The sequence below is a fragment of the Pongo pygmaeus genome, chromosome 5 (genome assembly GCF_028885625.2).
Source record: "Pongo pygmaeus isolate AG05252 chromosome 5, NHGRI_mPonPyg2-v2.0_pri, whole genome shotgun sequence".
NCBI classification, from domain to species: Eukaryota; Metazoa; Chordata; class Mammalia; order Primates; family Hominidae; genus Pongo; species Pongo pygmaeus.
The window spans coordinates 112,091,430-112,345,637 of record NC_072378.2 but is presented as its reverse complement, the minus strand read 5'-3'; the positions used below and the strand labels follow the sequence as shown (position 1 = coordinate 112,345,637).

General features: G+C 39.8%; 2 protein-coding genes, 2 long non-coding RNA genes, 1 other non-coding gene and 2 pseudogenes across 13 annotated transcripts; 4 read left to right on the top strand and 3 right to left on the bottom strand.

The window, feature by feature from the left end:
* Window positions 1–730: 730 nt before the first annotated feature.
* LOC129039101 (NADH-ubiquinone oxidoreductase chain 1-like) lies at window positions 731–1,725 on the bottom strand (annotated as a pseudogene).
* Window positions 1,726–6,003: 4,278 nt separating this feature from the next.
* Window positions 6,004–10,013, bottom strand: LOC129039579 (ret finger protein-like 4B). The gene is made up of 3 exons (XM_054493499.1): window positions 9,898–10,013; window positions 7,980–8,108; window positions 6,004–7,696 (listed from the first exon to the last, which is right to left on the bottom strand). Exon 3 carries the CDS (start codon window positions 7,593–7,595, stop codon window positions 6,804–6,806), a length of 792 nt encoding a protein of 263 aa, XP_054349474.1. The 5' UTR covers window positions 7,596–7,696; window positions 7,980–8,108; window positions 9,898–10,013; the 3' UTR covers window positions 6,004–6,803.
* A 16,179-nt stretch (window positions 10,014–26,192) lies between these two features.
* LOC129039578 (PIN2/TERF1-interacting telomerase inhibitor 1-like) lies at window positions 26,193–27,189 on the top strand (annotated as a pseudogene).
* A 21,031-nt stretch (window positions 27,190–48,220) lies between these two features.
* Window positions 48,221–116,467, bottom strand: LOC129039580 (uncharacterized). Its single transcript, XR_008503344.1, has 3 exons — window positions 116,425–116,467; window positions 116,147–116,284; window positions 48,221–48,575 (listed from the first exon to the last, which is right to left on the bottom strand). It is a non-coding gene; the product is annotated as an uncharacterized LOC129039580 (long non-coding RNA).
* On the top strand, window positions 55,748–77,529 carry LOC134739747 (uncharacterized). Its single transcript, XR_010126761.1, has 2 exons — window positions 55,748–55,988; window positions 77,309–77,529. It is a non-coding gene; the product is annotated as an uncharacterized LOC134739747 (long non-coding RNA).
* LAMA4 (laminin subunit alpha 4) lies at window positions 98,331–249,853 on the top strand. Of its 9 annotated transcripts, none has more exons than XM_054493497.2 (39): window positions 98,331–98,623; window positions 98,791–99,126; window positions 142,499–142,600; window positions 151,789–151,913; window positions 157,245–157,325; window positions 167,119–167,333; window positions 169,708–169,803; window positions 171,314–171,465; window positions 173,591–173,701; window positions 180,437–180,548; window positions 183,190–183,357; window positions 185,858–186,051; window positions 193,394–193,510; window positions 199,865–200,013; window positions 203,071–203,212; window positions 203,828–203,924; window positions 208,154–208,270; window positions 210,419–210,598; window positions 214,170–214,309; window positions 216,804–216,977; window positions 217,594–217,739; window positions 218,174–218,336; window positions 219,211–219,344; window positions 219,805–219,976; window positions 222,845–222,976; window positions 224,494–224,636; window positions 225,602–225,740; window positions 226,196–226,333; window positions 227,978–228,111; window positions 229,029–229,193; window positions 229,986–230,139; window positions 236,862–237,049; window positions 238,555–238,744; window positions 239,705–239,860; window positions 241,106–241,265; window positions 243,012–243,142; window positions 244,249–244,342; window positions 244,779–244,898; window positions 249,400–249,853. In XM_054493497.2, the coding sequence occupies exons 2-39, from the start codon at window positions 98,932–98,934 to the stop codon at window positions 249,543–249,545; spliced, it is 5,472 nt and encodes a 1,823-aa protein (XP_054349472.2). In that variant the 5' UTR covers window positions 98,331–98,623; window positions 98,791–98,931; the 3' UTR covers window positions 249,546–249,853. The 9 variants fall into 9 exon arrangements, with proteins under 9 accessions (XP_054349472.2, XP_063522574.1, XP_063522573.1 ...); XM_063666504.1 differs by having other exon boundaries at window positions 98,357–98,486; XM_063666503.1 differs by having other exon boundaries at window positions 98,446–98,486; window positions 169,708–169,815.
* LOC129039688 (U6 spliceosomal RNA) lies at window positions 162,396–162,502 on the top strand. Its single transcript, XR_008503407.1, has one exon. It is a non-coding gene; the product is annotated as a U6 spliceosomal RNA (small nuclear RNA).
* Window positions 249,854–254,208: the final 4,355 nt, after the last annotated feature.

Genomic DNA, 254,208 nt, shown 5'->3' with positions numbered 1-254,208 from the left:
CATAACACTAAGGGACGAACCTGGTCCCTTATACTAATTTCCCTGATTATTTTTATTGCCACAAGCAATCTACACGGACTCTTGTCCCACTCATTTACACCAACTACCCAATTATCTATAAACCTAGCCATGGCAATCCCCCTATGAGCAGGCACAGTGACCACAGGCTTCCGCTTTAAAACCAAAAATATTAGGGTGGTTCCTTGGGTGACCTCTGGGACTCAGAAATGGAAAGGGGCTATTCCTAGTTTTATTGCTAGGGCTGTTGTGATTATTAATGACGAGTATTGGTTGGTGGCGTTGGTTATGGTTCATTGTCCAGAGAGTATGTTGTTGGAGAGGACGGCTATTAGAAGGATTATGGATGCTGTTGCTTGTGTAAGAAAATATTTGATAACGGGTTCTGTAGAGCGGGGTTTCTTTTTTTAGTTAAGATTGGAATAAAGGCCAGTATGTTTATTTCTAAACCTACTCAGGTAAAAAATCAGTGTGAACTTAGTGTTGCAATGAATGTACCTGCGAAGACGGTGGATTAGATGATGGGTTGGGCTAGGGGATTAATTAGTACGGGAAGGAGATAACCAACATTTTCGGGGTATGGGCCCGATAGCTTATGTAGCTGACCTTACTTTAGGATAGGGTGTGACAGGTGGCACGGAGAATTTTGGATTCTCAGGGATGGGTTCAATTCCTATGGTCCTAGAAATGAGGGGATTTAAACCCCTATTATTTACTCTATCAAAGTAACTCTTTTGTCAGACATATTTCGTAAGTTTGGGGGGGAATGCTGGCGATTGTAGTAGGTATAGAGATGTGTCATATGAGTAGTGTCAGAGTAAGTGGTAGGAGGTTTTTTCATGGGAGGTGTATGAGTTGATCATAGCGGAATCGGGGATATGCTGTTCGAATTCATAAAAATAGGGATGTTAGGAGTAGGGTTTTAATGATGAAATATGTTGTGTAGAGTTCTGGGGAGTGAATGTTGTATACTGTTCCTAGGAAGATTGTAGCGGTGAGGGCATTTATTATAATAATGTTTATATATTCGGCTATGAAGAATAGGGCGAATGGGCCTGCAGCATATTCAATGTTAAAACCTGAGACTACTTCAGATTCTCCTTCAGTGAGGTCGAAGGGGATTCGATTGGTTTCCGCTAGTGTGGAGATAAATCATATTATAGCTAAGGGTGATGATGGCAGGAGTAATCAGAGATGTTCTTGTGTTGTGATGAGAGTACAGAGGTTAAATGAACCGCTTATTAGTAGTACTGATAATAGAATGATGGCTAGGGTGACTTCGTATGAGATTGTTTGGGTTACTGCTCGTAATGCACCGATTAAGGCGTAGTTTGAGTTTGATGCTCATCCTGATCAAAGGATGGAGTAGACGGCTAGGCTGGATGTGGCCAGGATAAATAGGAGGCCTAGGTTAAGGTTAACCAGGGGGTTAGGTATAGGGAGGGGGGCTCATAATAGGAGGGCGATGGTGAGGGCTAAGGTTGGGGCCGTGATGTAGAGGGTGATGGTAGATGTGGAGGGTTTTAGGGGTTCTTTGGCGAAGAGTTTTATAGCGTCAGCAAAAGGTTGTAGTAGTCCGTAGGGGCCTACAATGTTGGGTCCTTTGCGTAGTTGTATATAACCTAGGACTTTTCGTTCGGTTAGCATTAGGAATGCTATGGCAATTAGAATAGTTGCAATAAGAAGTAGGAGGTTGGCTATGGGCATGTTGTTAAGAAGAGGAATTGAACCTCTGATTATAAAGTTTTAAATTTTATGCAATTGCCGGGCTCTGCCATCTTAACAAACTCGGTTCTTGAGTAAGTGTAGGCACAGTATTAAATGGAGATAATATCATTTATGGCGGGGAGGCGCTTTGTGAAGTAGGCCTTATTTCTCTTGTCCTTTCGTACAGGGAGGAATGTAGAATAGATAGAAACCGACCTGGATTGCTCCGGTCTGAACTCAGATCACGTAGGACTTTAATCGTTGAACAAACGAATCTTTAATAGAGGCTGCACCATCGGGATGTTACCTGATCCAACATCGAGGTCGTAAACCCTATTGTTGATATGGACTCTAGAATAGGATTGCGCTGTTATCCCTAGGGTAACTTGTTCCGTTGGTCAAATTATTGGATCAATTGCACGCGGTAACTCGTTTTGACTGGTGAAGTCTCAGCATATGTTGCTCGGAGGTTGGGTTATGCTCCGAGGTCGCCCCAACCAAAATTTTTAATGCAGGTTTAGTGGTTTAGAGCCTGTGGGTTTATTGGGTGTTGTTTGCATTAGTAAATTGAAGCTCCATAGGGTCTTCTCGTCTTGTTTTATTATGCCCGCCTCTTCACGGGCAGGTCAATTTCACTGGTTGAAAGTAAGAGACAGCTGAACCCTCGTGAAGCCATTCGTACAAGTCCCTATTTAAGGAATGAGTGATTATGCTACCTTTGCACTGTTAGGGTACCACGACCGTCGAACATATGTCACTGGGCAGGCGGTGCCTCTAATGCTGGTAATGCTAGAGGTGATGTTTTTGGTAAACAGGTGGGGTAAGGTTTGCCAGGTTCCTTTTACTTTTTTTAACCTTTCCTTATGGGTATGCCTATGTTGGGTTAACAGTAGGGATAATAATGGTTTGTTGATTGGTTGTAGATATTGAGCTGTTAACTGTCAGTGTAATATTGTGGACTGACGTAGGCTTATGCAGAGGAGAATATTTTCATGTTACTTATACTAACATTATTTCTTCTATAGGATAGTAGATTGGTCCAATGGGGTGTAAGGAGTTCAGTTGTGTGTTTGGGATTTTTTGGGTGGTTGGGTGTTGAGCTTGAATGCTTTCTTAATTGATGGCTGCTTTTAGGCCTACTATGGGTGTTGTATTTTTTACTCTCTTTACAAGGTTTTTTCCTAGTGTCTAAAGAGCTGTTCCTCTTTAGACTAACAGTTAAATTTACAGGGAGATTGGGGGTTCTGCAGGTAAACTTAAAGTTGAACTAAGATTCTGTCTTGGACAACCAGCTATCACCAGGCTCGATAGGTTTGTCGCCTCTACCTGTGAATCTTCCCCCTATTTTGCTACATAGACGGGTGTGCTCTTTTAGCTGTTCTTCGTAGCTCGTCTGGTTTTGGGGGTCTTAGCTTTCGTTCTTCTTGCAAAGTTACTTCTAGTTAATTCATTATGCAGAAGGTACAGGGGTTAGTCCCTGCTATGTCATGCTTGGTTATATGTTTTCATCTTTCCCTTGCGGTACTACATCTATTGCGCCGAGTTATAATTTCTATCGCCTATACTTTATTTGAGTGAATGATTTGGTTAAAGTTGTTTGCTAGTAGGGTGGATTGGGTTTGGGGCTAGGGTTAGCTCAGAGTGGTCAAGTTGAGTTGAAATCTCCCAAGTGTAAGCCAGGTGCTTTATATTAAGCTACACTCTGGTTCGTCCAAGTGCACTTCCCAGTACACTTACCATGTTATGACTTATCTCCTCTATATAAATGCATAGGGGTTTTAGTTAGATAGTCCTTGAAATATAGTCGAGGAGGGTGACGGGCGGTGTGTACACGCTTCAGGGCCCTGTTCAACTAAACACTCTACTCTTAGTTTACTGCTAAATCCACCTTCGACCCTTAAGTTTCATAAGGGTTATCGTAGTTTTCTGAAGTAGAAAATGTAGCCCATTTCTTGTCATGGGCTACACCTTGACCTAACATCTTTACGTGGATACTTGCGCTTACTTTGCAGCCTTTGTCAGAGTTTGCTGAAGATGGCGGTATATAGGCTGAGCAAGAGATGGTGAGGTTGATCGGGGTTTATCGATTACAGAACAGGCTCCTCTGGAGGGATATGAAGCACCGCCAGGTCCTTTAAGTTTTAAGCTGTGGCTCTTAGTGTTCTGGCGAGCAGTTTTGTTGATTTAACTGATGAAGTTTAGGGCTAAGCATAGTGGGGTATCTAATCCCAGTTTGGGTCTTAGCTATTGTGTGTTCAGAAATACTAAAGCCACTTTCGTAGTTTATATCAACTGGAGTTTTCTACAACTCAGGTGAATTTTAGCTTTATTGGGGAGGGTGATCTAAAACACTCTTTATGCCGGTTTCTATTAGCTTGGGTTAATCGTGTGACCGCGGTGGCTGGCACGAAATTGACCAACCCTAAGGTTAGTATAGCTTAGTTGAACTTTCGTTTATTGCTAAAGGTTTATCACTGCTGTCTCCCGTGGGAGTGTGGCTAGGCTAAGCGTTTTGAGCTGCATTGTTGCGTGCTTGATACTTGCTCCTTTTGATCCTGGTGATCTAGAGGGCGACTTCACCGGGGCGGGGATGCTTGCATGTGTAATCTTACTAAGAACCAACAGAAAGGGTAGGACCAAACCTATTTGTTTATGGGGCAGTGTGGGCCCATCGAGACATTTTCAGTGTGTTGCTTTGGGTGAATAAGCTACATAAACTGTGTTGGAGTGTATCTTTGGGGTAGAGTTAATTTGGGGTGTGGGATTAGTAGCGGTATGTGTGCTGAATAAAGTAACTAGAAGAAGAAATTAAATTGATAGAGCTGGTGAAGTGAGGTTGAGGAAAAAAGTTGGGTTAGTTGAGGGGTGACTGTTAAAAATGCATACCGCCAAAAGAGAAAATTTGAATTCTGGTTCAATTAGATTAGAGCTCTCTGTTTTTGGGGTTTGGCAGAGATGTCTTTCTTAGGTGGTATAACCAGAGGTGGGGGAAGGCGGGTTTGTAGAATTTTATCGTAGAATTGGTGTGGAAAGTGGTTGTGGGTGTGCTCAATGGTTATTGTTATGTCCAACAAGCATGGATTAATTAACACCTTGTGGTGAGTATGGTCGTCCAGAATATCGAACGTCGGTGCAATTAATAACGGGATGGGGCAGGAATCAAAGACAGATACTGCGACATAGGGTGCTCCGGGGCCAGCGTTTCACAATGCTATCGCGTGAACACCCCCCACATAAAAATACCAGATGCATGGAGAGCTCCCGTGACTGGTTAATAGGGTGATAGACCCGTGATCCATCGTGATGTCTTATTTAAGGGGAACGTGTGGGCGATCTTGGGTGTTATGGTCGTGAGGTAAAAACCAGATGCCGGATACAGTTCACTGTAGCTACCCCCAACTGTTATGGGCCCGGAGAGAGGAGAGTAGCACTCTTGTGCGGGATATTGATTTCACGGAGGATGGTGAGGGAGAAACAACTATCTGAGGGGGATATTCGTGGTTCCACATGAATTTCAAAATAGTTTTATCTAGTTCTGTGAGGAGTCTCAATGGTAGTTTAATAGAAATAGCATTGAAACTATAAATTGCTTTGGACAGTATGGCCATTTTAACAATATCGATTCTTCCTTTTCATGAGCATGGGATGTTTTTCCATTTGTTTCTGTCATCTCTGATTTCTTTCAACAGTGGTTTATAGTTCTCGTAGAGATCTTTCACCTCCCTTAGTTAGCTATATTCGTAGGTATTTTATTTTTTTTGTGGCAATTCTGAATGGGAGTTCATTCCTGATTTGGCTGTCAGCTTGACTCTTCTTGGTATATAAGAATACTAGTGATTTTTGTACATTTATTTTGTATCCTGAAATTTTGCCCAGTGTTAGGGAAGGGCAATGAGTCCCCTGAAATAAAGTTGTAGACATCAAAAGAGAATAAGGAGCGGAAAACGGCTATCTCCCTACTCCCAGTGAAGTTGGAAAGAGAAGGGAAATGACAATTCTGGGTCTCTCTAGAAAGGAAGTCAAAGGCAGATTCCAGAACATGCTCAGACCCCAGCCCTTTTGGGGCAGTTGTAATCTCAGAAGTGGCTGACTCAGTAAATCAGAAAAAGTACAATCCTAAGAGACCTGAATAGTTCGAAAAGGAGCCATCATGAGAGTACAAGGATGACATATTGGAAATCACAGTCTGGGACCATGTAGATGTGGTGGAGGAAGAGGGGTACCAACTTCAGACTGTGTGTGAGAGACGGACCAAACAGCATAAACACGAACACATCCAATGCTTTATAAATTTATTTGCAAGAAAATATAAATTCTACAAATAAAAAATAAATCCAAAAGCAACCTTGAAAACAATTTTTGATGAATATGTGTTACTTAACATGGTTGATAAGAATTCTTATATATCACAATAGTCCAATTATTGAGATGGGCAAATGACACTTCCCATAAGAATATGAATCACCATTAACAATACATTTTGGTCAAAGTTCTTTGTCTTTCAAGAGACCTTATGTGGCTGTGTTTCAAAGAAAATAAAAATGAAAAACTTAGTTCTTTCCCAATACCAATTTGTCTCTCTGAAATTTCATGCCGTATCAACAAAACAACTCACACTGGCTGTTTAATTTTTCTTCCTCCTCAGATGTTATCAGGAATTAAACAAAACAGCCTGAAATAATGAAAAAGATATCGTCTATCCACAAAACCTAATATCTAGCTTACTTACAATCTAATATTGCTCTATTTGTTATTCACTATAAGACAAAGGCATAGTATTGTCTCTGATTACCACAGCTGTTTGACTGAGATACAATTATCTGCATCTACAGACTAGAAAACTGAGGCTTAGAATACTTAATGACATCCCTAAAGACCCCAGTGACCTAGCTACAAATTCTACAAAATTTACCCCAAAAATCCAAAAATTGTTTTGCTACAAAGTCTACAAAATCTACTTTAAAAATTTACCAACTCTTTGCACTATAGCACATTATCTCTTCCTCAATCATGCTGACCTTTCTCAGGCCAAAATTCTCTTTCACCTCTTAGAAAGCTTCTAGGAAGGGTTGATTTTCTCATGGGCAGATGGTCAGGACATTGCCACTCTCCCCTTCTCCCAAGAGCTCCAGACAGAAGAATGGACGCAAAGGCTCCAAAGAGGAGAAACCATCGTGTGTATAGATGAGGACATTATTGTCAACATCAAAAAACTGGATTTCTTCAAAGTCAACATCCAGGAAAATTCCCACACGGCGAAGGCCAGGGCTTGCAGGAATTCTCTCCAGATCGGTGTTAGCATGGATTGCTCCTGCCTTCATGCTAATGATCCAGAAGCCATGCTCAGGGGATAAATCACTGCTCTTTCTGTCAGCCGACTCCTTGCAGACGCCCAGGGACCATGACTTCACCTCTCCCACTTCAACCTCCCAGTAATGTTGGCCGGAGGAGAAGCGGGGAGTACCCAGGACACAGGTCAGCCTGGGATCTTTTGTCAGGTCGTGGTGGATCTTCCCACACTGAGCGCTTCTTAGATCACTGGAGAAGACAAGGACGGAGCTGGCAGTGGCTGCATCCAGGGTCACATCCTCCCGAAAATGCCGGAGCTCCTTCCTCACGTGCAGACGTTGCTCAAGTCGGTTATCCTGGTGCTTGGTGATAAGTACTATGGCTCTCACTTGCCATTCTTCCAAAGGAGGTGCCTTCACCACGTCTCGACACAAGGGGCACGTCGCTCTAAAATGGTTTTCCAGCATCCAATTCTGGATGCAATCAAAGCAGAAAACGTGTCCACATGAGAGAGAAACAGGACAGGAGAAAAAATTCAGGCAAACCGGACAGGACAACTCTGCTTGCAGGTAATGGGCCATGGCTCCTAAGGGTTACTCCTTAGCCGTGAAACTGAAATGATCCTTTATTGGCTTCTGGAAGCACTTGGGAGCCCTCAGTACACAATCCACTCTTCAATAGTCTAAATCCAAGATTAAATAATACAAATTAATATATGTTATTGGCATACATAAATGAATTATATTATTTAATAAATAATAATAAATTTATTAACTAAGAAATTAAGAATAACAAAAAATAAATAATATTTCTGTTGTTTGTGTATGAAAGTGACACTAAATTGCTAGAGAATCACAGTAATGTAGTCATGGTGATAAAAATGATTTCAAAACTCTTCAAACTCTAGATAATCACAAGAAAGAAATAGGACAGTGGAAACTTTCTTTTCAGACAGTGCAGCTTACCTAGTCTGAAGACTTCCAGGTGATGTGTTGGCTGCTCTGGCCAAAGTTTCTCCTAATGGGGGCTGAATTCAAGTGGGTCTTTAATAGAATCTCAGTATAGTCTCCACTCAGTATTTCTTTGTAGATCACCTGCAATGCAGGAAAAAGAATTCTCATGTCTAAATTCAATCATGAAAATAAAGCCAATTCTACATTAATCATCACAGAAAAGTGACTCTAAGGAATCCTCAGAATTTCCAGGAAAATTTCCACATGTGAGTAAAGCCAGCAAAATCCACTGCAAAATGAGATGCCCATAGAAGAATCAAGTTTAAAGAGAAAGTGTTATTAGATGAAATGCTTTAAAGCACTCTAAGAAAACTAATTAAGGCTTGAATTAATGTGAATAAAAATATCATAGTCATCAACTTCTCCAAAATAATCATGCCTGAATACAAAACAAAAAGATGTTCCAGACAAGGAAGATGCCCTCCAGTTACCCCAACTGCTCACAAAGCTTGAGAGCCTCTGGTGCTCCCAGAGGACTTCCCACCATGGCTGTCATTCTTTGAATGTGCTATCTCTGACATGCTGGGCACAGCATACTGGACCAGGCTAGACCCATGACCCAAAGACAGCCTCGCAAAGCTGGACAGCACCTTTGAGATGATGTGAACAGAGGACTGTTCTCCAATAAGAGCCTGCACTGAGCAGTAACTAGCAGAACTTCTTACCAAGAACCCACAAATCACACATTCAGTGGTGACAGTAGTAACAGAATGAGGGACAGAAAGAGGAGCAGCATCAACATTACCAGAGAGAGGAAGTGATGAACACCGCTGAGGCCAGCCTAAGACTGAGTTACTAGAACTGTCCTACATCCCAGAACACATTCTCTAATCTCTTTCCAACAAATACTTATTGAGCCCCTTCTGTGCTCTTGGCCTCAACTGGACTCTGGAAACACAAACGTGTGGAATAAACAGGGTATCTGCCCACATAAAACTTTGTCTTCCAAGTCCTGATCAGCATTCCAATCTCATGGTGTCTGGCTGGCGGACAACCAGAGATTACCTCTTTCTTAAATTGTTATCTCTTTCAATTTAATGGGAAATTTAACATGGTGCTGGAAATCTAATTGCCTAACCCACCTTGGAATGTATCTAAGAAAACAATTTTACAAAAGAAAAAAAAATGCTACACTTATTCACAAGTTATTCATTTCAGTGTTAACTACCATCCCAAATGATCAGGAACAATCGAATTATCTAACAATAATAAAATGATTCAGCTAATTATGACACAACTACTAAAAGTGGTCAAGTATATTTAAGTGAAAACCCGAAGCGAAGTCTTTTTTTTTTTTTTTTTTTGAGACGGAGTCTTGCTCTGTCTCCCAGGCTGAGGGTGCGGTGGCTCCATCTCGGCTCACTGCAACCTCTGCCTCCCGGGTTCAAGCAATTCTCCTGCCTCGGCCTCCTGAGTAGCTGGGATTACAAGCATGTGCCACCACGTCCGACTAAGTTTTGTATTTTTAGTAGAGACGGGGTTTCACCATGCTGGACAGGCTGGTCTCTTGACCTCGTGATCCACCCACCTCAGCCTCCCAAAGCGCAGGCGCGAACCATGGCGCCCGGCCGAAAACCCACAAATCTTTTAAGAAATGTTGGAAAATAAAAAGAAACCATTTTAAAACAGCAAATCCATTGTAGTTGAAAACACATACAAATACAAGTTCATGCAGAGAGTGACCTGAGGTTCATATGTAAAACTTTAAATGGCAAAGTTATAGTTAAAGGTGAAGAAAGCTCCCTGGCACGGGGAAAAAACTAGTTCTTTCTCCTCTAAAATAAATAGTTAAAGGCATTCGAAAACACCAGTTTGTAGCCAAACACAGAATAGGACATTGGAAATAGCTTAAACAGAAGGTATAACTTACCTTGACTTGGAGACTTCCAGCAGAATTCTGAAAGATCCGAAGCCTGCGTCTCTACCTCTACAGACCTCTGCTCCTCTCAGAGTTTCCGCACAGAGACACCGGCGTTTTCATACTGCCTGGAAAACATTGTCCAACCAATCAGAGTCGGAGGCTCCGCCCCAAGGGTTGTACCACCCTAATCTGAGTAAACTCATCAACCCACCCTTCCGTTTATGATGATGACATTAAAGCACGCTTCAAATTATATAGTAAAAAAAAATTCAAAATTTCTTAATAACTCCTTGAATTAGAGTGAATCTACTGCCATCTGCTCTTGTCTCTAAATTGAGAACTCAACTTTAAAAAGCAAAATGTGTTGGAGATCAAATACAGAAATGCACTGTTGAAACCTAATCACCTCACGGCTAATGTAATCATTGGTGTTGCCATTCCTGATAGAATCATCAGTGGACAGGATCTACAACAGTTTTCATGTCCTTCGACTCAACAATTCTACTCTTAGGGGTACTTACTGGACAGGATAAGAAAGATGGCAGCTAGGCAAGGCTATTGTCCTGTAATTATTAATAATTCCATTTTTTACTCTCAAAAGTGTTCTTGGATGAACGGTAAATTTTATGGTGTCTGTATACTGAGCAGAAGGAGCAGTAAAAGTCACAAGAGAGGAAAGCTAAGACAAAAACTTCCAAAAAGGGATTTGGAGAGTGAATGAAGTCCCATTGTAGAGAGGATCGCTGGAATATACGTTTTCCCCAAGAGAGACTGCATTCTAAATAACCTCTCCTTTCTCAGGCTTCCTGTTCTGCAAGGCCCAACACACAGCTTACACAGCTTTTACTTCATTTTTACCTGGTGCTATCTCCATTTCTGTGAGTTGAATACTTGCAGGAGCAGGTCTCAAGCGTTGTTGGGGTTTTTTTTGTTTTGTTTTTTTGACACAATCTCGCTCTGCCTCCCACGTCGGAGTGCAGTGGCTCAATCTCGGCTCATTGCAACCTCCACCTCCCAGGTTCAAGCGATTCTTGTGCCTCAGCCTCCCTGGTAGCTGGGATTACAGGAGGCCAAGGTGGGCAGATCACATAAGGTTAGGAGCTCAAACTTTTTAAATTGTAATCTCAAGACCCTTTAAACTTGAGATTTTCATCTCAAGAATCCTTACATTCTCTTTTTTAATTATTCAAAAATGTCATTTTATTTTTTCTTTCATTTTATTCTGAAAGAATTTTAGACACCGAAAATTTCTAGGAATAGGAAAAAGAGATATATTCTTTACCCAGATTTACCATTTGTTTTTTAATTGTCTGATGTGTGTATACACTGTGAAATGATTAAATCAAGCCAATTAACATACCTGTCACTTCACATACTTATCATTTTGTCCTGAACATATTCAAAACCTACTATCTGAGCAATTTTTAGGTGTGCTATACATTATCATTAGTTATATCCACCATGATGCACAATGGATCTCCAAAGTGTATTCCTTCTATCTACCTGAAAATTTTGTACCTTTTAACCAATATCTCCCCATTTCAGTCTTCTTTCTATCCCTGTGCCCGGTAGCCACCATTCTACTCCATCGTTCCATGAGTTCAATTTTTTTTATTTTTTTCCATTCCACATATAGATGAAATCATGCAGCATTTGCCTTTCGGTGCCAGCTTAATAACACTCAACATTATATCCTCCAGGTTCCATGTTGTTGAAAATGATAGAATTTCTTAAGACTCGATAGCATTCCATCGTGTACATGTACCATGTTTTCTTTATGTATTCATCTATTGAGGAATATCCTGATTCTTTATGCATTCATCAGTTGATGAATATAGGTTGATTCTATGTCTTGGCTACTGTGAATAATGCTGTTAGGAACATAGGAGAGCAGATATCTCTTCAATGTACTGATTTTCTTTTCTTTGGATATATATCCAGAAGTAGAATTGCTAGATCACATAGTAGCTCTATTTTTAGTTCTTTGAAGAACCCCCATACTAGTTTTCATAATAGCTGTGCTAATTTACATTCCCACCAATGGTGTACGAGGTTTCTCTCTTCTTCCTATCTTTGCCAGCATTTGTTATCTCTTCTCTTTTTTATTTATTTATTTTTTCTCATGCCTGTAATCCCAGCACTTTGGGAGGCCAAGGCGGGTGAATCACGAGGTTAGGAGTTCAAGACAAGCCTGGCCAAGATGCTAAAACCCCGTTTCTACCAAAAATTAAAAAATTAGCAAGGCGTGGTGGCAGCCACCTGTAATTCCAGCTACTCGTGAGGCTGAGGCAGAGAATTGCTTGAACCTAGGAGGCGGAGGTTGCACTGAGCCGAGGTCGCGCCACTGCCACTGCACTCCAGCCTGGGCGACAGAGGAAGCCTCCGTCTCAAAAAAAAAAAAAAAAAAAAAAATTCTTACAGGTGTAAGGTGATATCATTTGCACTCTTATACATAAATGAGAACTCCAAAAAGCTTTTTGTTCATATGAATTATATTTCTTCACATTTACAATATTAGAAATTCAAACTGAGAATTTTTTAAAGCTCTATTTAATTAATTAAAATAAAACAATTACATGTTAACATAAATAATATAGTTTTATTTAAACAAATAACTATTTTCTAAAACAAAAACAATGACTTAGAAGAGTTCCATTGTTTTCAATGTTTGCAAACCTCTGTAATTTTTGCTTAATAAAAGACATCTGGATTCTTACATCTACTTTTGCTGAACCTGTTGTGATATATAACAAAGGAGAATGTATTTTGACTTGTTTCAGACATTCTCTTTCCAGAACCTCCATACAAGTAATGTTTATTTCTTAAAATCATCAAACACCTTTCAAACCAGTGTTAATGAACCTATCCTACATGAATGGATTCAATATAATTGCTGTAGCTTTACTGTTCTAACCAAGCCTTCCTCCCATCCTAACACAATTCCAATTACCCATCACCATAACTGTCCTACAGGAAGTGTCCAACAAGTATTATGCATTGATAATTTGCAATGAGTTTATTTCTTCATGTATTCTTACCACAAATAATACACTACTATACCCCTGCATCCCATGTCCCTACAATATTTGGGGCAATTTCCTAAGTAATAGATATAAAATAGATGAGCAAGCTAAGTATAGTTCCTGAACTTGCAGACTAGTGAGTGTTAGAGAGAAGTAAACTAGCAAATGTAACATGTTCTGTAAATATTATGGTAGGGAAAGCGCATCGTGCTATAGAGCAGATGAAAGAGTGCTTCGCACAAGCTTGAAAGGGTCAGGATAGGTATTAAGAGAAAATGGAATCAGCCAGGTACGGTGGCTCACGCCTGTAATTCCAGCACTTTCGGAGGCCAAGGCGGGTGGATTGCCTGAGGTCAGGAGTTTGAGACCAGCCTGGCTAACATGGTGAAACCCCGTCTCTACTAAAAATACAAAAATTAACCAGGCATGGTGACGCACGCCTGTAGTCCCAGCTACTCAGGAGGCTGAGGCAGGAGAATCGCTTGAACCTAGGAGGCGGAGGTTGCAGTGAATCAAGATCAGGCCACTGCACTCAAGACAGAGCAAGACTCTGTCTCAAAAAAACAAAAAAGAGAGAGAGAGAAAATGGAATCTAGGTGGACTAGGTGGAGGCCTAATTGCTGAGAAGAAGGAGTCAGAGCAAGGGAAGTAAGCCATAGAAGAGTTTTTTGGGTTTTTTAAGCAAGAAAAACATGGTCAAATGAGTATTCAAGGGACATAATTCAGCGGCAGCATGGGAAATGAATTGCAAAGGAGCAAGGCTGAAGTCAAGGAGATCAGTCAGAAGGCTGTTGCAGAGATCCAAGTAAAAGATGATGGTGGCCTAATAGAAGGAAACAGCAGAAGAAACTGGTGAAAAAAAATTTCAATAGTTTCCCAATATATTTAGTAGCCAGAATCAATAGGACTTAGTCATTCTTTGGAGGAACAAAAAGAAATGAAGAATGAATATGAGATTTCTGGCCTACACACAGATATGGATGCTGACATCAGTGGGATAAGCAGGAAGAACAATACGTGGGATAAACAAAGCGTGAAATGTTGGTCTTACGGAAGTGCCAGCGAGACGTGTCGGTGTCTCTATAGATGTGAGGGCCTACAGTTCTGAAGGTCAGGCAAGGGATCTAGGCTACAGACAACGACTTGGAAGTGATCAGCACGGAAGTGGAATGGCAACTGGGTACCAGAAAAGTGGTTGAGACGGCCCAGGAAAACTGTGCAGAGTGAGAAAGGAGGGCCTAGAGTCAGAGCCCTGAGAAACAGCAGCATTTGACACAAGGGGAAAGGCAATCGCCAAAAGCCTGTGTCTCAGACACTGAGGAAGGAGAACCCTGCAGTCAACAACCCAAGTTTGGAATTCCAAGACCTGTAGTCAAATGGTGGCAACTCTGAAAATGCCCAGTAGTTCAGCCTAACTGGGCCAGCCTTGGGTGCCAGCAGAATGAGTCAGGCCAGGAAAAGCCAAAGCTGGGAATTCCAAGAGACCATGGAATTGGACAGAACTCTGAAATCTAAATGAACAAGAGGTCTGGAAAGATAAATACAATGGAGCACATTAGTCCAAGTAGGAAAGTCTACGCAGGCCAAACACTGTAAAACAGAGATCAGAGCAAAGCCCCTAATCCTAAGACAAACCCAGCCGGAAGGGAAGGCTTGAGAAAATGTGTGTGGGTGTGTGTCTATTGAAATGAGTAAATCTCAAGGTAATTAAGTGCTGTACATGATTTGTATACAACATATCTCCTTTCCTCTGAGACCTCTTCTTCTAGGGAAATTCTCTTTTTAAAAATATCTGTTACTGGTGCTGAGTAAGATCTCCTTTGCTAATGTTTAATAATAAGTGTCATACTAGAAATGATTTATTTGCTTATGATAAGAAAGTAATTATATTAAGAAAGTAATTTTAATATTCAGCAAAATGACCCCAGTCGCCTGTACCTTCTATAATAAAAAAAGAAGTTTAAATATATTTTAAGTCTATTGAGGAATTACTACTAAATTTTGGGGAACATATAATGCAGAAATATAAAAATGATTTAAAATGTCCAACACAGTGACCTAATTAAATGTGGTCTTTGAGAGTATATGGGAGTACTCATATTAGTCCACCTATGATGCTGAAAAGTCAAACCACCAAGTCCTGGTGTATCCAACATGTGCTTATGAAATGTCCAGAGTGCTTATCTGTAGGTTATCCAGAGTAATCTTGTTTTAATAAAATTAATAAAATATGAAGCACAAGGAGGTTCATATAAGTGAAAAGTGAAGCATATCATATAAGTGAAAGATTATTTTATGCATTTAAGTAGAGTTTTGAAGTACAGAAATTTTTCAGGCTTAAAGAAGCTTAACATTCTTTGGTGCCAAAGTAGCCCAAATAACTGCAGTTGACTCAATCAGCAAAACCAAGTTTATGCAGAAAAAGCATTTCCTAGGAGGACGACCTCTCCCTCTGACTAGGCTGGAAAAACAGCATCCGTGCCCAGAGATTCAACCTCCTCCCAGTCAGTTGCCCATCCAAGGCTGAGACGGTCGGGAATCTCATACTTCTGTGTTGCACACTGCCATCTACCGTGTCTCTGCAGCAAGTGGAGCCCCAGACTTTATTTATGATCCCAGACCTTGATGGTGGGCAGGAAACCAATCCATGAGCATCACTTTCCTTCCTTTCACTTGTGGGAGGTTTTATGAATATCAGGAAAAGATGCAAATGAGAGATGTGCACATATGCAGCTCAATTCATGGAGATCCATGGGATGATGGTTTTAGGAATGGTGGGGGAAGCTAAAATTAGACAAGAAATTTCCTCACTAAGGAAAACCAGTTTATAAAATTTGTAATCAATTTTTTGACATCAGGGAGAACAGACAAAAAGACATCCTGGTTTTTATAAAATCAAACCCCAAAGCATACAACTCTAATTAAGATGTCTAAATTATGTATATGTGGAAGAAAAGAAAGCATTCATGCAGATCTGTTTCACTTATAAAAGAAATACTTGTCTAACATTCTTCTAGTGTGACTAGACATCAGTTTTTTTAAAGGTCAACAGCCTACATTTGGTCTATATGCTCTTATTTTTAATCCTTATACCTAACTTCCTGCCATTTCTCTGCAACAGTAAGACCAAAGAAAGCAGATTGTGCATAACACTGAACTGTCACACACAGGCTTGTTAGCTGAGCTCTTTAGCAATTCTGATAGATCAGTGGGGAGGGAGATATTTTGATAGGATTTCATTATGGATTTAATTCACCAAATCACCCATACTACTAACTGAACACTGGGTGGGTTTCACTTTAATAGGTATTTATAAGCTGTGCCTAGTACATGGTTGGTACATAGTCCTAGTACCTAATTCTGGTGACCTCTTGTGAGGCCAAGTTTGCTAGGAGTTAGTCAGCTGCCGAAAAGCATTGTGCATTAACAGAGAGCTTAAAACACCCCAGTTCCAAACACATTTGTTCCTAATATGATAAACATGGTCTTGTACAAATTACTCTAAGGAGAATAACAAGTTGAGATGATCCCTTGAGCAGGGAAGTAAGAATTCAGTCCCTGGAAAACAAAAGCATCTAAAAAGATGTAGGAGTTCTGGCAGCATAGTGGGGAGAAAGCAAGGGCATTGAAAGAAAAGGAAGAAGGAACTCCTGCTATACTATTTGATTCTGGTTTGTTCTTACCCACTTGTTCCTCAATTTAAAAGCTAAGAAGGCTCCATTACAATTTTTTAAGTTGACTATGTCAAGGGAAGGGTAGTTTTGTTGTTGTTGTTTTTTAGCAGCCAGTTTTACTTAAAGACCTTTGCAAGACTAACTTGCTTTTCAGCCTTCACAGCTCTGCAGATCTTTCAGAGGCGGTCTGAATTCCTTTTCAAGGAAAGTTAATGGTTGCAAAGCCATGGCTGTCCCTTAGGTAAAGGAGAACACAGCAAAAATTCTGCGTTTCAGCTTTTCTACTGATTCATTTCCCCTCCAGACTGATCTGACATTTTAGTACAATCCACCTCCTGTAGAGTTAGAGGAGGCTTCAGACCTCTAACTGTGACCATCCACAGCTCTCATTACTCAAGGGACTAAACAAAATCACTGATTTTTCTCCTCTTCAAAGTGAGATGGGTTTGTAGAAGAGGAAAGTGTTTTGCTTTTTCTCATACTTCAAAATATTTATTTATCTCATTTTTCTAATTAGTTTCTAGGATGGGCAAAGCCAAGCAAAATGTGATTTGGGCCCTCATTTTAAACTTCCTCTGCTAGCGTCATGCTCATACAAGTTCATCCAGAAATTCTCCAAGCCTTCTGTTTTTCCTTCCCTTCTGTATGTGCCTGCCCAAAGAACTCCCCAAATCTCCCACCACCTTGGCCATTTTCCCAGCCTAAGCCAATATTATCTCTAGCCCAACTGCCACAGCAGCCTCCTAAATGGTGGCTCTGTATGCACTCTGTCCCGCTTTCAGCCTCAGACCCTTTACTCTCAGCCCCCTGGTTAAAACTCTTTAGCGGATCCCCATTGTCCCTGAGATAAAGACTGAAATCCTTACACAAGCCTACAAGGCCAGGTTTTGCTCAGTGTCTGGGTGTGTCTATCTCTTTGATCTGGGGTCCCACCGCACTCCCCCTTTATTCTCCATACACAATCCTTCCTTCAGTTCTATGACATGCTACATCCTGCCCCACAGTACCTGAGCGTGTTCTGATAAAATACTCTCTTGTCCTGGAGGGCACCTCTCTCCCCTCATCACCTAGTTTATTTCTCCCTATCCTTTAAACATTACTTCTCCTGAAAGCTTTCTCTGAGCATAAACCTAGATATCTTTCTTTGATCAACTATCTTCTGGAACTTCACTCTTTCCCTTTGGAGTAATTATTTTGGTATATAATTACTAGTGTGTTTTTACTTTTATCAAATAAACAAATTGTTTAATGTGATTATTGGTTTACAATCTGTCTCCCTTAATAGACTATGAATTACATGAGGGGATAAACAGTTTCTACTCACCATTATATCCTGAGCACCCAGCCAGGGTCAGCTTCATGGATGTGTGAACTACACAGTTACATAGAAGAGCTTAGAAGGGTTGTATGCCTTGTTTAATGCTCTGCTGTCGCCGTCTTAAAATTCTTAATTTTGGAACAAGGAACTCCATATTTTAATTTACAACTGGACCTGCAAATTATGTAGTCTATCTTGCAACCAGAATAGGGCTCAACATACTGAAGGTACTCAATAAATACATCTTCAATGAATGATTATCTACAGCATAATTAATACACAGATGACTATGCAGCCAATTTTGCACATGAAATTCACAAATTTGTATCTCTGTGAATTTCATGTGCAAAAGGAAGGTCCTTCAAAATATACCTGTCTCTTACTAACTTACACCTGAAATCCTCATAACACAGTTAAAACATTTTATTAACAATTAGAAGGAGGCTAAAACTTCTGATCTCCCTAAGAGAAATAACAAAACAAGTTCACTGAGGTATATAGCTCTGTTATTGTGATTTTCATTAAGACAAGACTTGCGGAAGAAAGAGGAAAAGTATGGTGGCTCAGTCCTGTACTGAACATTATCAAAAGGCTGAAAGTGCTGAAGTGAGACCTCAACTACTTTCTGGTTTTACATGGAACCTACTCTATCACTTGTCAAGAATGTACTACCACTAAATTGATTAGGTCAACGTCAGACATTAATTTTATTCACTCATATAGTGAAATTTGGTTTCCAGGAGGCTTTTCCTAGATGCGTGATCCAAGACAAGTTATTTAACCTCTGAAACTTAGTTTTCTCATCCGTGAATTAGGGAAAATAGAGCCTAATTTATAGTACTGTGAGGATTAGAGATAATATTTGTAAAGCACTTATCATTCTGGCATGTAGTCGCAACTCAAATTATCACAATGATAATACTAAAGAGAGGCAGAAGTCACCAGTGGGGTTTATACATACACCACCATTTGCTTAACATTTACTCAAGAAAAAGTATTTTTCCTTACTTCGTTTACCATTTACTAATTGTACTGAGTAACAAAATTTAGAAGTTATTTAATAGAATTAACCTCTTGATATTTATTTGAAGCTGGCTTTATATTATACAAATAATGTTACTATTAATCCAAGTGGTTTGAAAGTGAGTTAACCCTTTCCCATCCTGTGGAAGTAATTAGACGACTCAAAGATCTTTATATATAGGTGTGTATATATATAAAGATGTATGTATATATTTCCGTCTCAAAAAAACAAACAAACAAACAAAAAACCCCAAATATATATATATATATATTTATATATATATATATATTTATATATATATATATTTATATATATATATATTTATATATATATATATTTATATATATATATTTATATATATATATTTATATATATATTTATATATATATATATTTATATATATATATATATACACACATATATATATTTGGGGTTTTTTGTTTGTTTGTTTTTTTGAGACGAAAACTCACTCTGTCGCCCAGGCTGGAGTGCAGTGGCACAATCTCAGCTCACTGCAACCTCTGCCTCCTGGGTTCAAGTGATTATCCTGCCTCAGCCTCCTGAGTAACTGGGATTACAGGCATGCGCCACCACACCTGGCTAATTTTTGTATTTTTAGTAGAGACTGGGTTTCACCATGTTGGTCAGGCTGGTCTCGAACTCCTGACCTAGTGATCCACCCGCCTCAGCCTCCCAAACTGCTGGGATTACAGGCGTGAGCCACCATGCCCAGCCAAAGCTCTTTATATTTTAAAAATATTTCAAGGATTACTTTTTATCACTGGAAGTAGTTTGTCCACTAAACCTAGACTTTATTTCTACTTACTAATGAGTGACTGTGTTACAATCTTCTCATTAACCTGCAGAGATGAGCAAGGAGCTCTGTTCTCTCAGAACTGAATTATTGACCTAGGATACAGTTGGTCTCAGAGAGAATTGGTGATAAAATGATAAAACTGGGCCAGAGATTGAGCAAGTAGTGAGTGGAGGTACAGAAGCTAATTTCTAAGATCGTGGTAGTAGAGATGAAGATATGCTCTTGTATTTTTTCAGTTTGTTACAAAAGAAAAAATAGCAGATATATACATGAGAGAATCTAATTCCTTGTCATTTTTCTCACCATGGTGATTTCATCCCTGGGTTCATAAAGCAATATTGGTAAGAGATTGAAACCAAAGGTCTCCAAACCCTGAAGCTTGTATCAGTCTGATTATGGAAGTATTTAGAGACATCAGCTTTTGGGATAACCATTCATCATCCTGCCAGCCACCCACTCTGTGCTACAATAATTTTCAAGGCCTTCCTATATACCAAAAACGCTGATGGGTGCTAAAGGTATAAAATGAATGTCACTGACTTTGACTCAAGAAATTCACTCTAGACTGGTAAACCAACTAACCCTAATAGAGTAGGTAGTTGCCTGACTCTGGATGTTGGGAGATGAGGAAGATGGACACTTGAATCGTGAGGAAAGAGCTTCTAATTGTGCTGGAGCCATGGGTAAGGAATCCATTGTTTACAGCTCTCATGTGGAATATTCCATACATTACATAAGAGTAATTAGCACATGTGTCTTCTATTTCCTGCTGGGTCACATTCTCCTTCCAAACCAGGAGGCCACATTCTACTCCTCCATGTCTCCCCTGCATTGCCCCACACAATGCCCAGCATAGCATTACTAAAATTTCCATTGGAATGACTTGAATTACAGAATGCTTTTGAGAAAAAAAAAAATGAAACTTCAAGTACAAGTGGAACGAAAGAGTAAGTAATGGACAGAGAGGTTAGTCTTTCAAAGATATCAAAGAATTGGGGCCAAATTTTTAGGTTACTGATCTTGCCAAGGAACTGCTGAAAATGAGCTTTTTGCAACCATGTGCTGACTGCCAGATGTTCAAAAACAGTGACCCAACAAAAGAATAAAATAGTCAAATTTGCAATGAGGATTCTTTTTTTTAAAAAAAGTAAATTTCCTTCAAACTACTTTTGATATTGTTAAAAGAGGCCCCAAAGACTTACTTTAAAATCATGTTCAAAAACTCTCATATATGAGCAGGTCCAATACCCTGGGCTATCTGACCTATTAAAACACAAAGATTCTCCACTGGCTCATATAACCATGGAAGTTTTTTTTCAAATTTATGAATCAAGGCTTTAGTGTGAATAGATAGTGAGGGAATTTTTTCTGAATAGCATCCCTATAATCATGGTTCCTGACATTTTATAATGCAATTATTGTGGGACGTATCATAACATAATTGAGATTCTAGAAATGGGAATGGGAGGGAATAGAAGGGACACAGTTACTCAAGAAAATGCAAATGCCATTTTACTTGCAAATTAAATTTAAAATCTAATGAAGTGGGTGTAGAAATTGATTTAAAAATTAATTGAGAGAAACAAATTTGGAATATGTCTGTAAGGAACATCTGTAAGAAATTCTGCTCTGACACACCTCTTCAGAGAGTCAAGTGCTTCCTGTTAGCTGAAACTTGAATGCGGGCCAGGCTAATGATAGATCTTTAGAACATGTCAGAATAGTCCAATTTATACCCTGAAGCCAATTGGTGAACTCATAGACTTGCCTGGACTTCAACAAGCAACAGGGAATTTTTCCAGTGCGAGCTCCAAATCAATATTTAGCCCAGAATTTGTTTGTTTGTTTAATGTTTGCCTTCTTTTCTTTCTGTGTATCTCTGTCTCTCATTGATGATAACTTTTAAAAATAAGCTGGATATGTCAAGACATTTTGTCTTTAAATACTTCAGCACGTAGCACCTAAGAAAAAAGGCATTCTCCTTTATAATCACACTATCACAACTAAGAATTAAGCTCCAAGTTTCTACATTCTATTTGCTTGTCATGTCTCTTAAATCTCATTTACTTTAGAACAGCCACCACCACCACCACTTTTTTTTTTGAAATTTTCAGGGACACTGATATTGTGATGAGTCCATGTCACTTGACATGTAGAATCCCCCCCCACACCACCACCAATCTGTTTTTGTCTGACTGTGGGTCGGACTTTTGAGAAGTCGATCACACTAGTGTTTATTATTCATCTGTATCTTTGAATGAGAGATAATTGTTTCTAAAAAAAAAAATCTAATGAGTTGTCCTTGTTAGATATTAAAAGTGTCAAAGAGAGGAAGAGGTAAGGAACTGTTGATTTGTTTTAGTGCCAGATTCTTCAGATTAGATTCAGATGGTATATTCATGAGGTGTGTGTGAATCTTGAAACCTCTGAGCATGTTTTCCAATGATTCATCTAGCCTTTGGAGATTTACTCAAAAACTCCCTTTTCTTCCTCCACTGAGAGATTTTTGAACTTGAGAATTTAGAAAGTGATTGTTCATTATCAAAATCCTTTTAGGAGAAAAAAAAGAGTGGGTGGCACGCTAAAGGAAGAATTTTAGTTGCTGGGATAAGAGACAAAATTTATGACTTTCCCACTGATTCCTCAGCCAATATTGCCCCTCCCCAGTACCCACTTCTCCAGAGATTAAAACATGCTTGAATTGGAGTAGACATTTCCTTCCTTCTATTCAGTGCCAGTTCTCAGAGGAAAACATTCATTTTGCTCTTTGATTCCCGTAGCCCAGAGACAGCAATGAAAGGACCTGCTGCTTCCTGGAGTATAAGGATTTCATCTGGGGGGCTGCAGGGCAGGAAAGAGAGTTTAAAGGGTGTGTGCATCAGCGTGGGTGTGAATGACTTCCCCCAGGGCTGGTTAGCTGGCCTGGAGCCCAGAGTATGCCATTCATCCACCTTAAATTGCACCACACAGCAGAGATGGTTGAGGGAGAAGTCTCTCAATGGCAGTGCCACTTGCTGCCAGTTTTCATTGTGTCTCTTTGATATGGAATGTCCTAGAAACTGATGCAGTTTTCTACTTCTTCTCAGAGGTGGAGTAAAAGATGCATGCTGCAGTGGGTCAATAAACTGTAAATGAAATAAACCAAAATGAGAATAATGAAGCCGAGAGTTTAATCTCCTCTCATGGTACTGTGGTCCTACAAATGTAAAGATGCTTGAGTCTTTCGTCATAAGTCCTATTTCTAAGCAATGAGGAGATGGTAAAAATAAACAATCTCTTGATACAGATATGGAATCTATTCAGATATCTGATGTTCAAAATGTAGACCCAACTTGATCCATTTTGATCTGAGAATGTTTACTTCTACCATTCAGCCTCAGGTTACAAGAAAAATAAACATGAAGTATGTAAATAAATCTGGCTCTGCTCCTTGCAACTTGAAATCAGTGTCTTTGACTGTTTCTAATTAAGGAAATATGAGTTGAAAGCACTGGGGTTTTGTGGGGTTTTTGTTGTTGTTGTTATTATTTGACACAAAGAGAAAATTTTGATCAGACCACATGGTGGATTTGTATAAATGTTGCGGAAAGTCAGGGACCTCGAACAGAGGGACGGGCTGAAGCCATGGCAGAAGAACATAAGTTGTGAAGATTTCATGGACATTTATTAGTTCCCCAAATTAATACTTTTATAATTTCTTACGCCTGTCTTTACTGCAATCTCTGAACATAAATTGTGAAGATTTCATGGACATTTTTCACTTCCCCAATCAATACTCTTATAATTTCCTATGCCTGTCTTTACTTTAATATCTTAATCCCATCATCTTCATAAACTGAGGATGCATGTCACCTCAGGATCCTGTGATGATTGCATTATCTGCACAAATTGCTTGTACAGCATGTGTGTTTGAACAATATGAAATCTGGGCATCCAAAAGGAAGAGGATGGCTGCAATTTTCAGAGAACAAGGGAGGTAACCATTGGGCCTGACTGCCTGTGCGGCCGGACAGAACAGGGTCATATTTCTCTTCTTACAAAAGTGAATAGGAGAAATATTGCTGAATTCTTTTTCTCAGCAAGGAACAGTCCTGAGAAAGAGAATGCATTCCCAGGGGTAGGTCTCTAAAATGGCTGCTCTGGGAGTGTCTGCTTTATAGGGATGAAACATACCCTAGTCTCCTGCAGCGCCCCCAGGCTTGCTAGGATTAGGAAATTCCAGCCTGGCGAATTCTAGTCAGACCGGTTCTCTGCTCTTGAACCTTGTTTCCTGCTAAATGTTTATCAATGACAATGTGTGCCCAACAGGACATGGACCTTCATTAGCAATTCTAGTTTTGCCCTGACCTTGTGATCTCGCTCTGACCTTCTGCCTTGTGATCTTTTATTGGCCTATGAAGCATGTGATATCTGTGGCCCACACCCTATTCATACACTCCCTCCCCTTGGAAAATTTCTAATAAAAACTTGCTGTTTTTGCAGCTCAGGGAGCATCACAGAACCTGCCAACATGTGATGTTTTCCCCAGACACCCAGCTTTAAAATTTCTCTCTTTTGTACTCTTTCCCTTTATTTATCAGACCAGACGACACTTAGAGAAAATAGAAAAGAACCTATGTTGAAATATCGGGGGCTGGTTCCCCTGATATCCAAACCTACAGTGGCCAACTGTCCCAGTTCGCCTGGGACTAAGGAGTTTCCCAAGACAAGGGACTTTCAGTGCTGAAACCAGGGCAGACATGGAAAAACTACTGCAATTGGTCACCCTAGAAAGCCTAAAATGTGCCCTTTGCTTAAAACATGAATCCATTGCCTAGTTGTTATAATTGTAAACTTACCTCAGAATTAGTGAAATGGAAGAGATATATTATTTATTGGACTTATACTGCAGAAAGCTCTGTATAAATATGAATGTCCATGAATGCAGATGACAGGACTTAACATGATGTGCTCGTGGAAAAGACTAATGCCCATGTCCTTTCTAAGAGCTGTTTTGTGATGTTTCCTTCTAAGAAAAGTTAAAACAGATTTGTTTCTTCTTGACTTCTTCCTTTATGCTGAGAGCAATAACTGTCCCAAAGTCTGTAACCCCATTGGGTCAGGCTTTCTAATGAATAACCACAGAAAAACCAACAGACACAGAAAGGAAGTTTCCTCTAGTGAAATTTTCTGCCAGTAAAATATTGATCTCTTTTGTCCTTGGGTCCCACAGGGAATTTTTGATAGCTATTCTACAGTAAAGAACTTCCTGTTCACAAAACATATACTCCATTAACCTAATTAGAATAGGAATCTGCACTTCAGCCAGAGCTTAGTATCCATTGTGAGGCTGGGTCCCTGAGGAAAATGTTCAATAGGAATTGGAAATATTGACAGCTATTCAGTAATTTATATGAGAGCCAAACAAGTCATAGAGGAAAATATCAAAGCAAAACTACTTATAGCCTGTTAATAAGGATATACTGAGTCTTCTTCATTAAAAGTTTAAATAGGACTTCTGCTTCTTGCAGAAATTACTAAGGACCCCAATTAACCTTCATCTAGAGCTCACATAGTATATGATACTTTACTTGTAAGGAAAATTTATTAAACAATTTGAGAAGCAGAAGAGAACCAAAATTTATTAGCATGAGCCATTAAGGTCTAAGAGTCAATGGAAAAGGAAGTGACAATACAATTTGAAGCTAAACATGATTGGAAGTGGTAGTAGAACAACAGGTACTCATCCAAAAGGAGTTTGAACCTGGGGACTACAAAGACCCTGGTTGCCTAGTGGTTTGAGTGCAAGGAATGAGGACAAAGAGATTAGATCACAAGAGTAATGAGAAAACATACTACTGTGATATAGAGTAATGGCAAGGATGGGCTGTGAAATCCACCGGCCCTGGATTTGAATCCTGGCTCCATTCCACACAACTTGACCTTGGGTGAGTTACTTAACAATGTAAGCTACTGTTTCCACTTATTAAAATGGGGATAAGCTGGGCACCATGGCTTGAGCCTGTAATCCCTTTACTCAAGATGCTGAGACAGGAGCATTGCTTGAGCCCAGGCATTCCAGGCTGCAGTAAGCTATGATCACACCACTGCGCTCCAGCCTGGGAGACAGAGCGAGACCCTGTCTCAAATAAAATAAAATGAAATAAAATATAAAATAGGAATGCTATGTGGTTGTAGCAGATGAAAGTGCTGTTTGTGTATTAAGTTAAAATGGGTAAATATTAGCAATTTCATATGCTTCAACCTAAAGCACACCTACCCCTAAGGTTGTTACAAGGATTCAGTAAAATAAGGGAACCAGTTCACCTAGGAATTAAGAACATAGTCTCTGGGCTGCTGTCCACCTGGCAAGGGAGTCCCGTCTGTCCAGATTGTCCCAGATCTTGCTGCCTACCCAGTAGCCGAAGTCCTTCAGGTCTGGAGGTCGTGGTGTCACAGTCTCCACGACATGTTGATGCTGGCTGAGCAGCAGCAGAAGCAGAAGTGGGCTGTGAATACTCAAAACACTGCCTGGAGTAATGCTGATTCTAAATTTGGCCAGAGGATACTAGAGAAGATGGAATGGTCTAAAGGAAGGGGTTTAGGGGTTCAGGAGCAAGGAGGCCCAGATCATATTAAAGTTCAAGTTAAAAATAACGACCTGGGACTTCAAGCTACAATCAATAATGAAGCCAACTGGATTGCCCATCAACATGATTTTAACCGGCTTCTGGCAGAACTGAACACTTGTCAGAGGCAGGAAACAGCAGACTCCTTAGACAACAAGAAAAAGAAATATTTTAGTCTTGAAGAAATTCCAAAATCTTCAAAAACTGTGTTCATCATAGGAAATTTACAAAAGAAAAGGATCTATCATCTCAGAGCAAAACAGATCTTGACTGCATTTTTGGGAAAAAACAGAGTAAGAAGACTCCCAAGGGTAATTCCAGTCCCTCCACTCCGGACAGAACAAAACCACGATGACAACCCATGCCTTCACCATCCAGGAGCGTTTTGCCAAGCAAATGGCAGCACTGAAGAACAAGCCCCAGGTCGCAGCTCCAGGGCCTGACATTTCCAAGACCCAAGTGGAATGCAAAAGGGGAAAGAAAAGAAACAAAGAGGCAACAGGTAAAAACAGGGAGAGTTACCCCACAACACAGCCTAAGGCCAAGCGGCCTAAAGAGGGAAAGCCTAAGAGAGACAAGGTCCAGAAGCCGGCATCCAAGGAGAAAAGAGCACGAACAGAGGGACAGTGCAGAGGCCCCTGCTGGGAAGAGAGTTCTGAGGCCTCTGCTCAGAGTGCAGGGAATTGTGTGCAGCCACCTAATGGCCAGGATTTCACCCTGAAGCCCAAAAATACAAGAGGAAAAAAAAAAGCTGCAAAGCCGGTAGAGGTAGCAATGGATGCTACGCTGAAAGAAACACCAATGAAAAATAAGAAAAAGAAGAAAGGTTCCAAATGAATTCTCTCCAGCCAGGGCCTTCCGACCACTCAGCTGTCAGGGCGCTGCCGGGGCAGACACCTCTGGCCTGAAGTCAGAGCAGAGTTCACCCCAGAGAGCCGGGACACATCTTGTGACATGCCCATGGGTGGCCGAGTCTCGCCCTCTCACCACATTTCTCCCCAAGTTATGTTCCCAGGAGGGCTTTTTTTAAATGTTCTAAATCATGGCTTTCATAAACAAATACATTTTTGTAAACTCTGAAAAAAAAAAATAGTCTCTGGAGCCATGCAGGTTTCTTTTTAATGCTGACTCCACCAGCATCTAGTTATGTGATGCTGGGCAAATTACTTACTCTCCCTCTGCCTCCCTTTCCTCTTGCCTATAATAAGGTTATTAACAGCACCTGTTTTGTTGGCTTGTTATGTTGGGATCAGTGGTTTGCAGACAATAACCACACAATGAATGTTAACAATATTAAACATCTTTGAGTACGAAGGCAGTTGGTCTAAAGTGAGCCTGGAAATAATTGATGAGTAATACAGTGTTCTATTGGCTCTTGTATATAGTTTTGTCTTTATGTACATAGCTAATTATTAGGTTGGTTCAAAAGTAATTGCGGTTTTGCCATTAAGTGATGGCAAAAACTGTAATTACTTTTGCACCAAACTAATATCTACCTAATTATCTAAGTGATAATTTAATCATGACATTTGATTATATAGGTAAATAATATTGTGTGTATTTATATACATATACATATACACATATATGGTATATATATACAGATAAATTTACGTCTCCTTATTGGTGTTACATCAAAAGTTATGCCATCTAATAGTATAGTTGACTTATGAAGTTTAATCTTTCATTTCACACTGATACATAAAATTATAATTGATGTTCAGACCGAAAAAATTAGAAAGCCAAAATACTCATTATTTAGTGAGTAAAAAAAATTTACTAAGCAATAGCTTAACATTCTGCAAGATTAATGACCTTCAGAAGACTCTGTAAACTTCCAATCAAAATAGTTAAATAGAGATTTGGGGGGAAAAGTGCAACAGAAATCTGAAATATTGACATAGGCTTTTTATTTTTTAGGATAACCAAATAAGAAATAGCAAAAATATCAAGTCAAAATTGTAAGATTTTTAAAATTCATGTATCATAATTTTATGAGAATTTTAATGGTCATTTGCTCAAATTTATGATGGGCTCCACACATAAGTTTGAAATCAACCTTATTTGGTTCAGGTATATTTTATTATCATATCTATATTTAGAAGCCAGAAAATCCCTGGTAATTGTATTAATTTATCAGAAATAAAGGTTGAACTTACCTATTTTTTAATCTAATCATGACTTGCTTTAATTGCATAATCCAGGTATATATAATTATATACTATATAATATATTATATATTATAATATATTATATTATATATTATTATATATTACATATTATAATTGTATAATGCAGGTGCTTTTGAGATTCTCTGTGGTGTTGAATTTTCATTTTAGTTGTAATAACGTTATTAAAAAATCTCCAGTAGTCATCAAAACTGGATGTCCTGTTATTTTAAGTCTTAGATGCTCTAAAATCCCTCAAAATGTCCCTCAATAACTAAAAATTCTAATTGGCTCTTTCATGACAAATTCGGAAAAGCACCTTTCTTTTATTTTTCCAAGAGTTCCTATAATATTTACAGTTGGAAAAGCCTAAAGCATGATGGAATATCGGTGTGCTGTTATTGTAAAACTGCAAATTGGAAACCTGATATTTCATTTCTGATTGCTGCTTTATATAATTATCTCATAATGATTAAGTTTTCTTTCTGAAAAAAAAGAACACATTAAGTGTTTTTCCTGCATTATCTGATTTAATCATCCTCTTAACAATGTGAAATATTATGAAATCCATTTTAAAAGATGATGAAACTGGGGTGCACAGGAGTTTACTAAGAACCTATGGAAGCACAAATAGTAAGAGATGATCTGGGCCAGGTATGGTGGCTCGTACCTGTAATCCCAGCACTTTGGGAGGCCAAGGTGGGCTTATCACCTGAGGTCAGGAATTCGAGACCAGCCTGGCCAACATGGTGAAACCCCATCTCTACTAAAAATTTTAAAAAAAAGAAAAATAGCCAGGTGTGGTGGCACATGCCTGTAGTCCCAGCTACTTGGGAGGCTGAAGCAGGAAAATCTCTTGAACCCGGAGGTTGCAGTGAACCGAGATCACGCCACTACACCCCAGCCTGGGCGACAGTGAGGCTCCATTTCAAAAAAAAAAAAAAAATTATCCAGGAACGGTGGTGCATGCCTGTATCCACAGCTACTTAAGAGGCTGAGATGAAAGGATCACTTGAGCCCTGGAGGTCAAGGCTGCAATGAGCTGTGATCAGGCCACTGCTCTCCAGCCTGGGCAAAACAGAGCAAGATCTTGTCTCAAAAAAAGAAAGGAAAAAAAGGAGACATCTGACTCAAAAACCTTCACTCATAATGACCACCCAATCCAGCCTTTGGTGAACTTTTCCATAATGGCAGAGGAAGGGGGCCTGCATGCAAGAGAAGCACAACCAGGTTGGGATGGAGACTACCAAAAGAAGTACATAACATCAAGAAAAGGAAGGAACACCATGTTTTAAAGAAGAGGGATTGGTCACCTTAACCAAGTGCCACACACAGACCCATGAAGGCCTAGACCACAAAAGGCCAATCACATCTTGATGAAAGGGGAATTTTGGTGACCTTAGTGAAAGCAGTTAAGGAATGGTGGAGTCAAAAGCCAGACACCTGTATGAGGTAAGAAAGCAGAGTCAGGGGTACAGTCCACTCCTTTGGAAATTTTGAGTTCTCAAAAAGAGGAGAGAGACTTGATGGTGGCTAGAAGGACAAATAGCACCAAAGCCAGTTTCCCTTTTTAGGAACCTGTGGAGGAGAGGGTGGAGGCACACAAGACAGGGACAATGACTATAGGAATGAGATGTCAGAGTTCAGAGTGACCTGAGGATTCGTGATTTAGGTCAGTGGCCTAGAGGACTTAGACTTGAAAAAGGAGCAAGCCCTCCTCTGAGACAGGAAGACAGATCGTGGGAACCCACTTAAATGTGAAGGACGGCAGGTAGGTACCAGTTGGTGGCTGATAGAGGGCTTACCTGGGACCTAACTGTCCTCACTAAAGGAACAGCAAGATCATCTGCTAAGACTGAGAAAGAGGGCACTAAAAGGGGGCAGAAGCGTGGTGAGCATTGGAAATCTCTGAGGGAACTGGAGAGTTCAACAACTTACGAACAAGTGAAAGCATTGACAGGAACTGCTGAGGACTCTGCAAAGGCTCGAGGCTTGCGGTCAGTTGTTTAGCATTCCCTATTCTGTCAGGAGATGTGTCTTTTCACCCATAGTGATTACTCTCCTGAGCAGGAAAGCAGAGCAGGCAGATAGAGCCAGCCTTCAGTTTTGCTTGTGAAAGCAGTGAAACGATGTAGTAATCAAGATGCAAGGTGACTGGCAAGAATTATTGCAGGCCAGAAATAAACTGAGGCTCTTGCACCAGTGTTAGTGAGGTTCTTTCTCCCTGTTCCATATTTTCCAATGCCCCTATTCAAGACCAAGTGAGCCAGAAGTTAAATCATACGCCCAGGATATTTCCTAGAGAGTTCAAGTATTTCACAGTGTGGGAGCTTGACCTACAAACATTGCTCCTGGTGTGTAAGGAAATGAGCTTTTAAATCAGATCCTTACAGCAAAACATTAGAAACCAAGAAATATGTGTTAACCCCTACACATCCCATGGAGAAAATGGATGGGCATACTCTGAATTCAAAACAGTATTTGTGGTATGGCCCTGAGATGGAATTTTTCCCTGACTGTCACAAACAAGAATGTGGCCAGTTTTGACAATCTCTCTAAAGAAACTAAGTTCTTCCTTGGTTCGCAAATCATGACAGAAATGTCATAACTTCCTTATGACATCTACAATTCTAAAAAGAATTTTAGAGTTGGAAGAGAGAGCTAAGATCAGGTAGATCACATCTTTAATTTCTAGAGGAGGAAACTCTCTAGAAACTCCAGTCCAAGAGGGTAAAGAATTTGCAGCAACGTTCAGAACAAGAATCTAATTCTGCTCTTGTATCCTGCTGTCTCTCATATTAGAATGTAATCTTTTTGTTTCCTTTCTCTAAAATTGTTTATGTGAGCCTTATTCCTTAAACACTTAAAAATGTGCATTTTAAAGCATTTTAGAAGCTAGCCGGAGACATCGTTCAGGAAGTATTTTCTGGCAAGGATAAGTTGGGCTAAGTAAGAGATTGCAATTTTTGCAGATTTAATATAGCTAAAAACAGGGATTTGCAAAAAGGCAGTATATTATGGACTAAAACCCTTACTCTAAAACTTACTACCTGAGTGCCTAAATTATTAAGTTAACATCTCTATATGTCTATTTTCATTTTCATAAAATAGGTAGAGTAATACTATTTTAGTACTATTTTATACGGTTTTTACAAAAATTATAAGCAATGTCCTTAACAGAGACGGTGAAATGAAAGAATATTTTTAAAACAGCTATTGTTGTTGCTACTGTTGCCAAAAAATGTTTGCTTAAGTTTTCTGTGATAACAGAGTAATCAAATAGTAATGACTTCCCAGTTCAAAAGATTCCATGGGGCTGAGAGTCAGCTTCCTCTGAATCAGCGGGGAAAACTTCACCTCTGAGCACATATTCTTTATATTTAAGACTCAAGGACATCAAGTTCCTAACATCTCCGAACATCAAGGTTTAAACTTTAGCCATCAGATGGTGGTGAGGGCCCCCTAAATGTACCTGTCTCTCCTCCATCAGTCTCCCAATCTGGAGTGTGAGATGTCCCCATCCCGTGCCCCATGTCAGCGCACACAGCTTGCCTCTTTCACAGCACCCAGCACCGTTGATTCTTTTTTATTTTTATGGTACATGGTAGGTGCATATATGTATGGGGTACATGAGATATTTTGATACAGGCATATGATGCAATAATCACATCAGGGTAAATAGGGTATCCATCACCTCAAGGATTTATCATTTCTTTGTATTATAAACATTCAATTATACTCTTTCAGTTATTTTAAAGTGTATGATAAATTACATTCACTGTAGTCACCCTGTTTTGCTACCTAATACTAGATCTTATTCATTCTAACTATATTTTTCTACCCATTAACCATCCCCATTTTCCCCCACTCCCCACTACCCTTCCCAGCCTCTAGTAGCCATCATTCTACCATCTTCATGTATTCAATTGTTTTAATTTTTAACTTCCACAAATAAGTGAGAACATGCAAAGTTTGTCTTTCTGTGTCTGGCTTATTTTACTTAACATAAGGACCTCCAGTTCCGTCCATGTTGTTGCAAATGACAGGATCTCCTTCTCTTTTATGGCTGAATAGTACTCCATTGTGTATATGTACCACATGTTCTTATTCATTTGTCTGTTGATGGGCACTTAGATTAATTCCAAATCTTAGCTGTCGTGAATAGTGCTGCAACAAACATGGGAGTGCAGATAGCTCTTCGATTTACTGATTTCTTTTCTTTTGGGTGTACACCTAGCAGTGGGATTGCGGGTCACATGGTAGTTCTATTTTTAGTTTTTTAAGGAACCTCCATACTGTTCTCCATAGTGGCTGTACTAATTTGCATTCCCACCAGTAGTACATGAGGGGCACTGTTGATTCTTATCTATCTTCTTCAATGCATCATGAACACTTCAAGAGCAAAAAATTAATCTTACTCCTATTAATAATCCCAGTCACTAAACAGATATTAAATACTTGTTAAGCAGTGAGTAAATAAGACCAAGTTTCTGCTCTACCCTTGCAATGAACTTCAACCCAGCTTTAGTTTAGCTAAGGGGCACTTCAGCTGATTAAACCTGGTGTCTTCACTTAAACCACAGAGAATGAGGCTATTGTTCTCTCTGCTTCTTTTCCATCCAACAAGTCTTGGTTCCTAGCTAGTACTTTGAGTTTTCCTATCCAATGAGGAGAAGCTTTGACTACAAAGAAAATTATAGAAGAACTATGTTGCCTGGGTCATATCCCAGGAAAATGTAGTTGTTTATAATATGATAGAATAGTGTTGTAGAAACTCAAATTCCTCAATATGCCCAAAGTAAGTAAGTTACTGGGTCAGTGTGTAAAATCTGGTTCAGGATATATTAGCCAGAAAAAATGCAGTTTCAACTCAGAAATGAGTGCGTACGCTTAGGGAGGACTTCAAAGGTATCAGTATGTCGAGGTTATGCTCTGCAAATATAGAAAGATGACAGGACACTGGCCTCACTAGCAAACAGCTAGCCAGATAATAAAAGATGAAAAGTAAAGTGTTACTCTTTCGGGTGGCAGAAAACAAAAAGAAAGGCATCCTCTACCAGATAAATTGTCCTGTTGTAGAAGTATAAAAAAGAGGAGAGAGGCAGGAATCAGTGGACTGTGAACTGTGCCAGTTCAACCCACAAATTGCACCTTTGTCTGCCAGAAGTGTGTGCCTTTGCAATTTAGCCCTTTTCAGTTTTCCTATTTGGACCAAGTTTCACTCACACACTCTCAGCTAGTGGTGGACGAGTGGAGATGGCACAATGGATGACAGCCTCGGGCATGTGATACAGCTGGAAAAGTCCAAGCAAACTGATCCCTTTACTAAAGAAGACCTGGAGTGACAGTGGATTCCAATGAGACCCCTACACACACTACAGGCTGTAAGGTGGAGGGGCTTGCTCACTGTCTCATAGCAACTTGTCTAGGTCATTTTCTCCTAATCTACCTAATCTTGTCACAATCCCAATTTTATATTTACTTTGCATTAACCTTTTTCAAAAATCATTTTTGATAGTGTAGACCATCGCTACTTCTCAAAAGATGATTCTGGAGACCTTCTAGCATCTCCGAATTCTGGAAGGCAGTTACCACAAAAAATTATTTTCCCTCTCTTTCTTCAGTGAGAGGCTAACTGGATACTTGTACACCAGTTTTAAATGTAATTGATAGGTGGCCAATTATGTGCACTCATGTGAGAAGAAATTCTCCACAAATATGTTTTTGTCAAAGCCTGTGAAATTCAAATTGAGTACAAATTTATACTTGCCATGGGCCCTTGAAGATAACTTGTGAATACTGAAAACTTCCACATTCAGCCTACCCGGCTCTGAGTAATATTCACTCAAATCAGAGTGGCCATCTTTGTGGCCCAGTTTATCACGTAAATGTTCGTATTTCTGCTCACCTTGTGCTCTGAGTTCATTTACTTATTCATTATTCTATAAAACCCTTGCTGAGCCCTGACTGTGTCAAGCCCACGAGATTCAAACTTAAATAAAACACAACTCCTTATCCTTGAAGACTATGCAATGCACTGAGAGAAGATAAATAAAAATATATTACAGTCCAGTGAACAAATTGCTATGGACAGAATTGTTTTGCTTTGTTTTTTAAGAAGATAACCTTTTTTTAAGTTAGGAGCCTACAAACAACATAGATCCTAAGAGCAAAATTCTGGACATAGAGCAAATTTATTCCCTCAGAAACTATAGTAAATTATTTTAGAAAAATTGAGAATTAAAAATGATTTGCCAGGCTGGCTGCAGTGTCTCACGTCTGTAATCCCAGCACTTTGGGAGGCCGAGGTGGGCGGATCACGAGGTCAGGAGATCGAGACCATCCTGACTAACACAGTGAAACCCCAACTGTACTAAAAATACAAACAGTTAGCCAGGCGTGGTGGTGTGGTGGCGGGCGCCTGTAGTCCCAGCTACTCGGGAGGCTGAGGCAGGAGAATGGCGTGAACCCGGGAGGCAGAACTTGCAGTAAGCCGAGATGGTGCCACTGCCTCCAGCCTGGGCAACAGAGTGAGACCCTGTCTCAAAAAAAAAAAAAAGAAAGAAAGAAAAGATTTACCTTGATTAAATTTGCTACTGACTGAACAAATCTCATCAGATAACTAAGTGAACCAAGCATGCTCTCAAGTAGCAAAGCCAAAACTTGAACCTAGCAGAGGCATCTCCCCTGCCATAACCATGAGCTCTAGGAAAGGAAGAAAGACAATTTCCCTTGTATCCTATGTTAAAAGAAAAACTTTTGACAAATTAAATTTAACAGAGTTTATTTGAGGCAAGAACAATTCATGAATGGGACAGCACTGAGAACCAGAAGAGAGATTCAGAGAACTCTGCCCAGCAGAGTAAGCAGTAAGCTGTTTTGTGTTTGTTTTTTTTTTGTTTTGTTTTGTTTTTATGAAGTATTTATTGATGATTCTTGGGTGTTTCTCGGAGAGGGGGATATGGCAGGGTCATAGGATAATAGTGGAGAGAAGGTCAGGAGATAAACACGTGAACAAAGGTCTCTGGTTTTCCTAGGCAGAGGTCCCTGCAGCCTTCTGCAGTGTTTGTGCCCCTGGGTACTTGAGATTAGGGACTGGTGATGACTCTTAGAGAGCATGCTGCCTTCAAGCATCTGTTTAACAAAGCACATCTTGCACCGCCCTTAATCCATTTAATCCTGAGTTGACACAGCACATGTTTCAGAGAGCACAGGGCTGGGGGAAAGGCCATAGATCAACAGCATCCCAAGGCAGAAGAATTTCTCCTCCCAGACAGGGCGGCCTGGCAGAGGTGCTCCTCACATCCCAGATGATGGGTGGCCGGGTAGAGGCGCTCCTCACCTCCCAGACGGGGTGGCCGGGCAGAGGCCCTCCTCACTTCCTCCCAGACTGGGTGGCAGCCAGGCAGAGGTGCTCCTCACCTCCCAGACGAGGCGGCCAGACAGAGGCACTCCTCACTTCCCAGACGGGGCGGCCGGGCAGAGACGCTCCTCACCTCCCAGACGGCGTGGCCAGGCAGAGGCCCTCCTCACTTCCTCCCAGACGGGGTGGCAGCCAGGCAGAGGTGCTCCTCACCTCCCAGACAGGGCGGCCGGGCAGAGGCGCTCCTCACATCCCAGACGGGGTGGCCAGGCAGAGGCGCTCCTCACCTCCCAGACGGGGTGGCCAGGCAGAGGCGCTCCTCACCTCCCAGACGGGGTGGCCGGGCAGAGGTGCTTCTCTCCTCCCAGACGGGGCGGCCGGGCAGAGGCGCTCCTCACTTCCCAGACGGGGTGGCCAGGCAGAGGCGCTCCTCACTTCCTCCCAGACAGGGTGGAGGCCAGGCAGAGGTGCTCCTCACCTCCCACACGGGGCGGCCGGGCAGAGGCCCTCCTCATCTCCCAGACGGGGCGGCCGGGCAGAGGCGCTCCTCATCTCCCAGACGGGGCGGCCAGGCAGAGGTGCTCCTCACTTCCTCCCAGACTGGGTGGCGGTCGGGCAGAGGCACTCCTCACCTCCCAGACGTTGGGCGACCCGGCAGAGGCGCTCCTCATCTCCCAGACGTTGGGCGACCTGGCAGAGGAGCTCCTCATCTCCCAGACTGGGCGGCTGGGCAGAGGCGCTCCTCACTTCCCAGACCGGGCAGCGGTGCAGAGGAGCTCCTCACCTCCCAGACGGGGCGGCCAGGTAGAGGCGCTCCTCACTTCCCAGACGGGGCGACTGGGCAGAGGCGCTCCTCACTTTCCAGACAGGGCGGCCTGGTAGAGGCGGTCCTCACATCCCAGACGATGGGCGGCCGGGCAGAGACGCTCTTCACCTCCCAGACGGGGCGGCCGGGCAGAGGCGCTCCTCACATCCCAGACGATGGGCAGCCAGGCAGAGACGCTCCTCACTTCCTAGACGGGGTGGCGGCGGGGCAGAGGCTGTAATCTTAGCACTTTAGGAGGCCAAGGCAGGCGGCTGGGAGGTGGAGGTTGTAGCGAGCCCAGATCACACCACTGCACTCCAGCCTGAGCACCATTGAGCATTGAGTGAGCGAGACTCCGTCTGCAATCCCAGCACCTCGGGAGGCCGAGGCGGGCAGATCACTCGAGGCCAGGAGCTGGAGACCAGCGCGGTCAACACGGCGAAACCCCGTCTCCACCAAAAATACAAAAACCATTCAGGCGCCGCGGCGCGGGCCTGCAATCCCAGGCACTCGGCAGGCCGAGGCAGGAGAGTCACAGGAGCCCGAGGCAGGGAGGTTGCAGCGAGCGGAGATCACGGCACTACAGTCCAGCTTCGGCAACAGAGGGAGACCGAAAAAAGGAGAGGGAGACCGGAGAAAGGGAGAAAGGGAGAGGGAGAGAGGGAGAGAGGGAGAGGGAGAGGGAGAGTTTGTTTTTTTGACAGAGTCTTGCTCTGTTGCACAGTCTGGAGTGCAGTGGCATGATCCTAGCTTGCTGAAGTTTTGAATTCCTGGGCTCAAGCAATCCTTCCACCTCAACCTGCCTTATTTGGACATTGTGTGATGAGACATTTGGCTTATTTGGGCATGATGTGATGAGTTGGCTACTGTGATTGGCTAAAACCTGGGCTTCCTGGGATTGGCTAAAATTCCGTCATTTTTTTATACTCCTACGTTAGGTTTTAGCTTGTTTATTTATTCGGTCTATGGTTTGCTATGTAGGAACTCAAAGTATGGAGTCAGCCTCAGGCTAATGGCCTCCTGCTTACTTAACTTAATATCTCCCTTGTCCTCACTAGGCAACCCATGGGTTGGTGAAGACACTGATCTCTTAATCATAAATCGAAAGTGTCCAAATGACACTAGAATCTCTACACTAAAGACAGCTCCCCAGAAAAGAAGTCAAACGGCCGGGTCCGGTGGTTCACGCCTGTAATCCCAGCACTTTGGGAGGTAGAGGCGGGCGGATCACACGGTCAGAAGACTGAGACAATCCTGGCTAACACGGTGAAACCCCAACTCTACTAAAAATACAAACAATTAGCCAGGCATGGTGGTGGGCGCCTGCAGTCCCAGCTACTCGGGAGGCTGAGGCAGGAGAATGGTGTGAACCCGGAAGTTGGAGCTTGCAGTGAGCCGAGATCGCGCCACTGCTCTCCAGCCTGGGCGACAGAGTGAGACTCTGTCTCAAAAAAAATAAATAAAAGTCAAGCAAGAGCATTCAATATCAATTGTATGGACGGCCATTCACAAATATTCCAGAGCAAGAGTTGTTTACAGAACCTTGCCACAAAGCCTCCTGTGTGAACTCAGAACATAACATAAACTTCCCGTTTATCAGATCATCTAGCTGTGACCATTAATAATTCTAATATCACACTGCGTTTTGAGGTCTAACAGCCTCCCTGTTTTATTTTTCATTTTAGAATGGGAATTCTTCAACTTTCTCATGATCAGAACTTCCAGATGCTTCCAGATGCAGTAGGTAGATCATTTTATAGGGTAAGTGGAAACCATCAGGAATTGTGTCCATATACAGAGTTTCAAAGCATCTTACATGGGATACAAATCCATACCACTGAAGGAGCATGGTAAGCCTTGCATTAATTTTAAAATGAACATGGTATGAAAGTTACATTTTGAAAGAAACACACAGAATAAAATGAGGTGAGAATCAGGGTTTCTGGAGTCAGGTATAACCGAATTCAATTGAGAGTAGCCCTCTTAGTAGCATATAAACTTCAGTGAGTTATTTGTTTTATCTGAGGCACCAGTTTTTCTCTGCAAAATGTGAGAAAAAAAAAATACCTATCCTATCCTATCCTATCCTGAAGAGGCCTCACAAAGTTGAATGAATTGTGTATGTAACATCCACGGCATGTTACACTAAGTAACAGTGCCTTGGTTGCAAGGGCAGAAGAGATCATTTGTAGGATTTTTGCAATATTCGCTCCATTTGAAATGATTAGCTCTAAAAGAAGGGATATTTTTCTAGACTCGTGTCCCAAAGGGCATATTTTAATATTGGGTGTGGGATGAGGAGACAGGTTGAAGGCTGTAAAAAAACTCTTGGCAGCATGGCATATGACTTTATGTCTGGCAGCTGATGTATCCCAAGGAAGATTTGTAACCTTGAACCAAGGATAAAAACCTGCAATACTGACATAAGCAATGTTCAGATGGAAAATAATTGTTCCATTCTTTGCCTTTCTAAACAACCCATTACTCATTCTTTCAACAAGACCTAACATAATTTTGTCCGTCTCTCCTAGGTTCTATTCTTTGTTGGATGAGGGACAGCATATATACTTTATTCATAGCATAGCTTGATATAAACATGTCTTTGCAAGATAATGCTATCATCTGGATTGTTACTAGGATACACATATTCCATTACATTCTTGGAAAAAAAAAGAAAACTCGTACCCAGTGGAGATACTCTAGCAAACATAGTGAGGATGACCCACCATTTTGGGCTCAAGAAAAAGGACTCCATGCAGGTTAATCAGAACTTTTTATGAAAACTATTCAAAAGAAGTTTAATATACTTCTGAAACATTTACAAAAGAAAAAAGTGGGACCTAAAACTGGCCACATACTTTTTAATTATTAAAGTTGAACATTATATTGTATGTGCATTTATGTCTTTTCTGTGATTTGTATGTTCACGACATTTGCCGATTTTTCTATTACAGTGTTTATCCTTTTCTATATTATTCAGAGTTTTTAATGTTAGAAATAGTGATATGGCTGCCAAACACATAGTAAATATGTTCTAAGTTTGGGGAAATGCAATGTAATCAAATCTGTCTTTTCCTTTGTTATCCCTTTCATTGAAACATCTCTCTTTTCCTTAAAACCTTATATTACAACTCTTCTTAATGACATCTAATGCTGCAGAAAGGTCTAGGAAGAGGACCAAAAAGCAGCTACCCGATTAAACAATTAGAATGTCTTTGAGCACTTTTAGAAGAAATTTCTTGTACTTGTGAGCTTTGACCCCAGATTGCAAGAGTATAAGCAATAAGTGCAGACCAATAGTTCACAAGCTTTTGTGTGAAGGGAAATTGGCAGCATCATAGGCTACGGGTGGTAGTAAAAGCTAAGGTGAAGGTACTGACTTTGATCTTGAACTCTGGCAGATCAGATATGCCTTCAGAGAGATGATGTTTCTTCCTCATGGTGGTAGTGACCATCTTTGGTTACAACCTCTATCCTCAGAAAGGGACTCTATGACCCTTTTGGGCCTCAGAATGTGATACCCCAAAGACGTGCTTTGGCCTGCTGGGAGGCCTTAAAAGCTGCCTCAGAATCAAGGTGCATTCAACCTTGTCTTTTCCTCACCCTACAAGTCAATGAGGGACTCTTTCTGAAATTTTCTTGTCTGACCAAGAAAGCTTCTTTCCAAAAGAAATGCAATTGTCTCAAGACTCACCCCCTAGAGATCTCATCAAATAACCAGGAAAGATCAACTACTTGAGGAGAGAGAAGACTGGGAGTCATCACCATACCCAGACAGACTTCATCAATTCATCTGAGGGCAGCTTTAAGAGATTACCTAAGAGGCTGTTTCTGTGGTCCATTTTCTGAGCCCTGGGCCTTTTGTTTCCCCTGAAAATCATTTACTCCTATACCTCTTACTTCCCTCTCCCTTATGAAGAGGGCACTTAAGCCTAAACCATCTGGTCCCTCCCTGAGTTCATATTTTATATGACTCCCATACACATGTGTGCACATAATAGTACTATAGTAAACTTGTTATGCTTTTCTTTGATTAACCTGTTTTTTGTTGTTATGGGGTATCAGTCATGACCCTTTATGATAAGGAGGAAAGAGATCATCTCCTCTCCACCCCTACAACCCTATATTAGGTGGTATCTCAAGGGGGAAAATAAATTCTGCATCATCATCATCATCATCACCACCACCATGGTAACAAATTAGTTTGAAAACTTTAAAGCATTTCTTCATACTATTTTTAACCTCAAGTGTCAAAATGAGACAGGTAGAGGGGTATTATCTCCATCTTACAAAAGAAGAAAATTAATTTCAGAGAGCTTAATTGACTAAACCCAGTATGGTATCCCAGAGTGAAATGCTAGACTATATTCTTATCATCAGGAACATACAGTCAGGCTTTTGAGTGGTATGGGACACGCTGAAGGAACAATTAAGAGTACTCAAGAGAATATACACAAATTAAATACAAATAAGATTAATACATATATACAATAAAATACTACAATGCATCATACTAATAATAAATGCCAAACAGGTAACTGAGAAAGGATTATACCAATGTTGGCTGGATTATTAAAGAAGATTTGATGGAAATATTTGTATGTCAAATGGGAGTTGGATATTGGAAGGTAGAGAGAAAGAAAACATTTCAGACAGAAGAGGATGAGAAAGTACTGAGGTAGGAGTGCCAGCCTGGTGTGGGCAGGAAGGAGGCCGACCTGATTGGAATAAGCATTGTTAGGAGCAGGGTATTAGGCTAGATAGATCAAATCAGGATTTGAAGGGCCTAGAATATCAGGGTGAAATTTTTCAAACTGAACCTTTGAGCAATGGAAATGCATTGCAGGTATTTTACAAGGGAGAGGGAAATGATTAAAGAGTGTTCTTTAGAAAAAGTGGTATGATGAGTACATGCTGAACAGACAGAAGGAAAAGATGCCAGAAAAAAATAGTTAAAATGAGAAAACAGCCAACTAGATGTGAAGTGATGAGGCCTTTATGATGGTAGTGGGGATAAAAAAGAGAGACAATAAAAGGGGTAAATTCCAAATCAGGAATGCTGAAAATCTTGTTCCCAAGTGTTGAGCACCAGGAAGTAGAGATACTCTGATGCCAGGAAAAGAAGATGGGCAAAGAGAGAGTTTTGCTTAGGAAGGGAAATGACCAAGACAACCGTGGGGACATATAGTATTTGGAAAAAAATTTGGAGAAAAGGGCTAGATAAAATACATATATATATGCTTATATATTATATTTATGTATATATTTTCTATATATTACACACACATATGTATACTTGTATATATTTGTGTATATATGTATATATACACGTATATATGTATATATTTGTGTATATATGTATGTGTATGTATATATGTATATATATGTATGTGTATATATATGTGTATATATATGTTACCACTGTGCTCAAGTAGCAGGCACCCAATAAATGCTTGTTTCCTGCCTAGTCTCCAGGACGACACAACTTAAGAGGTTACTAATTTGGACATTATAACTAGGATTGTGACAATACATGAGTCCACAGATACAACAAATGTAAAAACAACCACAACGACAACAACAAAATTAGAGGTCCTAGAAGTAAGATTCAAGGAGCATTCACAGTTAGTGGATGAGAGAACTTAACAAAGGCGATTAAGGAGCAGGGGAGAGTCAGTTTCCTCTGACTCTCTGAAAACTGCACAGTTACCTTCTAAAGCATTAGGTTTAAACCTCCATATTCACTGTTAAGGGGGTGAACATAAAATTAATCGAGAAAGCCAAGTTATTCTGCCGAGGAGACCCATTTGAAAGTGAAATAGAGGTCAAAACCCTACTCTGACATGGAAATTGGAAACCGCCAGATGTTTCAATGCTACGGTATAGTTCAAAAAGGGCAGAATTGACGGATTATTAACTGTGCCAGTTGGCATCATGGAATTTATGTTTTTCTTTGTTATGTAAAATGTACAATCATAACAGAAACATTAAAAACCTGAGAAGGTTCAAGGAAGGGCATAAAACAAATGTAATTCAAATTTTACTGTAATAAATAAAACTAACAGCAGAGGGCTCCCCTCAATGCCTGGCGAATTCTCAAAGCAGAGAAACTACAAATGGGGCACGTTTCTGGTAACCTCTGGTTCCATTCGAAATTTTCTATACATAAGGGAAAAAAAACAACTATCCATTAGTAAATAAATTACAAATACAATATTTAGACCTGCAGGTGCTAAGATTCCTTTTTCTCTTTAATTTTGTTTTCCTCACTGTGCTTTTTGCTAATCAGAAACTATTGAAGTTATTAATGCAATAATTCAGAAGGTTCTGGATGTAAAATACCCAAAGACAGTAGAGGGATTTCTATAGCCTCTCTAAAGTATTTCAGATTATCCACCTGATTACATAAACAACATTTCCAGAAAACTGCCATTTTTTTGACCTATAATCCTGGTATCCAAATGTAGACATTACAAACGCAAGGGAGCTGTACTCAACAGCTAGGAATCTTTAACAATTTGAGGCCTTGAGGAGAACTGACATCTGGTGAAACATCAAAATGGTTTCAAAATAAATCAAAATACTATTTATACTTTTAAAAGATATTTTTAAAGTATTTTGAGTTATTTACAGAAAACAGTACTCTATGTAGTAGACTCTATGTAGGTCATCCATGTTTTCAACCAGCTATTTTTTTTTATTTATTACGGAAATATGAGTTAAAGTAGTCTTTGCCTCAAAATGTTGTCATTCAATTTGCACTTTGTCCATAGAAAATGCAATGATTTTTTTCAAAGGCCAGTTTTGTTGTAGGTCAATCAAGCACTCATTTGAATGCTGATTTATTTTTATGCAGATGCATATTTTTGATGGCTTCTTTGGATTCATCACAAGGTATATCACTAACTACACTAGGAGTCAGCAAATTACAACATAGGGGGGGCCAAACCCAGCCACTGCCTCTTTTTGTACGGCCTGAAAGCTGAGAATTATTTTTACATTTTTAAATGACTGCAAAAATCAAAAGATTCTAATATTTTATAACACATAAAATTATATAAAATTCCAAGTTCAGTATTCATAAAGTTTCAAATTTCATCAATAAAAATTTTGTGGAAATCTGTTTTCTTCTCCTGTTATGTAAGTACTTACATGATATTCTCAATTTTGCCTCTTGGCCCACAAAGCTTAATTTTTTTTTTTCATTTGACTTAATACAGAAAAAGTTTGCCAAACTCCGAACTATGCAAAATGCCAAAACCATTATTCAATGCTCCTTGGGTTATTTAAAATAATGCAAGATTTGCCCCTTTAGCACTATAACCTAATCATCTGCAGCACTGGTTCCCAAAATAATCTGTACTTTGGAATTATTGGGTAGCTTCAAAAATTATTGATGTTTGTGTCCTTGCCTGAGATTGTGACTTAATTGGCCTGGGGAATAACCTGAACTTTTAAAAGATCCCCAAGTGATTCTACTGTGAAGTTTGGAAACCACTGATTTAGTGCTTTGGCAAGTTCAATCCTCCCGGCTTCATCTGGGCGCTCCCTTCTACTGGCAGCCCTTTTTGCTCCTCCTCCAGCACATGGCCCTCTGCAGCTAGCCCCAATTCCCCCAGATAACTTAGGCTTTTCATTCCCACCACCAGAGCTAAGTGACCTTCTCACCAACTCCACTGAGAAGACCAAGGCCAACCCATCCCCAAGTTTTCTTGTTTTACTTCCTGAATGAAATTCTTTCCTCAAGTCCATTCTCTCCTCTCCAGTCCTTCTAGAGGGAATACACCATAGTGGCTAAAAAGGAGTCTTCAATCAGGCAGACATGAATTTAAATCCCTATTCCCGTAATCCCAGCACTTCGAGAGGTCAAGGCAGAAGAATTGCTTGAACCCAGGAGTTCAAGACCAGTCTGGGCAACACAGGGAGACCCCATCTCTACAAAAAATTAAAAACGAAAAAATTAGCCAGGCATGGTGGCATGGTGGTGCCCACTCGTAGTCCCAATTACTCAGGAGGGCAAATAGTTTGAGCCCAGGATCATACCACTGTATTGCAGCCTGGGTGAGAGAGCGAGAACTTGTCTCTAAAAAATTGCAATAATAATAATAATAATAATAATAACCCTATAGGGATCTTTGTGAAAATTAAATGCTACTCACAGTGTATTAAATTAAATGTTACTTACTGCTACTTACAGTGTTGTCCTTGGACTAACATCTTCAGCATCACCTGGGCACTTGCTAGAAATTCAGAATCTCAGGTCTCACTCAGACCTTCTGAATCAGAATCTTCATTTTAATGAGATCCAATAGTGATTTGTGTGCACGTGAAGGTTTGAGATTCGTGGTGCTAGGAAGCTTTTTATTTCTCTTCACACTCCACATCCAGGCTGTTTCATCTTAGCCCTTCGACAATACCCAATACACATGATAGTGATGATGCCCTAGAGCGTGGCTTTTATGTAGAAAAGGAGATTTGCTTGAGTTTTAAAAACAAATTAATGTCAGCTATGTATAGGACAACTTGAAATGAGAAGAGACTGGGGTGGGATCGAGGTGGTTAGGAAATACAGTGTCACCTTCGTGCAACTTAGGAAAAGACACTCCCTCTGGGCCTACAGGACCCCATGCACACCTGGTGAACTAAGAGAGCTCTTGGGCAATTGAGAAAATGGTGCCCCTCTGGGTTGACACCACCCTGTTTCAGAGCAGGTGGCTTGCCAAATGCAGCAGGGCCTCAGCCAGTTGTCCTCAGGCAGCGTGTGGCAACCATGCAGGGGGAGGTTTGGATGGGATCCTGAACTAGGGTGTGGAAGATTGGAATGAAAAGCAAGGATGGATTCTAGAAAATGCTGAAATGGTGGAGGGCAATGGGGGAAAGACAGGGAGGAATGTGGACCTGGGGTTATTAAGGAAGACTTCTGGGAAGAGGCAAGATTTGACACAAATTCCAAGAGTTTGTAAAATTGAGGTATGGGATTAAATATTTAAGATGCTATGAACAGGATGAGGTTATGTGAGTGAAGACATTTAGAGAATGTCAGCAGTAGCACCATATGGCAGAAAGAACAGCGGACTATAATCAGGGAGGTGGTATTAAAGAGTCTCAATTCATTCAGCTATAAATACAAATTTTATTTTCTTCCCATAACTGTCCCCAACAATCCCAGATCAAACCCTCCCTGACAACACCTGAGCTCTATTCCATGTTTTCTTAGTCTCTTTGCTTCATTTAGATTGCATGTTGTATCTCATTCAAAATTTCCTTTCCCTTCCCCTAGCCAGGGATGTAGTCTTTATCACATGCTTTCCCTTTCCTCCCTCTTTCCTGAGCTATTCCTTGAGTGTTGGGGCAGGACAGTGAGGTTGCAGACCTCTCCTGCACAGCCCCTTCTGCTTGTCTGCGGCTCCACCATGCTTCACCTTCTCCAACATGCTCCCTCCATGAAGCAGCTCTTGACACTGGAACCTCCTTGAGAAACTTGGCCACATCTCTGGCTGACCCCAGCTGTCATTATTGCATCACATTCCTTTGTCCCTCACTGGGGAATTGCTCTAGAGATAATTGCCCCTGTTACAAGAAAAACTCTGGCATGTTAAAATTTTAAAGAGTTTATTAGAGTACATGGCAATTCATCAATCAGGCAGCTCCAAACCAGAGGTAATTCAGAGCTTTGACAAACAGACATGAGGGGATGTTTTTATGAGGTGAATCAAAGGAATTGTTTGATTGGTTGAAGTTTGAGCAACTGCCTTATTTGAACTAGCCCAGTGGGAAGTTCAAGACAATACAGCTAATGCCCATTTGGCTGCCTGTGATTAACTGAACTTAAGTTTTATTTTCTTTTAAATTCTGAGTTAGATTTAGGTTTGCTTACATAGGAACCCAGGGCATTAGAGTCACTTCAGTCTAATGACCCCCATTTAATTATTTAACACCGCAACCTCATCTATACCCTGTGGCCAGTTCCTAAGTCTGCAAGGAAGAGCCACGTCAGTATCTCTTGAAAAGGGGCCTATGTTAATGGGGGCGGGGGGGCGGGCAGTGAGAAATCCTGGTGACCTCTCCACCTGATAGTCCTTTTCCCAACATGCAAGTTGGTGACCCTGTGTTTCCTTACCACCTCGATCCTACCCCAGTCTCTCCTGATTTCAAGTTATCCTATACGTAGCTGCCATTAATTTTTTTTAAACTCAAGGTCACACATACGTGCCCATGTGTGAACGCACACATACACACACACACCCCTAGCAGTTCAAAGGCAGGCCACTGGCTCTGCTAACTAAGCAGGCACTCAACCATGGAATGAAGTGTCTGCCTGCCCTTTTTGGCCATCCCCACATTTATAAATGATTCTCTTGGGCTTCCCCTTCTTGCCTCTAACAGAGGAGATGAAGAGGGGAAATGAACACTTTTCTTCCCCCAGATGACTCTCTTCTCAGTTTTCTAAGGTCAGCAGGGATCAAGCGACAGTGAAGCAGTGTGTTCAAGCCTGTTGGAATAACGCCTCTCAGAAAACCCTGCAAGGAGCTAGTGGGCCCCAGTAGCTGCAGTTATTGGGGCTTAGAATTTGGGGCATATTCTCTACTTTTAGCCTTACTGACAATCCGAGGACACCAGGGAAAACCCTTGTGTCACAGTTTTACAAGATTAAGAAATTAATTCTAAAGGAGGGGAAGATGTTTCCCTAAGTTTACATATTAAATAAGAGGTAGGATTTAAATACCAATATCATCCTCCTTTCACTGGTTCTTGATAAGTCAATTTACCTATACACAACCTGAAAGCTTTTGAACTAGATTACTCCAGGAGAATGAAAGGGAACAGCCACATTTTATAAGCACAGCCATCAGTCTATCCCAGTGAATACCCCTACATGCTTTTTACAAATTATTATCGTTAGCCATACTGAATGCTGAACCAAACTCACTCATCAGTTACAAGAATCTCAATGTGTTACATTAGTTTAAGAGAAAAATTAAAATCCAATCCCTATTATTCAATGTACCTATTACCCCACAGACTTTGACTTGCTGAACACTTGGGCAAATACTAAAAGGCATGAACACAATCAGTTGGTGAACAAGGAAGGACTTCCCTTTAGGAACACTGCTTCACCTACATCAAGATACTCCAACCTATATCCAGGGACAGCTACACCTGATCCATTTTCCTATGCCTTCAGAGAGGTTAAGCTGGAGATCATCTTAACTAAACATTTATTTTTAAGTTAGGTCAGGTCTATACAAGCAAAGGGAGACAGAATGTGCTACCATCCACTAAAGCATTTGGTTCCTCTCCAAGGAACAAACTAAGATCATTTGCAGATGTGAGTGAGAGGTAGGACACTGCACATTTACTTAAATTTTTAAGATACTGAATATTTATCGCCATCTTTTTGTTTTACTGGGGATTAAAAGGCTTGCCTGTGTGGAGACACTACTCTGAGAAAGCTGGTGCAGGGCTGTGCCTGGGAGGTCCATAAATACCGCTGGATCACTCAAAGTGCTTAAAGGCAATTCAAGTCAAACGTTACTCAGCAAACGCGTACACTATTTATTTACCAAGCGCCTGCTCTGTGCCCAGTACTGTGAGGGGTTGTACTTCATTTCTCAACATATTTTCTCTGTGAGCCAAAGAGATATTTTCTTTCCTTTTGTTCTAAAGGCACAATGGAAAGATGTGGTGATCTGACCAAATTCTTACTGTCTTTTCCATCCTTGTTGTTTACTGATCCTAGATTCAAGGCACATGCTGCCTAGGTTCAAGGTCTCCAGTTCTTTCCAGATGAAAAAGCTGCTTTTCCTTTCTTGATATAATTCATTTTGAGTTGGCATCACTTGGGAAATTCTTGCTTGCTTCACTTAACTGAGTTCTTAGTCCAGTCCTAAAACCAGATTTTTTAAAAAGAAAGGAAAGAAGGATGGATGGCAGAGAGGAAGGAAGAGAAAGAGGAAGAGGAGAAGAGATGGAGGGAGGGAGGAGGAAAAAAGGCTAAGGTTAATTCTAGTCCCTAGGTTTACTGTCTCAACCCATAGCTTTTTGAAGGAGAATTAACATGCCTGCCATTCCCTAGATGCTCAACATTGTAGGGGAAACAGCCCCAGAGAAATATTCAAGCACTACTCTTAAAAAGCTGTTAATAACTGTCTCGTTGTGGTTAAATGATGTATTTCCCTCATTTATATGTGTATTCTCTTCGTCTTGAGCAGATATGATCAGTAAATATTTAATGAATGAGTGAAAGAATAAATAAATGACCAAAGGTAACCTGATTGTTTAAGTGCCTGCCTGTGGGAACTAATGCTCTATAACACCTGGTGGAAGGAAACAAAGGCGCCAAGAAAAATCTCTGGGACAGGCCGGTTGCGGTGGCTCACACCTACAATCCCAGCATTGGGAGGCCGAAGCAGGCGGATCAAGAGCTCAGGAGATCGAAACCATCCTGGCCAACATGGTGAAACCCTGTCTCTACTAAAAATACAAAAAAATTAGCCGGGCATGGTGGCAGGCGCCTGTAGTCCCAGCTACTGGGGAGGCTAAAGCGGGAGAATCACTTGAACCCGGAAGGTGGAGGTTGCAGTGAGCTGAGATCACGCCACTGCGCTCCAGCCTGGGTGACAGAGTGAGACTCCGTCTCAAAAAAGAAAAGGCTGCAGAGGGGTGGTGCTAACCCAGATTCCATGTTATTGGCCAAGGGGTAACCTGTAGATGCAAAACATTTAAAACATGTAGCAGAAACAACAGAAGCTGCTATACTTGGAAGATCTTTCTTAGGGCATTGAATAATGGAAATTTAACCAGCTTTCTTTGTAAAAATAGCTCAATCTTGTTTTTACAAAGAACAAAGCTATCAATTATCTTATTAGAAGAAAAATTTTATAACAATGCAGGATATAGAAAAGAGAAGCAAGAAGTGGGAACAGAGAAAGGAAGAGAGATGAAGAGAAAGAGAGAGACTAGTTTCTTCCTTTAGTCAACCTGGGAGTACAGTAATGAAATAAAGAGTATGCCTCTGCTTAAGAGATGGCATTATGCTCCAACTAATGCCATGTATGAAACATCAATTTTCTGCTAATGCCACTGAGAAAAGATGAAGAACTTCCAATGGATCAAGGCACCTTAGTTAGTGATGATCGGGAGTGCACAGACTTCTTGCCAAGTTTATATTAGAAATGGAAAAGGAATGAAGTGCAACAACAAAATTTATATTCTCCCTTAGTCCATAGCTGAAACAAGCTCCAGTGTTGGAGATTAATGTAATATCATTCCCTCAAGTGTTTTGTTTTCTAATGTGCTTGCCTGCTCCAGGAGAACTGATGTTTAGTAGAAAATGCAGCTGTATATAATCCATCGAGTGGGTGTTGTTATGATGTCTGTGTTTTTCTTTAAAATACTTCAGCATACCAGAATATGTAAGAAACTCAAACAAACAAGCAAGAAACAAAAACAAACAACCATTAAAAAGTGGGCAAAGGACATGAACAGACATTTCTCAAAAGAAGACATACACACAGCCAACAAACATATGACAAAACCCTCAACATCTCTAATCATCAGAGAGATGAAAATCAAAATCACAACGAGATACCATCTCACAACAGTCAGAATGGCTATTATTAAAAAGTCAAAAATAACAGATTTTGGTGAGGTTGCAGAGAAAAAGGGAACACTTATACACTGTTGGTGGTAATGCAAATTAATTCAGCCCTTGAGGAAAGCAGTTTAGAGACTGTCAAACAACTAAAAACAGAACTACCATTTAACCCAGCAATACCATTTCTGGGTATATACTCAAAGGAAAATAAATCGGTCTACCAAAAGGACACCTGCACTAGTATGTTTATCAGAGCACTATTCACAACAGCTAAGACATGGAATTAGCTCAAGTGCCCATCAGTGGTGGGCTGGATAAAGAACGTGGTACACATACACCATGGAATACTGTACAGCCATAAAAAAAAGAATGAAATAATGTCTTTTGCAACAACATGGATGCAGCTGGAGGCTGTTATTCTAAGCGAATTAACACAAAAACAGGAAACCAAATATCGCATGTTCTCATAAGTGGGAGCTAAATCTTGGGTTCACATGGACATAACCATTGGCACAATGGACACTGGGGACTACTAGACTAGGGAGGGAAGAGGAGGGGCAAGGGCTGAAAAACTTCCTATTGGGTATTATATTCACCATCTGGGTGATGAGATCAACAGACACCCAACTCTCAGCCTCACACAATATACCCTTGTGACAAACCTGCACACGTACCCCCTGAATCTTAAATTTAAAAGGAAATTTTTAAAAATACAATAAAAACAACATCACAATGAGATATTACTTCACACCCACTAGGATGGCTATAATAAAAAACACAAATAATAATGTTAAAAGAAAACCTTCAGCCGAATTAAATTTAAAGGAGTTTAACTGAGCAATGAACAATTCGCGAATCGGGGAGCCCCCAGAATCACAGCAGATTCAAAGAGACTCCAGCACAGTGAAGTGGTGAAATAAGATTTATAGACAAACAAAAAGGAAACGAGGTACAGAAATTGGAAGTGAAGTACAGAACAGCTGGATTGGTTACAGGTTGGCATTTGCCTTATTTGAATACAGTTTGAACACTCAGCAGTGTATGAATGGTTGAAGTATGGCCGCTGGGATTGGCCAAGACCTAGCTATTATTACAGGCTCACATTCTTAAGTTAGGTTTTCAATCTTGTCTAACTATTAAGTTAGGTTGCTGTTCATCCACAAGGACTCAAATATGGAAGTACGGAGTCCTTCTTAGGCCATGTTTAGTTTGCTTTAACAATAACAAGGCTGGTGAAGATGTGTGGAAACTGGAACCTTCCTACATCGTTGATGGAATGTAAAAATGGTACAGTCACTTAGGAAAACAGGTTGGCAGTTTCTTAAAATGCTTAAACTTCACTTTAACATTAGGTCCAACTCCTAGCTATCTACCCTAAATGAATGAAAACATATGTTCACTCAAGGACCTATATATATATAGGACATATATATATGTTCATAGCAGCATTATTCATGATAGTCAAAAAGGGGAAACAACTATATATATATGTTCATTCACTATATATATATATGTTCACAGTGAATGAATAACAAAATTCAGTGTGTATATGCAATGAAATACTATTCAGCAACCAAAAAGGGTGAACTACCGATACATGTTACAATGTGGCTGAACCTCAAAAGATTATGCTAAATGAAATAAGCCAGATACAAAATCCACACATTATATAATTCAACTTACATGAAATATTCAGAAAATCCAAACCTATAGAAATAGATAATAGATTAGTGGTTGCCTGGAACTGGAGATGGAATTTGAAATTGGCTGCAAATGGGCAAGAGGAATCTTTCTGAGTAACGAAAATATTATAAAATTGGATTCCTGTGATGGGTGCACAACTCTATACATTTTCTAAAATTACTAAATTGTACACTTACAATAGATAAAGTTTATATTAAAGGAAAGTAAATTGCATCCCAACAAAACTGTCTTTTAAAACAAAAAAAACCTCAGCATAAACAGCATGTGTTGGTTTAAGTACAGCCTCAGGTATTATCTGTTGTCTGAAGCAGAAATTCCTGCCCTCGGGTTGGTTAGTTAGCTAGTCAGCAGTTAGTTGGGAAGTCTGCACTCCAGAGGCTAGCACAAGTCTTCTTGCATGGAGGCTTAGGAAATTATCATAAAGAATATCAGAAATAGGCTCTCAATGATGAATTAATGACATGCTAGATATACAGATGAGCCAAGGAAATGGTTTCAAGATACTCCTCACACTAGAATAAGAACCTGATAAGGCCTGTGGCCTGTGCCCTTGTGTCCTGAATCCTGTTGAAAGGTCATAAAACTTCTGTTTCTCTGATGTCAACTCTCAGGGTAAAACGATTCTGCTTTTGGGAAATCAGTGTATCTGCCTCAAGTAAATCAACCTTCCATGTAACAAGTGGGTGAATCACCTAAAGAAAAGACCTAGGAACTCCTGAGACTTACAGTAGGTGGCATGTAAGGTAGAAGATATGTACGATGGGCAAGTCTAGTGATTCCATGTACAATGTGAGGAATACAGTTAATAAAATTATATTAGGGAATTCTGTTTGGTAGATTTTTAGCTGCTTTTGTCACTGTTTTGATTTGCTTCACTACAGTAACCATTTTACTATCTATTTGTATCCCATAACATCATGTGATAAACCTCAAATATACACAATAAGATTTATTCAAAGAAAAAAACAATAGGTGGCATGAACCGGCCTGGCCTCACTTTGTAATCAATGGTAACAAATGTCTCCACTCAGAATTGTGACTCAGAATTGTGAGACTTTATTTAATCAGCACATGATGTTAATAAGGTGGTGAGAGAAGAACTAAACTTTACTCGCATCGAACTTCTTGGAATCTCCTATTTTCTGCCAAATACAACTGAAGAGTTGAGCATTTCTAAAATGGCATGGATCAATTTGCTATACATAATTAAGTTTAATAAGAAGAGCTGCTACTCTCTAATTTGCCTTTCAAGTGTTGAAAAGCGCAGCTCAAAAAAGACTCCCTTGAGTAGCAGCCTCTCATGCCTGGATATTGACTGGCAATTCTAGCTGCTGATGCCAGGGACTATCCTTGTTTGTGACTTTGGTCTAATCCTTGTAATCTCTGAAACAGGCTGCCCCATGCCACACTGGCCAATTGGTTCTCAGCTCTGAATGCTGGTTTCAACAGTTTGACATTTCCTTTGGTTTCCTGTTCCACATGGTCTATGTGCCCAGCATGTCTGTATATCAATATGTCTAAGACATTAATGTAGCTTGCTATGATGAAGAACATTGGTATACATTTTAGACAGAAGGTGTTTCAATAAAGTGAGCATTGACTTCCAAAAATGTCAAACATGCAATCAACAATTCACCATTAAGCTATAATAAATACAAGTCACAGTTGTAGCTGTGTTTAGTAAATACATTTTCAGCTGAGACTGAATGGTAACTTTGGCACAGAAATAACTTGGACAAAGACTATTTGATTCAATGTTTAGAAGACTTGGTGATAGCAAATTGGCTCATCACAACTGATATTTTAAAGCATATTTCCTTAGAGATTTCAAAATATTTTATCAAGAGTTTTCATCTCTTAATTTTTAAAGTATTACTGTGCTTATTTAGCAGATGAGTAAACTGAAGTATAAAAATTCTTATGTCTAGTCCTGCAGTAGGATATACAAGCACAAAGACTAGATGAAAATAGTGACTCTTTGAGCATATATTTTAAAAAATCCAAATAATACAGGAAGATATCTGAAAAAATTAAGTAATGCTAAAAGGAATATAAAGAAAAATAGCACTATATCTGCCCCACCCTTATCCTGCCCTGCTTTACAATGGCACCAGTTTTTATTCTTTTAACTATTTCTTCTAATACTCACCTTCACATTTTTAAACATTCTACACATTCTGCTATTCATTGTTTATAAAGTTTACACTGTACTCTATTGATTTCCTATATGGAAGTTGGAGATTCTACTGACTTTTGAGCCCATTACAAGATCAAATTTACACAAAGAACTCAGAATGTGAAGAGGAAAGAAAATTTCGGGAGCATTCTTTGGAGAAATTGGTGCTGTGACAACTAGCCCCCTTTTCACCTCAAGGACAGGAATGCTATGTCAGTTTCAACCTGCTTTGCCTCAAGTCTAAAGACAGTAGGCTCCAAAGTGACCATCAGAGGGATCCACAGGCCCCTGCAGCGGGAACGCAGTAGACACGTGCTGCACTTCTGGAAATCCAGAAGGAGAGAGAGAGGTCAGCAGGCTGCTTTCATGGCAGAACAGGCAGAAAGTTGAGGCTCTGTGGGAAGAAACTGGCTCCCCTCTGACAGATGATCACAGGTCTGTGAAATTGAAGGACCAGATGTAGTAGGTATGGTGGGCATACACAAAGATGACCTCCAACGAGTCATGATTCTTCTGTACAATCCCCTCCTGTTTAATGTAGGCAGAGCCTGTATCTTGCTTCTGGTCAATAGCATATGACAAAGGCAATTGGATGTCACTCCCTTGATTATGTTACATGGTGTGGAAAAGGAATGGGATGTCTCTACCTTGATTAGGCAAAAGTGATAGGATAGTCACTCCCATCATTACATTACATCCATATAGGTAAACTAGTTAGACTATCTTTCTGTCTTTGCAAGACATCTGATCAAAGGACCTAAGAGAGGAAGCTAAGAGAGCAAAGAACTGCAAGTGGCCTCCAGGAGCTGAGAGCAGGCCCCAGCTGACAACCAGCAAGAAAACAAGGACCTCAGTCCTACAACTGCCCAGAACTGAATTCCAACAAGAACCACAAGCACTTGGAAGAGGACCCCAAGCTCCAGAGAGGATGCAGCCCATCAGACATCTTGACTGCAGGATTGTGAGGACTTGAGCAGAGGAGCCTGCTTAAGCCAGGCCCAGTCTCTTAACCCACAGAAACTGAGATTAAAAAATATATATGTGTTGTTTTAATCCACTGAGATTGTAGTCACTTTTTATACAGCAATAGAAAACTAATATAAAAGGAATGTTGCTCTGGGATAGTATCAAAGTGAATCCTGCCCAGAGCCCAAAGGGGCCCCAACAGCAGGAAATGTGTGGGGCTGGTCATCTTCTACAAGCAGAAGCTGACTGAGAATTGGAAGCAGCCTGCCCAAGGACAACATGAACAGCCCATAGTATCCCAGGGGCTGCAGAGAGGTACCTGATGATGGTGGTCTCCAAAGAACTCACAGGTAGGGAAAGACTCAGGTGAACTGTCTGCCAAGACTATAGCACTTCAAAGCCACCTAAACCCAGGAAGAATTTCCTATTCCCTAAGCCAGTGATGTGTTAATAAAACAGCTCTCCAAGGGCAGGGAGGGGGAAGCCTTGATCTGAAATATTTGCCAGTCTCTGTGGTGTAGATACACCCACCATGACTAATCTCAAGCTACCAGCAGTTTAACAACCAGCTTATAACATTCCTGATATTTAAGTGGCTCTCAGGAGGCAATACTTTCACACATCACAACCACCTCCATTTCCTCATGCCTTCTCTTCCACCTTCTACCCTGAGGAATCAGCCAGCCTGAAGGAGTGGGGCAGAGAGCAGAAGCCTGCCCTTCCATAACAGATCTGCGGCTGGGAGGGAGAGGAGAAGGGACTTCTCCTAGAATGGAAATGGAGTGCTGGTTCATACCTTGGACTAGACATTTAGAAATTTGAGACTTCTTGTGACTTAAACTGCCTATTCTACCAGAGTAAGTAAAAGTTCATGGGATCTTCCCACATTTACACACACACACACACATACACAAACACAGAGAGAGAGAGAGAGAGAAATACAATGTGGTCACAAATTAATTTTCTCTGTAGGTTAACTATCCAAGACACAGATAAAAATTGCAGAGCTAATGTTTTCTTTTTTAAAACTGCTTTTAAATATTCGCCTCGTTTCTCAAGAAAGCCTTAATGTCTGAGGTGCCTTGTATATTCTTAAGTTCTAAATAGAAGAATGAACAGTTAAATGACTGAGTGAATTTGCTTTCCTAATGTGCTTCTCTGTTTGAAAGCTGCTGCTGATGCTCAGGAAGCCCAGGCGTTAATGCTGCTCGCCTATGAAGGCGAGCATGAAGGTGCAATACTGTGAGGAATCTCAGGAGAACGCCAGGGGAAAATCATGAAATTTTAAAAGCAGTGAGAACTGAGTGCCTTTGCATACCTAAGTGGAACTGACAGCTAAATGGGAAGAGACACAGGAGCTAAGCATGAATATTTGCTCCAGGAAACTCACAGGGTACAACAGAGGAAAGAAACTTAAGCCTTGGGTGGAGTTAGACCTCTGGGGTCAAGATGAATCTGTTTGCATTATTTCCACTGGATTTCCACCCAGAAGCTCTCTGGTGAGTCATCTGGGAGCAGTTTGTGCAGTTGCTAAGGGTTACCCTTCTTTCAGAATATTCTCCCAGGGATGGAGGCCCTGACATTTCGCTCCCTGTATGCTAAGTTCGGGAAGAGTAGCATTTAGTTATATATCAAACAGCTAGACAGGAGTACCACAGGGCAGATGTTCTTTGTATCACATTATTATGGTACTTCTTCTCCCTTCTGATATGGTTTGGCTCTGTGTCCCCACCAAATCTCGTCTGGAACTGTAATCCTCAGGTGTCCAGGGAGGGACCCATTGGAAGGTGATTGGATAATGGGGGCGGTTTTTCCCATGCTATTCTTGTGATGGTGAGTGATTTCTCACGAGATCTGATGGTTCATAAGTGGAAGTTTCCCTTGCACACTCTCTCTTTCCTGCCATCTTGTGAAGAAGGTGCTTGCTTCTCCTTCGCCTTCTGCCATTATTGTAAGTGTCCTGAGGCCTCCCTAGCCATGTGGAACTGTGAGTCAATTAAACCTCTTTTCTTTATAAATTACCCAGCCTCAGGTATTTCTTTATAGCTGTGTGAAATGGACTAATACACCTTCATTAATTCTACTCAAGTGACACTCTGGCAAATAAACAGTTTAATAGAAGGAGCACCACAGTAATAAGTTTCTGACATATTTATATCTTCGTAGAATTTTTGGACTACCCTTGCTTTTAGCTGCTCACCTTAATTCTCCCTTCATGGAGAAAATAGAAGCAGTTAGAGGAAAATATCCGCAGGCTTCTACCAAAGTATCTACCTACATTCTCCATGTTCCCATCTCTTCCATAGATGAAATTTCCGTTTTCCTGTGAGACCCACCCACCCTTTATGTAATAGATCCCATCCCTTTTGCCTAATGGAGAATATCAATCCACCAATTCTCCTTTCTATCTCCAACACCATTCATTTTACACTGTCTGTTGGGTCATTCTACCAGGACTCAAACATGCTATTTTTTGTCTTACCTAAATAGAAAAAAAAAAACTACACACACTCGTTTGGCCTCACCTTCCCACCAGCTCCTGCCCCATTCCTTTGCTCCCCTTAGCAGCAAATCACCTGGCTGTCTAGTTTCTTTCCTCAAATTCCGTCTTGAATCCACTCAATCAGGCTTTTGCCCTTACCATTCCACTGAACTGTTCTTGACAAAGTCATCAGTAATAGCCATATTACTGAATCCATTGGTCAGTGCTCATTGATTATCTTACTTGATCTGTCAGGTCAGTATGTGCCAAAGCCTGTCATTCACTCTTCCTTAATACAGTTACTCTGTGTGGTTTCCAGGACAACACATTCCTGGCTTTCCTTCTTCCTACCAGGCTGCTTCTTTTCAGTCTCCTTGATTAGTTCTTCTGCTTCTCCCTGATGACTTAGTGTTGGAAAGAGCCCCAAGACCCAGTCCTTGGCCTCTTCTCTTTGCCAGCTACCCTCCCTCCCTTGGTGATCTCTAGTCCTATGACCCTTATGCATCATTTACATGCTGATGGCTCCTAAATTTATATCTCCAAGGCAGATCTCTCTCCAAATTTCTAGGCCCATATAGCCAATTGTCTCCTCTGTATCTCCACTTGGAGCTTAACTTCTCAGACTTAACATTTGAAACTGAGCTCCTAATCTTCCTTCCAAAGCTGCTCCTGTCTGCAATCTTCTCCATCTCTGTGGGGTAATTCCATCTTCTAATTGCTCAGACCAAAGACCTTGGAGTTATCCTTGACTCTTCTTTTCCCCCCACATCCCCTCGCAACAAATCAGGAGATCATGCTGGCTTTACATACAGAATATATCAAGAGTGACTACTTTCCACCACCCCTGCTGCTCCCAGGACGGTCCCAGTTGCTGTTCTCTCTCATCTGGGTTACTGTAATAGCCTCCTAGTCTCCTGGCATCCACACTGTTGCCCCCTAGTGTCCTTTGCAACACAACAGCCAGTGATTCATTTGAAACAAGTTGTTATCCTCTGCTCTCATCATGCCACAGTACTCTAGCCTGGTGTGACAGAGCAAGACTCTCTCTTTTAAAACAACAACAGCAACAAAAACCTACAGTCCTACAAATTCCCTACCAAGACAATTCTTTCCTCAAGGGAGGCCAGTACAGGTTCTTCAAGCCAGGGGAGATGCTTCCTCTGTTAAAGAAGAAAATCTAGTTCTACTGGTAATGTAAGATGAATTCAAAAGTTCAATTTCTTCAGCTACATTAGAGTTGACTTGCATGTTCTCATCCCAGTTTTCAGGGTCACTGCTTCCCAAATAATGCTGAAATTTCAACGCAAGATATCCTGAGAGGTTTTGAGTTCAATTTACTACTTCTGGGCACCATATTAATTATATCATATGGGTTTCACTGTGCAATGTTTTTGTTTTTATTTTATTATTATTATTATTATTATTATTATTTGAGAGTTTTTTTTTTTACACCCAGACTGGAGTGTAATGGTGCTGTCTTAGCTCACTGCAACCTCTGCTTCCCAGGTTCAAGAGATTCCCCTGCCTAAGCCTCCCAAGTAGCGGGAATTACAGGCGCTCACCACCATGCTCAGCTAATTTTTGTACATTTAGTAGAGATGGGATTTCACCTTGTTAGCCAGGCTACTTTCAAACTCCAATGTTTTTTCTGTTGTTAATTTTTCCATAGTTTGTAATTTCGGGTTTGATATGCCTGTTAAACCAAGAGATATGTGAAAGAGTGCTTTTAAATCTTTAAATGTTTATATTTAAAAAAACTCAAATCTTGTTAACGTCTACTTTTGTTGCACTGTTGTAAGATAATATGTTGTGCATGGTCTCTTCTTGAACATGGTGAGATTTTATTCGAGGTCTAATACATGGACAATGTTTATTAACTGCCCCTGTGTGTTTGAAAGAAAATGCATTCTCAACCTTTTTTTTTTTTTTTTTTTAAGAGACGGGGTCTCACTTTGTAGCTCAGGCTGGAGTGCTAGTAGTACAATCATAGCTCACTGCAGCCTCAAACTCCTAGGCTCAAGTGATCTTCTTACCTCAGCCTCCCAAGAAGCTGGAACTAAGGCACATACCACCATGCCCAGCTATTTTTTCTTTTTTTTTTTCTTTTTTTTTTTTTTTTGTAGAGACAGGAGGTCTCACTATGTTGCATAGGCTGGTCTCAAACTCCTGGCCTGAAGTGATCTTTTCACCTTGGCCTCCCAGAGTTCTGGAATTATAGGCATGAGCCACCCAGCCACATTGTCTACTTTTAGAGCTGGTTGTTATGTTAATTTTATCAAATTCCCTCTGGATTTACATATTTTGTGTTGATTTGTCCACTTCTGACCAAAGTATATTAAAGTTTATACTTGTGGATCTATAAAACAAACAAAAAACATCTGTAGTGGTTCCCATCACATCCAGAGAGAAAGCCCAAGTCCTATAGTGGCTGCAAAGTCCTCACTGCCTCAGTTACTCCTCTGGCTTCTTTTCCTACTCTTCTCCTAGCTTACTGATCACTTCATTCCTCACAGTGAGGCCCCCTCACAGCTCCCCAAATGTCACCATTGCTCTTTCCCTCTACTTGGAATGTCCCACCACCCCACCCCATCCCCACTTCAGGATCCACTGAGCTAAATCCCTTACCTCCTTGGAATCAAATCTTACCTATTCAGAGGGGTCCACCCTTTCACCCTATTTAATATGCAACTTCTCCATACCCCCAAGTGGCTGGTCCAACCCATCTTACCCTGCTCTTTTTTTTTTCTTTTTTTCCATAGCATTTATATCACACTCTAACATACTGTGCAATTTACTTATTTTGTTTATTCTTTAAGGTCTATCTTCCCTAACTTAATGTAAAATTGATTAGAGATCAATATTTGTCTGTTTTGTTCACTAATGTGAACTAAAGCTCTAGAACTTCGCTCGGTACATAGTAAGGGCTTAATAAACACTTGACAAACTATTTTAATAACCTATTCTTATACCAAGGCTTCATTTTGGATCATTTCAGGAAATGTTGATTGCATTCTAAGACTTTTCTCAATCCTCTATTGGGAAAAGTAAATAAGCTCTACATTAGCAATAGGTCTTATTACAAGATCATATCACAATGCCTCTACCTTTTACTTATTTGATTTAAAACAATAATTGAGGCCACCTAAAATTATGCCATTGCTTCTCGAAAGATTCCCCATGGTCAGTGTTTCTAACTGCTTTTTGGCTAACTGTCCTTATTGAGAATCCTCAACAATATGTACATACATCTATTTTCCTTCAATTTCAGAGAGTCCAAGGAACTCCTGACATCTCTTCATAAATCTCATGGAGCCCAGTAAGAGGCTTCATGCACACATACACTCACAGAGACATACACATACACACATGGCCTATCTAATTTCAATCTTACTTTACTCGTATGTTTTTTAAAGATCTCTGTAACATTTTTCCAAGTTGGGTGTTTTGTTTTCTTTTTTTCCTGTTTATTGAAATAACCTTGCAGTGTTCCTGTTTCCCAAGAAGCTTGCAAGTATAGGTTGACCATATGAAAATCCTGCTGGAAATGTATCATGTGCAAATTTTCACTTCAAAGCAAATGGAAGGCAAAATGATGTGGAAATAATTCCCTCACTCATAAATATTTAATAAGCCTTTAGAGTCACTGAAATCAAGTGGCAAACTTACAATATACTATGTTTAAAAATAAAATACATGGGTTTCATGCAATTCTTTAAGTGAAAAACTATTCAATATATCAATTTTATTCCTTATACTCAGGATCACTTCAGTCTTATTAAGTAGTATATTCCTCTTTTTTTTTTTTTTTTTTTTTTTTTTTTTGAGATGGAGTCTTGCTCTGTTGCCCAGGCTGGAGTACAGTGACATTATCTCACTGCAACCTCTGCCTTCCAGGTTCAAGCCATTCTCCTGCCTCAGCCTCCCATGTAGCTGGGGTTACAGGCATGCATCACCATGTCCAGCTCATTTCTGTATTTTTAGTAGAGACAGGGTTTTAGCATGTTGGCCAGGCTGGTCTTGAAGTCCTGAATTCAAGTGATCCACCTGCCTCAGCCTCCCAAAGTGCTGGGATTTCAGGTGTGAGCCACCATGCCCAGCCAGTAGTATATTGTTTATTATAAAAGATAATTCCGGCTGTCTATGGTATCTGAGGAATGTTCTCTATAAAAAAAATTTAGAAGTCTATATCAAGGAAATGTCATAGGCAAGCTCTGTTTGTCCTGTAGACAAGTAATTTTGCAATACCTGGAGTATTTAAAAATATCCTGTGGCACCTGACAATTATGCAGCTTCCTTGGCTCCACCACAGTCCTGCTGAATCTGAATATCCCAGGTGGGGCCCAGCCACATATATTTTAAAAAAAAAAATCCAGATGAGTTTTTCAAGATAAGTTGAGAAACACCGCAAAAACAGTGGGAAGCCATGCTTTTTGTTTTGCTTTTTAGTTGTTATTTTAGAAAAATTGTTGATTTGTAGAAATGTAGCTAAGATAGCATAGAGTTTCCATATGCCTTTCACCCAGCTTTCCCTAATCTTAATATCTGCTAGACCCACAGAATATTTGTAAAAAACTGAAATTAACATTGGCACATTACCATTAACTAACTACAGATTTAGTTCACATTTCACCACTAATGTCCTTTACTTTCAAGGGGTCTAGTCCAGGGTATGACCTTGCATGTATTCATCGTGCCTCCTTAGTCATTCAATCTGTGAAAGTTCCTCAATCTTTCTTGTTTTTACTGGCCTTGACACTCTTTAGGAGTGTCAGATATTTTGTACAACATCCCTCAATTTCGGTGTGTCTGAAGTTAATTCTTAAGATTTGGGAAAAGAATCCCTGAAATGATTAAATATTAGAGTGAGGTAGAAGGAAGACTTGAAGGACTCTGATGTTTTAAGATGCAATAGACCTGTCAACAGTGAGAACATTTACCAATGTCCATGAAAAGCACAAATGAAAAGACAGGCTTTAGAAAGAAGATAACGGTTTTAGCTCTGGCTGTGCTGAGTTTGAGGTGCTTCAGGTCTTCCAGCTAAAGCAGTTCCATACTTATTTGGAAGTCTGTGTCTGGTGCCTAGATGAGAAGATCAAGCTGGAGGCAGGAATTGTAGAGAAAATGGTGGAGCTCAAGCCAAGAGATTGGGTGACATCACTCAGGGGGACTTGCAAAGCTGATGAAAGGAACAACAAATATGTTGGAAATTCAGATAACATTTAAGATTTGGGCAGGGAAAGAGGTACTAGCAAAGGAGACAGTGAGGAAAAAAAGTAGTTCAAGAGCTAAGAAGAGAACCAGATATGTGTAGTGTCTAGAAAGTAAACATAGCAGACAGTTCTGAGAATGGGGTGCTGCTGTCATAAAAAATAAGAAAATTTCCAAAGGACCAAAGGAGATGAGGACACTAAGGTAATAAATGTCACCCCTCCTTCTAAGAATGTGAAGGTGAAAAGAAACCAAAAACATGGTGTGGTATCTTGAGCAGAAGTTATGGTAGAAAAGAGGTATTATTTCCTTTCTTTCCTCATTAGGATCAGGGAGACTGAGAAGCCAAAGGGTTGGAGGTGAGAAGGCTCAGAAGGCTGACAGAAATCTGACCAGGACAGTTGTGTCTCTTGACTTTCAAGTTACCTTTATAGCCCAAAAGCTTAGGGAGGAATAATTGTGCAATGAGAAAAAAAAAAAAAAGGAAATTCTTACTGTGGGTTCGGCAAAAGCAGAGCTAACAGAAGATACTGTGAGCTTTCACAATTTACACGTAGGGAATAAAAGAGAAAATAATAAAGAATGTCATTTATTTAAAAGGTTTAGTGTTTGGGGAAGATTTTGTCATACAAAATTGAAGCTATCATTTTAAAATCTAGGATTACTTGAAAAAAAAAAAACATAAGAATACAACTTTATGCTTTTTACCCATGATACAGTTTTTGAAGTCAGTCAACCTATAATGTTCAAGTGGTTCAAGAATAATAATACAACGTGTTTCCTGAGGGTCTCAAATATGAAACGACCTTGACTATGGATGAAACTCCAGTTAGCCACTATAATTCTGTAAGCAACATCTAAATATCAAAAGAAAAATTGACATTTCATTCTTCATGTGGGAGTAAAGGTTTTAATCTTGTCTGAACTAACAACAACTGATTCATACACTTTATAGAAGAACATATTGAAAACATAAATAATACTGAACTGAAATATAGACTGTTTATTTATTAAATGGCTCTTTAAAAAACAATGATGTGAGTTACAGAAGTCTACTCTTCCCTTTTGTAGTGCAACTTGGAATTTCTTTTGATGTGAACAAATATACATTTATTTACAAGAAAAAAGAAATATTTAAATTACATTTACTTTTTAAAATTAAGGTACAAACACTGGTTTAAATCAAACCTCAACTGAACACAAATAGAAATTCTTCTCTACACGCCTCACTTACTCTACTATACGAGTCCATACTTTATTATGATGGAAGTATGTTCTGTACAAGAGCCTCCATGGTGAGTAGTGAGAGGTAGAGACTTGAGTCTAATTCTAGTTCCATTGCCAAGTGGCAAACCACTACCTTCTCTGGATTTCAGTTGAAATACATTTTGCAGATTTTTTTATTGCTGTCTCCTATATTAAACACTGTCTCCTGTATTATGTTAATCCATTCTCATTTCCAGGAAGCAGAGAGATAAAATTTTCTAATGCAGAGATTAAGGCAAAAAGAAGTTCATTGACTGACAGGAGTTTGAGACCAGCCTGGCCAACATGGTGAAACCCCATCTCTACCGAAAATACAAAAATTAGCCAGGCATGGTGGTGCATGCCTGTCATTCCAGCTATTCGAGAGGCTGAGGCACAAGAATCGCTTGAACCTGGGAGGTGGAGGTTGCAGTGAGCCGAGATCACGCCACTGCACTCCAGCCTCGGCGATGGAGTGAGACTCCATCTCAAAAAAAAAAAAAAAAAAATTAGAAGTTTATTGACTGAGTACAAAGAACAAAGACATCAAGAGAAATGGAGATGAAACACAAGCTGTCAGTCAACACCAGCATTGTACATTGTGGCTAACAGGATAGGCTCTGCACTGCCAGAGTTCAAATCCAGCCTTTGTCACTTACTGGCTAGAGCCCTAGTGTGAGTTATTTAACTTCGTATTCCCATCCCAAAAATGAGGTAATTATAGATTTTACTGCTTAGGGTTGTTGTGAGGATTCAAGGAGTTAATATGAAAAAATGCTTACAAGAAAATGATAAATATAAGAAAAATGATCGTACATGAAAAGACAAAAAACTAACTTTCCATATTATTTGCACTAGCTTTCTTATATTTAATCTTCAATGGCTTCAATGTCTTGCAATAGGAACATGTTAGTCAAACATGGCATAGATTGAACTACTGCTCAAAAAGACACTCAACCAGGGGCAGGTTAACGTTCGAAGTGGCTTAAAGATTATACAACTGGGGAGGCCATCTTTAAGAAACTGAAGACAGAATGATGAATTATGAATGCAACAGGGCCACTGCCTGCCAGAATCCAGGCACTTATGCAGCCCGAAGCCCAGGCATCATCAGCCCCCGGGTACAGCCACCTCTGCGCTCCTCCTTCACATTATACGCACAGCATGTTGCAGTGACTTGGAAGCTCTCTTGGTACCCTTGCTGTAAAACAGAACAAATGTAAGAATTCTGCTACACATTGGCTACGGCATAAGCCTGACTCCACTGAGAGGTTCTTGGACCCTGTAAGACTCAAGGCTGAGAGACTCCCAGAATGCTTGAAGTTGGAAGAGACCCACTAGATGCTTTTATTATTAAAGCATGCTCTACGTGCAGGCCCAGAGGCCGGCTTTGTAATTCCTGGGTCCTGAAATCCAGAAAAAGCAGGCGGGAGTTGTGAGGCTGCCAAAGAACAGGGCCCCCAAGCAGCTGCCTGTGGTGTGTGTGTGTGTTTAGAGCCAGCTTTCTCAGACAGTGCTTGGGGAGGGCTCAAGTTACTGAACTCCTGGGAGAAGTTAGCCTGTTATTTATTCCAAAAGAATATAGCTGAGGAGGGAAAAGATAGAGGATGGGGTAAGAGAGAGGGAAGCAAAATATATTTCCTGTCTGTCCTCTTGAAAGGCAATGAGACATTGTCCCTAATGGCTTCACTCTGAGAGAGACAACACTCCCTGAGGACTCCACTGTTAGGCAGTGAGCAAGAGCTGAGCCTTTGGAGAAGAGAAGCATATGAAGGCAAACAGCCAGTGAGATAATTTTATTTTAATTGTTCTTGCAAACTATCCAAAACTTCTGCAGTGTATTTGTCTACATTAATCAAATTTTATATACTAATAGAATTTCCTTTCCTTAGGGTGGAGGGGTGAGGGAATGGTGTTGTAGAAGAAGAAAAAGAATATTATAATTATCTTTATAATACATCTATAAAACTCCTTCTCTTTTGTGGCAGGCAACAAAGTTTAGTGATTAGCATGGGTTTTGGGTGCTGGGCCTGGCTCCATCACTTTTCAGCTGCATCCTGGACAAAGGGTAGCCTTTCTTTTTTCTTTTTCCACCCAGGCTGGAGTGCAGTGCTATAATCATAGTTCATTGCAGCCGGGAACTCCTGGGCTCAAGTGATCCTTGGGCCTCCCAAAGTGCTGGGATTACAGACAGGAGTCACACCATTTTTAATTTCAGTTTCCTTATAAGCGAAACAGAAAGAAACATGGTACCTACCTCACAACAGTGGCAGGAAGATCGAATAAGACAAACCAAGCTCCTGGCAAGACACCTAGTATCTACTAAGTGCTCTAAAAGTGTAGCTATTATTATTTCCATTATGCATGACTTGATCTTTTCTTAATCCAATCACTTAACCGATCAGAGGAAATGTGGCCTGAAATTTTCTGGATAGTAGCAGTTACTAAACCGTTTTTATTCTTCATTATTCATTTGTTTCTCAAATTGTAGACTTATTCTATTAATTTTTAAATATAAAAAGTCACCCACTAAAGGCCCCCAAGTTGAACAATTCTATAAGCTATGACTGAAATTACTTTAAGAAATGATACCCTGGAAAAGAACACAATGTTTGAAAATTTGTCATTAACATCTTATTAAAGCTGTTCTGTATGTTTGAGTTTCAGCCTTCCTAAAATCTGTCCTTGGAAGGACATCCGGACTTAGAGCAGAAACAGAAAGTGTGGTCCTTGGCCTCTGAGGAGCTTATAATTTAATAGAGCAACTGGCTCTCCACCGCATCACATAAATAAACATAACAGAAGCACATAAGCAAACATTTATACATAGCTGAGCACAGCTGCATAGGTTTACACAGGTGCTAAATAGCATATCAGGGAAAGAAAAATTAAGAAAGTGAAGATTATTACATGCTTGACAACTAGAATACAGATCAATGTAAGTTTTGAAAGGCTTCATTGGTGCTACATACAGTTAACCACTGAACAACATGGGTTTGAACTTTGAGAGTTCGCTTCTACTGGGATTTTTCTCAACCAAACACTAACAAAAGTACAGTATTAGCCAAGAAGAGGGATGGGGAATGTATCCTGGAACCAATCCCCCATGTATACAGAAGTGTGACTGTAGTATGTTGAGGCTAAGGCAGTTCAAAGTTTAGTGAAGCAAAAAGAAATTCCAGATTATGGAAAGAACAGTAATAATGGATTAAAAATAAGTGAGGTTGAACTATTGATGACAATTATTTATAACTAACATATTATAACTAACATTTGAGCCCTTCCGATACCAAGAATTCAGCTTTACATAAATTATCTCATTTAAGTCTCACAACAACCCAATAAGATTTTGTCATTGTTAAATTTTACAGATGAGGAAACGGAGGCTCAGGGAAATTAAATGGCTTGACCAAAATTCATGTGTAAGTGTCAGCAAGTGCCTATACTGGGATTTGAACCTAAGTCTGTCTGACTCCAAATCGGCACTCCTAAGCTATTACTCCACTTCCCTGCTTCATACACCAGAAAAGTAAGAGACACAAATGGGGCTATTTGAAAAACAAACAGCAGAATGAACAACTAGTTAATATGCCCCTTCAAGGCCCAAATGAAGAGCATGATTGGACCAGACTGTGTGGAATAGGACAAAGAGGTAGGAGTGAGAAAGAGGAGCCTCTGGATGAGCAGAAGCCAGTAAAGGGACACCAATGGCACATATCCATCTTCCAACTAAAGCATTACAGACTCTTTTTTTTCCATCACTGAGCAAGTTGCTTTGACCCACACACTCCCTAAAAACACTGCAGCATCATCACACCACACAGTGGAAGACATCTCATCCCAAATATGCACATAGATAACCAGAGAGACTACTGGTTATCCACTTGGTGACCTGGCCAACTGGCAACTGAACTGGAAAAACATCTGCTGACCTAAAAACTATTCTACCAGGCCTCTCAATGAGTTCCCTGTAAAACATTCTCTGTTAACCTACTCATTAGTATGAGTGAGTCTTTGGGAAAAGAGGTACCTGGACTCAAGTCCAGGCTCTAACACCTACTGGTTCTGTGACCTTGAACAAGATTCGTATGTGTGCTAGGCATCATTTGTAATGTATGCATAATAATTCTATCCTAGGGTTATGGGGAGGATTAACTGAGATGATACATGAGAAACAGTCCAGTGCTTGGGCTCTAATAAGTGCTCAAACAGATTGGCTGTTGTTACTTAAAAATTATGACAAGTAAAGCCCTTTATAAGCTCTTCAAAGCAGTCAAAGATATCCATTTTTACTTTACTACTGAAACCAGCAATGTGATTCTTATATTAGAGACATAAAAATCTGGCATTTAGGGCATTTGCATTAGACAAGTATATTTTTGCTTGGAATAGCACTATATATTCATGTGAGATAAAGAACTATCTAGATTGCCATACATTGGAACTCCAGTAACCAAATCCTATAGCTGCTGTGGTCTAGGGTGGCTGGCTACCCCTGCTAATTTAAACGTTTTCTCTCAGGCTATTGGTTTCCTTCTGGCTTCCTATGATGCTATCTCAGACACAATTGCAACCAGGTTTGCAGTGCGGTTTAATGACACATTTCGTGAGGTTTTGTTTTGTTTTGATGTTGCTCTGTCAAAATTATGTGGGGGATAAGGGAGTGCAATCTATTGCAGCTGTTTGTTATCACTCAGATAAGCCTGAGAAGCTTCCCAATTAACCTTAGTGTGTCATAAAGCCAATCAGTACATGAAAACAAGAATTTCTCATTTACTGAAATGATATTTGCCTTGTAATTGCTGTCTGGGAATGTTGAACCAAGTAGAAAACATTAAGGAAATTGCACTCCTCCCCACAAATTTAAGCTTGGTGATTGTTAAAAATAAAAATAAAAAAGACCAAGAATACTGTAGTCCCAGCTACTCAGGAGGCTGAGAGAGGAGAATTGTTTGAACCCGGGAGGCAGAGATTGCAGTGAGCCGAGATCATGCCACTGCACACCAGCCTGGGCGACAGAGTGAGACTCCATCTCAAAAAAAAAAAAAAAAAAAAAAAAGACCAAGAATATTATTTGGTAGTCTAAGCTGTTTTGTGTTGGTTTCAAGGCACCACATGTCTTTTGATGTAAAATGATATACAAAAACATGCTTACAGCTTAAAACCTGAAATAAATTTGTGGAGCATATTAATGTTTTCATCAATCCTGGTAATGAGGTATAACAAATTAATCTGGAAAATGTATTTTCCTTACATAAATTTTGGTAGGTATACAGCAATATCGCATTGTGGTTTTTAACTGCTTTTTGCCAATACACAATACTTAAAAGATATCAGAAGAGAGTTGATTGATTGCCAAATTGTATGGATGAATTTTCTCCTCTCGTCTGGTAGTTCTCAATCTTGGTGTTCTATTAGAATCACCTGAGAAGCTTTAACACCCAGAGCCCAGGCCACACCTCAGACCAATTAAATACAAACCTCTTGAGGTGGACCCAGGCATCATTACTTACTTGTTAAAGTTCCTCAGGTAATTCCAGCATGCAGCCAAGGTTGAAGATCAATGCTGAATCTAATTTCTACACAGATACCAGAAATGTGACCAACCTCGAAACCCTTTGCTGGCTCCCCATCATCTGTACTGCAGATCTAACCCAGGCTCATTGGCAGGCTCTTCCCCACTGTCTCACATATTATGTTCTGTAGTCATGAATTATTTGAGGCTTGCCACGTATACCCCTATATATCATGAAAAATCCTTGCAGTTAGAACCTGAGAATACACATTTTTATCAAAGTACCCCAAGTGATTGTGAAGCACAATAACATTTGAAAGCAACTCTACCTCCACTAATTGGAAAGTGATTTACCCATTTGTTCATTCCTCTATTCCTCCTTTCTTCATGTATCCATCCATCCAACAAATATCTGTTGTGTACTTAATGTGTGCCAAGTGGATAGCTATGGTGCAGTGGTGGAAGGTCCTGGTAGACAAGAAAAAATGTGACAAGGTGGGTGGGGGGTAAGGAAAGGGGTCCAGGGAGCTCACAGGAGCAACACACCACCCAGCTGGAAGCTCAAGACCTAAAAGATGAGTAGGAATTAGCCAGGCAAAAAGAAGCAGGGGAAAATATAGTTTTCCTAAAACAAAAAGCAGCATGTTTAAAGGTTAACAACAAAATGACATAGCTTATTCAGAAAATTTTAAGAACTTTGGTATGGCTAGAGCAGGAATGGAAAAGACTAAAGATAAACATCAAGTATTTTAATTATATTACTTTAATGTCTCTTAAAAAAGTAATATTCATAAATAAGAATCAATGGCTGTGAATGAGTGAAGTCATTTTTTTTTAAGTAAACAGTAAATGCTAATTGCAGTCTGAAGCACTTTTGAAGACTCAGTTGGAAATAGCCCTCACCCCATTAAACTCTAAAACAGCATTTTTTTAAACTTCTGACCCTACCCAGGAGTGGTTAGCCTCAACTTCAGGGTCAAGAGATTTGCTTCAGGCACTTTCAGAATCAACTTGTATGGGAATGAAGTACTCTCTGTTAATCCAAGTGTTCATCTCTGACAGAGGAAATTGCTCTGCTCCCTAAATGACTCCAACACTTCACTTTTCAAATACATGTCAGCTGTGCTGCTGAGCATCCACAGCAGATGTCGTTCTGCTGCTTGAGTCAGCGACTCAGAGAGCCGCATTCCCAGTGCGTGTGTGTATGGGGAGGAGAGGCCGGGGGTGGATTAAGGCATAAGATCCAAATTGAAACAAGTAAAGTTCTTAAATCATTGTAGTATTCCATTGGAATGAAGAAAAATTTAAAAAAAGATGATTCTTCCACTGAACTGCAGAAGAAGTTATCAAGAAAACTAAAGAGGAAAAGAAAATAAGGAAAATTTAATTCTCAATGATTAACTGAAAAAAAGAAAAGGCACATCTCATCTCACTGGGGAACTTTGTTGTTCCAGAATGATTTTAAGTTCGCTTAGGGATATATTTTAATTATATTTATGTTTTGGCAAAATTTATGAGCTAAAGATCATTTCCTGAAAATAAGACATTTGTATAATCCCTGCCAACACTGGAGTAAATTTTACTTTATCAAGAAAAACTGCTCAGGCTCACAATTTTTTACAAATAAAATTAACTCTGGTGCTTTTGTGGGACTTTTCTCCTTCCTCTGGATCACTGATAGCAACAAAACCGAAGTGTTCACTTGTAAGTTCAGCACTGCAACAGGAGACCCTAACCTGGGTGTCCCCACTAACCAGCTATGAATTAGGACATGCTGTTTAAGCTCTCTACACCACTACATCACTGCAAAGGTTTTTGGTTTGTTTGTTTTCTGAGATGGAGTTTCGCTCTTGTTGCCCAGGCTGGAGTACAGAGGTACGATCTTGGCTCACTGCAACCTCCGCCTCCTGGTTCAAGCAATTCTGTTTCCTCAACCTCCTGAGTAGCTGGGATTACAGGTGCACACCACCACACCCGGCTAATTTTTGTATTTTTAGTAGAGACAGGGTTTCACCATATTGGCCAGGCTGGTCTCGAATTCCTGACCTCGTGATCCGCCCACCTTGGCCTCCCAAAGTGCTGGGATTACAGGCGTGAGCCACCGCGCCTGGCCCACGGCAAAGCTTTAAGACCCTTTCTGAATATGAGACTATGTAAACAGAGTAGCTATGGAGGCAAAATCTTCACATCAATTTGAGGGCATTTCAAGGACCACAGAGCAGAACATGGGAACTCAGGGATATCTTAGAAAATCTAGGGCACACAGTCACTGCTCCTACTCCCAAATGACTTACAATCCAAACTGTGTCGACATGGATGAAAATGAGGCCAAAGGAACAATCTTCCTTGAACATATAATAAACAGGGTTAAGAATTTATAGTCTCAACTAACTTCTTTTTTTTCACTGTCAACAATTTTCAAGTCCTTCAAAGCCTCTAAACTCTTCAATAAAAGGGAATCTTCAAAAGGCTCCTCCACCGGCCAGCTTCTCAAGCTACTCAATTTTGCCATTGTATGTAACAAAACTGAAAATAATTTGGCATGAAGTATGGTATTTAGGGATAAAAAACAAAACTCTCTCTTAAACAGAATTAAAACTAAAGAGGGGTGTGTGTGCGTGCATGTGTGTGTGTATATATATGTGTGTGTACTAGGAGAGGTCAGACTTGGAATACAACGCTCAGATTCTACCACATCCTTATGAAATATCTTAAGCCAATAACTCATTCCATTCATGACTGCCCTATTTGAAAGGAAATTCTGGAGAGGCCAGCCCTTATAACATCAGTCACCGGGGCACCTCCTTGAAGGCTGCTTAGAAGTAGCAGAGTCCTTTTCTCTTGCTATCCGTCCAGACTCACCCAACTTTGGCCCTTGGATTTTGTTGTTAGAATAAATGCAAAATGCCCTACAAATCATTGCCAACATTGAGACAACTGGTCTTCCCCAAATCTCCTATGTTATGTGTCTCTTCCCCACTCATCTCAAAAATTAAATAGAATAGGCAAGAAAAGCAGCAAATTTCAAACTATCATTTTACTCCCTCCCACGACCCACTCAGTCCTTAAGTCTTTGTCCTCTGCCCAAAACATATTTTGTTTTCTCCATCTTGTCATCTGGCAGCCAAGATTATTGAATGTGGTTTAAAGAAATAACACTATATTATGAAAACATCATTTTATCAAGACAGCTGACAATACACGTGAATGCATATATTCATTCTCTAGGTTGCAATGCCATTTTTAGGGCAGAGAAGGGGCTTGGATACAGTCTTTATTTATGCTATTTTTCAAATTTCATATGCTGTAGATAAAAGGCAAAGTTTGCCATTTTCCATTCTTGCAAGTTTATGAGAATTAGGGAGTACTTTCTCCATCCTGTGCTTTAACATGACTGAAAATTGCTTAACTCCCAAAAAGATTTTGATATTGTCAAGCTCCAAAAATAAAACATAGCTAATTAACAAGAATTCTTTTCAGAGGATGGTGTGGTACATTTTCAGGGTCTCGCTTGGTGAAGATGGGAAAAGTGATCCCTCACAAACACGGCGGCTGCAGGCCTTAAGCACTATCGTCTTTCTGCAAGTGTGAGCTTTCTCCCTGGCTCCCATATTAAGCCCTGGCATGTTTATAAGCTGGCTGTTCCTTCCCTGTCCATCCCGCCCTGTCTCCCTTACAAATGTAACTCCTCTCTTCCATAAGAATTAAGCTACAGGATGGTAAAAGGAAATGATTTCATTTGGGTGGAGAAGGGAAAAGATACAGCTTTAGTACAAATACTGTAAGGCAAATATGCTGTATAAGAAACACAGCTGCCGAGCCACAGGCTGAGTCTTGCTAAGTGGCAGGGCCTTGCTTTAGCTGTTTCTCCAAGGAATAGAACAGCACAGGGTGGGAAGCAGGAGGAGATGGAGCCAAGGTTTGCATCTTGGTTGCATGTTCGTAATTATCTTTATCCTGTAGTCCATTCCCTTTTTATTTTAGCAGAAACATTGCTCTCTAGAGGACTAGAGTGCTGTTCTGGCTGCTATAATTTCTCTCTCACAAACTGTAGAGAGGCAAAATGATGACTAACCTCCACCTTGGATTGTGCAAAATGTCTATTTCTTAGATTCGTGCATAATGTGCTGATTCTAAAATCTAATCTAAAACTATATTAAGAAAGTAAGACCCTTTTAAAAACTTGGATTTAAGATTCTGTCCAAAACCAGAAAAGTATGGTTAGTCCTCAGAGTGGGGAAATATTGCAAGTCACGTGCTAATTAAACTTACTCTTGCTCGTTCATCATTCAGCATGCTTCAGAGGAGGACGTGCAAAATATATTGAAATGGGCTGGGTTCCAGGGTCACAATCGCACACAGCATGGATGCTGGTGAGCTTCTGATGTGCAATAGGGGAAATGGAGTTAGCCTCTGTGCTTAGCAAGGCAACCTATTGGGGAGCTAAGATTTGGGGATGGCTGTGAATTTACCACTTTATGATACCATGCCCTTTCCTTCCCACTTCACCAAGGCACCATTGCAAACCTCCCTCTCTGTCCTCCTTCAGTGGTGCAGAGGCGAGGTAATTTAAAGAACAGATCTCCCACAAATTGACTCTTGGAAACCTCAGCTGCTAATTTACCTAAGTTTCTTCCTGGACCTTCCATTGGCCTTCTGATACAAATAATTAGATTAATTATAATCCTGTTTGCTGACACACTCTCATCAGCGATACATGTATGTCCTGCTTTTATTTACCTAGTTATCTATTTAATTTAATATTTTAAATAATTTAATAAGTGCCTATGAGACTATCGCTACCCTCTAAAAGTCTAGAGCTTTGGAAATAACCTACCTATATCCATATGGCTCCCCCTCATCTCAACCCCCACTCCCCATGAAATAACCTCATCCTGAATACAGGGTTGATCATTCCCTTGCTTTCCTTTTTTAAATTGTCTTATTACATCTATACACATTCCAAAATTCATATTTTTATTTCACTTGTTCTTAACTTTAAAAAAGAATAACATACCATAGGTATTCTTTGGGGACTTAATGTTTTTAACTTAATATTATATGGCTAAAATTAATCATTCATTTAGACGGTCATCTTCCTGTGTCTAAGCATTATCAGTTTCTTCACCCAGTATCCCATTGGCAGGGCATTTGGACTGTTTTGTGTTTTTGTTTTGCTATGAGCAGTATAATATTCTTATGCACATGTCCTATGAGGCATGTGACAGAGTTTCCATTGGGGATATACTTAGGAGTAGAACAGCTGGGCCACAGGGTGTGAGGATGTTCAGCCTCACAACATAATGTCAAACATTCTCAGGCAAGTGTGCTCCTTAGTTTACATTCAAAAAGGGACCCCATCCTAAAGAAGATGTGTCAGTGGCCAGTGCAGACTCTAAACAGTGGCCATCCAAGCATGGTGATGGGCCCCAGGTCACAGATAGCAGAGGGCTTTGCTAATTCTGGTGTGGAGGGGCTCAAAGTTAACATTGGAAGCACGTTGGTGAAGAGCTGTGTTTTGTGGTGTCTTTTATGATTAAGTTAGCTATTTCGTAAACTGAGGAAAGTTATTTCCATAGTGTGCAGGCTCAATCATTCTCAATAAATTCTTTTCTTGCTTTATGAACCTCCAAATTAAAACACTTTTCTAAGTATTGCTATGGTTAATCCTTGAACTGGGGGAGAGATGTGAGGGACACTAACATATGTAACAAAATTCTGGTATCTGAAGCCAGCGATTAGATAAATTATACTGTCTATAGATACTACCTTATAGACTTATGTGTGTATGTTACATGAACCACAATTATAATGATGCCCCTCCATTCCAGTTAAATAGAGGGAGCTATTTTCATTTTCAAGAAAGGCTCCAAATGGTGTATTTTTTAATCCTTGAATTTTATTTTTAAAAGTTTTCTCTCTTCTCCCTCCTGTCAAATTATCAAATATCACTTCACATTCTCTTATAATTATGTCTATTTTTCCCCCTTTGAAGTACTCTTCTAATACACTGTGGACTTAGAAACCACTAGCCAGGGCTGGGCATGGTGGCTCACCCAGCATTTTGGGAGGCTGAGGCGGGCAGATTGCCTGAGGTCAGGAGTTCAAGACCAGCCTGGCCAACATGGTGAAACCCCGTTCCTACTAAAAATACGAAAAAAAAAAAAAAAAATTCGCCTGGCGTGATGGTGTGCACCAGCTACTCAGGAGGCTGAGGGAGGAGAATAGCTTGAACCCGGGAAGCAGAGGCTGCAATGAGCCGAGACTGTGCTACTGCACTCCAGCCTCAGTGACAGAGCAAGACTCCATCTCAAAAAGAAAGAAAGAAAGGAAGCCACTGTTATAGTTGTGTGTAGCATAAGAGTAAACAGACTCTGATCAACAGTCTGAAGAGGATTTCTTCCAAGTAAAGTGAATTTCATGGACTTTATGACATACTTTTTAGGGTTAAAGGCTCCTTTTGCTCATGCTTTTGTTCCTAGTTGTGTTTTGGGTGAGAGAGTTTATTAAACAGCCAAATTCCAACTATTTAAGATAGTTGGGCAGAAGATTTAGACCACAGTTCAGGTTCTGTTTCAATTCTGACGTTTGATGGCTATGACTAAGCAACTACGTCATCCTTTATACCTCTCAGTTCATGCATCTATGAAATTAAACAGCCACCTCTCTTTAGGTATAGAAAGCCTTGATCCAGTAATGTATATAAATCATTCTGTTATGAAGACACATGCACGCATATGCTCATTGCAGCACTATTCACAATAGCAAAGATGTGAACTCAACCTAAATGCACATCAATAATAGACTGGATCAAGAAAATGTGGTACATATATACCATGTACACCATGGAATACTATGCAGCCATAAAAAAAATGAGATCATGTCTTTTGAAGGGTAACGGAGCTGGAGGCCATTACCCTTAGCTAACAAGAACAGAAAACCAAATACCACATGTTCTCACTTATAAGTGGGAGCTAAATAATGAGAAGACATGGACACATACAGGGGAGCAACATACACTGGGGCCTATTGGAGGGTGGTGGGTGGGAGGAGGGAGAGGATCAGAAAAATAACTAATGGGTACTAGACTTAATACCTAGGTGATGAAATAATCTGTACAACAAACTCTCATGACACAAGTTTACCTACATAACAAACCTGAACTTGTATCCCCTGAACTTGAAATAAAAGTTTTTTTTTTAAAGCCTTGATCATCATCGTGTACCTAAATCTTCCACTGCAAGGCCTTTCCCACCACAAAGCATTATCCCAAAGAATTAAGAATATCTTGGGGCATGTTGGCCTCTGCTTAGAAATCTCTAGAAAAAAAGTCTCAAGTTTCTAAGCCTTTCATTAGGCAAGGGGCCAAGAAGCTGGGCTTTCCTAACAAATATTCCACCTGGTACAATAACATCATGACAGGTCCTAAGGCAGATATATGGTTGAAGAGAAAAAAATCCAAAATATTGGATATCTAGATATCTTCCAAGTTTTGCTTAAACTATTATATAAAGTATTATTGTGTTTAAGTGGGTAAAATGAAGGAAAAGGACAAAGAGAGCAGCATATATTTTTAATGATCTTTGACTAAATTTTGCCATACCAGATGATGGCAAACTCAATATGGTATATTGCAAATATGCCCAGAGACTTATCCACTTCCTTGCCCTTGCTCGCACATTGAAACTTGCCCTCTTATTTCTGTTACCTGCCTCAACCATGTGAAGAGGTCCATGTTAGCCTTCTGGAGAATGAGAGAACTTCTGAAGGAGAACCAACTACCCCAGCTGACAGCCAGCCTACCCACAAAAGCAGAGCCACTAGTGAACCCGCAGCTGACTTCAGTCATACGTGAAAGACCATACAAATTCAAAGAACCATCCAGATGAGCCCAGCCTAAATTGCTGACCCCAGAAAAAATGAACTAAATAAATGGTAGTTATTTTAAGCACTATGTTTTGGGTGGTTTATTACTCATACATTCAACATCCATTCTCCCTCCTTTCTTGCTAGCAGAGTGCAAATTAATTCAAGTAATTCAAAGGATAGTGACCTAATTCCCTTCTCTAAGACTAGGTCTTGATTGATCTAAGCCATCGATCTATTGTCTTGTTTGTGGCACATTGCCTAAGCCATTGATAGCTACAGGCTGTAACTGATCTATTATCATTGCTTAGTGAGTAATGAGTAGTGACCCCTTTTGGCCAATGAAATCTGAGGGTTGGTCTGCTGGAGGAATGGATACTTCTCTGCTTCTAGATAATGTCAAGTCTGGCTGTGAGACCTGGAACTGCTGTAGCCATTTTGTTCCCAGCCTAAGAATAAAACCAACATATAGAGGAAAGAACCCAAAGATTCTCAGAAGAGCAGAGCTGGAGCTCTAACATCCTGTGCTTATGCCACTTCCAAGCCTCTTGTTACAGAGAACCTGAATTTCCCTGTCGTCCATGCCAGTGTGAGTAGGAGTGTTCAGTTTCTTGCATTCTAACCGATACTTTGCCTTCCCTGGGCACTCACTTCCTGTACAGCAGAACATGCCACCTGGCAGCTAGAAATGTGTCACTTGCATTAAACATTTTACAGCTGTTGCATAAAATTCATATCATTTGTTAAGAGAAATAGATACAAATGAGATAGCTATTTTTCTTCTTTTCATACATTTTTATCTTATTACATTTTGTGAATATTATCTGATGTGAAAAGAAACATAAAATAATGCCATAGTATCAATGAATATCATTTCTAGGCTATAATTTAGAGCTACATATCGGCTAATGTAGATATAACCAAAGTCAGTTCTAGGACCTAAAAGAAAGTATAAGATATTGTTTATCTATGTCAGCTTGTACTTAACTTTTTATAGAATCCAAATGTATCAGTGTGTTTGAATAATTTTGGAGCACAGTGTTTTTTTACTTGATGATACATGGAAATAGTGACTCTTAAAGGAAATTAATATATACCACTTAAAAGACACCTATTTTTAAAACCCAAGCAGGACCACATTATAGACAGAGTGAGATGTATGATGAACACTTAAAAGAATTTTGAGCCAGAGTGATACTGAGTAAGCACAAAATTGTTTTAACCCATTTCTAAATGCCTGTGCATCTGTAATTACTTTTACACCAATTATGAAACTCACTTGCAATGAACTGCATGGATGTTTACTGTCTGGAATCAGCAACAATGTCAGGAAGAAGCCCACCACCCATTCTGCATGGCTTTCACCAGATCTTGCCCTTTCATATAGCTTCTTTCTGAATAAATTCAGTGAAATGATACATCAAAATGCGGTTTTAGAGAACGACATTTTTTCTATGCATGCATTTACCAAGATATATTCCTTAACTTCCTGAGAAACTTCAATAGATTTCTCTTGAAAATAAAAATGTATTTGCTCTATAAGGGGAGAAATGAATAGGAACTATCCTTTTTAGGGATTCATGATGCGAAGGTATAAGAGGTATTGCAGTTTAATGTTTTTTAACTTTGTTTAACCCATTATTCTGTAAGATGCTGGTGTGTGAAATGCAGCCTTAGTAGAATCTATTGACTTGGCAATGGATGGGAAATGAAAGTCAAGAACAAGATAGTAGTAAAAATATGCTGGCATTTTGAGCCTAGATGACTGGAAGAATAGTGATTCTGTTAAAAAGAAGGCAAGAAAGAAAAAGAAAGAAAGAGAAAGAAAGAAAGAAAGGAAGGAAGGAAGGAAGGGGAAAGAAAGAAAGAGAAAGAAAGAAAGAGAGAGAGAAAGAGAGAAAGAGAGAAAGAAAGAAAAAGAAAGAAAGAAAGAAGGAAGGAAAGGGAAAGAAAGAAAGAGAAAGAAAGGAAAGAAAAGAAGGGAAGAAGGGAAGGAAGGAAGGAAAGAAGGAAGGAAGGAAGGAAGGCAGGCAGGCAGGCAGGCAGGCAGGCCAGCCAGCCGGACACGGTGGCTCATGCCTGTAATCCTTGCATTCTGGGAGGCCCAGGTGGGCGGATTGCCTGCTCAGGAGTTCGAGACCAGCCTGGGCAACATGGTGAAATCCCATCTCTACTAAAATACACACACACACACACACACACACACACACAAATTAGCCAGTCGTGGTGGCACACCCCTGAGTCCCGGCTACTCAGGAGGCTGAGGCAGGAGAATTGCTTGAACCCAGGAGGCAGAGGCTGCAGTGAGCTGAGATTGTGCCACTGCACTCCAGCCTGGCGACAGAGCCGGACTCTGTCACACACACACACACACACACACACACACACACACACACACACACAAAAAGCATAAGGAAGGTTTCAGGTGGAGAAGATGAATTCCATTCTGAGCATACTGAGATTGGTGTAAGGGTGTCTTTTGGGTATAACATTTCTGCAGTTGGAAATTCAGGTCTAGAGCTTATTAGAAAGGCCTTGACCAGAGATGAAGAGTTCAGTCACATACAGAAGCAATAAGGAAAGCCAGGGCAGTAGATTAGATCAGGAGGAAATGATAAAGGGAGAAGAAAGAATGCCAAAGGCCAAATGTCTCCCTATATTAAGGGGGCCACATCAGAAAGCTAAGAAGAGAAAAACAGAAGAATGTTTCTGTAAAAGAGAAGGTCTTGAGAAGGAAGAAACGTTCCATGGGGGTTAAAAAGACTAAGCCCTCGTTGGACGTAGTGATTTGAGGTGACTGGGGATCTCCTTGAGAGCACTGTGGCATTATGATGAGGACCTAAACCTTATGGAAAGGATTATGAATTGAGGGAAGTAATGGCCAAGAGGAAATGAGAAAGATAGGTAACTTAAGAAATCGCAGGCCGGGTGTGATAGCCCATGCCTGTAATCCCAGCACTTTGGGAGGCCGAGGCGAGCGGATCACAAGGTCAGGAGTTTGAGACTAGCCTGGCCAACATAGTGAAACCCCGTCTCTACTAAAAATACAAAAAAAAAAAAAAAAAAATTAGCCGGGTGTGATGGCATGCACCTGTAGTCCCAGCTACTTGGGAGGCTGAGGCAGGAGAATTGCTTGAACCCAGGAAGCAGAAGTTGCAATGAGCCAAGACCACACCATTGCACTCCAGCCTGGGTGACAGAGTGAGGTTTCATCTCAAAAAAAAAAAGAAAAGAAAAGAAAAGAAAAGGGGCAGGGGGGCAGGATTGCCTAAGCTTTTTTATAGGTTAATGGAGTGATTGTGGATGCAAGTAAAGGGAGAATAGTTGATAAGTCAAATTTCAAAGATGATGGGGGGACTGGGGTCACAAGTCTGGCTGCTAACGAGGGAAGATACATTGCTACTGCCTTTTTATAAAGTAATGTGAAAATATTGAAATTTTAAATATGTATATTCTTAAATATGCATAAAATTTTAAATTGCCTTCTACCTGGGCAATTTCACTAATATGATTCTGTCCCACAGAAAAACTCATGCAAATGTCCAAGGATATTCATTATAATATTAGTTGCAATAGAAAAAAATGGAGAACCCAAGTGTCCTTCAATAGACAAATGTTTAAGTAAATTATGGTAAACCTCTTCTACAGAACACTGTGCAATTATTAGAAACAATGAGCAAAATGTGTATGTACTAAAATGGAATGAAGCTCAAAATATCCCTCCACTGCATTGTGAGTTCCACTGTGGCAGGGACCATATCTGCTTTCTCATCCTTGTATTTCTCATCCTTGTATATCCATGCCCTGGCATAGAGCTTGACCCACAGTTAGTAAGTGTTCAATAAATACTTATTGGATGAAACAGAATGTTGAGTTTTTAAAATATGTTGCAGTATAGCATGTATAACATGATTCACATTTGTTTTATAGACACATATTTAAAACATTTATATATATAAAACATTATATAATATATACTATATATACTGGATAAACGTGACACATATATGTAAACATTCTGGAAGAATACCCAGCAAATTAAAATGATTATCTTTATAAAGTAGGATTGGATGGGAGGTCATTCTTTTCATTAATTATGTATTATTAAATGTTTACAAATATGAATTTCATTCATAATTTCAATCTATCAATAAAATATATAAAATCACTGAAGAAAAGGGAAAAAGAGTGCAGCAGGATAAGTTAGCCTTTGCAAGAGTCATGTGCCCTCTTCCTGAAAGAGAGGAGTGAATGACAGAGAAGATATAGAAAGAAGTCAAAACTAGGGAACCAAAGCATGTGCCTCAGTAAAGCAGAAGCCAGGGTCGTCCGTGAGAATAAGGGTAGTGGTGAAGGACTGACATCTGAGGAAGACTGAGAAGGTTCAGAACATGACCTCTGTTTTACATCCAGGGAGACTTTGAAGACCTTTCAGTCCAACCACCCACTTTACAGAAGAGGATGTTAAAGGACTTGTCAAACAACACAATTTGTGAGTGACAGTGCCAGTCCAGTACAACAGCTTCTAAAAATATGCAAAAATAAAATTCAAAACAGATGAATAGATGGATTGTCAGGCATTTGTGAGGACCCTGATAAGATTAAAACCAAGGAACAGTGGCATCAAGTCCATATTATTCCATGGCATTCTGTGGCAATGCCAGGCAGCTTATGAATGAGAGCAGAAGCAGGAAAAGGGAGTGGGGAGTAGACAAGATGGTGAGACGGCCTGGTGGTGAGTCCTGGGAGGTGAAAAGTGTTTCATAATAATAAATGACAGAATGAGAAGCTGAAACTTGTCAGCTAATGAGAAAAATTCCGAGCTTAGGAAAATGGCAGCAAACTGAGAGGCTGGTTGTTACACTGATGACCAACAGAGTGGCTGTCGAAGTGACTGACTGACTCAAACGATAGGCCACTGGCTTGCCCCACTTTCATCCAAAGCATCATAGCTTTGCTAATGTTACGATTAGGTAAGCGGATGGAAGTGTTGCCTCAATTGTAAAAGCAGTACCCATTGGCTTATTTAAACACAAAATCAAAATGTCTGCTAATTCCCAGGATCCTGGGGGTGGACTTTGACCTACCATTTTGAGTAGGTTTTATTAGCAGCTCAGCCCTTCATTAAGGCAGTGGCTGATAAAGGCTAAAACATCCTGCTAGTTGTTTATGGAATAGAGGTTCAGTCATTCACCAGCCTTATTCCAGCTGCCCATCAGACACACTGTTGATATTGGGCCTTCTGCCTAAAACCAGCTGGCTATTCCCAGACTGTTTCAGATGTCCAGCCATGATGCAGTAATGGAATTGCCAGGATGGAGGGTGGATCTCAGCTTTTGGTATTGTACACCATCCAAGGAAGGATCAGAGGCAACTGTTTAAGTTATTAAAAGGGCTGGGAGTGGGGAGACGGAAGGCACAGACAATGTTCCTCTGATCTCCGTGTGATTGCTTTGTGTTTTAACGCTCCTGGCTTGTGGTTTTTTGTTTATTTTTAAATTTCTTTTCTTGTTGTGGGTTTATCCTCATGACTGTGTCACACGTAGACCAGAAGGGCTGGGTTTGCCTGTGTCCTACTTGGGACATAGATGCTACTCAAAACTGCTTAATGATCTGGGTTTCATAGCTATTTCACAGGGATAAATAAGAACATTTCCCAGGAAAGATTGGGTTCTACTTAGTCTATGTCATAGATTACATAAAATCAACGAATAAGCAAGGAATCTACAGCTAAAATTACATACATACTCATCTTTCATGTTCCTCAGCATCCTGCAACAAGCAGGTGCTTCCTATCCTACACAGTTCAGCCAGGCTTGTGTCTACACTTGGCCTCAGATTTGTGGAGTTCACGTACATTTTGTCATAGTTCTCCCTTTTGCTTTTTACCATTTGTAATTATGTTAGGTTGGTGCAAACGTAACTGCAGCTTTTGCCATTACTTTCAATGGCAAAAACAGCAATTACGTTTGCACCAACTTAATACATTTATGGTCTTTGCAAATAGCAAGAATAACATTATTCACAGCTAAGAATAATAGAGGTTAAATAGAGAGAATAAAATTCAACTTCATTGAAACACTTGTTACTCAATAAATATTTTTTTTAATGACCCTGCAGGTGAACTGATGGCTGAGAGAAACTACCCTGTTCTGCTGGTAGAGTCACAAGTTCCTGTTTCAGTGTCCTGTGTAGTTTGTCTGGTCTTTTTCCATCTGTGCCACTACATGATTTGATGGTCCACTGTCCTAGGAAGCACACACCACAATGCCAGTGGAGGGCTATATCATAGAGGAGTGAATCAGGGACAGGAGACGTATTTCCTAATTCTTTTCCTTTTGTGGTCTCAAGCAGCATTATCTCTTTTCTGGCCTACAGTTCTGAATCTGGCAGAGTTTAAAGTAATAACTCATATTTCTCTTCCTTTTGTTGCATTTAATTTGTTACATGAACTGTCCACAGGCTTTTTTTTGGCACCTAAAATATAGCTTTGGGCACAAATTACCAGACCCTGGGTTTAATGATTTCAGCAGGTAATGCCATGGAATAGTCCTCTATGTGTTGCTTTCTAAACCATCCATCTGCTCTTGGCCATGGCCAGAACAGTCAGTGTCTGGGGATAGGTGCTTTCCTAGAACACCAGGGCTTTCAAGCTGAATGGGACCCCAGGCTCATCTTGTCTCACTTTTCATTTTCATACAGTAGGGAAAGTGAAAGCCAAGGAGCTTAAGAAACTAGCTCAAGACTGTGGCTCACAAGAGGCAGCCCTGGGATGAGAATACCAGGCTTCCAGGCCCCAGTCCAGAACCTTTTCTCCTCCGTGTGCTCTGTCCCATGCCCTCGATGGAACTGTTCTTCATCACTCATCTTAACACCAGATTAAAAATTGCACCAGCCCTTTCCCAAAGGCTATCCAGCTGAATTAAGCACAGAAATGCCACGGGCCCATTTTTAGTAGCTGGCTGGAGGAAATGCTCATTTCAAGGGCTTTGATACATAAGCATATTCACCGGGAAGGTCTCTTCCCTACAAGCCTGAGCCATGGCAAGCCCAATTTTTAAATTCTCTGTGCTCCAACATCTTAGTTAATAAAGACAGAGAAAACAAGCCTTCACTTTTCTTCAGTTATTTAAAGGTGAAATGTGCCTCCTTCCAATCATATGATCCCTCTCTCCCTCTAGCCCACAATCAACTTCTTGTCATTGGTGTTCTTGTTTTCTAATAATTATTAATTTAAGAATGACAATACATGAATTCTTCCTCAAAATCTGAGGGACAGAAATTTTGAACGCTGCTGTCTTTGTGTTTTTGCTGCTCAGCTGTTACTTAAGTTGGGTTGTAAAGTTTAAAATGTCAAAGGTTGATAACTCCAGGAGCCAGGAGGAATGGGAAGAAATCGCATCAGCCTGGGAGCCTGAAGATCAGTCACTGGGTCATTTTCCACTGCTCACCCATGACTCTGTTTCTCAGCTTCAAGTTGGATAATTATGCTCACCTCACAGAGGTGTCGGGAGAATTATTTGAGACAATGTCGTGATAGTAGTCTGCATACTCAAAATGATGAAAAATTAAAACCAATGTAAAATGCCGTAATTCGAAAAACCTTTAGTAATTATAGAATCTGAATTTGAGTGCCTGACAATGCCAGAGAGAAAACTGTCCTCCAAATTACGGTCCAGTCTCCTAGAAAAGCCTATTCATTTTTAGGCACTTATTCCTAGGGAGTTTTACTACGTCTGAGCCTACAAATGAAATTCAAATACAGAACTGAGTCCATTAAGGACAGAGAACTCATACTAAAATCACTATGGACTGAAAGAGCCAAGCAATTAAGGACAGAGTAGCTGAAGCTGTGAATTATCTGGATGGTGCTAAGAATTGAGATAGGACCTGTAGCCAAGGGCTAGATGTTGTTTTCGGCCCCTAATGAGACTGTCATCCTGTGGCAGCCTGGTTAGCAGCCTCTGAGTAACCTTAACAAATATTACACACCACGTTGATAATAATGCGTCTATAATTGTTGTTATACCTTCTGAATATTAAAACAACTGAAAGAAAACAAGAATACTTATGCATTATGCTACAGGTAACAGAAAATTCTATTAATTTGATAGTTATCAACCTACCTCTCTGTCCTCTAGTTTTCTCCAGAACAAATTAGACATCTAACTAAGTGTTAATATTAGTAGTAGTAACAACAATAATAGCAGCTAAAGTTTACTAAGCATTCTCTATGTGCCAGGCATTATTCTGGGCAATCTTCATACATGACCTTATTTTACACTCACAAAAACTCTAGGAGATAGATACAGTTCCCTTTTTACAGATGCGGCAGCTGAGGTTTTGAGAATGAAATAATTTCTCAAGTTCACAGAGCTGATAAGTTGGAGAATTGAAGGCTATAAAAACAAACTACAATACACAGGTTCACGGTCTGAATCCATAGGCTGAGTTTTTAACATCTAACTTATCTTTTAATAAATGTCTACAGATTGATGAATTGTGGAAAATCAAGATAATCTCTATATTAGTTTTGCTTTCCTGAGGACTTCCTCTAAAAGACATTTCTGTTCAACAAGCCACCTCCTATTTCTCCCTGATTCACTCATCACAATCTCTTCCAAAATCATATGTTTCTCAAATCCCTACTGTTCTTGTATCAGTTAGAAACCTTTTTGTTCTAACAGAAAATCTAACTCAACTTGGCAATAAAGGGTATGTTTGGGCTTGTGAAATTGGCAAGTTCAGATTCCACAGCTAAATATCATCTTCTGGGACCCATTTTCTCTTCTCCTTCCACTCTGCCTTCTATGGAGTCAGTTTCTGCTAAACCTGGCTTCCCCTGGGACTGTCAACAACTCTAAGGGCAACAAAGTCTGTCTTCCACATAAAAGGGAAAAAAAAGCTGTCCACCTTTGGAAGCTCTCTCCAAAGAATGAGAACTTCTCTTTCCAGAAGACCCCTGCACTCATAAGGGCTTCCGCTGTGTTGCCCCCTCCTACTTCCTGCCCCCTCAAAAAAAAAAAAAAAAAAGAGGAAGAAGCTATCTCATAGGAATTGCTGTCAGGCAATACCTTCCTTTGGCAGAGGAGCCAGCCTGTGGCTTGGCAGATGCCACACAGTGTGTGTCGGTTGGGAAACACCCATATCAAGCATTGCCTTCTTTCCTGGCCTATCCTTCCATTGGCTGATTCCATTCAAGCTAAAATTCTTGTCGGTTTCAAGGAAATAGTAGTTTTACAAAATTAGATGTCTGCATTACACCTGGATTAACTCAGGGATGGGACGTTGTGTTCGTGGACAGTGACAGTTCATAAATGTTATTCTTTGTCCCCGCTTGAGGCCTACATTATTACTGCAGCAATCCCCCAGCTGGACCAGCCTCCCGTCTCTCTCCACTACAGTGTAACCTCCACATGGTTATCCGATGAACCCTTCTTAACTCTCTGGTGATCTTCTCTCTTTCTTCTAGCAGCAAACTATAAAATAATCAGGCCATACCTACCTATTCTATATTACCTCCCATTATTCACCCAAACCAGCTTTGTGCAGCGCTCAGCCATCTATCAACTTGCCTTTGCCTGAACATGAATGTGTTTTTCCATTCCTACACCTGAGCCTATGCTGTTCCATTTGCCAGAAATTCCTTTCCTCATGCACCTTCCCCACCCATCTTCCCACATCTAATTCCTATACATAGAGATCCTGCTCAATTTTTTTTTTTTTTTAACAGGGTCTCCTCTGTCTCCCAGGCTGGAGTACGGCTTACTGTAGTCTTGACCTCCTGGGCTCAAGCAATCCTCCCACCTCAGCCTCTTGAGTAGCTGGGACCACAGGCTAATTAAAAATTGCCACCACATCCAGCTAACTTTTGTGTTTTTTATAGAGACAGAGTTTCACTATGTTGCCCAGGCTAGTCTTCAACTCCTGACCTCAAGCAATCTGCCTGCCTCGGCCTCCCAAAGTGTTGGGATTACAGACATGAGCCACTCACTGCACCTGGCCCCAGTTCAAATCTTTAATCCCTTCTCTTCTCATGGAGTTCAAAGGGATCCCTTCCTGCTATCTCTCCCAAAGGCAATGGACTTTTGCCCATCTTGAGCACTAGGTGATTTGAATTGTAGGTAATGGAGTTCATGCTACAAATCTTTCTTACTAGACTACAAGGATGTCCTATAGTTTTATCTACAGTTCCTTGCACGTAATAGATCCCAGAAAAAAAAGTATGCCTTACATATTATGGATATATAATGTTTAAAATAAGTATGGATATATAATGTTTAAAAGTAAGTATCTTTAAGTAAGGAATACAATAAGGAATTCTTAGTAAGAATATGATCTGAGTTGGATTTCAAAAAGAAGCCTTTTTTTTTTTTTTTGAGATGGAGTCTCACTCTGTCACTCAGGCTGGAGTGCAATGGCACAGTCTCAGCTCACTGCAGCCTCTGCCTCCTGGGTTCAAGTGATTCTCTTGCCTCAGCCTCCCCAGTAGCTGGGACTACAGGCACATACCACCATACCCGGCTAATTTTTTTGTATTTTTAGTAGAGATGGGGTTTCGCTATGTTGGCCAGGCTAGTCTCGAAGTCCTGACCTCATGATCCCCCCACCTTGGCCTCCCAAAGTGCTGGGATTACAGGAGTGAGCCACCGCACACGGCCTCAAAAAAGTCTTGTTCAAAACTAAATTTTTCATGTTTCCATTACCCTGACCTGCTCTTCCCATAGACCTTCACATTCTCTTAATGGCAAATTCGTCATTCCAGCCTGCTCAGGACAAAACATGTACATCAGCCTGGATTTCTTTCTTACTCTCATTCCCCATATCCAGCAAATCCCATTGATTTCACATTCACAATATCAAGAATTTAACTACTTTTCATACATAATGCCAGCATCCTAACCCAAGTCATCATCATGGCTCAACTGTATTATTGCAATAGCTTTTAAATAGCCTCCCTGCCTCTTTCCTTACCTCTTTCCCTACAATCTACTCCCCACATCACAGACAGAATAAGTCAGATCATGTCACTTCTCTGCACAAGACCCTCCAAATTCTTCCCCACTCACTCAGGGAAGAAGCCAAAATCTTTGTGCATAATGATCCCAAAGGTCCTACATAATCATCCTCCCCACAGCCCCTACATTTCTGACTTTATCTCCAGCTACGTTTTACTTCCATCACTTCATTCCAGTCTCTTCCTCAATGAGAGAAACACCTTCTTCCTTTCTATTACTCAGTTCCTGTTTCTTCTCTCTGCCCTGCTCCTCTACATTAATAGCTGCCTAGATTGCCCCCTCATATCCCAGATTCTGCTCAAATATTGTCTTGTCAGTGAGGCCTCCGTGATGACCCAATTTTTTTTAATTTTTTTTTTTAGACCTGGTCTTGCTCTGTCACCCAGGCTGTAGTTCAGTGGTGCCATCTCAGCTTACTGCAACCTCCATCTCCCAGGTTCAAGAGATTCTTGTGTCTCAGCCTCCTGAGTAGCTGGGATTATAGGTGTGTGCCACCATGCCTGGCTAATTTTTGTATTTTTAGTAGAGACCAGGTTTTGCCATGTTGGCCAAGCTGGTCTCGAACTCCTGACCTCAAGTGATCCACCCACCTCGGCCTCCCAAAGTGCTGGGAACACAGGTGTGAGCCGCTGCACCTGGCCCTGATGACCCAGTTTAAAATACTTTCATCCCACTTTTCTCAGCTTACATGCTCTACCACCCCCACCCCCGCTCTGCTCTATTTTTCTCCAAAGTATTTACCATGTGACCTACTATACATTTCTCTTGTCTGATTGTTTATTCTTTAGCTGTCTTCTACCTTTCTTCAGTTAGATGTAAACTCCATGAAGGCAGGAATTTTTGTCTGATTTCTTCTTTGCTATGGAGCCTAGAAAAATGCAGCTTGCAAAGTAGACATTTGAAAAATATTTGTTGAATGAATGGATGGTGAATGGATGTTGAATGGATGGTGAATGGATGTTGAATGAATAGATGGTGACTTTAACATCTTATTTCGATTATTAAATACTCAAGGAATAAGGGATGTGGTGGACTGTGATATAGGAATCTTTCTCCTAAAAGTCTGAGTCTACGCTTGGCATTTAAAGCCAGATCAGTCTCACTTGTAGAAGGAGAAAGAACTATATATCAATTTCAAATCATAAGGCACTGTGAAAATTTGAAGCACTACTATGGTTGTGCCCTCCCTACTTCCAAAGTTTCTTCCGAAGTCAGTTGATATCCTAAAGTGAGCATGTCCAGCATGCATTTTCCATTATAGAGCTTTTGAGTTAAAATCTCACAGACTAGTTTCTGAAGCTGCTCACACAGAGCAGGTTAGAACAGATTTTAACACTTCATTCTGTGTATCTTCCCACCATGCTGACAGCAATCCTGATCTTAATGGACAGTTCCTTTGTGGTACTGGGAGTGGGGGTGGATGTATGGACACAAAAGTCAGTTTCTTAGGCCTCCTTTTTTAAAAGTTGTTTCCTTCTTCTTCTTCATTATATCATTTCATTAACAGGTCCCAGGAGCTCCTATGTTATATTGATCTCATCAACTCAGCTAATTGATGTTGACACCTGCTGTTCTCTATTGAATACATTACCGGGAGCATCTATCACTTTCCTTTAGCGCTGATGAAGTAATTATCCTATCAGACCTAAAGGAATGGCCACAGCAGAGGCTGGTCAATAATCCTTGTTAGGACCATGCTCTCATCTGTTTGTTTCACTCTCCATCAGGCCAATCCACTCATTGCTACTATCATCCCCAAATGCTTCCTGAGTCCCCAGTTCATGAGTATAGGCCCTGCCCTTGGGGTTAACAGAGCTTGCATGAGAAGTAAGGGCTTTCCCAGCCTCCTAACTGGTCTCTTAGCACTGTCCTCAATTCCAGGCCCCATCCACACCAGGAGGTCTTCCCAAAATTCAAATCTGAACACTGCAAGCTATTCATGGAACATACTGGAGTTACATTGACATGGAGAAAAAGTTGAAATACATTATGTATGGTTGGATTCATTTTTGCAAAAAAAAAAATAGATGGAATAGACAAAATGAATACGTACAAAACATATATATAATATAAATAAAATATATAAAATGTAAAAATAGATGGGATACATTAATATAGATGTCACAGAAGTCTGAAGGTATTTACACCAAAGCATTTTCAGTGTTGTAAGTTATTGCCCCAGAATAGTATGATTTCTGGTAACTATTATTTCCACCTTTTGTGATACATGTAATTTCTTTTCCTTTATTTCTTTCTTTTTTTTTTTTTTTTTTTTTTTTTTGAGACGGAGTCTCGCTCTGTCGCTCAGGCTGGAGTGCAGTGGCGTGATCTTGGCTCCCTGCAGCCTCCACATCCCAGGTTCAAGCGATTCTCCTGCCTCAGCCTCGCTGAGTAGCTGGGACTATAGGTGCATGCCACCACGCCCAGCTAATTTTTGTATAAAATTTTAAATGTGCCAGATAAAGTAATTATAGTAAACTTAAAAATTACATATATTAGAAAATTAGCTGGGCATGGTGGTGTGTGCCTGTAATCCCAGATACTTGTGAGGCTGAGGCAGGAGAATCACTAGAACCTAGGAGGCAGAGGCTACAGTGAGCTGAGATTGCGCCAGGCAACAGAGCAAGACTCTGTCTCAAAATAAAAAAAAAAAAGTTAATGCAAATATGATCATGTCATTCCTACGCTTAAATTTATTCACCTAAAAAACAGTGAAGACAATTTTATGGTAAGATCAGTCAGAGATGCAAGCACCAGCTCTCCCCTACCCTGTACCCTAACTGGTACCCAGTGGTGGGAATGAAACGTTTAAGAGGGACAGTGTCTCTTTTTCTGCTGATTCTCCTCTCAGATGGAGATTCTCTTTTATGAATGACTTTGGTGGAAGTTCAGGCTGTTTGAGTTGCAACAGCACAGCAAGGGTGCTAGGAGAGGGATGGAGGCCTTTTAAAAGTTGTTCTTTCTCCTATCAGTTTTATTGGGTTCTTGTTCAGGGTGTAAATACGAGGACTAACAGCTCCCAGTGTTCAGATTTGCAATGGGGAAGTATCGTTTGTTACTTACTGGGCCTGGATTGGTGGGCAATGCTGAGAGAGCAGTAGGAGGCTGGGGAAGTTCTTTCTTTTCCTGCAGGCTCTGTGGGCCTGACAGCAGGGACGGTACCCTGTGAACGGTGGGGGCGCTCAGAGAGCATCTAGAAATCATATGGCTTTCCCACCCTCCCATGGCATCATGTTCCCTGATGTGTCTGTTTCTCTGGTTTATTTTATTTTAGTTTTTTAAGATAAGGTCTCACTCTGTCACCCAGGCTGTAGTACAGTGGTGCGATCTCACAGCGGCCTTGACTTCCCAGGTTCAGGCGATCCTCCCACCTCAGTCTCTCGTGTAGCTGGGACTACAGACACATAGCACCATGCCTGGCCAATATTTGGGAGTTTTGTTTTTTGTTTTTTTGGTTTTTGTTTTTGTAGATATGGGGTTTCACCATGTTGCCCAAGCTGGTCTCAAACTTCTGGGCTCAGGTGATCCGCCCACCTAAGCCTCCCAAAATACTAGAATTACAGGCATGAGCCACCGCGCCCAGACTTGTCTGTCCTTCTGCATCTGCACTTCACTCCTGGAGCACCATCCTTCCCCTTCTCCCATCAGTTCAGACTCAGCCCGGTTGCCCTCTTCTTCTCAAGCCTCCCTGACTTCCCCTGGGTAAAAGACTTGTTTGATATATTTTATCAGAAGCCTTTCTGCACTTCCTCTTTGAAGTGCATCTGGGTAAAAGGCTTGTTCGATATATTTTATCAGAAGCATTTCTGCACTTTCTCTTTGAACTCCTGTTAATCATTGCATTCCTTACAGAGTCCCACCAGACTCTTAAAAAACTCCTTGACAGTCAGCTGGGCATGGTGGCTCACGCCTATAATCCCAGCACTTTGGGAGGCAGAGGCAAGAGGATCACCTGAGGTTAGGAGTTCGAGCCTAGCCTCTGGACAACATGGTGAAACCCTGTTTCTAATAAAAAACGCAAAATTTAGCCGGGTGTGGTGGCATGCGCCTGTAATCCCAGCTACTCGGGAAACTGAGGCAGGAGAATCTCTTGAGCCTGGGAGGTGGAGGTTGCAGTGAGCCTAGATTGTGCCACTGCACTCCAGCCTGGGCAAGAGTGAGACTCTGTCTCAAAACAAATAAATAAATAAATAAATAAATATTTTTTTAAAACCCTTGACAGAATAATGTTTTTAGCATTTTATCCTCAGCATCTAAACCTGGTGTACTGAGCTATTTAATAAATGATGATTAAATAAATAATATATGAATAGATGGATGGATGAAAGAATGAATGATGAAGAATGCTGATAGCATATACTAAAAGCCAAATGAGTCTATGACTGCAGAGGAAGCATAGATAGCATATACTATTCATGTCCTGGGCAAAAGCCTGAGAAAACTAATAGAAGAAACAACAAGTTTTTGTTTTTTGTTTTGAAATGGAGTCTCACTCTTGTTGCCCAGGCTGGAGCACAATGGCTGGATCTCAGCTCACCGCAACCTCCACCTCTTGGGTTCCAGCAATTCTCCTGCCTCAGCCTCCCAAGTAGCTGGGATTACAGGCATGCACCACCTCACCTGGCTAATTTCGTATTTTTAGTAGAGATGGGATTTCTCCATGTTTGTCAGGCTGGTCTCGAACTCCCGACCTCAGGTGATCCGCCTGCCTAGGTCTCCCAGAGTGCTGAGATTACAGGCATGAGCCACCATGCCCAGCCAGGAAGAACAACTTTTAAACCCTATTCACCTCCTAGCACTCTTGCTGCTGCTGCTCCTCACAGAGCCTGAACGTCCACCAGAGTCGTTCATAGAAGGGAATCTTGGTCTGAGAGGACAGCAGGATCAGCAGAAAAAAAGAGACGCCATCTTACACTTTCTGGTCCTGCTACTTGAGTGCCAGTTAGAGACCTCATGGTGGGGGATAGCTCAGTTCATACTTGCTTCTCTGACTCATCTCATCACAAAATTATTGTCACTAGTACACAGTCCCCACAACAATCCTCTGTCTAGTTATGTCAAGATTAGCACCTACAAGTTCAAAATAGCATCTGACGTGACTTTCTATTTACAGAAGGGCACATGGGATGTGTTAATAACACCCTCCTTAGGGCTTTGGATGCTGAGGACAGGTCTTACAGCCAAGCACCGAAGGGGTAGGCAGCCCTGATATTTATCTGCTGATTACCGCACTAGGGCCCTCAAAAGGGAATTCCAGAAGCTTCTTTTGATAAAACCTCAAAACCATCAGATCTGCTGCTGCCAGAACCAAAAATAGCTCGGCCTAGTTGGGAAAGTGTTGGTCTGGGAGTTGGATGGTGTGGGGGCCCTCGTTTTGTACTAACTGGCTTAGTGTCCTTGTAGGCACTGTGAGCGTCTCTGAATGTCCGTGCTGTCTTCTATGCATTGTGGATGATGGAGCAGCACCCCTTTCATCACAGGGTACACAGGTGTCCCAAAAACAATGACAGCCATGAAAGGACTGGGTGAACACCAAGCCCCAATCCCAGGAGGGAGAGAAAGGGAGAGCCAAGAAAGCAGCCGCACTGGAAATGCTTCCCAGTTGTCCTTGTGGCAGGAATAAAATCCTCCTACACTCAGGCGTTTGGTGGTCGGGGAGTGGCCCTTTGGTGAGGAGGTAACTCACCAAAGTTTTCTGCTGCCTTCTAACTTGCTGTAAATTAGTCAGCCGTGCTCTCTCCTCGTCTGCTTGACCTATGACTCTGTGGCCCGTGACTGCCTCATTCATGGTTAATGCAAGGAAGGGCCCAGTAGCAGCCAGAAATGTGAATGGCTATTCTCAAACATGGGAGGTTACCTACACCAGGATAAATAAAATGGTTGCCTTTCCTCTTTTAGAATAGTCATTTTGTTCTTCTTTAAGATTTGAAAATATAGTAAGGCAGGTCCCAGAATAACATTGTTTCTTTCAATGTTGCTTTGTCATAATATTGGTGAGAAAAAGAAAAAAAAAATCAATTCCTGGCTGGAGCCACTGTCTGTCTGGAATTTGCAAGTTCTCCCACGTGGGTTTTCTTCAGGTACTCCAGTTTCCTCCCACATCTCAAAGATGTACTCGTTCCTTGGTACGTCTGCATGGTTCCAGTCTTAGTGAGTGTGGCTGTGTGTGTGTGAGCATGTCCGGCAATGGAATGGCCTTCTGTCCAAGGTCCCCAGCTTGAACTCTGAGCTGCCAGTATGGGCTCCAGCCACCCAACACTCTGAGTTGGAAAAAGCAGGTTGGAAAATGATTGAATAATGAACAAAAATTATTATCAAATAAAAATTCATGAAGTCTACAATAATCATACAGGCATAAGACAATAAACGATGCTGCATGGAAGCGTCCGGCAAGCCCATCATATTTGTTGTTGGGTTTTTTTGAGTCGCATGGTGGTAGGAGGTGCTTCTTACAATTTTTGCTTTAAAACATTTATTCCTTGCTTTAACCCACCACCACTATGACTGCTGTCACTCACTGATTCACCAAACATTGGGTAAATAATTCTCTCACTTGTTTTTATTAACCTTCCTGAAATGTATGTACAGCTCACATTTATTTTCATATTTACCATTAGAAGCATTTTGGTCTTTCTTTAGAAGTTTGGTGATGTTTTTGTGACCAGAACTATGTCACAGGAATTTAAATACATCTTATTTATGTCAATTAGCCTAAGGTAAAATTGGCTTCATTATATATTGTTTGGCTTAAAGTCGCAGTTTCCAAGAACATATAGATAATGTTAAATGAGGGCTTATTGTATAATTAAATAGTATTTATTGAGCTCTGACTACGTGCTAGTCTGTGTTAATGTTTATTTATATTCTTTCATTTACTACCCATAATAATTCAGTGAAAATGTTACCAGAAAGGGGTTTCAATCCAGACCCCAAGAGAAGGTTCTTGGATCTCACGCAACAAAAAATTCCAGGCGAGTCCATAGAGTTAAGTAAAGCCAAGTCTATTAAGAAGGTAAAGGAATAAAAGAATGGCTACTCCACAGGCAGAGCAGCCTTAAGGGTTGCTGATTGCCTATCTGTATGGTTATTTCTTGATTATATGCTAAACAGGGTGTGGATTATTCATGAGTTTCCCGGGAAAGGAGTCGGCAATTTCTGGGAACCTAAGGGTTCCTCCCTTTTTTAGATGATATAGGGTAACTCCCTGATGTTGCCATGGCATTTATAAGCTGTCATGGTGCTGGTGGGAGTGTATTTTAGCATGCTAGTGCAATATAATTCACGTATAATGAGCAGTGAGTCCGACCAAGGTCACCACCTTGGTTTTGGTGGGATTTGACTGCCTTCTTTACCGCATGCTGTTTTATCAGCAAGGTCTTTGTGACCTGTATCTTATGCTGATCTCCTGTCTCATCCAGTGAGTTAGAATGCCTAACCTCCTCCAAACGCAGCCCAGTAGGTCTCAGTCTTATTTTACCGAGCCCCTATTCAAGATGGAATTGCTCTAGTTGAAATGCCTATGACAAAAAGGCATCATTATGCCCATTTTACAGGGAAGGAAACTTTCAGAGGGACTAAGTTACATGCCAAGCTCCCAAAACTACTACATGCAGACCCAGGATTTGAACCCTGTTTTATTTTATACAAATCCCATCCCCCTGCATATTATGCCATTTTGTCTCAAAAATAATAATAGTACCCGCAGAAAGAAGATGAAGAGGAAGAGCTGGGAGCACATATTTAACCAAAAATAAGAAGTCCATAGGTCTTGGACGAATACACTCCTACCAGCACTGGGCGGGCAGACAGAAGAGGGCCCAGATTCAATTAAAAGTGTGTGATTAATTGGCAGCTAGTAAAGAACAAGATGAAATCCTTCAGAAAACAAATATATGAGTTTTGGTGTGCTGAAGAGATCTGTATCTGAAGTCAGAATATTTAATATACATCATATATAATTAATATTATTATTATTTAATGTTCTTTTAAAGGGAGAGTGGGTCAGTATAATTGAGCATAATCTGTTTTGTCTCAGAGTCTGGCTATCTTTTTTCCCAAGATCAGTCTCTCAACTAAACCAAACATGTTTTTAACTTCTCCCACTTAATTTAGTAGGTTAACAAGTCTATGTAAAAGAAGAGTATCATAATTTAGCTTAATAGTTCCTTGCAATAGTATTTTAATATTTTCAAATCAAAATATCACTTTGAAACCTATAAGAATTATTTTTGCTTCCTTTGGCTTTGGTTCTTTTGTATCATACAATTTTATCATTTAAAATCAAAGATCTTACCATCAGATTTACCTGGGCTATAGTAGTAATTTTACCACTTACCCATGGCCAAATGTGTATGACAATCCCTACTTCATGAGATTATCATAAAGATGAAATTAAATGAGACAATTTTTTTTTTTTTTTTTTTTTGAGCTGGAGTCTTGCTCTGTCGCCCAGGCTGGAGTCGGTGGTAAAATCTCGGCTCACTGCAACCTCTACCTCCCAGGTTCAAGCAATTCTCCTGCCTCAGCCTCTCGAGTAGCTGGGACTACAGGCACCTCCCACCATGCCTGGCTAAATTTTGTATTTTTAGTAGAGACGGGGTTTCACCATATTGGCCAGGCTGGTATCGAACTCCTGACCTCATGATCCACCCACCTTGGCCTCCCAAAGTGCTGAGATTACAGGCATGAGCCACCACGCCCAGCCCTAAATGAGACAATTTATATGATTTTTTTTGCACATGGGAGGCGCTCAAAAAATAGAAGTGACCATTTCTTTCACCTCTGAATTCATACTCTTTATTTTGAAGTTGCAGTGTCATGTATACAGATGTAAAAGAGAGCTTTGGAATCAGTGAGGCCCGAATCCAAACCCCATCTCTGCTTTCCACCAGCTGTGCGACCTTGGGCAAATGTCCTAGTCTGTCTGAACCTCACTTTCTTCTTCTATAAAAGGAAAATAATGGTACTACTTTGCAGGAATGCTGTGAGGTTTACAAATAGCACATGCCAAGTATCTGGCACATGTTAGGTGCAAAATAAATGGTTTTGCTTACACTTAGATAAAATGACTTTTGTTCTATGAAATGGAGCTAATGATTAGGTTTTATGGAAAGGCTTTATTTATTTATTTTATGATTAGGTTATATTAAAATGCTTTATTTCACCTGGAAGCTTACCTGGGTGTCATTTTATGGTTGTCTCATCTGACCATTTTTAAACCGTGGTTGGATCTGGTGGAAATGTTTAGAGCTCCTTATGAAGCCAATGTAAACAAAGGTACCTATCAGCTGTTGCAGACACTATCCCATCCACAGGGGCACCCCTGACATAGCTGTAGCCCAACTTCACCCTGAAGTCTTGGAAAGGTTACATGATTCAGACAGATGTAGTAGGCATGAGATTACAGGCCAAGAGGAAGAGGCCGGGGCTGTGGGCAGTATACTTGACAGGCTCATACACTGCAAGCCTTGTTCCGGGCCCCTTACAAAGCACCTCTTTAGGATGAAAACAAGATGGCCTTTGTAAATAAAAGTTCATGCATTTGGGTAATGAAGTCATTTTCCAGCGCTGCAGTGAAAGATATTCTTCTCCCAAGCCCTCTGGGTGAGGACTGGAAGGAGGAAGAGGGGTGGCCAGTGAATCTGAAGAGAAGATATTAGCACAAAGGGTGCAACAGTCTATCCCCCAGGAAAAACCCGAGAAACCTTGCTCAAGAAAGTGGGCACCCTGACCCTCTGCCTTCAGAGATCATCTACCTCTGGTTCCTGCCCCTGGAATCCCTTTTCCACCCACTTTCCTGCAGACTAGCGGGGGCCACATAAAATATCGATGTAAATATAGATAAGACATCCGGTACCTTGACTACATAAATAAGAGTGGTGAGGAAGCGGTCACAAAAGCTGAATATTCTTCTGGAGCCCTTGGAGGGGCTCCAAACTGAGAGGGGAGGGAAGGCCGCAGGGAAAGGCGGACCTCAGTGTCTGAAAAGCCAGCTTAGAGTGGGAGGGCCTGGGAGTGGAAGGTAAAAAGGGAGTGGTGAGAATGAATGTGAGAAGGAAGCCAGGACAGCGCAGTCCCCAGTCCCGAACGGCCAGGGAGAGGAGGTGGCCTGGCGCTGGCGGGGCTCACCCCAATCCGTCTGCCTTTTGATGCCGGACTGTAAGCTCCGTCCATCTGTAGGTTCTTGAGCCAGAACCTCTGGGGGAAGGAGAAAAAGTCAAAGAGGGAGAGGGAGAGGGAGAGAGAGGGAGAGAAGGGGAGAGAGAGAGAGGGAGAGAGAGTCGGGGACTCTCCCTTACTCTCGCACTTTCCCTTTTTTGCCTAAGCTGCTGGTTGCGCTGCCACCTCCGGATACTGCACACGGAGAGGAGGGAAAATAAGCGAGGCACCGCCGCACCACGCGGGAGACCTACGGAGACCCGCGGCGCCCGAGCCCTGGAAGAGCCCTGCTGGATGTCAGCGGAGAGATGGCTTTGAGCTCAGCCTGGCGTTCGGTCCTGCCTCTGTGGCTCCTCTGGAGCGCTGCCTGCTCCCGCGCCGCGTCCGGGGACGACAACGCTTTTCCTTTTGACATTGAAGGGAGCTCAGCGGTTGGCAGGCAAGACCCGCCTGAGACGAGCGAGCCCCGCGTGGCTCTGGGACGCCTGCCGCCTGCGGCCGAGGTACAGTGTCCCTGACATTGCCACCCTGCTGGGGCACCTGCGCCCCCGCGGGCTGTGCCACACTCGTCCTTCTCTCTCTCTCCGCCTCTTTCCTCTCCCCATTGCCTTGAGAGTTTCACCTGGGCTAGGTCGGTTCGGAAACTTGAAATAAAGAGTTTTCCTTTGTAAGTTACATTTGGATGTTGAGAGTTGAAAGCTGAGGCTTCGGAATGTGTCTGCTCAAAGGGGTGAGAGTGCGTGTGTTGGTGCTCTGAGTTCATCTGCTAGACTCTCACTGGGGACTGCAGCAGCACATCGGAGACTTCTGCCACTTGCGTGTCCCAGTAGTCATTTTGTCAAGCCACGACACTTAACGTGTGTGCCCTGTCACTGGCTTCCTGCTCCTCTGTGCTGTTAGGACAGTGGGAACACTACTGCAGGACCTTTTTGTCTCATGTTAGACAAGAAGTCTTCTGCAGCAGGGAAGGTGAGGGGGTGAGTGAGAGTGGCTGGTCATGAAAGGAGCTGTTAGGCAACTGCTGAGAGGGTATCTTAAATAGAAACGAGCCATTCTATTCCAGAAACAAGATGTTTCCATTAAAATCAAGCCTCAGGATATGCTATTGATAATATGTTTATTCAAAGAGCTGCTGTTTGAATACCTTACAATAGCTTTTAAGTTGGAAACAAAACCAGAATGTAGAGATCTGGTAAAGGAGAATGAATCCAGAACAAGTGATTTAAGAGCCCCTGAATTGAAACAGACAACAGCATGTCCATTGCATGAGAGATGCTAAGAGGGAGGAAAATGAAGTCACCTAAGTTCATGGGAAAGGAAGGAGCAATTGACCTAGCAAAACAAACACCACACTCTATAGCTATGGTTACAGCAACTGTACAACTAAAACAGTTATGTGGATTGACACCATTTCTAACATCACTGATGCATGGATTATTGCTATGAATTCTGTTGTTAGTACAATTATAGTTATTAATTATTGATGATTAAAAATAAGGTGCATGAACATGGTCCTTCTTCAGAGTAAGCCCTACCCACATTGCCCCAAAAAAGACAGAGAGTGGACAGGGTCAGAATATGCCGACCTCTCACTGTGGTATAAAATGTAGCCTCCATGAAAAAGAGGGAGCATGGCTTCTGGTCAACTTCATACCCAGAAACTTGGGGAGAAGCCAGACCAGGAGGGACTTCATGCAATGGGAAGGCTTTGCTTCTCTACAGGCTTGGAATTAACCCCAGGGAAGCATTATCTCCACCTGTTGCTTTGAGCACGGAAAGTCCCTGAATGAAATGCTTAATATTACTTAAGAGTAAAATTGGCAGATAAATTGCAGGACACTCAAATGTGAATTTCAGGTAAATAATGAATGAATTTTTATCACATCCCAAATACTGCAGAGGACATATTTATACTAAAATTTGTTTTCATTGTTCATCTGAAATTCAAATTTATCTGGGCATCCTGTATTTGTATTTGTTAGGTCTAAAGAGACAAGCCATATACAACTGTTTTTTGTAACTCTCATCCCACAAAAAAAATTAGGAAAGTGATTTTTTGAGTTTTAGAGAACCTTAAAATTAATGTTGAGACCCTAGGAAATTTCTTATGTGCTCGTATGTTTGGTGAAATAATAGGAAGGCAGCACAGCAAAGTGTTTCAGATTGCAGGTTTTCAGTCTGATGGTCCCAAGTTGAAATTTCAAGCTCTTTGACCTTGGGCAAGTTACAGATCCCCAGACTGCAGATAAACTGATACTGACAGAATTTATTGATGCCTACTTCATACCTCATACTGTTATTGTAATGAAATTAGATAAAATAGGTGCTTAGCATAGTGCTTGACATAGTATAAATGCTTTATATATGCCAAGAGTTGTTATAATTGTTACTATAAAAAATGCGGATGATCAGATTAAAAGAAACCCTTATTTGAGAATATTCCTTAGAACCTTATGTTTATGGTTTTCTTTTACTTAATGTTATTATATCTGTTTATCTGTATTCTTCCAACCGGAAAAAAAAGTCACGTAGTGAATTAAATTTCTAATAATGTCAGAGTCTAATAGGTTCAGAATGCCAGTGGAGGCCTTCAGTTTTGAAAAACAGAAAGAAGATATTAGTCATTCCAGGAAGGTCAAAGTATATGGTGTAGAAAGGGTGAGATTGAGGTAATTATGTTCCCACTGCATAGTTTCACATAATGCCTCCAGTTAGCCTGCGGTCCCATGGCGATCCCAACGCCCCACCATTAGGTTTCCCATGCTCTTTATAGCAGTAAGCAGACCTTAAACCAAATACATTCCGGAGACTTAATAACATGGTACAAACACTTTACTGGGTTGGCTCAGGAGATTGTATTTGTGTATATATGGAGAGAGAAAGAGAACACGGACACATTATTCGTGGGAGAGGTTCAATGTGTGGATGGGAAGATATTCTAAAAATACATTCTCTTTACTTGGATTTATATGAATGGTTATTCTGCAATTCTCCTTCAGAGAGAAGGAAGAAAAATATTAAGGCAAGCATGGAGCAGTGGGAGGTGCTTGGCTGAAGGCCTTCCTGAGGTTCTCCTAAGCTCCTCAATAGCCCAGCTTGTGGACTCTCCATCCCTGAGTACTTGGCCCAAGACGCAAACTCTGGCATGCTGTATTGCTCCATGTGAGCTGGGGAACAAATACATGAAATATGCACAGAATAAAAAGATAGAGATTGTTGGCTGACCAAAAAGGAAGTCTCCTCTTTTCCTTGTAAAACAAGCCAAAGCTTCCCCCCAGATGCAAAGTATTTGAAAAGAAGAGCACCTGTGGGTAACTCCTTACTGGTTGTGGGGAGGATTTTCCCACCTTTGCTTCTTGACACTTAATCTACTGAGTCCATTATTGCTGAGTTTATGGTGAGAACCATGATTCTCAACAGGTGATTCTCAAAAGGGAAGACTGGGCAGTTTCAATAACGATAATCAGTATTCTAATATTTCACATTAAGGAAAAGAAAGTCTATTCATTCCACCATACACACTATAGCAAGAAAAACTAGGCCAAAGTCTTCTTCACCAATATAGATATGGTAGATATGGAAAAGAACTGGTGTAGGGGCAGGAATGAAGATGGGAACACCCCCACAAGAAGCCAGTAACAGAATATCCTTGGGAAGAGTGAGATTCTTGTCCATCAAAAAGAAGTAGGAACTAAACAAGGTCAAGAACATGAGGTTGGAGGTTACACTGTGTGGCTGGAGAGAAGGCACACAGAGACTGAGAAATTGAGAAGGCAAGGACACTGCTGACAGGGCAAGGTGGAAGGTGGTGGAGTGGGTGACGGTGCTATTTCTGGCTTTCACAGATAAATGAGAGAATAAGGGATACAACTGACAACACTGAGTTGTCACTGAGTTGCCCCTCAGAGGGGAAAAGAGGAATTTCTCTCCTAGAAACCTCAGTTTTGCTATTGTTGTCATTATTGTTGTGTTAACTTCACTCCAAGAAGATCAGCGCCCATGAACATACCCTACACTGGAAAAACTGACTTGCTAAAAAAGAAACTCTATAAAGCAGACTAACTCTGAGGGACTTTTCCTCTTGACTCTTTTCCTTGTTGATACGTGACCCCGTGTCCCAACACATTGTTAGGTCCTGCCATTAAAAGATTGCAGAATGTGTTTAATAAAAACATTTTAGATCTCTTTAACCATCTGCTTTCTTTTTTCTTATCTTGGTCACTTGCTTTGAAAAAGGTCCCATGAGATCACACTAAGACCTCCAGTTGCTAGCCTGGGTTATCACTCTGCATTGCTGTTCCAACAATTCAATTAGGTAATCTGAACCCCTTACATGCAGTCATTATTTCATTCATTTATTCACCCAACAAGCTGGTTTGGAGCCTTACCTGGAAAGAGCAATAAAATAGGCACAAGGAGGAATAGAAAGAAGGTATAGTCTCATCTTTGCCCTCAGGGGTGAGCAATTGAAGAGAGAAAAAAAATAAGTGGCCATTATATACAGAACAATGTACTAACATTCTATAAGAGTGGCTACAAGGTAAGTGCCATGGAGATAATGTGAAAAAAGTATTATTCCTGTGCTAGACCAGTAGGACACAAAACTTACTTTCCAAACACCAAAATAGGCTTCAAAAACCTTATTTTAGAGGAACTGGAATATAGCAGTGGTGGTAATAGCAATAACAGTATGGCTCGTAGCTGACACTCTTTGAGTACTTACCACATGCCGATACTGACGTAAACACTTCCCATGAGTAATTTCCAGTAACTTTCATGACAAATCAATGTGATTGGTATCGTTATTATCTCATTTGATACACATAGAAACTGAGGCACAGAGCATTTGCCCACGCCCCTACTTGTAAGTGGCACAGCTAGGAAGGAGTTTATAAAAGCAGTTCAACTGTGCAAAAGTAGCTAGGAAGAGGTGATTAGATAAATATAAATATATATAGGAATACTTCTAGTCAAAGTTTTGGGAATTCCTTTTTTTTTTTTTGAAACGGAGTCTTGCTCTACTGCCTGGCTGGAGTGCAGTGGCTTGATCTCAGTTCACTGCAACCCCTAACTCCTGGGTTCAAGCGATTCCCCTGCCTCAGCCTCCCAAGTAGCTAGGATTACAGGCACATGCCACCACGCCCAACTAATTTTTCATATTTTAGTAGAGACAGGGTTTCACCATGTTGGCCAAGATAGTCTCTATCACCTGACCTTGTGATCCACCCGCCTCGGCCTCCCAAAGTGCTGGGATTACAGGCGTGAGCCACCGCACCCTGCCGGGAATTTCTTAAAATGAAGAAATATAAAATGCAATTTAAAGACCATTTTTGCAGTGCTTGTTAGATGAGTAGCATAAGTTACAAAAAGTTGAGATAACTTCCCTTCCCCATCTAGTCTAATAACTACTTTTTAAAACTACTCACGTAAGAAAGAAAAAAACTAATACTTGTTGACTTCTACTATGTCCCATCAACCTCCATGAATTATCTGAATACTAAATAGTGAAAATTACACCCATTTTACAGATGAGTTCATTGACATTTAAAAGTGGTAAGTACCTTAACCAAATTTTCATATTCCTTTGTCTGCTTTCTGTACACCAGGGAGTCTCCCTGATAGAGCACTTTTTTTTTCAACTATAGAGTCTTCTTATCCTATTTTCTCTTTATAATGATATTCTAGGGTGTGTCCTCCATGTGATGCTACAGTCTATCTTAAAAGCTATTGATTTAGATTAATAAGTAGGAAATTCATAACAGTATTACCTATGGAATACCTGGTCTATGTTATGGAATTTATTATAACATTGCTAAAAAATAAAGAATTCCATTCCCTAGTGTTCCAGAGTTCTCTGATTTAACCAGAGGAAATCTTTTCTTTTAACATGATAAAATAAAAATAACAGAAACTTTGCCATTTGAACTTTTTTTTTTTTTGAGACAGAGTCTCCCTCTGTCACCCAGGCTGGAGTACAGTGGTTCTATCTTGGCTCGTTGCAACCTCTGCCTCCCGGATTCAAGCAATTCTCCTGCCTCAGCCTCCCAAGTAGCTGGGACTACAGGCATGAGCCACTGCACCTGGCCATTTGAACTATTTTTAAGGGCACAGTTCAGTGGCATTGACTATATTCATGTTGTTATAAAACCATCACCATCAATCTCCAGAACTTTTTCATTTTCCCAAACTGAAACCCATTAAACAATAACTTCCAATTAACTCCTTCCTCCAGCCCCTGGCAACCACAATTCTACTTTGTCTCTATGAATTTAACTACTCTAAATACCCCATATACATAATCATGCAGTACTTATCCTTTTGTGCCTGGCTTATTTCATTTAGCATAATGTCTTTGAGGCTCACCCATGTTGTAGCATGTGTCAGAATTGCATTCCTTTTTAAAACTGAATAATACTCTGTTTATATGTACACTATGTTTTGTCCATTCATTTTGTTGATGGACATTTGGGTTGTTTCTACCTTTTGGCTACTGTGAGTAATGCTGCTATGAATATTGCTGTACAAGCCTCTGTTTGAGTTCTTGCTTTCAGTTTTTTGGGGGTGTATACCTAGAAGTGGAATTGCTGGATCATATGGTACAGAGAAAGTTTTAAGACTTGGAATCTTATAGGGGCCAGGTAAAAAGAACTGAATGAATCTAGCTCAGTAAAGAAACGCATCCTGTGAGTGGTGGGCCTCAATAACAGGAAATGGAAGAATCCCTCTTCCAGAGTGGCAGCCACCTCTCAGCATTGCCAGGTCTTCTGGTTTTGTTTTGTTTTTGTGTCTTTTTCAAAAGAAGACAGAATTTGGATTCATAAGTGAAATTGCTGACTCAAATTTTTTTAATGCCCTGTAGGCTGAGTACATCTGAGGGCCAGATTCAGCCCAAAGATCATTTATTTGCAGCCTCTGCTTTACAGTATTTTGAAGTTCACCTTTCGTTACAGGCAGAATATGGGCTTACAACCAGACAGATGCACTGTGAATCCAGCTCCACAACTTTCTGGCTGTTTGACTTTGGGCAAATTGGACCATCTTTTAGATACTCAGTTCCTTTGATTGTAAAATAAATAGAAATACACCTGCCTTGCAAAATTCTTGTTAAATTTAAATGAAATAATATATGTAAGCTGCCCAACACAAAGTTAGCCCTCATTTCTCTCAGTCTGTCCCTCCTTCCTTTCCCTCATTTTTCCACTCTCTGCCTCTATCTTCAGGTAAAGCTTTATACTATCTTGTTAAAAGTATTTTGTTATCAAACTCTTTACTTATTCCATAAATTCGAGTACTTTTAACTTTTGCTTAAAATTTGCTGATTATCCAACATTGGAGAAGAAGGCTGTCATTTAGTTTTTATAATCATTGTGTCTTTTATGGTTCTTTAAACAGCCTTTCCCCAGCAATAGGAGGATCTGAGCAGTTAAGAGAAATGAATGCTAAATTCCTAGAAAAGCTAAAGAAAAAAGCCAACAGCATCTGGGCACGGTGGCTCATGCCTGTAATCCCAACACTTTGGGAGGCCAAGACGGGTGGATCACAAAGTCAGGAGTTCAAGACCAGCCTGGCCAAGATGGTGAAACCCTGCCTCTACTAAAAATACAAAAAAATTAGCTGGACATGGTGGCAGGTGCCTGTAATCCCAGCTACTTGGGAGGCTGAAGCAGACAATTCCTTGAACTTGGGAGGCGGAGGTTGCAGTGAGCGGAGATCATGCCACTGCACTCCAGCCTGGGCAACAGAGCGAGACTCTATCTCAAAAAAAAAAAAAACAGCTTTGATACGACAAGGACGATACCTTTTTTCCTCTCATAATTAAATTTTTAAATCTGACTTGTCACAGTTTCTTGAATTAAAATGCCAAAAACCCTCCCCTACTTTAGAGTTTTTTCTGGCTTATCGTAACCACATAAATATAATGATGGCCAGACATAATTTTAAGAACTTTGATTGGTTAAAAACCATTAAAACCAGATTGCTAGTATATGCTTTGAGTCCAAACCTTAGCATTTCCAAACAATCATTTTTTTTCTAAAATAAGTAAACCTAGTCTATTGATGTATAGTGACCATATAGAAGAATATTTAAATACCTACTCATATTTGCAAAAGAGCAGCATTCTTTTTCAACTGTTTTTCTTTTTTGCTCTTGGTGTGGTAAAGTTAAATTCTGGGAAATGGTTTACTAAAGGGAAGTTTAACCACAGATGTTTGTAATTCCAGCTTAAGTTTCCCATCAAAGTCTTAATGAAATTCAGCTGCCAGCAGTTCGGCTCTGAATCTGAGTCTTTTTATCATGAGAAACTTCGGGGAAACAACATTCTGAAGCTGAATAGTAATGGGAAAATTTCCATATTCAGCCCAAATCTTCTCCATAAAGAAAAAAATACATAAACAAATTCTGTTAAAAGCGGGAGGAGACATGGGCGAATATAATTTGAGTAATATGCAAAATGACCTTCTTTTCACTCCCAGGACTTTCTTAGTTTTTATGTTGTGTTTCGGGGGAGGCTAGAGATCCGTGTTTACCTAAATGGAGTGAAGTATACACATTTTTTACTTCATGAGAACTGATGAGTTAGAGAAATCCCGTAACATTAAGAGCTGCATTAGCACAAGTCTTTTGCAGAGTAGACCAGTAATCCAGGCTGTATTCTACAGCTAAAAGGGCCCCTGAGCATGATGAAGACTTTGCACATTAATATTTATTTTGAAATTATGCTATTTTGGTGTGGCATGATTGCTTCAAAGGAAATCAAGGACTCTAGCAATCAAAAGTACCTTCACTAAAACTTCCCTCACACACACAACTATTACATGGAACACTGTTGTCTATGTACAAAGTGAAATGCAACATGGCATGCTGAACTAAGCAGCTCTAGAAAGCCAAATGTCAGTCCAAAGAAACACATAACATAGACACCAGCCAAAGGGAAGAGAAATGTCTAGTAAGCCTCAGGCCCTGGGATGCTAGGACTATAGAACCCTCTAGAATCACAGCACAGAGCCACAGCACAAATTCGGCGTCTGAAAACCCTGTCAAGCCTCTTCTTCCACAGCAGAGGTAGTCCAGGATGCCTTTCAAGCTTCATGGCTACATGTGTGTGTTTCCCTTTGATGAACAGTGATACAATTTGACAAGCTGAAGGTGTTACCTAAGTCTCACCTCTTTTCCTGCTATCCATCCTGAGTCCTAGGTGGTTCTGTCAACCCCCAGGTCACAGATGAGGTGCTAAATGCCTGCTATTTGGAGATTAAACAGTCTGAATATCTAGAGATGGGCTGCGGTTTAATTGAAGTACATGAATAATTGCCTCATTTTATATTGTTCCTTTGAAATTGTTGTCTGCCACCGTTAATGCCAATAGACACCCTGAAATTCCATTCATAAGAGACCTGAAGCTTCTCCTGCAGCACACAATTCAGCATAAAGGAGACTTGTTTGAATGCGGAGTCGGTGGGTGGTTATTATTGGCTACATAAATCTATCATACCTTGCAGCATGAGCCGTGAAATCAAAGGAATCATAGACTGTCAGATTTAGAGAGGAAGTATCGAGATTCAACTCTCTCATTTGGTAGGTGAGAAACCTAAGCTGAGAAGAGAGGGGAGGTGTGGGTGCTTGACCCCGGGACACGATGCCCATTAACAGTAGTACACGTGTCACAGGGTAAACCCCCAAATTGGAGTTCAGCCTGGGAGGCCACGTGGGTTCTTGGCTTCACACAGGGAGGAATTTAAGAGCCAGCCGACAGAGTAAAATGAAAGCAAGTTTATTCAGAAAGTAAAGGAATAAAAGGGTGTGTACTCTATAGACAAGCAGTCCTGAGGGCTGCTGGTTGTCTGTGTTTATGGTTATTTCTTGATCATATGCTAGACAAGGGATGGATTATTTATGAGTTTTCCAGGAAAGGGATGGGGAAGTCTCAGAACCATGAGTTTCTCCCCCTTTCAGGCCTCATAGGGTAACTTCCAGACATTTCATGGCATTTGTAAACTGTCATGGCGCTGGTGGGAGTTTCTTTTGGTAGGCTAATGTATTATAATTAGCATGTAATGAGCAGTGAGGGAGACCAGAGGTGGCTTTTATTACCATCTTGGTTTTGGCATGGTTTGCCCAGCTTCTTTACTGCATCCTGTTTTATCAGCGGGGTCTTTGTGACCTGTTACCTTGTGAAACCAGTCCTGCTGGTTCTCACTTTTTGCCTCATGTTCTTTTCAATTGTCTTAATGGACTGAATCATCCTAGCTTTGTTTTGTTTATTTATGTGTTTTTGAGACAGAGCTCTGTTGCCCAGGCTGGGGTGCAGTGGCACAATCTCTGCTCACTGCCACATCCGCCTCCCAGGTTCAAGCGATTCTCCTGCCTCAGCCTCCTGAATAGCAGGGATTACAGGCACCTGCCACCATGCCCAGCTAATTTTTGTACTTTTAGTAGAGACAGGATTTCACCATTTTGGCCAGGCTGGTCTTGAACTCCTGACCTCAGGCAATCCACCTGCCTGGGCCTCCCAAAGTCCTGGGATTACAGGCATGAGCCACCGTGCCCAGCCTCATCCTAGCTTTAGAACTAGTGATTATTACCTGAGCATATCTAGATATCTTGTAAAAGATATCTATTTCTAATATATTATTACTCTTTTACTCTTTATTGTTTCTGTTTATCCTTAAGTTGAGTCGTCAGTAGGAGATTCTCATGGAGCTGAGTAGAGCTAGACTATGAGTCTGTAACTATTCTGATTCTTGGCTCCATCACTAACAACCAGATCACCCTTGCCAGGTAAAGAAACCTGGTCAATTCCTCTACCTGCTGGGTCCTCAGTCTCTATACTAAAAAAAATTAAAAATGATTACTTCTAGCAACAAAATTCTACAATTATTTAATAAATAGGTTAAAATTTATGCCAGTTAAAGGGAACCTGGCTTAAGATACTGAATCACGTAGTCATAGCTGTTGCCCTAGTTAGAACCCAAGACTTTAAGAGTCCAGAGCCTGAAGGAAACACAGGGTCCTGGCCTGTGGAACGGGGGGTGGGGAGGGGTGGTTCCTAACAACTCCAGATGTGGGGCTGGGGCTGATCTGCAGCACAGGTTACCAGCCCAGCCACAGACATGAGCCTCTCCAAGATGACACAACAACGAGGCTTCCCAGACAGCCTAAGTACGTCTCCATGTGGTCAATGAATGTTCATGGGTCTCCCATGCCAGGGTCCAAGGGTGCTGCCCCCTACTCTATCTGGACCCTCCAGAATGACCCTAAACCTATCCCCACTGCAGACAGACAGCAAAGTAGACAATGGAAGAGATCAGGGACTGGAGACCTACTGAGCAGAGACTCATGTCAACACATAACAGTTCAGTGCCAAATGGCAGAGGGTCCAGAGAGGAGAAGGTATTTTTACTCAATGAGAAAGGAAGGGAAAGCCAGTGACAGATTATTAATCATTATAAACATCAACATGAAATACTCACGTTATATTATACAGAGTAGAGCTGTCCACTAAATCTTAATGACAATGTAAAGAAGAATCTTGCAGAACACAACATGTGGAAGCAAATATTCAAGGAACTGTCTCGAAGTCAGAATTGTTGATGTGAGGGGATGTGCACTAGTGTCTAAATGCCCTGATTGTTGCCGGCTATGGGGAAAAGGGGTCTAAAACGTTGCTACTGAAAGTGTGGTCCAAAGATGGCAGCATCAGCATCACCTGGGAATGTGTTAGAGATGCAGAATCTCAGGTTCCACCCAGATTTTCACCATATTCCCAGGCTGTTTATCTGTACATTAAAATATGAGAAATGCTAGGCTCTCAAATACGGGTGGGCTTGAATTTTGAATGGACTTAGGGGAAATTGCAAATGCAGAAAATGTCAAAAATGTTTGATATAATTATGGAGGAAGACCCAAAAAACATAAATTATGGCTAAGTCTAGTAAGGGGGTTCACAAGCTGACCCGTGCTACCTGAAAATGTGTACTTCAGAATAAAACACAAGCCTCAAAGCAAACTGCTGTTTTGAGGCATCTAAAGGAAGCTGATAAGGTAAAGTCACTTCCTGAAACCATGGCACACACACACTGGGTGCTCAGAATGTATTTTTTGAGAAAAGACATGAAATGACATGGCAGGTTTTTTTACTCCCACCTAACTCTTCTCAGCACCCATAGCCCAGATACCAAAACACTGAAGACTCTCTGTCCTTGAAGGAAGTAAAGCAGAGGCAGGGGAAGAATTTACTTGGGGAATCTGCTCAAAAATAGGATGTTGCTCACACTTTTCAGGGAATAGTGGAATTGTGATGTTTTTCTTGGTAACAAGGGAGTCATTCTGATTCAGGATGTCTCTTCAGGGAGTGAGGAGTGTAGTCTGTGTCCTAGACTAGAAAGATAATGTTAGGAGACAGGGAAGACCCAGTTCCCCAAAATGAAAATTGCCAATTGCTCTTCCTCCAGCTGGTCCTTTTCTAGAGGGATTGAAATCCGCAGGAAAGTGCTTTTGAGTCAGGTCTGTGTCTCCTTCTCTATCAGAGCCAACGTCCCCATTCTCCCAGCAGACTCCAGCTATCCTTGATGCAGCATTTTAGCTATAATTACTAAGAACTTGATTAGCACTTGCTGTGTTGCAAGTACTGTTCTAAGCACTTATGTGTATTATAAATTCACTTATTCCTCATAACAACCCCATGAGGAAGGCATTAATATTAACCCCATTTTACTGATGACGAAAATGAGCCAGATAGCAGTTAAGTAACTTACGGTCATAGCTAGGAAATCTGACCTTAAGCTCGTAACCTTCACATTATAATGACCCTCTGACATCTGTTTCTAAGTCTCAGAGTGCCTTAGCAATATCCCAGCTAATAAAGGTTTCCCATACTACCGCAGCAGTCTTAGCAGTTGACAAGTCTGTAAAGAACATTTAAATTGGTGGTATGTTTAGTCTTTGGCCTTGTTTTTAAGTTATAGAGTAAACCAAGTATCATCTCAGTAACAATGGGGAGTCCTTCCCTTAAATATAGGAGGAGTAACAGTTGATTAAATTTCTGAATGTATATATATATATATATATAAAATATATATATATTATATATTCATGTGACTCCAGCTATGCTGAGCATTGGTTTATCAATAAAGTCCTGAGTCTACTTTGTGGACCTACAACTTAAAAGATCTTGAAAAGGATATGGAAAGAGCTGACATGGTAGTAAAATCATGACCTCAGTTCCTAAAAAAAATAAATAAATAAAAATTGAGCTACAATATGATCCAGCAATTCCACTGCTGGGTATATAACCTGAAAAAAAGAAAATCAGTATATAGAAGAGATATCTGCACTCCTATATTTGTCGCAGCACTGTTTACAATAGCAAAGATTTGGAGGCAACCTAAGTGTCCATCAGCAGATGAATGGATAAAGAAAATGTGGTACATATACACAATAGAGTACTATTCAACCATAAAAAGAATGAGATCCAGCCATCTGCAAAAACATGGATGAAATTTTATGTTAAGTTAAATAAGCCAGGCATTGAAAGACGAATGTCACATGTTCTCACTTATTTGTGGGATCTAAAAATCAAGTCAATTGAACTCATGGACATGGACAATAGAAAGATGGCTACCAGAAGCTGGGAAGGGTAGTAGAAGGTTGGCAGAGAGGTGGGAATTGTTAATGGGTACACAAAAAATAGAAAGAATGAGTAAGACCTACTATTTGATAGTACATGGGATGACTATAGTCAATAATAACTTCATTGTACATTTTAAAATAACTTGATGTAATTGGATTGTTTGTGACTCAAAGGATAAATGTTTGAGGGGATAGATACCCCATTCTCTCTGGTGTGCTTATTTCCCATTGCATACCTGTATCAAAACATCTCACATACCCCATAAATATATACACCTACTATTTACCCACAACAATTTTAAAAAAAATACAAAGTTTAAAAATAAAACAATTAAACAAAAAAATGACCTCAGGGGAAATGATTAGACAGAGTATGTCAGTCAGGAAAACTAATGAAGGTTTAGAAACAGTTTACCTTTTAAAATGCTTCTTTACAAATGACAATAGAAAAAGAAAGGAAATTTAACAATGAAGAAGATTCAAAAGTCAGACTTTTTGTTTGTTTGTTTGTTTTGAGATGGAGTCTCACTCTGTCGCCCAGGCTGGGGTGCAGTGGCGCAATCTAGGCTCACTGCAAGCTCCGCCTCCCAGGTTCACGCCATTCTCCTGCCTCAGCCTCCTGGGACTACAGGTGCCCACCACCATGCCCGCCTAATTATTTTATGTTTTTAGTAGAGACGGGGTTTCACTGTGTTAGTTAGCCAGGGTGGTCTCGATCTCCTGACCTCATGATTCGCCTGCCTTGGCCTCCCAAAGTGCTGGGATTACAGGCGTGAGCCACCGCGCCCAGCCTCAAAAGTCAGACTTACAAGAAACATAGGCTGCTAACTCCTGTAAGCACTATATAAAACAATTTGTCTGAAATAAGTGAGTTATCCATTCGGCACCCCAAGGAATAAAAGCATAGTGCTGAAAGGTACCATTCAAGGTAGCAGTGACTTGATCTGGAACAGACCCAGGTAGTCTTCCGCCCTTCTGAACTAAGAGAAGGACTGTAGCGGCAGTCACTTGTGAAATGCATTGTAACCTGAATGGCGGGATGTGTGAGAAAAATGTTACCCCAACTTTTCATGTGCAGGCATCTCTTTACTATTTCTCCTCCTCCTCTAGCCTCATGTTTTAAAATGTTTTTCCTTCTGTATTAGCCTGCTGGGGCTGCCATAAAAAATACTCCAGACTGAGTGGCTTAAACAATAGAAATTTATTTTCTTACAGTTTTGGAGGCTAAAAGTCCAAGATCAAGGTGCTGTCAAGGTTGGTTTCAGTTGAGGGCTCTCTTCATGACTTGCAGATGACCACATTCTCACCATGTCCTCACATGGCCTTTCTTTTGTGTATATGCGGAGGGAGAGAGGTCTCTGGTATCTCTTCCTCATCTTGTAAGGATAAAAGTTCTGTAAAATTAAGGTGTTCCCCCTACAATGTCATTTAATCTTTTTTTCTTTTCTTATAGGTTTTTTTTTTTTTTTTTTTTTTTTTTTTTGAGATGGAGTCTCACTCTGTCGCCTGACTGGAGTGCAGTGGCACACGATCTCTGCTTGCTGCAACCTCCACCTCCTGGGTTCAAGCGATTCTCGTGCCTCAGCCTCCCAAGTAGCTGGGACTACAGGTGCCTGCCACCACACCCAGCTAATTTTTGTATTTTTCATAGAAACGGGGTTTCACCATGTTGGCCAGGCTGGTCTTGTACTCCTGACCTCAAGTGATCCACCCACCTGGATCGCCCAAAGTGCTGGGATTACAGGTGTGAGCCACTGCACCCAGCCCATTTAATCTTTATTATCTGTATTTATTACCTCTTTATAGGCGCTATCTCCAAATACAGTCACATTAGGGGTTAGGTTTCAACATGAAGTTTGAGGGGACACAATTCAGTTCATCACACCTACCAAGTGAAATGTATTAAGTAGTAACTCATTTCTTAATAAGGCAAAGTAATTTATAACCACAAAAGAAAGCTTCTGAGAAAATAAGATAGTGCGTGTAATTGCCCTGTTTTAACTTTAAGCAAAAGCCAAATTTAGCATTTCATTTTAATTATACATTTTTAATAAATATGTCACTGTTACTTTTATTTATTTATTTATTTATTTATTTATTTTTAGACAGAGTCTTGCTCTGCTGCCCAGGCTGGAGTGCAGTGGTGTGATCTCGGCTCACTGCAATCTCTCCCTCCTGGGTTCAAGCGATTCTCCTGCCTCAGCCTCCGGAGTATCTGGGACTACAGGTGCCCGCCACGCCTGACTAATTTTTGTATTTTTAGTAGAGACAGGGTTTCACCATGTCGGCCAGGCTGGTCTCGAACTCCTGACCTCAAGTGATCCAACCGTCTCGGCCTCCCAAAGTGCTGGAATTACAGGTGTGAGCCACCATGCCCGGCCAACTTTTAATTCAATATTTTGAAATATGGAAAATAGTATGTCAGGCTCTGTACTGCCACATTGTATTTCTTAGGTATCCAGGGACACTCGATTGATCAGTATCAATATCTTTACTCTCTTTTTTTAGCAAAAAGGTACCCACTACCTCAGCAAGTGCCATGTATCCTACAAAGATGAGTAAAACACAGAGATGAAACAAGTACACTAATAATGCAATACAACTAATTTCTTATGTTACAAAAACTCTTCGAGGATTTAAAAGGAACATTCACTCCTGGTGGAACATTCCCAGGTGACTTCATGGGCAAGGTGGCATTTGAGTTGAATCTTTAAGATTGAGGAAAAGAATACAAGCTGAGGGGACAGGATGAGTAAATAAAAAGACACAGGGTTTCTTCTGGAAAGGGAAGTAGTCTCAGTTGGTTGGGCTGAACCACAGGGAGCCATCAAAGACTTCATAGCAGCAGAAAGAGAAACACAGTGAGAATCATGATTTGTCAACATTAATCGGGAAACAGTCTCCTGGCTAGATTGGGCAATAGGCAGCAGAGAGCCTGGAATCAGGATAACCCATGTCGTGCATTGGTAACCGTCCAGGAGAGCCTAAGGAGGCCTGGATTTGGATGCTGGCTGTGGTCTGGAAAGGAGAGAACAGATGCTGGGATCATCGCCAAGGTTCTATCAAGATGGTTTGTCATATGTTTGAAGAGTAAGGATGAAAGAGAAGTCAAAGGTGCTGCTGATGTTTGTAGAAATGTATTAAATCATGGCAGAGAAGTCTCTGCAGGGACCTTTTAACATAAAACCTACTAAATCAGTGGCTTTCAGACTGAGGCTCCACGGAAATGCCTGAGGGTTCAAGTCCTCCAGAGCAGCAGGAGGCTGCTCCCTACCTCCTTCAATCACAGCAGCCTCTTTTTTTAATCTGTTTTATAGATGGATTTCACATGAAATTTTGCTGGTTTTTAAAAAAGGGATTCTCTGCTCTAAAATATTTGAGAACCACTATGCTGGGGCCTTCCAAGCTGACATTCTAAATCAAGACTAGTCTCCAAAATGTTACTCAAAATCTTATTCAAATCAGTGCCTCCTAGGCAGTTTCCCAGCAGTACACACGCCTGCCTTGGGCCAGTACGTGTCACTGGTTGCATTGAGCAGCTGATGCTCAGAGCACTCCTGTAATAGCGCCAAACATGAGCTAGAAATCTTTAAACAATTGGTGCTCTCCTGAGAGATATTTTTATGCTTCCTGTTCCCTGTCTGATGGTATTTTTGGCCCTTTTCAAGGACATTAGGAAATTCCACTTTTGTCTCGGTCATTACCTGGGAGTACTGAGGACAACAACAAAGGAGCTTGGGAGAGAGGATAGGATGGTAGTGGGTAGACCAGATAACCACTATCTTTTGATCTTCATAGGAAGGACCAGATGTTCATTCAGTTTTTATTCTTCTAAACCAATTATTCCATCGCAATGAATATCATCTTATTCTGAAACAAACCACAGTTTCTTACCTGCACCCTGAGCTAACAAGATAGCTCTCAAGTCTTACTCTCTCCTTTCTCGATACAGTAGTTCACCCCATTTGTGGTCCAGAAGCTGTTTCCAGTGATCTCCAAAGGGGAAAAGTACTTCCATGATGAACATTATGTCTATAAAAATCAAGAAAATAAGCATCAAAAACTTCAGTTTTCCATGCGAATTAAAAAAGCGGCAACCTAAGCATTTCATAGTGTCATGAAGGCAAACTGCAGCTTGTTTTAATTTGCCTTATAACATATCTGCAGTATACCTGGGGAGAACTGATGTTCTAATGAATTAGGAAATCTTCTTTTATCTCCTTCTACCTGTAGCTTGAAGACCTCAGCTTTTAAAAAGCTGTTGATATTGAACAACTGTCAAATTTGGCAGTTATTCACAACTGCCAAATATTGGAATTTCCAATGACTACTGACTCAGGTAAAAAATAGTGTTGATACTTATTAAGCTTTCATGATTTACAAAGTGTTTTCCTATATGTTTCCACCTTTAATCTTCACAACCATCTTACAAACCAGGCAGGCCGGAGGTTATTCATCTAATTTATGAAAGCATGGAAATGTTAAATGATAAGCCCAAAGTCTCCTAGCATGGAACCTTGTTGAGACAGCAGGAAGTTTCACAGAGTTCTAGATTGTTAGAATGTGAAGAGCCTGGAAATCATCATGCTGCTAATATCATTGAAGAGGAAGAAACCAGAGCCAGAAGTTGAGTCACTTCCCCAAGTTCCCACACAGGGTTTCTAGAACTGGAACCACAACCACGTTTCCTGGCTCTGGGGTCAGTTGTCTTTCTCTACTGCATCACAGAGCAGGGACGCCATCACAGGGTGTTGAGACATTAAGTGAGCTGGATCAGACGAGAATATATCCATGTTTACCTTCGCCTTATAACTTATGTAGCCATCTGTGTTGTAGAACTAAGTAATTTAATTGCTAAAACATTGAAAGTTCTCTTCGCCTTTGGTCATTATATTTATGTCAACTTTGAATTTAATTTATAACCAAATCATGCATCCCATTTCTTTCATTTCAAGCATTTTTTGCCTTGGCCCCATATGCTATCAACCCCTTAAACCATGCTCTCAGCACCTATATTTAGAAAGTAAGCATTCGAGTGCATTAAGATTTCAGAATTTCCGGCTAGAGTTTTCTGGTGGTCACATAAAAATAAACAAAACATCCTTGATCTTAAAAGGAAGAAAGAAAGATCTATTTCAAAAATGAACAATAACATTTTTGTTTTAAAAGTTGAAGAATTAATTTTTAAAATTCCTAGACCATATCATGTCTGGTATTCCTCCCGTACACAGTGATCGGTCAGGTTTCCACATGACCTTATGAAACTTTCCTATCATGTACCAAAACAATTGAAATGTGAGAAATTAATGAAGAAAATGAAATGTTGATAGCACCAAAGTTGTCCACTCTGGCACTTGTACCCCTCCATGACCTTCTCAACCTGCTTTATAACAATTCTGAGTTTCAGCAGCTCCATTTTTATATGTAAAATTTTTCTACTGTTAATGTCACAGGCAAATCACCCTAGTCTTCTAACAGCAAAAAATATATATATATAATACCTGTTTCTCGAGAAAATCTGCCAATTCCCAACAGAACTATAGAACTTTATGATATAATCCAGGGACTTTGCTATGAACAGCATCTGCTGAGATGTGCCCTGAACCTAACAGAGGACAAGGAAAAAGGGGTATTTCAGGGGTTTGGGGCAGCCCCACGTGGTCTGCAAAATAGGAATGTTTCTGGGAGGCAGGACAGTTCTAACCCTGCCCATTCCATGGTCCATTTTTAAAATGGCAGGCACTTTCATGCCTCATTCTCACCCTAGTCTTTGATGTCAGGAGGATCCTCAGTATGGTGAGAATAATACTGTATTTCAGATGAAGCTGATGTCTGTGTAAGGTCAGAGTAATCATCTTTATGAGTATTATCTGAAGATATTTGGATATCCAAAGATCTTTGTAAGGTTCTCAAAACCTCTAGGTTTTTATTAAAGGGTTGGGCTCTTCCTGGTCTCAAACAGTATTTGTGGTTACTTTGGCAGATGAAGCACATTTTTCCCGTGCCCTATGTTTTTGGACATGCAGTATATCAAAGTGTTCAGTGGAAATAAGCATTCTGTCATTTTTTTCTTAGCACATTTTTTGTCTTCTCTTCCATTCAGTTATGTTGAAAGCTACATGTTGGATCTGTTTTTTAGTTATGACATTAGATCTTCATCTGAGATTATCTAAACTAGTTTGGTTTTCTTTTGATTATAATCTCCTTTTTTTTAATCTGCTAACACAAGCTCATGTTTATCTAGAAAATGCGCTTTCTCCTCAAAGTCATGAATCGCATGAATTTCCTTTGAGTTAGTTCAAATCATCTAGAAATTAACAAATTTCAAAAAAGAAAAAATATACTAAAATGTAGTCAAAGCTTTATGAGAATACTTTATTTGCTGTATCTCAGCTAGTCACTGAGTAGCTGTCATAAACCTATGACATAAACCTATGACATAAACCTACTGTCATATACCGATGACAGTACAGTATTGAAAAACCAGGTGCACCAGGTTCTTGTTTTCATTCTTGATAGGTTCTAAGTTCATTAAACCAGTCTTGCAGTTACTCAGAGATCCACAAAACCAAGTGTTCCTCTTGTTATCTTGCTTAGCTCATTTTGGGTAAAATGCATCAAATGGCAGAATGAAAAATTTAAAATAAATTTGTTTTTATAGTTGAATGACATTCTCCCTATGTATAAGTTATAACTTGAAAATTATTACTGCTTCCAAGATTCCTAACTTTCAGGCCACATGAGAGTGACTCATGGGATCCTGGTGGCCACAAAGGATTAACAAGGCTTCCAGATGTGCCTTACACTGATTTCAGGAACTAGGGCAAGTCTCCAATATTATCTACAATGTGTGGAGAGAGGGTGGTTTGTCCATGTGAGTATACTACTGTCAGCCGGAAGTTTGCTGAAGATGTCACAAAATTTAATTGCTGATATTAAACTAATCCTTCCAAAGAAATTCCCAGCAAGTAGAAAAAAGTAAGTTCATTGGTGTTTTTATTGAGAGAGATTACCAGGAGTGAAAGATGCCTGTTTGAAGCAAAGAAACAACAGACAGACTATAAGTTTAGCCTGTCTACCTTATGAGGAGTAAACTAAAAACTGCCCTATGATTTCTTTCAGCCTCAGCTTTCCTTCTTTCAGGAAATCCTTCACAAACCCCACATCTACCAAAGAACCATTTTTGATTCCCGCTCTTCCCTATGTTAAAAGTAATTTCTTGCTCCTCTTAGCTCACTCAGCATTTCTTTGTACCTCTCATGATATTATAATTCTTAGCACTTTCTTCCAAATATACTAGTAAGTTACAGATACAACTTAAATTTCCCCCATTGAACCCCTGAAGGCCAGAAAGGTCTATGATTCATCTTCTGATTCCCCAAATTGCCTGTGCAAGTTCCTTTTAAAATTGGTGCTCAAAAAAAATTGTTTATGCTTTCCACAATTATTTGTTGAAAACCCATTTTGTGCCAGCCCCTGGGCTGGGCCCTGGATAGCCAGTGGTACATGAAGCAGAGACAAAATGAATAAATGACCATACCAAATACTGAAAGCCAAAACAGTGCCTACTTTTCTGCTTGTGGTATGTGTATGCTCTGATACAATTCTGTTGTGTAATTCTGAAGAACAAGTCAAGATAGCATTCGGCGTGACATCAATAGTCAACCACAGTGTCCCTGGCTGCTCATTCCAGGAGCTCCGTGCTGCGAGTGAGACTGCCTTTTAAGCTAAAAGCTTTGTCTTTCCCACTGTATATGGAAAAATTGACTATGCACTTTCATGGAGAAGGTCTAGCTAAGAAATGTTTATATTGGAACAAGCCCCATCTCTAAATCTGGGCTTGTTGCTGAATGGTATTTTGTTTCCTTGGATCAGGGAAGGGGTCTGGAAACATCTGTAATGAAAGTGTTGTTTTAAAATCAGCACAATTTTTTTCCTCAAATGACAGATAACAGAGTTGCTTTAAATCAAACACTCTCAGCCTTCCCCATTCATTTCCTTTCATAAATGTGTATTATTTTGTTGTCATTAAAATGGCAGTGTGAAGACTAGATTTGTTGCACCCCAGACATTGCCATTCCCTTTGCAGTCATTTTCTTTTCACTTTAGTTTGTGTTCTTTACGTTCACTTTTAGAAATGTGCTGTAACAGAATAGCTATCTCGATCACAACAGTTATCTGGGGGCAAAATTTCAAAGCTACAAAATGATGGTGTATTGTAAAGCAATTCTGAAACTATCCTCCAAAATTTTTACTCAAAAGAAATGTACACATTATGCCATTTATAAAATGAAAAGTTAAAGAAAATACATGTTTACATTAAATAGTATTTCACAAAAATCTAAAAATGAAATCTTAGGGAAGGGAAATTAGGGGAAGAAATAATACAAAATACTCTTAAATAACATGAAAAGGGTGGAAATTCTGTAGCAATTTTGAATACCATTCATGCTTTAAAAAGAATAGAAGTAGCTTATGAATGGTTCATGATACTGTAGTTAAAATTATATTCCTGTATATTTACCACTTGTTGCAAAATCTGTTTTTTAAATAAGCTCCCCAAATTAAGGAGCTGAGTGTTCAGGATGGTAATCCATCTGCCTTGCTTTCTGTAAGCAGTTGGTGCTTGGTGTATTTGTTTATTAATGAATTATTTGAAAATGGCCTTGTTACCAGTGTCCCTGAGCTGACTGCCACTCTGAAATACTGGGATTTTAGCCTAAAGATCCATTCTTCTGAGGCTTTTTAGGTGTTTGACACATAGTAGAGATGTAAAATATCTGCTAAATGGGTTCTACTGCTCACATTTTACAAATAAGAGCACTTGGAGTAGAATTTCATTATCATTTGTCTCATAAAACTTAACTCATAAAACACATGACAGAGTGGGAGTTCAACACACAATCCTTAGTTTGGAACCAGTTACAAACCCTCTGTGGTGTATAGCCTTCCTTAGTGTTGAAGGATAAAGGTGTTGGTTTCATGGCTCAGTCAGAATTGCAGTGATGGTATTTTATTAGTACAATTTATGGGCCACAGTTTTCCTGTCAGGTGGGGCCAGACATATGTCAAGCTGCCACATATTCTGCCTGAGCAGACATCTGCCTCTGATTCATGAGGGAAACACCTGCACACATGCTGGTGTATATTACACGGAGACGCATCCTTTTCCAGGGCCATTGTCAGATCCCTCAAATGGAACAAAGGAGGTGTCAGGGATACAGCTGGATGTCATATGACGGGCTTCTATCGAGGTTGACTTTGCTAATGAGGGATCTACATTATTTGCTTCATGGTCTATTTCTATCTACACTATATAAAAACTGTTAAAACTAAAACATCAGTTATAAATTATTGTATTTAAATTAAGAATAATTGCCATATGTCAAACCAAGTAATAAGAGAGGGCTGATGGGCAGTCTCTGAGGACTATCTGATAGTCTGGAGTGTCCATCTGGACTCAGCCACACACACTCATGGAGCAAACCTGAGTTTGCTTAAGAGAGGTCACTCCACCTTACCCCATCCATCACCTGCATTCTCCCCTCCAAGATGACTGGGGAGTGGTATTGAGACCTTCTGATGACAATGGCACTTTCCTGAGAAAAAAGGGGATATCTTCTACGAGACTCTTGATAAATCTGATAAACTTGAACAGAGTTGACTTTTATCCCGGATATCCCAGGGAAAGGCAGAGATGGACAGTATAAGTTTGTTTGCAGCCCCAGAAGAGGTGTGAGCTTCAGCAATAACACCACAGTTTTCCAGCATCATTTTCTTCTTCATCATCATCCTCATCAGGAAGCGTGGTTGAGCGAGTAGAGCACTAATGGTGCATCACCTTGCTCTATGTAAACAGCTTTCAATAAGTTCCTTCTTCGCTAGGCCTCAGTTTTCCCAAATTTAAAATTAAGAATTAGATACAGTCCTTCCCAGCTCTGGCATTCTGTGTTTCTGTAATGCCAGGATGCATCCAATACATATTGATTAAGCATCTGCTCTATGAAGGCACTGCGGATTCAGCAACAAATCAGGCAAATCCAGTTTCTGTGCTCAGGGAGTTAAGTCTTCCAAGGAAGAAAGACAAGGAACCACTAACTTAAACATTGCTAAGCTGTGTGCCCTAAAGAAAAAAATAATTGCAGCTCACTCAGGAGAACCAGTTAAAACAAATAACCCTGGTACAGACAAGTCCAAAAAGAAGAGAAGAAACTAATAGTTACTGAACAATTTCTATGCCTTTATATTGGACATTAAATGCATTAAATATTAGTTGATCCTCACAACCATTCTAGAAGGTAATAAGGTGAGCAGCCCCATTTTTTCAGAAAGGGAAACCGAAGCCTAGAGTTAAATAATCTGGGCAAGGTCACCCAGGTAGAGCTGGAACTGAAATACTGATGATCTCAGGCTTTCTGCTGCCTCAGGCTTCTCCAAAGGACTTAACTATAGGAAATTACATCCACTGCAAGGAATAGATTGCAGTGTGTCATGTCATGCCCATGGCAGATCAATCAGTTATGTCTAGAGGCTGTGCTATCTTAAATGTAAGCATATTTGGAGGAGAAATTCATTCATTCACTCAACAAGCATTTACTGCACAGCTGCCAGGTGCATGGTGAACAAATGGGGACTGAACACAGATATACATGGACATTTCTTAAAATGGCAAAAAGTAGATTTATCATATCCTAGCCATTTTGTATGTAAATGCTAAAGAAGTAACACCTAAATGTGCATGTTCCTGGGGAAATAGAAGTGGTTACAGAGCTATTAGAAGCATAAGAAAAAAAAAGGACAAAGAATTTTAAAGGAATTTGTTCCCCACATATGAAATGTTCTTGATTCTTTCATTTAACATTTAATTCACTACAATTGTATTGAGAAACCTATCAAAATTGACTAGTTGACATGGATCCCACCTTTGAATACAAACCATCATCTATTTTGATTTTCTGAAAATGTGCTCCATCAATTGAACAGGGGAAAATGTCATTTTGCTCAAGTTGTTATAAATTATGATAGAGGAATTATGATACTGGAGTGAAATCCATCTTTCTTTAGATAGTGCAATCCATCTTTCTTTAGATAGTGCAACTTCAATCCCCAGATGGATAGAATTCCATTTGTTAGTTCTTTTCAGTCTTCTACTAGCTATTCCAGAAATATGCCTTGTAAGAAGCACTTATGTCCATGCCGTTTCCTACCTATGGCCCCCAGTGAGACCATGAGAAATTTTGTTGTCACCACTAAATGAAGGCTTAGAATAGTTACAGCTAAAAAGATCTTCCCATTTCAACAAAGAACAATTATCTTGCAAGAGATGACTTCAAAGAGTTGAACTCAACTTTTTGAAATGGAAAGTTGAGTTCAGGATGTTGGAGGAGATAATGGGTGTTGGTATGGTTTTGGCTGTTTTCAGAGACTTGTGCCTGAAGAAGGCTGAGGAGGATTAAGGTTATTTAAAGAGGAGGAGGGGAAAGCAAGGGAGATGGGCTGCTCTCCACCAACAAAGAAAGTGAGAAATGGGGCCATGAGGAAGACATGATTGAAAGAAGCTGAATATAAGTAATCCTAAACTTTTGGTCTATTTCTAGCTCAGTCTATGAGCCACAGGGATTTCTGGTGTCGTATTTAATAATTTTCTAACAAAAGCTGACTGTGCTTTTGTTTTAGGGTTTAAAACCATCCTAATTGGTAAATTAACATTTTTCTTTTTTTTTTTCTTTTATTATTATTATTATTATTATTATTATTATTATACTTTAGGTTTTATGGTACATGTGTGCAATGTGCAGGTAAGTTACATATGTATACATGTGCCATGCTGGTGCGCTGCACCCACCAACTCGTCATCTAGCATTAGGTATATCTCCCAATGCTATCCCTCCCCCCTCCCCCCAACCCACAACAGTCCCCAGAGTGTGATGTTCCCCTTCCTGTGTCCATGTGTTCTCATTGTTCAATTCCCACCTATGAGTGAGAATATGCGGTGTTTGGTTTTTTGTTCTTGCGATAGTTTACTGAGAATGATGATTTCCAATTTCATCCATGTCCCTACAAAGGACGTGAACTCATCATTTTTTATGGCTGCATAGTATTCCATGGTGTATATGTGCCACATTTTCTTAATCCAATCTATCATTGTTGGACATTTGGGTTGGTTCCAAGTCTTTGCTATTGTGAATAAGGCCGCAATAAACATACGTGTGCATGTGTCTTTATAGCAGCATGATTTATAGTCCTTTGGGTATATACCCAGTAATGGGATGGCTGGGTCGAATGGAATTTCTAGTTCTAGATCCCTGAGGAATCGCCACACTGACTTCCACAAGGGTTGAACTAGTTTACAGTCCCACCAACAGTGTAAAAGTGTTCCTATTTCTCCACATCCTCTCCAGCACCTGTTGTTTCCTGACTTTTTAATGATTGCCATTCTAACTGGTGTGAGATGGTATCTCATTGTGGTTTTGATTTGCATTTCTCTGATGGCCAGTGATGATGAGCATTTTTTCATGTGTTTTTTGGCTGCATAAATGTCTTCTTTTGAGAAGTGTCTGTTCATGTCCTTCGCCCACTTTTTGATGGGGTTGTTTGTTTTTTTCTTGTAAATTTGTTGGAGTTCATTGTAGATTCTGGATATTAGCCCTTTGTCAGATGAGTAGGTTGTGAAAATTTTCTCCCATTTTGTAGGTTGCCTGTTCACTCTGATGGTAGTTTCTTTTGCTGTGCAGAAGCTCTTGAGTTTAATTAGATCCCATTTGTCAATTTTGGCTTTTGTTGCCATTGCTTTTGGTGTTTTAGACATGAAGTCCTTGCCCATGCCTATGTCCTGAATGGTAATGCCTAGGTTTTCTTCTAGGGTTTTTATGGTTTTAGGTCTAACATTTAAGTCTTTAATCCATCTTGAATTGATTTTTGTATAAGGTGTAAGGAAGGGATCCAGTTTCAGCTTTCTACCTATGGCTAGCCAGTTTTCCCAGCACCATTTATTAAATAGGGAATCCTTTCCCCATTTCTTGTTTTTGTCAGGTTTGTCAAAGATCAGATACTTGTAGATATGTGGTATTATTTCTGACGGCTCTGTTCTGTTCCATTGATCTATATCTCTGTTTTGGTACCAGTACCATGCTGTTTTGGTTACTGTAGCCTTGTAGTATAGTTTGAAGTCAGGTAGTGTGATGCCTCCAGCTTTGTTCTTTTGGCTTAGGATTGACTTGGCGATGCGGGCTCTTTTTTGGTTCCATATGAACTTTAAAGTAGTTTTTTCCAATTCTGTGAAGAAAGTCATTGGTAGCTTGATGGGGATGGCATTGAATCTGTAAATTACCTTGGGAAGGATGGCCATTTTCATGATATTGATTCTTCCTACCCATGAGCATGGAATGTTCTTCCATTTGTTTGTATCCTCTTTTATTTCCTTGAGCAGTGGTTTGTAGTTCTCCTTGAAGAGGTCTTTCACATCCCTTGTAAGTTGGATTCCTAGGTATTTTATTCTCTTTGAAGCAATTGTGAATGGGAGTTCACTCATGATTTGGCTCTCTGTTTGTCTGTTATTGATGTATAAGAATGCTTGTGATTTTTGTACATTGATTTTGTATCCTGAGACTTTGCTGAAGTTGCTTATCAGCTTAAGGAGATTTTGGGCTGAGACAATGGGGTTTTCTAGATATACTATCATGTCATCTGCAAACAGGGACAATTTGACTTCCTCTTTTCCTAATTGAATACCCTTGATTTCCTTCTCCTGCCTGATTGCCCTGGCCAGAACTTCCAACACTATGTTGAATAGAAGTGGTGAGAGAGGGCATCCCTGTGTTGTGCCAGTTTTCAAAGGGAATGCTTCCAGTTTTTGCCCATTCAGTATGATATTGGCTGTGGGTTTGTCATAAATAGCTCTTATTATTTTGAGATACGTCCCATCAATTCCTAATTTATTGAGAGTTTTTAGCATGAAGGGTTGTTGAATTTTGTCAAAGGCCTTTTCTGCATCTATTGAGATAATCATGTGGTTTTTGTCTTTCGTTCTGTTTATATGCTGGATTACATTTATTGATTTGCGTATATTGAACCAGCCTTGCATCCCAGGGATGAAGCCCACTTGATCATGGTGGATAAGCTTTTTGATGTGCTGCTGGATTCTGTTTGCCAGTATTTTATTGAGGATTTTTGCATCAATGTTCATCAAGGATATTGGTCTAAAATTCTCTTTTTTTGTTGTGTCTCTGCCAGGCTTTGGTATCAGGATGATTCTAGCCTCATAAAATGAGTTAAGGAGGATTCCCTCTTTTTCTATTGATTGGAATAGTTTCAGAAGGAATGGTACCAGTTCCTCCTTGTACCTCTGGTAGAATTCGGCTGTGAATCCATCTGGACCTGGACTTTTTTTGGTTGGTAAGCTATTGATTATTGCCACAATTTCAGCTCCTGTTATTGGTCTATTCAGAGATTCAACTTCTTCCTGGTTTAGTCTTGGGAGGGTGTATGTGTTGAGGAATTTATCCATTTCTTCTAGATTTTCTACTTTATTTGCATAGAGTTGTTTGTAATATTCTCTGATGGTAGTTTGTATTTCTGTGGGATCGGTGGTGATATCCCCTTTATCATTTTTTATTGCATCTATTTGATTCTTCTCTCTTTTTTTCTTTATTAATCTTGCTAGCGGTCTATCAATTTTGTTGATCCTTTCAAAAAACCAGCTCCTGGATTCATTAATTTTTTGAAGGGTTTTTTGTGTCTCTATTTCCTTCAGTTCTGCTCTGATTTTAGTTATTTCTTGCCTTCTGCTAGCTTTTGAATGTGTTTGCTCTTGCTTTTCTAGTTCTTTTAATTGTGATGTTAGGGTGTCAATTTTGGATCTTTCCTGCTTTCTCTTGTGGGCATTTAGTGCTATAAATTTCCCTCTACACACTGCTTTGAATGCATCCCAGAGATTCTGGTATGTTGTGTCTTGGTTCTCGTTGGTTTCAAAGAACATCTTTATTTCTGCCTTCATTTCGTTATGTACCCAGTAGTCATTCAGGAGCAGGTTGTTCAGTTTCCACGTAGTTGAGTGGTTTTGAGTGAGATTCTTAATCCTGAGTTCTAGCTTGATTGCACTGTGATCTGAGAGACAGTTTGTTACAATTTCTGTTCTTTTACATTTATTGAGGAGAGCTTTACTTCCAAGTATATGGTCAATTTTGGAATAAGTGTGGTGTGGTGCTGAAAAAAATGTATATTCTGTTGATTTGGGGTGGAGAGTTCTGTAGATGTCTATTAGGTCCGCTTGGTGCAGAGCTGAGTTCAATTCCTGGGTATCCTTGTTGACTTTCTGTCTCGTTGATCTGTCTAATGTTGATAGTGGGGTGTTAAAGTCTCCCATTATTAATGTGTGGGAGTCTAAGTCTCTTTGTAGGTCACTCAGGACTTGCTTTATGAATCTGGGTGCTCCTGTATTGGGTGCATATATATTTAGGATAGTTAGCTCTTCTTGTTGAATTAATCCCTTTACCATTATGTAATGGCCTTCTTTGTCTCTTTTGATCTTTGTTGGTTTAAAGTCTGTTTTATCAGAGACTAGGATTGCAACCCCTGCCTTTTTTTGTTTTCCATTTGCTTGGTAGATCTTCCTCCATCCTTTTATTTTGAGCCTATGTGTGTCTCTGCACGTGAGATGGGTTTCCTGAATACAGCACACTGATGAGTCTTGAGTCTTTATCCAGTTTGCCAGTCTGTGTCTTTTAATTGGAGCATTTAGTCCATTTACATTTAAAGTTAATATTGTTATATGTGAATTTGATCCTGTCATTATGATGTTAGCTGGATATTTTGCTCGTTAGTTGATGCAGTCTCTTCCTAGTCTCGATGTTCTTTACATTTCGGTATGATTTTGCAGTGGCTGGTACCGGTTGTGCCTTTCCATATTTAGTGCTTCCTTCAGGAGCTCTTTTAGGGCAGGCCTGGTGGTGACAAAATCTCTCAGCATTTGCTTGTCTGTAAAGTATTTTATTTCTCCTTCACTTATGAAGCTTAGTTTGGCAGGATATGAAATTCTGGGTTGAAAATTCTTTTCTTTAAGAATGTTGAATATTGGCCCCCACTCTCTTCTGGCTTGTAGGGTTTCTGCCGAGAGATCCGTTGTTAGTCTGATGGGCTTCCCTTTGATGGTAACCCGACCTTTCTCTCTGGCTGCCCTTAACATTTTTTCCTTCATTTCAACTTTGGTGAATCTGACAATTATGTGTCTTGGAGTTGCTCTTCTCGAGGAGTATCTTTGTGGCGTTCTCTGTATTTCCTGAATCTGAATGTTGGCCTGCCTTGCTAGATTGGGGAAGTTCTCCTGGATAATATCCTGCAGAGTGTTTTCCAACTTGTTTCCATTCTCCCTGTCACTTTCAGGTACACCAATCAGACGTAGATTTGGTCTTTTCACATAGTCCCACATTTCTTGGAGGCTTTGCTCGTTTCTTTTTATTCTTTTTTCTCTAAACTTCCCTTCTCGCTTCATTTCATTCATTTCATCTTCCAGGGCTGATACCCTTTCTTCCATTTGATCGCATCGGCTCCTGAGGCTTCTGCATTCTTCACGTAGTTCTCGAGCCTTGGTTTTCAGCTCCATCAGCTCCTTTAAGCACTTCTCTGTATTGGTTATTCTAGTTATACATTCTTCTAAATTTTTTTCAAAGTTTTCAACTTCTTTGCCTTTGGTTTGAATATCCTCCCGTAGCTCAGAGTAATTTGATCGTCTGAAGCCTTCTTCTCTCAGCTCGTCAAAGTCATTCTCCGTCCAGCTTTGTTCCGTTGCTGGTGAGGAACTGCGTTCCTTTGGAGGAGGAGAGGTACTCTGGTTTTTAGAGTTTCCAGTTTTTCTGCTCTGTTTTTTCCCCATCTTTGTGGTTTTATCTACTTTTGGTCTTTGATGATGGTGATGTACAGATGGGTTTTTGGTGTGGATGTCCTTTCTGTTAGTTTTCCTTCTAACAGACAGAACCCTTAGCTGCAGGTCTGTTGGAGTACCTGGCCGGCCGTGTGAGGTGTCAGTCTGCCCCTGCTGGGGAGTGCCTCCCAGTTAGGCTGCTGGGGGGTCAGGGGTCAGGGACCCACTTGAGGAGGCAGTCAGCCCGTTCTCAGATCTCCAGCTGCGTGCTGGGAGAACCACTGCTCTCCTCACAGCTGTCAGACAGGGACATTTAAGTCTGCAGAGGTTACTGCTGTCTTTTTGTTTGTCTATGTCCTGCCCCCAGAGGTGGAGCCTACAGAGGCAGGCAGGCCTCCTTGAACTGCGGTGGGCTCCACCCAGTTCAAGCTTCCAGGCTGCTTTGTTTACCTAAGCAAGCCTGGGCAATGGCGGGCGCCCCTCCCCCAGCCTCGCTGCCGACTTGCTGTTTGATCTCAGACTGCTGTGCTAGCAATCAGCGAGACTCCGTGGGCGTAGGACCCTCTGAGCCAGGTGCGGGCTATACTCTCCTGGGGCACCGTTTCCTAAGCCCGTCAGAAAAGCACAGTATTCGGGTGGGAGTGGCCCGATTTTCCAGGTGCCGTCTGTCACCCCTGGAAGGGGAACTCCCTGACCCCTTGCGCTTCCCGAGTGAGGCAATGCCTCGCCCCTGCTTCGGCTGGCGCACGGTGCGCTCACCCACTGACCTGCGCCCACTGTCTGGCACTCCCTAGTGAGATGAACACGGTACCTCAGATGGAAATGCAGAAATCACCCGTCTTCTGCGTCGCTCGCGCTGGGAGCTGTAGACCGGAGCTGTTCCTATTCGGCCATCTTGGCTCCTCCCCCCCGGTAAATTAACATTTTTCAATGAGCCTTTGAAATTTGGTAAAGGCAACTTGATTATTTGAAAGAGTCCTTGACCTTGGACTGTCTGAGAAAGAAAGTGAATCAGATATCACTTCGCACATCTGCTGGACCACTGAATATTCCCCAGATCAAGAGCCAGCTGGTCTTTCCTACCACTGCTTGAGCACCCTGAGAACGAGGATGTGCTGGTGACTCTGCACCTGTCCCCCCAGATCCAGGATCTGCCCCTGCCTCAAGAGACTGATGCCCAAAGGCTACAGCATGCAAGCTCCCTTGCATTTCAGGGAAAGTAATAGGAGAAGGGAAAGTTGGGGCCATTCTGCTCCACTTCCTCTCTGCCTCAGCACTGCTGTTCAGGCAGAAGCCATGACCCCCAAGATGGCAGCTCCAGCCGGCAAGTTCCGCTCCTCCACAATTCCAGCTTTCCAGCTTTCCGTGGCTTTGTGTAACAGGCTTTCTTTATCCCCTTGGGCCCTAGAGGGAGCAGATCTTTGCAAATTTTACTGTTTCTAGCTTTTATGGCCTCTCCATTCCTTGCTTCCTTAACCTGCCCACAATTCAGTAAACTCTAATTCTCTTCTTTCTCTTCATTTAAACTCTCTTAGGTGAATTTTGATTATTCCTGCTGGGCCTGACTACCTCAGCGACAAGCCCCCTCCTGCAATTCTTGGCTTTTTCCATTTCCTTTTGTCTAGAGGAAACCTTCCCAAAAGCATCTACTACCATCTGCTTTGATTGACAAATTATTTTACCTTCACATAAAGGAAGAGATTATATAAAAAAATTTTAGCGAACTATAAGAACATAATCTAAATTCCGTAGTTCAGCTTCATTTGAATTATTGCACAATCTTCTCCTGGTTCCCCCATTTCAACTCCAGGCCAGCTGGACAGGGCAACCTTTGACCTCAGCTTGTGGGTTACTCTTGTCATGTTCTGCCAATCTAAGGCCACAGATGGTTAGGGCTCCCATTATTAGTTCTCTTGATCCCTAAGGAAGCAAGACTGTCTGAGTTTGGGTCATAGATCCTTCCTTAGGACAGAAAACTGGCCTGTAAACCCTCTTACTTAAATTTTAATATTGTAATTTCTCAGTCAACTGGAAAATGGGAGTATTGTGCACTATTTTGAGGATCTTTTACCTCTGCCTTAAATAGTAAGGCCCAACTAGGATAAATAAGCACCCTAAAAGTCCTTTGAGTTGCACAGGTAGCCTGGGACATGTAGCTTTACTGCTAGAATAAAATAATTAGTGGAAATCAGATTTAGTAGCCCCTCAAATATTATAGAAGAACATAAAGGCTGATGTATGCTCTAACTAAGACGGATATGTGTGAAATGTGCCACATGGGATGACGCAGCTGTTAGCCGTAAGGAGAAAAACAAAGGAAGGACAAATTAAGTAAGGAATGTTATTTTGCTTATTTTTTAACTGTGTTAATAATAATGATACATAAAGTGAATAACCAGGAAGTTGGGGAAATTATACACAAGCATCTCAATCTATTGTCAAGATCACATTAGTCACTTCCTAGAGACGATGTTTTAGAGATCTCACCGGGTATAGACATGGAAATCCTATATCCAGACAACCTAAGTAGGATCTTTTGTTTTCCTTTCTTTTCTTTTTCTTTCCTCATTTGCTCCTTTTCCTCTTTCTTTCATTCTTTCATGAGAACGTGTATGTCCTCCATGTATTTTAAGAAATAATATAGTCAGGTGGGGCACGGTGGCTCACCCCTGTAATCCCAGCACTTTGGGAGGCTGAGGCGGGTGGATCACGAGGTCAGGAGTTCAAGACCAGCCTGGCCAAGATGGTGAAACTCTATCTCTACTAAAAATACAAAAATTAACCTGGGATGGTGGCAGGTGTCTGTAATCCCAGCTGCTCAGGAGGCTGAGACAGACAATTGCTTGAATCTGGAAGGCAGAGGTTGCAGTGAGCGGAGATCATGCCACTGCACTCCAGCCTGGGCAACAGAGCGAGACTCCGTCTCAATATAAATAAATAAATAAGTAAATAAATAAATAAAATAGTCGAAGCCCTGAGACTCTTTCTCAGTCTCATCCCCACTCCTTTACCCTTAACTGGCCTGATTTCTCAGATTCCTATTTCTTTCTTCATACTTTTCTTTATATATGTGTATCCCTACACAATATATTACATCGTATTATTTTGCATGTTTTAAAATACAGTATAAACATCATACTGTTTCTCCTTTGCAACTGACTTTTCCCTCAATATTGTATTTAAAAGATTCATTCGTAGTTAGAGATATCTTCACTTGTGAAATTTGCCAAGTTGCTCTCCAAAGTGTTGGTACGATTTGCCCTCACTTGCCTCATTCTTTACCAATTCAAACCCATTTTTCTGCTACTGTATTTTCAGCATTGACTTGCTATTTGCGAATGACTACGATAGGTGATGAGGACACAAAAATGAGTAAGACACTATCCCTGTTCTGAAGGAGCTCACAGTGATTTCAGGGAGGCAAGAGTATAAATTAAAATTTATAATGTCATGTTCCGTGTGCTCTGATGAAGTCTGTGCAAGGTGCCGTGTGAGTGACTGAGTCTGAAAGTCTAGGGAAGTAGTTCCCAGGTGAGATGAAGTAGGGAAAGACATCCCAGGCCTCTGTAGCATATGTAATAGTATATGCAAAGGCAAGGCGGGCCAGAGCATGATATTTATGAGGGTGGTGGGGTATGTGATTTCATTAGAGCAGAGGGAGCCAAGGTTGATCCTAAAGAAATAGTTTAAGGTTGGATCCTTATATGTCATGCTAAGGAATTTTACGTATTCATGTAGGTAATGAATGAAGAGCCACTGAGAGGTTCAATGTAGAACAGTAGTATGATAAGGGTTTTTAATTAATTCTGGTAATGAAGAATGAACTGGAAGGAAGAACTTCTGGTGATGGAGAGAGTAGAGTGGAGGGAATTATAATCATCTGAGAGAGAAACACCAAGATCCTGAACTAAATAGTGGTATTGGGAACAAGCAGGAAGAATCTCCCTGGTAGTATTTCAGAGGCAGAGCATAAACTCTACAAGGCAGCAGCCTACAAAGGGAGGCAGGAGTTAGGAACAGCCTAACCCAGGAGGACGCAAGGGTGTGCATTATGTGTAGAGAATTTAAAAACAACAATAAAACTTACTAAAACTCAGTCTGCTTTTTATTATCACCATGTGCCAGCAATTCTAAACAATGTCAATGACAAAATTATCCTCCCTGAGAACTCTTTTGTTGTTTAAGGTCTAAGCAGTTGCTGTGGTTACTGTTGAGTTTTGATAATATAACAAATATGTAAACTTCAAATTAGCACATTCCAATTTCTTAACCTTTAGTAAACATTGTTTACTAAATTTGGAGAACTCCTAGTCCTGCAGCCCACCCCAGCACAGGTAGGGGTATCAGTTTAGAGAGTAAGTTTATAACAGTTCAGAACTGTGTAAGGTCAATCTCACTTGAGACTCTAATCTCTGTGGTACTTCATATATCTGCATTTAAACCTCAGATTTGAAATAAACAGTAATAGCACAGTGACTCTAAAAGGTAAGACAACTTGAGTGCTTACATTGTGTCATTCTATGTGCAAACCATCCTCTGATCCTTGAGGAATTCCCTCTTCTGGAAGTATTTCCAAAAATTACTTTAATGCAAAATACATTAATGTAATTTAAAAGTGTTAACCCATTACCTTTTCTTTTTGTGTTATATAGTCTTTATCTTTAACTGAGACATAATATAAACATAATATAAGGAGAAAAAAAGATTTGGGAGAGGCTATGATAAAGTCAGTGTGGGACACACTCAACTTCAGGTGCCTATAAAACTGGAGATGGACTTGTCTAACAAGCACTTAGAAACAAGGGGGTGGCATAAAAAAGTAAGATCAGGGATATGTAGAGAGACTTAGGAATTACCAAAATACAGCTGGAGGATAAAATTGGGGGAGGGATTAACATCATCCACAAATTTCATCCATACATAAAAGTGTATAGATAGAAAAGAGGGCTAAGGAGGTTACCCTGGAGAACACCAGCAATGTAGAAGCAGCAGAAGATGAACCACTTGCCTCCACCCCTTCCCCTGTCCCCTGCCAAAAAAAAAATTAAATTAAAAAAAAAACAACTGAGAAAGAAAGGTAGGCAGGGGAAAAGCCAGAAGAAAGAGTTGTCCTGGAAATCAGGAGAAGAGATAACTTCAAGGAGGGAAGAAATTTCAACAATGTTTGCTTTTTTTTTTTTTTTTTGAGACAGTCTTGCTCTGTCGCCCAGGCTGGAGTGCAATGGCGCAATCTCGGCTCACTGCAACCTCCGCCTCCTGGGTTCAAGTGATTCCCCTGCCTCAGCCTCCCAAGTAGCTGGGATTACAGGTGCACGCTACCACAACTGGCTACTTTTTATATTTTTGATAGAGTTGGGGTTTCACCATGTTGGCCAGGCTGGTCTCAAACTCCTGACCTCAAGTGATCTGCATGCCTCAGCCTCCCAAAGTGCTGGGATTACAGGCGTGAGCCACCGCACCCAGCCATCAACAATGTTAAGTACTTGAACTCCATCTTTGTGAGGGCAATTTCAGTGTGCAGTGGAAGCAGAGCCAGATGATGGATGGAGGCATGGATCAGCATAGCATGAAGGAAGCAGAGCCAGTGCGATTAAGTTCTCACTCAAGATCTGCCGGACAAGAAGGAGGAAATAAAGGGGAGGCAGAGTTGAGGGAGGATATTCTTGGATCTGGGCCCAGGTAAATATGTCAAGGCTCATCCAACACAGGATGCAGCACCTAAGTGTTCTTTTTGCCTCCCCTCATCCTTGTGGATGTGAAAGTGCATGGTATGTGAGAGGAAGGCCAGATGATGGGGCTGGGTGTGATGGCCAGAGATGTGTGGATCCCAGAGCACAGATACAGGGCTTCTCTTTCCTACAGTGAAAAGAGTACTGCTTCTGAGATGGGCAGAAGACACAAGGATTAGTCAAGACAAAGGGGAATTTAGAAAAAAAAAAGACAGTATGAGATTTCCCATCCAATAGCCTCTGTGTTTTCATTGAAAGAAGCAGGATTAGCTGCTGAGAGTAAGAGGGTACAACAGAAGTTTGGGATACATTTATTTTTTCCTATTAATTCACAGTAGCATTTCTTCAGTGATGCAAAAACCTGTGAGGAAGAGCAAAAGGAAGGAAAGACATGTCCTGCCAGTCACTTTCACTTTGTGCCTTGCATCTTGAGAAATCTAGGGTGAGAATAGCACTGAAATACCCACAGGACCTCAAGACAGAAGCAGGTTCATCTACCAGCAATGGACACTGATGAAACACCCCAACTGCCTTCCCTGAGTACACTGAAGAGAAGCTGTTGTCATTTATAGACAGTTCATCCTCCAAACTTCTTATAAAAAGAAAAGTAATTTAGGCAGACTTTTGCAAGACTATAGGCCATTAAATGGTAATGATCAAACTGGATCATCCATAAAAAGCACTTAGCTCAGTGCTTGGTGTCTGTCAGTAAATTATTAGCTGTGATTTATAAAAACCAGATGAAGATGACAGAGATGTCTTTCACCTCACAACACTGATTCCTTCTAAGTAGCTAAGGAGTCAAATCAAAATCCCCTAAATGCCTATAATTCTGAAGACATTTCTGTCTACTCATTCTTATTGCTAACCGTTGTGTGCCGCATCTCTTCCTTTCTTGGAAATGTGTCCAAGGCATTTGCCCCAGTAAATTAAATAAAACTGAGTCAGTTTTCAGATGTAAAAAAAAAAAAATCTGGCAGCCTCAGAGGCTATGTTGTGTAACCATAGCTTGGAAGGCGAGGAGTGAAAAGAACAAGCCAGTTACAGGAGGCGATGTGAGATGAACCCAGAGCAGAAAGCCAGATGTTAGCAGGAGATTTATTTCTAGAAAAACCAAAGGAAAAAAGGCACCACTGAAGCCTCGTTATGTTATATAAGCAACAATCTCTACTATAAACAAGTGACTTGACAATTACTTTAAATAATTTTCAAGAAGCAAATTAAAGAAATGTTCATTAGTATTAATAAACAGAATCATCCTCAAACCCAACATTTCTAAAAGAAAACCTGTATGGCTGTAGCGGCTGTGGATTTTCTTAGTTGATTGTTTTAATTAGACAAATAAAGAGGGCTATTTATTAGCAAGCGTAGCAAGTACTTCAACACACGCCAAGGCTGTTGGTATCTACAGTCCAAATAGTTGATGAACAGGATTCAGGGACAGTTATTTGAGAGCTGTGAGTGGATCACTGGTTTCCACCCATGAAGCCCATGAAGAGTGCTGAGGAGTAGCCACAGAAATGTGATGTAAACATGTGATAACCCTGTCTCCACTCTTTAAAAAATTAAAGGACTTGGCTTAAGAGTGGTTAGGATGGCTCTATGCTCCTTGGAATTCCTCAGGTTCTAAGTCACAGTCTCTATTTTATTGATGGTTAAATTGAGAGCTGGAGTGTTTTGTAAGCTGAGCAAGGTATGGCGGATACAGGGCCTGAGCAGTAAGCACAAAGGTAACTCTCTAGGCCAAGTAGGGGAAACCAGCACCATAGTCTGTGTTTGGTTTTTGGCCTAGCTTTATTATGCCATCCTAAGAAAAAATGCCTTTGAATTGCATAAATCTCTGAAGAATGTTGAAACGACTTTCCTAATTGAGTTATGGTGAAATCGCTGTCAAAATCTAAAAATTAACTTTGCCTATTAAAATGTGGGGAATTTCAATTATGCAAACAAGAGCTTAGAGATACCCAAGGGAGGATGCGTGAGTAATTGTCTTCAGATTCAAGTAAAATCAATCAAGAAGCCAACTTCTTGGTAACTGCAACACATAATCCATTTAACTCATTTTGGCACTTTATAGGTTTGTACACCAAAAATCAGGACATGTTAAGCCCTATCTGAAAAACATATGGAGCCAAAAGTTAGCAAAAGCTTAAATTCAGAACTGCTTGCCATTTCAGATATTTCATATTTTATTTTCACTGACACAGAAAAAAATGGCTTGCGAAATACCTACTCATTTAATATATTCATATGTTCTCAGAAGTCATTCCTCCTTAGAAAAGGGTGGAATATTTTGGAAATTTTTGAATAGATTAAATCATGTTTTTCCCCACTAGAAAATCCTTGAATACTATCTGATTCTTACGTCTGCCCAAGTTTTAGGCAGATGGAAGTCAGCACTGTGCAGAAACCACAGACTCTTAAGTAACGGCACACAGCTTTAGTTCCTGACTGAGCATAACAGTCTATCTTAAGCTGACTTTTATTATTTGCTAAAACAAAACATGGAACTCACTATAACTAAACTAGAACTAAAAATCATTGTTGTCTGGAAACAAGAGAAAAGTGGATTCATTAAATACATACAAAAACCTAAGCAGAAAGATAATGTAATGTGGGCCGTTAAATTTGAAGAAGACTAATTTGGATGGTAGCAATGATTCTGGACACCAGTGAATGAATTTAGAGGGATTTTGGGTTTGTTTTTGTTTTTATGCTTTCTATTTGGAGCCTCAATAAACTGAAGCAAAAGTTGTTGAATCAAATTCTAAGTCTAATTCAGAAAGGAAGGCGAGTTGACTCAATATATGTCATATGTTCATAGATCTTTGGTTGGAAACACAATGCAAATAACTATTCCAATCAGCTCCTATGAGAATAGACACTAGGGCTGTAGAGTGTGTTCTTTCTGATGGAATTTAGTTATAATTAATTCTTCATCATTTGCTGGAGCTAGAGACTTGGGTCTGATCCTCTTTGGGACTCAGAAACCTCAGAATTTATCTCATACTCTCAGATGACAACTTCTAGCTCTTCCTAAATCCCATCAATTTTTGCCATTGTTGGTTTGTTTAAATGGGTAATTAGAGACCTTAGATCCCTAGAAGATCTATTCGAGTATGTAAGTGATTTAGTAAATCAGGCTTCTCAACAGAAATTCTGAAGTTCTCAGAGATTCTGTATCTGTGCAAAAGTAGTGACTTGTGGGCAATTAATTAGCTCCTCTGTGATAGTGTTTGGGAAACAGTGAGATTTTTGTGAAAATTTTTTAACTAAAATTTTATTACTTAGATTGGTACCCACTTTATTTAATAGCTGCAAATGACTTAAAAGTTTGCCATAGCCAAAGTATGCATACTGGACTATCCTCCAAAAGAAAGTGATTTAAATATTTCTAGAAAATTTTAAAAATGTTATATCCAATGACAGTATTGTTGGTATGACTCTAGTGCTCTCAAGGGGCTCTTCAAATGAAGACAAAAATAATCAGACACGTTTAAAGGTCATTCACTTGGTCCACTTTGTTAAACAATCTTAATTCACTATAACTATATCTTATGAAATAAATAATATTATGATCATATGATAAACCTCTGGAAATAATTCCTTCTGCAGTGATAACAACATGTCCTGTCATCCCAGTTCCTTTAAATGTAATTGGCACATGTAGATACACCATACTCATTTCCTCATAAAGTTACATCTAGTTCTCATTTCCATAAATGTAACATTAGGCAAGTACACATACAATGATTTTACTCCAAGCCACACCTCATACTAAATATGACAAAGTAAGCAAATGGGAATTTTCACTCTTATTTTTCAAAGGCAGAAGTAAACGGTATTGATTAATTCAGTCTTAATGGTAGAACAGGAGGCAAGCTGTGATAATAAGAGTCTCTTAATAATAAAGAGCTGTAAAAGATCTACAAGTGACTTAGTGGAAGGTAATTGGTCAAAGAGAAAATTTGGCTAAAACAAATATTGTTAAAAGTGAATATCCCATTCAATTGTTTTCATATATTAATAACTGTATTTTTAAGTATTGTATCTATTAGCAAAGATTTTTTTCTGGGATTTAAAGGAGGCATTTTACATTTTTTATCCATTTCAGCCTGCTTTGAAATGTTAATAGCAGCAAAAATTTGGAAATAACCTAAATGTCCAACAAGAAAGGTTTGGTTCAATATATTAATGGCACACAAGATGGTTAAGAGCTAAAACTTGAGGGAAAAATGAAGGATCTAAATCCTGGGTCCACCATTTCTTATCTGTATTAGCCGGCTTCAGTAATACATCCCTGTAAGTCACAAAGTCCTCACCAGTAAAACAAAGACAAGGGAACCTACCTCATAGGGCTACTGTGGTGTCAAGTGAGAGAATTGTGCAACATAATTGACACAGTGACTTAAACAGGTAGATATTCATGTTCAATTAAATAAACCTTATGTATGTGTTTATTTATGAGGGGCAGCAAGTTATAGCAAAGAAAGAACAAGATTTGGATCAGTCTGAACTCTTGGAGTTGTATGACATTGATGGCCACTATATTATAATTATCACCATCATTATCCTTGTTATTACTATCAATTTTTAAAAAGGCCATGGCACCCCAGAAGGTACAGATCCTCTGAATGCTAAGATTGTGTTTTTACAGTTGTCTAGTACAGGACGGGCTTCTCATGTGGAAAACAGGATTCAGTGTGGTATCAAAAAATTGATTGGAAGGCTTCATCTCTTACTCTCTCAGACACACACAAACACCATCTTTGTTTAGTAAACTGTGGAGACTCTTCCAAAAGAAAATAGACACTAATTTGTGGAGAACCCATTCAGCTCTCACAGGCCTCTAAATAGCAGAGGTATTAGAATTACTAAGGATAACGATTACATTAACCAGGAGGAAAACTAAAAATATATCGTTCTACTTTCATACTTGGAAATATCTGCCTTTTGATATTACAAAAAGGCCAATTTTGCCAGGTCCTTCGAAATTTCAAAGAAAGATTCAGTAAAAATAATTAAATAACAGGACTCACTGGAGCCATGATGAAATATTTCCACCTAAAGGAAACAATCTTAAACAGCTCATCCTTCAGTACACTCAAACTTCTCTTGAACCACTTAACAACTCCATTCCAGGGAGTCCTCCAAAGTTCCACAACACCAGACCCAAGCTACCCAGGACATGTGCTCTAGCAGGGCGTGCCCAGGGCCCCCAGATAGATGATTGAAAAATATAATTCTTTCAGGTGGACAAGGCCCAGCAGGAACATAGTGTGCCAGGTTTCCCTGCCAGCCCGCCTCGCCCTCTCAGTGGGGGGCCAAATGACTCAACACAGCCCTGTTCCTACCTCCCTTTTCTTCCCATCTCCCACATTATAAGAGATCAGAGCCAAGTTATCCTTCACCCAAGGTCATAATCTCAGATTGGGGAGTGGTAAGTGGATAATGACAGGCTCTCACAGTGAACTCTCCTCCTAAACTTGGCACATCACAAAGATTTCATCTTGCATGCCGTCCAATCTAGGCACTGGCTGCTGGACTGTTGACAAAAAGTTGAGATGAAATCTAGCCTTAGCCGAGAGCAGTGGATGGATTATCAGTATATTCTGTGGGCTCCCAATAGTATATATGTCTCCAGTTTGCTGTCCTTGTCCAAACCACCCAAATCACCAAGTGTTCATTGAGCAATTAATATATACAAGGCATTGTGAGAGATGCTTCCAAACCTGGTCAAATATCAGAGTCTTTGGGGAGCTTTTTAAAAATGCAGATCCTTCACAATTTTTCTGTAAATCTAAAGTTATTCTACAACACAAAAGTTATTTTTTAAAATGCAGATCCTTTGGTTTCACTGAATCAGAAGCTCCCCAGAAGACTGTAATATGGTCATTTAGAGAGCTCAGAAACCACCATTTAAGAGGCTACTAAGATAACTAATATTAAGACCCTCACTACTCTTATCCACTACTCTTATAAAGAAAACCCTGCAGTAATGCAAAACTGCAACACATTCATGGGTCATCACATCAATTTTATAGGTCATGACCAGGATGTACTTTTAAATACAATAGAGAAGTTTTAGGTACATTATTACTTTGTGAATCTTTTCTCTGAGACACATATATATGGATATCTATATCTATCTCCATATCTATACCAATATAGATATAGATACCAATCTGTGTACTGCATCACAATGAAAACATGTATGTTTTACTTTGCGGCAAAGACTAAAAATGTGAAATTAAATGGTCTAAATTAAATGCTTCCTACTGCAATCTTAGTGCCTTTCCCTGTCTTGTTTTCTAGTGGAAACTAAGAAGCTTACCATCAACCACAACTCTCCATTAAGAAATTATAGATTGATCTTCTCTTAGCCTTATTTCTCTAACTTGGAAATGTGGAATTTCCTTGCCTTTTTTTCATAGACAAATGTTGTTACTCTTTATTAAACTTCCTCCAAATGGGGTTTATTAAATTTTAGTTTTAAAGTGTGAACTGATGTGTGTTTTTTTTTAATACTATGAATGGTGTTTAGTGACTCTTTACAGAGTAAAAAGCAAGAGGAAATAGGTTTGCATAGCAATCAGAGGGACTTCAGCCAGATATAATGAAAATTTCCTGGTCGCCAGGGAAGTGCAAACTACAATGGGTCAATGGGGGTGTATGATGTGAAATCTTGGACTCTGTAAGTCTGTGAAAACAAAGCAGATTCTTATCTGTCTGGAATTCTTTAGACATAAACTTGTCTGATGGGCGGGGAGTGGATTTCCAGGCCCATAATGCCATTTCTGCCCTTCATCACTGAGACATTCCAAAGAAATATCAAATGCATATCCACAGCCTAATCGCATAAACCAGGAACAATCTCATAATGTGTCTCAAATGGCACACAAATGACATCTGGGGAGGGCAGCTGATGATTGTGCAGGTCAATTGGTGCATGACAGGATAGTTTAACATCCCCAAAAGCCACTTAGCACCTCTCAATCTCATGAGCTCATCACTAGGACAAGGGAAAGTCATGTGTTCCTCGCAGCATTATGAAGACAAATGAAATACATATATGAACAGCACCCACACAGGACTTGACAAGTGTAAGAACTCATTAACCGCCTTATCCCTCCTTTTAACATGTTAGCATCTGAAGAAACAGATGCTTTTAAGAGCTGAAGTTCATGAAAAGTCAGTTGCTATCCTGTAGCTAAGTTGCTATCCTATAGCTAATGATTTCTGAAACAAGAAGTCTTTATTTACAGGGAGCATGACCTTACCCTGACTAATACTTAATTGTTGTCTTGTTTTGTTTTGCTTATACTGGAAGAAAACATTAGCATTTTCTTCTCCCTTACTGTTACATAATACCTTCTTATTCTTCCTTGCAATGATAAGACAGTGTTAAAGGCATTTCTGTTCTCCTGAAAAGTGAAAGACGAGGGAAAAAGTTATGTAACAAAGATTATACATACATCATCTATCACTGAACGGTAGTATAAATAGTTTATTTTAGTATGTTTTGTATATATCATTTAGTATATTCATTTTAGAAATGTTTAGATTGTTTAATAATCACCTTCTCTGATTTCTTCTTAGAAAATATTGACCAAAATCAATCTTTTCAATAATCAAAATGGTTTGGTGTGTCTGTTGCAGAAATGCAATGCTGGATTCTTTCGCACCCTGTCGGGAGAATGTGTGCCCTGCGACTGTAATGGCAATTCCAACGAGTGTTTGGACGGCTCAGGATTCTGTGTGGTAAGTTGGGGCACCTATAACACTTCACATACTTCACTGGGCATTTGCATCTTGGGTGAAGATAAAATATACTTCGGATGTTTGAGCTACATAGGAGCAGACTGCTAATCAAGTGCTTATGTTCACCCTTCAAGTTTTCCTGTGAAACACCTCATATAAACTACTTCTGATTTTAAGGGTCCACCAAGGCATATGCATGAGTGTGCACATGCGCCCGGAGGCTCCTGCCCCACCACCCTCAGCAGCTGGTTGCCTGCTGTAGACCAATGGTGGTGGGATTGAAAATAATACACAGAGGAGGAACCCAAACATCCAAATTCCTCTGTAATCGTATAATTTGCCATATGTTTGGCTTCATTCCACGTAAACCAGGAGAATGAAACAGTTGTTGCCTAGCCTATTTTAGAACCTAAAATAACCAGGTCTATAGATCAAAATTAGTTTTTAAAAAAGAAATTTAAGTTTGAACCCAATAGCTGATGAAAATGAAAGCTTTGCCCTTGTGGTCTTTGCAAGTCTGTGTTTAAGCCCCCAGGAGACTATTTTTTTCCTGAACTGAAATAAATTCTCCAACAGAGTGTTCTTCATTGAAGCATGATAGAGCCTTGTGCGGAAGATTGAGAAGTCTTCCAGCAGAAAAGTACTTGCTACATATTTCCCATTTTTAATGAATGGACTGACAACTTAAGTGAAAATGGGTTTTGAAATATTTACCAGAAGTGGCTTCAGTGGAAGTCATAGAGGGCATTTATAAGAACTTATGCTCAAATAGCATGTTTTCCTTCGTGAGCTGTATGATACAGCAGAAAAATTCTTCAAGTTCCTATCTGACAAAAAAGAGGTTTTCCAAAACTACAAGAGTATTTTTGCATAAACTATAAGAATACTTATTTAAATGCACTCAACTTTTGCATAATTGTCCCTATTAGATAATTTTTATTTTAAATGGCCTCTAAGGTGTGTACATGAAAGTGATATTTTATTCACATATTAAGATGCAAATGCGAATGTTTTTATTAATCTTTAACCCTAGAAGTGCCATTTTTCTAGGGACAGAGAATTAAGTGACAAAATACTAATGTTGCTATCTCTTTGTAGTGTTTATTTAGTCCTGATATTTGTTTTCCCTTCCCCCATCTTCTTAAATAAGCATTACAACCAGGATGTCCTCTGTCTCAGTGTAGGCATCTGCAGCTGCCAAAGTCTACCCCTTTCTAATGCTTCCATCTCCGGTTTCCTGTTATTTTAATCCCAGTGACATTTGCGGGGGGGGGGAAATCCCATGGATACACTTGAACTAATAACGTACATCTCTGATAATTTGACCAATTAAAGGTTGTTTGTTATCTGATTTATTAAAACATAAAGCAGTGGAGACTGTCAAGCACATCAGCTGCTGTTAGGCAGTCAATATTATGAAAGACTGAGATAAAGAGGGGAGAAGTTCCTCCTGCTAGTGTCTATTGAAAGAAATGACTAAGCCACTCTTTTTACAATGACAATGTCAGAATGGGAGCAATCATGGCTTTATCTCTGACCTAGTGGTGAGAGGAACAAACATCATGTGATTGCCTCCAAGGTCTTGTGACATAACAGGTTCTAATAAATGTTTAGGGATGGACTACCATATACACATTTACATGTGCACTCAGCGAAGCTGCCAACATTCCTGCAATTACTTTGTTCCAATGCAGAAAATGAATACAAAAAGAAATAGCCATTTTATTCATCTTAATGATGGTTTCTCCACCTCATCCTGTCCAGAGAAAAATATCTTTTTTCCCTCATTAATGTAATATATGTTCAGTGTAAGAAAACAGACAAAAAATATAGATACATTAGTATAATTGCCCTGTTAAACAGATTATTTTAATTATAAATGGCTTGAAGTACAAAGTAAAAATCACCCACATTCCTATCCCCCAGAGCTACACATATAGATATATTCTTATAAATTTAATTTAGAAAGAAAAAAGATATAGTGGCTAGGCATGGTGGCTCACACCTGTAATCCCAGCACTTTGGGAGGCCAAGGCAGGAGGATCACTTGAGTTTAGGAGTTCAAGACCAGCCTGGGCAACTAATGAGATCCCATCTGTACAATAAACAAACAAAAGAAAAAAAGAAAAAAGGTATATTTATATTTAATTAAATGTAAGTGAAGGAGCAGAAAATGCTTGCATATGAATATCAAAAGAATTTTTTATTTCACTTAGTTGCAAATATGTTAAGTCTGTGGTGTCACACTGGAATCAAACTCATTTTTTTCTGTTTCCTTTGGTGCCGCTATCCCAGACTACTGACGGAGAAGACCCAGGTTTTTCAGCTTCTGCCCTATTGTTCATTCTCAGCTCTCAGGGAGCCAGAGAAGCCAGGGCTCCAACATGAACACTTCTTGTAGCTCACTGTCATCACCAGTGTTTCAGTCAGTTCTTGCAGGTTGCCTGACTTACCTCATTTCTCTCATTTCCTGTAAGCAACCAAAAATAAAAGGCCTTCTTTTATTTCATTTTGTCTTATTTTGCTTTTATCTTGAAGGTATGTAAGACCTCTGTATCTGCTTGTTCACCTTCAACTGCTTCTAATTCTTCCTCAATTCCAATGTCCAATGTCAATTTGAACTTAAAACTTACAGACTGATTTTAACTGAGCTGTTGGTAAAGCTGACCTAAGCCATTCAGCCACAAGATACAGAGTATACAAAATTATGCTACCATTTTACACATATCAAGCCAGCAAAGAGATTTTTTTTTACTAGTGGAACATTAATCTTTCAAATATAGAATAGTGGCTAAATGAAAATAAAACAGCTTAGAAATCTGCTATGTTTTGAGTGTCTTTCCAATGGGCCACTTTGCATCTTATGAGAGCTAGAACACATTGGACAGGATTCTCAGCTGAGTCAGCTCGGTGGGGACCCAAAGGCAGGCAACTCTGGTGGATATGGCTGGCTCTCTACGAAGGTTCTAGAAGGAGGCACAAGATAAGAATTGAGGGGAAAAAACAAGTGGAAGCAGATAGGTGGCTGGTGGCAGAAATGCCTGGTCACAGATAATCCGTATTTTATCCCAGCTCTAGAGGCTTAAGTACATAGAACCCAGAAGGAGCTCTAACTAAGGTTAGTTACCATCTAAAGAATGAGTGCTTTGTCATTAGGAGAAAGCCAGGAGCCCAATGACCAGAACTAGAATGGGACAAACCTGACCTGAAGTTCACCACAGGCACAGGGCTCCTCATTTTCCTTTTGATTAAGAATTAATTTGTCCATTAAATTAATTCACCCAAATGAACTTCCAGCCTACCCTAGGCACAAAGAGAAGGGAAGCAATCCAATATATTGAAGGCTAATTGGTTTCTTATTAGTCTCAGAGCTTAATTAAAACCCTATTCAGGAAAACAAAGATATTACATCTCAGTTTATGCAGACACTAGCATTTTCATGATTTTTGAACTCTATTTTATTACCGTGTAAAGCAGAAACCAACCATATAAGTCCCTGTAAGACTAAGGATATGTGATCAATAAACCAGCATATTCATTAGGTGTTGAAGAACAGGAAGAAACTGATTATAGAGACTTCTTGTTCCTGTTTTTCTTGCTATTGTAAATTGGTATCTAGATCAAGTGCATAATCCTTTCATGAAAACTTTGACAAGTTTTCCATCTGTTGCAAACCTGGAAAAACTTGAAATTTTGGAAAGCATCATCAGTTTGGTTCCATGATAACTGAAGTTCTGAAACGAAGTCAGAAAGTTTCGTGTCCAAAGAATTCTAAGGTTGGACAGCTCAATGGAGTCCCCTGTTGCTGTGCGCCCATCAATATAAGAATATGACAGAAACTGGCCGGGCACGGTGGCTCAAGCCAATAATCCCAGCACTTTGGGAGGCCAAGGTGGGAGGATCACCTGAGGTCAGGTGTTCGAGACCATCCTGGCCAACAGGGCGAAACCCCATCTCTACTAAAAATACAAAAATTAACCAGGTATTGTGGCGGGCGCCTGTAATCCCAGCTACTTGGGAAGCTGAGGCACGAGAATCACTTGAACCCAGGAAGTGGAGGTTGCAGTAAGCCCAGATCGCACCACCGCATTCTAGCCTGGGCAACAGAGCAAGACTCTGTTTAAAAAAAAAAAAATGAGAGAAACTGAATGCAAGTAATGAGTTATCTACACATTGTTCATCCTTTCTCTCCCAACCTGAACTTGGTCCTCCCCATATACTCCCCACCTGAGTTGGTGACAGCATTACTCTGCTGGTCCCCCATGCTCCATTGACCTCCTTTTTTACCTCCCCAAACATCAGTTTCACATCATATCCTACCAATTCAAACTAGGAGAGAGCTCTCATCTATCCCTTCCCACTGCCTTAATTCACAGCCACAACCTCCCTGACCACTGACACAGCTTCCCAACAACTCATCATCCATCCCCTGGCTCCAGACTCTCCTTCCTCTACTCTGTCTCCCACACAGCAATGGAGACGTCTTTCAAAAACACAACCCAATCAAGGCATCCCTCTTTCCAAAATCCTCCAGGAGTTTCTCCTCCAGCCACACTGAGCACACTGCCACCTAAACATACTTTGTTCTTTCACTCTCTTGTGCCTGAACTTGTTTCCCTGTTTTCTACCTGCGATTTCTTGAAGGACAACTTCAAGGCTTAGTTCAAATGTCACCACCTCCATTAAGCCTTCTCCAACTTTCTCAGGAAGAGCTAAAAGCTGCCTTTCCCTCATCTTTGTCCCATAGCAGGTATGTACTTTCTGCATACCTCAGACATAGCCTTCACACACTGTATTATTCTTTGTTGACCTGTCTGTTTTCTTCTCAAGTCTGTGAGTTACTCAAAGGCAGGAACCAGGTCTTCTTCATTTTAATAACAGATATGGCTCATTGTCTATTATACCTGCTTAATTCAGGTTTGTTAAGTGAATGAATGGTTACTAAAATAACAAGCTACCCTAAATGCAAAAATCTTTAATTTTGTAATTTATGAGATACTTGGGTCACTTCTTTATGGCAGTAAGATGTACTGTCTTATGCTAGAAACTCAGGCTCAGGCCCAACCCCGTATGTAACTAGCAAACAGTGCTGCCAATATTAGGTATTTTTATTTAGACCTTTGCTTGTCAGAGTGTAATCCAGACTAGCTGCATGGATGATATTTGGGAGCTTGTTAGAAATCCAGACCCTCAGGATGCAGACATCCTGACTCATAATCTGCATTTTCACCAGATCTCCAGGGGATTCACGTGCACATTGAAGTTGGATAAGTATTGATCTACACAGAGAGCAGTTTGCAAACCTTATGATCTCATAAACCTTTACACTGTTAAGGATTATTAAAGATACCAGAGAGCTTTTTTTTATGTGGACTATATATACCAATATTTACTGCATTTGAAGTTTAAACTGAAAAATTTTCTAATCCTTATAAATTCATTTGAAAATAGCAATAATATAGCAATTGCATGTTAAGACAATATGTTTTTATCAAACAAACATATTTTACAAGTTGAAAATATGTTTAATGTCTGGCTTAATAGAAGAAGATGGATTCTGCCATCTGCTTCTGCATCAATCTGTGTGATATCTTGTGTTGTGTAGCCTCTACACAATTTCACCTTACACATATGAGAAAATGAGAATGCAAAATATAAGAAATATCTTGTATTATTTAGAAACAGTTTTGACCTCCCTGGGCATACTTTGAGATCCATGGATCTAGTCTTGCATAAAGCACGCTGACAAACACAGGAAGGCTAAACAGATTCTTTTGAGCCTTCTTTCTACATTATTCTGGTCCTGTGATCAAGCACATGAGAGACATCATTTCTCATGTTGGGGAGACACAGTTGGTGTCCAAATGGCATTCCCAACACTTATCTGCAATCGATTATCTAGATATAGCTTTCTTAACCACTGGCTAAAAGTTCAGAATGCTAATTTCATTTTTAAGTGGAGTCAGTTTTATTAAAAAATGAACTTTTCCTCCTGTATTAATCCATTCTCACACTGCTATAAAGTCATACCTAACTGCTGTGTCTATGGAGTGGCCATTCTTTATTCCTATACTTTGCCAATAAACTTGCTTTCACTTTACTCTTTGGATTAAAAAAAAAAAAAGACGTACCTGAGACTGGGTAATTTATAAAGAAAAGAGGCATAATTGGCTCACTCTTCTGTGGGCTGTACAGGCTTCTGCTTCTGAGGAGGCCTCAGGAAACTTACAATCATGATGGAAGACAAAGGGGAAGCAGGCACATCTTCACATGGCCTGTGGTGGGAGGTGAGGGAGAGAGAGAGAGAGAGAGAGCACAAAGAGGGAGGTGCTACACACTTTCAAACAACCAGATCTCAGAACTCTATTACAAGACAGCACTAGGGTGATCGCGCTAAGCCATTAGAAACCACCCTCATGATCCAATCACCTCCCACCAGGCCCCACCTCCAACACTGGGGATTATAATTCAACATGAGATTTGGGTGGGGACCCAGAGCCAAACCATCCACCTCACAACAACATACTTTTTTTATTGTTGTCATATTTGTTTTCTGTTTTTTAAATGCCAGAGCACTGAAGGTAAAACAGAAGACATTTTGCAATCTCAAAGTAAAAAATTATCAGAGCTAGAAGAAACCCGAAAGGCCATCTAGTCTAAATCGTCACTTTGCAGATAAGGGAATAGAAAACCAGGAAGGTCAAGAGACTTGTTCAAAGTTGACCAGCTAGAAAGTGGAGGAGCTAGGGACCTTTTCTCCCTGCCTCCAGCACTGTGTCTGCCAATCTCCCAGAATGTGCATTAAAGCCTTTTAGGGAATTTCATAATAAACCTTTTGAAAGAAGGCAGATGAGGAAAGTTCATACTTGCATTCTGAGCATTTAGAGGGCAAAAGAAATTTGGTGGCTTTGCTTTTGAGGGTCACTGCTTCCCATGGCTGCCATGGCAGAATTAATTTAGATTCCCTGACAAGGAATCTAAAGCATCTATCAAGCCATAAGGGGACAGAATTGGGAATTAGCTCATTTTTGCAGCACAGTAGTCACTTTGGGCACAAAGAATGGCCTAACATCTTACAATGGGCCTGTTTTCTTCTGCAGAGAGGGGCTTCATCCATCCAACAAGAACTCAGACAAATTTAACCCCAGCCTACAAGCAGCCCTGCCAGATTGTTTATGGCTTAGTTTCATGGTAGTTGGGTAAGGCTCATTGGTTTTTCCTGGGATGAGAGATTGCCACAACTTTGTATTAGCTTTGGGTTCATGTTAATTTCCTTTATTTGCTCCAGACACAAATTCATTAATTCACGCTTTTCCCTTTTCCTTCATTTTTCCCCAATAAATATTTCCGAAGACTGACTTAGCACAAGACACAGTATTAAGAACTGTAAGGGAATATGTTAACATCCTGTTGTCTGCATATCATACTTTATTTTTCAGAGTTTCTCATTGATCTGTCAGGCAATCTGAACTAGCCCCTAAATTCTATTCTGCAGACATAATTTTAATCAGGGACTAAAGATTGCTCATACCTAATGGCTGATCAAATGCCTGAAGAACATTCAACCTGGATAGCTAGTTGCCCTTATTAAGATTCTTCCCCTTTGACTAATGAATTAATATTATATTTCAATTGAAGCTCAAAGTGTAACACTGATGCCTTCTAACGCATTCATTTTACTACTGTTTGTTAAGCCTTTTCTTCAACAATACTGGAGAAGCAGTATAATATGGAAACTAACAAGTTCACTTCTGGAGCCAGATTTCCTGAATTTGAATCTCACTTTTGACACCTACTATCCGTGTGACCTTGGGCAATTTACTTAATCTCTCTGCACCTCCGTCTCTTCAGATGTAAAATGGCAGGGGTTGGGGTGGCAGGAGAAATAGGAACCTACTTCAGGATTGTTGTGAGAATTAAGTCAGTTAATCCATACAAAATGTTTAGAGCAGGACCTTGCTATTCTTTTATTCTGAACCTCAAATAAAGCATAAAGGCCAAAATAAGGACCTCAGAGTTCAGTCTACTGCTACTCCATCTTGCTTTCCCAAGGCTCCTCCACTGTTTTAAAAAAGTAGTCCTGTTGAAGCTCTTATGCATCGGTGTGACTAAGGCAATTGCTCAAGTAGGAGGGTGCTTCTTCAATGGCATTCTAATTCTAACAGTATAATTTTTCACTGCAACCCCAATTCAACCTTTATACACTCTCATGAATGTAAAGATGAAAAAATAGAGCTAATGGCTTTGCCTTGTACCACTAGTATAATCCCATAGAAGAAAGCTGTTTGTGTGTTAGCTCACTGCCCCTTATAGAAATTAATCCATCAGTTTGACAGTTACTGAGTGCCTACTCCATTCGAGTTAATGGCAATACAGTGCTGAAAGACACAGAGTTGGGGAGGGGTGATGAAGCTGAGAATAGATAATAGCACTATAGTATGGGTAGTGGAAAAGAAGGAAGGATCCTGAAAGGGAGCATTAGGATGTACTTTCAAGAGATTTTGCAGCCTAGTGTGATCTTGAATGATGAATGGCATTCCAGACAGAAGGGTCAGCCTGCTTTGTGCTTTTACTCTTATAATCTTTACTACAAGTGGAAAAATCGTACCAAAAAAAAAACCTCCTTACTGTTTCTTCTATGTCACTATCCAAGATACCAACCCATGAGCAGAATGTTCTTTATCTACCTTCTACTCCATTTATACTATAGTCTGACACATTTTATCCTTCCAAGACCATAAATCCTTATTGTTCCCGTTACCATGGATAAGTATCAGGGGGATGTTTGTTTGTTTGTTTGGTTGGTTGGTTGGTTTCTCATTTCATATTCATTCGAAGTCAATAAGCCAATATTTCTGGAACATCCAGGGTTTGATCATTCTGATTATCACTCTGAATCCAAAAGAGTAACGGACGAATAATCTCCTCTGCACACAAACTCTAGAGTCCCCAGGCTGCTAGCACACACACACAAAAGCCCAGGAAAAATTCATTCACCACTTACCCACACTTTCTGGCATTGACTGGGGCCAGTGTGACTCCTCATGCTAATCCGTACTGCCGCACACAGTCTGTGCTGTCTGACCTGACATCCCTTTTGCTTGAAAAGGTATTGCATGATGCTTAGATGTGCTGTCTCTAAAATTTCTTTTGCATCCTTGTCAATCTTCTTGTCCTTTGTCTCATAGCACTGCCAGCGGAACACAACAGGAGAGCACTGTGAAAAGTGTCTGGATGGTTATATCGGAGATTCCATCAGGGGAGCACCCCGATTCTGCCAGCCGTGCCCCTGTCCCCTGCCCCACTTGGCCAAGTAAGTCCTGAAGGAGGATGGTCTCTTCTAATGATCAGTCTATGTATTGTTTTGTTTTGTTTTGTTTTGCCTTATCCCAGAGTTCTGAGGTTTCTCCACAAGCAAAACCTCATATTGAGATGAGACTGGAAAAGATATAGAAAAGGTTTCTAGTCTAAATACACCACCTGGAATGCTTAAGCGCTTACAATACAGATGATGACTCTGTTCCCAAAATATTGGGGTGCATCGTGAGGTCAATAAAGTCTCCTATGTTTTATAAGCAAGGATAGTCTCATCTTTTCTTGACTTTCTCTTGACCTAGAGTGATCACAACTGGTAATGCAAACAGACTCATTATAATATCATATTTTCAGTAGTATTGCCTCTTCTGACTTTCACAAAGGAAACATTTCCCTACATACGGCTTTTCAGTCAGAATTAGAACACAGATCAACAGAATGCATGCTTTAGGCCAATCAGCTCACAGAAGATTTACAGGAACACTTTCTGGCTACGTTTTGACCTGAGTGAGAAGTTAAAGGAAAGAGACATACATTTTAATGGAAATAATGGAATATGTATAAATCCAGTAATTAAGTCATCACTGGCCATTTTATTCTCTTTAAAATGACAGAATATGGAATTTAGCAGGTATAGTGATACATGGTTTTCCAAATAACCAATTCTCTGACACCAACTGGGTGTCCTACAATCAATTCGGTTCTGACACTAAGTTTCCACAGTCAGCGCAGATCCCACAGATTAAGAGATCAGTTCCACAAGACTGCCCCCACTACAAATGCCAGCCAAAAATGGGGTCCCCAGGCTAGTCACACTTCTTCCCAGAAGACTGTAAATTTGAGAAGGATCCCTCAACCTCTCCTCAGGTTTGACAATTCATTAAGATGACTCACAGAGTTTAGAAAAGTGCTATGCTTATGACTGTCAGTTTGTTATAAAGGTTACAACTCCAAAAGAGCTACATGGCAGTGATGCATAGAGCAGGATATGGAGAGGTGGGAGTGAAGGAGTGCGTGCAGAGACTCCAGGCTCTCTGCTGGAGCACCACGCTCTCAGCACATCCACGTGTCACCAACCAGAAGCCCCCCAAGCCTTGTTGCTCAGGAGTTTTTATCAAAGTTTCATGTCGTAGGTATGATTGGTCAAATCATTGGCCACTGGTAACTGAACTCGATCTCCAGCCTCTCCTCCCTGGAGGTTCGGGGTGGGGAGGATTGAAATTCCCAACGTCCAATTACATGTTTGGTTCCTCGGTGGTGCCTCTGGTCATAGGCTTCCACTCTGAAGGTATCTAGGGGTCCACTGTGAGTCACTTCATTAGCATAAACTCAGATATGGTTGAAAGGTGCCTGTTATGAATAACAAAAGACAGTCTTTTCCCTCAGGAAATTCCAAGAATTACAGGAGTTCTGTGCCAGGAACCAAAGGGTAAATATTGTTTTTTTTTATTATGCCACAAGTGGAAAGAGTAGCCAATCTAGGTTCATATTCATATTTTGACACATAATACCCGTGTGATCTCAGACAAGTTACTTTCTCCCTAGATCTCACTTTCCAAGGGATTTGGTTAAGAAGCCTGGGTTCAGATCTTGGCTCTACTCCTTGATTCATTTAGCAGCCCGGTATTTCAGATTTTCTCTTAGTACAGTAAATCAAACTAGGAAGTAAGGATCTGCATCATAGAGTTGTGAGGACTGGACTAGGATAACATGTGTGGAGGATTTGGGTTGGTACCCTAAACATGGAAAGGTATAAGGTAGAAGTTGCCTTTACTGAACACATACTGCTGTATTTTTTCTAATACTTAGATTTTTCTTACTCTATGCCTGGCACTGTTCTAAGTGTTTTGATGTCATATTTATGTAATTGACAGCTGTTTTAAAGATTAAATGATACGCATAAAATGACTTTTAAAAATCTGAATGCTTACTACACACACACACACTCACTCATACTCACACACTTACTGATAAACAGAAAAGAAAAAGAGAGATGGCAATCAGATTCCCCCAATGTTTTTTCCTTAATCGAACACCAATATCAACTAACATTTCACCTAATAGCTGGGGATGTATTCAAATACTACGACAAGTCTAAGAGTCAGAGTAGTCAGACGTTTTTCAGCCCCGTCCTTCTTTAGAAACTGTTAAACTGCCTCAGACCTTGCTCTGTAATTTTTCATGTCTGATAGTATTAATAACGTGTGCAAAATCGATGGTACTCACAGTGAGGGTAGAAAACACAAACATTAACTGTTCTGTCATTTTCACTCAAGTATGTCCTGATTTATGGGCTCCCTTCGCTCCGTCTTGGTATACTTTTTCATTGTTCATTAATATTCTGCTCTCAAGCATTAGTTTTAATCACATCTGGTGAGATATTTAGCACAGTTCTTTTGCCATGGTATATATTGTTAAATATATTACCTCCAACTTCCTCGTAGCTGGTTTCACTCACTCTCTCATAAAGATGTTGTGTAGCCTCATCTGCTCAGAAAAGGTTTGTAAGCATCGAGCTGCAGTTTTTTTTTGTTTTGTTTTGTTTTTTTGGCAGTAGCAGATGAATTAGGCAGGCAATCTCAGATGGTTCTTTCTAATTATGCTGTTCCACTTTTGCACTTTTCACCCTATTTGCATGACAAGACTTTCTTATCTAAATTACCTGGTCTTGGGATATGAGACCTTTAGAACATCATTCCCTATGGACTGAGAAGCCTTGTCTACATGCAATCAGATATTTATTGAGCACTTATTATACACTGGTATAAAAACTGGTAGTCAGTACTTACTATATGCCAGTCATGCACTAGTCACTGGTGACACAGCAGTGAATAAAACAGTCAAAAATCTCACCTTTATTAAGATAGGTCAAAATACAGCAGTGTTTTGAAACTCCTAGAGCAAATGACCCTTTACCTTTTGAATCACATTATCCGGTATGTTAGATGAGCAAGAAGCATTTCTGAATGCTGCTAACTCTTTAAGAAATGAAGTCAAAAGTTGCCAACTGTGGAATGAGTCTCCTTTCCTGAAAGAGGAAACAGTTTCCAAAGGCATCAAGGCACCATGTCTGCCCATGTTTTTTCTCTGTGTAAGTGGATCCAGGGTTCAAAGGAGCACTGAAGGGACTTAGAGAATGTGCTCTAAATTTAGGTACCTATTCACAGATATGAAAACTCAAGTCTCTAATAGTACAGATTCGAGGTTGAAAAACCTACTGAAAATGAAAATGAAATAAAAAGTGTGTCACCTATAAGTAAATATCATGTAGGAGTAGGGAGGAATTGGTAAGGGTGTGAGAGACCAAGGGATTTTACAGATTTTTCTCTGTAGTGACAACAGCTCTACTTGAATCCCTTGCTCGGGAAACTGGCTGCAAAAAAGGAGAGGAGAGGTTCGTCTGTGGCCATGGAACAGAACAAATTTTCTTGGGTCCTAAAAAGTTCTAACCTTTGATCTGGACTTATTATTAACTTAGCTAATCTCAAATACTAATCAAATATCTTATCAAAAATCAAATGCCCATTGCCTCTTTCAGCTTTTTAAGAAATTCATATTGCTACTTTCTATAAAAATGAAAGTTCCAGGACTTTTCAGAAAGGCGTCTAGTTTAGACTCTGAATTACATTTTGAAACATTGATGAAGCTGAGCCCACAGACGCAGGATTTGGATTTCCAGTTACAAGAAAGCAAGGAAACAATGCTTGAGGGGGTTAAGCAAACAAAGGGCCGAGTCTATTTTTCTCCAAGTTCCTAAGGATTTTTTAAGAGCAAAAGGCACCCTTCCACTTGAAATGGGCACCACAGTGGTTACAGTGGGCTGAGAGAGAAGCAGTGTTTTCACTTCCCTAGCCAAAACCAGACAAAACATAAACAGTTAATGCTGATGAGAAACAAAAATGAACCCTTGAGGGCTGGCCCTGCCGCTGAGTCTGCCTTGGCCACAGAGACCAGTGGTCATGCAGTTGTTCCCAGGGACCATTTGCATAATGTTCATGTATTTATTTGGGGGTTGGCCAGACGTCCTCCATCTCTACCAGTAGCTATGGAAATCGCTCCAATTAAGGCAAATGTCATCTGTTTGAAACAGCAGGACACCAGCTACAGGCGGATGACTCCAGATGCCCCTAGCAGATGTTGCATCCTTCAAGCGTGGGCGGGCTGCTGGGTGGAACACCTTCAAAGCAAGATGGAAGCGGGGGTTCCTGTTCTGGACTCTTAATTGACAGTGGTTCTTTAAGTAGGCTAAGAAATCAGAACAAGCAAAATAAAGGGTAAAAGGCCAAAGAAATGTAATTTTGTTGGAATGTTTTTATCCAACTGTTAGAGAAAATAAATTGTGGGTGTTGCCTTTCACTGAGAAGCACATATTGTTTTCTGACTGATTTTTTAAGTGTCTTCAAACAAATAAACACATCTATTTGCTTTCCTCCAAACACCATTAGGGTAAGAAATGCTGATACATAAAGGAACAAGAGAGCAGCGGGTCACACTTTATTGGTTGTACAGTACCAAAGCCAAAGCTAATTTAAAAGTCCTTAAAATTTTACATACACACACACACACACCCCCTTATGCCCCACACAATTCATGTGTCTATGAAGAATTATCCAAACTCGTGGAGACCATAACCCCATTTCCCTTGCCTTAATAGTGAGGAGACTTATTTATTCCACTAAACCAATATTTTTATTACTTTTTTGTCCTGTGTCCTAATTTTTATTATCTTTAAAAAAAAGGAAGAAGAAGAAAGAGAGAGGGTTCCATGGGATAAAATCCTTTTATGGTGGGTCCTGTGTTTTGCTGCAGTACTTGACTGGGACTTTCATCAACTCAGCCAGTCTCAGCAACCTTATTTCCAATATTTAAAGTACACATGAAAGAAACTAAAATTCTGTGGAGATTATGTAGTTTAGAACTGGTTCCTTCCCTTTAAAACTGGACAAGTTCTAGTGCAGAAAAAAAGGGGAAACTTTTAAATGACTGCATAGACAGTGATGGAAATAAAAGGGGATTCTCCTATAAATCCAAAATTGCAGCTAGAATTTGATTATTTTATTTCCGGCTTTGGGATTCATGTTTTGGACTAGTACTTGAAATATATATATATAGGACCTGGGAAATGGTCCCACCAACAAGTGGCATTTTCTTTTGGGGCCTGCTGGCCTAACCTTTCCTGCAAGGTAAATGTGTACAGGCTTAAATAAAGAAAATGAGTGCACCCATTAGAACTTTAATGGGACCAACATAGAGGTAATCTGATAAAAAGTTAAGACAGTCTCTTCGGTGATGTATGGAATTGACTTCTAATATTTGCTTCCAATTTTAGTTTTGCAGAATCCTGCTATAGGAAAAATGGAGCTGTTCGGTGCATTTGTAATGAAAATTATGCTGGACCTAACTGTGAAAGGTAAGCCAATAAAATTCTCTATTTTCTGTGTAGGTCAAAGGAAGCTTTCTGTTTCTCACACTCAACAGCTCTGCCATACTCCCGTTCAGTGAGTCCTGAAGGAGATGCTTACGAGTGGTTGAGGGACTGCATTTCAAAACCCCTTAGGGAAGCTTTTCCCAAATCCCATCCCCCAGATACAGCAAATAACAATATGCTTCCTAGGGCTTCAGGCCAGGGCCACCTCTCAGGATAAGCACACAGGGAAAAAGGAAATTGAGGATGTGTATTTTGAAAAGATTCTCTAGATGGTTTTGGTAGTACTCTTTTCTCTCTCCATCATTGAGAAATAGTACTAAAATTAGTGTTCCCCAAAAAAAGAGTGAGATTTCCTCAGTAAATAAAATGTGAGTCACCTTTTGTCAATAGAGCAATAAATTAGAAAAAACAACCCACAAAACTATTATTTCGCCCATTCTTTGTACCAGCTTTATACCATACTAAAAAGTAAACAAATTCCACAGGAGTTTGGGTTTTCTGAATCTCTGGCTGGTATTTACATATGACACTCTTTTCTTTTTTTCCTTTTTTCTTTCAATTATATTTTAAATCCTGGGATACATGTGCAGAACATGCAGGGTTGTTACATAGGTATACATGTGCCATGGCAGCTTGCTGTACCCATCAACCCGTCATCCACATTAGGTATTTGTCCTAATGCTCTCCCTCCCCTTGCCCCCCACCCCCTGACAGGCCCTGGTGTATGATGTTCCCCTCCCTGTGCCCATGTGTTCTCATTGTTCAACTCCCACTTATGAGTGAGAACATGTGGTGTTTGGTTTTCTGTTCCTGTGTTAGTTTGTTAAGAATGATGGTTTCCAGCTTCATCCATGTCCCTGCGAAGGACATAAACTCATCCTTTTTTATGACTGCATAGTATTCCATGGTGTATATATGCCACATTTTCTTTATCCAGTCTATCGTTGATGGGTATTTGGGTTGGTTCCAAGTCTTTGCTATTGTGAATAGTGCTGCAATAAACATACGTGTGCATGTGTCTTTATAATAGAATGATTTATAATCTTTTGGGTATATACCCAGTAATGGGATTGCTGGGTCAAATGGTAATTCTGGTTCTAGATCCTTGAGGAATCGCCACAGTGTCTTCCACAATGGTTGAATTAATTTACACTCCCACCAACAGTGTAAAAGCATTCCTATTTCTCCACATCCTCTCCAGCATCTGTTGTTACCTGACTTTTTAATGATTGCCATTCTAACTGGTGTGAGATGGTATCTCATTGTGGTTTTGATTTGCATTTCTCTAATGACCAGTGATGATGAGCTTTTTTTCATATGTTTGTTGGCCACATAAATGTCTTCTTTTGAAAAGCACATGACACTCTTTTCTCTCTTTTTCTAAACTGCTCTGGGCTTTGCTCATGTAAGAAAGGCCTTCTCCACAGAGCACGAGAGGCTTTCCACTGAATGACTCCTGGTAAGATATTTCCCATTCCCTCCACCTGCCAGCTGCTCGCAGTGTTGTAAGATAAAATGGCTTTTGCTAAAACAGTCTCTCAGACAGGTTTTCTTGTTTTTAACAGAAATGCCATTAGCATTGGCCTCACCATTGTGTTTAGGCAGCTAAATGATATTTAGTGCCCTAGAGACAGGGAAGGAAGAGCCAAGCGGAACTAGTCAAGCACCCAGTCACTCACCTGCAGGCCCTCAACAGCACAGACAGGCTCACAAAGTCAACCTGGGGCTTAAAATGTAAACTTTAAATTATAAGCAATCTCACTTCCAAAGAAAACACCCTCTATCTCTCAAAAAGTGGGTCTGAAACTCAAAAAAAAAAAAAAAAAGCCACAGTATCTGTGATACAGAGAAAAATCTTTGCACTTGGAAGGTATTGTTAATATGATTATTAAATATGCAAAATGTGGATAATTATTTCACTAAAGGGTTGTGGATTTTTAAAATTTATTTATTTATTGCCATAAGAGGGAAAGTGAGCTTAGGGTCCACATGAATTTCATCTATTAGGAGGGACTGACAGAGATGATCGATTACATTGGGTTGATTAAAATTTGTGACACACTTACCCTGTATTTCCTTACTTGGAGACACAGGAATAGGAGGCACCTGATTTACTCATTTTCTGGCTCACTGGAGGTCTGCGGCGGTTGTTAATCAGCCAGGATGGAGTTTTTTTCTCCTCAGTGTCTGAGGTTAAATTCAATTTAGTTTGATAATGACTAAGCAGTATTGCTAATGGGTGTTTGATGGCCCCCACGGGGAGAGTTAATGGCCTTAGATAGAACCCTGCTGACCAAATGCAAAGCTCCCAGAAGTGAAATCACCTGGACCCTAAGGGCACAGTCCTGTAAAATCACACAGGGTTGCAGAGAAGGGTTCTGTCATCCCAAACCCTCAGCAGGACAGCACGCCCACCTCTGACAAGGAATTACAGATGATAAATGCCTCAGCCCACATAGGATGCTCATGAGCTCTGCCATTACCCAGTAAGGCTGGGTCAGATCTGCTGCTGGAGTGGAAGGCTCCAGACAAGAGCACTAGTTTGGGAAGTGAAAGTAGAGTGTTGAAAAGAAGAGATTTGAGCGTCAGCCTGGCTGAGTGTGAATCTCAGCTCCACCACTTTGTGACCCACCCGGGCAAGTTCTTTGACCTCTCCAAGTGCCAATTTCCACTTGTACAGAATGGAGAAAATAAAGTTACCCATCTCATAAAACTGTTATCAGATAATACTGCAAAGTTTTTAGTGTGGGACCTGGCACTGACTAAATGCTCAATAAGAATTAACAGGTGACAGTATGAGTCATGGTGGTCATTGTCCAACTTCTGCCACTGCCGAATGTGTTCCTGGGACACGTTGGCTCATTTCCCTGAGTCTCAGTTTCCTTAGCTAGAAATTATGGCTCTGAGCTAAATAGTGCCACTGATTAGTGATCACTTACGTCCTTGTTGCTTTACATTCTTCATCTGTCATCTTCACAGCCACCTTAGAGAAGGTTGTATTTTGTCATCTTGCAGATGAGGAAACTGAGCCAGAAGAGCTATGTCTTCCAAATTGTGGTGGTCTTTGCTGCTTTTGATTTGTTTGACCCTGGGAATAAGAGGAGGGTTTCTGCTAGAACAGCCAAGCTCTTAAGTTGCCTGAGTTAACCTTAGCCTAATCTGTGTTTTCAATGTATTTGTGAACTTGAACCTCTCCAAAAGAGCTTTTCTAAATATGCAGCTGATTTGTGTGGATATCTGTTTTAAACAAAGGTAATAATTAGTCCAAACCAAGAACATGCTAGGTCTTTTTGCACTTTAGAGATCATTGAGTCAAGTGGTGGTTTTAAAATCTGTGTCCAACTGTCTCCAGGAACACTTTGGATTCCTGAGCCCTCCCCAACTCCCCTTCACCACCCACTGAAAAAGAATATCCAGGGCTGAGGCCCAGGACCTGTATTTTGACTTCCCGTTGGATTCTCATGCACCAGGACTCTCACTGCTTTGTGAACTACCGCTCTACCTTGACCTTCAATACCACACTCTCATACTAGAGAAGTATTTCTCAAACCATGACCTAAGGACCTTGGTTGTCCTCAGAAATGAAGGTTCGGGAGTTCTCAGTGAATATTTTCCTGATTTTATGTTTAATTTTAATAATAACTTTAAGGAAAACATTCATTGAAACATGTTCTGGACTTTCTGCTGTGTCACGTTATAATAAGAGAAGATCTCCCTCAGTGCTGGGAGAAAATAACAGAGGTGACAGTCTGTCAATGACACATTACAAACAATTGGAGGTCAAGTGGCATGACATCAAGGCAAACTGTAAAACTAAAGATTCCAAAATGAAAATTGGTGAGAGACATGAGTCATCACGTGGCACATGGCTGGATTTGTATGCTGAACGCACGCAGTCTCTACCACATCATTTTGCAAGTGGGCATTTGGTTATAAGACAACATCAGTTATTGAATTAATGTGAATCTGAAATTGATTAGTTTCGTAGTTTTATTTATGTTGTATTTGAAAATTTATTTTGGTTTTCAAGACATGTAAAAACCATAGACATAAGGAGTTTCTACCTAGCTTCATGTTTGAAATATTTAAAGATAATTTAAGCTAACACTGGAAGGGGTATTATATGAAAATGCTTTTCCTTTTAAAAGGATCCATGTTATGTGCAAATTCATGAAACATTGGTCTAAAACATAAAACATCTTTTACTTACTCTACCTCTTACACTACTGTAAAAAAACAGCTCAAACACGCCCACCTGCCTTGTCTTAACAATTAGGTCCATGAATATTGGCCTGCTCTGGGCCCTACCCATCTTTCCTCCCTAAAGACCTTCTCCCACCTCACACTTTAAGCTCCCCATGTTGGACATGCTACTCCCCAAATCCACCAGATCAGCTGGCAAGCTTTCCACATTGTATTGTATTTAGACCATGATCATGATGATAAAAATAATAACATTTATTAAGTACTTACTGGGTGGTATGTCAGGCACTGTTGTAAAAACTTTACAGACAATGATTTAAGCCTCAGAAGAGCCCCAAAAATCCTATGGGATACCACTTTCATCCTTATTTACAGGGGAAGAAATGCGACATAATTTAAGTCACCTGCTCAAAATCACACAATGGCTTCTTTATCTGTCTGTGAAACTATGAGCTGCTTGACAGACACAGCATCGTATCCCTTATCCCTCCTCTGTCTATTCTTCCCCCAGCACAGTATCTGGCATGTTGAAGGCCTCAGTTGTTTTTATTTAAGTAAAAATATTTTTTCTCAATAAGAAATAGCAACAGCACTTTTCATGTTCCTTTAAAAAAGGTACTATGTAGTGACAGGTGTCAGTCATTCCTTGCCCTGTTTTACCCCCAACCTCCCACCCTATTCCAGGAAAATGGAAAGGGTGACCCAGAGTTGACTGAGTCTGGCTGAATAGAGATTGCAAATGGAAGTTGTCTTCTGATGCAAACAATTGTAAAATGCACAAGCCTTGTAGAGTTTTGCAATTCTCATTCTCATTTCAGTAGGAACAACTAAGAACATTTTGAAGATGAGGTGCTCCCTTGGGCAGCATATATACTAAAATTGGAACAACCCAGAGAAGATTAGCATGGCCTCTGTGCAATGATGACTTGCAGAATCCTGAAGCAGCCTACATTTTTTATCCCGCATGTTCTCCCACATATGAGGGAGCTAAAAAAAATTGAGCTCATAGAAGTAGAGAGAATAATTCTGATTATTAGAGGCTGGGAAAGGCGGCAGGCGGTAAGTGATGGGGGGAAGGATGGGGAAATGCTGGTTAACGGACACAAACTTACAGCTAGATGGGAGAAATAATTTGTAGCTTTCTACAGCATTCTAGGGTGAATATAGTTAAAAATTTAGTTTCTGTTTTCAAAAAGCTAGAAAAGAGGATTCTGAATGTTCACAATACACAGAAATGATAAATGTTCTAGGTGATGAGATATTAATTACCTTGATTTGGTCATTATACATGGTATACATGTATGGGAATATCACTCTGTATCCCATAAATATGTATCATTACCTGTCAAGTAAAAAATAAAAGGGAAAAAAATCCTTGCTCAGGACCCACCAGCTTCACCTGCCCCCAAATATATAATATATAGCAGTGTGTGTAGTGTGTGTGTGTGTGTGTGTGTGTACTTAGTTCATTTAAAAAGTAAGATGAGGAACCTGAGACTCTGAGCCATGAAGTGACTTAATCTAACATCACACATTTGGGTTAGCAATAAATCCAAAACTAAAACCCAGGACCCTCAACGTTCAATACCATTTTCAGTCATATGATCTCAATGCCTCACTATTCCACACTGCCTCCCATAGCAGCTTTAAGAGTATACTTTCATGCATTAAATTTGGTGGTGGAGTGAGAAACATGCTAAGACTACATGAGAAACATGCTAAGACTACATATGAATCTTGTTGCTTAAGGATCAGAAGAAAAGAATGGGGCAAATTAAAGCAAACCCAAAGTGACTTAAACCGCTAACAGAAAAGGCAGAACACAGTATCATCAGAGATGAAGATGGTAATCATAATGATTTCAATGATGGCCTTGATAATGGAAAAGAAAAATAAGGAAGAAGAACAAGAGAAAGCTAACATTTATTGAAGATCACTGTGATGCAGGGGTTTAGTCTAATTCTCTCTGAAGACATCAAGTTTTTCACATGTAGACCCTGTTATTTGCATAGAGTTCTTATGATTCCATACTCTCTAGCTTGCCCAACTCCTGAATTCTTGCCCTGTGACCCTGGATAGGTTACATACGTTTTCCTAGCCTTATTTCTCAGTCTTTCATAAAGAAGTGGAGAGCATTTACATGACACCTACTTTGCAACAAGTTCTTTTTTTTAGGCCATTTTATTTAATCCCAAGGACAGCTACAGAGTGACATCCCTCCCAGAAAGGTTTCTGAGCCACCTAGCCCAGGAGTTTGGGCACTCTTGATAAAGACTTTCAGTGCCAGCTGTATAGCCCCGGTAGGAGAAGCAGAAGAGAAAGAGAAAGGGCGGGCAGAGCAGGGGGAGCTTCAAGCATTCCTGAAACAGTTTTTGGTCAAAATAATCTTTTTTTCTAAACATCATATCTTTTGTTTTTCCATTTTGCCCAAATAATATAATCACCAACCAAAATGACAAAGTTCATGTGCCACAATCTTTCATTTGAGCCATAAACTTAACAGTTCTATTTTCCTTGGATGGATCAAGTCATTAATAGACTAGAAATGAGATTATGGAAGAAAAAATAGGACCAGGCTACTGGGCACCAGCGCTCTAATGCTGACTCTAAACTCAAATACTGGTGCTTTTGTGTCTTTGTTGTTAGTTCTTTGAGGGCAGGCTTGGGCACTTTTATAATCATTAATTTATTAATTAGTTCATTCTTTAATGCTAGACTGCTGGAGTGGAAAGAACATTAAGCCTGGAGTCCCACAGAGGTTTGAGCTATGCAGCAATGAACAAGTCATTTAGCTTCTCTGCCTTCTAGCTTTCTTATCTATAAAAGTAGGGGTTTGACAGGGACTATCATAAGTAAACTTTTGTATGCTCATTTTGTTAAATCCATAGGGTCCAGAGTTTTGACTATAACTTCAGAGTTTCCTCTAAACCTACCACCAGAAGATGTTCTTGAGACTCAGAGTAACTCAAAGTAGGTTTCCACTGTGATTGAGATTCCAACTTACAGAATAGAAAATTTGAGTTTTCTCTTGTAAAAGACCAGGGGACCTCCTATGGAGAGCAAATGCAGTGGAATTAAATGAAAAGAAAGTTACCGGCATCTGACCTCTATGAGCTTGGGCAAGCCCCTTCACTCCCAGACCTTAAGATTCCCAGCCACACATTGAGCTGGTAGATCTGAGTCTCATTTCAGTCGGCCCAAGAGCCTAATATTCTCTGTTTGGTGAACTGCAGCAAAGGCCAGAAATTCAATCCAGCCACACGTTCCATAGAGGAATAATTTATGCTGGCTTAGGGACCTGCAGGCCTATAAATCTGAGGTGCAAAGACATGAGAAAGTGTGAATAACAACACTCATTGAATATTTCCTCTTGGGGTGTCTCTTTGTGGGTTGTGTAGAATTTACATTCATCCCCATCTTTTTCATAGACCAGATTTCTAGAGTTCATATTCTGTGTCATTATGTTTAATTTATTTCCTGTTCTTTCAGAGCGTGGGCTGTGTGTTTTTCTTCATCCTGTCTCCTTCTATGTCTTACATAAAATGGACATGAATTGTCCTTGTGTTGGATGAATCCACTCATTCATTTACAGCAGCAGCAGTGTGGTCCAGGGTGAAGCAAAAGAAAGAACTCCAGGGTCAGAACATTTGGACCTTGCACTGTGACTTTCCAGCTATGTGACCCTGGAAAACTGAAGTAGCCTCCCAGAATGCCAGGCCTGTGTGGCCTCCCTCCCAGGGTGTCTGTGGTAACTAAATAAACTCACATAGATGAAGCTATGAGGTTCGATGCAGGTAAAGAGTTTAAAGACTGACCATATACTATCACTACAACTACATCAAGAAACTGAGACGTGGGAACAGAGGCTGAAGGAACATACACAAAATGTTGACAGCGACTTTTTTTACTTTTTTAGGGTCCTGGGATTACAGATGTGATTTTTGTTAATTTATCTGTTTTTCAAATGTTCTGAATCATGATTCCCTTACTTTAAAGGGAATCCTTTAAAAAAAAATGTAGTGTTTTATTATTACTGGCCAGGGCTTGTTGATTTCCTTGGAAAGCTCTCCCTGCCTTTCCACTCCCAAGGCCAACACCCCAGCCCAGGCCCTCTACACCCCACCCCATCCCTCTGCTCCAGCCTGAAGTCCATCTTGCATGCTGAAGCCAGCACCAGCTTCCTTCACTACCACTTCCATCACGCGCAAAACCCTTTACTGGCTCTCTTTCTTTTTCCCTCTCAGGCATCAGAACTAACTTCTCTACCCTACCTTCAATCCCATTATGGTGTGACCACATGTTCTTTCCAGCTACTCTCAAAGTGTATGCAGCTCCAGTTGGCCCATCTTCCACACTAGTTTAGAGTCCACAGCAAAAGAGAGTGCACAATCAGCCAACAAGCATGTAGTTTGACCTGTACAGTACTCTTACAAGGTTTGAATCAACTTTTAAAAGTTGCAATTTCACATAAACATGCAAATTTCCACTTTTTTCTCCAAAAATAAAATATGGCAATATAAGTTCTTCATCCTCTCAAGGCTCTAGGCTGGCAACAATCAACTTGAGCCTAGTAACAGCTGTTCCCTTAGATGGGGCCTACAGGCCCACCATTCACAGCAGGGCCTCCTGCTGCCCTGCAGGGCACCTTTGGGAAAAGTAGGGAAAGGCATTTCTTCCTCTGGGCAGAGACAGCCTCACCTAGAGTGCACAGCTTGGCAAGGCAAGCAAAGGCTGGATGGATTTCAGTCTCCATTCTCCAACTCAGCTGGGCTATCTCATCAAAGGCCCAGCCAGCCTGACCATAGGCACTGGCTCTGCCCACACAATAAATGCAGGTAGGCACCTGGCCTCTGTAGGTGCACATATCTAAAACATCCAGAAGAATGGCAGTCTGGGCTCCAACTCCATTGATTCGTGGTACTCTCAGCTCTGCCATCTGCTTTGACTCCAGGCTGGCTTTGCTCAGTTACAAGTTGCTGCCAGGAGCTAAGCATACTACCTGCTGCCTCTTCCTTCACCTGAAGATGGAGAGAATGCCACCCCATGACCCTCAAACAAGAGCCCAAGCTACCCTCCTGAGTCAATCCCTTTCGGCCAGGAGAATACCAGGCACTGACTGGCTCAAGCTTAGTTACTTAAACAATTCATTGTAACTAGACCAATCAATGTTTCTCAATAGAGGTTCTGTTAACGTTGTGGCTAGGACATTTCCCAGCTGTACGCTACAGATACATCTCATTGGAGTACCTTTGGCATATCTGGTCCCACCCATCATATATCATTTGTGTACACCAGTTCCCTGGCTGGATATACCAGTTCAATCCTATAGCTGGAAGCCTGGCTGAACTGAATGGCCTACAGATGAAGTGAACCAAATGATCTATAACGTAATGGGGAGGGGTGGTTCCTTAAAAACGAATTCTGGTCCTATGAAGAAGATGAGAGAGTGCAAATGAATTCTGGGAGGGCAATCAACAAATATCCACTACATCTTTCTTCTTTGTAGGAAAGAAGATTAAAAGGAAGAAGAACTATGATGCTAAATATTTAAATGTGTGATATTCCTCTTCAGATGTGCTCCCGGTTACTATGGAAACCCCTTACTCATTGGAAGCACCTGTAAGAAATGTGACTGCAGTGGAAATTCAGATCCCAACCTGATCTTTGAAGATTGTGATGAAGTCACCGGCCAGTGTAGGAATTGCTTACGCAACACCACCGGATTCAAGTGTGAACGTTGCGCTCCTGGGTACTATGGGGACGCCAGGATAGCCAAGAACTGTGCAGGTGCAGTATCATAAATACTAAGCCAGCTGCCTGGCCAGCATGACCTTCTGCCAATACTGAATTTAGATGAAGAATTTCTTTTGGGGAAGTATTGTGAGTGCCCCCTTGTCACTTTTCCAGGGCAATGTACATTCTCAGGAATATGCATCCCAAACCCACCAGGGATAGAAATTTTTATCAAGGCTACTAATATAATTTTGCTCATGGGTAGAATAAACTAGGAGACACTAACACAAATGAACTTTTGTCTTAGCATCTTATATCCTTCCAGTTTTAATCAAAGTAATAAATCAGACTTCTATGGATTACCTGCCATTAACCAGGAGACTGAATGAAATCTTGCATGGTTCAGGCCAGGCATGGTGACTCACTCCTGTAATCTTTACCAGCAATTTGGGAGGCTGAGGCAGGTGGATGGCTTAAGGCCAGGAGTTTGAGACCAGCCTGGCCAACATGGCAAAACCTTGTCTCTACTAAAACTACAAAAATTAGCTGGGCATGGTGGTAGGTGGCTATAGTCCCACCTAGCATCCCTTGAACCCAGGAGGTGGAGGCAGAGGTTGCCGTGAGCCAAGATTGTGCCACTGCACTCCAGCCTGTGTGACAGAGGGATTGTTCCCTGAAAGAGAGAAAGAAAGAAAGAAAGAAAGAAAGAAAGAAAGAAAGAAAGAAAGAAAGAAAGAAAGAAAGAAAGAAAAAAGAAAGAAAGAAAGAAAGGAATCTTGCATGGTTCAAATCAGTTTTCTTATTCAGAGGGCTATATCTCTCAGTTATGTTTGGTAAAATCAAGATTTTCATGAAATAGATTAGCAAGTCAAGGGTACCATTTAATCACCACCACCCTCCAATTTCCTCAAATTATAAGAGCAAATATTTCAAAGATAGCATGGAAAACTTTCTGGTTAGGCTTCAGTTAGACTGAAATGCACAAATCTTATTCATCCATTTGCCACATAGAGGGAAGCTCTTCAAAAGTGAAGTGAGATTGCTTTCCTCTAAGAGTACAGGAAGGCTGAGATTGAGTATGTCTTACTCTTATGTGACTTTGAGGCAAAGGAGGGAGAGCAGGAGATATTGTACTCCTGTGGCATGCCTCTATAAGAAATCCTCTCACTGAAACAGATTTCCACTTGAAAAGATTCAAGGAGTAAGGAGTTTTAAATCAAAAAATGCAACATACATGTTCTGCAGAAGTCACAGTAAAAGTAAACATGTCTACAAAAAAGCAATGTGCACAGAGGCATAACACTGAGAATGACAGCAGAAAGGAAGGAGCGCTGTGTCTAGTCAGGCTAAAGAGAGAGAAGGCGGACATCAGAAATAATGTTGGCAAAATCAAAGCCTAAAAGGTTGACATCCTGATTCTCAAAACATTTACTAAATTTGTGTTTAAACTACAAAGATGCAGGTCACTCTTGGAAGAGAAACTAATTTTAGAAGCAATAAAGCATGATCTTGCTGAAAGGTTTAATAAATCTGCATTTTGTGGAACATTAAACAGATGAAATGTAATAAATAGATCTCCCCATGAGCCTGGTTTTTATGATTATTCTGTAAAGACAGTTAAGAAGTGGGGGGAAATGCACAATTCTATTCCAGTTAATTGCTAGCATAGATGGTAAGAGAATTCCTCTTTAAATATTACAAATTAGTTCCCACACAGAAACTCGTGGAAATTGAACAGTCTGATGAGATTGAGTTTTTGTTTTTGCTTTTTCCAAAAGGCATTACAGAAAATCATCAGTAGATGAATAATGGGCTCCCAGGTCTTCTAAATTCATGTTAAAATGTTCCTGATTCCTTGCAGCACATTATTCTTATTGCACTCATAGCTGTCATTTGGAGGTTTGGAGTCTGTCTTGCCAAGGGTCAAGCACAGTGGGAGCCAAGAATTGCTCCTGGGCCTCCTCACTCACTCCTTGCTGAACTGCTCCTCCCTCACACCTGGCAATGATCAACCCCCGAGTTAAATTAAACTGGAGTATCAGTCTGCAAGGAAGGGATGGCTTTCAATTTCCAGTTGAATGATGAGCTTGTGGTCATTTAGTATCTTGTGAAACTTACCAGGACATTTTTGGACTAAAGCAATTGCACTGTTATGTCAGAATCCCAAAGAGTTGGGAGAGAAATCCTAGAAAACTTAGATTCAATTTTGCCCAGGGTCACCTTTGAAAATCTCATTGGGCTGGAGCTTAATCGGATAAAGGGCATAATCTCTGTATCGTAGATTCTACACAGTCTTAAGGAAGAATGTAATTAATCCCTATTGACGAATTATACACTGATAGCTAGTGTTTCTAGAAACCAGGAAAATATTGCCATATTTTAAGCATTAAGAAGTGCATTTCTCGTCTCTTGTTTTTGTTTCCCACAGTGTGCAACTGCAGGGGAGGCCCATGTGACAGTGTAACCGGAGAATGTTTGGAAGAAGGTTTTGAACCCCCTACAGGCATGGACTGCCCAACCATAAGTAAAAATAACAGTACATGATTGACTAACCCCACTTTCTCTAATGTGCTGCAGGTGTGGGATTAAGAAAAGCTACGCAATATCACTCTCTAGAAACTGCTGAGTCCCACCCCTGGACTTAACCCTTTCTGCACCTCAGAAAATGGAGCCTGCACCAAGTACTTGGTGGTCCACTTGATTCCCTAGGGCAAATGGGTGATTTACATTTGCATAGCTCTATTTTATCCAGTCTTTACATGCAGAATCTTGCCTAATGGCTAAAGGCAAAGTCAGAAACACAACTCCCAATGACAGAGCTCTTTTCAGCTCCTTTTTCTATATCGTCTCTTCAGGTCCCTGAAAATACGATGTACAAACAATTTACAACACCTGGGGAAACTGAGCTACCAAAAGATTTAAGTGGCTTCTCCCAAGTTACCTCAAATCTGAAGTGGGAGCAGAAGTAAATATTCAGGCTTTACAAAATGGAGCTGCCTTTTATCTTTCCTGGTTTTCTCTGGCTCTCATGTTAATTAAATCATGAGGTGTTACACTAGGAACAAAACTTTTGGTTTAAAAACTATTTTAATAGTAGGCATCCCCTCCCCCAAACAGAAGTATCTTGGTCTCTCAGTCCCTCGGAGCAGAAGAGATTAACCTTACCACTGGATTACATCTTAGAAGATGGCATAGGATGTGAGGCACAAGTAATGCCAAGTTTACACCCTGATTGAACAGGTGGCCCCCTAGACAAGGCCAATTTAAGATCAAGATGCCTGCCTGGTCCTAAGCATCTCCCCCACCAAGCCTGAAGTACTGGCTGGGACTCATTCCCTTGAGAGAGCTTATAAGTAAAACCATGTTAAACTTCAAATAACAAATTAACATATTAACAACCATTAACACGCCAGTCTCCCTTTATCACATCTCTAGAAGAGAGCACCAACTGAGGGAAAGAGATCGGGAACAGGCACGTTGCAAAAGGTGATCAAGGCAGTTCTGAAACACAGTGTACCATCCTTGTGAGTGTGTCACAGGAGGGCCCTGGGTTCTGGAGGTGATGACAGTAGTCAGAGGAACTCAAATGTGAAAAGTGAGAAGTGATGAGGAACTGGGACCTGCCTCCCCATGTGCCCACGTTCAGCCTGAACTTTGGTACCCTCATCAGATGTCAGGAAGCAACTCTCGCAGCGATAACCTCAGACCTCCCGGTTCTGAAGTGTTCATCCTGCCAGGAAGTGGGGCTGTGAGGAGGAGTTGTGCCCTCCCTGGGGTGGGGAGAAGGCTGGTGCTAGCCCCTGAATACTGACTGAGAAAAGCTAATAGGAGAGGAGGAGCATCTAGCCAATAGCCATCTTCACTAGCTAACGCCAAGCAAGATACTAAAGCCTGACAAGAATAGAATTACAGCCCTTCATGAGACAAAAATAAAAATGGTATTAACCAAGGAAATAGAGATTTATGTTCTGCTAAAACGGCCTGCCTTTAGCACGCTTTTGACTTGTGATTCTGAAGAAATGTTTCACCTCCAGGCTGTGATAAGTGCGTCTGGGACCTGACTGATGACCTGCGGTTAGCAGCGCTCTCCATTGAGGAAGGCAAATCCGGGGTGCTGAGCGTATCCTCTGGGGCAGCCGCTCATAGGCACGTGAATGAAATCAACGCCACCATCTACCTCCTCAAAGTACGCAGGAGTGTTCTACTTTCCACTCTGTTTTCATCCTGGCTTCGCAGGCCCGCAGCTAGCAATTCCTTCTACCCCTTTTTGTATCTGAGTCTCATACCTATATTACAGGTTGTTAGACCTGTAGGTCTAACATACAAAACATAAGTAATTTCATAGGAAATTATGAAAAGTTGATTGTAACTATGAGCTTGGGCCAAAACAAGAACTGCTGTCTACAAAAGAGGTTACATGGGAAATGAAATGACTAAAAGACTAGTATCTATGCACAAAACTACTGAGGAAAGAGAAACACTTATTTCCTTGGCGCAGCCATACATTACTTGTTTAAGTTATTACCACAAAAGGTACCTCAAGGCTACCATTTCCTTAGCCTTAATTTGCAAGGTTTTGAGTTTGTGTAGAAGCATCCTTCTTTTTCTCTGTCTCTCCTCACCCCACCACCCACCCACCTTTCCTTCTTATTTACACACATTCTTTCTCATTTTCTCTTACTCACACAGTCAAACGCAGACATTCACACACACCTTGTTTCTCCTCATAGATCTACTGGTTAATACCTAGTAAACAAGTTAAAAGCAGCCAACAGATTAAAAACAAAAAACAAAAACAGTAATACAGTTGGCCCTCCATATCCACAGGTTCCACATCCTCAGATTCAACCAATCACAGATAGAAAATATTTTTTAAAAAACAATAAAAAATAATGCAACAATAAAAAAAGAAAAATACAGTGTAACAACTATTTACATAGCACTGACATTGTGTTAGCATTATAAGTAGTATTATAAGTAATCTAGAGATGATTTAAAGTATTCTGGAGGATGTGCATACATTATCTGCAAATACTAGGCCATTTTGTATCAGGAACTGGAGCAACCCCACGGGGTCCTGGGACCAATCTCCCACAACTACCAAGGGATGACTATATAAAGGTCCTTATATAGCTAAGATTTACAAGTTTTCTTTCCCACTAAATCATGGGCTTCTATCACAACCAAAGGATATTTTTAAAACAATAATCATTAGCTGAGGGAAAATGGAATTAATACAAGCACATTGTTTTGCTTTGTTAGTCAATTTAGGAAAATGATTAAGAGCATGGACTTTGAAACGAGGTTGCTTGTGTTCAAATCCCAGCTCTGACACCCACTAGCTCTGTGACCGTAAGTAAGTTATTTAACCTCTATAATTCCTCAGTTTCCTCATATAGAATTGAGAATAATTATTGCATCTATCTCATGGGCTGTTGAGAGAAATCAGTGAATTGATATATGTACAGAAGTTAGAACAGTACCTGGCATACTAAGTACTCATTGCTTTTTGGAGGTGCAAATGATATCCATAGCAGTTGGCCAAATATGTAAAGTGTAAACAAAAACAAAAATTGTACTGTAGCCTGGATAGAATCTTGGTGTGAATTTTATTCTAAACTTTGAAATTGTTCTTGTCCAAAATTACCTATTGGAACACATGAAGACACTACCCCCCAGGGGAGTCACCCAGATCCAGGCCTCCTGAAACCACTCAGATTCTCTTTCCTCAAAGGCACAACTTCAAGACAGGAATCATTACGGCAGACAGGAAGTCAGTGTCAAGATTGAAGGGCTCACTCCCAAGTAATCTCAGTAAAGCCACATTTAGACTCAACTCCTCGAAAATGAAAAAGGAGAAAGCAAGGGGTCTGAAATAAAGAGACTTGCATTAAAATGAAGAAAGTTAATTCCTCTACTCCATTTACATCAATCCTGTTGGGTTGGTCAGTTCTTCCAGACCTAACAAAATTAAAATTCTAAAGCTCAGACACCCAGGGCCACCACCAGCCTATATTGTACCTTTGTACAAATTAGAAAAAGGAGCCCTTTCCCCACGGTCAACCCAGCCCCTGACCAGCATCCCTGGTCTAGTGAGTGGAGCTTGCAGAATTTTAGCCCCTAAGGGCCTCAGTCCCCTCTGCAGACCCCACCCTTCACACCAGGCTGCAGCAGCCTGTGGACCCCACTATTTTGAGAAAAGAACCTCACGCTCTACTCTGAGTCCTCTTACACTGAAAGAGTTTTACGTACATTTTTTAAAAGCTGGTGTGCACATTGACTAATTATTTTCAAAACACATTTTTCTGCAGACAAAATTGTCAGAAAGAGAAAACCAATACGCCCTAAGAAAGATACAAATCAACAATGCTGAGAACACGATGAAAAGCCTTCTGTCTGACGTAGAGGAATTAGTTGAAAAGGTATGTATGTGTGTATTCAGTTTCTGGGACAGCCTTCAAAGAAAGGATTTAGCTGATGTGAGGCAAGCTGGTCACAACAACTGAGGCTTAACACAGTCCAGAAAAAATGCAGTGACCCACGTGCTTTAAAATAAATCAAGACCAGACCTGTGGAGAAAGTTAACATACTCAGTCTCTACCGTCTTTTCCCGTTTTGATTGGTTTTCTTGAAAAGCTATGTTTGTGGAGAATTTTCTATGTATTTGCGGCGGGTTGATACGGTTGATTTGTTTAATTAGGATGGTCATTCAGGTGTTTGCCAAGGCAAACACCTTGGCATCTTATGACTAAGAGCTACAGAGCATCCAGAATTAAAATTTATTAAAAATATTGAGAAAAATATAACTTGTAAAAGCTGTCAGGAATTAACAGGAAAAACATTAAAACATGAGCAGAGTCAGTGTAAAAGGCTATTCAATGCACTCCACAACAGCCTAATGGAAAAACATCCATCCATGTGCGATACTAATTTTACAAACTAAGTCACAAGGCACCATATTTAGCATATTAGAATGTTTAACACAGTTTTGTTTTGTTTTTTTTCTAACGATATTCCACCAGTACTGGCCAGAGGACTTCAGAATTGCTGCTTTCAGAAACTGGTACTTGACATTATAAACAATTCTCATGTTCAACCAAAATTTAAAAAAAAATAAAATAACAATAGTATTCTCTTTTGGCCTTGTACCCCAAACCCTTTAAGAGACTATGCTTTTAAAAATGTAAATTACTCTAATTGTACCCTTGGAAGATTCATCTACTTTGAAATGCACATGAAAATTGTGTCCCTAGTTCCCCGGCAATGGCACATATTAATCTAACCACTAGTCCTTGAAGAGCAGTGAAATCTCTTAAATAGTAAAGGAAATACCAAGAAATAAATCTTTGTGGAAACTCATTGTTACTTCATGTTGGTATAAGATATGGTTGAAACTTGCTAAAAGTATCTTAATTCTTTTTTCTTTTTTTTTTTTTGAGATGGAGTCTCGCTTTGTTGCCCAGGCTGGAGTGCTGTGGTGGGATCTTGGCTCACTGCAGCCTCTGCCTCCTGGGTTCCAGTGATTCTCCTGCCTCAGCCTCCTGGGTAGCTGGGATTACAGGCACACACCACCAAGCCTGGCTAATTTTTGTATTTTTAGTAAAGACAGGATTTCACCATGTTAGCCAGGCTGGTCTCAAACTCTTGACCTCAGGTGATCAGCTCACCTCAGCCTCCCAAAGTGCTAGGATTACAGGCATGAACCACCACGCCCTGCCTTAATTCTTTCTTGAGGAAAGAATTTTCAAGAAAACATCTGAGGAAATGTTTTCACCAAGATGAGCTCCTCCCACAGCCCAGGCAGAGTTCCTGATCCTTTTGTTGTACAATTTCCCCACTTCTAATGTAAGCTAAATGCAGGCTTTCGTGGAGAGGAAATAATGTACGCTTGGAAGTTAACATCACAGTAGAAAAGGCTCCCGGACAAGAAGGGCAGACCACCAACACAGGAGGTTGATGATAAAGCTACTAGGAACTTTCACCCGGCTGTTTCCATCTATTTTTATTGAATATAATGTTCTGACCACAGTCCTGATGGTGCAAAAACCTGCTGAAACATTTCAAAACAAATGCCCAGGCCTGGTCTTAATGACTTTTTAAGCATTCTTCAAGCCCTTGTTCTAGAAAAGTCCATGATTGATTCTTAGATTTAAGAAAAGCTGTGTCTTAGAAAGGCTTCTATCAAGAAAGTAACTAATATTTGGCTTTAAATTGAGTAAAGGATTTCATTGTGTATACCCAGAGTGATAAAAATCAGTAATATTGCCCCTTGAACTTGATAAGTAATACCACTTTTTGCAAATTACCTGCCACATGGATTTCATGTGACCCAAATCTAACAAGTTACATCCACCTAGCTACGGGTTTTGTCTGAACTTCCCTTTCTAAATTCTCCAGCCTTTTACTGGGAAGCCCTACAGCCCTTTCCCACCACTTATGTCTGGGATTCCCCTAAAGGATGCCCATCTATCTGTGTTCATAAATACCCAGTGCTCAAAAGATGCTCACCTTTGCTGCTGCTGATCTTGTCTGCAATGAAAATTCCAAAGATCATGCCAAGATTCTACTTTTCCATGTTCCCAGAGCCACTGTGCTCAAGGTCAGAGTGTCACTGGGCTACAAGCAGAGGTGAGATGTGGCCCTCTCCCAATCTCATTGCTGCCCCTCACCATCTGGATCTTGAAGGTCCACTGCAGAGCCCAGAGTTACAAAGCACAGTCTCCAAGGGCGGCTCAGGAGGTACTGCGCCATCTCCTCCACTTCTACTCCTTGAACCACAGCAGAAGTTACCTGAATGACAACTCATGCAGAGAGACCCATAGGACTAAAAGGAAAATAGGCTATCTCCAAGCATCAAAAGCATCTGAACCTCATCTCTGGTCCTGCCAAAAAGGCAGGAGAAAATTAAGTACAGTTGGCCCTCTGTATTCATAGATTCAATCATGGCTTTAAAATATTTGGAAAAATTCCACAAAGTTCCAAAACACAAAATTCAAATTTACCATATGCTGAGTATTACTTTGAATCCATATGAATGAAGTGATGTATAGGCATTGCATTAGATATTAGAGGTAATTTAGATATAACATATATGGGGGGATGTGCATAGGTTATGGTATTGCAAATACTACACCGTTCTATGTAAGAAACTTGAACAACCATGAATTTTAATATCTGTGGGGTCCTGGAACCAATCTCCCACAGATGCTGAGGGACAACTGTTTACATTTCTATTCCGGAAGCATTATTGAACATCTGTATATAATAGTTATTTATTTATTTATTTATTTATTTTCAGACGGAGTCTCGCTCTGTCATCTAGGCTGGAGTGCAGTGGCGCAATCTCGGCTCACTGCAACCTCTGCCTCCTGAGTTCAAGCAATTTTCCTGCCTCAGCCTCCTGAGTAGCTGGGATTACAGGCATGTGCCACCACGTCCGGCTACTTTTTGTATTTTTAGTAGAGATGGGGTTTCACCATGTTGGTCAGGTTGGTCTCAAATTCCTGACCTCGTGATCCGCCCACCTCGGCCTCCCAAAGTGCTGGAATTACAGGCGTGAGCCACCGCGCCCGGCCTGTATATAACAGTTATTGTGCTAGGTGCTAGGTATCCTGAAATATAATAAGGCCCTGCTTTCAAGATGCTTCAGTCTATCAGGGAAACAGATATGTAAAAACATAATTATGATACAGCATTTAATAAGAGAAACATGGTACAGGCTAAAGGGTAACTCTAAGGAAGAAATAGTGAACTATTTTGGCAGGGATACACTAGGAAAGGCCCCTCAGAGAAGGTGAGCATTGGCCTGTGTATTGAGAATGAGTAGGAGTTTATCAAATACTCCCAAGCAAGGGATAAGTACTATGAGAACAGATAGATGTGAAGCAACGTGCTATGTTCTTGGGACTGGAACTGTGGCCTTGTGGAAGATTCATTGTAAGGCAGAGAGAGCAGGAGATAATGCTGAAGAAGCTGTCAGAGGCCCAATTGTGAAGAACCTTCCCAAACACGCTCATGAACATGGGGACTTCAGCCTGTGGACTCTGGAAGTCATTCAGGTATTTACCCAGAACGATGAGCTGATCAGATTTGCACTTTAGAAATGTCCCTCTGCAGTGTGGATGACAGACTAGCCAGTGAAGACTGACAACAGGGGCACTGCTTAGGAGACCACCACAGTGGTCTAGACAAGAGAGCAGTGGGTTGCTGTCTTGCCTTCATTTGAAAAGAATTTGCAGAGAACAAGGATGAACTGAGACTGTGGTCATGGAAAAGAGGAAGAGAGGCCAGAGTGGCAGGTGGAATGAAACAGACTTGGTGATCAGTTGGAGGTGAGAAATAGCAAAGAGACAAGCTCCATCCTGAGACATGGATGACTAAGACTACGAACACGAATGGATTACTGTGGACATTTTAAAAGTGAAATACCTGTGAAGGCACAGAGGGCAGATAGAGATGTGAATCTGCAACTCAGAGGGTAATCAGGGCCGGAAAGGAATTTAGAGGTCATTAATGTTTAGGAGGTAGGCAGAAGTAGATATTACTGTACAAATTCCGAAGTAGCACACCAATATTCCTACTATTGGTTTGTCCAGGACTGTTGCTGTTTATGCTTGTGTCCCAGAGTAATTACTAAAAGTTCTCCCTTTCATGTGCAAAAATGCCCCAGGTTGAACCATAAAATACATGATCACCCTAGATATTGGTTATCATCCTCACGTAATCTACCTTTTATGTACTATATTACCAAGACATCCTTGCCACTTTTATGTCAAATATGTACAAGGAGAATTTTCTGTTGAGATGAGCAAATGACTATTACATTTGTAATGTAAACCACCAACTAGTTTACAGTTGCAAGGTAATTTTTGAATTTCAGCTTTTCTTAAACCGAGGCACACCTGTTTTCCCATGCGCCTATATCATTATTTTCCTTCCACAGGCAAAGTTACAGAAAAAAATAAACATTCAAATAAGCCATCACTATAGGTTCGATTCAGTAATCTTAAAATGTAAAGGAATAGATGTTCCTCTTTGCCACTGATCCAGTCATATATACAGTACATCAATAGCTATATATCTCTATCTACCTGTATCTTAGCGCCCTCTGGCGTTTATCAAAAAGAAGAGGTTTTCTTATAGGCATGACATTTTTCAGCTGTGTCTCATCACTTCAATTGAAGTTTCCATATCAAAAAATAATAAGTTTAATGACACAGGAATAACAATAGAGTTTTACTCTGAAGTATCAAGCCAAAGTAAAAACTAGGGGTGTTATGCTTTGCAAATATAACACACTGGATCAAAGATCAACTCGTTAAAAATTCTAAAATTTTAAATGTTTGTGTCCATATTTTTAAAAGCAGGGAGGAGTAATATTAAGATTTATTATAGTTTCTGCATATTTAATTTTAAAATTACCACAAATACTCTTTTTCTGGAAAGCACTGGAACAAGCCAAGAAGAAGACTGGAATTGCAGGAAGGAATATAATGACTTAGAAGACAGTGTCCATTCAGAGAGCCCATAGTTTATGAAGGGACTGATGACCACATTGCTGCTGCACAGTGGGCTCCGTGACTACGGGAGCCTTGCTCTGTAGGGAGGGGATTACCCATCTCCAATAAAAAGCCTCTGGGCATGTGTTATAATACCATTTCTGCATTCTCTTCCTTGACCATCTGAGAGGGCCACTTGCTTGGGTTATTCCTGGAGAGAGTAAAAACGTTCCTGGTAAAATCATGGCATAATCCTCTGGGTAGAATACTGGATGAAAGGAGAGAAGTTTAAAACAACCACTTCCCTATCCTCAGGAAACTCTGTATAATGGGTCTACCAGCGCTCTGTGTGGCAGATCACCCCACAGCTCCCTCAGGTATTGTAGCAGTTTTTAAACAGCTGAGCCAAAAAAGCACCAGACAAGGCTAGTGGGCATTTGACCAAATGCCAGACTAAAGAACTCTTCTTCCTCTTAAATATAAGCCATAGATCAGTCTTTCAAATCCCAAAAGTAAGTACGTGTCGCCCATGCTGTGCATACAGGGTGGTGTTCTGGCCTTGAATCATTTCTGTGCTCTTAGATCACATTCTGTCCTTAACCACGCACACAAAAACACACACATACACACAGACGCCCACACAAACCGTTTCTTCAGAGGCCACATTTGAGTTGGGCATTATTTTTGACAAATACTGTGTGACATCTCTGAAACAGAATCTCCCAAGTTGAGAGAATGGAATTAGATTTTCGGAGAAGAGCTCCATTCACGCTGAGCCAAATCTGCTTGAGCAGTTATTTGTACACAAGTGCCATCAATGTTGATGGGAATTTGGAATGAAGCACTGAAAACAGCATTTTAGCCCAGTGAGAATAATCCTTGAAATCTCTGTGGTAATTCAATTTCAGCAGTGGTTGGACCACCCAGGAGCCACTGGAAGCGTGGTGCATTTCAAGGTCTGCTTATTTTTTCAACAATTTTCTCTTTGAAACTTTAAGCTCTTCAGTCAGCACAATGTCAAAATGATCAGCAGACATGGGCAATTTTCTAGTCCAGCAACTTGAGATACAGTAAAAATTCGAAGAATAAATTACATATGAAAGGCAGTTGGTTGGGACTGAACTGTGACTGATGATATAGGAATAACACCAGATTTTATAGCATTCTGTCATTCTAAAACTGGCCATCAAGTGAAGTAACTTAGGAATGGAAAACCAAACATTGTATGTCCTAACTGATATGTGGGAGCTGAGCTATGAGGACGCAGAGGCATAAGAATGATACAATGGACTTTGGGGACTTGCGGGGAAGAGTGGAGTGGGGAGGGATACAAAACTACAAATATGGTGCAGTGTATACTGCTCGGGTGATGGGTGCACCAAAGTCTCACACATCACCACTAAAGAACTTACTCATGTAACCAAATACCACGTATACCCCAATAACTTATGGAAAAATTTAAAAAAATTTAAAAATAAAACTGGCCGTCACATTAGCTTTCATGCATTATTTTTGGGATGATTTTATATGTTATAGAACTTTCACATGCCAGGAAGATTTATGTTTAGGAAATACATTATGCCCACCCACCCCTATCTGTGCTTATACAACATTCTTTTCTCATACATTTAATCTAGCCTTTATATGGATTATTTGTAGGAAAATCAAGCCTCCAGAAAAGGGCAACTTGTTCAGAAGGAAAGCATGGACACCATTAACCACGCAAGTCAGCTGGTAGAGCAAGCCCATGATATGAGGGATAAAATCCAAGGTAAATATATTCTCTCCTGGTTCAGTTTAATATCAAGGAAACACTTATGTTATTAACATCAGTAGGCATAATGGCTACTGTTAAGTGTTTGCTGTGTGCCAGGAACTTGTTGGCACAGTATTATAGGTTTAAACTTGTATAAGGTCTTCATTTCAAGTTTGTTTATCTGGAATTTCTGAGCACTAATCCCTACTTACTATCTGTTGATGTTGAAGAATCAATGTATAAAATCATTCCCCTTTTAGGTATTTCACAGAATACCCTTCTGACAGAGGAGATTGCACGCTATGGTGTCTCTAAAATGCAAGAGTTGAGTAGGAGTCACAGATTTTTCTCAGTTATTTGCAGAGAAAACATTGCCTTTAGAATGCCAGTAAACTGTCAGTTGACCCAAGTCATCACAAGCTGTTTCTATGATGGGCTTTCCCAAAGGCCAGTCGGGCAACATGCTTGGGCCCCAACCCAGAAGAAAAGGAAGGAGCGGGGCTGTGGGAGATTTCTTTGTCCTAAAGCATTGTGAATGATTGTATCTTCCCTCTTGGAGGTTTGCTTAATTTGTGCTCTCACTTCCAATAAATGCAGGATAATCTTGAAGACTATTTTAATAGTGCGCTAATAGTTGGCCTTCAATTTACCAGCAGAAAACAGCAGATTTCATTTGTTATAGGATAAAGAAGATTTCCTTGGGTGAGAGTTTGCTAAGATCCAGTATCTGCATTTCCATAGTTTTTATTGTACTATATATTAAGGGCTGGATGGCAACACCAAGTGCATCCCAGGGCACAGTGGCAATAAAGGGACCCACAGTGGAAGATTCATGTCTTTATACTGGGGCATATTGCATGCAAAGGGATATATAAAAGCAAGATTAATCATTTGTCATGTTTCCTTTGATGCCTATAATAAACAATAAAAGCAAATGACATGCAGTCCACACACTCCTCACTCCCATCCTCTCTCACGGCTCATATTTTTGCATTTCCTGACAAAATATTCTTTCCCTACAGCATTTTAGAATTACTATTGATTTGTTCAAAAAGTAACATTGAATCTAGACGATAACATGACCTTATCCAACTAAGAAACAAATGCCTCTTTAGGCAGCAAATGCCAGGACCCTAGTAAGCCATTCTGAGAAAATAATTCACCTTTGCTATTGTAACGCATGTTTTGATTCAAAAGTCTTTCATTTGCAAAGGATCTGAACCCTCTTATTTGATCCTTTAAGCATGGGAAAAGATGAAAGAATGTAAAGGAAATGTAAATGGGAAACAATAACTTCTAACAGTTTTTAAATTTTTAAAATAATGTGTGAATAGTCTCCAAAACCCAAAGGCAAAAATACTATTGTCTGTAGTTCCCTTTTCTAATCTATACTACAAGTAGCTAAACTAAAACAGGCCAAAATTATAAATATAAGACTTGCACCAAAATGCAAAGAATTCAGCATCACAAGTGCTAGAGCTGAGGAAAAAAATATTCACATTTAGTTTATTTCACAGGTTAATATTTTAGACTTTACTTGAGGAGGGGACGTTTAATCCCTTTATATAATTCTGGAATGCTATACGACACCAATTATATGTCATTCCTTATTCCCAACCATCTCTAAAATAACCGCTGGTGACCTTCAAGCTATTATCCACATAAAATACAACCCCTTATCCTGGTATGATTTATGTGACACCAATGTTTGTTTACCCATCTTGTCTGGTCAACCATATACATCATAGTAAACCACAGACATGCAATTTCATTTATGCCAGCAAGATAAAATGCTTCCTCTTGAAGCTGCGGTAGAACAAGGTGACAATTACATACCTTCCTTCTCATCATATGTAGTAGGAATGAGGGATTCAAAGAAGTATTTCAGTCTGCTAATATTTAGACAGGTCACCTAATCCCTTTGAGCCTCAGTGGTCCCTCCAGTTCTAAAATTCTCCACCTGACTTATGAAAGTGGGGTGAAAATGACCTAGAGTAGTCACACTCTAGAAGGCAAACAGCAACTGCCAAAAAATAACTATTAATGAGCAAAAGCTCACATCATATTATAACAAACCCCCATTTCATATTTAGCCTGTGAAATAATTTGAAAGATGCATTTGGACAGCTATCAATATGTTCTCATTTTGGCTTAAAGCTTTGATCAAATCTTTGTCTAAAATACAATTAATAACTCCTACACATTAATAATCTCACCCGTGACAGGAGTGATCTCTGAGCATTTTCTCCAAGTTAAGTATGTTATATAAAAGGCTGATCAAAGACAGTAGATTTGGATGCCTTGAATATCAAGTTACAATATTTAATGCTAAATATTAGCATTCTCGAGTCACTGTGGAAACCAGATGAGGATGAGAGCAGAGCAGGCTTTGTATTAGCCAGTTCCCATTCTGAAGACCCCGCATGGGAAGCAGAGAAGAGTGGTTTCCTCCTGTCTTTCTCCTTCATGGAATAGGTGGTGAGCTTCCATGCTCGCTGGGATTCACAGCATGAACACTAGCACGCTGCCTTTGAATGAGTCTCTCTTTCCATTTCAGGATCAGCCCTACCCTTTGCCCACAGTGCTCGCTCCCTTGCATTTCTAGTGCCCAGTCATCTCTCCCTGCTGCCTTGTTTCATCATGTTCTTCCTTTCAGAGATCAACAACAAGATGCTCTATTATGGGGAAGAGCATGAACTTAGCCCCAAGGAAATCTCTGAGAAGCTGGTGTTGGCCCAGAAGATGCTTGAGGAGATTAGACGCCGTCAACCATTTTTCACCCAACGGGAGCTCGTGGATGAGGAGGCAGATGAGGCTCACGAATGTAGGTGTATTCCTCTCATAGCTGACCCAGCACATGTTTGCCCTCTTTGTGGGTCCAAGAGCAGACATTAAACCTAGGGCAACATATAGTCAAAGCAATCAATTTCCAGTGTTCAGAACTATTTAGAATCTACATGTGGCCACAGGGAATCATTCAGGACAACTTGACTTTATAACCAAGATTTTTAGATTCAGGCCCAACTTTGAGCCCCTGAGAAACAGCTGAGATGCCACAAGGAATCTATAGCAGTTGGTGAAAAACGTATAAAACAGTAGAAGGAAGGCTAAAGGAAACCAATTCCCAGAACTACATTAAAAGAAATTTTATTGAGAAGGCAGGAATGCTACAAGCCCAGAAACATTCATGTTGTGAAGACCATGAATGACTTTAATATCTTCTAGCCTCCAGTGGAAATTTAACATTTCCTTCAGCAATGAGTGTAGGCACCAAACCACAGCAGTATTATTGAATCTATCACTTGATCACTGTATCAGTGATCAATTACTATTATAACAAGGTCCAGGCCGGGCGCGGTGGCTCATGCCTGTAATCCCAGCACTTTGGGAGGCCAAGGTGGGCGGATCACAAGGTCAGGAGTTCAAGACCAGCCTGGCCAGTGTGGTGAAACCCCATCTCTACTAAAAATACAAAAAAATAGCTGGGCGTGGTGGCATGTGCCTGTAGTCCCAGCTACTTCGGAGGCTGAGGCAGGAGAATCGCTTGAACCCGGGAGGCAGAGGTTGCAGTGAGCCGAGATTTCGCCACTGTGCTCCAGCCTGGTGACAGAGTGAGACTCCGTCCCAAAACAAAACAAAACAAAAACCACCCCAAATGTATTCATTTAAAACAATAACCATTTATTGCTCATGCTTTCATGGGTTGGCAATTCAGGTTGGACTCAACCTGGACAGCTCATCTCTGCTCCATGTGACATGTATTGGCTGAGCTCACTCAGATGTCTGGGGCTGGCTGGGAAGGCTGGGCCTCTCCCTCCATGTGGGGTCTTAACTCTACAAGGCTAGTCCAGGTTGTTCACGTAACAGCAGCTTTAAGAGGGCAAGAATGAAAAGCACACGGTCTCTTAAGCCTAGGCTTGGAGCTCAGCAATGTCACATCCATTTTACTGATCAAGACCAGCCCAGACTCAAGGAGTAGAGAGACAGACTCCACTCTTGATTGGAAGAGCCACAAACAAATGGTTTAATCTACACAATCAACGGAAGAAATCACAAATTTGCATATTATATTTTAGCTGCTGCTGATATCTCATAACACTGTTTAAATTCACCAATAACTCAAAATTATGGTAACTATTAGATCCACCTTTAGATCTTGTTAGTTAAGGGATTAGTAAAGAAGCATATACATTATTATATTATGTTTAGTTTTTAAATATATTAATCTCCTTTTAAGTTCTATATATTTTATTTTATGCATTTTAGAACACACTGTAAGAAGCGGTCTGAAGGCTTCATTCAATTACAAAGGGACTAATGACACAAAAAGGGTTAAAGGGCAGTAGGTCCTTTTCCTACAACTGTCACTATCAATTCTGCTAACAATTATTGTGGATACTGTAGAAACACATTATTGACATACAGGTTTATTATGGTGGCAAATATGTAAAGTCTTAGAAACAGTAAGAACCAAAGAAGAATCTCAGGCCCCAGTTCTGAGTCAGACTCAGAAAGGCTGGAGCTCAGATGTCAGTCAATGCCAGATGTTTCCAAACTTGTTCCCTCCTGTGGAATTTAACAAGGCTTCCCTGGAGAAGTGGGACCAATCACGTCTCCCACTCGGCCTCCTTCCACCTAGAATGCATTTTCCAACACTTTCTATACTCAGCCAGGAACTTTTGTGTTCTGCTTACAGTGATGGAAGAAAATCTCAACAAGACAAACTAATATTCCCTGAAGAAAACAGAAATTAACATATTCAACATATGTGCCTTTGAGCAGAGAATAAAAGACACATGCAAAGTTTAAGAATATCCTGTCATTGCCATTTAATCTTTTTTCCACCAAAATCATGGTTTGGATTTGACCCAGTAGGGCTAACTAAAAACGGTTGCCTAGAGAAACTACAGAAAATGAGTGGTTATGAACATCATTTTGCCTTATTACTGACAAGATAAGTTCGGTTATTTTTAATAGTAAAAACCATACTATACCCAAGTCCCCTTTACACAGTAAAATTATTAATAATCTGGATAATAATAAGCATAGTATAATGACATGGTTTTCACAAAAAGCACAACCTCTGTAGGAAAACTAATCAAACCCTTCTTTCAACTGACAGTTATCCAGGGACTCCCAAACCCTAAAAACTAGCATTTTTTGCTTCAAATCCAAAAGGTGGAGCTATTTTTGTGAACAATAACTGCAATCTCCATTGCTAAAGAAAGCATGGCCTGAGAATTTTGCAACTTTGCAAAATGCTGGGAGGAATGGGAGCAAACAGGAGAAAGCCACACTGAGCCTTTATCTCCATTTCTTCCCAGTATTGAGCCAGGCTGAGAGCTGGCAGCGGCTGCACAATGAGACCCGCACTCTGTTTCCTGTCGTCCTGGAGCAGCTGGATGACTACAATGCTAAGTTGTCAGATCTCCAGGAAGCACTTGACCAGGCCCTTAACCATGTCAGGGATGCCGAAGACATGAACAGGGCCACAGCAGCCAGGCAGCGGGACCACGAGGTACAGTGGACACTCACCATCAATGCATTTCAGCATCAGCAGTGTGGTGGTACACCAAGAAGGGGCAGTTGATACAAATTTTTAAAAAATATTAGTATATTTAAATAGTTATATTTTAAAATATTGGTGTATTTTTTGCTGCTATAAATTACTAACGTGTGTGTTCCTAAAATCAAGTTGAAACTAGGATAATTGTCTAGTTCTTGCTTTGATAAGAATGCAGTAGTTCTGGTGCTTGTGTCCATTGTGTATGATCTGCTGTTCTTGCAAGTGGGTAAGCAATGCATAGATTTTTTTACACTGAAAGCACTAGAAGGCCAAAGCATCTCAAAACCACGTGTTCTGGGTATGTGTAATTTTTGGAAAGGCACAATAAGCAGATCTCACAGTCTAGCTGGTCAGCAGCTGCAGGGATAAGGAGACTAATTGCCAAGGCCATGCAAATGCAAAGAGGAAGGTGAGGAGGATTCCCAGACATGATCATAGCTTGCAAAGATGGTCATCTCATGGGGCCAGAATTTGTGCATGCCCACACCTACAGAGCTGAGAACTGGTAGTGGTCATGTGTCCACTTCAAGCAATGCATGTATTCGCAGCCACCAGCATCAAGAGGGGCCATCTTTTGATAGGATGACACATGCATGTTCAAACATATTTTAAAAGATTAGGGAGAAAAGAATACTGTGAACAAATAGAAACCAATTATGAGCAAATTCACGAATTCAGTTATGTACTATTGTGACAAAAGCCACTTAAACTAGGCTCTCTAGCCTGATTTTCAGCCATCATTACCCCTCACTAAGAATCCTTGTAAAATTTCTTCCATAAAAGTTAATTACACTCATCACCACTATTTTCTAATGGGAGCAAACCCCTAGCCAATATTTTTTAGAATAATACAGTTGGGATAACATTTTTTTTTGTTAAATGAATGCATGATTATCTTATACAATAAAAGTATAACACAAAATACTGTTTTAAGATAGTCGCTGGGACTCGCCTTACCCTTGAAGTGTCCCCCTTTCCCTCCTCCACATCCAGTCCACCACAGGTTCCTCCCAGGTTTACTATCTGTCATGTTTTAGCTCTCTTCTTTCTTTTCCATTCCTCTACAACTTCTCTAGTTCTGGCTTTCACTGTTTCTCAACCAAAACAGTCTCCCCTTCTCTCTCCTCCATTCTTGCGTCCTTCCAAGCCATCCTCTCCACCCTGCCAGAGCAGCTCACCTTAGTCACAGTCTGACCGCAACTGCATGTGCTCATCAATCCTTTCATTTCTCCTCATCACCTGTAACAGTGCTTTTGACGCTGCAACTTGTGAGCCATTTCGCGGGTTAGAAAATAAGCTTCATGGGTTGTAACCAGTAGTTTTTAAAAAAAAAAAAAAAAAAAAGAGAGACAGATAAAAGGAAATGAAATCAAGGGAATAGAAAATATCGAAGTACACATATATAGTAAGGTGTGGTTTCATCACAGTTCTGCCTTATGTATGTGTACCAGGTTGCAACGTATAATTCACTATTAACCTCTGAAAGACACTATCCTGTGGACAGCCTATGCTCTTTCATGTGTCATTCAGGACTCCTTCTGATCTGACCCTACCAGCCTCCTCAGCCTCACCTCTTACTGTTCTCTTCCTCACACATTAGATTCAGGCAATATCACACTACCAGTAATCCCACCTGCCTGGCATGGAGACCGCTTTTTCTTTTCTACTCATCTGGCTAACCTCACTCATCTTTTAAGTCTTACCTTGGGCATTACTTCCTCCAGGAGACCTACCCTATACTCCAATCCCATAACATGTCTTGCACAGCTCTGTTTCTGAATTGTGATCATCTGCTAATGAATCTGTCTTCCTTACTGAACTCAGGACTCCAAAAAGTAAGGGAATCTGTCTTCTTTGTCTTTGAATCATGGAGCATTTAGCACAATGCCTGACACAAAGTAACAACTCAGTAAAAAATGTGTTGATGTAATGAAAACCTTAAGGACTTTCCATTTTGGGGATCCTGTAGTTTTGTCAGATTGTGCCCGTTTATTGAAGATGCGTTTTCAGTGCTAAGTAATAAGTGATTCTTCTCATCCTGAAAGATTTAAGCCCATACCCCTAGTCTGCAGGATAACACCATTCTAGTCCCAAAGAAGATTAAGAGCATTTAAGTAAGACAGAAACAACACTGCAACCTCATGCAACAATTCCCAGGGTTCACCAACGAAGACCCAGAACTGTGTTCAGTACTGCAAGCCCTGAAATGACAAGTGGACCTGCCAACCCAGACCGGTCCTGGTAGGACAAAGGCAAGCAATGGCCTGCAGGAGACCCCAGCCAGACCACAGCTGTGCCCTTAGCCACAGGGAGTAATGTTTATTGCTGAGAAAAAAGCAAGACCTATTATTAATACTACCGATAGTGATAAACTGTATTTGGTTCTCATTTTAGATTGTGAGTTCTCGATCTCAGCCAAGTGCTTTGTCTTCTACATAGCCTTGTGCTAGAGAACACATATGTTGTGTGTTAACGTGTTCAATTCTCTTCTGATTTATTTTTAGGAATAGATCTTACCTCCAAAAGTCCTTTGTAAATTTTATAATCAGGAAGGGGAGCACACAGTCAATGAACTGAGAACCAAAGTATCTGCATAGGCACAAACCAGCCGATTTGCTGGCGGTTGGTAAATGTCAGAGTGTGTGCAGAACACAGTGGACTTTGTAAATGTAGCAAGCAAGAGGACAGTGTTGCCTATATGAAGAGACTTCAGTTCTAAAAGTGAATGATTGCCAGAATAGCTTTTAAATAAACTTATACAGTTTTTTTTAAACTTCATGCATATGGCTACCAAAAATTTGGCATTTTTGATTGAGACAGATGGTGGTGCTCATTTTAACTTTACCAAACAGACCCTTCTACTGCGTACAAATGAACAGCATGAGCAAGATTTCAGGAAGGGAACAGCATAGCTGTTGAGGAATTTGAAAGTCCTGCTCCACCTCGGTTCTCCTTCCTCTTCCTGACCTTTGGATCTGGCATTAGCCACAGTTGCACCCCTTTTGCCCCATCTCCTCCCTCAGCGGCTTCACCCAATCTCACTGCTTCAGTCCTTAAAAGGGGTTTATCTGTGGGTCTGCATCCTTATTCAAAACTGAGCCCCACAGCACAACTTTCATATTTGTGTCTGTCTGCAGGAATAGCCACGTGGATTAGCCTTGCTATTACCTGCTGAAAATCAACACTTTTTCTCCTCCAATTTGCTTTCCTATTTTCTCATTCTTTCTCATTCTTGTCCAGGGTTCTCCTCTCCCTTCCAAGTCCCCAGGGTCTAAGTCAGCCCCTCCTGCTCTGGGTTCTCCAGTGATTTCTCCATTCCTTTGTGTCTCACTTGTGGATATTTTGGTCTGCCCCCTGCCTAGGCTCCCGGCTTCTCTCCCCTTGAGATTACTGCCAGATTCGATTTCAAGTTATCTCTAAATGTAAAGAAACTATGTAATCAACCTTCATCAAATGCCTTCAATGGCTTCCTACTTAAGAAAGGTAACTTCCTCAGCCACCCATGATCTGAGTCCATCTACTGTTCCAGTGGCATTTCTTGACTTTCCTACAAACTCTGCCTCTTAGCCGCTGGAGACCATGCACATTTTCTTCTTATTGCATTTGCTCATGGTGTCACCTTTGCTCATCTCTCTCATCCATGAGTACTTCTGTCTAGCCTTTAAGCCAGGTTAAGTGTCTCCCTCCGTAGAGTGCCTCGCCTACTCATTCGAGTCCAGTGGTTCCTGCAGTCTTATATCCTTTTGAGAATTCAGTGAAAACTATGAAATATGCAGGCACACAGACACACACAAAGACACACACGCACACACACACACATACATATCCCTGCCATGAGAAAAATGTGCAATTGTTCGCACGTATAAGATTGACAGGCAAGTTCAGGTAGTCCGCCTTAACCCTGGGTTAAGAACGCTGGCTCGGTGGCTCACACCTGTAATCACTGCACTTTGGGAGGCCAAGGCAGGTGGATCACCTGAGTTCAGGAGTTCAAGATCAGCCCAGTCAACATGGTGAAACCCTGTCTCTACTAAAAATACAAAAATTAGCCGGGCATGGTGGCGGGCACCTGTCATACCAGCTACTTGGGAGGCTGAGACAGGAGAATTGCTTGAATCCGGGAGGCAGCGGTTGCAGTGAGCTGAGATTGTGCCATTGCACTCTAGCCTGAGTGACAAGAGTGAAACTCCACCTCAAAAAAAAAAAAAAAAGAATACTAGCTGCCAGAAGGAGTCCTTCCTTCCTCTCCACTGGTGCAGCCATTGGTTGTATCACTGGAATGATCACCAGGCTTCATCACACTAAGCATATATTCTTCTATGTTCCTGTCTAGGAGTCACTCTTTTTTTTTTTTTTTTTGAGATGGAGTCTCGCTCTGTTGCCCAGGCTGGAGTGCAGTGGCACGATCTCAGCTCACTGCAAGCTCTGCCTCCTGGGTTCACGCCATTCTCCTGTCTCAGCCTCCCGAGTAGCTGGGACTACAGGCACCCGCCACCACGCCCAGCTAATTTTTTGTATTTTTAGTAGAGATGGGGTTTCACCGTGTTAGCCAGGATGGTCTCCATCTCCTGACCTTGTGGTCTGCCCACCTCGGCCTCCCAAAGTGGTGGGATTACAGGCGTGAGCCACCACGCCCGGTGGAGTCACTCTTGATTGCTGAATGCATAACTGTGTGTGTGTGTGTGTGTGTGTGTGTGTGTGTGTGTGTGTGTGTGTGTGATGGTATGCATCTAGTCTAACACCACTAGACCGCGAGCATCCAAGGGCGGCACTCCGGCCTTGCGCAAATTATATCTTCCTAGCACCAAACATGATAACTTGCATTTGTTACATCTGTTGATGAAGAGATGGATGGACAAATGCTTGGAGCACTCTCAAGTAATACAGATTTGATTTATGTACACTGGTTCTTCATGATTACAAATACTCATTTATTTCATATTAACTTGGACTTCTAAATTACTAAACACTACTTTCACCATTCTTTTGCATACTTTTGCAAAATATCATGAAATTTTAATTCCTTCCAACAAAATTTAAAATCCAATGTTTTATTTATAGTCTTTCCTACGACAAATAGATTTGAATGGATCTGACCTTACTGGAATTTGACTCTGTGTTTTAGAAAACAAACTTAAGTGGGTTTGTTGTTGTTGTTGTTTTGAGACACAGTCTTACTCTGTCACCCAGGCTGGAGTACAGTGGCACAATCTTAGCTCACCACAACCTCCACCTCCTGGGTTCAAGCAATTCTGTTGCCTCAGCCTCCCGAGTAGTTGGGATTACAGGCATGCGCCACCACACCTGGCCCAAATTTAATTGTTTTAATTTTACATTTCACTATTATACCTACAGCATGGGCTAGAAAAGAATAATCCCCAAATTTCAGTTATCATACAAAACCAAAAAAGTACCCACAGAGCTTAATCATTTTGACATGTGCCAACAGTAGCCATACAACTAGCAATTACATTATTTTGTCATCTTTCCTCTAACCCCAAAGGGTAACAGAATGATTAAAACCTTATCAGATGAACATGAGATTGTATAGTTTAAAAGTAAGTAAAATACTCCTTCAAAAGCACTGTTTAGGGATTATTATATACCCAAGCTTTACCTTCCCAGGACTGTTTTTTGTTGTTTTTGTTGTTGTTGTTGTTGCTGTCGTTGTTTTTGACCATGGAACTTTTTCTATTTTTTTGCATATGTAATATGCACAATGAAGCATGCTGAATAGTGACAATTATGTCATTTTCATAATTATCAGTTTTCAACATTTTACTTTGTTCAAGTTGACCACTTTTCTGTGGAAATATATTTGTTTCAAAGCTAATTTTTTCATTTCTGTCTAATGCTATATATGGTAAGTGGGAGAAACTCATTAACTTGAAGCATATTGTTTTTCATCTACTGCAAATAAGCTTATATACAGTGCTATTAGCACACAGCTTTGAAGTTTGTCTCTGACTTCAGGGTGTTAGCAGTGTTCTCCCGCAGTCACCCAGAGAGAACTTACAGAAGGGGTAAAGAACACTGTAAAAGGAAAACAGTTCTGTGAGAGGTAAATAATAACCAACCTTTTTTCAACTCCCTTCTTTTACATACTTTAATACACATATTTTACAGTATTGCTTTTGTCCACAGCTATATAACTCCCAGTCTTTGTAAAGATAAGGATAATTGATCTGAGATAGTCACACTGTATTAGGCTTGATGGATATTCAGGGGAAATTGATTCTTTAAAAATGTTCTTGCATTAAGAGGATGTTCAAATGTGATTCTTTTCTGTCTCTAGACCTACATCTACCCCATAGCAACATATTTGGAGAAGATGGATTCCATTCTTCCTTTTCACTAAGTCAGGAAAGACTGCAGAGAGTAAAAAAGGACACTAAGATGAACTTAAAAAGTTTTAAAGTATTTCCTTCTCTATCTAGGCTTCTATAATTATTTCTATGATATCCTAGATTACACTATAATGTATATTTCAAATGTAACTTAAGTTACTGTTTCTAAGGTAACTTCAACTCACTTTTCACTCAAATTGTAAAATGAGTCTTTTACTTTTCCCTCCTAAAGTTTCTTTCTATGTTTCTTTCAAACTCTAAACTCATTGGAAGCCCCATAATATTTCTTCAGAATCACAATGTCCCTGCCTCTAGAACCTAAAAGTGAAGGTAGAAATTAAAGTACTCATCAAAACATGTATTAGTATTTACTTTCCCTTCTCAAAACATCTGAGCATTTACAATGAAGAGCTCTGAGTGGTATGAAGCAAGATTAAAAGTTGATGCTTTAATAGTAGGGCCATTTTTAATTTTTAAAGGGACATTAATTAAGATTATTTTTGTATATTCTCTGTTCCTGTCAAATGGGCTGTTTGTGTCAGGCCCAAGGCTGGCACATGGTAAATACTTTTTGAATTAATTCATATTCCAATCACTGCAAACAGAGAGCCTGTGTTCAATCCTTTCTCCATAGTCCTCCTTTATATTCTGGGAAAAAGAGACAAATGCCCTCTCTAAGGCGCTAGCTCTCTTTGCAATGATGGTGTTATAATGATCCTCCCTGCGTCTAATCTCCCAAGATTCTTACTGTTGTTATCTCCGTATTATAAATGAGAAAGCAGCATCAAACAGGTAGCATTCCCCGAAGGCACACAGCAAAGATGGAGCTGGGATATGAACCGAGATTTGTCTGAGTCCAAAGAGAGCAAGTTGACATTTACTGCTCTCCCCAACGCTTTCCCTAAAGACATATTCACTTCACTCTCCCTTACTCTTCCTTCCTGCAGAAACAACAGGAAAGAGTGAGGGAACAATTGGAAGTGGTGAACGTGTCTCTGAGCACATCTGCGGACTCTCTGACAACACCTCGGCTAACTCTTTCAGAACTTGATGATATAATAAAGGTAAGGACGCACATGACTTGTTCAGGTTTGTATTTCTGGCAGGTTACAACAGCAGCTCAGTGTCACAGAATAATAATGAATTCAAATCTATCCAGTGAGCAGGCATTATAAAGATCAGATGACTGAATGTTTTAGTTTCTTGCACCGTACGACGGCCACTAGCCACATATGACTACTTAAATTTAAATTACTTAAAATTAAATAAAATTAAAATTTTAATTCTTCAGTCACATTAGCCACATTTCAAGTCCTCAGCAGCCACATAGCTAGCAGCTACTATATTCAGTGGCACAAGCATTGTGCAGAAACAGGCATTGTGCCACTGAATATAGTGGAACTTCTTGCAGAGAGTTCTATTGAAAGTGCTGCTCTCGATCCATCCTACTCACTCTTCACTCATAAAGTTGTGTTTGATAAATCTGGCATTCAAAATCAATAAAAGTCACATTTTGTAAAAGTAGAAAATTTCCAATAAAATGCAGTGAACCGAATTGTCATGAAATTACTCTCAGCTCATTTTTATTACCTTTCTAAAGATATCACTTTAAGGTCATTTGATTGTCATCTCATCCTTTGACTATTTCAGCACCTAACTGTCTTTCTCTCCAGGCTGACTCCCATCACTATCCTTGGTGACAGCAAAATCCATATGGATGAAGTCACCGACTCTCTGACCTCCAGCTCCTTGAACTTGCCCTTTCCAGCAAGCTTATCCTCCAGTCCACCTCTGTTATCCCACCTATGGCCATACCCAGATCTTGCCCTCAGTAACAGTACCTCCTCCCAAACCCTAGTTTCAAGCACCTCCCTCCCGGAGCACCATCTCCTATCTCACTCACTCTAGAATGCCCACTCCAGTAATTCTCTGGCCACATGGAGACCTCCCTGCCTTTTTTACCCTACCCCTCTCATGTGCTTTCTTCCCTCCTTAAGCAGCTCAAATTATCAACATAATCATTCTTTCAAAATACCCTTAACTACCATATCTGCCTGTTCCTCTGTTGCACCTACCTGAGATTTCTGACTCATCCCCAGCACCATGGCCATACCAGAGCAGCTGCATGCGACTGGTGGGAACCCACTTCCCATGCTATCAGCTCTGCCTGGTGACTTGGCTTCCTGCTTTCTGAAAAATTAGAAACAAACAGAAGAGAACTCCCTTCATCCTTCTTCCCCAAATCCGCCGGCCAGCCTGCATCTGCACCCACAACCTCTGCCTCCCCTCCGTTATAAGCATTCCTTCTCCTGCCCGGCCCCTTCCTGTGCTCCGAACCCCATCCTTCCTCACCTTGAAAACAGGTTGCAGGGTTTCACTCCTCAACTTATGCCCTCTTTCTTCTGAATCATCCAGTTCTTATTCTTTACTTAATCATTACCATCAGCATACAAACGTGCTGTACTATCTCCTATCTTTTAAATATCAAAAGAAAAAAGCCCTGTAAAAAAAATCTTTTACAAAGCTTGCATCCCCTCTAACTTCTGCCCTACCATTCTGCTCAGCTTCACAGCAAAATGTCTCAAGAGTGACTTATCATTGCTGTTCCTACCTCCTAGACTCCCACTGTCCCCTATAGTCGGCCGTTTCTGAAGGGGGTTCCATCCCCTTCACTGAGACTGTTCCTGTCCAGGTCACCAGCGACCCGCCTGTAGCGAAAACTGGGGTCGCCTGTCTCTCCCGGGCTTTCTCAGCCCTCCCTCCTCTAAACACCAGGTGGCGCCCTTGTCCCGGCTGCTCTGGTACGGCTCACGGCTTCTCCCCTGGCTGGCGGTTTCTTCCCAGCCCCCTTTGCTAGCCTCGCCTCTGCACACCCTCTAAGTGGTCAATATTTTAGGCTCTGCAGGCCACGTACAACCACTGTCTCTTATTTTTTTCTGGTTTTTGTTTGTTTTAAATTTTTTTTACAACCGCTTAAATATGTAAGATGTATTCTCAGCTCCGGGCTATATAAAAACAGGCTTTGGTTGGGTGCAGTGGCTCATGCCTCTAATCCCAGCACTCTGGGAGGCCAGGGTTGGGGGAGAGTGCTTGAACCCAGGAGTTCAAGACCAGCCTGGGCAACATAGTGAGACCCCCATCTCTACAAAAAAAGAAAATTTTTTTTTAATTAGCTAGGCATGGTGGTGCATGCCTACAGTCCCGGCTGCTCAGGAGGCTGAGATGGGAGGATCACCTGAGCCCGGGAAGTGGAGGCTGCAGTGAGCCGTGATGGTGCCTCTGCACTCCAGCCTGGGTGACAAGGTGAGACGCTGTCTCAAAGAAAAAAAAAGATTTGAGCTGCACTTGACACTGGGCCATGTTGATCTCTGCTCTGGATAATGAATGGCTCTATGCTTGGTCCTAGGCCTTCTTTTCTACCTATACTCTCTCCCTAGCTGATCTCATTGACTCCCTTGGCTTTAAAGAACAATTATACACTGATGATTACACAATTATACCTCCAGCTATGACACCTCCACGAAGTTCCAATCTCCTATATCCTAGCGCTTACTTGACATTTTCAAGTCAGAACTCAGTACAATTGTAATAAAGTCACAATCTCATCTACCATGTATTAGTAATAGACATACCAAACTTGACATGTCTTAAATAAAACCCACTCCTTCCCCAGTCTTCCCCATCTCAATAAATGGCACAACCCAATTGCTCAAATCAAAACTCCAGAGTCGAGTCACTACTGCTTTCTCCTTTCTCCTTATCTCTAAAATGAATCTTGATTTCTTTCTTTTTTATTTTCTTTCTTTTTTTTTTTTTTTTTTTTTTTTTTTTGAGACGTGGCTTCATCCTTGTTGCCCAGGCTGGAGTGCAATGGTGTGATCTCGGCTCACTGCAACCTCTGCCTCCTGGGTTCAAGCAATTCTCTTGCCTCAGCTTCCCGAGTAGCTGGGATTACAGGCGTCCACCACCATGCCCAGCTAATTTTTTGTATTTTTAGTAGAGATGGATTTTCACCATGTTGGCCAGGCTGGTCTCGAACTCCTGACCTCAGATGATCTACCTGCCTTGGCCTCCCAGAGTGCTGGGATTACAGGCGTGAGCCACCACACCGGGCCTTGAATCTTGATTTCTGAACACTTTCCTTGTCTCTACTGCTGCTCTTTGGTCCAAGTCACCTCATCTACAGTTTAAATTGCCACCAGAGCCTTCTAGCTGATCCAACTGTCTCCACTCTTGTCCTTCAAGACATACTCTCTATGCAGCAGAACAATCCTTTAAAAACATAACCAACATTATTTCTACTATAGACACTCCCCAGTGGCACTTAAAGTAAGAAACAAGCTCATTTTGTCATGGCCCGTGAGACCCTACATGACCCAGCTCAGACCAGCTTCTCTGACCACATACCCAACTCTCTTCTCACTCACTGCACTCCAGCCCAACAAACTCCTCTCTATTTTTCAAACATACCATACTTATTTCCTGCCTCGGGATCTCTGCACCTGCTGCCCTCAGATCTTCAAATGGCTGGTGTCCTTATGACCCTTACATCCAAATGAACCCCTTACCCCACTCACTCCTCATCCCACCCCACCTGTCATATGTTATTCAAAATGTCTTTTACTCCCTGAAATTAGCTTGTTTGCTTGTTTGATCACTTGTTTATTATCTGTATCTCTCCCACTAAACTGTAAATTCCTTGAAAGTGGAGACTGTGTTCAAAGGTATTCTACCTCCTAAAAGAGTGCCTGGTCCGTAATGGGCACACAGGGAATATTTGTTGATTGAATGAATGAGTAAAAGTGGTAAGTCCATGGTCTATTTTCCACTTATACAATTAAAAACATTTTTTTCAAAGTATTGTTCCCCAGATGACCAACCAAAATGGCTAGAGGTTTAATACCGCCTCCATAAAAGTAAACCCTTTGTACTACAAACCCTTTGTGCTACATTCTGGGATTACAAAAATAAGTTAAACTCAGTTCCTGCCTCCTAGGATTGTATGATATGATGAGTTAAATAATCACTTAAAATTATTACAATCATTTGACACATGAATGAGTAATAAAAACACATGGCAACACTTAACTCATCCTGAGGAGGTTAGGGATGGCCTCAAAAAGGAAGTGATATTTGAGCTGAATTTGAAAGGAGGAGTAGAGCTTTCCAGGTAGATTAGACAGAAAATAAAAGAAAATTATTCCAGAAAGGGAAAATATATGCAAAGGTAAGAGACCAGAAAAAATTGTGGGGCATTAAAACAACAACCAGTTGGTCAAGGTTAGACCATGGGATATAGCAGGTTGGGTGTCATGAGAATTGATGAAATTGGTGAGAGAAGAGTGGTCAGCTGATGATGTCATGCTTAGAAATTGGACTCATTCCTGCAAAGCAACTGGCTGATTCTGAGAAGGGAAATAACATGGTCAGATTTTCTTAATAGGAAGATTACCTTTCCTGCAAGCTAGTAAAGAATGGATTAGAATACTCAAAGACTTCGCTCAGAGAAGGAAGTGAGATCACTCAGGGGAGAGGAAAGTGCTGGGAATCAAACGCCAACTTTCACGGTCTCTTTCCTGGTCAGGGAAAGAGGAGACCCAGGAGATAGCATAGTCACAGAAGCTAGGAAAAGAAAAGAGTTTTAAGCAAAGACAGTGACCAACACTGTAGCAAACCACAGATGGATCCAGTAAATAAGGATGGGAAAATGTCAAGTGGATCTGGCGATTTGGGGCCAGGTGTTGGTGATCTTGGCAAGAAACATTTCTGTAAAGTGCACTGTGTCAAAGCAAGAGAAAAAGCTAGAAGGGAGCCTAAAGTGAAAGAATAAGGTTTTTTGTTTGTTTGTTTGTTTTGTTTTTTGATGGGAGATACTTGAGCATGTTTATATCTGAGAAGAGTCAGTAGCTAGGAAGCAAGAATGAATAACGGGGTTACCAAGACAATGGGGCAGCATGCTTTATACAGAAAATGAACACTTTTCCTCTTAAAATTGGAGCAAAATTTATGTGTAGGTGTAGCCATAAATACATCTATAGAGTTTGCGGGGAAGGGCTGGGGGCTGGTTGCAAAAAGCTGGGGAAATACCTGTTCATTGGTTTTGGAGTCTCTGAGGGAGTTAACCAATAAATAGTGCCCCTTTCCAGAATCCAAGTTCTAAACAGCTGGAAACATAAATAAAATAGTAAATACAGAGACCAAGGAGGTTGCCTTATTTCTGAAGCAGCTAAGCAGCAGGCATGGTTTAGGTCTCTTAGCCAAGTGGGGTAGCTGACGTTCAGTCCCAGTATTAGGCAGCTGTGCCCACCCAGACAGGCAACACCGTAAGGCTTAGATGGGGGTTCTGCCCAGAATAGTTTTAACATGGAGGAACACAGGAAAACTCAGGCTTTCTGCTGGCAGCTTGCTCCCAGGACGAAGAAGGGTGGAGTTGAGCAGAGCCTATAGAGTTATTCTTCCCAAATTTACCCATCAAATCAACCACTCCCCTCTTACAGGAGTAGAGGGAGGAAAGGGGTAGAGAGGTCTGGAGTTTCACTCACTGGGCTCCCTGCATATAGAGGAGACATCAGAAGTGTGGAAGAAGTGTCCCCCACTAACAGTTATGACCTCCAAATAAAAAAGAAAATAAGGTGATCTGTTTAGAATCAGATGGGGGTGGGTGAAGGAAGTGTTGGCTTAGGAATCATGACAATGTTTAGATTCACTATTTGGGTGACTAGGAGAACAAATCTCTTTGCAGCATTGAGGGGCCAGCCAAGGCTGAAACTCACGGGTTTGCAGGAACATCCGCCTACACAGTTGCACGATCTTTAAGCAAAATCGTAGGTCTGTGGTTGGATTAAAAACCAAGAGAGCCTGTGTTACAAGGTGATTTTCAGGAAGTAGTCAGTCACCTGAAAGGTAGCTGAAAGGTCAGATGAAAACTGAATGATGTCCATTAGATTTAGTAACTTAGATGTAATTAAGTTAACTTCTCTTTTGGTAGAGTAATGGAGTAGAAATCAGACAGGACTAGGTCAAAATAGGGAATATAAAGTGAGAGAAAATAGAGACAACATATATAAACAACTACCATTTTTTGAAATATGTTGCTATGAAGAGAGCAGAAAAGTATTGTAGTAACATTAGGGACATGTGTGGATAACTGAAAGTTTTAGTTTAGTTTAGTTTTTAGGTCTGAAATGGTAGAGCATTTCTGGGTTGTGAATGCTAGGGAAGCAATCAGTACAGAAGAAAGAGCTGGCAATGAGGGATAAATAGACATCTACTTATAGCATTTTAGACTTATGTGGTCCTGCACTGAAATTTACTGACCTTCATAATAAGAAAGAATAGAGATTATCCTTTGGTGCTTAGGAAAAACGTTTTAAGTTCTTCTAAATTCAATTTATTTATTAAAATTTTTTTTTCTTTAGAATGCGTCAGGGATTTATGCAGAAATAGATGGAGCCAAAAATGAACTACAAGTAAAACTATCTAACCTAAGTAACCTCAGCCATGATTTAGTCCAAGAAGCTATTGACCATGCACAGGAACTTCAACAAGAAGCTAATGAATTGAGCAGGTAATATCCTGGTTTTAGAAATGCAAATATCTACATGGGGTGAATAAAATATTACTATTCAATTCCATATGTTAGAGCTACTGGGATACAATTTTACCACGTTGATTAAGGTTGGGTATGCTTATGTGTTGGTATGTTGGTTGGTTGGTTTGTTGGTTGGTTGGTTGGTTGGTTGGTTGGTTGGTTGGTTGGTTGGTCCATCTGAGAGTCCATCATTGTTCATTGCAATTGTTTGGGGGAGCTGGTCTTTTTTATTTTAAAAAAATCTGTCATATTAAAGGCCTGGGTTCTGGAAAGAAGGGGGTGTCTGTTCCACAATTATTAGTAGGATGACCAAAGACGTTTTGGTTAGGGGCATAAATATTGTATAAAACATTATCAAATAAATCAGATCCCTTTAGAAGGTCTAATTCTAACATTACCTATTTATTTCATAGACAGCATTATCTTTCCACACCCAAGTGTCTTAAGTAAAGCTGGTCGGGAATTGGCAATATAACTGACTTCTGATAAATACTTCACAGTGCCCAGCAGGAACTATTTGATTTCAACATCTGTTAAGAGAAAATCAATTGGCAATTTTCCTCCCAGCACCTAGAATAGAGTCACACACCTCTTGGACACTCAATTAATGTTAACTGAAAAGTACTGAAAGATCAGAATGGAATTCATGATCCTGAAATAATAGGCAAATAATGAGATAATTACAGAGAAAGACTAGGAAAAAAGGACCAGTAAAGGTCATGAATAAAATAAGAACCAATATTAACTTCTGTTCAAAATACAAATCACCTTCTTATTCTTGATTGCCAAAATTTTCAAACACTCTTCCAAATCTCCTATGAAGAGAGAAAAAAAGAAAGAGAGAGGTCATGTAAAATCTTGATGTGTCAGTGGGTGAGACAGTGCCATATCCCGCTTGGTATCATGGCCCTAGAAAAATGAGCTTTTGATGAAGGCAATAAAATGGAGCTTAGAAAAAACACTATTTTGATAATATACTATATTAGCAGAATGTTGTTTTTGAGATCCATCTTATGGCTCTCTTCATTATTCTTTTGTCATTTTGTAACTACATCCCATTCATTGGGATTCCAAAATATAACTTCTGTGTATAATGCCACTCTGCAGCAAACAGTGTTCCAGCATGATTCTAAGACAGTTACTACATGCTTTACATGAAACATGATCCAAAATATCAATCACCCTCAAGTCTTTTTGTATTTAGAATATTTCTGACTATATATTCATGAAAGCATTTCAACTTAGAGACATCTTCATTCAAATTGTGAATATCCTTCCACATCTGTCTGGTGTACACAATGATTTACGTGCTATGCTGGAACAAAGATAAACAAAATTCATTAAGAAGCTTCCATTTCAATAGCACATGTTTAATTTGAATACTGAGGTAGTACTTGTTCTGTGCCTAGTAATTAAAAGCAAAGTAATAAAGGCTTTGTTTCATGCTCTTTGGTACATCTTACCACTCTCACCAGCAAAATTTTAAAATATTAATAAATATTTGTAACATTTTGTTTCTTTTGTCCCTTTTTTTAAAAATGTTTTCTTGTTTGCCTTCCCCAGCTTTTGCTATCTGAGGCCATTTTCTCAGAAGGGGTTGTGGGGAGGAACAGGTAGTGAGTATTTAGATTAGACTCCCCTCTGTAGAGCAGAGCCCCATGACTTCTACAGGCCCTAGGCACTTTTGCCTTGGTGGGTTCCTTTCTCCATAGAAAAATTAAAACCTTTATTTCATGTCTGCATTGGTATAAAGATTAATACCATTATTATTGTTATCCTCATTTTCTTCTTCTGATTGAAAAAAATGAAAATGAAAACGCTGTGCCTAATGGATGAGTCAGCCCTTCTGTAGAGGAGGTAGAGTGATGATAGACTTGGTTAACAGAGAGGGAAGTAGCCAAAGAAATATAGAGAAAGTCCTTCTAAGGGAGCACACAGGGACTGGAACTGGATGCAGGAGATTGAGGAACAATTACCGAGCTCAACAGGTCAGGCGGTTTGAAGATAGGAGCCAGTGTGAGATCTGCAATATTATATACTGGAAGGTCCAGAAGAGGACCTTCTGGAAGTTACTGACAAATGAGGTGATGATATTAATCATCGATGTTTGGGACTGAGAAAAAAAATAAAGAATTGGTGGATTTAAAACTGAATAAAATTAAGACAAAGGATTTAGATGAACTGCGGAAGTGGAGGTTAGAGTTTATATTACGGAGGCAGTAGAAGTATTTGTCAATAAAATAAATTATGCAGGTACATGTAGAGTTTTAAAATCCCAATTCAGGAAATGGTGTAGGTATAATAATAAACCCTGATGATTACCAGATGCCAGGCATGGTATACCAAGCATTTCTATATTTTATTCCTGTTATATCTCACATTATTAGCCCCTGTGTGCAAGTGTGCAAGTACCCTGCGTGATGGGTACTCAGTAAATGTTGGATGAACGTTACACTGGCCAGAGAGGGGCAAAGGCAGAGACTATGATGTGAAAGGGCAGGGGTGAGGGTGGGCCGAGGTGGGGCGGTGTGCTGAGGAAGGGCTAGGGCTGTCTCACTCCTGAGGCCCAGAATGCAGCCAGGCCTCAGGAGTGAAACAAACCTTGACAATATGTGCCCTGGCCAAGCTCTGCATACTCTCCTGGAGCCTTGGCTTCCTCTACAGAAAGGAAATAACAATGCTGATTTGGATAAACACTACGTAGTCATCATAATGGGTTCATTCCTCTACCTGACCTCCATCACATAAACAAACTCCTGCTAGAAGAGGTGCGGAGGGCTGTTTTTAAATCATCATTCCCTTTTCCTGCTGCTACTGCCAGACAGGCAGCTGTCATAGAACCAAAATGCTGTTCAGCAAAGACAGAAGAATGCAGAGGAGGTGTGACCCTCAAGAAAACCTTGCCACACTAGGTGACTTTGAATAACAGGAAGGAAGCATCTGTGATCCTAGAAGTATTTAAAAAGCAAGCATTAAACATGGCCCCATTCCCCAAGAAGGTAAGAAGGAGAAATAATGTTTGTTTGTTAACAGGAAGTTGCACAGTTCAGATATGAACGGGCTGGTACAGAAGGCTTTGGATGCATCAAATGTCTATGAAAATATTGTTAATTATGTTAGTGAAGCCAATGAAACAGCAGAATTTGCTTTGAACACCACTGACCGAATTTATGATGTGAGTATTCCCTTAAAGTTCTTTATACCTTGCCTTTCCCACTGGCTTTTCTGTTTTCTGATGTCATCTCTTGAACTTCCAGTGTGAAATCCAAATGGCAGAAAGAGTAGAAAGGGCAGGGGAACTAAGGAAAGACCATTTCATGAATGCCTTGAAGGTTTCAGTCTGCAGATTCTTTGAGATGTGCTGTAGTCCAGTCAGCAAATGCCAGTTCCTTTGACAGGTTATTTTTTTAGCCAAAGTCCCTGAAAAAAAGAATGTATTTAAAATTAGTTCCTGCTGATAGAGAAGATACTTTACGCATTCATTTAGATTTTTTTCAACTCAAAATTATTTATTGCGTGGCTTCTACGTGGCAAGCACATTGGTGGGGCCTTGGCCAGGGCTTTGTTCTAGGTTCACTGAATCTTTCCAAAAAAAACATTACCTTGAAAATGCCAAAGGCATTACTTCCTCTTGGTCACATATTTGACCTTAATTTTAAGCTGTGAAAATGAAGCTGAATGAATTTTGCTTGGTGTTTAGCAGATAAACTGTGTCATTTAAATCCTTCAACTATGAATAGCTGATTTCTTCTGCTGTCATTTTTACCCTCTTCTCTCAATTCCTTTGTAGGCAGTGAGTGGGATTGACACTCAAATCATTTACCATAAAGATGAAAGTGAGAACCTCCTCAATCAAGCCAGAGAACTGCAAGCAAAGGCAGAGTCTAGTAAATATCTTCACTTTGCTATTTCCCTTATAGCTGCTTCCCTCCTTTCATACACGTAGAGAGAGATTTCCAAATCTAGGATTAAAGAATAGTATTATAACTAAATAACATATCAGTAGTTCCTGCTCAGAGTCAAGTTACAAAAGAGCAAAGATTTGATACTTTAAAGTGTGATTTAAAAAAAAAAAACTGCTATGTAGTAAACTACATGGAAACATATAGCTATCTCACATACTGTGGCTATTCCTGCTAATCAAATAGGCTGATTAATAGAAACTTACCATAAATACCAATTTTTAGGGGAAAATGTCGTAAAATACACTTAACACTAAAACTATATTGCACAAAATTTCCTCTTTCTTGAACAATTTCGAAGGCCTTTTAAAATGTTTCCCATGAAGGAACGGGTCATCACTGTGAGTCAATTAGGATGACAGGGTACCGCAAAGCCATCTGGTTATTTGCCTTTTTTTTTTTTTTTTTTTTTTTTGTAGTTTGTGTTCTACGTAGGTTACTGTATTTAGGACAGACCTAACAACCATATGGTAAGAAGCATTTCCAAAGGCCAGTGTTTGCATCTGCTAAAGTGTGCACATCCAAGGATGAGGGAGGGAAGGAAAAATAAAAGCAAAATCGCATTAGACAATTTTGAATCTTGTGAGTTACTCTTAAAAACAATTGAATGGACTAAGAAATTCACTAAACATTATTCATCTCTGAGATAATGAACTAATTCCTAAGGATTTTTGAACATCGACTAATGAGGTTGGAAATTCATCATCTAGCGAACTTCTACCTACCACCTAAAAACAAAGGCCAAGTTTGAAACTAAAAACCTCACCCAATTTTGTTAAAGTAATTAATCTCATTTAACCATGCATTTTCTTTCTCTTTTGCAAAGAGCCATTACATAGAGAAGATAAATGCACTTTGCTTTTCATACACAGATACTTAACTATTTATTTCCCATAAAACAACTGTTATTTTATTTTTCTGGGCAAACAAAGGCAATAAAAAGGTCATTGTTTCTCTAGTCTAATTATTATATGTCTAATTAATTTATTATGTAAGTCTATCCTGAACATACTCTATGGAAAATAATTAGAATATCAGCAGTGAAGAATTACAATATTAACAGTAAAATATTTTTAAATAAATGTTGCTATATCTATGTATTGCTTTTGTTTCTTGTGTTGTGAAGATCAGAATGTGTCAGTCTTCATGACACAGTGACTTAAATATTTTATTCTTTTTGATAACTTGTAATATATTCTCTCAGTCTTGTCATTATTGAGTTATTGAACCTCATAAAAGCAACTTTTCTATTTTAAATTTAACCATTAATCGATCCCTACCCACATCTCTTCAAAGTTCCATATTTTATGTCTGATAAACCTCTCTGCATTAGCCTGTTTGAATATTTTGCAGACCTGTTCACCTATTTCATGATCTCATTTGGCCAAATCCCTTCCTGCATTTATTTGCAAAAGGAACAACAACAGGGAGTTATTACTGTGTGGCTTAGAATTTTATAGGACTGTCTTCCTTTGATAATACACACATTTGTGATGTACATTCAGGTTTTCAAATTAAACCATAGTCATCTACTGAATTACGTTATAATTTCAGATTACCTTTTCTTCCTTCCAAATTCCTTTCAATGATCAGTAATCTTTATTTCCCAATTTTCCTTTTCATTATATATCAAATAGTTGATAGTCAATATAATCTCAGGAAGCTGCTATTTAAATGAATCTTCTACTTAACTCATTTGCAAAATGAAAAATATTTATGCAAGTCAGTAAATTCCAAATAGAACACACTTCTTATGAAACATTTCTTCTTATAAACATCAAGCCCAAAATAGATTTTCTTCCTCCTCTTTTTATCAAAAGCTCCAAATATAGCGTTAAATATATTCTTTCTCAGTATATCAGGCGGTATTTTTTTTGTTTTTGCAGTCATGAGACCCAAAATAAGAGCTAAAACATTGTTTGTATTATAATGTTTGGAAATTGAAATTAGAAAGAGGAAGGAGGCAGGGTGCAATGCAAATTCTCCACACTACCCAGAGAAAATATGAAAGAAGTGCTTGTATTTGGTTAACTGTACTTCATGACACCACCACCCATTCATTATACACATATTTGGGAGGGAAAGATAACAATAAACCAATCACATCAAGACTACCTAATAGAACAGCAAAAGGGTGCCGTCAGAGAGTGTATATTTACAATCCCATTGGAGAGAAAGAGAAAAGTATAATTAGAAGTGATAAAACTATTTTTCTGTTTGTTAAGAAACAAAATTCTCAGTGCTTTGGAATTAAAGCACAAACAGAAACAAAGAATTACTGGCAAAGTTGATCCTTTAGTTCAGATGATGAGGTAATTACATCATGATCTGTTGGGATTTGCTCAAAGATAACCCCAGTCTAGTGACTGTGCCACAAGTATGCTTTCAAGAACAATTTTATAAGCAAAAGACTCTCAAAACTGATGCAAATACAAAATCTGATAGAACTGTATGTACACACGTATGTATAATAAATTTAACCATTAATCGATCCCTACCCACAAAGAAATCTCAAGGCTCAGATGGCTGCCCCAGCGAATTCTTAAACATTTAAAGAAGAAATAACACCACTTTTATATGAACTCTTCTAGAAAATAGAAAACCAGAAAGCACTCTCGAACTTGTTTTATGAAGCCAACAAAACTTGGTTACTTGAATCACATAGGGATATTATTAAAAAGGAAAATTATAAGCCAAATTCTCTTACAAAAAAAGATGCAAAAATTCTAATCAATATATTAGCAAATCAAATCTAGCACACCTATAAAGTGCAATATATGATGTCCAATTTGAGTTTATTTTAGGATTTCAAGAATAGTTTAACATCTAAAATATCAATTGTAATTTGTCACATTTATAGGATGCAGGAGAAATTCATACAATCATCTCACTACATGCAGAAAAATTATTTAACAAACTTGATAGCCATATTTGACTTTTAAAAAAGAGTTTCAGCAAACTAAGAATAGAAGGAAACTTCCATAATCTGAAAAATAAAATAATATTCAGCAATTAAAATGGAAATATTGAATGCTTTTCCACTAATATTAGAAACAATACAAGGACACCCTACATTACCAATTCAATGTGTAAAAATCTGGTTTAATTTTATATACAACAATGGGAAATTAACTTTTTAAAATAACAGTGTTTGCAATAGCATCAAATACATAGGAATAAATCTGATAAAAGAGGCTAAGATTGCTACACATAAAGATCTAAATAAATGAAGATCTAAACAAGAATTTATATATAAATGATAAATAAATACCATATCCATTGAGTAGAAGGTTAAAATGTGTAAAAATGACAATTCTCCCAAATTCATCTACAGATTTAATTCAGTATTAATTAAAGTACCTGAACTGAATATTCTAGAATTTATATGGAAATGAGAGGGGAAAGCCAAGAATAGCCAAGACTGTCTTGAAGAATAAAAACAAAGCTGGAAGACAAACTACATTATCAAGATGTATTATAGCTCTATATAGAAATTAAGACAGATATAAAAGATTATAATACCATATCCTCTCTTTTGAATAATGTTTAAAAACAGACACAAACAGATGGAGATAGAATTCAAAAAAGTTATTATCTTCGGGTCATCACAGGGGCTCTAGGGAGCTTCAAAGGTGGTAATAAGTTTCTATTTTCTTGACTTGGCTGCTGGTTATGTTTTGTGTTCATTTTGTGAACATTTGTCAAGCTGTGCATTTATAAAGGATGGCTTTTTCTAGATGTATGTTATATTGCAATTAAAATTTTATTGAAACAAATAAGAAAACAAGGATTATTTTTATAACCAATCATTATCATATAATATGTAGAGAGAGAGAGATTTTTTCTTTTCAGCTCTTTAACAATTGTGCTGTTTGGTGTTATTAGTCACGGCGGGGCTATATGTTTCAATCAAAGAAATTAACCATGATGGCATCCTAAGTCACTCACAAGCAGTATTACAAGTGTTCTGCAATTCTGTACCTCGAATTTTAAATGCTACTTTCCAGAATTGTTGATCTATGTTCAGAGTATTCAGAATACTGCAAATACTGCAGATGACTGCATCGTACAAATGAGAAGTTTCCTTGTTGAAATGGAATCCTTTTCCAGGCATCTTGGCTCCACTAGTACTTCTTTCTGCTGCTTCTCCACAGGCAGTGATGAAGCAGTGGCTGACACTAGCAGGCGTGTGGGTGGAGCCCTAGCAAGGAAAAGTGCCCTTAAAACCAGACTCAGTGATGCCGTTAAGCAACTACAAGCAGCAGAGAGAGGTAAGCATCAGAGAGAATTGAAGTCTCATCTGTTGGTTCACTGGAGTGTAAGGTAAACCTTCAAGGAAGGATTAGGTAATTCTTTATTTGTCAGTGTTTTTATACATAAATGTTATTTTCTGATGACAAAATATGTTCATCACAAAAAAAAGTTCTAGAAAATAAAAAGAAGAAACTAAATATAAATGCTGTAATCACACCACCTAGAGGTGACCTTTAGATTTGAGAGCCTTTTTTTCCAGCATTTCCTCTGTGTGTGTCTGTGTGTGTGTGTGTCTGTGTGTGTGTGTGTGTGTGTGCATGTGTGTGTGTCTTTTAATGGGATCATGCTGTTTATAGTGTTTGATAATGGCTTTCTTATGAACATCCTTCCTCATAACAATATGCCCTAATTTGGTTATTGGATTTCTTTGGCCCAGCTGTAAACAGCTTCCCTCTGTTACATGTCAAGTCATTCTTATCATATAAACAACAGGCCCAGAGACCAAATAGAAACCAGGGAGACCAACAAGCCCAAACAGAGAAACAAAAGCACACGTTTTGCTTAATCTGGGACTGCAGTGGTATCTTAGATAGATGCAATTGGAAGCAGATGTGCCTTCCTTGGCGCAGTGAAAGTTAAAACACTAGCGCAGCCTATGGGTGTTTTACCAGAATGAGCGAATCCTAGCTACAGTGCTACAGTGCACCAAAGCTCTGGCCAGGAGAGTGGTCCTTCACAGAGAAGCCTCATCATCACCATCATCAGAATGACTGTTTATTGATGCTTAGTGTGAGCTGGGCACTGTCCTAAGTGTTCAACATAGCTGTATTAGTCCGTTCTCACGCTGCTATGAAGAAATACCCAACACTGGGTAATTTATAAGAAAAGAGGTTTAATTGACTAACAGTTCTGCATGGCTGGGGAGGCCTCAGGAAAACTACAATCATGGCAGAAAGCACCTCTTTACAGGGTGGCAGGAGAGAGAATGATTGCTGAGCAAAGGCGAAATGCCAGACACTTATAAAGCCATGAGATCTCATGAGAACTCACTATCACAAGAATAGCATGGGGAAAACTGCCCCCATGATCCAATTATCTCCCACCCATCCCTCCCATGACACATGGGGATTATGGAGATTACAATTCAAGATGCGATTTGGGTGGGAACACAGGCAACCATATTAATACTTTATGTCATGGGGATAAGTACCACTATTGCCTTCAGGCTGATATGAACCCTGAGGTTCATGAAGGTTAGGGAACTTGCTGCAACAGGCACAGCCAGTAAGAAGCAGATTCAGGATTGAAACTAGCATTTATCAGAATCCAGAATATGTGAGGCTAAATGAAATATATCCTCCCTTTAATAAATTATTTATTATTTATATATTATTAAATTAAGTATTATTTTTATATTAAAAATAATTATAATTCACTTAGGTGATGGTATAACTTCAAATTTATAATTGTTTGACAGTTCTAATTACATTACAGTTGGGGCCAAAGAAATCCAATAACCAAATTAGGGCATAACTTCAAATTTATAAAATTTGAAGTTATAAAGTCACCTAAATGAATTATAATTATTTTTATAAAAATAATAAGTAATTCTTATAGAAATATTAGAAAATGCAGATAAGAAAAAAAGAAGAAAGTCACCTATAATCCCATCCCCTAGACAAAATTTTTTGTTGTAAATTTACATCATGGTTATTTTAAAGATGTAATTTTTAACAAAAATGGGAATTCACTACTAAAACTCTTTGGAATTTGCTTTTTTTTCCTATTAAAAATACCTTTCTTTATTGATTAACTTCTATAGAATCATTTTTATGGCAAAAGTGTTCCACAAGCCTACTTTTTCATAAAAGACAGTGATATTTGCAATTAATTTCAGACACAAACCTCTTATGAGTTAAAATCTCATATGCATTTTCTATGGCTTTCTCACCAGGTTACAGCAAATACAATTACTCTTCTTTTTAAATTTACCTCTTAATTTGGAAATGTTTTCAGTGAGCCACATGGTTATCTAAAAATCTTACTTTTGCTTGAGAGCCCAAAAATGTGAGATCTGTTTCATTCAAGGGTTAAAGGGGTGTTAATGTTCCCCAACAAATGTCCGGCTTCTCTGCAAAGTGAATGACCCTGTGCTCTGTGTAAAGGGGATGCCCAGCAGCGCCTGGGGCAGTCTAGACTGATCACCGAGGAAGCCAACAGGACGACGATGGAGGTGCAGCAGGCCACTGCCCCCATGGCCAACAATCTAACCAACTGGTCACAGAATCTTCAACATTTTGACTCTTCTGCTTACAACACTGCAGTGAACTCTGCTAGGGATGCAGGTATCACTTAGAAATTTCACAATTTGAATCTAATTAAGGAATTGGCCATTAAACTCTATATATCTTTTGTCAAAAAACAGTTTTCTTTATTTGGGTTTTGGATTTGAAAATTATAGAAGTTATCTTAGAAAAAGAAAAGGTTTTGCACTGTTCATCTATCTATCTATCTATCTATCTATCTATCTATACCTGTCTAAATACTTATGAGAAACATACATATATTTTGCATGAACACTAGATGAATTGGTAAAGAGTCATAATTTTTTCTATGTGAAATTATGGTAGCAATTGTATCAACGTAAGACTTATCCTTTAGGGAACAAGTTTAATCAAATGTTGGGTAAATAATCTTAACAAAATACTGTTTAGCTTTTAGAAAAAAAAATTACTAAATGGCATTGCTTTTACTAGGCAACATTGCTTTTTCTTTATCTGAGTAAAGCAGGTTATTATCAACAAGTACTGAATACGGCCAAACATAACTCCAGCTTTCTATTAAGAACAGCGTGTTGGCCAACTTGAATATACAGTTCTATAGAAATGAAAATGAAATATTTTCATGTCTACCTAACTTATTTTGTAGATATTAGAACCAGGCAGTACTTGTGAAATTTCGCTTTTTCCATTTTCACATTTTTATCCAACCCCTTCATAACCTCTTAAACAGCAATGTCTGTCAATATCATGACAAATCATGACTAGAACTTTCTGTTCTCCAATATGGTTTTGCATACAATATTACCTTCACTTGTATCTGAATTAAGAAAGGTCATAAATCCATATATGACCTGTCACTACAAATTTTATTCCAATTTACAAATACCCATTCCCATAACAGTACAATAGCTCTTTTATAATGATCTTTTAAGTATATGTTCATTTCTTCCATGTAACTACTCATGGAAGTGCTTTTAAAATTTTGTCTTTAAAAGATTTGCCTATCTGAAATTCAACTATTACATTTATAATGATGTTGCCTCGGGAATATGTACCAAATCTGTGTTACATTTTTTTTTCCATTTTTCACCAGTCTTATCAAGTGATTCCAATAAGCATCCAGAAGTTTCAAAAAATTGAAATTGTTTACTGTGCTTTCCTCAAATAGCATTTTGTGGTTCAAAACAAAGTAAATGAAAGAGGATACCATAATGTAAGAAACTTTATAAGTACTCTAACATAAGGTGGCTCCCTTTTTCTGAGAGAATTGATTGCAGGGAGCAGGGGGACTCTGTCTTATAAACATTTCCATAATCGATATCTAACATAATTCATTAAGTATATTATCTCTAGTTTTTAAAGACTAGTATACTCTAAAATAAATGTTGTTGTCAGTGATCTAAACAATAAATATTTACCTCTGTATTAATCGATATAATAAACTGATAGTTGCTATTATTTTACTTAATTCTGTTCCTTGTGCTGGAGAAACATTGTGTGTCCTAAGTACAGAGAAGGGATGTTTCCTTGATCTGCACTGACATAGTCTCCTGAATCTGAGTTTAGTTTTTCTCTAGGAAGAGGCTTGCTGTTGCCCAGCTACTAATGCTTAATGACCATGGCCCTGCCCTTAGGTAAGAGAATACCTCAAAAGGATTTCGTCTCTGAGCCAATGGTTCTCAAATACTAGTGTGCATTAGAATCACCTGGAGGTCTTGTTAAACAGACTGCTGGATCCCACTCCTGGAATTGCTGATTCAGTGGGCTCGGGACAGGGCCAAGAACTTGCATTTCTGACAAGTTCCTGCTGATGCTGCTGCTGCTTGTCTGAGAACCACACTTTAAGAACCACTGTTCAGTCAATGAAACTCTGGAAAAATTTATGCCATTCTCTTTGTTTTGAGTTTATCTCATCAAGCTGTGTTCTTGTAACTGGTGCTTTTTATTTTTTTTGAGACAGAGTCTTGCTCTGTCGCCCAGGCTGGAGTGCAGTGGTGCGATCTTGGCCCATTGCAACCTCTGCCTCTCGGGTTCAAGCGACTCTCCTGCCTCAGCCTCCCAAGTAGCTGGGATTACAGGCATGCACCACCACACCTGGCTAATTTTTGTATTTCTAGTAGAGACGGGGTTTTGCGATGTTGGCCAGGCTGGTCTCAACCTCATGACCTCAGGTGATCCACCAGCCTTGGCCTCCCGAAGTTCTGGGATTACAGGCATGAGCCACCAAGCCCATCTGACTTGTGCTCTTTTCTATGTTTAAGTTATGCATTCAAAAAAAAAAATGATGTAAGAAGTAGTCAGTGGCAGCCTTGAGGGGCACAGCTGCACTAGACTGAGTCAAGGGGCGTGTTCATCTCCCGCTCCGTCCACTTCCTCTTTTGCTGTATCCCTCAACCCCCAACACTCAGAGGTTGTTTTGTTCTCCAGCAAGATGTCCAAGAGTAAAAAGAAATAAAAGGTCACTATGATCTGCTTGTAGCATCACCCTTGTCTGTGCCCACAGACCATGGCCACCCACCCCTACCTTGGCACAATTGCCACTTTTCTGGGTGCTACCTGTTTCCTCCATCTAGTGCTGTCTTCTGGGATGGTAGCAGCAGCATGATGTGTGCATGGACATTCTGGAAAACAATCTTCCCACCTTTTTTCCCAGTATTCCTCTTGACCTGTTATATCAGTTATATTAGAAATGCAAGCAGAACCTGTGCTATATGGTTAAAGGAACATTTGTATATATACCATGGACCCTGCCCTTTAGAAAAAGTTAGCCTGCTCTAGATACAATTTTTAGATCAGTAAGTACTATAAATGTCACAAAAATAGAAACGAATTGTACTTTGGGCTTTGTTAGGTCCACGACTATGCCAAATGTCATGCTCGGGGCCAGGTTCGAGCCCATACTGAGGTCTGAGTGGAGTGGGTGGGTGGCCGAAAGAACACTTGGGGGATGTAGAAAGGTGAAATGTAGTTCTATTCAGCAGCTCTCTCATCAGAAGCTCTCTCACACTGTCTGCTCTGTCTCAGCTGCTTGCTCTGGCTGCTCCCACACACAGCTGAGCAGTCGGCTCGCCCTTGCCTTCAGGGTCAGCAGCTTAACTTTCTCTCTTTCCAGGCACAAGCCAGTTCCTGGCTCCCCCATGCCTGCCTTCAAGGCAACTGGCTCTCCCCTACAGGGGTCAGTAGCGTTACTCTCTCTTTGGGCACCAGCACGCCTGAGCCATGTTGAGCCCTGGCTCTCCCTCTGTCCGTCTGCAAGACAGGCGGCCTTGGCATTCTCTCTTTCTCTGGGCGCAAGAGCATGCATCCTGTGCATGGCATCAACAGGGCAGTTATACCTTTTCAAACAATAGTGGCTCTGAGCCAAGTATGAGCTTACACAAACAGGTTATATAACAAATGGAGTATGCATCTGTGCCCTAAACTGGCTGAGTCCGTCTGGCCCAGATGTCTGCCTCAACCTATTACCTGATCAAAGCACATCTGTGTACCTTACAGGCTTTACTATTAATTTTGCAGGATTAAAAATAATTTCTCATAGTTCTACCATATGTAATCCATGTTTGTTGTCTGCATCTGATTCTTGAAATATAATATTGAGATATTTACTGAAGTGATTAATTTTTATTAACTGCAGTAAGAAATCTGACAGAGGTTGTCCCTCAGCTCCTGGATCAGCTTCGTATGGTTGAGCAGAAGCGGCCTGCAAGCAACGTTTCTGCCAGCATCCAGAGGATCCGAGAGCTCATTGCTCAGACCAGAAGTGTTGCCAGCAAGGTAACTGATGGAAAGACTCATCAGTCAGTCATTGATAATAATAACACGAAGCTGAGCTCCAACTGCTTGAGCAGCTTCCAGAGCCTGGACCTTTCTGCTGTATTCGCCAACTCAGTAGTTCTCAGCCCCATTTGCTAATTAGAAACACGTGAGGAACACTGAAAACAAAACCAATTCCGGGTCCCAACCTGAAAGCAATAGATCAGACTCTGTAGAGAAAGGGCTCAGTACCTGTATGTTCTTTAAAGCTCCCAGGTTATTCTAATGTGTAGCCAGGTTTAAAAACCACAGAGTTAAACTAGTCAATAAAGCTAATATAGCAAAAGAAGTAAAGCCTCAATAAAAGCCTCAATGCGTTCTTATATTTTATTTGTTATTTTAACAGCTGCTTTAGTGCAATTACCATAATGGAATAATCTATCCCATCTGTCCTACCCCTTCAAGAAATTATCTGGTACAACACAAATTACGCAGAAGCTTTTACTGACCACCCGCAGGGTTGACTGAGGAATCACATACTGGCTAAGAGGAATAAACTCAACAAAGACACTGTTTTGGGACACATACAGAAGCAACCTAGCAGAAGATAACTAGAGCCGGCATTTGTAGGAACATCTCCTGACATAGCAATTACTTTTCAGTGTGGCAAAGTGGAGCTTGTTCTTGGACCTCTTGAATTTTTTTAATTGATTCATAGACCAGACTCACTTTTTATAAACAAAGTATATGGTTTTATTTTCTCAGTTAAGAATCTGCCTGAGCAGACTACTGGTCTTAATTACTGACAGAAAGAAGAGTTAGAAATCAACATTTTGTAATGTAGAAGATTATTCTTGGTAAATAGACCTGACTTTTAAATGATGACAAATGGTCCCTTGTGACAAATTACCTTATTTAGATGCCCCCAGTGAACATTTTCAAAAAAGGTTTATCTAAAGGTACTTCAAGAAATGGCATTCTAAAAGCTAGGTTCTTGTGAGTGCTTTCTTGTAATATTATTTCTATAAAGAGTATGACTTTGGGACCTTAATCACCTAAGACCATTTGCTAAAGACAGACTTAGCCCTACCTTTGGGAGTTGGGAGCCCACTCAGTGCCCCCAAGTGGGATGGTTTTCATGCAGACATGCACTATTCTCAGACTCTCACTTATTAATGTAAGACTTTAATCCCCCACACTTCTTGTTTATTCAGATGTTTTGGTCTTGGCCAGGCGCGGTGGCTCATGCCTGTAATCTCAGCACTTTGGGAGGCCAAGGTGGGCAGATCTCTTGAGTCCAGGAGTTTGAGACCAGCCTGGCCAACATGGCAAAACACTGTCTCTACCAAAAATACAAAAATTGGCTGGGCATGGTGGCGCACACCTGTAGTCCCAGTTACTCAGGAGGCTGAGGCACGAGCATTGTTTGAACCTGGGAGGCGGAGGTTGCAGTGAGATGACCTTGTGCTACTGCACTCTGGCCTGGGTGACAGTGAGACTGTGTCTCAAAAAAAAAAAAAGTATTAGTTTTTACTCAACTGGTAACATAGGATAGCTGCACTCCAGTCATTTGGAAATAGAGCCTTGAGCTCACTGACCACCCACATTAGCCAAATCAACATTAATAAATTAATATAAAGATGCCTAATCATTTGGAAAGATTCAGATAAATGACATAAGTATACACAATCCATCCACTTGTAAATACTCTAAAAATTACCCCTGAATCAGACCAGTTCAGCATATCATATTGGGCCTCTTGGAAATGCACTTACTGAATTGTGCTTTGTTGTGATGCCTTTCTGTGAGCCATCATAAGAGGCACCTTATGAACTCATTATTACAGTTATTATAATGGTAGGACCAGGCACTGGAAAGCACTTTATAGTTATTGTATTTCATGCTCACAACAAATTTATTATCCTCATTTCACAGATGAGGAAACTGAAGGTTAAGTGACTTGCTCAAAGTTACATAGTTAGGAAGTGGCAGAGCCCACCTGGTCTGAGACTGCAAAGCTAGTCCAGACCCCTCCCAACTGTGTAGACAAGGGCAAGGATGTTGCTCACAGCCTCACCCCATGCCCCTTTTATGAGGACCCTAGGGACAAAGTCCCAGCTGTATTAGTAACTGAAATTAGTTCTACTTCTCCCAAACAATTAGTTTTGTATAAATTGTATGAGCCTTGTGAATTGTATACTGACCAGACAACTTGAGCAAGTTGTTTAATTCACCCAAACCAAGTATACCGTTCATGGTGGAATTCATATTTATCCTCATTCTTGGATCTACTTAGTCACCACTTTTTTTTTTTTGCTTTCTTTCACCCCACTTTAAACTACTGTGTCACAATCTGCCCTAAGTCTTCTCTTCAACTAGGGGAGGATGTTGTAAATAACTAAAGGTATGGAGGTGGAGAGAGCTTAGAGGCCCCTGTCACGAATGAGGGAACCACAGGAAAGCACTCTGCCCATTTCTGCAAAGCACTTTTAATGAAACCATTGTGTCACTCCAGATCCAAGTCTCCATGATGTTTGATGGCCAGTCAGCTGTGGAAGTGCACTCGAGAACCAGTATGGATGACTTAAAGGCCTTCACGTCTCTGAGCCTGTACATGAAACCCCCTGTGAAGCAGCCAGAACTGACCGAGACTGCAGATCAGTTTATCCTGTACCTCGGAAGCAAAAATGTAAGCACATGAGTTTGAAAGGAGGGAATAATATTTACAAGGAAAGCTGCTTTTTCTCTTGCCTAAAATAAAGCCACCTAGGCAAACAAACCAAAACAATGTCCATTCTGGTAACTCAGAAGATCTCAATTTAATGGCAAAATTAAAAGAATGACTCAAGGACAAGTAATTTCTTCTCTGTGTGGGATATTGTGGGGATTGTTTCCTATCACCATCACACTACTAACTTTGATGAGTCTGAATGGAACACCTCAAAGACTTTCAGAAAGACAGAAGCCTATTCTGTTTGATGCTGAATCCTGTTTGGAGATGCATAGTGATCGGTACTGTCAGGCTGTATTATATTCCTGGGTTAGCCTCACAAAATTAGCCCATTCCAGGCAGCCAACAAATTTCCACAGGCCTGAGCAAGGATGGGGCCAGCAGACTCTGATGTGGCCACAGGGAGGCTGGAAAGGAAGAGCCACTGCCTGCTCACAGGAGCTTTGGATAATAATTCAGGCCAGAAGTCACTTGTATATACCCAAGTATTTGGATTTCTGATTGTCCTTTAAAAAAGATGCTGTTTATTCCTATGAATTTTATTTAAGTGACTTCTTACTTCTTGATATTTCAGGCCAAAAAAGAGTATATGGGTCTTGCAATCAAAAATGATAACCTGGTATACGTCTATAATTTGGGAACTAAAGATGTGGAGATTCCCCTGGACTCCAAGCCCGTCAGTTCCTGGCCTGCTTACTTCAGCATCGTCAAGATTGAAAGGTACAGTGAATCCATGACACAGGGCATATATGCACATTTCACAAGAAACCTGTTGAACGTGCACATGTGCATGCACACATGCACACACATACATAGTCTTCCCGTGGATGTTATAAATAGCATTTTCCTCCCTTTATTCTTGCTCCGTTTTCTTCCATTATTCTTGTATTCTTTCCCAAACACCTTAGTAGGAAAGAAAAAAAAAGTCATTTCTAAATCACAATCTGATTATTAGATTTTACCTGGTCAATCCATGAACTAATTTCAAAATGGAATGTCTTTCTTCTCTTTCTCATTGATTGTGGTATTTTATAAATGCTTATTAGTGTCACAAAATTACCCATTTTGTGATGAGGGAGCATTAACATTTTGACATTTAAAAAGTGTTTTCTATAAATTATATAATAACAAGTGAAAATTATTTATCTCAATAGGGTGGGAAAACATGGAAAGGTGTTTCTAACAGTCCCGAGTCTAAGTAGCACAGCAGAGGAAAAGTTCATTAAAAAGGGAGAATTTTCGGGAGATGACTCTCTGCTGGACCTGGACCCTGAGGACACGGTGTTTTATGTTGGTGGAGTGCCTTCCAACTTCAAGGTCAGCCATACAGCTATATTTTGACCTATTACAAATCTACGGTAATTGTTTTTATAAATCCATAAACCTATAATGACTTGGGGATTGCTGATATCACTTTAAGAGCTTAGTTCATGGGGGAGTAGAATTCTGAACCAGAATCTACAAACCTGATGTGTAAATCTGGTCTATGCTACTCGTATTTTCATAATGTCAAATGCTTTCAAGTTATAGCTAACTCCTGAAGATCAGTTCATTCATTCTGATACATGCATACGTAATTAATATTACCCCCACCTGCCACAGGAATGTCCATAGCTTGTGGTGTCACCACAGTTTAGATGTAATCTTCAGCTTTGCAGTGGAGGTTTCAAAAATTCAGTTATCTCACCTAACACAGGTATGAAATAAAGTATCCGGGATGAGAGAGGGGGTGGGACCTAGGAGAGAGTATGAAATCTGATGAAGGGGGATAAAGGAAAGATCGAAGAAGATGGGAAGTTGATCTAGGGTTCCAATTTCAGGACTATTATTACTAGTTATGGGCACATAATTGGAATTTATCTGAGAATTATTTTCCCTCTCATTATATGAGAACAAGAATACCTACCTCACAAAGCTGGTGTAATGACTGATTTTTGTCAGGAATTCACTGTCCAGCCTATGACCAGCACATAATCTATGCTCAGTAAATCCCACTTTCTCTGCTAAGATTTGCACAACTGACAAGTTACTCCATGTCTAAATGATTTGGCATAAACACACTCGGATCTAGAAAGATATTTCTACGAAGGGGTAGGTCTCCTTGACCTACTATTATTTGCATTGTCTGTTCTGTGATGTCTGAGTAAAATATGACCATGAGACAGGTGGTTTTACTTTTTCTATTGCATAGCTCCCTGCCAGCTTAAACCTGCCTGGCTTCGTTGGCTGCCTGGAACTGGCCACTTTGAATAATGATGTGATCAGCTTGTACAACTTTAAGCACATCTATAATATGGACCCCTCCACATCAGTGCCATGTGCCCGGTAAGAGACAGTTGAGAGTACTAAAGACTTGGATATTCATGCAAGAGCAGCAGATAGAACAAGTATGAGTCAATATTCAGGTTCTCAAACTTTTCTTTGGGGAAACCAGTTTTGAAACTACGTAAGTCATACCTGCAAAAAACTCTTCACCTGTCCTCTATCATAGAAGAGCATGCCCAAGTATCAAGTGTTAAACAACTTGTTTGCAGCCTTGATTTAGGATTCCAGAGACTAGGGTGTCCCTGGAGACTTCAGTTGTCTTAGCACACAGGATAGAGAAGAAAACAATCCATTTAATGTACCTACAAATACCTCTTTATCTCTTCCTTTCAGACATCAGGACTTCATTTAAATGTTGTAAGGTCCACAGAAGATGTTAGAAGAATGGGTTAAAAGGGCTTCACTTGAAAAGCATTACAGAAACTCTAGTGTTCAAATGACCCTTGTGTTTCCATTTCAGAGATAAGCTGGCCTTCACTCAGAGTCGGGCTGCCAGTTACTTCTTCGATGGCTCCGGTTATGCCGTGGTGAGAGACATCACAAGGAGAGGGAAATTTGGTCAGGTGACTCGCTTTGACATAGAAGTTCGAACACCAGCTGACAACGGCCTTATTCTCCTGATGGTCAATGGAGTGAGTAAAAATACAAGTCCTACTACTTCTCCTTTATTTCCTTTACTTTCTGCTACTCATGTTTCCAGGAACCTTCCCAGGTCTAGTGTGTCATGCCATCAAACTGAAATTCTAGTTTAGAAAGTCAGATTGGATTTTCTTCTTCAGGAAAGTAATGACACCAATAAATAAAAGCAACCCTGAGATGCATTTCCCCACAGTACATTTTTGGATATCAATAAACTAAGGGAACTTTGAGGAAATTAGAACCAAGATCTAGGTGAACAGTGTGTCTGCAGAAATTTTGCACTGGGCTCCTAACTTTTCCAAATCATATGCCCTAATCAATTTTAAAGCAAAGCTTGCATGCTTTGTATATATGTATGTGTGTATGTAAGTATATATGTATGTACACACACATATATATCTTTGTTTATAAATGATATATGTGTACTATAAACAGATATAAATATAGTATGAAAGAGTCAAAGCTTGTAATAAAGGACAAATTATATAAAGATAAAATAAAAGATTATATATGTTTAAAATGAAGATTAAATTGACTTATTTATTAATGATACAGAAATGTTTTTCTCTCACTAAAAATTATTTTTAATAGTACTTTATCTACTGTACAGCTCAAAGAAAATACTTTTAGTGAGAAAATATAATTAAGTATGCTAAATATTTTTGAAAATCCTTAAACTCTTTGTGACACAGTGATTCAAAAGTCTTGTCCTAAGTCCAGTTTATTTCAACAGTAATTTTATTGGTGGTTGTAACTAGACAAGATACCTCACAAAAATAAAAAATGAAAGAAGCATATCATTAGCTGTGGCTACCAACTCAAATAGTTTTCAATCACATTCACCAAGTGGCAAAGGTTGTCTTTGAGATTTGACTGGTATATTTCCTTTTTTCTAATATTAGTTCTTATAAGCTAACCAGATATCATTTTGTAAACTTTAATAAAAGGGTACAAAGCTATTGAAAATCTTTATTTGAAAGATTTTTCTAAAGGTTAGAAATTTCTTCCCTCAAATGTTTTAATAGAGCTGATAGGAGAGTTTTTGTGGGATTGCATTTACATTGTTCCCATCAACAAAAGCAACAATAGAAAAATTCCCAAACATATTTTTTAAAAACCATCTCTCCACAGTATAACTGTCCTCAAAAAAAAAGAGAAGAAGTTACTTTCTCATCCATTATCATGATAATACCCTTACATTGATGTGACAGTATGTTTCTTTTTTGAAATAACTAGTAGGATTCATACTACTGTCAGACATTTGTTATCACACATAAAGTTCAACAAATTTAGAATAATTCATGTTACAAAGAAAAATGTGTAACCGTCTATAAACTTGATAGCATTTTCAGAAATTTGTAGGAAGTAGCCAGCAAATATCTGTGTGTCTCAAAATATTTTTACATCACTCTACATCTCAATACAAAATGAGTGTAAATATTCTATTATTTCGGTTATATCCCCCTTAAATCCATGTAACTAGCCACATGTAAACTGCAATAAATTGCAATAGGCTAGAAGCAAAGAAATGGATGAGGAGCTACCTTCAACCCTTCAAGTGTGGAACCCCTCTTGGGAAGCCACACATACTATGTGAATTTTGTGAAAGTCTGACAAAAGGACAAAATGAAGGCCCAGAGTCAATAGTTCACATATTAAATATTAAAAGTTAGTTTCTTTCTCTATTTTAGATTTTTTAGTGAGTATAAATGGACATTGAAATATTTTCTTCTCTATTTTAGGTTTTTTTAAATTAGTATAAATAGAAGTTGAAATATTTTCTTCCTAAACTCCAGCAGGTTGCTTTCCACACTCCCAGGAATGTACAAACTCCACTCAGGAGATCACTTCCTATAGAATAGGGACTTTGCCACAATGCTTTATTTTTCAAATCCATTGACTTCTTGTATCTATGAACTATCTTCTGAAACAAGCAAACCTCCAGTAAATTATTTGAGTGTTACAAAATTTCTTTGATTCTTAAACATCATGTGTTCCAAGTGCATAATAATTCTATATTTATTTACATAAATCCAGTGTTTCAAAACAATACAGCAATGACCTTCTTTTTTTAAATCCATATTTGCTGATAATATGGAAGATTCTTTTCAGAATACCTTGAAATTATTTTTTAATTTTACTAATTTTCACCTAAAATAAATGCAGACACATCTGTTGGCCTGCTATAATTTTTAAAAGTTTCCTAAAGACAAGGCAGTTGAATAAACATGGTATACTATACTCTATTTTCAAGATTTTCTTAAAGGGCAATAATGTAGACTTAAAACTTCATCCATTAATTCAGAAAGTAGAATGAAAACAAAAGAATTTTTACACTGTGTATAAATATTAACTTTTATGTATTAAGAAGAGAAATAGCTGCTGATATGGAAGTAGTTGTCACTTTTTTTTTTTTTTTTTTTTGAGACAGAGTCTCGTTCTGTAGCCCAGGCTGGAGTGCACTGGCACGATCTTGGCTCACTGTAACTTCCGCCTCCTGGGTTCAAGCGATTCTCTTGCCTCAGCCTCCCAAGTAGCTGGGATTACAGGTGCCTACCACCATGCCTGGCTAGTTTTTGTATTTTTAGTAGAGATAAAGTTTTGCCATGTTGGCCAGGCTGGTCTCAAACTCCTGGCCTCAAGTGATCCACCTGCCTCGGCCTCCCAGAGTGCTGGGATTACAGGTGTGAGCCACCACTCCCGGCCATTGTCACTTTTATTTCATAAGAATTTCATGAGACTTTCTTAGTCTTCAAATAGCTCCAATAATAAAGAATACAGTCTTATTTCTCAAATTCAGCTAAATCTGACTCTACTCGCATAACAGATGTTCCTATCTTCCAATTTCTTTCTCTCCTCAGAGTATGTTTTTCAGACTGGAAATGCGCAATGGTTACCTACATGTGTTCTATGATTTTGGATTCAGCAGTGGCCCTGTGCATCTTGAAGATACATTAAAGAAAGCTCAAATTAATGATGCAAAATACCATGAGGTACAAATCATTGTAGTTTGGTTGGTTTTGTTTTTGTTTTTTATACTTAGATCTGTTAATCTAATCAGACAGTCAAATGAGACAGGCAGGATGGTAAATAAACAGAGAACTTCCATATCTAAAGAGCAACTGAAGGACCCTCATCTTCTCAACCCCAGGAAAACATTTGCTTTAAAACAATGAATGTATTTGTCCTGTTGATGTTCCAATTTAAAAATCACTGAAAGATTCCTTTTAATTGCTTAATTAACCAGAAGGCTTCTATTAATCTTAAATATCTCAATTGGTATTCCTACAGAATACTTTTATACATTTGTTGAATGAGCCAGAGTGTAGATACATAGCCTTTTTTTTGCTTATCCTTTGAGCCCCACCAAATTTAACAAGAATACATATAAGTAAATACAGAATTTCCTTTTAAACCACTTATCCAGAATTTAGAAAATACTAGCACAGTTTTCCTTATAAAGAGAACTCACAAAGAATCCCCTTTAGTTTTGAAACAGATGTGCAGACTACTGAAAATATATTTCATCCATTTTCATTAACTATTTTAAATATACAATTTAATAAAGTGTATACAAGGCATAATATCTTTTAAGTTGAACCAAAATGCAAAGGGTAGGAGACTGTATTTCCCTTTTCAGTTAAAAGTGCATAGCCTCATGAGAATGGTTTACAATACAAGAATATTTTAACTATTTCTCTGACTAGCATTTTTGCAGATTCATTAGAACTGCTCACTGTGTCACCAAAAAAAATCACACCTGGTAACATGCAATCTAGATTCCAGAAGGCACCTGCTTGGGAATACAATAGGGGTCACCAGGGGTTAGGAGATGGGGAAATAAGAAATTGCTGTTCAATGGGTATAAAGTTTCAGTTGTGCTAGGTGAGTAAGTTCTTGAAATCTGCTGTACAGCATGGAGCCTATAGTTAAAACTAATTTAAAATTTATTTAGGATAGATCTCATGTTAAGTGTGCTTAACACACATGCTCACACACACACACACACACCACAAAGGGACATAAGGAAATGCTGGGAAATGTGTGATATGTCTCTTACCTTGATTGTGGGATGATATGAGTGTTTGCATATGTCCAAGCTCATCAAATTGTATACATAAAATATGTGTAGTTCTTTGTATATCAACTAGACTTGAATAAAGTTGTTTTTAAAAAAGAAGAGAACGGTGGCACCTGTTTATGGTTCTTTCCTGAATCCTCTCAGAAGGAGCAGGAGGAAACAATAGGTCTAATCGCAAAATTTTTCTTGGGCTGGCTCCCTCTTCATACAGACCTCCTTTCCCAGAAAGTGTGAACTGCTGCTTGTAGAAGCAAGAGTTTTCAAGTCTGTGAGAAAAGAACATCTATCTATTCCCCATTTTGTGAACAAACAAGCACAAAGGCATGGAAGAACAGCTAGTATAGCCAGGAGAATTAAAATATATAGAAGTCATCAAAGAACTGAATATTAAATAGTTAATCAAGGCTTACTATATATTATCTCTCCCAGATCTCAATCATTTACCACAATGATAAGAAAATGATCTTGGTAGTTGACAGAAGGCATGTCAAGAGCATGGATAATGAAAAGATGAAAATACCTTTTACAGATATATACATTGGAGGAGCTCCCCTAGAAATCTTACAATCCAGGTAAGGCTTTTTGTTAAGTAGCTGTTTGTTCCTAGCAATGTACTGGGCTGGCAACATCCAGGAGAGGTCTAGTAACAGTGTACGCACCCTTACTTGCTACTTTTACACACAGGGACAGGCACAGGCACACACATTCATGTACCTTCAGGCCCTCTGCAGTCAGTCCTCAGGACCTCCTGAAATTAGCATCGCATAGATGTAATCACAGATTTCTTCAATTATTGTATTACTCTTAGAACATGATCTAATGCAATATTTCTCATCAATAATAGGAACGGTGGAACATGTGTATCGTGTGAAGACAAAACAGCATTTGTCCATTTACTTTTGCTTTAGCCTTAAACCCATTTTGAACTCTCCAAGAGCATCTGAGCTACACAGATTTTTAAGGTTATCCAAAGGGTTGTGTATTACGTATAATGAAACATTAAGACACTCCCCTAAACTTTCTTGATTACAGATTTGTTGCAAAAAATGCCAAAATGGATTCATTAACAACGTGGATTAATAAAAGTCTGAAGACCTGTGTTCAAATCCTAACATCGCTTGTGACATAAGAGAATAATTTATTTCTTAGTTTCATTTTATAGGTTAAACCCTGTGAAATTACTAAGAATTGATTATATTTACATGTAACATGTCAGTTCCCTATGATTCAACCTAATAATCGACTGCTAAAGGGAAATAATAGCATCTCCATCTATTTCACTGAATTGTTATAAAGTGACATAATATAAGTTAAAGCATTTTGAAAACTATAAAGAACAAATTGGCTTGACTCAGAACAAAACTCTTCTATAGGCAAAGATTAGACATTGCTGTGTGCCTATCAAAGAAAGCATGAGAATATGAGTGATTATAAAGCCATTACAAATGACTATAATTAAATGCAAATTCCATAGCCTACATATGCAGGGTAACATCATCATCATGACTGTATCAGTGAGGCTGACTTTCTTTTCCAGGGCCCTCAGAGCACACCTTCCCCTAGATATCAACTTCAGAGGATGCATGAAGGGCTTCCAGTTCCAAAAGAAAGATTTCAATTTACTGGAGCAGACAGAAACCCTGGGAGTTGGTTATGGATGCCCAGAAGACTCTCTTGTAAGAACCACTCAGTCAAAAGCTTTTTAATAGACACAATACTTATCACTCTCAAAAGCTGGAAAAGCTCTTTTCAGCTTCTCTCTGATCCTAGGTACACCTTGGGTTCCTTTCTGCCACCACCAGAAAGAACCATTAAGCTAGAAGGGCTCTTGTGCATGGGGTTCCTCTGTGACTTGTTCATTTGCTTCAGTTTTCCATGGGTGGGGCATCTAACACCCAGAGAGGGTGTGCTAGCATCATCGTTCACTCAGGTTGGAGTCAGTGGAGAAGATGAAACCCCATCTCTCAGAGGAGCTCCTGGTGTATGCCTGAATTCCAACATAGACCAGAAGTGGGAAAATAAACTATTTACGTAGAAACTAACAGGCAAGGCCCTCCGTATGTGAAACATTGATAGTTTTAAGCATTTGATAATTCTCAAAAACACTATCTCTACTTGTTTTGGCACACAGATATCTCGCAGAGCATATTTCAATGGACAGAGCTTCATTTCTTCAATTCAGAAAATATCTTTCTTTGATGGCTTTGAAGGAGGTTTTAATTTCCGAACATTACAACCAAATGGGTTACTATTCTACTATGCTTCAGGGGTAAGTATTTGTTTTTCTCTGAGGAAACTTCTTTGTGATAATTGTTTTGCCTGTTAAAAATAATTTGTAATGCATGTTAGAAGTGATTTTCTATTCAGATTAATTTTGACTTGCACGTAGACACACAGAATGCCTCATTTCAAACACTTTATAAAAGATTATATGTATTGTATATCAGAAGTTCCTAACCGGGAATTCATAGACCCACCCCCAAGGGTTCATGGATAGATTCAGGGGGTCTGTGGACTTAATGGCAAAAGATTATATCTTTATTTTCTCTCACTGAAATTGATCATTTTCTTTGATTATGACTCTAGGCAACACACCACAGTAGTATTACCAGTACCTGTGACTTTGTCATTAATAGAAATCACAGATTTTTTTGTTTCACATTACAATTGTCACAGAAATCCCAGAATGTCATTTTTGCTCATTGCTACTTCTAATGTTATTAGGTCTGCTATGGAATCTTATTATTTAGTGCCTTAATAAAAAAGTTATAATAATATCACAGATTATTTTAAGATTTTGAAAACTGTATTTCAATATGATTGGTTTCCTTTGTATTATTATATGTTTTGTTTTATACATTTAAAAACATTATTTTGTGAAGCGGTCCCTATGTGTTACCAAAATGCCAAAGGTGTTTCTGGCACAAAAATTGTTAAGAGTCCCTGTTTGTATGCAATGAACAAACACATTTGTGATTTAATTTATAAAAGAGTAAAAAGAACATACATACTTCTCTTAGATTTGCTACAGAGCATTTGAGCTCAGCTTATAAAGATATGTTATTTCAAGAATAAACTAAGGTCTGTAGAGGATTGGTGACTGTAAGATCCAACTGATGGGTCTCTGAAAAGGTCATCATCAATATATACACTGATGTGCCAGGTCATCATATAACTTCTGAAAGCAGCTTTCACTTCTCATATATATTACCTGCATCTGACACATTTATATCCAATTTAATTGGAATCAGTAGAATTTGTGAGAATTTACCCAAAGCATTCTGTAGAACTTCTGACCCAAACCTGCCTCAGACTACCGTGGTTAGTTAAATAACACTTTTTGCCCATAAAAAGTAGTCTATTTTGAGGGCAGACTTAAGAAGTTGGTGCCCATACAAGAGAAGCAAGATTAACATTTGCCAAATATTTTAAGACAAGCAATAAGCAAATTCAGATAAGAAGAGCTAACTTGCTTTTAAAAATGTGTCTTCTGCCTCTAGATGAAAAAGTGAAAGATTTTTAAAAGCCAAACTAGCAAATTAACCCTTGCCTAGCCATCTAGCTACATCCCCAAGGAGACCCAAATATCATCTATTCGAAGGGATTAAAAGTGAGATTGAAAGTAGGAAAGTAACTGAGACTGGGTTGACAACTCTCAGCATAACAAAGTCATCAAAAATTTTCAGTTGGAAATATAGGAGATACATTCTTCTACTGGAATGTGTCTAATTTTATAAGCAATACCAGTACAAGCAATAAGGTATTCTTGGTTGTTATTTATAGAAATTATTTTACAAGAAAATTTCCTACACACTATATTGCCTTTAAGCAATACCATTCAGTAAATGTTGAAAACGTTTCCATCTTTTGGATCCCTAGACTCCCTACTTACATGCCTGTGTTTGCATTTCAGTCAGACGTGTTCTCCATCTCACTGGATAACGGTACTGTCGTCATGGATGTAAAGGGAATCAAAGTTCAGTCAATAGATAAGCAGTACAATGATGGGCTGTCCCACTTCGTCATTACCTCTGTCTCACCCACAAGGTACAGCTCCTCACTTCGTATTCTTTCCACCATGTCTATTTGTGGGACATGATTATGTCAAAAACCACTATGAATAATAGGCTCTCCTATACATTTTCTAATGTTAAAACAAAAATGCTAGAAGGAACAACTTACCTTCCTCAAAAAAATATTGCTATTAGTTTCCAAGACATGAAAAAATAAATCGCTATGAAATTTCTTAAAGTAAATATAAGGGTTCTTTTTCCAGTAAAACAATAGGTTATAATCTCCTTGAGGGAAATGCCTACTAATATTACCTACTGAACGGAGTGCAGTATTTTGCACATAGAAGGAGCTCAGCAAATATTGGTCTTGTTTAGACCTTGAGTCAAACAATTGAGAATGCAACATTTATGGCCACATTTTAAAAGCTCAAACTTCATCTTTAAAATAGATAATACTGAATTTATTTTTCATAATAAAAAAGTTCTCTGGAATAAGAAATGAACCTCTGCTGCTATCCTATGTCCACTTTTGTGGACATAGAAAACATGAGTAGGCTTTTTCTGGGCCCCACTTCCAGTAAGGATCAAAATAATCTAATGTGCTTTGCCATGAAAATGGTGTTCCACAAATGTGATTAAGTGATCATCATAAGGTATGCTCTGTTTTATACACACACACACACACACACACAAATAATGCTGATGACTAGTCATCTGAATTTCTTGCCGTACGGGTTTAAATTCCAATCTTGGTTTGGAGGATCTTTTTTTGCATACAGAAATATCCAACCATTTTATCCTGGGCCTCATGAAGAGTTTGGCAACTCTCTGTCTTTTCATTAACCACATGTTCCATTTCAATTTCATGAGAAAACCTGCTTATCCAGCCTAGAGTGGGTCAAGGTAAAATGCTAGCTCTGTGGTGTGTAAAGAAGCCTTTTTCTTTTGCAGATATGAACTGATAGTAGATAAAAGCAGAGTTGGGAGTAAGAATCCTACCAAAGGGAAAATAGAACAGACACAAGCAGGTGAAAAGAAGTTTTACTTCGGTGGCTCACCAATCAGTGCTCAGTATGCTAATTTCACTGGCTGCATAAGTAATGCCTACTTTACCAGGTATAATATTTTTATTATTAATGAATCTGCATGATTGATAAATAAAATCAAGACAACAGCAAAAATATTAAAACTGAGAACTATGAAATGTATCTGAGGCATTAGGGGATAGTAATTAAAAGCTTGTATGTGCTTGAGAAACTGTCATACTTGGGTTTCTGTGTAGGTTCTTTGCCCTTTAATTTCCATATGACCTTGACTAAGTAAGCCTTCATTTCTTCACCTGAAAATGCAGATAATAATAGTGCCTGCTTGGTAGGTTTGTCATGAGGCGTAAATGAGAAGATAATGCACATAAAGAAACTTGTACAGGGTCTGGAATACAGCAAGCTATAAATATTAGATGAAATTATTTTTGTACTTATCATTAATGACAGAGTAACATACCCAGAGGTTTACAAAAGTCTTAATTTAATGCATGATTTTAAAGAAAGCTATTAATCTAGGTCCTTAACAAAGACAATAGGAGTTCCTTGAGTACAAGAACAAGCAAGGGAGGAATTTAATATAGATTAAGAAACAGAGGTAGTTCCAATCATCCAGAGTGTGTTGAGGGAAAAGATGTTCATTATTATAAATGTGTGATGCCAGGCACATAGTTATTGACAGGTTGAATGTTAATTTAAAGGGTTCTGGTTAAGAGTGGTTGATGGGTAAGGACCCATCACACATTCACACACACACACACACACACACATTTTAATTGCCAAAGCTGTTTGACTTCCATAATTTTCATCATGTAATTCTGAACAATATTTTTAATATTTATTTTTTCCTCTGTTACGAACACAGGGTGGATAGAGATGTGGAGGTTGAAGATTTCCAACGGTATACTGAAAAGGTCCACACTTCTCTTTATGAGTGTCCCATTGAGTCTTCACCATTGTTTCTCCTCCATAAAAAAGGAAAAAATTTATCCAAGCCTAAAGCAAGTCAGAATAAAAAGGTAAAAGACAATGCCGTTCTGACTTCCTAATTGTCATCATTTTCAATGCACACAGTTCTAGACACTGCTGTTTTAGAGAATTTACTTCATACTTTGCAACTACGTACATAGGAAAGATGGGATTCTTGCAGTATCATATATTCTAGTTTACCAGATTTGTTGCGTTAATTCTTTGTTATAGAAGCATTTTTTACTTTTTATTGACATGTAATAATTGCACAAATGTATGGGGTACAGAGTGATCTTTCAATACATATATATATAATGTGCAAAAATCAAATCAGAGTGATAGCATGTCTATTATCTCAAACATTTATTATTTCTTTGTGTTGGGAACATTCAAAATCATCTCTTCTAGCTATTTGGAAATATACAATAAATTATTGTTACCTATAGTCACTCTACCATACTATAGAGACACAGAACAATTTCCTCCTATCTAGCTGTAATTTGGTACACATTAACCAACCTCAGCCTATCCTCCTCCCGCCGCTGCCCTTCCCAGCCTCTGATAACCACAGTTCTAGTCTCCTGTGAACTCAACATTTTTAGCTCCCACTTACGATAACATGCAGTATTTGTCTTTCTGTGCCTGCCTTATTTCACTTAACATAATGTCCTCCAGGCTCATCCGTGTTTGTTGCATCAGTTCTTGTTCCAATGAACAGTCTGAATCAGCTATTTATTCATACTTCCAACTTACAATGGTTTCCCTTACAATGGTTGAAACGTCCCTGTGCTTAACAGTTTGTATAAATAATACATATTATTTAGTACTATAATTCTCTAGTATCATTTGCTTTTGTGTAACAATTTTAGCCTTTTGTCACAATCATGGAAATTATTCAAGTTTCTGATCTTACCCTGGTTTTTCCCCTCCTTCCTGGACCTTCACTTCAACCAGTCACATGCACAGTTGGTCTGTGACATCGGCTAAAGCTACTCCATTATCAAAATCTTGAGTTCTAAAATTCCATCCTGACTACTATTCTTTCTCATTCATTTACTTCAACTGTGTACATTATTTGCCTTCATTACAAGTGGGACCCTTAATCCCTTCTAATTCTATCAGTTTAACCCTCCCCACCTCTTTCATGATCCAATTTTAAGAGTGTGCTCAGGTGTCAGTGTTCCCAGCCTGGCCCACGCCACCAACTCTCATCTGAGTAACTGCATCACCTCCCAGCAGGTCTCCTTGCTTCCACCTTGTTCCCTGATAGCCTATTCTCAACCCTACAGTCAGATCCTTATAAACATAAATCATATCATGTCACTACTGTGCTCAAATGGCCCCCCGACTACACTCAGAGTAAAAGCCCAAGGCACCACAATTCGTAAGAGGCCCTATGCGATCCATGCCTTACCCTGAGTTCATCTCCTCCTACTTGCCCACCTCCCTCACTCTTCTCCCCATACTGGCCTCCCAACTATTCCTAGAATGGGCCATGTGTACTCCTACCTTAGGTTCTTTATTCAGGCTTCCCTTCTGCTTGGATCACGCTTCTCCCAAGTACCTGCACAGACAACTTCTCCTCCTTCTACAATTGCTCGACTCTCACCTGTTCAATGACCTACACTGACACCCTATTGAATACTGCAGCCTATCTCCTACCTCCTACCAGTAATACTGCTCTTTTGCCTCTTTCTATTCTTTTTTCGTAGTCCTTATATTTTAATTTATTAGCATGCTTTCTTTATTATGTTTATTATTTACTGTCCGTCTCCTCTACTAAAATGCAAGCTCATTCATTTTGTTCCCTGACGTATAATAAGCACTCAGAACAATGCATATAATAGGTATTCAATACATACACAGCTATCTGCATCATAGGGTTGTAACAAAAACTAAATGAGTTAATGCATGAAATGATATGCACTTAGCATAGCGCAAGGCATATAGTAAAGATTCAGTGAATATTAGTGGTTATATCTCTATAGAGCCTTGTGAGTATTCTGGAGGACTGGTTCCTAAAAGTAAAATTGCTTGGCTCAAGGGAATATGCATTTTCAATATTGAGGCAATACCAATTTACACTCCCACAAACAGCATTTGAAAGAACATATTGTCCCCCACTATTGTCAACAATGAATATAATCAAATTTCTATAATTTTGCAATTCTGATGGACAAATTGAGGTTTTAGTTTGTATTTCTCTGAATGCTAGTGAGGTTGAACATCTTTTCTGGGGAAGAACTGATTGCCTTCCAAGGCTGGCTTCTGGACCATCAGCAAGAGGGAAGTGTCTCCACCAGCTTCTCCATTCTGATGGTTTTTCACTGACCATTATATCTTGACATTTTCCATATATTTGAGCATATGTGGACTACTTTTTTCAATCCTCTTGAAACTTCTCTTTTGTTCATACATGACTGCTTTATCAATGTCAACAAAATAATTTTGTGTGTGTATAATTAAAACTTAGTAGTTTCTTAGGATCTCTGTCTGAGTTTGACATGGAAGACAGATAATTTCATTGATTCGCATGAAGGATTTTGCTGGAAGATACTATGAAGGAGTTTTCAGAGTATACTATAAAATTCTAATAGAGTCTTGCTGTTACCCTCATACATTGATGCTAAAAGATTTATCCTGCAAATTTTTTTATCTGACACTTGAACACTGGTTAGAGGTTCATAGGCAGCAGATTAACATTACAGGCTGATGAGGGACATCAACCTTCTCAAGCAAACACAGTTACCCCTTTAAATAAACACAGTTTTCTAAATTAAGTTGTCTATCAAATGTGATTTCCCAACAAACATTCAATCTCAAGGTTATAATCAACAGCCCTACTAACACAAGCTTTTCCATATTATAGGAAACTTGTTAACCTTTACGGTAAATAGTGTTAGACAGAAACTTAACTTTGTAATAACAAGATACAGAATCACCATAGATTTCAATTATATTTTATGGTAACTAGAATGTCAACATTTGCTAATCTTTTCTTATATTTACCCTTGTTTCAACAGCTTCATAAATAGCTACCAAGAAAAATGTGTGGCCTCTGACCTAAATTTTCACCAAGGCTGCATCAAAGCAATTGGGGTTGTAATAATTTATTTTCACAATCACTTCCTAATATCCCATTTTATTCACTTACTATATTCATTTAACCATTAATAGACTTTCAGTTGCTTCTAGTTTTCTCCTTTTATAGCCAAAGATCTTTGTAGGTAAATCTTTGAGTATATGGCTGAACAAATCCTTAAGATAGATTCCTAGAGGCAGAATTGCTGAATCAAGGCAAATTGCTTTCCAAAAAGGTAACATTGATTTCTAGTTCCCTATGGTATTTGTGAATACCTGTCTTATCACCTATGTTCCAGCCTTAAATTTTTTTAACAATGTTTATGTTTCAAATTTAACTGGGAAAAGTTTCTCATTTGGTGTTTAATAATGAATATTTCAGGTATTGTAACAGACATCATGCTAAGGTATCTGGCAAACCACTCTTCTCTAAGAACTGATTTCTGACCTGGCAGGGAGGCCCTGTGTTTTAGATGCACGACCTCACTTCCCTGGATATAGATCACTGGACCAGGGTAGATCACGTGCACGAAGCTGGGCTATCAGATTCTCTTCCTTGGAAACTTAGAACCTAGAGAGATTAGCCTGAGCTGGCCATTGAATAGAAAACATGTAAACCTAAGGGCATTATGTTAATTATACACAGAGGAAAAAAAGCTCCTTCATAGAGTGAAAGGCAAAAAGCTATCCTGCTGAGAAAGAAAAATGAAAAGAGATGCTCTGAGAAACCAGAAACCTCCAGAAAGGGAGTGCCTTGATTCTTTCTAGCTTTCCAATTGATTCTAGCCCCTGCTGGGACCCCACAATACTATCTTATCTTAGGTTGTTTAAGATACCCTGGCCAGGCGCGGTGGCTCATGCCTGTAATCCCAGCACTTTGGGAGGCCAAGGCAGGCGGATCAAGAGGTCAGGAGATCGAGACCAGCCTGGCCAACATGGTGAAACCCCGTCTCTACTAAAAATACAAAAATTAGCTGGGCATGGTGGCGCATGCCTGTAATCCCAGCTACTTGGGAGGCTGAGGCAGGAGAATCGCTTGAACCTGGAAGGCAGTGTTTGCAGTGAGCCGACATCACGCCACTGCACTCCAGCCTGGGCAACAAGAGCAAAACTGTCTCAAAAAAAAAAAAAAAGATACCCCTATGTCCTTATAACACATTGCCGTCTTTTTCTTCAGTAGCTCAACTAGCTTGGCTGTTATCTGACACGAAAGAATCTTGCTAAATTGAACTGGTACTATCAGTGGGATTGCAACTAATAGGCCCACAGAGAAAACAAAAAATTATACTGGTAAAGCCAAAGTCTAGTGGAGTTCATTGAGAATCACCATACACATACCCATCTTAGGATAATAAACTGAGTCTCAGTGTTGTATGGTATAAAGTAATTAAGTTATAACTTGGCTATTTTATCATTACTAAGAGTGTGAATGTATATCTGCAGAAGAATCAGCATATTTGGTTGCCATATATAAAGACACCCGAGTTTATTGATTTTTGCAGCAGATGAGTGACGCAGCCTACATAGTCATGTATTCCCACATTGAAGCAGAGTAAGGCAAGGCTGGTAAATTGAGATTGTTCTGTTTCAAATAACCCTGTGCTGCACTGAGCACCTAGAGCTAAGTGGATACACTGACTAAGAAAGCGTGAGATCCTTTCCATCCAAATGGAGAAAACAGGAAGCAGTCAGAGTTGGGGAAAGTCCTCTACCCTCACTCTCACTCTGTTCTCTCACCCTCATTATAGGCCCTGTGCAAAGTATTTCCAGCTGGGCCTTTCACTGAGACAAAGGTGATCATGTCTCCTATCATAAAGCACATTACTCCACTGGGATTGAAATAGAGCATGGATTTGGGGAAATTTTCCTAAGACATTAGAGTTAAAGAATCTCCTGGCAGCCCTACTCCAGCCCATTCTGCCCACCTACGGCTTGAAGCTATGGCCATTATTTGTAGGTGAGAGCCTGGACCAAAAAGTATTGGTAGCTGGGTATATTTCCTCCATCCAAGAGAAACCTTGTTTCTGTGGCTGTAAAAATCAGGTTATGAGTCCTGACAACTGCATAAAGAAGAGAAGAGGGAATGGTGGAACCAGGTGGGCTTTCCTTTAGGACATGAGAGTCTATGAGCTCCCATCTCTCTCCAACCTAACCACCACTGTGAGATCCTCCACTGCCAAAATCCAACTGCACGAGCTGCTGCCCTGAGAGCAAGAGACACTGGCACAGCTGGTCTGTCCTTTAATGAATTAACCTGCCCTCTGCCCAAAATCAGATCTAGATTTTGAAAGTAATTCTGAGATTTAGCTAAAACACTATTTTTTGTGTGTGGGGGGGAGGGGGGGTCTTGTCTTTTGCCCTTATAAGATTAAGGGTTTTATTGTCCATCTGTTCCAATCTACTTTATCTCTTCCAGAAATTCCACACGGCTTGGTTCTGCCAGTAAAAACCCTCCTAGATTTCCAGGACTGCTGTGGATTTATTTTTACGTATATAGTTCTGACATTTCAATGGGAATTGGGAGTCGGGGACTAAAGGTTTATGCTCATTCAGTAATCCTGAACCAGAACTTTTCTTATCTAATCCTCTCTCTCATCTTGTCTGTTGCCTGTGAGTGCGCATTCAGTAATCCTGAATTTTCGTATCTAATCCTGCCTCTGTCCTCCCTGCTGCTACACATTTCCTCTTCTATCAGGCCTTACTTGTTACAAGCTGTCTTCCTAGGTGGGTCAGAGAAGGCCACTCCCTCCCTGCTTTCAAAGCCTGTGTGGCTCCTCATCACCTAAAAAACAAAACTTCCAGCAATCATCTAAGGTCCTATCTGGCACCAACCTGTTTTCCAATTTGCTATTATAACTGTTTCTCCAAATTAATTTTCAGTTCCTTAAAAAACAGGAATCATTTCTCATTCACTTTCTATTCCCCACTACATGCCACCCACGGGAGGCATGTATAATCATGGATTTCCTTCCCCTTTACTTCTACCCATTCAATAGTCACTAAACATTTGCTTGAATAAATGACTACATACTTGAATTTATTTGCATTTACTTTTATTTTGCTTCAGAAATTGAAAGTAAATAATAATTAAATATTAGCCTATACTTGCACAACTCTAAATTTTAGCATCGGCCATGCAATTTTAAGAGCACAATATGTTTAAAAATTGTTCTATATCCTGTCACATAAAATTCTGCTACATATCCTATCACCAAAAATATCCTTAAGTATTTTGAAGATGTTGCTATGTTAACTTTTTACACAACATGCATAAGTAATAATCTGTGTATTAAAGTAATATTAATATTGTTTCTTATATGAGGATTTTGTTGATTGATTCAGGGTCATTTTAATTGCCAACTTTGCCACTTTTCACTATTATTTAAGATGTGCACTTAATTTAAATGATAGAGCAGTTGTCTCTATAGCTTCAGTTTAACTTTGCTTTACTACCATGCGGAAGAATTTGGGGTTAGTTAACATGTTATGTTGTTGATGTTACTGCTGCAGCTACTGCTGTCATTTGCTCATGGTGCTAGAGGTAGGGAAAAGAGGGGACCTAATGTTCCATGAATGGAAAATGCACAAATAATATACAATTTGTTTATCCTTATTAATGATGAGGACATCACAAATTATTTTTTGCTGCTAGTATGTCACTTTTCTCCCTTAATTTGGTTTACTTTTATAGGGAGGGAAAAGTAAAGATGCACCTTCATGGGATCCTGTTGCCCTGAAATTCCCAGAGCGGAATACTCCAAGAAACTCTCATTGCCACCTTTCCAACAGCCCTAGAGCAATAGAGCACGCCTATCAATATGGAGGAACAGCCAACAGCCGCCAAGAGTTTGAACACTTAAAAGGAGATTTTGGTGCAAAGTAAAGTAACACACTATACTCCTAGACTCCTGATGACATGGCTGGGCTACATCTTTGTTTTTCACATGTCATCGTTTTTTCCCATCTTTCCGTTCTGTGCCACCTTAATCCTATTATGTTATCATCGAAATAAATACTAAATAGTACATGATTTATGCTATCAAAAGAATTATATTCTCTGTGACTTTCCAATTGTAAGGTTCATAAAACAGTATTCTTCCAGGATACTGTATTTGATCAAAAAGAAAAGACAATCAAGGAAAGGAAGATGGAGCAAGTTTCAAATGACTCATCATCTAACCTTGATATCCCCCTCCCTCTCCCATACAAATTGCTTTCAGATTGTAAATGGGAGTGCATTCGAACTGCTAGAAGGTTAATAAGGAAAGGCATTGAAAATACAAATACGCTTGTATGTCTATGACCCTCCAGCTATCTCCAACCCCATCGCCTCTTTCCAGTATTTCACAAATCTCCAGGTTATCTGATATTACTGAAGAATTATTTTTGCAGTTTTAGCACTCAAATATTTTTATATAGATCTTATATAGCTCTGTCAAACATTCATAGAGGCAAAGTATTCAATAAGAAATCTCTAATACCGTATAATTTGCTACCTGCCTAATAGGCAGAATCAGTATTTTGTATTTTTCAGGAAGAATTTAGAGTTAATCAAACTAGAAGTTAACCTAATAAATGTATCTTATCCATAGCCTGGGGCTAAATTTCTAGAAGGTTTTGTTTAATTTCTACACACTCGGGTGGCTGCTTTCTACATGTGGTATCCATTAATTAATTTTTACTGGGAAAAAATTTTAGTCTTTTTTAGATAGTGCACAACTGATATTATTTGTATTACTCACTAGTATTTTGTCCACATGGATAAGCTTCTTTAACATACATATTTTTACTAAATTGCAGCCTTTTTTTTTGAGACAAGGTCTTGCTCTGTCACCCAGGCTGGAGGACAGTGGCATGATCATAGCTCACTGTGGCCTCAACCTCCCAGGCTCAAGTGATCCTCCCACCTTAGCCTCCCAAGTAGCTGGGACTACAGGTGTGCACCACCATCCCTGGCTAATTTTTAAAAATTTTTTGTAGAGACGGGGTTCCACTATGTTGCCCAAGCTGGTCTTGAACTCCCAGGCTCAAATGATCCTCCTGCCTTGGCCTCCCAAATTGCTGGGATTATAGGCCTGAGCCATGGCACCCAGCCTGCAACCATATTTTCAAAGCAAGACACAGTAAGATCCTTAACTGAAACGACATTTCCTCAAATGTGGGATACATCCTTGTTGTATAAGGAAGTAGAGAAGAATTTACATTTTTGAACTAGCCATGCTAATTTAATATTCATTAATAATACTAAGTGTGGAATAATGTTGCCTGGGATTAGATAAAATGGCTACTTATTTATTCTTCCTTACACTGTATTATTTTAAGAAGTTAGAGATTATCCTCAGTCTCATTTTACATATGGTAATCCCTTTCTTTTCATTTACCAGATCTCAGTTTTCCATTCGTCTGAGAACTCGTTCCTCCCATGGCATGATCTTCTATGTCTCAGATCAAGAAGAGAATGACTTCATGACCCTATTTTTGGCCCATGGCCGCTTGGTTTACATGTTTAATGTTGGTCACAAGAAACTGAAGATTAGAAGCCAGGAGAAATACAATGATGGCCTGTGGCACGATGTAAGTTGAAGGCAGAGAACAGCATTATCAGCAAATAGCTACCATTGTCAAATGGACACTAATGGGCCTCCATTACTCTCTCTAGAAATATCCATTTTAAAATTCTGCTGCTGCACACTCAGAATTCAATTTCAAAAAATTGTATTCCTTATAAAAGTCTTGAAGCATACTATTTAAAAAGAGACACAGGCTGAGCGTAATTATTTTAACCAAAGGATCAGTGGTCAACATAAACTGAAATTTGGTTTTTAATGATTTCTCACTTATTTTCTACTGCCAATAGGTTTTTACTTTTCAACAATTATTATTGAGTGTCTTTTATTGGCTAAGCTGTGGAAGATACAAAGTGAATAGTAAATCAGTTAGGAAGATAGGATACCACAGTGGGAGCAGATAAATACTGAAAGAAATTGGTGGGTATGTAATGTCAGGAGTAAGCAATGTAACATGCATTACAATTAATCACAAGAAGTTTAAGTGGGAGAGAACATATGGCCTGTTCTGGCTGGTTAACTGGGAAAAGCTTCATAGAGAACATGGAAAAACGTAAGCTATATTCAGAAATTAAGCTTTAAATCATTCTATCTAGAGGTCAGAAAATACATGGATCACTTCCTCTAATACATGAAGTGGTAAATGGAAGATGAGCAGGAAAAAAATACACCTATGCATACAAAGCAAAGAGGCCTGGAGACAACTCACAATAAAGGCATATGCTGTATAACAAAACAGAATCAAATGAGGGATAAAGTTTCTGCCATTCCAAAAACCACATTGCCAGAAGCCTACTAAACAGAAGAGATAAACTCCTGACCTTCAGAGATGGGGCCATTTTAAAAATAAACTTTCTGAAGATTTCCCACAGCATTGCAATAGCGAAGTTGGAAGAAGAGGAAACACAGCCTTTTCTCCAATCTTAGAATGTACCTGAGATGTGCTATTTTCCTTCTCTTCATCCAGGTGATATTTATTCGAGAAAGGAGCAGTGGCCGACTGGTAATTGATGGTCTTCGAGTCCTAGAAGAAAGTCTTCCTCCTACTGAAGCTACCTGGAAAATCAAGGGTCCCATTTATTTGGGAGGTGTGGCTCCTGGAAAGGCTGTGAAAAATGTTCAGGTAAGCCAGGCATGACCAGGTAGAGCCACTGACCATTAGAGCCAGAAGATCATCTAATTGAGGCCCTCGTCTCACAGATTAGGAAACTGGAGACTAGCACCAGTAAAACTGTAGTTTTCTGGAAATGGGATATCAAAGTAAGTACTGTCTTATGGGCTGCCTGTCTGCCCTGTGGCATTACAAAGTCAGAAGTAATCTTTCAATTCTAAGGTAGATGTGAAATGAAAAAGTTTCAGAGGCATAAATTATCATGAAAATTTATGTCTCAAGGGGATCTTATTTGTTCAGGAAGTACCCACACTTTTAATGTAAAGTCATAACAAAAAAGAAAGCAAATCATTGCATTATACATTATTGAGTGAAAAAAAAGTTTCAGGTCATTATGCAAACTACAATCCCATTTTTCTTACACACACACACACACACACACACACACACAATTTGTAAATGTATAAGGAAATGTGGTTACCCTGGGAAGAAGTGAGAATATAGTAGAAAAATATCATTTGTGTAATTTTAAAATTAAAAATATTGCACTTATAAAAAAATTTAGCAATAAAAGGAATGCATCAAAGGACTAAATTTTTCTTAACATAAATATAGGTTGGATTTTAGCAATGTTAAAAATAATTTCTAAGACCTATTAATATATGTAGATGAAGCAAAAAAGATGGTTTACATTATAATTAGATTTTAGATAAGCAGCCCCAATTCCATGGCAATCTCTTTTTTAAAATGTCCAAATGCAGTACAAAATCAGTTATCTTAAGTGGCCCAAGTTTCATGTCCTGTGATATGATAAATTCTCAACCACAAAAACAGCTCATGAAACCAGAAATGAAAGCTTTCTGCTGTTTATTTGGCTATGGTAGATTTAAGTAAAGAACTTTGCTAGCCCTCATCAGCCTTAGGTGATCTTGGCACAGCTGTCATTCTTGAGGGAAAACTAGGATACTACTAAATATGCAGTTTGAAAACCACAGCTGCAACTTATTGTGTCAAAGTGTAACATAAAAATGTCCATAGCTTAATTACTACAGGTTGACATTATCAAATACAAAATTCCAGCTTCAAACAACCAGTTAAAAAGCAACTATCCAGGAAAGTACTGATCATTCAGATATCTGAAATAAATAAAACAAGGAATTACGTGGTTTCCTTCAGGACTCAAACCCCCTCATTTTGCTTCCCCTTGGTGCATCTGTGTTGAGAAAATTGATTTTAAGAAATATCTTCTTCCCTCAGATTAACTCCATCTACAGTTTTAGTGGCTGTCTCAGCAATCTCCAGCTCAATGGGGCCTCCATCACCTCTGCTTCTCAGACATTCAGTGTGACCCCTTGCTTTGAAGGCCCCATGGAAACAGGAACTTACTTTTCAACAGAAGGAGGATACGTGGTTCTAGGTAACATTAGTCATGTTAAAGATACGAGTCATGAAATGCTTCTTCCTGGAGATGGCTAACAGGGAATATCAGGCCCAGAGTTAAAACTTCAGAATGCCAAACTCAGCCCTAGAAGATGACCTCTTCCCACAAGAACCACCTTTTCTCCCTCCTGCACTCCAAACCATACATGCAGTCCCCATCCCTGTATACCCTCCCTGACCAGGCTTCTCCACAGCTGCCAAACTTCTGGATGAAGACCACCTGGGCTCCTTTAGAATGTCTATGCTGCTCCGTGGCCTGACCCATGTCAGTTTTTGGCCACCTTGCTCCTCAAGGTCTTGCTCTGCTCCTTCTTGGCATGAACCATTGTCCTACTAAAGGAAGTCCCACTTTCTCCCCATGACTTGCAACACCAGCAGACAACGTTATCCTTCAGAAATTTTTATTTCTGGCTTTTAATTATTCTCCTTGACCATTACTCTCTCACTCATTCAGTTTTTGTTGTATGCCTCCCGTAAGGCAGTCCCTATGCCAGATGATGGGACATAACAGTTCTAAAAATAAATAAAATCCTAGCAGACTACACACAATCATCATCTAATTCATTCCAAGAATATTCTATGGAGCAATTGCTGGGTGTGAGGAAGACACCAGAATAAGTGCCCGGAATTGGGATAGGAAAGGGTATAAAGCTGCATGTTCCCTGCTCTCAAGGCACTTAGGTACTTTGCACATCCCCTGAATAAAGAAATTACACTGCAGCCAAGTATACTTTTTAAACCACCACCATATCCAGCAGAACACCCAGAGGTAGTATTTCCTCTCTGTTTAGCTCATGATTTTACTTTCCTGCCTCACCCATCTTTACCCCTACACTAAAACACCTACACTTACAATTCTCAGCCTTTCATGGAATTTCAGTGATAAGAACTCTTAATGGTTTGGACAGCTGGGAATGCAGAGCAAACTGCACAATTTATATACTACTCCATGAGCATTAACTAATAACAGGAAAAAATTTTAAATGATTTATAGGATACATTAAATGAACACTATTTAGATGCCCTGGTTTGCAATGAGTCTCTTGGAGTAAACACAACTATTCTTAATAAGAATTTTATTGGATCACCTCAGTAACAGCTCCTAAATACTTTCTCTGCTCTTTCTCCTCTGAAATGCTGTACAGCACTGGCACCAGTTAGGTTTCTGTTTAATAATCATTTTAAAATACAGGTCCAATCAAGACAGCTGTCTTGCTTAGTGACTGTAAAATAAAGCCTAACTTCCATACTTCACCACTAGAGCCCTTCCCAGTGTGGCTCCCACTCACCATGCCTCCTTCTCCCCTGGCAGGGACAGTCCAGCTACGATGGCCTTCACAGTGCTCTCCAAGCATTCCAGCCTCTGTACCTGTGTTCAGTCTACTTCCTCTGCGCAGATTGCCCTGTCCTCCTCACTTGTGAAATACTCAGTAGTGCTGCTGCTACTTGGAATTAATTTCTCCTCCCCTGAGCTCCCATAACACATATTTTGTGTGCTGTTGCCAGCCTCACACCCCACAACAGGATTGATGCATTACTTATCTTGGTTCCCCACAGAGATTTCCACAGTGAGTTTGACATGGAAAAGCCACTTTCTAGTTATCTGTTAAAAAATGCATCAAACTTTCAAAAACAGATAAAAAGATATATAATTACAAAATCACACCATAGTTACAAATATGATCTTGCTGTTCTTGGGAGTTTATAGTGTTTCTCTCCACAGATGAATCTTTCAATATTGGATTGAAGTTTGAAATTGCATTTGAAGTCCGTCCCAGAAGCAGTTCCGGAACCCTGGTCCACGGCCACAGTGTCAATGGGGAGTACCTAAATGTTCACATGAAAAATGGACAGGTAGTGTCTGAAAAATGTTTAACAATTTGTCTCATCTGACCTTGGATTCTAGATCTGAAGCAGATTTATTTCACAGAATTATTTCATCAATCTTTCCTAACTGAAAAGAAATATAGGAAAGCTATAACATGAAATGTAAATGTGGGCAATATTTGGATTCAGCTTCCTATGTTGAAAGTTGATTTGGTTAAAAGAAAGAGTCATGAAAATATGGCAAAACTATCAAAAAAATCACTAATAACAATATAGTTTTAAGAGAAGAATGAGAAGCACTTTTTTTCACCAAATGGAATCAGCAAACGTAACTATCAAAATCAACAAACACTAAAACATCTTTCTAAATATCTATAATATGTATGTATATCAGATATATGTATGTGTACTAGATATGTATATATACTATACATATTATGCTCAATTGATAGAAATAAAAAATTATGTTGTAATGCCACTTTCATCCTAAGATACTACTAAAGAATATTCATGGAAGTATTCAAATAAATATTAAGAAAAAAGTATATTTTCATTGATGCTGCTAACTTAACAGATTTTTATTTGGGTTCTAGTACATTCTATTAAATTATATTGAGCCATCACAATAAAATATATCCCTACTTGGTGTTTACTATTTGTTGGGTACTATTCTAAGCTTTACCTAGATTAACTCATTTAATCCTCCCAATTATCTCCATGATGTAGGTAACAGTATCGCTTTTAATTTACAAATGAGAAAACTGGGGCAGAGAGTAAGTTAAATAGGAGACTGGCTGTCTAGCTTCAAAGTCCATGTTCTTCACCAATACTTCAACCTGCTTTGTATAACACACTCAATCTTTAGAAATTAAAGGGATTTATTCTATTTCTTATTGTCCCTCTCTCGCTATTTTCTCCCCTATGAAGTCACTTTGTTCTCTCCCCGAAGAGCACCCCCAGTTGGACCTATTTCTATAGGCTGCCAAAGAGTGACCCCTTGTGTTCAAATTGCAAAGCTAACCATGTGTGAATATTTGTTGAAGTATTGCTTCACTGTGGTAAATTATTTAAGAAATTCAGTTTTATCACAATGAGGACAAACTAAATCATACAATGTGTCCTATCTTTTGCAGGTCATAGTGAAAGTCAATAATGGCATCAGAGATTTTTCCACCTCAGTAACACCCAAGCAGAGTCTCTGTGATGGCAGATGGCACAGAATTACAGGTGAGAAAACTAAGATTATGACCTGGCAGAACTTAGGCTATCACTTATATGATAGGTAATGCATGACAGTCTAAAAGTATCCAAGAAAAGAAAATCATGTTATTATACTATTATGTGTATACTGAATCCACATGTGATTTCAAAATATGAATGCTGCAAAATTATGTTAAAGCGTTGCTTCAATAATGCATAACTTATAGGGCAAAAAAAAAGTAGCACAAGAATATTCTAAATATTCTCCCTTTCTAAGGAAAATGTTACAATAATCTCTTGGTTAGACATTGTTAGACATCATTGATGATTTTAATAACAAAGAAGAAAGTGTGGGTTTTATTCTGGAATAAATAAAAGCAATTGCTGTGATAAATAGTCTTTCTCAGGTTAAAAATTCATCACTCCAGTGCCACTTATGACCAGTCTTTGCCCTGCATTTCAGTTATTAGAGATTCTAATGTGGTTCAGTTGGATGTGGACTCTGAAGTGAACCACGTGGTTGGACCCCTGAATCCAAAACCAATTGATCACAGGGAGCCTGTGTTTGTTGGAGGTGTTCCAGGTAAGTGTTGTTTAAAAAGGAAAAGTTTCCAATCCAAAAAACTGAGTTCTCATAATTGTTATTGTAGAATTGAGCCATGTGTTTTCATGATGCACCTAGTTACTCAACGGATTTTATATACAGTGTTGTTTAAATGGAAAAAGCACAATAAAGTGACATGTAAGAACTAGACCCCAGCATTCCAGCCAGTGGCTATTACTCTCCCTTGCCATATTTGCTTATTTTTTTCTTTCCTTTCCCTTCTAAGTGCCCGCCACACACATACACACAGTGAAACGAATACTCTTATTTTATCTCTAACACAAAGAAAACTCATTGACTAACACTACAGTAGGATCTGAGAACTTTGAAGGATTAAATTTGCTGTTAGTTGCTCCGCTTCCTCAGTAGGAAAAAATGCACAGTTCTGTCCATGATTAGTCTGAACTGCAAAAACAGCTGCAGATCATAAGTTGTTGTCCATTGGTAGTGACATTCCCTCAGAGAGGTTCCCAGCTGCAATTCTGTAAACATCATCAGTCACTGCTGCTGTCATCTGCCAAGAATGGTTAATCCAGGATGGTGACAGGACACTTATGGACAACACACAAACACCCCAATTGTTTTAAACCTCTGAAGCAAGGACCATGTCCTCATATTGAATGCATTTGTTTTTACACATTTCACTAACTTAGAAAACCTGAATGCTACGGCTGGGGAGTGGGATTTAAAAGGGAAAGAACCCAGCTTTTGCAGCTGGAACTTGGTGGGGAGTTTTTAATTGACATATCATAGTTGTACATATTTTGGGGGTACATGTGATATTTTGATACCTGTATACAATGTGTAATGATCAAATCAGGATAATTGCAACATCCACCACCTAAAACATTTATCTTTTCTTTGTGTTGGTAACATTACAATTCTTCTCTTCTAGCTATTTTGAAATGTACAATAAATTATCCTTAACTATAATTTCCCTATTGTACTATGAAATTCTAGAAATTATTCCTCCTATCTAACTGTATTTTTGTACCCATTAACCAAGTTCTTTTCATCTCCTCCTTCCCCCTTCCCTTCCCAGCCTCTAGTAACTACCAACTACTCTCTACCTCTTAAGATTTACTTCTTAAGCTCATATATGTGAGTGAGGACACATGACATTTGTCTTTCAGTGCTTGGCTTGGTGGGGATTTTAATAATCTTCTAATAGATTATTTTTAGACTGACCCATAAAGACAGACAATGCTTTAAAGAAGAGAGCAAGAAAGCACAGATAAAATTAAGCATCTGACCTTGGGTACTCCAAAAATAGTAACAACAAAGCACTTTTCTTTGTCTGAATTTTTCAAATACTAGTATTGACAATAATGGTAACCCGGTGTGAAAAGAAATATTTGAGACCCTCGCAAAGCAACTCTTCTCCTCCTTTGTCTCCCACTTCCACTCCCCTCTCCATTCCCCAGTCCTCTCCCTGTTCCTGACTTCAGCTTTGAAAAGATTCTGGCAAAGGCCAGCACTGCACTTCGTGCAGGTGCAGCATGAAAAAGTCTCACATCAGTGCATATTTCTGCACATTGCTTCCCTCCAGAAATCACAACACAGTTTAAAATGTTTCACAGGTTCCCAAGGGCCTCCAGGATTAAATTCACCATAGCATGCAAGCTCCTTGATCATCTGTCTCCTCCTTGTCCCTGCCTTCGGGATCTCCCCACACCTTCTGGGACTTGCAGTTCCTAAATGTTCAACGATGGTCTCTTTGCTCCGGGCCTTTGCATAAGGGAACTGGGCCTCAATTTCTGGGAAATGTTCTTCCTTTCCTCCCCTAGTGCCTTTGTTAAGAAACAACTTCTCCTATTCCTCCCCATTCTAACTCCTATTGACCTTTAGGACTCAGCTCAGACTTTTACTTACAACACGCCCCTTTCCCCCTAGGATGTATACACATACCGCTGTTGTAGCACTTAGCACAGAATATTGTTGAAACTAAGAAGTGCATTCCTTGATGGCAGAGAACATGACTATATCCAACACACAGCATGGATTGTCTATTAAGCACTATGCTAGGCTTTGGGAGGTGGACAAAACAAGCATGGCCCTCCCTCATGGAAGTTGGAGTATTTGTCCTTCACTATGCCACCCAACGTGCTTACTACATCTTTCGAACAGATATTTCTCTTTGATTTTTGTTTGTTTGTTTGCTTTCACAGTCTGATCCCAGCCTCACACACTGCCATCATCCCTCACTACAAGAGTTGCTAAGCCTTACAGACTGGATGGGCAAGATGTACCTAAAGTCAAATTCAACCTGCCTGAAACATAGAATGAATACCAAACTTTAGCTAATGAGCCAGCACAGGAGCTAGCAGGCCAGAAGGGCGTAACCACCAGCCCACTGCACCACTGCGGCTTTTAAATCCATCTAAGAATTATGCCAGCAAGCCTAGAATAAAAGCAACTATAATTTAAGATGAAATGTAATTAATTATATCATTTTGAGCTGTTCAAGATTAATTCCACTAAAATCACATCAGAAACCAGGCATTAAGAGGATAACTAAAGAAATTAGGCTAAATAAAACCCCTAAATGCACTGAATTCTCCAAGAATACCACTCAGAACTCTGGTGACTCATTATTTCTATCCATAAAAAGCTAACACATAAAATTCCTAGAACTACACACCAAAAAAGTCAACTTTAGTGTGTGATAGTTTTAAAATCAAAATTAAAAATCAAAGAATTTTTTTTCTGCTGGCCATGGTGGCTCGCACCTGTAATCCCAGCACTTTGGGAGGCCAACCAAGGTGGGTGGATCACTTGAGCTCAGGAGGTGGAGACCAGCCTGGCCAACATGGTGAAACCCCGTCTCTATTAAAGATACAAAAAATAGCCAAGTGTGGTGGTGAGTGCCTGTAATCCCTCCAGCTACTCAGGAGGCTGAGGCAGGGGAATTGCTTGAACCCAGGAACTGGAGACTATAGTGAGCACAGATCACACCACTGCACTCTAGCCTGGGCCACAAAGTGAGACTCTGTCTCAAAATAATAATAATAATAAAATAAAAAGGTTTTGTTAATGTAGCCCACCCATGGGTCTAACCATTCATTCCTCCACTGAAAATCCTGCATTATTTGTATATAGTCAAGCATTCAACCTGGGAAACATTCTCTCTACAAATTATGCATTAATTTCATTAATCAATTACTTAGGATCCTAGGGCACTGTACTGTCACTACCTACAATTAATTGTGTGGTGAATTATTCAGACCACTAATTGCTACATGAATTATTACCTCCAGATGATTTCCCTCATAAGCCAAAGGATGGTAAGCTTGGGCAGAATCAAAACCTATGTTCTAAGTCTGGTCTCCAAAGTAAGCAGAAGTATTAGATGTTTCTACCTCTCATAAGCATTCCCGTTCACTCATTTCTTACCCAAATGATGAAGTACACTGAGCAGGCTTGAAGAATAGTCACACTAATCTAGAGACAATAAAGGGAATTGATCTCTCAGGCCCCTTCCAAATCTAAAACTTTTATGATTATCATTCTAAATATAAAATGCTATTTCCATGATTTATTTTCAGTACACGGCTTCTGCATATTCTTACCCTACATTGCTTAGAAAACTTATTACAGCTGCTTGCTGACGTTTCACTTGCTGTTCTATGTTCTTTCCTGAATTACTGGTTTCTAAGTGTTTTCCATCCTTTATCTGCTACTGCTCACATAGCTGTTTGTAAATAATAATAAGCTTTGGCTAAATGGATTTTAATTTTATGATATTTCTAAGCTCTCTAAATTGCTTTAAATTATATTGCTTCTATCATCCTAACACATTTAATTGTGTCTGTGCAATTAATAAGCATAAGGCTTCTTCTAGATTTCTAATTAAGATAAGAGGAGAAAGTTCCCTTGGCATACCACAGGGCACTTGTGCCCACACAAAGACTAAGCGAGTTATTATTATCCTATTTATAGTTCTTAAACCCTGAGCTCAGAAAAATTGAATTTTAGTTTATTCGAATTCATTATTTTCTCATTATATTTTATGAACAGGCAAAAATGTAGAGGCTTAAGGGTGAAGGGTAATGAATTAAACAGAAATATTAACCAAGTCCAAAAATAGTATGGAAGCTAAAATTTCTTTCCTCCTTCTTAGCAAAGCACACATTATAAGTGAGGCCCAGGTGAAATTAACTTTAAAAAACATAGGTAGATCATGAAAATTCACTGCTGAGGCTTTACATGTAAGTGGTAAATTTCAGCCTTGAAAGACAGCTACAATACACAGAAATGTGATCATGGAAAACATGGTAAAACATTAAAATTACCACATGTCCATAGGACTTCACAAGCAAATAATGTTACTGAGAAATGAGTCAATTATAACTATGTTCTATTTTTGAAATGTAAATCATGTTGATGATATGAGCAAATATGTATACTTTTACCAGGAAGTAATATTTGGGCTTGGAATACCTCAATTGCAATCTTTGTTTTTATTTCTTGCTCTTTTCAGAATCTCTACTGACACCACGCTTGGCCCCCAGCAAACCCTTCACAGGCTGCATACGCCACTTTGTGATTGATGGACACCCAGTGAGCTTCAGTAAAGCAGCCCTGGTCAGCGGCGCCGTAAGCATCAACTCCTGTCCAGCAGCCTGACACGACAGAGCACAGCTGCCCAAATACAAAGTTCTTTAGAGCACTGAAAGAAACACAAAGCCAGCCAGGAGGAACAGTAACTCTTCCTTCTGGTGGAAGCTTTCATTGAGTTGAACAGGACTTAAACGAATCATCAGGGACTGGATATTTCTTATTTCTCATTTGGATTCTCAACCTTGAGTCCAAAGTGTCTGCAATGGACAACAATTGAAGGAGTGGCAAACTTACTTGTATTGAGAGCACAAGCAATTCCTACTGGTGAAATTACTGTTTCTGTTTCTAATAAAATAAAAGGGATTCCGAATAAACACTTGCACACATTTTTGAAATGCGGCTAGATTCTCAGATTCACCTTTCTTCCAGGGAAGATAACTTTCAATCTATATAAAAATCTCTGTCCTAAAACTACCTTTCTTTGTTTTGAAGAGACTTACTAACTTACATATAATCTAAAATTAGATGATAGATTTGTTTTTAGCCCTTTTGTTTGGTCTATCAGTATAAGAATATTTTAGGTTTATAGCTGAAGTTATCAAGGTTTAATAAAGTAAATTTCTAACAGAATACTAGAAAAAATGCAGTATAATTTAATTTTTTCTAAATAAGAAACAAAGGAAATAAACTACTTTTTCCCCTTCAAAGAAAAATAAAATTGTACATGAGGGGAGGCTTCTGTAGGTCATTATTACTATTATTGTGTGTTCTATAGGAATCATTGAGGATATCGCAGTAAAAACAGTAGGACAAAATCATAAAACTCAATTTAAGAGTACACAAGTCCTTTTATTAAACGTTTGCTCCTAGCCTGGGCAACATAATGAGATCCCATCTCTACAAAAAAATTTGTACATGGGCATACACCTGTAGTCCCAGCTACTTGGGAGGCTGAGATGGGAGGATTGCTTAAGCTCAGGAGTTCAAGGCTGCAGTGAGCTATGACTGCTGACTGCACCTGCACTCCAGCCTGGGCAACAGAGTGAGATCCTGTTTCAAAAACAAAGTGTGCTCCCCACATACCTGCAACACAACTAGTCTTATTTCTAAAATGTTATAATTTTTTTCCAAGTAGCTACATTAATAAAGTCTAGAAAAAATGGGCTTGAATAGCTGGTAGAATATTAAAATATAGAAATGAAATAAAAGAATTATATCTAAAAACCTCAACTCAGAAGACAGAAAAAGAGAAAATAGGCCCTGATATCAACAGAATTAACAATACATAAAGGGAGTAACTTTTGAGGGGAGAGGATATAAAATATTTTGAGGAATTACCAAGGGGAATAAAACAATGTTACCTTGAAATGATTATATATATATTACATATTGGTATATATGTCCATACCTACATATATCCCCTGCTACCCTTCTCTCTGAAATATACAAATAATGATAATGTTGAAGATATCGATAAACATAGCTAATGTCTGTTCACAGAGGACTTACTAAGTGCCAGCCACTGTGATAAACTAAAGTTAATTTTTTTATTTGTTCATTCCACTAATCCTTTGAGGCAATATTTGCAGCTCAGATAACTTGCTCACTGTCATTCAGCTGGACTAAGAAGCCGGTAGTTGAAACAAGACTGCCTGCCTCCAGGGGCAGCATGATTGTCACCTTGGTTCCCTGCCTCCAAAGACTATCTGCCTTCCAGCTGACCAGAGCCAGAGAGGTACCATAAAGTAGTGAGCCGGCAGGGTCTCACTGGGAAAATCAAAAGTGCACTTGTTTTGACTCACCTAGAAGAGCAGCAGGTTTCTAGGGGCCAATCCCTTCTTTAGGACTGGGTGAGAGAAACTATTTCAGCACAACTGGCAGTGCAACACCATGATGCCCCCAACACCATACACACAAACCTGCAGCACATGCACACACAGAGTCTATGTAGAGTATAGAAAGCCAACTGAACATGCCCCTGTCCAAAATGTAAGCACCACAAATTTTCATCTGTGTTATTCACTGATATGTTGTAAGAGCTGAGACCAGTGCCTGGCAGGTAAATATATGCTCATAATGAGTGCATTTAAAGGAAGCCTAGTTTCCATAAAGTTATCCCCTCATCTCACCTCCTAAGGCAATCACTTGACTTGTAAATTTTCTGGAAGTCTGAGAAAAGGGAAAAACGGACAGTGACTTCTCCATCTGAGTTCAACTGAGCCCCAGAAATCTCTGGCTTGCCTGAGGGTGCGGGGAGAAGCCTGAGGGAGAGAGGGAGGTGTGGGAGAGAAGCCTGAAGTCCTCAGAGAGACAAAAAGCACTCCCTCAGGTCTCTGATAACCTTTCAAGTCCTGAAAAAGTAGGTAAGAAGTTTGGCTACCATGAATAGGACCACTCAGTTTCTAAACGTCACAGCACCCAAGGACACCATTCCCAGAGAAGACTGCTAGAGGGCAGGATGAGGTGGGCAGAAGGTAGATGAGATTAGGGGTGAAAGCCTGATGATCTGCCAAAGCATGGGACAGGAAGGCAGAAACGTAAGTGGAATGTAGCATGACCCTAGCAGCCAGAAGAAACAGTTGAATGTCTTAAGGAACTTCTCAAGTGTAGTGATGGTGGCTGCTCAGGCTTGAGTCCCTCACCAGCCCAGCCAGACCATAGTTTACAGAGAGCTAAACCAGCAACCTCAACAGAACATGTTGTCAAATGATCCTGTCTAAAAACTGTTGATTAATGAGCTGAGGTCAGCCAGATGGAAGGTTATGAAAGCATGGTGTCACCAGGTTGCCCTAGGACCTATTTGTAATATTCCCTTACAGAAAGCTTACACCTGGAAATGTAAGAAATGTGGGAAGGCAATTTATTCAGGGTAAAGGCCTTGGAAGACTAAAGAATTAAAGAATTCATACTGCTGAAAACTCTATTTATCCTTTTAATGTCTTTTTTTTTTTTTTTAAGTTTTAGGGTACAACATGGTTAGTTACATATGTATACATGTGCCATGTTGGTGTGCTGAGCCCATCAACTCGTCATTTAACATTAGGTATATCTCCTAATGCTATCCCTCCCCCCTTCCCCCTCGCCACAAGAGGCCCCGATGTGTGATGTTCCCCTTCCTGTGTCCATGTGTTCTCATTGTTCAATTCCCACCTATGAGTGAGAACATGCAGTGTTTGGTTTTTTGTCCTTGCGATAGGTTGCTGAGAATGATGGTTTCCAGCTTCATCCATGTCCCTACAAAGGACGTGAACTCATCATTTTTTATGGTTGCATAGTATTCCATGGTGTATATGTGCCACATTTTCTTAATCCAGTCTATCATTGTTGGACATTTGGGTTGGTTCCAAGTCTTTGCTATTGTGAATAGTGCCACAATAAACACACATGTGCATGTGTCTTTATAGCAGCATGTTTTAGAATCCTTTGGGTATATACCCAGTAATGGGATTGCTGGGTCAAATGGTATTTCTAGTTCAAGATCCCTGAGGAATCGCCACACTGACTTCCACAAGGGTTGAACTAGTTTACAGTCCCACCAACAGTGTAAAAGTGTTCCTATTTCTCCACATCCTCTCCAGCACCTGTTGTTTCCTGACTTTTTAATGATCGCCATTCTAACTGGTGTGAGATGGTATCTCATTGTGGTTTTGATTTGCATTTCTCTGATGGCCAGTGATGATGAGCATTTTTTCATGTGTCTTTTGGCTGCATAAATGTCTTCTTTTAAGAAGTGTCTGTTCATATCCTTTGCTCACTTTTTGATGGGGTTGTTTTTTTCTTGCAGATTTGTTTGAGTTCATTGTAGCTTCTGGATATTAGCCCTTTGTCAGATGAGCAGATTGCAAAAATTTTCTCCCATTCTGTAGGTTGCCTGTTCACTCTGATGGTAGTTTCTTAAATCTGTAGTGATGCCCCTACTATCATTCCTGATTTGATAATTTGTCTTTTTTTTTTCCTGATAATTCTACCTAGAGGTTTATCAATTTTATTGATCTTTTTTAAGAACCAGCTTTTTTTCTATTGATTTTCTCTATTATTTATCTGCTCTTATATCATTGTTTCTGCTCTTTATTACTTCTTTCTTTCTGCTTATATTGGATTTAGTTTGCTCATTTTTTTCTGTTTTCTTAAGGTAGAAGCTTAGATCATTGCCTTGAAATGTTTCTTCTTTTCTAATGAAATAATTTATTGCCTTAATTCTCTCTAAGCGCTACCCATGCATTTTGATGTGCTGTGTTTTTGTTTTCATTCAGTTCAAAGCACTTTCTAATTTATTCAGTCATTTCTTCTTTTATTCATGGGTTATTCAGAAGTGTATCACTTAGTATTCCAATATTTGGAGATTCTCTAGGTATCTTTCTATTGTTAATTTATAATTTAATTCTACTGTAGGACATACTTTGCATACCCTTCCGTACTTTGAATACTTTTCAATTTATTGAAACTTGTTTTGTGGCCTACAATATGTTCTACTTGGTAATTTTCCATGTGCGCTTGAAAAGAATATACAGTATTCTGCTGTTCCTAGGTAAAGTGTTCTATATCGATTGTCATGTCCTCTATATCCCTACTGATTCTGTTTACTTGTTCTACCAGCTGAAATCCTGAACTACAAATGTGGAGTTAGTTCTCCTTTCAATTGCGTCCGTTTTTGCTTCATGTACTTTGAAGCTCTGGCATAAACATTTAAGATTGTTAGGCACTCTTGATGTCTTGACCCCTTTATCAT

What these genes read in the sequence shown, in the direction of transcription:
- LAMA4 (XM_063666503.1), top strand. Translation starts at nt 98,932, where the DNA reads ATGGCTTTGAGCTCAGCCTGGCGTTCGGTCCTGCCTCTGTGGCTCCTC. An exon ending in CCACTGACCGAATTTATGAT is followed by an intron (nt 203,213 to 203,827) that starts GTGAGTATTCCC and finishes ATTCCTTTGTAG; the next exon opens with GCAGTGAGTGGGATTGACAC. An exon ending in ACCTCTGTCTCACCCACAAG is followed by an intron (nt 228,112 to 229,028) that starts GTACAGCTCCTC and finishes TTTCTTTTGCAG; the next exon opens with ATATGAACTGATAGTAGATA.
- LOC129039579 (XM_054493499.1), bottom strand. Translation starts at nt 7,595, where the DNA reads ATGGCCCATTACCTGCAAGCAGAGTTGTCCTGTCCGGTTTGCCTGAAT.